This window comes from Zootoca vivipara, chromosome 2 (genome assembly GCF_965207765.1).
Source record: "Zootoca vivipara chromosome 2, rZooViv2.hap1.1, whole genome shotgun sequence".
NCBI classification, from domain to species: domain Eukaryota; kingdom Metazoa; phylum Chordata; class Lepidosauria; order Squamata; family Lacertidae; genus Zootoca; species Zootoca vivipara.
The window spans coordinates 50,641,186-50,915,275 of NC_142584.1; the positions used below are offsets into that span (position 1 = coordinate 50,641,186).

Sequence of the window (274,090 nt, forward strand, 5' to 3'; positions counted from 1 at the left end):
CACGCTGGCAACTTGTTGACACCCCAGGTTATCTTTCTAAGCCTCCTCAGTGTTACTCTTAAGACACAAATGTTTGCCTCTTTTCCTGAGGTAAGTTTTGTCCTCTAACGAGTTACCACTTCTGAGAGTCCCGATACCTTGCTGGGAAAATAATGACGATACTTCTTGGCACAAAAGAGAAGAATTTTATTAACCTTAGAACATAGTTGTTTCTTTAACGTTTCATGTGTTTAAAAGCTACGTTTCGGTTGTAGATAATCTCTGTCAAACATTTAACATCGAGCCTTCCTGAACCTCATCTAGATCCCCACTATCCTGGCCTCTCAACTTTCTTCTTCACACCTACCCTCTCACTCTCCTCAACTGACAAAACCGCTGCTCCCTCCTTTTAAACTGGGAACAGTCCCGCCCCCACCAGAATGTTATGTCAGTCAGGCTGGAGGTGGATTAACTCTTTTCCAGCCAGGTAGGAATAAATATTTCAAATATTTCAAAACCGTGTCAATCCGTCAGTCCTTCCCCCAATTTCACCCGCACCTCAGAGAACCCTGGGATGATTTCATGTTGTTTGAGCCATTGCATTTCTATTGTCCTAATATTGACAAGAATCCTTCTGGGCACATGAGGCAAGTCAGCACCATGGAAAGTTCCAAAGACCATAAATGGGCAGGCCTCTGTTTTGGAACTGAGCACTTCTCCTTTCTGACAAATCCTTCCAGGCATGTTGCCTACATTAATGGGTTGCCATGAGGATACAAGTTCTTTGAGTGAAGGGGATTAATTCCTCAGGCAGGGCAGGATCTGAAGGTAGGGACTCAGGCCCATTCGGTCTAGATTCTAGCATTAGATTCTTCCTCCCATGCTACTGCTCTGATGGATCCTGCCACACCTCCACTGGAATCAGATCCTAGCCTGCTTGCTCAGAATGGGGTCCCATTCTGCTTAGGGTTCAAAAGCTCTCTGAAGATACCTGCAACAAGCTTCCACTATTCCAACAGTTGCATGGGGTCCTTTGTTCCACAACTTTAAAACTCTGCCGTCTGCTAGTGTAAGGGTTCTTGTGTTAGCAGACAACCTTTCATTTTCAAGTGATTTCTGGATGCTAAATCAGAAATAGTTCCTATGACCTTCCATCATATTGTATATAGGTATGCAACTTTGTAACATATTACTGACAGCTGGGAATCAAGCCTTTAAAATCTTGGATACCTTGGATATCTGACTCTACAATATCATTGGATTTGGCTGTGAGCCCAATTTCATTGGCTTCTTTTTACATTGCTTGCTAATTGCTTTCACAGTTTTCATTCTGCCGTTTTCATAGAAAGTAAAGTGCTATTAGTTAATGCAACCTAAAATCTCAGCCTAAATAATTAAATAAGAGCCAGCTACCATGAGACTATGGCTATTTTTGTGCATATGGTTTTAAAGTAGAGTGAATTTACTCCAAGGGAAAGCTAAACCACCAATTATATATACTGTAGCTTGGGGTGAAGGGAGAGGATAGGCAATGCTTAGGGGAGCAGATTTAAATCAATAAATGTTTCTAGTGTAGACCAAAAACCATGGGTGTAGCCGGGGGGGGGGGGCGGGGGGCAGCTGCCCCACTAAATCAAGTAAATCAATAAAAATACTTGACTGAGGTTCTCCCCACCCCAAAAAACCATAAATCCTGGCTACACCCATGCCAAAAAACACCATATATTTCAGTTTAAAGCTAAAATCAAACCATTTCAGTGTTGATCTGGAACAATTATTGAGACCCTGTGTCTTGGAAACCAACGCTTTATTTATTTATTTATATTCATATTACTCTTGAAGACAAATGTACATATTTTTCTTTATGCTTTCTTCCAATACTACTTCCTCTTCTAATCCAATTTTCAGAGATATATTTCAAGCAATTTTCCCCGAACAGTGGCATAAACAATGTCTTAGGGAAGTCCTTCTTAACATTTTCCATTTATCAAATACAGTAGGTAATTTCAAAGCTGACAGTGCTAAACAAATGAGATTCAAGCAGCGATAATTTCCTTGAATTGATACCACACATTTATTTGTCAGGAAAGCTGGAGGCAATGCTCCGAGTAGTACTAAAAAGGGGGAAAAGAGATTGAATGAATCTAATTTCATACCCAGGTTTGTATAAAATATTAAAGATGTGTGAAGTACAAAGTGCCAATTCAAGAAGCATTAATACTTGGTTTATTGTATACATTCTTTCAATCACATTTCTACTTATGCATGCAGCTAATAAGCACATTCCTGTTTCTGTCAAGAAAACCCAGAAAATGTTCAATCAGCATGTCCTGGATCATGAACTGTAGTATTCAAGAGGGTGATGAGTTCCTTAGGGTCAAACTAAATGCAATATAGTTTGACCCTAAGGAAGAGATGTGAGAGATTTTACTTTCTTGGGCTCCTTGAGCACTGCAGATGGTGACAGCAGTCACGAAATTAAAAGACGCCTGCTTCTTGGGAGAAAAGCAATGACAAACCTAGACAGCATCTTAAAAAGCAGAAACATCACCTTGCCGACAAAGGTCCGTATAGTTAAAGCTATGGTTTTCCCAGTAGTGATGTATGGAAGTGAGAGCTGGACCATAAAGAAGGCTGATCGCCGAAGAATTGATGCTTTTGAATTATGGTGCTGGAGGAGACTCTTGAGAGTCCCATGGACTGCTAGAAGATCAAACCTATCCATTCTTAAGGAAATCAGCCCTGAGTGCTCCTTGGAAGGACAGATCGTGAAGCTGAGGCTCCAATACATTGGCCACCTCATGAGAAGAGAATAATCCTTGGAAAAGACCCTGATGTTGGGAAAGATTGAGGGCACTAGGAGAAGGGGACAACAGAGGACAATATGGTTGGACAGTGTTCTTGAAGCTACGAACATGAGTTTGACCAAACTGCGGGAGGCAGTGCAAGACAGGAGTGCCTGGCATGCTATGGTCCATGGGGTCACGAAGAGTCGGACACGACTAAACGACTAAACAACAACAAATGCAATATTAATTGTATGTAAGCAATTAGCATGCATGGTTTTGAAATTTTAAATCTCTGCAATGAGAAAGAAGAAGCAGGTTTGGAACTATGGCACACTGTGATGGGAGTAGCCTCCCCTCATCCCAACATCACCCCCAAAACCATTAGAATCAGGAAGAGAAGTCCCATGGGCATATTGATCTCTCTGAGCAAATACCAGGGATAAACCAATGTAATTGCGACAAAATCCTTTCTAGAATATCTTTAAAATAATCTAGTGCAGTGGCTTAGAATGTGAGCCTTGGACACCATGGAGTCATTTAGTCATTCCCTTGCCTCAACCTCCTTAGGTAGCAAGTAACGAACTTTCAGCTTCCACTGTCTCATATGTACTATGAAGTAATATCACTGACCCACCTGGGTGTTAAGAATATTTAAGAAAATACAGCCATACCTCGTAAGTTGAACACCTTGCGACTCAAACATTTTGGCTCCTGAACGCTGCAAACCTGGAAGTGAGTGTTCTTTGGAACCAGAACATCCGACAGGGCTTCTGTAGCTTCTGATTGGCTGCAGGAGCTTGCTGCAGCCAATCGGAAGCTGTGCCTTGGTTTCCGAACGTTTTGGAAGTTGAACAGACTTCTGGAACGGATTCCGTTTGACTTCCAAGGTACGACTATATGCAAAACTTTGGATGTGAGAAAAGCACTATATAAAGGTTATATATTTTTACCCATGTTCTTATTTCTTCTATGCTGTGTAAAGTAAATATTAGCCCAAATCCCTGATGCTAAAAGTAATTTAAAATGCAACCCCTATGTGCATTTCTGCAAGGACAAGGTGGAGGGCTGGTTATAACATTTGACCAAAGTCTACTTGAAATATACACGGAGTCCAGTGGTGACTTCATGCTCTTTACTGCAGCTTGTAAAACAGTGAATGAAATGCCCCCCAAACCAGGCTTTTATATACATTATTTACACAACGAGTCGTCTGATTGGCTGATTCTGCTTCCCTCCTGGAGCCTGATTGGTCTTTTCCTGCAGGCCAATCAGTTGTTGCATTCTACGATCCTACTTGCCTATTGTTCTAGGATCCAAGCTTAGTACATAACTTCACCCCTCCAGATGTTTTGGACTATAATTCCCATCATCCCTGACAACTGGTCCTCTTAGCTACGGACCATGGGAGTTGTAGGCCAAAACATCTGGAGGGCCGTAGTTTGGGGATGCCTGCTGCAGATCCTTGATTTTAAGTTTCTTCCTTCTCCTGAAGTCCAACCCTATTCATGTTAGCTGGAACACAAGTATCACCAGTTCCAAGGGAACAAGTCACACAGGACTTAATTTTCAGTGCACATGGCTAGATATGCACTGCTCGCCAGCTGTCCTATGACCATAGCTGCCAAGTTATCCCTTTTTTAAAGGGATTTTCCCTTATGCTGAATAGGCATCCTCGCAAGAAAAGGGAAAACTTGGCAGCTATGCCTATGACACTTTCCTAGGAGTAAACCTTATGAAATACAGTAGGGCTTATTTCTGAGTAAACATACATGGGCTCGCCCTGCACAGTAGGGTGGGTCATAAAAAACTTTTTTTGGAAAATGTTTCCTCCCTTGATCTTATATCAGGCGTATGGTATAAACATAGTCAAATTTCAAATTTGGGACAAATCGGTTAATATTTAGACCCTGCTCCTACAGATTGAAATTTTGCCTCACTACGAGTGATGAAAACATAGGAATTTGACTGATTTATTCTCAGTATGTTAAATTGTGAACTAATAAACATAAATTTTAGGTTTTATGTAGAGCAATAATAGTTGCATACTATTATCTTCTGCAATATTTATTTAATTAAGATAAAACATGTTGATAATTTCCATGAAAAACCAATGGTTTTGAACAAATTATATGGAACAATTAAGCAAACGGTGTACTAAACAAGTAAACATAAACATTAAACAATAAAACACACTCATATTATGTGTTGCATCAAAACATCACATTATACTTAATTACTTAGGTATAAATTGTACTAAATACTTACATTTTGTGTAATTAATAAAATTATGCCTTATGCAATATTATACATTGTACATGTACACCATATTATATCATTCTAAAAATATGCTTTTATGCCTTACACTAAACGTCTATTTTGGTGCAAAGTCCTTATTTGTCTCTTGTTTTGGGAATTTAGAGCAATTGTTCATTGTTGTTTTGATGGTAGCATCACGTCTTTTCTCTCCAATAACTATCCTAGATGCTCTAGTAACCTCCTTCACTGCACGTTCAACCATTTGCGAATGGCACTTGAATTTTGGAATTGTTAATGGAGTGGTCACAATATTTAACAGTTCATTGTTTGTCATGTTCCTGATTATTGGTGGCTCATATGTATAAGTTTCCGACCATTTTATCATTTATTCCATACAGCCGGCAGATACGACAGGCACTAGTGAGCTGCATGGGCCAATTCTGAGCAGCTGTAAGTCACTGCTGAATTCTCCAGAGATGAGTGCAGATGTAACTTGCCACAAATACTTTTTGTCAGTAGATAGATTTTTCCATACTACTTATGGCATTTCTGGGATTAAATCTGATCGTGCAAAGCATTTATATTCAACAACTGGCAAATCGGTGACACTGGGCAGTAATTTCCCAATATGCCCTGAAAAGGGGTTAGCTCCAGATGTGGGTCCATCTAGTCCAATGATGAGATGTTGTAGAGGCAGTTCATTGGCAGGAAGGATGCAAATATTCCATTGCAATGTAATTTCCATCAGGCAATGAAACAATTGAAATATGCTCCTCTGTTAAATTGTATTAATTACACAAAATGTAAGCATTTAGTACAATTTATACCTAAGTAATTAAGTATAATGTGATGTTTTGAAGCAACACAAAATATGAGTGTGTTTTATTGTTTAACATAGCTGCCAAGTTTTCACTTTTCTCGCGAGGAAGCCTATTCAGCATAAGGGAAAATCCCTGTAAAAAAGGGATAACTTGGCAGCTATGTTGTTTAATGTTTATGTTTACCCTACTGCACAGCTGCAGTCCTCTGTGCCCTAACTTGGAAACAGGCCCTACAGTACTTTACACCCATGAACTCAGATTCTGCAGTTAACCTAGTTCCCTGCCGAAAATCTAAACAACTTCTACCGGTAGCCATTCCAGCACCAGCACCCCAAAATATAAGGGGAGCGGTGGGAAGGGCGACCATCTCCTTTTCGACCAGTCAAGCACCTTTAAACATGCGGAGGAATTTCCCTTTCTGTAACAGGTTTTTTTTTTTTCCTTCCCCGTCCGTCCGGCACTGCGGAGGAAACGTCTTTTGATTCCCAGGGCTCTCCGCAGAGTCCGGGACGCTGAGCAGAGCGAGTCGCGAGAAGCTCTCCCGCCGCCTCGCCTCGCGCGCGTGTTTACAGGCGGGAGGGTCTTAGTCAGCAAATCTTGCTCCTATGCGCTGCAGCCAATGAGAAGCCTTGCTCGGCCCGCTCGCCGGGGGGCTTCGGAGTTGGCGCTGCTGCTGGGCGCGGGCAGAAATGCGAGGCGGTTCTCGCGGGCGCTGATGGCAAAATGGGGTCCGGCCGCCGCCGCCGAGGTGCTTTCGCTGCCGCCGCCTTGCAGCTCCGCCGGGAGGGCTGCCGCGGTGCGCCGCCGCTGTCCACCATGTAGCCTCCCTCGCCAGCCTGAGGATCTCTCCTGCTCCTCCTCATGGATTGAGGAGGCTGCATTCAGCCCTCATTGCTTCATATTTGTCGCCGGAAGATGAAATGCTTCTCCCGTTACCTGCCTTACCTCTTCAGACCTCCGAACACCATCCTCTCTTCCAGCTGCCACACGGAAGGTACAGGTCGGAGAGGAGCGTCGGCGGGATGGTGGGTGGGACGCGAGATGCGGATCAGAGCCGAGGGGAGGGGAAAGAGGGAAAGTGGGAGGAGAGCCTGCCCCCCCGCTCCGTCCCCCCTCCCTCTGCTGACATTGCCTTTTGCAGCCAGTGCGTGCCCGGGGCGAGTGGGGGTGGGGTGTGCCAGCAAAAAAAGCTTGCCTTGCGACAAGATTTGAGCAATCAGTGGGGCCTGGGTGGGGGGTGGCCCGATATCTCCCCGGCGAGTCAGCCATTTATCAAGGAGAATGGTGCAAAACATTACAGCATCGGAAAGGTCTTCTGGACTGCAGGACTATGATCCCACACACCTTAGTTACTGTACTTCCTTTACAGGACGGGTTTCCATCGAAAACATATTTTACATCGTGCAAATCTGTTTACAGATTGGGGAGAGGGTGGGAGGTTAGCTGTGCAGATCAGGTATTTGCAATCTGTTTTGCCAAGGATTAAATTTGAGAAGACTGGAAGGGAAAGTATGTTCAGGATTCTGGAGCCTGGGAGAATGCTAGGAACTTTTGCCATTCTGGGGCAAGTTTCTCTACTACAGGACAGTACTAGTTTGCATGATCTGCTGTCAGGAATTTTTATGAATCGCCATTGATGCCACACTCTAATAACTGATATATAGTGCACAGGAAGTAATCATGGAGGTAATCAGGATTTTTGTTCGGAGGGGGGCAGAAACTGAGTTTGCTATGTATTTTTATTGATTATGGGGTGGGCAGCTCCTCCTCCCTGCTCCCCCCTGCTACACCCATTGAAGTAATATCAAGACTGCCATACTATAAAGATAGAAGGGGGATAATCACATTTTCTTTAGTCATAATAGAAGGTACTTGCAAGAAGAATCTAAGTTCTAAAACTTACAAGCAGTGTTAGAGATTTTTTCCCAGAGTGTAGATTTTGTTTCTTTCCATGTAGCTGAGAGTAGAAGCCCTCCTTATGAGAGCTTTAGATGAGTGTTTAAGTATTGCAGAGATTGATGCTGTCAAGACCCAGTTGCATAGCTAATACAAGGAATGCAAGCAGACCATAGCATATAATTACAGCTAATTAAATGTTAAAGCAGCAATAAGTAGAACTAGGAGCACAATCCAATAGTTAGTTGTCTTTAATCTTTACATCTAAAGCCACTTTAGTTTAGTTTGGTAATTTATGACTAGAAGATGGAAGTAAATGATAGGCAATAGATCGGCCTCTAATTGTCCCCATATCGGCCATCCAAGTATTTAATTTTTTAAAGTGTTTGAGCAGGTTACTAGGGTCACATGGGGCATCATTCTAATCCAATAAACTGTTTTTATAGTGGGGAACCTTTTTTCAGCCTGAGGGCCCTGTTCCTTCTTGATGACATTGGGGGCAGGTGGATGCCAGTGATGGGCAGGCCTACAAGCCAAACGTGATTGAGGCAAAGGATGTGACGGATCTTTGACCAGTAGGCTGCATTCCAGCCACACAAAAGCCACAGGTTTCTCTATCCCACAACACACATTTATTTATTTAATAAAAGTTAAAATTCTGAAACATTAAAACTACCTCGGCTTGGTAGGCTTGTCTAAACAAGCATGTTTTTAACAGCGTACAGTGAAGGTGCCTGCTTGCTCTCAATAGGCAGGGAGTTCCACTGCCACACGAAGCGACCCAGTTCTTACAAATGTGGAATGGATATTACGTGGCTCGCAACTCAACAACCATTGCAGATCTCTGAGCACAGGTGTTGCAGTAGTGTAGCTAGGGCAGGCGAGAGTGGGGTGCTCCCGGCAGCACTTATCTTTGGGGTTGGCACACTGGAGCCCAAGGTGGCGTGCAAGCCCCAAGCACCCCAGAGTCCAGGGCACCACTCCCCAAAGCAGCATGGCTCGCAGTGGCCAGAGGGTGGCCAGCAAGGATGCAAGCAGCATGTGCTGACTCTGTGAGTGGTGCTGGGCCTGCATCATGCCTGAGCCACCACGTTCCTCCCGGGTGCCCTCTTTTTCTTCTTCTTCTTTTTGCAGCCATTTATCTTATGCTTAAGAGAAGTTTTCCCATTCTTTCAGAATTCTCAGATGAGACCTTCACTGAGGTTCTGCACTATGTAAATTAGTTTATAATTGATTAATCAATTCAGTTGTTAAAAGCAGGAACGCTAATCAACTGCGCCATCTTTAATCAGATCCTAACAACAAAAATGACCTTAAAATGATACTCAATTTTCTTCAAATAGTACATTCTGTTTTGTTCCCAAACCATATTTCAGAATGATCATCTTATGTTGCGTTCTAGCCATATCTACTCTAAAAACATTGTTCATTTTTTGTTAGACAAGCATACCCAGATGCTTAGAAAGTTGAAGTAATTTTAATCTGTTTTAGTGTAGAGAGATATACTGTAGTCCAGTAATGCGTTCCTCATCCCTGCTCCATTGTTTTTCTTGTTTGCCAGTAAAGATTTGGAATCTAACAAACATTTACTAGATTTTTTTTAAAAAATTAAGCTCAGGAAGTTTGGTGAGTCATTTGGATGAGACTGTTAGACACCAAGGTCATTGTGGTTGCTCATGTATAGAAGGATTCATATAATGGCTTTAGGATAAACAGAAAACTGGGAAGTCTGTATTCCCTAGTTTAGAGAAATAAATGTTTCAAGTTGGTGTGTTAGTTAACGTGTGCCATACAAACCCAAGGGAATTCTGGAAGAATAGCTTAGCTGTCTGATGATTTCTTAATAAGGGGGGGAGGGAAGTTTCATTTAATTCTTTCATCTAACTCGCTAAGTCAGTATTCATAAACTCAGATTTATGTAAGCAAAGTGATACCAGGCTGAATTATGAAGTAGCATGTTTGCATGGCTTTGATGGCAGCTCTTACCAATCTCTGTAGAACTAATTAAAGGCATATAATGATGACTCCCCTTCCCCAAGCTGTGGCATGACTGGAGAATGTTGTACTTTCAGAAGAATATACCAGCCCAACAGACTGGAGGAGATATCATACTCATGTAGATATGGAGAACATAATAATACCCTTATTGGTCCTTGCTCTTATTACAGCAAATGACATGTCATAAAAATGGCATCTGTTAAAACAATTAATATTCTATGTGTCCACACTGCTGAATTCTCTAAATCAGAAAATGGAGATGGAAAGAGACCACCAACACCTATTAGAGGGAAGGTCTTTACATCAGTCCTGCCCTATGAGTTTGGTCTTTGCCTTTTTTCATGCCAGAAGATATATACAACATGGTAATCGCCTGATTTGCTTGTGATCACCTATTTGTTTAGTGAGTCCCTTTGAATCCTTTGTGGCTTCATTCTGGATAAGCATGGCTAGGACTGGGTTTCCTGTATCCTAAGATAGTACTACGGTAGGATAATACAAGGAATAAATGGATTCACTTTCAGCTCTTTTTATACCTCTGAAGTTTATATCACAGCAGCTTAAAATAGCTTCCAGGTTATCCTTAAATGCACAAAATGTGCTTCTGTTCCTTTTGTGTGTGCAAAATGCAAAGGAGCGAAATGAAAGGTAATCAAAATGGCACATGGTGTTTAATGCTTTCCTAGGACTAGCTTAAGCCCCACTGAGAACAGTGGGACTTCTGTAGGTTTAGGGTGATATAAAAGTAGAATACAAAATATAAAGCAAATCCAGAGATAAAGCAACAGCAAACCAAATTACATCCAGAAACGAGCACTTTCAGTTCCCATATTCATAATTCTCCCATTGATCCCAATGCAAGTATACAAGGACATTCCTTTGGCGGGATCATGGCCATTAATAATACCAAATTGCTTTTTACATGCAGGTTTTATCGACAGCCATAATTTTATTTTCTATAACATGTCTTGAACCACAGCATGAAAATGAACTGTAAGCATTAAATCAATTTAGTGTCAGATTAAACCCGGGATTTAGAAAAAAAATTGCTATATTTATTTTCAGTAAGAGCCTGACCTCTTCAAGGGTAAAAAGCACATTATGAACACAGTGCAGAATAGGACCTGAGGACATAAACCATCCAAAGTGCAGTTTTTACCTGAAGGTCAGTGAGGTTTACTTCTGAATAAACATGCCTAGGCTCGCCTACACAAATTCGGCTTATTTCAATGAAAGAGATTTACAGGGCAATTATAGGCAAGCGTACACTGTAATGCCTAATAAAGGTTTGGTGAAGTAAGCAAGTAAGGCATGTGTACAGCAGTCAGAAATAAAATCTACTAAGCTCAATGGGGTTTACTCTCAGGTATAGGTGGGTTATAGGATTGCTGCCCTTAGCACATGCTTAATTCTCAGTTGAAATGAGCGGGACAAAACTGATTAACTGCAGCTGGAATTGTCACCAAGTCTTTGAACAACTAGATTTATATTACAAATGCTATTGCTGTGGCCATTACCTTAAACTGAAGATAGGCGTCTAGTAGCTCCTAAGCTGAAACTGGATTCCGGATGCAATTTTATGTTTATTCATTTAGTAGCTTTATATACCACTGTTTGACTGACAGCTCACGACATTTATAAATGCAATGGGTACATGAAGGGACACAGGTGACGCTGTGGGTTAAACCACAGAGCCTAGGGCTTGCTGATCAGAGGTCGGCGGTTCAAATCCCTACAACGGGGTGAGCTTCCATTGTTTGGTCCCAGCTCCTGCCAACCTAGCAGTTCGAAAGCACATCAAAGTGCAAGTAGATACAGCGGGAAGGTAAACAGCATTTCCATGCGCTGCTCTGGTTCGCTAGAAGTGGCTTAGTCATGCTGGCCACATGTCCTGGAAGCTATACGCCGGCTCCCTCGGCCAATAATGCAAGGTGAGCGCCGTAACCCCAGAGTTGGTCACGACTGGACCTAATGGTCAGGGGTCCCTTTACCTTTACCTTTACATGAAGAGCAACCACAACTGAAGCCATCCCAGCAGCAAGTGTCTGGTGCCGTCTTCTGCCTCCCACTCTGTTATGTTCATTCCCACTTAGCTTATTATTATTATTAGCTTATTATTATTGGTTTCCTACCAATTTTAAATTGAGGTGCGTTAAACATTTGGTTTGAAAGGAAAGGTTTTCAAAAGTTTTGTGAGATAGGGAAGGACAGTTTACGCAACATTTTCTAATAGAGCCTCTAGAATAGAGCCTCCCCTCATCACCCCAAAGAGAGAAACTTTTAATTCAGCAGTCCTGAATTTGCCCAACCAATTGTCTCTGCATCTTATCAATGTTCCCTAATAAGATATCCAGAGGGCAGTCCTGATGTAAATATAGCTTCAGTTGGTGGAGGTGTTTCAGGAATTTATTCCAGTTTGTAGCTGCCTGTCCCCAGAAGCCTCAGAGTGGGTAACAGTATTGAAAATTTAATTAAAAACAAACCATCATAACTTGAATTATAGAATTTATGTTAAAATAAAATGAGTGTAAAATGTTGCTTGCTTTTGTTATTCCTAGCCAGTGATTTCTCTCTGCCCTACCCCCTGCACTTACCAAAATAAAAACTTAGTTGGTCTTTAAGGTGCTACTGAAGGAATTCTTTTATTTTATTTCGACTCAGACCAACACGGCTACCTACCTGTAACTATTTATTTCATAAAATGTATATACTGCTTAACTGTAAAAAAAACAACAACCTCAAAGCAGTTTACAAAAAAATATAAAACAATAAACTTGTCAATAAGAAGAACAATTTGCCAGCTTTGGACAACATACATTTGATGAAATAAGCTCTAGCCTACAAAACCTTGTTATCCAATAAATGTATTGGTCTTTAAGGTGCCACAATACTCTTTCTTGGTTTTTATATAATCTTCTGTATTCTGATCATGCTTCCTGAAGTTCGGCACATCTCTCTTTATCGTCAAGTTAAGCTGCTCAATACTACAGAAAAATCTTTCCAGAAACTTACAATATAGTCTTGTACTTCATTTTGCCTGTCAAATGTGTCTTTAAAAAAACCCCAACAACCTTGCAGATCAATCAATAAAGGCACAGGGGAGCTGATGGGGAAGCTCAAAGACACACAAGAAATGAGAAGCTTTCAGCTGAGATGGTGAGCTGATAAGAGAAATATCCAAGAAATCTGTTTCAGACCTTAAGACAACACAGGCAAGCAGAAGCAGTAAAAAAATTATTTGAGACATAATTGTGCAACCTGAATTTACCCGTGTGTGATTGCAACTATTTTAGGGTGGAACTCAAACTAGAAGTGCTTAGAGAAGCTGGGACTGCAGAAAGAAGCCTCAAAAGAGGAGAGAGTATAAATTGTCTTTCCTTCCCTCTCCTTGGCTGCTACCATCGCAGACAGCTATTGAATCTGGGTGGGGGAGGAGAGACTAAGACCCCTCAGAGGAGAAAAGGGCATGGATAAGTAGAAATGACTGTGAAGGGGTAAGCTTGGTAAGACCAGACTGGTAAAAGCAAAGTGAAGAAGGCAGAATAGTCTTTTTTGAGTGTGGTAGGGGACAAGGGCGTACCCACCACGGGGCAAGTTAGGGCAGCTGCCCTACTCTAGAAGCAGGGCTGGTGGGCAGAGGCGGAGCACAGCCCGGCGGAGCGCGAGTTCGCCGTTCCCGCCCGCCGCGCTGCGCCCTCCCTCCAGCTCCCCGTCGCGCCCTCTGGCAAGGCCAAGCGCGGCGGGGAACCAGAGAGCGCGGCGCGGCAGGCGGGAACGCTGAACTCGCGCTCCGCTGGGCTGGGCTCCGCCTCCGCCCACCAGCCCTGCTTCTAGGGGGGGCACAGCCCGGCGGAGCGCGAGTTCGCCGTTCCCGCCCGCCGCGCTGCGCCCTCCCTCCAGCTCCCCGTCGCGCCCTCTGGCAAGGCCAAGCGCGGCGGGGAACCAGAGAGCGCGGCGCGGCGGGCGGGAACGCTGAACTTGCGCTCCGCTGGGCTGGGCTCCGCCTCCGCCCACCAGCCCTGCTTCTAGGGAGGGGCACAGCCTGGCGGAGCGCGAGTTCGCCGTTCCCGCCCACTTTGTGGCCCCTCCCCTTCCATGCCTTGTCCCCTCCCCTTGCCCCCCCCTAGTTTTGATCCTGGGTACGCCCATGGTAGGGGATTGAGCTGTGTTTCAGCCATGCCTTTTGTCCCAGAAGCCCTGCTCCCCTTCTTCTCTTAATTGTAAGGATGTGGGGCCAGCCAAACTGGTGCAGTTGTTCAGTCAGGGGTGATCGAACGCCACTCTGTGCATGCTGGAGACAGCTTCCTTTCTTAGTACCTCACTGTCTAGGATTCAGGCATGGCACAGATTAATTGGCAAGGGGGAGCACAAACCACGAGCTCCCTATAGTAGGAAGAAAGTGGGAAGTTTTTAAGAGTGAAGGCTGGCTCAAAAACAAGATAATGCTGGAGAAACATTGAATGGGCCTGTTCTTCGCAACAAGTAATAAAATGGTGGTAATATTGGAACTTCCCTGCTTCCTAGTGGAGAAGGGACAGTGTTCATTAGTCATTCATGGTAAAGGAGAGGGATGCAGAAGTGCAATATTGAATCATAGTTCCAGAATGGAAAACAGATGATTTTAATAGGCAATTGTGTTTAATTAATTAATTAATTTAAGGGTGTCTCATTAGATGACATAATCAGCCTCTTTATTAGCCCATTATTATACAGCTCTACCTGTTAGTACACATGCCAACATTTTGATCAAAAACCCATTGCTTCTTTGGGAAACTACAATTTGATTTACAAGATAAATAAAATGTGTAATTGACTCAAGGTGCACAAATATCCAGGGAAATTGCATAAACCGAGACAAACCAGATGTAAATATATGATCTATTTTAACACTTAAATGTCAGGACTGATTTAATAATTATTTGGGATTCCTCACCCCCACCACCCATAGTCTCTAGCTATATTTTGCTGTCTGCTGGATTGCACCACTTGATGGCTCACTCTGAAAATATGATGGATACTTTGCTTTCTAGCTCTTGACCAATCTGTGCACACTGGCTGACACCATAAGGCAGGGATGTCCAACTTCCAAGAGACGGCGATCTACTCCCACTATAAAAACACTGGCAGTGATCTACTCATTGGATTGATCAAATTTGTTGAGCTTTTTTTGGGGGAAGACTTCACCAAAGTTGTTCAGCTTTTTTTTTGGGGGGGGGGAATCCATCAGGATCACACAATCAACTGGGATCGACCAGGAACGCCCTGCCATAAGGGATCTACCAAGTCAAGCCATTGGCATTTTCACTCTGCATCTGTATGGATAGAGCAGTGTGATAAAATGCATCCAGTGTGCTGTAGTGGTTAGTGGATGTTCAGTCCAAAACATCTGGAGGGCAACAGGTTGGGAAAGGCTGGGTCATAGTCTTAGATGAGGAGTGGAAAGACTATGAATTGTATCCAGTGATGTTATCACACAGAGAAGAGAACTTATGTTCACTCAACAGAACTCCCCCCCCCTCTCTTCCCCATGCACATCCTATAAACCCCAGATCTGCTCTGGGTTTCCCTCCAACCCACCAGAGAAGATATGTTTCTGTGTGTGTGTGTGTGTGTGTGCAGACTGAACACGGAGAGAAGAGGGAGGGGGAGCTTTATTGCATGAGTGGACATGATTCCGCTCATGCAGTGACTTCATTGGATTCAACTCTGTGAGCTTCGTCCATAAAGCTCACTGGGTGACCTTAGGTCAGTCATTGTCTCTTAGCTTTGCCTACCTCACAGGGATTTTTTGAGCCTCAAATGGGAGGAGAGGGCCATGTTCCCTGCTCCAAGCTCCCTAGGGGAAAGGAGGGATATAAGACTTCTTCTTGTTGTTGATAAAATATGTGATTTAGCAGACACACACCATCAGTTCACCTCACAGCACACCTTTGCCTGGCATGTGATTTTGACTTCAAGTGCCTTTAGCTGTTCTTCATTTGTCTTCTTAGAAACTATTATTCTTATGAATGGCTTTGATCGTGGAGCGGCAGTTATTTAAATATTTATGGTCATTTTGCTCCATTACTGAGCAGAAAACACTAGAGGGCAGTTTAATAAATGGACAGAAGCCAGCCAGCTGAATGTTTATCTGTGTTAGAAAAATATAAATGTTCTTTTAAGGGTTTTAAACAATTGGAGGCATTGGCATCCTAGAATCATTTCTCCGGCATGAACTGTAGCCTTCAAATGGAAACAAGCAATTGATTGTATGCTGAAGCTCATTTGAGAGCTAGTATTTTTCAGAAGACAGTGCTGAGTGGCACAGCCTCAGATTCTCCTTAGGCCTTGAAAGAATTATTATTATTATTTATATATTGAACTTATTATCCCAGTCTTCCTCCCAAAGGAGTCTAGGGCAACATACACACCCACAATTAAAAACAAAAACACAAAACCTAAAACAGTTAAATCATTTAAGAAACAGTAACAGTTAAACTCACGATTACATCCAGTGATTTCAGAGTTGCCAGGAATAGTATTCTTCAGCCACCAGACAATATTTAGGTCTATTGGCTGTGCATGCATGGCCATCGTGTGTGTGTGGTAATCTTTATGTATAGTTACAAGTTCAGAAGTAATTACTATTTAAATAAAAATACAAGATATCTCATCCTAGTGGGGAAGAGTGCACCCAATGTGGCTGATCAGTCTGCTGAATGTTGATATTGTCCTGAGTTAGCTCTTGTTGACCCTGTGAGTACAAAAGTGTCAGACCTGGCTTTTTCTTCAGAGTCAGTGCAGATGATTCTTTGTGTAAGGCAAAGGGTAGCAAACAAAGATCAGGAAGATGAATTCCCTTGTTATGCAAGAGAGCTAACTTAAAGCAGAAGCTTTTATAGAAGTCGGGTACTATCATCTGGCCAGGCCTGCTGTATCATGTTGCTGTTCAAGAGGCTTGTTTGGCTCTTCATTGTCCTTCTATCTTGGGCCAAAGTTGGGTAGAGGTATACAGGCTGGATTCTGATTTGATCTTTCTCAGGCTCCATGTTCAGGACCTGCTCCCTATGGAGTCTGGTAGCCTTGGGACTGGTAGGGCAAAGGCAGGGAGGCCAACCAGAGTCCACTAATTCTGATTTTGTCCCCATCCTCCTATTGGCTGAACTCTACAAAGGCTAAGGTGGAAGGTGCTTACACACAGTGCCGCCTTGTGGACAAGTTTTAAGGAAGGAGGAAGGTGGGAGCTGGCTGAGGATGGATTATGCTTGGTGGAGGGATGCCACTTTTGCTCTAATGGACCAGCTTTCACTGCCTACTCCAGACTTGATATAGTTTGCAACCTGGATAAGGATGGCATTAAACTTCTGTCTAATTGTTGGAAGGTTTTATCTCTTTAATAGTGTGTAAACCTTTATGCAAAAATCCTGAACTAGAATGCTGAACCTTAACAGATACTGTGCAATCTGTGTTTACTACTTTGAGCAAATAACTGTATCAGATCCTGCAAAACAACTGTCAGTCTGGATGCACCCTCAGGGCCTATTTCATCTGATTAAGGATTCCAAGAGAGAACACAACTCTTTTGTGAAATCATTAAAGCACTGATGTTTTATGAAGTCTTCCCATCTGATTGAAGTACAGGGGAACTTGCACTAGTGGATATTATTGGCTGTAAATTAAGGGGCAGTGACAGACCCAGAGACAGGAATGAAAATGGTTGGAAAAGTGCCAGGTTTGAAAGCTTAGCTTAGATGTGAAACTCTTTTGCAGTATAGGTTCATTCTGCCTAGAGGAAGAATGCAGTGTGGGAATCTCATCTTTGAAAACAGACATTGGTGTTTGTGTGTTTCCTCCTAAGTGCAATTTCTATGTTCCCATTTGTCTGGAGGGAAGAAAGAACAGTTCCAGGGGCTTTCAACTTCCTCCAGCCCCAGCCAACTTGGCCAGTTGTCGGGCTAGAGGGGAGTCCAGCAGCATCTGGAGGCTCCAAGGTTTCCCCATGCTTGCTGTCCATCATTCTGTCCTTTCCATAATGGAGTGAGTTGGATGATAGAAACTGATAGCTCTTGACTCTGAGTTTTTATTGAACAATTCATGCATAAATAAAGGCTTGGCAGCATAATTACTCCGCATCACACAGCCAGTGCCTAATATACTTTTATGTTTAATCACAGTAGGTTTTCGTTTAGTGGCTATTGTTTTAAAATACATACCCAGTGCTTTATGGAATGTTGTTGTTTTGCAATAAGGATTTAATCACTTCAATTTCCAATCTACAATGTTTTCAAAATACTCAGTACAACTACTATATACTTGATATATGATGTTCTGGAATAACCTCTTAGAAAAAAAAGCCATCTTAACAGATGCTGGATAATGGTAGTTCACTCTTTTGCAATAAACATCCAAAAAGCAAATTAAGGTAGACAAAGGATTGAGGTTATGTAATCAAGTAATCAAGGTCAGAATTTCTCTAAAGCCTGCTGGTTCTTTTCCCTTCTTTCTCCTTCTGTCTTCTTCAGAGGCCTTTAAACTGCCATTTCCCATTCCAACTGCAGAATAATGCCCTTGCAATGGACCTGTGGAAGCCAGTTCCCCACAGTACAGTATGTGGACAAAGAAACTGTGTGGCGGGAAGAGCGAATGGTAGATTCTAGCACCGCCACCCCGCTATTGCTGTCCCACCCTAATTGTGAAATTGCAGCACAGAGAAGCAGTTCCTAAATCTTATTACATTGTCTCAAACTTTGGGTCACATGAACATGATCAAAGACTACTTCTTTTATCCAGGTTCTGCTTACAAGAAAGTGGAATGTATAGCCTGCAAAGAGAGTTCCCCCTGGTAACAGCAGCCCTATCAGTCAGTAGCCAGTCAAAAGGTCGTCATAACAGAAAAATAGATAGGCCAGCCTGAGAGAGATAGATTTAGGGCAGACATCCCCAAACTTTGGCCCTCCAGATGTTTTGGACTACAATTCCCATCTTCCCTGACCACTGGTCCTGTTAGCTAGGGATCATGGGAGTTGTAGACCAAAACATCTGGAGGGCCACAGTTTGGGGATGCCTGATTTAGGGGAAACCAGTGAAGCTCACGATTGATCAGGAATTTCAGTAAATATGGGCCAGATTCAAGCCTAACAATTTATGCATTGTATCAGGAACATGTGTTTGGCTTTTTAGGCACAGAGTGCTGGGGTTATGCCCTTTTTGGCAGCAATAGAAGCTCTGCCACTGCCTTAATTTGGGTAAGAGCTTTTCTGTGATCTGAAGTGGGTCATCCCATCAATAAAAGAAAGGAGTGAGCTTCTTACCAGCTAAGATTAGCAGTGGTGTTAAGTGAAGAAAAGTGAGAAACCCTCTTTGCTAAGAACAATTAAGGTTGTAGCCGTTAGCTCAGTTGGTAGAGCATGAGACTTTCAATCTTAGAGTCGTGGGTTTGATCTCCACGTTGGGCAAAGATTCCTGCAATTCAGAGGTTGGACTAGATGACCCTCATGGTGCCTTCAAACTCTACAATTTTATGAGTATGATCACACTTGAATGTGTATGTGTGCGTGTGTGTATGCTGACTCTTTGAATTCCTATTTCTGGCTTTAGAAAAAAATCATTTTGAAAGTGCACAGAATTAGTTGCTGACCTTGCCAAACAAAAAAAATGGAGTCTGCTGAACAGAAGGAAGTACTTCATATTATTATTATTATTATTATTATTATTTTATTTTGTCTTTTTTATAAATGATTTTTATTAGATTTTACAATAACACACACATAAATCCAAAAGAAGATATAAAAACAATAATAAAAAGAAAAAGGGAAAAAGGAAAAAATCATTACAATACAATACAACACTATACAATAAAAACACACAACTTGAATATATATATCATCACATTTTTAAAAATTTGTAATTACTGTATTTTGTCTTGGTGTCATGAAGCTGTTTAGCAGAGTCTTGCTTAGCAGCATTTGTTTGGCTGTGTTACCTAAGAAATCCACAAGGTGGTGCTGTTCATTAACATGTTGCGATGATCTAGTAGTCTATCCTTGCCACCCTCCAAATACCTCAATTGTTCTTTGTTAGCAACATTCTGCCAAAAGGAAAGGCAAGCCTTCTGCAGTTTTTGTAACAAGCAAAAGAAAACAAGCAATCTATTTTTTCATTACTGTTTTAATGTGGAATAGCAAATTTTTAACAAGGGATATATATATATGAAGGAAAATCTATTGTGCCTGAAATGAATTAACCAATTTGTAAACATGACACTTCCTGCATCTTCATCTTTAAAACATTAGCCCGTAGGGCAAATGATTAGCATTTTCCCTTGACACTGGCATCGATACCTTAGCTGACTTGGCTGAGCCAATAAATGCTTTGGCTCTTGCGAGAAGTTCATTTTAATGGCTGAACACTGTTAGAAAGGACTCGCTGCTGCGGGGAGCGGGAAGTGTGGAGGGCCCATTAATGTGCACACAATATATTGGCAGCTCATTTAATAAGGCAAACAAACAAGGCCACCTTTCATTGCAAGAGCTGGCCTAGAGAGGCTGCGGCAAGCGAGCAAAACCCCCGCTGTGAAAATGTTTTCAGAAAAGTGCTCTGAACAGAAACATTACTATGACTTGTCAATATTGCTCTTTCAGGGAAAATAACAGCATTCATGCATTTTGTATAAGGAAGGCAGATCAAACAGATGATCAAAGCCATTTTATTATGTATAAGCTCTCCTCCTGCGTTGTTTTTAATGTCAGATGCTTAGGCACTCAAGAATGGGCTCATTTGCCCATGGTTATGACCAATGGCATCTTTTATACTGCCAAGGAAACAGCAAAGTCTTTTAAAGGTTGTGATTTCTCTTTCGCATCCATTCAAGTGAGAATCTTTTCTGGTGGCTTTGGTATGGGGTCTTTAAAACAAGGACTGACAATATAGCAGGATCCTATGCAATTCTATTATTAAGAAGTAAGCCTCACTGATGGACTTACTCCTGGGTAAGTATATGCAGGATTGCAGTCCTAGTCATCCTTGCTTTCACCTGTTGACATCCCATAGTTTTAAAGTGACAACACATCTTTATCCCATGATCTCTCCACACACAGGAGACTTTTTCTGTGTTTCTTTGGAGCGGTTGTCTAGGCTGAGTTGTTTCTGATAGTTTTAGCTGGCACAAAGAGTTTCTTTCTTTCTTTCTTTCTTTCTTTCTTTCTTTCTTTCTTTCTTTCTTTCTTTCTTTCTTTCTTTCTTAAAAAGGTCCCATGCATTGTGAGAAATATCTAGAAGAGCACTTCCCAAAATGATGCAGTGCTGAAATCTGGAGTGGTCCCAGTGCCCTCTGCTGTATGTTCTCCACGGCACAAAGTCAGCAATACGCAGACAGTCATTTGCTGCACCAGCACATGCCTAGTCAGCATTCCATCTGGCCTATTGCAAGAGTCTGCTTGAAAAGCAAAGCCTCGTTTTACCTCTGAAGCTTGGCAGTTTCCATGCTTTTGAGAGCTGCAGCCACACAGCAGTGAACGTTAGGGCCTTTCGAGATACCGCTTCCTCTGTGGAGAAGGTTTTGCTCCATGCAATGGCGCATGCGGGGAGAATAACGTTTGCAAGAACCTTGCCATGTGTACAGCCCCCTGTGCTGAACTGCAGTAATGGGGAGCATCAAACATCTGCTTGCTGGTTCTGTCTGCCTCGGCACTACCAGCATGAGTGTGCAGCTGCTACCACATGGGCTATAGCTGCACACATTGGAACAGGGTTCTCCCAGCTTCTGGTGCCGCTACAAACAAGGGTTTCCCCATGGTCTATGTGAGGGCAAAAGGAAGTCTTAAACTTAGACTCTGTTTGATCTTTGTGGTTGGGACAGCTTGCTTGCAGAGTCTATTCAAACCAACTGCAAAAAGTAGGTTATATATTTCATTTTTGTAGTTCCAATGCCCCAGGAAAAGGAGAGCTTCCACTAGAGGTGTAGAAATATCAGCTGGGTTTTTGCATGCATTCCAAGTGGCTGGAAACTCCTGCCAAAGATTAGTGGATTCGGTTAAACAGTATGGGAAGGTATCCTAAGGCCCTAAAATTTCAAAGTGAAATGTCCTTTAATTTCATTTATGCTTAAGCGGCATTCAGATTTTGTTAAATATATAATTTTTTTCTTAGTGGCTCAGATCTTACACATTTTATTCCGCCCTATTTGAGTCTTCTGGTCATGTGTAAACTCTATACACAAGTGAGCACGAGGGCATTAAGCTCTGTCCCCACATGGCCATCTCCCCACTTGCCCTGCTCACATGTAGGGTTTGCACAAAAGCAAAGGCCTGGATAGGATTTATGCCCTCTTATGGCTCAAATATCAACTCTCTCATACTATCTGTGTACACATTTTGTGCAACATTGGGATGTGGAGAGACACTCCCCCCCCCTCATTTGCCCCTAAATTGTGGCATACACCCATGAAGAAACATTGATCTCAAACATTTTTGGCCGAATTTATAGTGGTTCAGGTAAGTGCACATTATGCATGAGAGTAGAGCAATTAAACAAAATATTTCAAATAATAATAATATTTATATTGATTCAGTGTGATTACGTATATATTCTGCTGTCAACTTACTATGTGTTTTAATAGCTGCAGCCCAGAATTTACGGTAGCTGTTTTTCTTTTCTCAAACTAAACCTGGTATCCATTAACATTAAGTTTTTCATTTAAAGCTTCCTGGGTAAGCTTAAAGCAGTGGTCAGATAAATGCTTCACATAATATGCAGGAAAAAAATCAATTGGGGGAAAAAATACACAAATCAAATTTTCTAGTTCTTCAGACCTGCATGGACATTGACATCTAGCAGTACAAATGGTTCAGATAATTTATCTTCTAGCATCACACTTTTCTCCATCTAATTGTATAAATGATCTCTATGTTGTTATCCTTTTTAAAAAAGAAAATACCATGCCATACCCTGATATCCAAGAAAAGAGCAGTATAGAAAGCCAAATGAGATTAAACACAATTTTGTGCATGAGAATTCCGTAATTCAGGCCGTGTAACGCACCATGAGCTCTAATTAGTTTCTGGCTATAAACAGGCACCTATGAATGTCATCACAATGTGCCATTGGAGACTGAAATCAAACCCTACAGTTGGCAGAGGTCCCTGTCCTCTGAGGTGAAAGTGATTCTGCACTTTAAACGCTATCCAGCAGAGGGCCAGAGCATTGAAGTACTGCAATCAGGTTGCTATTGTTGTGGCTCCTTTAATTTGTGTACTGGTTGACAATGCATTTATAAAAACTAATTGCAGAGAGGGAGGTTAAAATGTCTTTTACCATTACGATTGCATAAAACTACTTGTAGGGGATGTAAAACCTTTTGTCTGACTTACCAAGCCCCTGAGTTATAAAAAGGGCTTGGCTTTCTTAATCTCTAAAAGGTAAAGGACCCCAACAGTTAAGTCCAGTCGCGAACGACTCTGTGGTTGCAGCACTCATCTCGCTTTACTGGCCAAGGGAGCCAACGTAGAAAAAAATCTAATACCAGTTTCACAAAAATATTGATTCAGTTGACAAGAATGCAGGAAAGGCTTGCTTGTAAAATTGTAGGAATTCATCCCTAATGCAGGGAAGATGAAGCTGTGGCCCTCCAGATGTTGGTAGACTCTCAACTCCCATCATCTCTGATCACTGGGCCACACCGCCTGGGGCTAATCGGACTTGGGGGTCCATCAGCAAATGGAGGTCACAGTTTCCCCATCCCTGATCTAAGGGATGTGTCCTTCAATGTGTATTATCATACATGCTTATCAGACAAATCTTAGGGTTTTTTTTGTGACACTGATTACTGTATGCTGCATTTTACAGAAGAGCAGAACCAAAGGCAGGTCTCTGCCCTGAAGAACTTACAAATGTACTTGTGGACCAGGTGTGGGGGACCTTTGGTGCCCCAGATGTTGCTGATGTGGCCATTGTCCATGCTTGCTGGGGCTGATGCGAGGTCTCGTCCAGAAACATCAGGGGGCTGTGGAGGGCAGAGAAAATAAGAGTAGGAAGCGTAGGCAGAGGCAAACTGACAGGCTTATGTTTCTTTTTTTTGGCCACATTTTCTTTCTTTGACACTACGTGTATTAATCTGGAATGAAATGATTCCCTAATAAACTAAGAAAAAACATCAGCACAATTTTGCTAACATTTTGTAATGTTGAGCATTTTTAACTCTCTGTTTTAATTCTCCCTGTTTCTCCATAGCTGTGTCTGTATCCTTTGGTTTAGTCACCTCTGCCTAGTACATAAAAATAGGAATCAGGATATTAATTGTGACAATGAGAAGGTGAATCAGGTCAGAACAAGCCCTCCCCTATTGTCCATGTGCAAATGCATGTGTCCTCGTTAAACTTTCCAATTGTAGCATTGACTGTTTGATATCAATCTAACACAAGGCTTTCTCCTTTGCACTTTGAATGATTTTCTAATTTGGATTAGAATGAGAAACAGACTGCCATGGGCTAATCTAGCTATATTTGGAAAGCAAATGTATTATCAGCTTTATAAAATCTATGGCAGGTTTATTCATAATCAGCAATTCCATTCAAATGCAAGTTCATGGCTCTTAGTAATAAATTTTCCAGTACACAACTCAGCATGCTTTTTTTCCCCTCACGTGACTCAGCGGGGCTCTGCTTGATGTAATTTTTTTTACACTGACCATTGTTTGCACAGTGCATGGACTGAAATATTACTTATCATTTACATTAGTGGTTCCCTGGTGACTGCTGCCTGCTTTATCTGTAATTTTTGACACCACAGAGATTCATCACTGTTGTGCTCCCCCCCCCTGCCAATTCCACAGCCCACATAGTTCTAAGCTGCATACTTACATTCAGATTTGCTTCTGATTTCATATCTAATCAGTGAGGGAAAGAGCCTTATTGCTCGTGACTGTACATCGCTGCGGGTGGATGGCTTCCCTCTCAGCATTGTGCTTGCAAGGGGTGAGGACAGTTGGCCAGTGAGAGTTAATTGTTGGACTCAGAAGTCATAGGGGCAGAGGTGGTGGGGCTCATTACCCACTCATTCCAGGATCTGAAGGGAGCAGGTCTTTGGAAATTTAACCAACAATGCCCAAGGGCCAATTAATGCTGCAAAATTCTTCCATGAAACTATGTATACCAGTACACAGTTCTGTGGGGGAAAGGATAACATGAGCCAGGCTGGAGACCAGCAAGCCAGCAACCAAATATTGTAACCACAATTACACTTTCAAGTCCACCTCCCACCCAACCCAACACTTTCAACTCCACCTCCCACCCAATGTTTGTGATGGTTCCTTGTGTATGTAGTTTGGCTCACGCGAACCTTTTTCTATGTGGCTGTGCTTCCATACATTCAGGAAAGAATGTAGAATATTGAATAGTAATGCAATGAGCAAATGTAACTTAAGTGCTGATGTAGGAACAGTGAAAATGCTCTGAAATCTAGCTGGGGTTGTCAGTGTGGAACCCTTGAGGACTTCCCTTAGAACCCACAAATCATCTGAGCCTCCTCCACTCATTCCTCTCATTGTCAAAGGGTAGCAAGTGTGGTCAAAACAACAATCAAATCTTAGGTTACTTCTGTGTCCACAGATGTGTTCTGGGATTTGTTGGTGTGTGTGTTTGTTTGTCCTCTTCTGATAAAGCAATGGAGATTTATGAAGATCTGCATCTTGAATCAATGTATATATAGTGCTGGCCATCTCTAGATCTATAATTTATTTGTTTTTGTAACTGTGCTATCCCTATTGTAAGCTTTAATATGATGGTGGCTGAGGGTGGGGACTCCATCTAAAATCATGCAGGTTCAAGAGGAGCCATTTTAATTATACTGAATCTAACTTGGAGAGAAGCAACCAGACAGGGCAGTACCCACTTCCCTCACTCAAAATTCTGAATGGGTCCTTGGGCCCAAAAAGTTTATTAACCCCGGTATATGTGTTCCCCGGTACAGTGAAATGAGCTGATGCATATGCCCAGCACATGTTTCAGTGCAAGTGGATGTTTGTTTCTTCTACTGCTGGACTGCAGCAGAATGTATACTATAAGATGACCCGATAGAATGGGGAACAGAGTTCCTATACCTTTCAGTTGTTAACTAGAAGCAGGTATTTGAGCAGCTTTGTTTTGCTGGTTTGAAAAAAGAAATGTGTAGAAATTACCTCTCTTTTTATAACTTTATTTTTCATTTATAACAAATAAGCATTTCAACAATAACAACAAAAATAAACCATTCTCACATACCGGGTATCAAACCTCATCTTTCCTCCCCCTCTTTCAGTGGTTCCATGGATTTACCCTCTTTTTTTCTTCTGCATATCCCAATTAACTCTATCTATACTTTTCCTCTTCTATCTCATATACTGTATGTTTTAGAAACTGCAAGTTTTTACAATAATCCTACTAATGTCTTAATTTGTTTACAATTTGTTTGTAAATATGCAATAAACAATTTTCATTCCTTAATAAAAAGTTTGTTGTCTTGTTTTCTTATTCTTCTCGTAAGTTTCGCCATTTCTGCATAGTCCATTCATTTCTGTAGCCATTCTTCTTTTGTCAGGACTTCTTCTTTCCATTTTGGGTGAATGTCATTCTTGTGGCAGTAGTTACATACATAAATAAATTTCTGTATTGTTTAGGTAACAATATAGATGTTCCCATACAATATAAGTATGATCCCATAATTCCCAAAAGAAAAGCTTCTGTTTTTTGTGGGGGTTTTTTTGTTTTTGTTTTACAAATGTTGTCTTAAACATCTTTTTCAATGCATTCATTATACAGTATATCATTTCCCAGTAAGCTTTACCCTTATTATAAGACCACCACATATGAAAAAAGGTAGATTCCTTCCCTTTACATTTCCAACACATATTTTATTTTAATTTATACATTTTTGCCAATCTACATGGTGTTAGATACCATCTGTATGACATTTTCATATAGTTTTCTCTTAAACCATAACATGCTGTAAATTTTATGTCCATGTTTCACAGTCTTTCCCATGGCTCCATTTCTATGTTATGACCAATATCTATTGCCCAGTGTGTCACTGAAGATCTCACTTGTTCATCTTTTGTCTCCCATTCCAATAAAAACTTATACATTTTAGCCATCACCTTAATTAACATTACAATCTAGCAGGTCTCTCTCTGGTTGAGATACTTGTTCCTCAAACCCCCATGTACTATCCTTTTTGAATACCGGTACTTCATTCAAATGATAATATTGTATCCACATTGCTAACAATAAGCTAATAAATCCGTAAACTCTTTTAATTTAAATTCTCCACCTTCCTCTTTTAATAAATTTCTATAAGTACCCAGTTTTCCATCATGATGTTCTTCTTCACTGCTATAACTTCTACTGGTGAAAACTATAGTGGTTTTTTGTCTCCAATAAATTTTTATATTTATCCCATACTCTATACAAATTTTTCCTAATTATATAGTTTGTAAATCCTTTATGTACTTTAGCCTTTTCATACCACAAATATGCGTGCCAGCCATATATGTTATCATGACCTTCCAAATCTAAAATATACAGATTCTTCAATAACAACCATTCCTTCAAGCAGCACAGACAGGAAGCTTCATAATATAATCTCCAATCACCAGTAATGATTGAAACCAATATAACATCCTTGGTAATACATTCATTTTTATGGTCGACACTCTACCCAGTAACGAAAGTTTCATTCTATTCCATATTTGTAAATTTCTCTTTATATCCTCCCAAGTTCTCAAGTAGTTATCTTCATACAAATTTATATTGCCTCTTCTGTTTCACTATTAAGAGTGCAGGAGCCCTGTTGTCCTTCGCAGCCTAAACATCAAAGGATTTGCATGCACATTTAAAAATTGCAAGCTGGGTACACCATGAAGGAATCTCACGTCTGCTTAACCATGTGCTCACATGCATGCTGGCACATGTGGCTTTTAATTTCTGGGTCATTTTGTAATACTATATTTCAGAGCTATGGCTTACTGTGACTCCAGACATGCAGAATCCACTTACAAAAAGAGTCCTGGATATGCTTTTATATATATTTTTCTACTCTTCCTCTCCAGTCATACCTGGTCCAGTCAAAAATATAAACAGTTAATACAATAAACAGGCTATTCTATTCTCAGAAAAAGCTGCCTGCTGATTGAAGTTCACAGGGTGCCCTACACACAGGACTAATCAATATGTTTGAGATGGAGCTAATCCAAGGAAGAATGGTAAGTAACCTTTGTTGCTATTTTTAGCCTGAAAGGTGAATGAGTCCTTTTTTCAAGATAAAATGTGTTTGAATTAAATAGTAACTTTTTAAAAAAGGCCATTCTTCCAGCAGATGCTTTCAAAATTGCCAAAGCAACAAACATCTATTCTTGCCTTAAGAAATCAGTTTTTAAAATGGTCAGTGAACCCATTGCATGCATGATTCCTTGCTATTTATTCTGCTGTCCCCCTTCACCCTACAGTATGGCAAACAGATCTTCCCAGACAGCAATTACCTCCATGCTAAAGGCCATATGCTAAGGAGTCTTGAATGCCTGCTTCTCCCACTAACGTCACTAGGAGCTCATTATCTCTCCATATTTGATCTGAAATTCCTCCGAGGCATTCTGTAGCAAGCCTGCGAGTTTTCTACTAAGTTTTAATAGGGGCCATATCTGAAATCATGCTCTTGAAAAATGGAAACCAACAGCTATAGGACAAAGCATGGAGAACGATGTATTTGTGTGTGTGTGTACATCTCCCTTCCCACAATAGTTTGATGATCTGGACATCTGTGGCAGAACATTGCGCTTAATGCTGAAGATTGCATACATAAGCCTGATAAGTCACGCAGGTTCCTTGACTGCAACTTACTTGTTTATGTTACCCAGATGGATAACAGCCAAATCTTGCCCCAGTATTGCAATAGAAGGGGGAGGAAGCGGAGACACTTGGAAGCAGGTCCCCTGCAATATAATCCTGCTAGAGCAAAGCAAAACTCCGTAGGGTGGCGTGGGACAACCTGCTGAGTGGCACACTTTATTGCTCGAGCAACCTACATGCTCCACCATCTGCCGCCTTAATGCTCACTGCTGTGCAGGCAACATATGTGCCAGCAGGAGGAGGTGGAGAAGGGAGGGGGGGCTAAATACGTTGCTTCTTGTGAAGACCCTATTCCCTTGGGGGACACGGTGAGTGAGTCAATATATTAGACAGACATGGCTCCTTGCGCTCTCTTGGGTGTGATGGAAAAGGAAGCATTTCTGGCCGTCGCAATGCAAGGCAGCGCTGCATAGAGAGATTTGTAGCTGCCTAAACTCCACCCTCCACCCTTTTTGCTTATGCCCAGTTTGTTAAGTAGGGACATCCTGTGATAGACAGGTAGAACACAGTGAATATTAAACAGTCCCTGGAGATTGTCCGTTGAATACTTGATACTGACGGGTTGTGCAGGCTCAAATTCAGTTGACTGTGCCAGCCCCCTGCCCCTGGTTGGTCTGAGCAACATTCTAAGGCTGTGGCTCGGTTAATTGGCATCTCAGGTTTACACTAAATGGGAGCTCAAATCAGAAGTACCATGCCATGTATATTTTAGCTAATAAAGCTAGGTGAGGTCAGATGGTTAGTTTTGTAATAAGCAGTATTGTTTCTTTTTTGAATAATCGGATCAAGTCCTTCTGGAACTGCTCTTGCCAGAAGTCCTTTTACAAACGTCCCTGTCATAGTTGCCACAGCAGATGAAGGTCATGGGACAGATTGTGTGCAGAACTCTTCCCCCACCCCATTCCTGTTCCATGGGGTTCTTGCCAAGCAGTGAGAAAAACTGGACATATTGCAATCCATAGAAACGTAAGAAGAACCCTTCTGGGTCAGACCAAAGGCCTGTCTAGTCCAGCATCCACAGTGGCCAAACAAATGCCCCCTGGAAACCCACAGATATTCTATATATTTTGGAAGGTGGTCTGTCTGTACTCTGTAGATTTGGCTGCCTCTTGAGATATCATCCCCAAACCTGGTATGCATGTTTCCGAGGTGGGGGTGGCAGACTTCAGTGCCATTTGGATGCCAGCCACCATTCTGAGTCAAGATGGTGGACCAAAACATTACTTTTGTGTGACTTCACCTTTTTTTTTTAGCATAGGTTCAGCCACCTCTGGCGATACTATTTCCAAACTTGGCAGAAGGATTCCCAAAGTGGGGTGCCAGTCTTTATTGACGTTTACATGCTGGACTCCAATTTGATTCCAGACGGGGGACTGAAACATCCTAAAAATTTTTTTGGTTTCTACAAATTCCTGGGCAGAACCAGGTACACCCCATGAGTAAGACATCGACACAATAGCCCTTTGCTGCTGCTGTTTCCTAGCAACTGGCATTCGGAGACATGGTGGCTTCAGTCCTGGAGGGATAGAGCCATCATGGACTAGAATCCACTGAGCCTTTATCTAGCATGAGCATAGCAATTTCACCCCCACTCATGCTGTTGCCAGAAATACAGAGAAACATTTCCAGTAGCCATTTTACTGCATTTGTAATTAAAAAAACATTTTGAAAGAGAAAACCTTTTCAGTTTGCAACACAGAGGTTGCACTGTTATCTTAAACAAAGCATATGCATTGGGAAGATGCTGCTGCACACACACCTCTTCCTATCTAGGTTACTCTGCTCATTGTCTGCAAAGTTCTTTCTTCAGCAGGTGGGGAAAGGAAGGTGGATAAGCAGAAGGGCACAAATGGCCATTTGGGGAGGGGGAGATGCACAGCAACTCCTCTATTATGGCACCATCCAGTAAATTTAGAGGAGCATCATACCTGCCTCTTCCCTACCCCACCCCTACCACCTAGATACATGAAAGAGGCCAAAATAGAAGTTCCACATGGCCTTTGGTAGAAAGGCTGGAGCTCAGTGCAGAAGGTCCCAGGTTCAATCCTCTAGGTAGGATTGGGAAGGACTCCCATCTGAAACCCTGGAGTCTGGGCAGCTCCCTCGACCCTAGTCCTGGTGCACCATAGTTCAGCCTGTGGAGGAGCCATCGAGTGAGGAACTGGTCCTATCAGACCTAGGAACTGGCCGTCCTGAAGCAGGCTGACCGAACTTTCCCTGAGGAATTGCCCCTCCAAGACCCATATGGCATCAGATTCTCATGTACGACATTGTCTATCCCTAAAACTATCCATTGGTAGGCGAATAACACGTGATGAACCCGATGCTTATGAATACTGTACATCCACACCTTTGCTGGTTGTTACTACTATGTTTTCATCTTCTAATGAAAATATCCGATATAAAAATTCAGCTCTCAGAGGGGAAAATGCAGTACAATTTCAATCAAAATGAAACAAAAGATGCAGGATGCCGTAGTCTTGCTTGCCAAGGAAATGCTTGAATACTTATTAATGCCATATTTCTTAATTGGGATCTGACTAGTATTAATGCCAGGACACAATCAAGTAGCATTTTAAGTATTTAATTTAATTTCTTTTTATTTACTTTTGACCAGTAACTAGAAAGTTGCCATGTAATTCCCCTCCCCCTCAACCTGTTAAGGAAATAGGACTATTTTCTTCTCTTTCCCCTTTTCTCTCTCTCTCCCCCCCTCCCAAGCCTGGGGACATTATCACCATGGTTACCTGGATACCTGTTTGGAGGAGGATGTGCTGTGGCAATTTAGCTATTGAAACATCTTGTCATTCTGTCTTTAAGTAGAAATTTGTCAATACCACCAATGGGCCATTGAATGAATGGCTGCCTAAGCAATGTTTATCCTAAACTGCAATATACTCCTATCAAGAGCTATAGAAACTGAAATCAGTTTGGATCATTACTGGTCATTGATTAACTAGTCTATTCAGTGGCAGAGAGATGGAGAAATGCAGTTAGAAGAATGCAAGTTTGGATTAGGTTGACATTATGGATAATGCCATAGGCGATATGTAATGTATAAGGGACCAGCTTGGGCAGGTGGTAACTAAGTTGTTTCCTTTTGTATTCCTCTGTTCTTTGTGTTCACACTTAAAATTGACATGTTTGTTTCACACATATGTTTATTTATGGGAAAGACAGACAAAAGATTTAGGTTCGCTGTAGTCAAACATATTGTATATCTTCATAAACAGGAATGTTACAGGGCAAATGCTGGCATTTTCTTATGTAAAATCTTGCACTGTTCCTTTGTGTAGCACTGTATATTCTTTTGTTCTCCTGCTAAAGAAAAACTCTCACTCTCTTTCCCTCTTTTTATCGCTCTCTTCCCATAACCTTTAACCTATTTGTGGACATAGACAAATCCCTAATAATTTGTCTCGGGTGTCAGACTGCAGTGGATCCAGAATAGCAGGGAAGTAAGGGCTCTTTCAGAATGTGACCCTATCATATGAAAAGAGCAGTAAACAACATAAGGGTGGCATCAGTGCTGAGTGTATTATAAGAGGGCTTACATCATCTCTGCTCATGTTACAACTCTTCCATGGAAGAGATGTAAATGACTCTTTCAACATTTATTCATTCATTCAACATTCTTGTACTGTATGGCGCTTTTCATTCAAAAGATCACCTCAAAGTGGTTTACATCAAAACAGATCCTATCAATATAAATAATAAAAAACAGAAAAAACTACATTTAAAAGCCAATAATAAAATCATAGGAATCAGTATAAATCACAGAAGCTTCAGAAAGTAAACCACTCATAGCCTCCTGCTGAGAGAGAGAACCAGTCTTCACCATGCAGCAGAAGCTTGTCAGTATTGTGGGTGTCCATGTCTCCATGGGAAAGGAGTGCCACAACTGGAGCCCTACCATGGAGAGGGTCCTTCTCCAGGTTTCCACAAGCAGCCTCCACACCACTTACTGATCTCAGTTCTTGGGCTGAGTGCACAGTCTCAGTTGTGTGCTAAGTCTCAGTTTATTTCAGTGGGATGTATTTTCAACTCTACCCTAAAGGACCTGCACATACATGATTTGTCTGGATTATGTCACAGTTTTCAGCCATTTCTATGTATCGGTGCTGAAATTAACAGCAGACAGAGGAAGCCCAGTCCCCGTATCTTTGTGATCCCCCCCCCCCGGTCTATCATTTTAGAAGGCTGCAATGGAGCCATTATTTGGATTAAAATGTGAGGGTGGGAAGGGGTGCCTTGTAGATTTCATTAGGGGCTTCGGACAATTTACCTTCCTGCCCCACTGTGAACACTGTTACATTTCTTTCTAAATGGAGGCCATGTTGTTGTTCCTTCCTACCTTACAAGCTTTGAAAGTTCCAGAACCGGTACAAGCAATAATATGCATTTGTGTGCAAGTATACCAACTTCTATGTTACATTTTGAAGATGTTCTGGGTTGTTTCTTTATGTGATATGAGTATGGCAAATGTGCTTGCAACTACTCAAGAGTTGGGATTTGCTTGTTTCCCTACACAGGCACATCTGGTTGCTAAGCACATTTTGATGGCATATGTGATAAGCAGCTCTTTAAAGAAATGGGGAAGCACAAAATATGCTTTGCATGCAATCATGGGCGTAGCCAGGGGGGAAGGGGGGAAGCTGCCCCCCATCAAGTAAAACAATAAAAATACTTAACTGACCAATCACGTTGGTTCTGCCCCTCTAACAAAAGTCCTGCCCCCACAACAAAGTCCTGCCCCCCCCTAACAAAATGCATGTGCATGCATGCAGTCCTCAGTAACTCCAGTTTAAAAATAACTTGGGAAACACCTTGGAGAGCTGCTGCCAGAGCAGACTATTAGGGATGCATAGCTGCCAAGTTATCCCTTTTTTACAGGGATTTTCCCTTATGCTGAATAGGCTTCCTCGCGAGAAAAGGGAAAACTTGGCAGCTATGGGGATGTGTGAGCCACCATCACTCTGTCTTTCACAATGAATCTGACTTTTTTAGCCTGTCCCTTTGGAACATTCGAAAGGAAGAGTGGGGAAAAAACCAACCCTGAAATTTTTATATTACCCACTTCTTAACCGCTTCCCCTTCCTCCTCACAGGCAATAAAATAAAATCCTTACCTTTGTGAAAGGAGGAGGAACTGGTGGCACTGTGGGTTCACAGACAGATGCCTGTTTCTCTGACTCTATATTACCTAGGTGTTGGATGAGCCTTGATTTGTGTCAGTCATAGATTGGAGCCTAGAGTAGTAGCTCAAATGGGGGCATGTATTTTCAAGCAGGGGGGGATTTTCATTTTAACTATATATCATTACTATAACTAGATTCATTCCCCCCACATTCATTACAAGGCAGGTCACAACAATGTAAAATACAAGGTTAAAGGCAGTTTAAGACAAATCACAATCACAACTAGGTTATGTGCCAAAGGGCAGAGTGAAGATGTGCATATTCAGCTTTATGGGTAACACTGGGCTAGATGAATGAATGAACTTATTCTGTATGAGGCAGCTTTTTGTGTGCAGATGATGTCTTGGATGGGGTTTGTATATTTTGTTTTCTTGCCATGCAGTGTATCTTAGCCACAGTGAAATTTGGGGGAAGTTATGGTTAGGGTGGCAGCAAGTGCTGCTGTCTTCATGGAGGCCTTCTTTGGTGTCTGTGATTACGGAAGTCAGTGATGGCCTATAACCATGACTGCCTGATTCACACATTACATTTGCACATGTTTGCACATGTATTTGGGGGATGGCCAAGACAATGTGGGTGATCAAGAAATTGTGTGTCTGTTTTGGCCAAAACAACAGATAATCAGATCTCATTTCAGTGATCCTAAACTGGCAACTCTCTGTTGACTGGGAGTAGCTGCTGAGACCATATAATACCGGCCCTGAAAGACCTACATTGGCTCCCAGTATGTTTCCGAGCACAATTTAAAGTGTTGGTGCTGACCTTTAATGCCCTAAATGGCCTCGCCCCAGTATACCTGAAGGAGCGTCTCCACCCCCCATCGTTCAGCCCGGACACTGAGGTTCAGCACCGAGGGCCTTCTGGCAGTTCCCTCACTGTGAGAAGCGAAGTTACAGGGAACCAGGCAGAGGGCCTTCTCTGTAGTGGCGCCCACCCTGTGAAATGCCCTCCCATCAGATGTTAAGGAAATACACAACTATCTGACTTTTAGAAGACATCTGAAGGCAACCCTATATTGGGAATTTTTTATGTCTAATGTTTTACAGTTTTTTATGTGCTGTAAGCTGCCCAAAGTGGCTGGGGAAACCCAGCCAGATGGGTTGGGTATTATTATTATTATTATTATTATTATTATTATTATTATTATTTCTAGACATTCACACAAGTTGAAAGCACTTAGCTACTCCAAAAGAATACTGGTCATGTTAAAGAAGGGTGATATTTTTAGAAAAACAAATTATTTTGGATCCTTGTGATCCTTCCTTTTCTTATTTCAAATATCAAAGACACCACAGAGCAACTTGGAAAAAATTCATTGTCTGAATGGCACTTTTGAAAAAACACAGATTTGCCGACTTGTTTCAGAAGCCTCTTATTAAATATAATTCTAACAACAGCTGAAAGGAAAATTAAGTCCCCTGCATATTGGCTGAGCACAAAAGCTTAGCTATATACCAATGAGCCAGAAAGCAGTGTGTGATCAAACATATGTTTGCTCAGTTTTGCCTTTCATTTTTGAGGCAAGGGAGGCAGGAGAGTGTCAATCTTTATTTTCCCTGGAGAGTACCACTTTATGAAGTCAGTAAATTATTTTCACAAATGCTTACTCTTAACTATCATGTCCACGAAACAGACAGACATACAAAGCTGTCAGTTTTTACAGCAATTTTCTTTTTAGATTCCTTGGAAACATTTGTGTGCAAAGACAGTTGCCCATTGTTGTTCTGGCTTTTGCTTCATTAGTTTAGACAAACGTTTCACCTGCACCTCATTTACTTTGGAAAAGCCACCTATTTTGTGTGGAGAGGGAATTTCCAATCTTCTCTCCCCTCACATTGTAAATTTTGCAGGCAGAGGAGAAGAAACTAGACAAGGGGGTTGTCATTATGACAGCACTTCCAAGATTAGCATTACTTCCAGTTCTGCACATGATAATTTGCAGTCCCTTCTGTTATCCACTCTAACTATAGCATAATTTAGAGTGCCAACCTGCTTTATTTTGGAAATTTGGAATAACTGACAAGAGCTGGCATGATCATAAACAGTGTGAGAAGGAAAGCAGCTTTAGCTCGAGGGAAGCAAATTGGAAATTAGCATGAAGGAAGCTGAGGCAGTAGGGCGTGTCATTTAAGGGGTGAAACTTAATTTTTGCACATTTCTTCAGTAAGGGCTCATAATATGTTTTTGGGTATGAGGGATTCATCTCTGCTGTTATTTTTGTGATTGGACAACATTAGCTTGGTAAATCTATGCTTGATTAAAAAGCACATAAACTGCTCTCAGAAAACCAAAGAATGTAATTTTATCTTCTGAAAATGTCAGATAGTGCTACAAAAATTATCGTTTCTCTGCTTAGAATATATCCTACTAAGTACCCAACATTACCTTATAAACATACAACAACATTAGAAAGTTATGACATCAGTTCATAAGAAATTTAACAAGAAGCTTCACCAAGTCTTGCTTTGATTCATTCTTGGACATCAGCCGCCGACTTGCTTCTTGGCCTCTGATGTAGCCCGTAAGATCCGATAACCATATGCTTCATCAGAATAGAATAGAATAATTTATTGGCCAAATATCAACCATACTTGGAATTTTGCTTCGACTACGTTGCAATGTAAAGAAAATACGTACCTCATACAAACACTATTCCCCTTACAATACAACAGCACAGCGAAAAGACCCCATACCACCAACTGGCCTCCCTTCCGCCCACAACTACAGATTCAACAATTTGATGGCACAAGGAAAAAAGCTAGTCCTGTGCCTAGACGTTTTTGTATATAGCAGGCTTCCCCAAACTACGGACTGCAAGGCTCATTTATGTGGCCCCTGGCGACCCCCGCTGCTGCCACCCGCTCATGGCTGCCCACTTCTGGGGGGCTGGAGCGTTGGAAACAGCTTGCGCACAAGCTATTTCCGGCACTCCTCCAACCCGGAAGTGCGCTGGAAATAGCATGTGCGCACGCTTTCGCTCACTCCCCTGCCCTCTGGCCCACCACGCGATTGGCACGGCGCGCACTGGCCCGAAGCCAGGTAAGTTTGGGGACACCTGGTATATAGAGTCCTGTACCGACGTCTGGATGGGAGTAAATCAAACAGGTAATGACCAGGATGCGAAGGGTCTACAGCAATTCTCTCTGCTCTCTTCCTAACTCGAGCGGCATAAAGTTTCTCTCAGTAGATCAGTAGACAGATCCTTAACAGCATTGTCACTCAGTGAAGTAAGAGGCTTTCCAGTTGAGAGTTTAGTGCAGGCACCCCCAAACTGCGGTCCTCCAGATGTTTTGGCCTACAACTCCCATGATCCCTAGCTAACAGGACCAGTGGTCGGGGAAGATGGGAATTGTAGTCCAAAACATCTGGAGGGCCAAAGTCTGGGGGTGCCTGGTTTAGTGTATGAAAGATCAATTTCAAGTTCTGTAGCAGTGACTAGCATCTATCTTGCCAGTGTTTGCTGTCCACTTGCTGTTAGACAAGGTTTTCCCATTGAGTGCTGTGATCAAGTGTCGTTAACTCCTTGGTGTAGAGGGCAACAACCAACCAGCATTTGCAGAATCACCTCTAGTGGCCTGCAGGCTCTTATCAACATATCTCATACTGTCTGTCTTTGTAATAAGGTTTTTTCTCTTGCACTCATACCCTCTTTCTTAAAATGGCATTTTCCTCCCTTACACAACTACACTATGGTCAGTGTGTAGTGATGCAGAGATTACTGATAAGAAGATGAGCTTCACCCAAGTGTTTCTAAGCATATTCAAGAAGCATAGTGGGTGTGACTCCCTAATTTCTGTAGGAAACTGGACCCATGAGAAGTGAAACAGGCTACCCTAAAACACATACAGTACATGGACAGACAGGGAGAGAGCCTTTCAGATTTGAAACTTTAGCGAGAAAGTAATTGCATACTGCGGATGTGGGGTTTGGAATGGCAGGTTTGATGCTGAACATGTAGATCCTTCTGCCCCAAATGAACATCTCCCCTGACCAACACCATCCCATCTTGTTGATCATTAATTCCTAACTCGTATTATTATAAATAATAGTAATAAATAATTCTTTGAAGCATCAACAGCAAAATTGGTGTTAGTTGTGGTGGGAAGATAATATCCTTGAGTTATTGTTATTTTTTTGCAGATCTGTGACCTCTGATCTTTCAAAGAACTTGGCAAGTGCCCCCAGATGGTACTCACACTGTGAAATGAGACCAGAAATGCAATGTACAGTATGTTTCATCTGTTACAAATTTCTACTTAGGTGGGAAGCCCTGCATTTTCCTTCCAGCCGTGTCTGCGTGTGCCGTTTCCTCTCCCCCTCACATGCTATCTTTGTTTCTCTTTAATCTGGTTTCTTAGTAACATGCCTGAAATGGAAATTTCAGAACAAAATGAAGTGGCCGTTAATAGCTTCAGGAAAAAGGGTTGCTAAGAAGCGTTGTTTTCCTTTCAATTTTCAACTGAACTCTGCCTGAGAGTTAAGAGAAATTTGGAAGCAGTAATGAAGCGGTAAACCCTGATTACAACACCATCAAGGTATATTTTTTTACCGCCTGTCTGATAATTAAAAGTGGATTGTTCCACTGAAACAAGTTAATTGATGTGACCGTTTAAGTTAATAGCAGATTAAGTTCCTATCTAGGGTCTAATGTTTTAATCAGAAATCTGAAAGCAGTGGAATGATAGATCGAGAAATAACAACCTGATAGAAACAGGATTTATTCCTTTATAGCATTCTTTACTGATTCTTATACAGCATGCTAAAAATGTGAGTGATATCATTGTTTCATGTCAGCTTCGACTACTGTAGGATCTTTGCAGAAGTGAGGGTGAAAGCCCCAATTATGCAATGTCTTTTGGCTGCTTCTACCTTGCCTTAACAACGGGACGCAGGTGGCGCTGTGGGTTAAACCACAGAGCCTAGGGCTTGCCAATCAGAAGGTCGGCGGTTCGAACCCCTGCCACGGGGTGAGCTCCCGTTGCTCGGTCCCAGCTCCTGCCAACCTAGCAGTTCAAAAGCACGTCAAGTGCAAGTAAATAAATAGGTACCGCTCCAAGCAGGAAGGTAAACGGCGTTTCCGTGCGCTGCTCTGGTTTGCCAGAAGCGGCTTAGTCATGCTGGCCACATGACCTGGAAGCTGTATGCCGGCTCCCTCAGCCAATAATGCGAGATGAGTGCCACAACCCCAGAGTCAGTCACAACTGGACCTAATGGTCAGGGGTCCCTTTACCTTTACCTTGCCTTAACAGTAGATTTATTGAGTGATTCACAAAATCAGTATTGAAATAAATGCAGGAATCAGTACTTTGGACTAACTCCCCAAGCAGTGAGCTAGGGGTTGTTCCAGTAGCAACAGCTTTGTACATGAGACCAAATTGTGACAGAACAGCGGATTGGTCCAATTATGTGTGTGCCATTTGTTCTTTCAGAATGGGCCTATCTGTTGTGGGTATTACTCTTTTTGTATCCTAATGCCGCCTGGTCATGCTCTAACTAGTGGGTGTGGAGAAACATTCAGCATGGAGGTTCAGGTGCTTTCATCTATTTATGTTCAAGAAGATAAAAGTGACCATTTTCATCTATTTGAACAATGGTCATCAGCCTCTGCTGACGTCTTGAAACTCTGCTGACCTTGAGAGAGTTCCCATGGAGATCCAAAAGGAGAGATTCCATTGCTCATAACTTTCTAGTTTGCATCCTTCACTTACATGTCCTTCTACGAAATGTGCATGTCTTCTTTCCCACCCCAAATCAGACATACATGCATTGCAAAAAAAGGCCCCAGATGTGTACATTTATATCTTCCTTCTGCTAGACCACATTCAGATCTGTTCCTTTTTCCTGTTTGCTGAAAGTGGAGCTTTGCAGGGACACTTGTCCTTGAGAGTGAAAGCAATGCAGGGTGTGAAATGCATCGCATCAGTCTCCATTGTTATGAGTTTTGGGATACAAGACTCCCCTGAATTACTCCAGTAAATTTTAGAATTTAATAAGTGCTCGCAGTGTTAAACTGGACACTGAACCTCTGCCAGATACTCAACTCCTGGAACCAGATTTTATTAAAATACAAACCAGGCTGATGAGGTAATCACCTTGGAGATGAGCTATTAAAAAGAGAAAAGGAAAGTAATGTCCCTTTAAGAAAGCTATGGAGAGGGGCTCTGAACCTGATGACAAATGGAGGAGAGCCCCTCCCTCCCTCCTCCAAGTTAGTTAGTAGTTGGAGAGACAATAGGTGAGAGTCATTGGAGGGTTCTTTCTTTCTTTCTTTCTTTCTTTCTTTCTTTCTTTCTTTCTTTCTTTCTTTCTTTCTTTCTTTCTTTCTTTCTTTCGTGTGAGCTAGAACCAGGATGCAAAAAGTTGCAGGCTGAAAGCTGGAGCAGAGAGTTGAAGAGCCATGGCTGTTTTCTTTTTGTTTTGTTTTGTTTTTAAAAATTATTACAGATTTTCTTGGTTTACAAAAGTATGTGTGTTGTCACTTTTGTCAGGTTGTAAAGCCTTTTCTACAAATCATTTACATTTGACATGAGACATTATTCATTATTATATCATTATTCAGTATATTATACTGTATTATAATATTATACTGTATTATATTATTCAGTATTATATATATATTCAGTATAGGGTTGGGGAAGAAAAGAGAGGAGAGAGGAAGGGTGGGGTGGTGAAACATATTCTTTAAATAGTGTACAAGTGGAGTTTTTTGTCAGCGTCAACGGGGTAGGTTCAGTTTCTATTTGCTTATTACATTTCCTTGGTAGTGAGAGGGATGGCGGGCAGGGCATGTTTGGTTGTCTGTTGTTGGCTGCAGTGAGGTTTGTTTGCATTTGTTGGGGGGGGGGCAGAGGGATTGTTGGGTCAAGTAAGCCGTATTGATTTGTATACTGTCAGTGGGTTCTTGTTGTGGTCTTGTTGAGCTGTGTATGTGATAAAGGGCTGCCATACCGGGGTGAAGGCGTCCTCTTCTATTTGTCCCCATGTCAGATTCAGTCTGGTTGGTGTTTAATGCTCCATCATAGGCTCAGGTTGTATATATGTGTAAATAAACCATGTATCATACAAACCCCACAGTCTCTGTTGTGCCTCATTTCCAAAAGGAAACATGGACCCTAGGTAACCGCCCCTGGAATTTCACACTGCTTGGAGATTGGAGTGGCGTGCAACACTATGTTGCTTGAACTTAACAGCAATAAAGATTGTGTTTGGAATAGTTCATGTATGCAAGGCAGAGTGAAATTTTTGGTGGCACTTTTTATACTCAGAAGCTAGAGGAAGGAATTAGTGAGTTTGCATTTTACATTATTTTCATTTTATGTGTCTAACAGAGCAATCCTAGCTGTATTACTGGCAGGTGTTAGGATGTGTTGGTGGTGCATGGAAACACCTTTACAAATCAGATATTTAAAATATGAGCATTCTTTTTTAAATAATAATAATAATCTGCTCAAATCATTACAAACGAGGTTAATTTTATTTATTAAATTGGATTACACAAACCAAATTACCATCTTGGCAAATGGGATTTAATGTTTAACAGAATAGCTGTTATGACATGGTGCGATTCCAGGGAAGAATAAAAAAATGCATTGGCTACAAAAATTAAAAAGAAAAGATGAAATGTTAAAGGTTGTGAAATTTACATTGTCATTTCATTTTTTGTGACCTGATGTCTGTATGCAGAGTAGAGGTGAGGGGGTTACATTATAGTAAAATTATTTGTCAATCAGGCTAAATGTGCATATACATGTGTGTGTCTGTGTCTACAGCTTTATGTGGTAAAAGGAATTGTTGTTTGATTCTTGATTTAGCTGAGGCTATTAGATTTTCTTCCCTGAGGCATTTGATAATCGGTTTAACAGAACATAGTCATTTGTCTTGTTTGCTGACTACATAACAGATGGATTTGTGATTTTAGTAATTATGATATGAACGTTAATAAGACATGATATCTTTTATTAATTAACACTTTTCAGCACTTCTTTTTCCAGATGATATGGGTACATATAAATACTGATAGTGTACAGATATTAGGTTTATGAATTACATTTCCCCCAAAAGATTTATAAAAACCTATTCAACACCACCTTCACTACCCAAGGTGCAGGGACCAGAAACTGCTAGTTGTTTGAATGTACAGAGTAATGAAGGAATGTACAAAACAATGACCCTAAGGAATCTTGTTCTGGGTTAAGGGTATCCTTGTTTAAGAAAGACAGCCATTTTACTTTATTTTTGTCACTTTCCTGTACTGTACATGGTGAGCCAAGTTCAAGATTTTGCAGCCCTTGTTGTGCACTAACAATATCCTAGGCCAAGGACACATTTTGCCACAAAGCCAATTTTAAAAATAAAGATTTGGTCAACATATTTGGCTGCAGGCAGAAGGTCATGTGAATAGTCCTGGTGTGCCTCCCTTCTCAGTCTATATAAATAACACTCCTTTGTATTCTGATCTCTGATTACCCTCCCAAAGGAGACGTGTTAGTGTATTGCAGAAAGAGTCAAAGATCTCTGTGGTGGCAACTTGAAGACCAACAGATTTGATATGAAATAAAAAAATTCCTTCGGTAGCACCTTAAAGACCAACTAAGTTTATATTTTGGTATGAGCTTTCGTGTGCATGCACACTTCTTCAGATACAGTGTGTATCTGAAGAAGTGTGCATGCACACGAAAGCTCATACCAAAATATAAACTTAGTTGGTCTTTAAGGTGCTACCGAAGGAATTTTTTTATTTTGCTTCGACTCAGACCAACAAGGCTACCTACCTGTAACTAGATTTGATATGGATTGTGAAAATCATAGACTCCAATGTATGCACCATAGTGCAACGGAAGGTAAACTAACACTTTTGTCATGGAAATGTATTTGCACACATTTCATACACCTGTGAGTGTTTTCGGAGCCTCTGTTGCAGCTACTTCCACAGCTAAGGAATTGCCCATGAAAATCTGCAATAAAAAATATTGTTGCCTAACAGAGCCCAAATGCTGCAACATTTCCTCATGGGGGAGTTGCTCCATTCCCTTGAACATGTTGGTTGCCCTTTTCTGAACATTTTCAAACAGTATTCCAAATGTGATCATACCATAGATTTGTATAACAACATTGGCAGTTTTATTTTCCCTACCTGCCTACAGATTGTCTCGCCAGAGTGGTGCATGCTCTAGTTATCTCCTGCTTGGACTACTGCAATGCGCTCTACGTGGGGCTACCTTTGAAGGTGACCCGGAAACTACAACTAATCCAGAATGCGGCAGCTAGAGTGGTGACTGGGAGCGGCTGCCAAGACCACATAACACTGGTCTTGAAAGATCTACATTGGCTCCCAGTACGTTTCCGAGCACAGTTCAAGGTGTTGGTGCTGACCTTTAAAGCCCTAAACGGCCTCGGTCCAGTATACCTAAAGGAGCGTCTCCACCCCCATCGTTCTGCCTGGACACAGCTCCGAGGGCCTTCTGGCAGTTCCCTCATTGTGAGAAGCCAAGTTGCAGGGAACCAGGCAGAGGGCCTTCTCGGTGGTGGCGCCGCCCTGTGGAACGCCCTCCCATCAGATGTCAAAAAGGAAAACAGTTTCCAGATTTTTAGAAGACATCTGAAGGCAGCCCTGTTTAGGGAGGATTTAAATGTTTAAGAAATTAGTATATTTTAATGTTTCTGTTGGAAGCCGCCCAGAGTGGCTGAGGAGACCCAGCCAGATGGGCGAGGTATAAATAATAAATTATTATTATTATTATTATTATTATTATTATTATTATTATTATTATTTTCAATTCCTTTCCTAATGATCCCTAGCATGGAATTTGTCTTTTTCACAGCTGCTACATACTGGGTCAACATCTTCATTCTTCACTGAAACCCCAAGGCTTCATTCCTGGCTAGTCATCACCAGTTCAGACCCCATGAGCATATATATGTGAAATTAAGATTTATTTATTTTTGTCCTGGGTGTGGCATAGAGGTAGACACCCCGTGTGGAGGCTGGAGCCGAGTCAGAACAGGATGTAAACAAGCTGGATGTTAGTTCCAGATCAGGAACAAGGGGGCTGGAGCAGCAGAACCGAATGTAAATGAGCTTGAAACGGAGCTGTTAGAACTCAACAAAGATAAAGAGGGGACTGAGAGCCTTATACAGTCACTGCCAGCTCTTCCTCTGCTGGGTCATTGCTTTCAGCTGGCTCTTCTCCCTCCTGAAATCATTCTTCTCATTCACATAAAGGATCTTAGGTGCCAAGAGTTACAATTCGTAATCCAGTCTTCCTATTTGGGGCAAGTTTTTTTCTGATGCAGAATCAGCACCAGAACTGAGGTATGGCTCTTCACCATGTGTACAGTAGTAATATTATAGAAAGTTATGTCCCATTCATGACCTTGAATTAGGCTGCATTCCACTTAGCTTTATTGAATTTGGCTATATTAAGGCCAATGCTGCTGGACTCAGGTTGGCTTATTGCTAGCACTTCCGGTTGTTCGGATGCATCTTCTCTGACTTCATCGCTACTGACTACATGCCAACAGTTTTATGTTGTCCACAAAAGTGATCAGCAGCAATCCATCTTCTCCCTGAATATGTTTTCAGAAAACTTTACACTTGCTAATGTTTTCATAGAGCTACCACCATTACCACAACTCTAATAAATCAGAACACAAAAAACCCACATACACCCTCATTGAATTACTTACTGCAGATGCAGCCCTTCTGTATATTTATGGGGATAAGAAAAAGGCAACCGATACTGATACAGCCATTTATCTGTGGTTCATAGCTCATCTCTGTGGCACATGAGGGCAACACCATGCTGAAGCTAAGCAGATCTTGGTCTGGGCAAGGCTTGGATGGGTGGCCTCCTGGGAACCACATGTATGCTGCCTTGGGTTCAGTGACATAAGAAAGATGGGCTATAAATGTAAGAAAATAAATCAATAAATCTTTTGCCTTTTTGTGTGTGACCTATGATGAGGGAGTAGGGTCTTAGCAGGTCAATGCAAGGCCAACCAAATTAATTGACAGGGAAATCAGTCAGTAAAAACTTGGGTTAGTCTATGGATTTCTGAAAAAAGTGACCTTTCTCAATCAATGAAAAATAATATAGCACAAGGTGTATTCTGTTGTGTGCCCAATGGATTTGACTGCTTAGCTGTCAGGGATGGCTAGATGCAGAGGAATGGTGGGAGGAACCAGCCGAGGAACCCCCAAGGAAAAACGGCTCAGAGACAGGAGATTGGTGGTGGGTTGACATTGAGTGGTCAGAGAGAGAAGGCTGGGAGAAGGTGTTGGGGCTCAGTGAGCAGGGGGAGTCTGTGGCAGAGAGCAGCCCAGAATCAGAAGCTGAAGCAAGTGAGTGGGATGAGGGAGGCCAAGAGGCAGAGATGAGTCAGAATGGTGAAGAGGCATGGGTGTCTCCTGCTCCTGATGTGACAAGCTCCCCTCGCTCCCGGTCTCACAGAACCAGGAGAGGCATGAGGAGGGTGGAGGAGAAATTAGTACCGCACAGGTGTAGTCTCAGATTGCTTGGGGAAAATACTGGAGAGGAGGGGACTTAGGCAGCTGTGGGAAGGCAGGGACCTTCAGTCTCCACAACTGCTTCATTCATATAGGCAAGACCTACCTAAGAAGAATTGCTGTGCTCCTGGGCAGATCCTGGTTCCCTCCACCCCAATAGAGAGTTAACTCCACTTACTTTGTGTGATTTACTGCTGGCTCACTCCTTTGTACTCCACCTTGTTGCCTCCAGGGCCACATCCCTGCATATTACATCCTCCTGGCTGAAGTATCACAGTGCTGCATTGCATCACTTAGGAACAGGATGCCAGAATTTAAATCATGCAAACTACCACATACATTTCCCTGCCTGTGCACTTATTAAGCCGTATTGCTTTAAAAGGGGTCGCGTTAGCAGCATGCTGGTAAGAGAGTAGAAAAGCATCCCAGATCTGAGGTCAAAGAAAGCATGAAGCAATTTATTCTATTCCTCCATTTTGCAGTATCAATGTGGTTGGCAAATAAATAGAGAAAGCAAAAAGCCTCATTTGTGGAAGTGCTTAGAAAGGGCAATTTGAAAGCAAAAGATAAGCTTGTGCTAAGGAACCTATGCTCCAGCCATTCAGATGCACTGGCATGGCAGCATATGGCTTTGCGCATTTGCAAATAACAAATCCTATTTGCTATATAAGTAGTTAAGCTAATTACAGTTCTGATGCAAGGGTGTGTGTGACAGGGGTTTGCACTATCCCCTCTAAAAGACATTAAAGTGTTGTTTGATCCACTGGAAATATTCCACATTTCATTCTCTTGATTAGCAAGGATTATATGCTTTCTTTCAGCAGCACACAACCAGCTGAAAAAAGCAGGAAACAAACACACTCTATATAATTACATATGCAGTAATTTAGATAGTGTGCTTAAAAGTACCGTTCTGCATAGTTCAGTAAACCAAAAAGATGCCTAAATGTTGTATGCCTATCAGGCGGGGACACCTTTATGTCGTCTGCTGCAGTTAACAGAATTGCACTGGAAAGAACTGAGTTGCTTGGTCAGCTGCTATGAAGATCAATGGCTGCCTTCGTTGTCAGTATCTCAGAACCCAATCAAAGTAGAAAAGGAGATAAACCATCTACACTGTCCTGTACTCCTTAAAGGAAGGGCAACCAAAATTATCAAGGGACTGGAGGAACTCCCCTATGTGGAAAGGTTGCAACGTTGGGGGCTTTTTGGTTTAGAAAAAAGACAAGTAAGCGGGGACATGCCAAAGGTGTATAAAAATCATGCACGGTGTAGGGAAAGTGGACAGAGAAGCATTTTTTTCACATTACAAGGCCCAGGGGTGCCCAGTGAAGTTGAGTGTTGGAAAGACGAAAGGAAATACTTTTTTACTCAGAGCATAACTTGATCTGTGGAATTTGCTTTCACAAGAGGTTGTGGTGGTCATGGATAGCTTTAAAAAGGGTATTAGACAAGTTTGTGGAAGATAAGGCTATCAATGGCTACTGGTTATAATGGCTATATATTCCAGTGTTATGTATCTGAATATCATTTGGTGGGGATCATGAGCAGGAGAGTGCTATTGTGCTCATGTTCTGTTTGTTGTGAGCTTCCCATAGATGAGCTTTTTGTCTGGTCCAGCATGTCTTCTTATGATACAAATGTGAGTATTTATAGATGCACCTCATTCTATTGCGGATGACAAATAGCAAGTATGTACTTTTATTGCACCTTAGCAAAGAACTTGAGTGGAATGGGATAATATTTATACATATATTTACACAGAGAATTTGTCTCTCTTGTGGAAGCTTGTCTCCTGAATAACTGCAAAGCCCTCCTCATTTATATAGCACTTTTATTATCTACTTTGTTTCATTAATCCTTGCAGCAACCCTGTGAATAAATTATTATTCCCTATAGTTTATATTCCTGGTGGGCGATGTAGATTTAGAATTTTATGATTCCTCTTTAGGAATGTTATAAACATTATTGCTGTCTCGATTGGGAGGGTAATTAGTTTTGCTTTGGCAGGTGTCTGTTTTTAATCTGACTTTGCAATAACTGTTCATTCACTATTAGTCCCATTTCAAATATGAAGCATTGAGGCTGAAGAAAAAATATGGGCTCAGATAATTGACACAGTGATTTGGTGTCTCAGTTTGAGAATAAGAACACTGCGAGAAAATATCACCAGATCCAGTCTGTTGTTTAAAAAAAAACCACTTTTGCTACATGGGGTTTATCTGGGCACATTTTCTCTTGGGAAACTATTAGGATTTTGATGGGTTATGCAAGAGGGAGCAATAAAGATTGCATTTTTAGCACTGCTGCTTTAATGACTACTCTCTCCATATTCCTTATATAACATTGTTACTACCATGAACTCTAGTCATTGTTTGAGTTAATGGCCTGGTTTGCACCTGATAATAAGCCATAGTTTATTCAACTGTAGTTTATTAAACTATGGCTTAGTGTTAAGTGTGAACCCTGTTTAGAGTGTTAACTGGTTCTTTACTGCCATCAAACCATAGTCTGAAGCCATAATTTGTTGCTGGCTTACAAACATGGATTTATTTTAACCATGGCTCAGTGTTACATGTGAACCCACCACCATTCCTTAACCATAGTTTGTTTGGCTACCCCACCCTAGACACAAAACAAATTACAAAGGCTGCAAGAGCAGCTGGAAAACAAACCAATATTTGGAGAAACATTTGTTCAACAAACTATGGCTTAGTGTTATGTGCCAAACAGGACAATGTTTACTTGCAGCTGTGGTTATGTGGATAACTATCAGCAGAATAGGATATACATTTCCACCCTCAGTTCAGGAAATATGGGAAAGCCTATCTTCATCTGTATAGTGCAGTGTTAATGGAGATCACATTGCCTGGATTATATGAGCACCCACATTCTAACATCCTGTGTATTGTATGCGGCTTTCCCATGTACAGCATTATCCAATATCAGCAGGTGTGAACTGAAGACAGAGCCTCCCTCTCTCTCTATGTTATGGGATATAGTAGGTCATGTTGGTTCAAGCATGGCAGGACAGCTTCCTCTATAGTTTTAACCCCTTCATGCATTAATTAGACTTAAGCATGTTGGTTATATGTGGCTGGTTATCCCACAGGTATGTGTACATGAAACAGCACACATAGGCCATCTGCTGAGGCTGGATTGGGGCAATTAAGGATACGTTGAACATGTTATGGGAAAAGATACTACATCATTAACAGTTCCACAAAGTACCATTTATATATTTATCTGTTTTTGTTAGAACTTATTTTCTGTCTTTCCACCCCATTGGTTGCCCAAGGCAGCTTGTTTTCTTAATATCAAAACCGTGATAAATTGAAAACTCATTAAAATCACTCCTATAAGAGCAATAAAACTGAGAGATGCAAGTTGAGAGATGCATCAACTTAAAAATAAAATATACACTGGAGATTTATTTTGATTTTTAAAAAATACAGAAATTGGATTTTACAATAGAAGAGCCTATATCAGCTGGAAATTGCGCCCTTAAATAAATTGAAATCCATCTATTCACAGCAAAACAAAATGAAAGAGAGGAAAGAATACTTCTGGTAATGGCTTCAGTTGTACATCATTGATGGGAAGGAGGGATCCCTGCATCCCATTGGTGTGTTTATAATTTCTTTCTCTGCATACAAATATCCGAGTCACTAATAAATTACTGGTATGTTTTCATTCTTTCCCAATCTGAATGTTTCTTTTGTGACACCCTACCCCACATGGGTAATACAGCTTGATCTGGGAAGGAAGATCTTGTCATAATGTGGACATTTCTCATTTTTCTCTCTCTCTCTTTAAAAAAAAATATTTTTAGTGATTTTCCAATATAGTTCCAATAACAGCCTCATTATAACAATGCCCATTTTATCTAATTAATACAATTATTAAAATCAATTATTCATGTACCAAATTATACAATTTAGCTAGATTTGATGGCTCCCTCTTTGTTTTTATTTTCTGCATTTCAAAATTTTAATAATTTCAGTTACATTCCCTTCAAGATAATAATCCCTCATACAACAGCTACAATCTTATGTTTTCAATTCATGTTAATATATTAAACAATTTATAAAGTTTCAGGTGAGGTACTTAGTCTGTAACCATTGTTCTTTCCTGCATGTGGTAGTCCCCCCCCCAATATGTTTTCCCAGCCCATATCTGGTGTTGTGTCCTTCATTCTTCCAACTGTTGATATTTCCCATCATGACTCGGGGGAAGCAGTTGTCCCACAGTTTTCCAAAAAGCCTCTGCGTTGCTTTCAGCAATACTTCAGCAAATTTCAGCAATACTTACTGCTTAGGGCAGAGGTGGAAAACCTTTGTTTTCTTCTAAAGGCCAGACTCCTTTGGGAGAAATCTGTTGCAGGCAGCATGCCGACAGTGGACGAGACCAGTGTCAAATGGGACTTCTGGTTGATCGCGCGGCCATCACAGTCAGAGACGGGGAAACCGCTCCAGCACAGCAGACCCCCAAAAGAACCCCAAATCGAGTGTTTCCGTCGGGCACGAAAAGCGTGCTCCCCCCTCCCCAGTAAGGCTCTGTTTTGAGCCCCCGAGAGCGAAGGGGTCGGAGCTGCAGGGCATCGGACAAAGTCACTTCTTCTGAAAGCACGAAGTTGCGAAACTGAGAGGCATCAGCAGTCAATTCTTCCAAAGTAACTTTTAAATTCAAGGACTGTATCGTGAGTAATGTGATTTATTGGATTAAAATTTGAAGAATTTGGCCACAGGAGAGAGATCTAAAAACGGAAGCCAATCTCTCCTCACTGAGAGAACTGAGAAGCAGTTACATTTCCCGAAGCCGGAAAGATATATAGAACTCTTTAAATTTCCAAAGACTGAACTTAAATTCTCCCCTTGAGGCAGGGTGAAGGGGGGAATAGTTTCATTCAATCAAAATTCCTGTAAAGTTTTATAAATTTGGACTGGGAAAAGCCGCTTTTTACGCTGGAATCGGCATCCCGCATGGATCAGCGAGACACCATTATGATGTCACAATAGAAAGGAATTTGTTTACTTCCTAGAGGCTTTGAACTGTTTGCAGCGAGGAGCATTGAAACAAGTTTGACAGCTAATAATTGGACTTGCAACTGTTCTTTCTTTTTAAATGGCTATAAGAGTTTTACAGTAACAAAGAGGAATTTATAATGATACAGTACTTTGTAGCCAGTTTGGATACAACCTTTGTTTCTTGAGCTTGGAGGCATAAACTGCACCATTTCCTGTTTTCCAATCCCTGCTGTGTCCTTGAAGTTTGAAAAATGCCAGCAAACAACACCTGGCTTTCAACAGTCAGTCTTAAAATTGTTGTGGGAAATTAAAAGCGAGGTGAAACAGATTACAGATTGAAAGGATGAATCATTTTTTTGAGGAAAAGGAAAAATGAATGGATATTCTGGAAAGGAAAGGAAAGGAAAGTGGAGCATTTAGTTGTTTTGGATAATGCACGAGATGTCGGAAAAACCTACCAAGATCCATCATGGAATATTGTTCTCTCAGTGATGGGAGAACAAGATCCATTTTGGGACAGAATTCAAGGGAATTTGAAATTGTTAGTATGAGCTGAGCTGAGATATGAGAAAAAGTTACCAAGAGCCATTAAGGAACTTTGCTCCCTCACAGTTGAGAGAGCAAGACTTATTCTTGGGACAGAGTTCAGAAAGAGGACTTGAAAATGTTATTATCAGAGGTTGGCAATTCAGAGAATTGGCTGAAATAGGGGGCAGCAGGGGGAGAAGAAGGAAGCTTGGGTTATAAAGTGTGTTAGATTGGGAGTGGGGTAAAAAGGGAAAATTGTTGTTTTTTCTCTAATAGGTATAACTGGAATGAAATTTGACTGTTTTATGGAACTTGCTGAAGCGACTGGGAGACACCGAGACATGGGGAGGACATGGTAGAAATAGAAGAGAAAAAGTTTAAATGTTATTTGGGGGGAAATGATGAAATGTTTAAATTCATGGATACCTTTGGGAAGTAGTTTTAGGCTAGGGAGAGAAATATAAGATAGTATGGTTTGAAATTACTGTAGATACAAGTTAGTAATAAAAGTTGAAATAGTAAATGAAGTTAAAATTTATGTGTTTTGAAAATTGTTAAAGATATATGAAAATTGCTAAAGTTGAGTTAAAAATGGAAATCAGTGAGGGGGGACCTGAGGGAGTCCACATAAAAATGTTTAGCAAAATAGATGGGTAAGATTATGTATTAGTATTGTTTTTTATTGTTTTTTCTTTTTCTTTTATTGTCTTTTCTTAGTATGTGTTTGCATTTTGTGTTTATTATATGTCTTATTATAAAAAGAATGAAAAAAATTAGAAAAAAAGACCAGTGTCAAATGTGGGTGGGGCCTGGAGGTTCCTCCATATGTAGCTATTCTGTCTCCTACCTTCCTTTTAGAACCAGTGTGGTGTAGTGGTTAAGAGCGGTAGACTCGTAATCTGGGGGACCGGGTTCGCATCTCTGCTCCTCCACATGCAGCTGCTGGGTGACCTTGGGCTAGTCACACTTCTCTGAAGTCTCTCAGCCTCACTCACCTCACAGAGTGTTTGTTGTGGGGGAGGAAAGGAAAGGAGAATGTTAGCCGCTTTGAGACTCCTTAGGGAAGTGATAAAGCAGGATATCAAATCCAAACTCCTCCTCCTCCTCTTCTTCTTCTCTTCCTCCTCTCACTTTCCTTATTTCACACATACACACACACTTTCACCTTATTCTCTCTTCCTTTTCCTTCTCACTCTCCCCTACAGCTACCACTACCCCAGAAACGCATTGGCAGCAATGCAAGCTGCTTTCAAAAGCCTAATTGCTGCATGTGGTGGAGGGGTGGTAGTGGAGGTTACAACCTGCAGGAGAGGAAGGCTAAACCTTATTGTTCCAGCTGTAACTGCCCCTCCCCTAAATGACAGCATTAACCATTAGGTTTAAAAACAGTTGAGAATGGAAGGGTGTGGGGTGAATGGGAAGGCCCCATGGGCTGGAGGTTCTCCCCCTTTTCCTTATGGTTACCAGGTCACAATGCTGCAGTGGCAGAATTCCCCCAACAGGGTCTAGATTCCAGTACTCAAAGAGGTCTTCCATCCTTTATAACCATCCAGCCATGAGATCTCTGCTTTAGAGACAGATATATGGAAGGTGATGGGGACAGTGTTTATCCCCAATTGCCCCACTTAAACACCTGAGGGGGGTGGGAAGGACTTAGGTTTAGCCAAAATGACATTTTAAGAACATTAATTCTAGCAGTGCTTTATAGATGTTGATTGTGTAAAGCAAAAAGCAAACTTTTTGGCCGGTTAGGGGGGAAAGGATTTAGTGGAACTTCATTGTGGGAAGGGGAAACCTAGTCATTTGCTTCCATGCATACATGCAGGAATGGATGAGGACAAATGGAGAGAGCCATGAACAAAACGTCACAGAACAATGATCCATCCAATAGAAGTTTGGAAATACACTCTCCTAGACTACAAATCCACTGAGCCAAAGTAAAGGCGAGTCCATAACAGTGTTCATTAACTGGGCACTGTTTATCATAGGCAGCTTGTGACTGTGAAGTTGTACTATTTATCATATGACCTTTGGGAGGTAGAAAATCTGTACCTACTTTGCATTCAATGAACTGATTCTTTTATTGTGCTGTTGGAAGGTCCTGACCCTCATTCTTCTTCTCATCCGTGAAGGAGGAGTACTGTGTCTCCTTTTGTGTGACTTGACTCCCTAATTTTGCTAACCTCGTGCCTGACATTATGAGATGCTGTGTGATTCTGGAACACTCACTGAAGATCAGCCATGCTATTGGTCTCTGTTACTAGGAAATTTCCATTTTCCAAGTTCCCACTAGCTTGTTTCCGATTCTATAAAAATAAGATGAAATATCCTAGTCTTCAGTAATGACATTAGCGAAGTCATATTCCGTGTTTGCCTTCAGTAGAAATTCAAGGTAGAACCCCAGAAATCCTGATATTAAATAACAAGATTTATAGGGATAAATAGTCCTGTACTGTATAGAGATGAGGGAGATTCAGTTTGCATTTAAACTTACCAAATTCATATTTCCATAGTAATATGTAATATGTGAACTGAAACAGTTATTGTACTTAACCAAATGTTGCAATGCAGTTTTCCAGTCAAGTAATGTGTACACAAAAATGAATGTACTGTGGCAAAGTGTGCATGCAAATGTTTATATTAGTGAAAATAATGCACAAAAATATAGTATGTCAGGGATTATTGCTTTGCAGAAATGTGTATTGGAGGCAAAACTGCATATAAAAATTGCATAATAGGAGACCATGCAAACCAATGTAGAAATGTGTAGAATGGAACTTTGGGGAAATGAAAAACTTAGAAAAACTTAAAAAAACCAATACTGGAATTTTCAGCCATCCTTACCTTCCAAGTCCCAGACTGCAGAATCTGGGACCGGCAGCCGTGTGACACCGGAAGTTGTGTCAACATAACTTCCGGTGTCGCTTTGCCCTTCTATGGGCACCAAAAATGGCCGCTGCCGGCTTCAAAAGTAGCTTCTACGCATGACCAGAAGTGCGTCGACGCAACTTCCAGTGTTGGCGGAGGCCATTTTTTGGTGCCCATAGATGGGCGGGGGGACACCGGAAGTTTTAACTATATGTGATCTTGGCTTTAGGTGCCATCCCCGGAATGTAATCCCTGCGTAAATTGCAGGCTTATTGTACTGCAGTCTGCTTTTAAGATTAGAAGAACTACCATGGAGAAAAAAATCAACACTCAAGCCAAGCAAGCCAATGTGGTGGTGAGGTTACAGGCTTGGAATGGAACCTGGAAGACTCTGTTTCAAATCTCCACTCATGGCCATGGAGGTCACTAAGTGTACCTTGGGCCAGTCTCTTTCTCTTAGCCCAACTACTTCACAGGGTTGCTGTGAGGATAAAATGGAGGGTGGGTAACCGTGTATACTTTCTTGAGCTCCATAAAGGAAAGGCAGGATATAAATGTAGGTTTTTTAAAAAAAGTTTTACAAAAATGCTGCAGCACGCTGCTGGAATCTCCCCATTTAGGAAATGTGTGTGTATGTGTCACAGATGGGGTGTTGGCTACTCCCGAGTAAGCACTCCACACATCCTCTGGATTTTCATAGTTTTATTGTGCATGCTATATACAGTGGTGAGATGTCTCAAATCATGTCTGCTCTGCATGGGGCAGAAGCCCACAATGGCGTCTCGTGGGCTCTGACCCCCCTTTTAAGACTGGGCATCCAAACGCCCCTCCTCCTTGCTCTATGGGTCCTCCGTGGTCCCAAAACAGGCTCCTGAGGTGCCGTTCTACTTACTCCCTCCTTTCCAGCCCCTGCTGAAGCTAGCTCCGCCCCTGCTTCCCTTCTCCCAGCCTGGAGCTGAGCCTCCAGGACTCTGCAGAGCCCTGGACCCTTCTTAACCCTTCCTGTTCCTGATTTGAACTCCCAGACTTGCTGCTGCTCTCCCATCTGATGGAAGTAAGCAGAGTGGGCTGCTCTCTGCAAGCCCTCTCTCTTACAGTATGTGTTGTGTGTGTGCATATGTGCATGCACACTCTTTTCAGTTTCTCATGACAGCATCTTGTAAATGATCCTTAAGCAGTGCATTTGACCATGGCCATCATATTGGTTTAAACTCAAAATCTCTGCTGTTTTTCATTGTAATGCTGGTTAGATTTAAATTAATGAGAAAGGTTCTTGTATGTCTAACAACGAGCCAATCGGTTTATTGCCTTTGATGCCAACAGGCCCAAGAAACAGCAACAATAGAACTGGGGAATTCGTCTGTGTGTACTTAGGAAATTCATGGGAAGCAACATGCTTAAAGGTGAACTTTCTAATGTGATTTTATATCCATGTTAAAAAGGAGGTCTTAGTAAGACAGCATCCAATTCAGTTAACTATCTACATAATCCTCATGTCAAGATACTGCTTCCATTCCTGGAGCAGATTTGTTGGATTTCTGGCACTCTTGTGCCTTTAGATTCATTCAAATATGGTTAATATAAACTAGGGCTATTAACATCTGCACTTTTTAATTCACTTTGAAAATATTCCCATTCTGTCTGGGTGAAAGCTTTCCCAGTTCTCAGCTACATTTTCAAAGCTACAGTTTCATCTTTTTTGGGGGGGGGGGAGGGAGTCAATATTGGTTTAAAATGATTGCATTGCTTTATGAAATAATAATTGGTGCAATGAATGTCAGGAATTCTAATTAATTTACATATGCATTAGAGTCCACTGTCATGAAAGACCTTACTTTGCTTTCCAGCACATGAAATTAAATATTTATTCCTGTTGTGATTTCATATATACATAGTTAATACCTCTCCCACAATACCACCTGCTCACCGCCATATGTCATATGCCTTAAAGTTCATATGTAACGCAGCCTAATGGCATTCAGGCTAACATGCTCCTGGAATGAGAACAGACAATTAGGTGAAATTACTTGGATCTTCAGGATATATCTACTTACATGGTATTAGTTCGCAGGAGTACTAAAAAAGCTGCCTAAAGCCTCAGGACATGATTATCTACAAGCCATTTCAGCTGGGGTATTTGCACTTAATTTGATCTATGGTTCATGCTCTTTTGAACTGCTGCGCTGGGATAGCTGAGCATAGTGTTGGCATTGTGGGTCTCAGCACCCATGAGAGAAAGGAAGAGAGAGATTGCAGCTTGGCTGCAACACAGCATTCAGCCAGCAGGCTCTGCCCCAATTGCCAGAATTGGGATCAGGCGTTCAATGTCATGTAGCAGCTCCCTGGTTGCATTACTACTCTGGTCTGTCTCTTGTATTGGACTTCAAGTCCCATGGAAGTCAGGGAAGATAATGCATTACAAGTGCACCTACACAGTTTTAAATGGTTAGCAAATACCATTAGTCTTCAATGGTGCTACTTTATATAGTAAAACTGCTAATGTTCAGGAACTTGATATTTGTTCATCTAGCAAATGTTTTCTGTTGACTTGAATAAAAATACAACAGTACCTGTATTGCAGTCTGTAAGTATTGCTCATGGATAATGCAGGGGGGGGGGATTGTATTATGTGACAAAGTTAATTCATGGTGTTTCAACATCTGATAGTGGGTTCTGCAAGGAAGAGTAATTGATTCAGTAGCTTCCCAGTACCTTGGATATGCCTGCCTGTGTGCAGCTGTTGCGTTTACCTTGAAAGTTTGCCAGCAAGCATCAAATAAGACATGAAAACAATAAGCTGGTGGTGGATTTGCTTGTTATTTATTTGGACTTAGTGGGGGGTTTTGTAGCAATTAGAGAACACTCAGAAAAACTATATTCTTTTCAAAAGTCTATGACAGTGTTTTTCAAACTTGTCATATTATTAGACTACAACCCCCATCATCTCTGACCACTGGTCCTGCTAGCTAGGGATGATGAGAGTTGTAGTCCAGTATCAAAACCTTTATTGGCATGACGAGTTGTAGTCCAACAACAGCTGGACAACCAAATTTGAAAAACACTGGCATATGATATTGATACACGCATAGGAGATGCCCATTGCTCCACCCTTTCTCAAAAGTTCCCTTTACAGACAGGAGGTAGGAAAAGAATTGCTAGGAGCTCCATTTATGTGGCTTTCTGGTAGCACTGGGCAGTCTAGGCTAGGGCATCCATGACTTAAATATGAGATCTCCATCATTGTTGCAAAGAACTGAGCTGCAAGACATTGGGAGTTCCATTTTTTTCTGCTGCCTGAAAGCAATGGGTGTTCCTAACTATGCAACCACCCAATCCTTCAAGATGGAACCATTGCTACCTCACCTACCAGTCTTCCTCAAAAGGAAGCCCTGTAGTAGCAGAGGTATCAGGAATGCAATTTACAGGCCTCCTTAAAGCAGTGTTCCTGCCTTAAAGTATATAGACCTTAAAGAAGAGGTCTCTGCCACTATAAACCCTCCTTGCCACAACACACTTCTCTTCAACAAATGTATATTTTGGTAGTGGCCTCACAGCTGTGAAATTTGAGATCCAGAAAACTCCAGTCCCTCAGTACTTTAAAATGGCCCTTTAAGAAATATCTCATGGATGAATATCACTTGGGCTGTAGAAAATATTGTGATCTGACTCAAATATTTTTTACTAGCGGGGAGTGGACAGTGCAGCCCAGGAATTCAAACAAACAAAACCAATATGATTTTCATATAGATTGTGTAATTTGTGAGTTTTGGGGCTGTGTACACACACACACACACACACACACACACACACAGGAAACCCAGATCCAATTCAATCTGTGTGTGTGCTAATGTTTATTTATTTCTTCTGCCATCTTGATTCAACATGGTGACTGGTGACCAACTATAGATGAAAACTGTCTCCTCCACTGGGAAACCTCATGGCAGATTGGGTAATACTATCTCCAGAGGCATCCAAATTGGCTCGGGTTTCAACTGTCACACCAAAAATTGAGGGGAAGTAATATCAAAGTCACATTTTGGTCTGCCATCTTAACTCAAAATGGCGGCCAGTATCCCAGCCTTGACAAAAAACCATTGCCTCCACCTCAGGAACCCTTATGCCAAGTTTGCAACCAGCAGTTTGGACCCATCATGACAAAAATTGGCCAAAGACATGCCAAAATCACATTTCTGACCACCATTTTGATTTAAAATGACAGCTAGTGTCCCACCATCAATGAAAACTGCTTTCCCCACTTCAAGTAACCCTTTTGCCAATTTTTATTGGGTATGTTGTAAACTGCTTTGGGTCTGGAAAGCATTCTGTAAGTCCATTAAATAAATGGATATGTAATTCTTAATCTTTGCAGATTAATAGGAAAGGTTTAATATGGGTCACAATGTTATGAGTCTTGGACTGGAAATAGGCGCCCCCCCCCCCACAAATTTAATATTAGGTACCTAGAGCTGCTGTTAAAAAGAAAATAATATTTAATATGCATGATTTCTCTGAAGTAAGTCCCACTGTGTTCTGTGGAGCCTATTCCTGGGTAAGTGTTCATAGGGTCCCAGTTTGATTCTCTCAGTGGCAACTGAATTCTTTCAGGCTGAAAGGAGCTGTCACAATGCAGAGGACAGAAAGCGATTTTGTTAAAAGGTTAAAATCAAAACCTTGAAATACAGAAGTACAGTATTTAGTGGTAACAGGACATAAATGGCAAGAATAAATAACAACGTTTGCCAATCTAGAATTATCTTCCTTTGTAACGTTCAATCTGATTTATTCCACCAATTAGTAAATGGATTGTGAATATGAAAATTTTAAAGTGGTTAAGTTGAGGCAATTCATCCTTTTCTGAAAAGGATAAAGCTGGAGCTTTTTGCATGTGTCGAACAGGAAGTTATCATAGTTATTTTATTGCACACTTTTAGCCTTATGCAAGATAATGCACAAAGGCTCTTAAATCTAAATGAAGGTAAAAACCACTGGAGTGAAAAGTGCCTCCACTCTTCAAGATATGCCAAAGAATGGGACATGGTAGATACCTGGGGAGGTTGGACAACAGTGACATGCTGACCTTTTGTGAATTTTAATCTGCAAATGCATTTGTGTTCAGGACTGCTAATGCTTTTAGTTGTTGTAAAGGCTTGTTCCTTGATTTTAGAGAGTTCAGAATAGAAGAATGTCACGAATCAGCACAATGCATGTTGCATAACAGATTGATCACGGCACCATCCAAGTCATATGGAGGCTTGATACTAAGCCTGTAGTAGTCAATGAAAGTTGTTTCTCTGGAGATGAATCAACTGGATTATGCAGGCTAAAAAATGGAAAAACCACATAGAGTTGACAGATAATACCCAATGATGAGAAGTGAAACATTTTAGAACAATTCAGTCTAGGGGTAATTAGACAGAAAATCTCATAAACAACAATGGTATTCTTGTAAAATAAACAATTGTGCCTCACTTCACAAGAATGTACTATTTGTTTTTCCACTGACATGGACAACAGTCCTACAAACTATAAGGCTGAATGAGTTATATTGACTTCAGCATTATTTAAGTAGCATAATTATGTACATGAATAAACCCTGTGTAGGCAAGGGGTGGGCAAGCATTTGTGAGTTAGTTTGACCCTTGGTTACTTTCTTTCACATATGAGCTCTTCAGCTGTTGATTTTATGACCCTCATTGCAGTGACTTTCTGTTCTTAATGGGAATTCCTAGGCAGGAACAGTAGGTTTTTGCAGCATGGTTGTACAGTTGTTTACACATGCACCTGAACTCAATAAACTGATGAATACCTAATGAAGGGTTTTCTAAGATATGCAGGATTAATAAATCTTAGCCCTAACAACTCATGCAGCTTTATAAATGAACAAAAGTAAATCTTTCTAACATCCCTTTTAGAATTAGGACTCCCATATCCCAATAAGTGTACAGAAGAGAGAATTCCAGGTAGTGCAGCTTGTCATGTCAAAGAGTGTCGGGGAGAGAGAAACCTGTGCCTCCTGTAGCTGTTTCTATTGGGAATAACTGGGTACTGAAAGGTACTGAAAGGTGCGAAAGATAAACTCACACCCCAGTTTTCCAGTGGCCCATGGAAGTATGCTTCCAGCAGAGTCAAAAGAAAATGTGCAACAGAAACTGACTTGGCTGAAGCAGGTCACCAGGAGTCGAAAGGTTTTTCCTCAACCTAGTCTTTAATTCCTGCAATCTGTATCCTTAGCAGTATACAGAAACAAATGGTTGGCTTTGCTTCAACAGAAAGGAAAATAAAGGAAACAAACTCAGAACTCTCTGTTAGCATCAAACCTTCTTCCAGAGACTTTAAACTAATTCCAAACATGCTTTATCAGTGCATTCACACTCCCCAAACTCCCACAGCGAAATGCTTCTCAACAGAGCCTTATATACACAGAGTAACACCCACGCTTTGGAGCAATTAAGCAAAAAACACTGACACCTGTTTCATCTGCACAGTTTAAAATGTAATGAACCCTAATCTTGAAAATTTGGTGACCTCTGCAACAGAAGAATAGTTCTTTTTTGTGTTAATTGAGGAACTGATACTATTGAGATGAAATTGACTCAAGTGTAAATGTCAACAGAATATGTTCCTATAGGGTTATAGCCAGTGTGAGAATCCCTACTTTGAGAACCTGCTGGCTGATTTTCACCAGCACTCTTAATATGAATTTTGTGGCATGTGAAATTTCTGTATTGGGGTTTATGAGGTGGAACACCTCCAGAAGGATACTTATGGCTTGCCATGTCAGTAATTTTCATATTACAAAATCCCTGAATGTGAGATGACATGATAACCTAATAAATCCTTTAAGCTATAATGGCTATTATTGGGTCAAGGTGAACTGGGCAGTTTTATACTACACTGTGTCAGTAGTACACTGTGTTAATGTACAATTAACATTGATGCGAAGATGAAAATAGGATAAGGTTTCTTCTTTGGGAAGGATTTGTCAGATTGCTTCTTCTGATTTGCAGTGAACACGGTTTCAAATAAATCCTTTTCACAAGCGATGTTTGGCCAGCCTTAAGGTATATTGTATTGCTAGTCCATGTATACAGTATTCCTGAAGGCTTCAAATAGAGATTCTATCTTCTGGTTTGCCTTTTAAATAGGTGGGCAGTCCTTTCCTGCAGCAATAATGTGATGCCTTGAGCAGCTTGCCATATGGATTGCACCATCCAGTAATGCTGATGAACATGTGTAGCATCTGGTGGTAGCTTTGGGGTTATCCACATTGTGGTAGCGATCTACATTGAGAGTGCACATCCCATTGAAATTAATGCAGTGCTGACAAACATGTACATTTGGATGTCATTCTGATGTGCATTAAATCTCTGTTTTCTCCTGTCTTTGTGTAGCTTGTGGAAGAGTTTGCATGTCTTGTTGCTGATTATTTCTCCTCACAAAAATTGACTGCAGTATTTTGCAGGTTTGCTTGTCATCTGTTGTGCTGTTTGTGCACATAGTAATAATAATAGACTACTTCTGTGATCTGTGAACTTTCTTTTATTGCATTCCCTTAATGTGATCTGTTAAACGTACATATTAGAAGCCCAAGGAGATGTATGAATTAGGCCCAAGTGACAAAAGATAAATATGAACCAGCCCTTAGTTACCATAGTTTCAAAGAAAATTACTGCTTATCAGCTCTCAATCAGACAGCCAATTAAGCATCTTTAACTTCTTTCTAGCAAATTGGATTTCTGTCAAGTATCTTCAACATTTTTACTTCCAAAGTAGATTTTACAGGGGAGAGGGATTTCTTTGTTCAATTGATAAAGGACACTTGTTTCAGTTTTTTAAAGCATTTAAAGCATTTTACAGTGGTACCTCTACTTACAAATTTAATGTGTTCCAAACGCACATTTGTAAGTAGAAAAAATTTGTAAGTCGAATCCCATAGGAATGCATTGGGAGAAAAAATTCGTAAGTAGAAAAAATCCTATCTAAACCGCATCCAAGATGGCGGACGGAGCTCCATTTGTAAGTAGAAACATTCGTAAGTAGAGTTATTCGTAAGTAGAGGTACCACTGTACTTGTAAAACCAAAATTTAGAAATAGTGATTGGCAAACTCTGCTCTTCCTAGATACATGATACAAGTCTCTTTCCTTTTTCTTTTTTTAAAGAGCATAACCTGGATTATTATTTTTGAGCAACTCAAGGCTTGGAAAAACGATGCACCTTGTCCCATCCGTCCTCCCTGTCCCAAAATCACACCCTATCATACACTCCCTGAACTTCCTCCTTTGGAAACCTGGCAAGCAATGGTAGTAGCATCGCTACTGGGAGTAGAGGGAGAAAGGAGAGAAGGGAGCTTTGTACCTTCCCTCCCTTCATCTTAGTACCCTAGCAGTGTTCTGATTAGGAGCCTGCTGGGGTACAAAACCCAAAGGGTTCTGGAAGGTGGAGTTCTACTGTTATGAATTAGGGATCCTGGGTACCAGATTTCTCTCTCCCTAATTTCTAGAGTTAGTAAATGTAAGAGATTACAAAATGCTTTAAGTCTTCACCCAGGTGCAAGGCAGCTTAAAAGTATAAAAATGCAGGCTGAAACAGTTTCTTGGCCCGGAATTGCCTGAGGAGAAGAACAATCATGTAGTTTGTACAAAGGAAGGTAATGGGCAACTGACACAAGCATTCACCCTGTAACAGAGGAGTGCGAGTCCCTCTTCCCAAGAGGGGATGAGGAGCCAGGATCAGAATTTCAGTGTACCATGATGTAAGCTGGGAGGTGGGAGGTAGCCTGGGTAAAGGGGTGTGATGTCACCATAGGGAAAAATGTGTCCTTTTAAAGCAGAGGTTTCTAAGAAGGTGGGGAGGCCTCAATGCGGGGCTGGCTGGGAGAGGCTGCATGCAGAGACTGGGGGACATGGCTAGCTACCACGCTTGCAGAAGCTAATAAGGAGAGCAATAAGAGATACTACTGTATTGGAGTGTAGAGTTCTGCACTCCCTCCATTTAAAACTCAGGTGTAAATATGTGTAAATAAACCATATATCTTAAAGACATTGCAGTCTCCGCCGTGGCTATTCCAAAGAACACAAACCCTGCTTAAGTGCCAAGACACCTGGAATTTTGCTACTGCTGAAATTGGGGTGGCCAGTAACTCTACCCTAGGGCTGTAGCTGTTCCTCATACCTTCTCCTGGCACTCTCTCACTGCTGTCCCCACCACCTTTTGACAGGCTTTTTATCTGAGCTGGAAAAAAAATTCAAGGGCCTCAAACCCTTGCCATTCATCAGAGGCAAGTGTTGTTGTTGTTGTTTTTTTTGGGGGGGGGGCAAATTCCTCAAGTGCCTCTCCATGCCAGACCTGTTATCCAACACTTCAGTCAACTTGGGAAAAGAGGGAGAGTTGTCTCATGCAGGGTGATTACGCATAAGCCAAGAACACCAGGAGGGAACTGAATGCATAAAGAATATTATAGATATACTGAAGGAAAATAGGATAGCTTTGTCTGGCAAGCTGAAATGTAACCTGAAGCTCTATCATGCCTTTAATTTTAAAACCAAACACACCACATTGTACTTTGCTCAAGAGATACTAAACTTGCTATAAAGAACTGCACATATCAGATCTCTGCCACAGCTGCAGACACCCCAAGTCACAGTGAAGGAATGGTGGCAATTTGCAGTGAAAAATTGATTGCAGTCTGTCCCTGAAGAGAGAAGCAGCAGCAGCCTAGAATCAGACAACTCTTGCTTCTAGTCTGTCACTGAACAAAATAAAGGTAGCTCTCTCTTTGTTTCCAAATGGCCCAGTTTTGCTCATGATTTCCTTTTCCCTGTTGAGTTAAGGCACTGATTCCAGAGTGTTTCCTGCTAGGTATTCTGTTGGTTTGTTTACTTTACAAGGAACACTTAAAACATTTAAGGATAATTGAAATAAACAGGGGAAAATATTAAAACACATCATGTCTGGATAGGCTTGTCTAAACCAAAAATATTTTAAGCAAGTGCCAAAAAGGTGCTTGCCCTAATGGCAATAAGCAGGAAGCTCCAAAGTGTAGTTGCTGCTAGACTAAAATATTTATTTCTTACATCATGTCGCACCTGTAACAGTGCAAGTTCTGCAGTTGAGTGGGCACATAAAGGGCAAGGCAGCCCCCATTAAGGACTTGGGATCTCTATTGACCTTTCAGGATCACCTTCTTGTCTTCAGAATAACTGGCTCTCATAGGGCCTACACAATTGTCTCTCTCCCCGCCCCCATGAGCAATGCCCCTTCTCCAGTTAGTACTGCTCCAATGATAGCCTTGTTTCTACAACAGCTCTGCTATCACTATTCAAACACAATTGGGTCCTTGGAGGAGAAATCTTGTTAAAGGGCAAACCTTTCAGTGGAGCAAAACCTCATTCACCTAATTTGAAAAGGGAGAGGGGGGACATTAACTCAATACACTTCAAAGGAAAAATAAATAAAATAATTTATTAAAATGGAGGGTGGCTGCTGCGTTACATACAGGCAACCACACTACACAGAGATTGCTGCAGGATATACTGTGTGAAGCAGCTTCCGTTTATTACTGATACAATTTGCCAATATGCATATCCAGGACAAAGCCTTTAACAGTTGTTGCTATTATATTCAGTCTTTGCTCAACTTACCTTGTTGACACCCATTGAAATAAAAGTCCAAAATACTCCAAAACTCCTCAAATGATTATTCGATTTCAGGTGTGTGCACAGATTTCTGGGTTTGTTTTGGCCAGCAGTTAATAGTCCAGATGCCCAGCCATAGAAGTTATTTTTCTAATATGGGCATCTGGTTCCTTGGCACACATACTTGGCTTGGATAAAGGCAGGGACACTTAGCAGACTGGCTATCCACTTTGTAACCATTAAAAGGGAATGAATACTGCATTGTGCTGGCCCTACGCCTGCTATTTACTATTATAGCTTACCAGGGTGCAATCTGCAGGAGAAGCTGAGATAAGGAGTGGCCACAGAGCAGAAAGGTCCTCCAAAGATTTAGCAATATAAGGAAAGTAGCTGCTAAGCAGCATCCTTTCCTTGTTGACAGCCTGCACTGCTTTTACTGTAATTTTGACTGAGAGTATACCTGTTTGAAAGCAGGTACCAGTTGTGAAAGTAGTGTGTACCCCATGGGGTCCTGCTGCTGCATTCCTTGGTTTGGGTGCAAGAAGATCACTAGTACAAGGTGGCAAGCTGCCCTGAAGCAACTGGTGCATCACTGAGCAAGTGCCACCCTGGTTTGTATCTCAGTGATGGTGCACATCCTTTTTATGCAGGAGTGTTCCGAGATGGGGGTGAGGGGCGGCCCACCCCAGGTGCCATTCCAAAGGGTGTGTGTGACAAAATGCTGACCCCCCAATCGGCGGCACCCCCAGGATGCTTGCCACACCCCCTGGGATGAGCGCCGCTCTGGGTACCAGAGTAGGTTGCTCTGCCTGTTTGTATGCAGAAGGTCCCCGGCCCTGGTGTGGCCAGGTAAGTCTGAGAAAAGCCTGAGACCCTTGGAGATCTGCTGCCAGTTAATACGGGCAGTACTGTATTGAGCTAGATGGTCAGACTTGCTATAAGGCAGCTCCCTATGTCTTTAAGTATACCGTAGTTAAATTATATGCCACTTTTACACACTTCCCAAAGTGGCTCACAATAAACATAAACATTATCTTTTCATGATTTGTAACATATTGTGCTTTGAATTTACTGATACGCTTTTAAATAAACATTTAGCATTGCAAAGCGTATCAGTAAATTCAAGAAGGGCAAAATCAAACACTCAGTGAACATAGGATACATTTAGTGTTACACCGTAGTAATCTAGACATAATGCATAACAAGGGCAAAGCAAAATAATAAAGAAGAAGGGGGGGGGGAGCTAATCCACACTACCAGTTCTCATCTTGCTGCTCTCCAACAGGACGCGGTGGTGTGGTGTAAATGAAGTTCAGAGAGCTCCTTCCTCTTTTCAGCACCATTCATTATTAGGTTTACTGGGGACAGCTCCCTGCTCTCAAGTGCAGCTGTAAGAAAGACATCGGTTTTCTCAGCTGGTCTAATATGCTTCCTGCATCTAAGCAGCTCAAAATGTCAGTGTTTCCCTCTGAATTACTTCATACTGTCTTGCATCACCATACAACCTCTCTGCACCGAGAAGTGCAGACCCTTGCCCTCCTGCTGGACCTTCAGGCGTTGGGAAAAGTTGTATTCTTAATTATCACCACCACCAGCTTTTCTCACCAGATGGCTTCCATATTGGATCATTTGCTGCAGGACTCTTGTGTGGGTCTGCTCTTTCATACCCCAGGAATAATGGAATACCCTCAAACACACTATTTCTGGTCTACCTCATTTATTCAGGATAACACATATAAAAAAACAGTAAAAAGAAGTGCACAATAATAAAAAAATATTATTAAACACAGCAGAATGCAGAGCAGCAGTTAAGTTTTATTTCACATGCATTCCAGTGTGTTAGAAAGAACAGTGCTGTGTGAGCAGTAGGATATTTTGAAGAATAGAAGGGACTAAGGCTGTCTAAAATGATGCCCATTGAAAAGAAAAAAGTATTTTTTCAGCCTACTGTGGAAACAGGGGACATTGGATGGGGAGGATTATCCAGCAGATGTGAACTTTAAGCAATATTCTGAATATGGAGGAATAAAGTGGGGTATGTGGTACAACTGCTGACTCACAACTGATTGAAATGTGATGCTTTCTGATGAATCAGACCACTTGACCATCAAGTCCAATATTGTCTACTGCTCTAACCGGAAACAGGTATCGTTAGCCCTTTAACCCCTTCAGATCCTTTTAACTGCAGATGCCAGGGCTAAACCTAGGACTCATGAAATCAAAACATGAGCTCTGCCACATGCCCCTCTACTGACAATATGGATTGTTTAATTGATTTGTGTGCCAGACTTATCTAACGGACATGTGGTATTATTTTATTATATGTACCACTGAAGCAGTCACAAAATTAAAAGACGCCTGCTTCTTGGGAGAAAAGCAATGACAAACCTAGACAGCATCTTAAAAAGCAGAGACATCACCTTGCTGATAAAGGTCCATATATTTAAAGCTATGGTTTTCCCAGGAGTGATGTATGGAAGTGAGAGCTGGACCATAAAGAAGGCTGATCGCCGAAGAATTGATGCTTTTGAATTATGGTGCTGGAGGAGACTCTTGAGAGTCCCATGGACTGCCAGAAGATCAAACCTATCCATTCTGAAGGAAATCAGCCCTGAGTGCTCACTGGAAGGACAGATCATGAAGCTGAGGCTCCAATACTTTGGCCACCTCATGAGACGACAAGACTCCCTGGAAAAGACCCTGATGTTGGGAAAGACTGAGGGCACAAGGAGAAGGGGACGACAGAGGACGAGATGGTTGGACAGTGTTCTCGAAGCTACCAACATGAGTTTGACCAAGCTGCAGGAGGCAGTGGAAGACAGGAGTGCCTGGCATGCTCTGGTTCATGGGGTCACGGAGTCGGACACGACTAAACAACTAAACAATAACAACCACTGAATCGTGCATAACTATAGTGGTTTTATGAATGGGGGAAATAAAATTAGTAGCTTTGCGAAATAATCCACTCTCAATTTAGATTTTCAATTAAGTTTCTACCTACGAGATTAGAGCTAGAAAATTTAAAAATAAACCATTGGATAACTTCTTGTGAACTGAGGATGCCCCCCCCCCATATTATAAATCAAATATTCCATTATTACTGCTTGCAGAACCTCAAATGGAACCTCTCAGGATGCCAACTGCATTCTAACTGCAACATTAGGCCCCCAGGTTGCAAAAACTGCAGGCAAACGCTTGTACTACAAGTAGAAGAGACACAAGAGTAATGCTTTGTTCTTGCAGAATTTTAATAATGCCTAATGTAAATTCCACTTTTCAATAAAGTGTTGTTCTTCTAGAAAGTGCATCATAAAGTTCAGAATTGGCCTCATGTACAATGCTTGTAGCAAATTATATTATGGATACACCACATCTTGATAATCTATAATAACTTCTACCTGTGACACCTACCATGTTTGGTCTAGAGAGCAAATCTCCCAAACAGCCAGGCTTCTAAAAGCAAGCACATACCAATCTGCCCCTGTGATGCCCAGTCAACTCTGCTCAAGTGGCCTAAGTAGAAGCCTGAAAACCTTGCATGATGCTGAAAATTGCTGCCTGGAAGTGGTGCAGGCCTTAGGATGCTTCCACATCTTACCTTAAAAAGACAAAAGTAGGTTCACCCTCCCAGTCTGGACCTATTAAAGAAATACCAACAGCTGGGTGTGGGTAGAATGGCACCCTAATCTGCTAATCAAAGCAGCCCAGCCCATTAAGAGTCCTGGATCAGGCCAATGGTTCAGCATCCTATTCTCAGTAGCCAACCAGATTCCTGTAGGAAGCCTGCAAACTACACTCTCCCCACCTGCAGCTGGTCTTCACACACACTAACAAAATAATGAGGAATTTCTACCTGTGAGGACAAATACTATTTTTTTCACACTGTCCACAAAAGTTACCAGGACTTAGTTAGCTGCAATGCTAAGCTTGGTAAGGCTTCTTCCATTCTCCACTGCCTCTGTAGTGAAGGGTTGAGGCTGACTCCACAAGTCCATGAGAGCCGCTGTGGTGCAGTGGCATTATCATAGCCAAGAGGCACAAATATTGCTGATCCAAGGGCCTGGGAGACCAGGGTTCGAATCCCCATTTGGCCAAGAATGGGTGACCTTGGGCCAGCCTAACCCGCCTCAAAGGGTTGTGGGGGTGGAGAGGGGAGAGCTATGTGCACCATTATGCGCTCTTGGGGGAATAAAATGAAGAACCCCCAAATTACACTCGCGTGGAGACACATGCCTACTCTCCTCCTCTTCCAGGCCCCTTGCTCCCCGGTACTTCAGCGTCAGCGCTCCCCCACCCGTTAACTCTGACAGGGAAGGGCCGCGGGAGGAGGTTCCCCTCAGAGGTCGCGCACCGTCTACCTGCGGCCGCGCCACGTGAGCACCATTATCGCCCCGGGCGCGCGAGGTCACGGGGCCCTCGGCGCCTCAGGCGCGGCTCCGCCTCGCGAGCGCTCCTCCCTCGCCGGCCTCGTGGCGGTGCCTTCCTGGGCGTCCTTTCGAAGCTCGTCCCTCCGGGGTGGTCCTCCTCTCTCGGAAGCTCCACTGCAGCAAGAAAAAAAGCTGCTCCCGCTTGCCGGGGGAAGAGTTCCCCAGGCCGCCGCCGCGGTTGGCCAAAGCCGAACTGTAGGGGAGGAGCCTGGGCTTTAATGCACCATCAGGTTCCAGTAAAGCCGCCGCCGCCGCCACAGCACAAGCCCGAGCAGCTTGCAGCAGCAGCAGCGACGACTCGCGCTCCGCCAGCCTGGGCTGTTCGGCGGCGCTTTGCAGCAGAGCCCAGCCCGCGGCACTCCGCGCCCCACCTCCCGCCTGCCTGCCGCAGCGGCGCCAGTCCTCCTGCCTCCCCGGAGAGAGAGGGAGAGAGACCCCCGCCTCTCCACCCTCACCGCCTCGGGCCGTGGCTTCACGGAACACCCGCCCCCCTCCGCACTGAAATAATTAAAGAAAAAGAGAAGAAGAAGAAGAAACCCAGCGAGGAAGAAGAGCCTTGACGCCGGAGCTGTGCGATCTTTGCAGGAGCGGACACCATTTTGTGGCTAGCGGCAGCCTGACTTGCTGCATGCGGAGGAGAGGTGGGCAGCCAAAAGGGGAACCTGTTGGGCGTCGCGATCGGGAAGTCGCCCAGCTGCGGCACTTCTTCGCCCTGGAATTGGGGGTTGTAGCAGCGTCCCTGGGAATCGGATCGTGCGCGGCAGCGGCAGCCTTGGGAAGAGGAGGAGGAGGGAATTCGCAGGTTGTGCAGCAGCAGCAACCGCAACGTCGGCAGCAGCACCAGCAGCAGGCGGCGAAGGGGAATTGGACCTTGCGCATCCCCATTCCTGGGTGGAGGCGAAGGAGATTTGCACCTTTGCGTCAACGGCACGAAGAGAAAAGCATTTGGACCTTTGCAACAGCAGCGTCCCTGACAGGAGGAGGAGGAGGTGAAAGCTTGCTTGCATATATATAGATTACATATATATATACATACACGTACATATTTCCCCCCCTTGCAGGGCAGGAGCATGTTGGTTTCGATGCAGCTCCCCTTCCCTCCTGTCCACTGATCCCAGGCTTGGTGGGGCGATGATGGATACTTGCCCGCTTGTTCTCACTTCCCACAAAAGTAAGCCCGCTGTCAATGGAGGAGGACATTGATACCCGCAAGATAAACAACAGTTTCCTGCGCGATCACAGCTATGCAACAGAAGGTAATGGATGGCCCAGCCGCTTTTTTTTGGGGGGGGGGAGTAAATAAATAAATAAATAATGGGGTGGGTGAAGAAGAGAGGCAGTCCACTGCGGGGAGGCTCCTTGCCAAAGAGCAGCTCCGAGTCAGCAGCACAACGGCGCTGCGCTTGGCGACAAGATCGGACCTAGCGGGGCAATAGCGGGGAATTGGTGGCGTGGTTGTTTGGTTTGGCAGCTGTGCTGGCAAGACGCGCCATAGGGCGCCGGTGCCTGGGAAGCTGGGGCCCCGAGCAGCAGGTGGATCAGGGCGGAAGATCCCTCGAGCACTGGTCGAGGGCGCCTCCGGTTCATTGGGGCCCTGATCGCACCTCGGCGTGCTCCGCTCCCCAGGTGTCTGCAGCCTCCCCTTGCATCCGGTGTTTGCGCTCTCTCTCGGCTGCTACCTCTTAATGCTCGGGGAAGTGTAAATTAATGACTGGTTGCTTACAAGGCAGGAATTGGGCCGGTTCACTCTGCTGGGGGGCTGCGTTACCCAAGCTCGGCAATGCAACGATTCAGCGCCAGGGAGGGTGGGGGTAAACCCTGGATGTATCACGATGACGACAGACCCAAGCTGTTTCTCGTGGAAAGGGCCAGGGAGCTGTAAGGCAGGTGTCGACATGCTTACGGGAAACGAATGCAATGGTAGGTAGCCGTGCTGCAGAGTCGATTCCGTTGAATCAACTGGGAGTGGAAAGGAAAAGGGGGTTAAAACAGAGGTGTCGTGGATGAAGGGAAAGAAATGGCTTCACTGGGCCTGGTTTTCTCACTGATAATGGGTCCTTGTCTTGCGGTCTCACCCCCCCCCCCCCCTTTCAATTCATCAGAGTCTTCAGTGAGCCACTACTGAAGATATTGAGCCTTGGCTCTGAATATAAAATGGAGAGACAGGATGGTGGGGAGGGAGGGTAAAACAAGGATTTACTTGAAATAGGTAGTGGGGGGAAGGAGGGTGGAATCTAAACTTAGCTCCTCTGTGATTTACTTAATCTGCAAATAAATCCCAGGAGGGTTGGAGGTAGCTGCATGTGGCTCTGGCTTGTTCCTGTAGTTCCGTTCCCAAGTACCCTGTTTCTCATATTTTAAGACATACCCATAAAATAAGCCAGAGCAGGATTTTTAAGCATTCAAGGAATATAAGCCATACCCCGAAAATAAGACATAGTGATAGGCGCAGCAGCAATGCCGGCCGCGGCAGGAGGAAGAGGAAAAAAATAAGACATCCCTTGAAAATAAGCCATAGTGTGTTTTTTTGAGGAAAAAATAAATATAAGACATGTCTTATAATATGAGAAACACGGTATGTGAGCCCACCACTGGGCCATGCAGTGGTGATGGTGGAAATAGGAAATGGGGTCTTGTGTCTGAAATAGGCGTTGGTATTCTTGGGGTTTGGCCAAAATCTTTAGGTTGGCAGTGATTTTTTTGCTTTCAAGACAAGAAGGTTTATGGAGGGCGGAAATTGGGTACCACAATACCTGACCTCCCAAATGTGTTTAGGGTTTAGGATTGATTGTTAAATCCTCTGGGAATTGTAGCTCTGTCAGGGGAATAGAGGTCTCCCAAGAGCTCTCAGTGCCCTTAACAAAATATAGTTCCCAGCATTCTTTGGGGGAGGTCACGAGTGTTTAAAGTGGTATGATACTGCTTTAAATATATAATGCAAATGGGACCTTGGTTGGAAACAACTCTGTTTCCATTTAGACAGTGGAAATAGCCAGAGCAGGCCAAGATATGCAGAAGGCTACAATAATGTGGGCAGATAATAGGTTGGGGCTGCAGTTGGTACCTGGGAGTAAGTCCCATTGAACTCACAGAGACTTACTTCTGAGTAGATGAGTTTAGGATTTGACTGTTCCTGTACATTACAAATGGTTGCTTAAAAAAATAAGAGTTTTATTGCTAAAACTGGGTCATGATTGAAGCCTTCTATTGGATGAAATGGGGAAAGGTTCTGCTGTTCTGTTGGAGGCAGTTTATGTAAGTTAATCAAAAAGATCCATTTAATCCTTTGTGGTAAATTAGGCGGTACTCAAATGTGTGGCTGTCTTAACTGTCATAACTTCAAGGCCTTCTAAGCCACCTCCTCAGGCTACTGCTTGACTGATTCCCCCAAGGATTGCCCTGCTAGAACTTCCCTAGGAATCTGATCACTGATTCCAGCAATAATTTAAAATCTGCATAATTCTGAACACACCTACTTACAGTATATAGAAATGGCTCTTAAAAAGATAGCCTATTCCCAGGGAATTTTAGGTATATTAGTTAACTTATGTATGTGTGTCTGCCTCTTACTCATGCAGAACAAAGCAACACTTTGATATTTCTGAGCAAAATGGAGAATGGATAAAGATCCAAGGAATTTGGTGTTTTTCTTCCCCACACAGAAAAACTATGAGTAAGACATTCCATTGCAGCCTTTATGCTGGCTGTTCTAAGTAGGATGAATTGGATTTTCAAGTGAAGATGGTGTTGTATTAACAGGGGGGATATGGCATCTCCCCCCCCCCCCCCCGTAACCTGTTGCTAGTTGGAAACAGTATAGGGTTGTCTTTTAAGGCATGCCTTGAATCCTATACTTCTGTGCAGAGCAAATAATGTAGGCCTATAGTCCATCATCATCAATAGGCAATAGTTAAAATAATTCCTTAAGCAGCTCCACCCATTTTCAGTGCAAGCCCTGTACACACTATGACCCAATTCACAAATAACACTTAAGCCAAACCATGGCTTACCTTGAATGAGCAAAACATTGGGTTCCTGGAGAGAAGGTTGAGACCTCCAGGCCTGCTGCAGTGAGGCAAGTCAGAGCTTGGCTTAGTGTTATGTCAAAACCTGGGCTCATGGTTTATCTCACTCCTGATAAGCTTCAATCTATAGCCAATGTTTGTTTTATCGCCCTCCACATGCATTTTGTATGAAGCAGCTAAACCACAAGCCTCGGTTTGTATGTAATGCTATGCCCAACCATGGCTTAGTTTACAGCTGTGTGTCAGCAGCAGGAAGACTGGCGGAGGAGCAAGGTGGCCATGATCTTTTATCTCAGAGCTGCTCATTTGTGCTAAGCCATGGCTTGGCTTAGCATTATTGCAAACTGGGCCTGTGTGATACAGTTACATTGCTGCCACAGTATAGGTCTCTGTGTGTATATATGGCAATCTGCTTTTTAAAGGTAAGGAATCATTCTCGAATCCTGCTTGCGGATTTCCCATGGGCATCTGGTTGACCTATCACTGTGAGAACAGGATGTTGGACTAGATGGGCCATTGGCAGGATCCACCAAGCTCTGCTTATGTTATTATGTTCTTTATAGGTCTCTCCGAAGCTAGTCTGTCTCAATTGTATGTAACAGATATTGCTTCAATCCCTTGTGGATCATATCTCACTTCCCTTTTTGGTTTGCTTCAGGCAACGTTTGGCATTAATGAACACAGAGGGCTATTGAATATAATACATCTACCATGTGGAATGTTAAATCTCTCTCATAATCTCTATATCCAGGATCTCTCATACTATGGGGCAACAAAACAATAATAATTCATTGATGGAAGGTGTAGGAAGAGAGGTAGTTTCCAACCTCATCTACTGTATGCATTTATTTATTTTGTCATTGTCCCCCAAAGTGTCTTCCATTTAAAACAAACAAACAAAAACACACATACAATGTGGATTGATTCAGTACCATTGTGGATACATTTGCTGCTTGGGCACTCTCTGGGCCTGCTGCTCTAGTTGTTTGTTTGAAACAACTGGATGAGATCTTTGAGTGTTTTATAACAGATATCATTGCTTGTCCTTCTGCCTGCTACCTAATTCTGGTGCAACAAAGGGAAAGTCCTGTTATGCACTTTGCCACGAGGAAGCTTCTCTCCTGATTGCAAGTATATGAGAGCACCTCATAGATCCATAGATGGGGCAGAGGGTTTCAGTGGAACTTTGAAGTGCATTTTGTCCTACCTTGCTAGCGCTCTCTCTCTCTCTCTCACACACACACACACACACAGACACACACACACCTTTTCAGGCAAAATGGAACAAAGGTGCTTGGGTTTGAACCAAGGTGCTTGCAAGGGAGCATGAAACAGAGGAACCACATAGACTTCCCCTTGTCTAGAGTTTCATTCCTTAGCTTGCACTGCTCCATGTATTCTGCACTTAGCTGATCAAACATTAAAATATGTAGCATCATCTGGCTTAATTGTGTTTTTTTTTCTAGAATATAATTGGTAAAGCATTAACAAAGTATATGCTCCATAAATGTGGTTTTTGACCATGTCTCAATGCTGCCTAGACAGATCTGGTCAGTCTTTAACACTTGTTTTTGTAAAGTACCATCCTGCTTTCCCTCCTATTCCTAGGAGCACTGCTCTTTAAATTGGGGTCCCTTTGTGACAAATCCAAGGGACTGTGGTCCTTCTGTGTGCTAAGTTGTTTGGCTTTCTGTAATCTGCTTGTGCCTAAGGGGAAGTCTGAGTCATCTGGGACGACCCCCCCCCCCAATGAGAGCCTGACTCAAAAGTGCTTTCTGGGCCAGGAAACCTCTGCTGATGCACTGGGAAAGGTGGAACTGCAGGCAGTACTGTGTTGTTCGATGTAAGAATTCCCAGCTGCAACAAAACTGGGTTTCTCCCTGTCCCTAAAAAAATAAAATGAAAACTAGCACGAATCGTTGGAGCTGGCATCCAGGTTTGGAAACGAATACAAACCAAGTACTCCCTCCCTGAAGGTTTTGGGGCCTCTCAGAAATCATGTTCCTGCCTGTGTGTGAATGCCAAGAAATCATATGAAACAATAAACCTTTTTCTTCCATTCAACTCCCAAGCAGGTGTCCAGAATAAGCATCTCAAATTAACCTGCCCAATCATTCTGGCAGAGACTTGCAGAATAAGTAGCACGCTGAGTCACTTGGCGAATTAGCAGTAAATTGAGGAGTGAGGGTATCATGGAAGCGATTCTACGTGTAGTTGGCATCTTTGGGAGAAAGAGCTATTAAGAGTCCAGTCTGGAGTAAATTGAATTTTATTGAAGCAACCACTAGGTGGCCCTCCTAGAGGAAGCTAATCTCTGCCAATATAGTACAGTATTTTTATTTTTTTCGGAGAGGGGGCCGGATTCAGACCATATAATCCAAATAAAGCACCTTAGCTGTTGTGGGTATTCTTCTAGTGTATCTATCAATAGATACTGTTCCACATCTGCTGATGTTGCTGCTGTTGTTTTTAAACACCACAACACAAATTGTCTCCAAAGATAAAGGATTGATGATGAGAAATCTTGTTTAGAAATAAATAAATGGGATGGGTTGAGAAATTGTTTCTACAACAGGAGCAGTAGTTTGGGATAATTCATGGGTAACACATGTGGAAACCGTTATGTTGGATTGAGCAGGCCATGTGGCCATTTCAGTAAGTACCTGTATGAACAGATCTTTCCAAACAGAAAAAAATCTGTATTGAAATCAGCCTGCAGCGTTGCTTCTTTAATTGATTATCACATTTATATCCTACCTTTTCTCTAAGGAGTTCCTGGTGGTATATATACAGATGGATGGCCATCTATCATGGATGCTTTGGTGGAGATTCCTGCATCGCATAGAATCTCACATAGAATCACATCACATAGAATCCTATGATTCTATTATTCCCTTCCTGTGTTTTTAACCACACAACAACCCTGTGATCTAGTTTAGGCTGAAAAATGATGATTGGGCAGGGTGAGGAAGCATCATGGCTGAACGTAGATTTGCATCCAGGCCTTAGTTGAGCATTCCAACCGCTACACCAAACTGTCTATACAGTGGGATTCTCCACTTAACTCTATCCTGGTGTGCATTCCAGCCTCTTTTATTTGTGCCCTTATAAACAAGATGTAATTCAGTTAGATGTCCCTTTGGGTTGTGCTATTTTGAATGAGTGTTAGGGCTCAGCAAACTTAAGTCTATTCCTTAGTCATGCCCCTCAAATAATATTTTATGGAATGGCTTAATATTCCGCAAAGGTTATGATGCTAATGGAATAGACACACAAAGATTTGCATGGTTTGTTTGTATCCTTATTTATATCCTCAGATTTGCTAATGAATTTGTAAAGATGCAGGGTAATCTACCTTGGTGATTAACGAGGAATTTTGATTCCCCGCCCCCAATATTCCATGATGGGGCTGTTTTCCCTAAATTTCATTTGGGGCAAATATCCTGCCAACAAAACCACTTTTAACAGATTTATCTCTACCTTTGTTTTGTTTCAAAGCATAATCATTGCTTTTCTTGTAATTAATCCTGCCATTGCCTTCTCAGGCCTTCATTTTCTCATCTTAATGTCTACTGTTCCTTTCTTTTTAATTTTATTTATAGTTTTCATTGTATACATTTCAATAAGTTTACAAAAATTATAACATTTCAAACAGTTTGACTTCCTTCCTCTTTTCTGGGATTCCTTAAATTTAATTTATCATTTCCTGCACATTCTAAATCAACTTAATTTATGCTTTTAGTTACTTATTTTAATTCTATATTCTTTTTAAAACTGAAGGTTATGTCTGTACTATTCCTGACCTATTTGAGCTCAGTGTTCTAGCTTTGACCAGAAAGTGTTCATAACAAATATTTCCCTCCTTTCTGCACCTGCTTCTACCATCGGATGCCTGGGGCAACCTTTAAAACATGAACTTGGAACTTGTCTCACATTGATGGTTACTCAAGGAATCCTTAACCTTTCAGAAGCACAGTCTTTCCCTCATGTATTGTAAAGGGCAGCTTCCTGTGCTTGAGAACAAAAGTAGCCAGAAGTCATCAGTGCAGTGAGAGGCAACCTGTCTTGACTGTGGCAGGTTCTGGGTGTTACATTTGTGTTATGCATACTCCCCTGACTGTACTGGCCATTGATTCAATTTCCTTACCTTGCATCTATTGCTGCTGGCAGGCATTTGAGGATCTTCTGTAGAAAGCAAACGAATGCATTTTTCCTTACACTGACAGAATTTTAAAAAGATTTAACTTTGCTTTAAGGGGTTGGATTTTGCTGTGCTGGAAACTTTAAAAGCTTTCTTACTTTAGGAGCTGACTTGAGAAATAACTCTCTGAATTCCTTACTTTTAAAGAGAGCTGGTGCCCTCTGCAAAATCTTACATTAACTTTCTCATTTTCACACGTTTTGAAATTGAAGAACGGAAATGGTGCACCTGAAGTATCCAAAATAATTACATAAATCAAAAGAGCCATTTCAATTTTAATCCCCCCTCTTTCTGCCTGAAGATTATGTATGTGAATCTTGCAGCTTGTGCAGTCTCAGATAGCAGAGATGCACTCTTATTTCATGTATTTGCAAGTCCCAGATAAGCCCAGGGCTGTGTGTATTCTGCAGTCCTGTGACATATTAAAAAAAATTCCTTCAGTAGCACCTTAAAGACCAACTAAGTTTTTATTTTGGTATTTTCCTTCAGGTGCTACTGAAGGAATTTTTTTTATTTTACTTCGATCCAGACCAACACGGCTACCTACCTGTAAACTGTGACATATTAGTTATTGGTTTGAGAATTCAACATCCTAGGAATTTAAGGGTTTGTTTTTTTAGTTAAAAAGAAATGTGAGATAGCTCAGTTGATAGAGCATGAAACTCTTAATCCCAGGGTCATGGGTTTGAGTCCCATGTTAACCAAAAGATTCCTGCATTGCAGGGGTTGGACTAGATGACCCTTGGGCCCCTTCCAACTACGATTCTTTGAAATCATTTCTTGACCTCATGGCTTTAAAGGTAGTTCTGACTAATTTGCAGTCAATGAGGCAACAGTTGATAGCTATGCAGGGCTTCCAGTGATTAGCGACTAGCAGTTCACTGCCCTTCAGAAGCGAACCCCATCAATTTCAGTGGCTCTGACTTCCAAGTTAGTGCTTTGTGGAGCTGCTCTTGAATAATATTGCCATGTGGGAGCCAGTGCAGAATATGAGATTACCTGTCTTTCTTAACTGGTGTGAGCTGTGGGTGAGATACTGCACTTGTTCTAGCATTGGCAGTAAGTTATGAGCACAAGAATGACTCAAGGTTCTGGTTTTGACTTTTAAAGTTGTATAACAATCCCTGTGTATTTTGGGGACCACCTCCTCCCATGTGTTTGTTGAGATCAACAGGTGATAACCTGCTTTGTGTATTTCATTCATTGGAAGTTAGATTAATGGATGCATGTGGTGGGACAGGACTGTTGGGTGAACTTCCCAGAACAGTGGAACTTCCTCCCTGGAGAGGTCCATTTAACACTATTGTTTCAGTTTAAAAGAGGAGCTGTGACCTGGTTAATTCAACAGCTTTTGAGTAATACTGCTTGCTGATATTTGCAGTGGGTGTTAGCCCTGATTGTGCATTTCATTTGTGAATTTAATGTGTTTTTATAAGGATTGTGAATATCTTTCTATGGTGGAGGAGACTGGGAGGCTTTTGAAGTTTTTTTTTTAAAAAAAGATTAATTGTGAGGATTACGTGAAGTACACTCCCATTTTTTATTTGGTCTCTTTGAGTCGACTTCAGTTTTTAAAAGGAAATTGGTCCATCTCCAAAATGGCACTAGCACCATGGGTAAAAGTACAAGCTATGAACTAGAATTCCCTAGTTCTGATTTCTGTTCAGAATTAACTTAAAGGGTAGCTTAGGCCTCTGCCCTCTATTTGTAACAAAATAATATCAATAGTGTTTTAAGGATTATTGAGTCAACATATTGGAAGTGCCTAATAAAGTACTATTTGAGTTCTGAGTATTATTATAGTCCATACATGACTACTGAATTGCAAGTAATGATGTTGCCAGTGTTTGTAGTTACTTGATTTGGAATATGATTTTGTTTCTTGGATATATTACAAATTGAGCCATTTCCCCAGAAGATAATCTCTGGCTGAAATAACATTTTTGTACATGTGTGGCTTGCGTTTTCAGAATGGAAGACAGCTGTGTTGTAGGAGTATGCACCAAAGTTGCTCATTGAATCCCCTTGTAACTCGATGGAAGCTCTCATTGATAGTTGTGAACTGTGTGACCAGAACACCCAACGACACAGCCTTTTGTTTATTTAATATTGTCTTCATTTGAATCAAGTATTTGACTTGTTTCTTGCAAATGTATAATACGATTGCTGTCATTGCAACCTTCTATTGTTGTTTTTTGATGGAAAGAGGAAGATTGAATTTCTAAGTGGCTTTCTGCCATGCCTCATGCTTGAAACTACATTTCCCAAGACCCAATACAATAAGACACATGCATGCAAGCATTCATTAAGAGCCTGAAGAAAATATTTGAAAAGCAGATGAAAACTCAAGAAGATAGATATTAAATATGCAGATTGAGCTGAGGAGATTTTGCCAGTCAGTCATTACGGGGTTGGGAGTGGGGATAGTGCTGGTACAAGTATGATTATGCACAGCAGCAACACTTTAAAAAAAATGCATTGATTCAAATAATAATAATAATAATAATAATAATAATAATAATAATAATAATTTATACCCCACCCACCTGGCTGGGTTTCCCCAGCCACTCTGGGCGGCTTCCAACAGAAGTATTAAAATACAATAATCTATTAAACATTAAAAACTTCCCTAAACAGGGCTGCCTTCAGATGTCCTCTAAAAGTCTGGTAGTTGTTTTTCTCTTTGACATCTGGTGGGAGGGCGTTCCACAGGGCGGGTGCCACTACCGAAAAGGCCCTCTGCCTGGTTCCCTGTAAATTGGCTTCTTGCAACGAGGGAACCGCCAGAAGGCCCTCAGTACTGGACCTCAGTGTCTGGGCAGAACGATGGGGGTGGAGACGCTCCTTTAGATATACTGGACTGAGGCCATTTAGGTTACCTTGCAGAAGGCCTGAAGTTAGGTGGCAAAAATGACAATACTAGAGGGTCATCTAACCCAACCCCTTGCAATGCAGGAATCTCAACTAGATCATCCATGACAGATGACCATCCAACCTCTACTTAAAAATTTCCATGGAAGAAGTTGGAGTCTGTTCCACTGTCGAAGAGCTCTTACTGTCAGAAATTTATTCCTGATATTTAGTTGGAATCTCCTTTCTTGTAACTTGAATCCATTGGTTTGTGTCCTGGACTCCGGAGCAGGAGAAAACAAGCTTGCTCCATCCTCCATGTGACAGCCCTTTAAATGGCTATCATATCTCCTCTGTTTCCTCTTTTCCAGGCTAAACATGCCCAATTCTCTCAACTGTTCCTCATCAAACTTGGTTTCCAGACCTCTGATTATCTTGATCACCCTTCTCTACACACGTTCCAGCTTGTCAATGTCCTTCTTAAATTGTGGTGTCCAGAACTGGACATATACTCCAGATGTGGTCTGACCAAGGCAGAATAGAGTGAGACTATTACTTCCCTTGATTGGGACACTATACTTCTGTTGATGCAACCTTGAATAGCATTAGCTTTTTATTTATTTATTTCTTTATTTTTTAAAAAATCTCTCTTGCAAGCCTGAGTTAATTCTGAACTTTGGCCCACCAGACCTTCTTCCTGCAGCTGTTGGCTACTCTTGCATACTCTTCTTGCAAGTTAAGATAGTTAAGACAGGAGTGGTGCTGCCTGCAGCCCACACACAACCATTGGGAATGCTGAAGAAAAAGAAGCAGAAAGCCTTGGTCAGTCCGTTGGGTAGGCTCAGGCAGACAAAGGTAGTTCAGCTGTTCATTAGTCTCTTTAGACACTGGCTATTTGGCATCAGACCAAACAGATGTTTACAATGAACAGCCTGGCTATGGGATTGGAATGGTGGGTATGGCAGTGCAACTTGCATTTTAGGATATCCCTTTAATACACTTGTAGATAAGCTATGAAAATACTGTGCACTATAACATAGTGCTTGTGTAAAAAGCTAGGAGGAGTTGATTAGGACAGACTTTTTGAGGGAAGGAAGAACAAGTGCAGAAGTATATTTGAATAAGGGGACTTTTCTTGGATGATATTTGCATTGGCAACACAAGTTCAACTCATGAACTGGCTTTTTTAAATGAATAATCTCAGCATAAAAGAAAAATGGCCATAATAATATAAAGATCAGTCCAGATTGTTTAATCTTTGAATGGAAAAAAGGCAGCACTCTTCAGTCATTCGCACAATGCACCTATGAGACATATCATTATTCCTATTTCACAGATGGGGAACTGAAGAGGACAGAGAACAACTTGCTCACACTAGATAACGAAATTATTGTTAAACTGCAGCTAAAACCCACAGAACTGTTAATACCTTACGTATACGTGGTTCTTTTTAAATCAATACTACACATGTAGGCTTGACAGGCATATGTCAAGAATGCTTTGATGGTGTTTCCTGCTCGGCAGGGGGTTGGACTGGATGGCCCTTGTGGTCTCTTCCAACTCTACAATTCTATGATTCTATGTACAGTAAATAAAACTTGGCCAAATGAACTTGCTTTACAAAATGTTATGTATTGGTAGGCTTTCCCAAGTAAAGTTTTCAGCAGGTATCTAAAGCAATATAGCAACATTAGGGACTGGTGCTTATACCAATAGGCAGTGAGTTTCATAGTATAGGTGCTGCCACATTAAAAGATTGGCTCATTGCAAATTTGGAATGAGCATCACATGGCATTTTAAAAAGTGCAGTTTCTACATATGGAAATTGCCAAATAAACACATAGGGCAAGGTGATTCCTCCAGCAAACTGGCCCCAAGGCTTAAATAGATTTAAATTGTGATAATGAAACCTTGATATTGGTCCAGTAACAAATCCACAGCCAGTGCAGATCTTTGAGCGCAGGAGTCATGTAGTGTCGTCGTAGTGCAGCATTCTGCTGAAATTTCCAGATCAGCCTTAAGGGATGCCCCACAGTGAGTGCATGCCTGAGATGCACTGTGGTGAAATGCCAACTCTGCTATTCTTTCCACTGCACCACTCTGCTCTCAGAAATAAAAGGTATGGCAAATTGCTGGAACAATCTATTCCACACACTGCCAAGTCCACCAATACCTGGCTGTAACTAAAATTAACATCGCTGAGTCAGTTTTACGTTCCTAAGTGCTGAGCAGTGAACTACAGCAGTGCAGTTTGCAGCACAAAACAGAAGTAAAGCTTCAGTAAGCATGGCAGGTTGCTGATTACTCTGCTAAAAATAGATTCATCAACATTTCTTCCTTATACAATTTTGATATAGCTGTTGATGGGGAAGAGCAAATAATTGGCTGGTAATGGTATGTTGAGCAACACACCCATCTGTGTTGTAGAGCCAGGTTAACATGGTGATAGCTATAAACCTCCTGGTGCAGAGCAGTCAAGAACTTCTGGGATGGCCCCTGAGTGTGTGCACATGACACAGGGTTTTGAATAGGGTGGTGCCAAAAATGTGATGTTTTGTGGGGATGGTTTTTGACAAGTATGATGCATAACCTTCAAATGCAAGTAAACCTCCAAAAATAACCTGCATTGAGCTTGCTGGTTTGTTATTTCCATTCTGCAGTGCTTGCAACAAAAATGGTGCAGAGCATCGTTCAGCCAACACACACAGATTAAAAACAATGCAAGTGCAATGCCTTAGTGTCCTATCTTGAAAGATGCTTTTGTGTCTTTAGGAACTACACAGACAGAAGTAGCTGACACCAGAAAAGCGGCATGTGCTATATTTCTCTTGAGATTTAAAGTTTGCAGCCTTCCTTTCATCCCTTCACTCTGCACGTCTTTATGAAATTGATGCTTCTAATAATGAACCATCCAGGGAGCAAAATAGCACAATCCCAAAGAACGATAACATTTCCTTAAAAAAAAAACCTGGACTTTCTAAGCATTCAGAAGTGTGCACATGAAGTAAAAGTAAAATAACAAGTAGAAAATGGTGCGGCTCAGCAAACCCTTTAGTACTCTAGCAAACAATCTTCTTCTTCTTCTTGTTGTTTAGTCATGTCTGAATCTTCATGACGCCATGGACCAGAGCACGCCAGGCACTCTTGTCTTCCACTGCCTGCTGGAGTTTTGTCTAATTCATGTTGGTAGCTTCTAATAACACGGTCCGATCATCTTGTCCTCTGTCGTCCCCTTCTCCTTGTGCCTTTGGTCTTGTACCAAGTCAGTATATATGCCCATCTAGCCTAGCATTGTCCACTGACAACAGTTCTCCAGGGTCTTGAATTGGCAGATCAAGGCGGGTGAAGGAAAAAATCTGTCCTCTCCCCCTTCTCTGAAACTGCCCTCTTATGGGTTCAATATGCAGTGGAGCATTTGTTGCAGGCTTGCATTACCTGAATTCTGTGAGGAGGGAGGTTTTGTTCCTTAGAATTCAAGAAATGGGTGGTAACTGTTCCAGTCTAATAGACTCACTGCAGATTTGTATCAGGGATCTCCGAATTGCTGGGCCGCATAATAAAACTGATGATAATGGCAAGCAGAGGTAGCTGATTACCACCTGGAACGAATGTGCTACAAAACAGACTTTTGGGACCTGTCTGTTATCTTTTGCAAAAACTCAGTTTTGTCCTTTGCTGCCATTGAACAGAACTGTCCAAATTCCATTCCCTGTCCCGTTTCATAAAAGCACACATGAATTTAAATCAATGTTTTCTTTCCTAATACACATAATAGAGCCATTAGGGTTAGTATCCCCTTCTGAGCAATTATTCTACTGCATTTTTGTTCCTTGTGTTGTAAGCTTGATTTCTTGAGGGGGAACACTTTGAAGCAGTAGTAATTCCCATGATTTAAGAGTTTTTGTTCTCCTCAGACCAATTGCAGATTTGCCACTCTTAAAGGATAGGGAAAGGTCAGCACTGATGTGTAATGAATAATATCCTGTTGCCTTGGTATTACGCTGTACTAGGAATGTTGACATAAATGCTTAGCGCTTTTACAACCAGTCAGATAAACAGAGGGTGAAGTGGATGACATGATATTATTATTTGAGGAAATGGGGAGGTGGAGAGAAGACCAGCCTCAGACAGCTGAACCATTGTTGCCCTCTGTCATCGTCTTCCAAACCCAACTGTTACAAATATATATTTTTTTCAATCAAAGAGTAGGTGAAGAAATGTTTAATATGCTGGGCATGCCTGGGGCATGTATGTGACATGTTAGTTATTATCGTACTCCTTATCACCATCACTTAAAACCCCTAGAAGAGAATTGGCTATCTTGGGAAGCTTCTTAGAAGGATGTGCACAAGGTTCTCTTTGAATTTGTATCCCTTGAAGTAGTTTTGTAGCATATGTGTAAAGAAAAGCTCTCATTTTGGGCAGTAAATGCCGTTTTAATAAACACATTGGTTTGGTTGGCTTCAATTGGCTGGCTGCCGCTGCTGGTTTTTGTGTTTGTCTGTAATTTGTCTCAAACATCCTTCAATGGACAGCAACCTGTAGTACTAGCATGTTGCCATGGCAACACCCGAAGACTTTCTGAGCCCGGAATCCTAGAACACTGGTCAACCGCTGCATAAAGCCAAGTAAAAGTAGTAGGTGGGGGGAGAAAACACTACAGAGGAGGCTTCATAACAGCAATATAAATGAAGCAGCAGCTCATGAGCATGATTAAACGTCAGGGGCAAGACAGGTCATTTGCATCACATGCTATGTATATCATCCCATTCCCTCTTCCTTTTGAAAGGCAAGTAGTATATAGGTTGTACAGCTGTGGCCTTAAAAAGTGAAAAAGAGCCACAACCCACTGTGATGCACCAAACAAATGGCAAAAACCAAAATCTGGACATTTCCTTCTTTCTTATGCTTGTCTAATGTACATTTGAAAAATAAATGTGAAATATATCTAATATATGTGAAATTTCGGATTCTGAGAACTTAATCTTCTGCTGAAAGAAATGCCAGCTGGTTTCAAGGCTGTGAATTTATAGCAATGGTGAGGAATCACTGGCTTGTAGGCTCACCAGGCCTCCCCATTCGGTTTGTGATGTTGACATGCCCATCTGCCCTACAGCTGATGTCAGGCATGACGTTAGGTGTGGTGCGGATAAAGATGTCACTCATTGTCCGAAGTGGGGTTTACAGGCATCACCAATCTGCTGATAGAGCTATGTGCAAGGAAAGCGGTTCACCTGATGTCATTGTGGACATCAGGTTGGGCCTAGAGGGTGGGTCAGAGACATAATGATCCAGCCCATCAACCAGAATCAATTTCCCGCCTTTGTTTCATAAAGAAGGCCTGGGAAAGTTATATATGATGAAGGCCAAAAAAAGTCTGGAGACTTGAGTGCCTAGGGTGCCTTTCTGTCCCCAGTATCTCTTCGTCATTCCATTTCTTCTATGTCACCTAGGAGGAAGTCAGCTTCCACCAATTTCAAGGTAATTGTTTCACAAGGTAATGTCCCTTTGGCTTGTGCCCATTGCCAGCAAGAGTGCAGCTGAGCGCCATACCAGAGATTCAGCATCAGTTCTTGAGAGTCCTGAGCTGGATTGCCTTTGTTGTTTAGTCGTTTAGTCGTGTCCGACTCTTCGTGACCCCATTGACCATAGCACACCAGGCACTCCTGTCTTGCACTGCCTCCCACAGTTTGGTCAAACTCATGTTCATAGCTTCGAGAACATTGTCCAACCATCTCATCCTCTGTCATCCCCTTCTCCTTGTGCCTTCCATCTTTCCCAGCATCAGGGTCTTTTCCAGTGAGTCTTCTCTTCTCATGAGGTGGCCAAACTATTGGAGCCTCAGCTTCAGGATCTGTCCTTCCAGTGAGCGGTACAGGAATTCCTTGGCACTGGAAGGCAGGAGGTCACAGCAAATTGCCTGCTGCTTTTAAGGCAAGAGGAGGTGAAAAGAAGTTCAGCTTTCCTCTGCAATGAGCAAATTATGCATCTGTTTCAAGTCAGCAGCAAGTCCAGCTGTGTTCTCATTGCCAGCTGAAAACACAGCTAGGTCAGACTTTTTCTCACTTCAGGTAGAAGCTGGTTGAAGGGAAAGCTAATCAAAATGCATTGTTTCATAAGAAACAACACTGATTGTGGCTATCCTTGTTTCCCCAACCAGTAATGGAAGCACACTGGATGCAGAGTAAATGGGAGTGTGTACGCAACCTTTGTCTCCGAGGCTGAACTTTTTATTATTGTGAAGGCTCAGGGGGTACCATGAATTCTTATGCTTATGGGCATTTCTCTTCCCACATTTAGACAATTAATTCTTGCCCATAGCTCTGGACTTCACTTTTTCAAATTTTATTGTAATATTTTCTCTACTGACAAAGACATTAGTTGCACATGTGGTGTGTAAAGCTGAAGGACATTATGGAGTCAGCTATACAAATAATGCCTAATAGCTTTTGGGTACCTGCATATCATTTCTACAAGCCCTCAAGCTGTTCTCTTCGCAAGCTAGCCAATATTGTGCCACTTTTGGAATCTGTCCTTAACGTTTTCATCCATTTCAGAGCACTCATTGGCATAATTGTCACTTTAATCATCTTGTTCTCCTTACTGGCATAACAAAGTGGCTGTTTAGATAACAAGCTGTGGGCACCACTTCGAAGCAAAGGCAAATGTCTCTTAACAAAAAGCTAACCAAAGAATTGTTTCACCCTTAATGACAGCAAAAGTCTCAATTTGATCTTTGTTTTACAGCATTTGGGTTGTCCTCCATGCAGTCATAAAACGCAGCCATTAACTGCGCCTTCTGAATATCTGAACAAATTACTGCAACTTTCCTACGCTTCGTTCGGTCTCTCTCTGTAGTCTCTGAATAACAATAAAATGTTAATGGAGATAAATACAGTTATCTCCCTGATGTCTAGTTTGTCACTGGAATAACAGTTTCGAAAATTGGAAGTGCATGAGTTTATATGAGCTTGGACAGCTTAGCAAAAATATAAATCTGCTGAACTGAATATAGTAACATCTTGCATCACACACACATGGTTATGTACAAAATATAAGGGCAAGGTTGGTATTTCTCACACAAGGTCTAGATTGAGAATTGAACTGAAGAAGTGGAAGGAAAAACTCCTACATAATTGTGTAGAGAGGAAAGTCAAACCAACCAGAATAGTTTTACTTTAGTTCCATGCTGACAAGATTTAAGTGTCTCGTGGACTATTGGCAGTAAATGTCGGCATCACGACAGGCACAGAAGATCATAGAGTGAGGCTTCAGAAACAGCATGCTCCTTATTATTAACCCCTGTCAACAGTCTGGCTGCTGCATTCTGGACCAGCTTCTGAACAGTCCTCAAAGGCAGCCCCATGTAACCTGTTCCACAGTAATCCAAGTGGAATGTAACTAAGAGTGTAGATGCCATACACATCTGATGTCGGGGACTGGCAAGGCTTTGAAGAGTGTGTGATGGAGGCAGGGAACCAGGGGTGTGACTCAGGAGAGGGGACCAGTGACTTACGGGGTGCCACAACGAGCGAGCCTGGAAAAGAGCAGAAGTCAGGGCAGTCTGAGGTGGAAGAAGGTGACCGCTCCATATAGCCCAGATCTGTGGACAGCTGCCTACAGTCTAGAAGCATATAATAATAATAATAACTAATTATAATAATTATATCCCACCCATCTGACTGGGTTTCCCTAGACACTCTGGCCAGTTTACAACATATCTAAAAACACAATAAAAACATCAATCCTTAAAAACTTCCTTAAACAGGGCTGCCTTCAGATTTCTTCTAAAAGTCAGATAGTTGTTTATTTCCTTGGCATCTGGTGGGAGGGTGTTCTGCAGGGCGGGTGTTACTACCGAGAAGGCCCTCTGCCTGGTTCCGTGTAACTTTGGAGAAGGGATGTTGTTCATATGCACAACCATGGTCAGAACTGAAACCACTAGAAACAGGCAAAGTTGCCTAGTTATATGGGTACACAAACCTTTTGGATAGTGTCAAAACAGTTCTTTCCTCTGAGTGAAAGCAAATTTTGTACTGCATACTTGCACCTCTGGGGGAGTGTAGGATGACAAGGATGCTCTGTATGCCTCTAAACTTACTGAAGTATGCAGTAGACTGGCAGAACCTTAATTACAGAGCAGTGCTTCTTTATTACCTGTTCCCCACTGGACATTTCTGGCTAGCCAAGAATGGGATACCAGATGTCTGCCTGTGATTATCTTTGGTCCTGAAGAGCAGTTTGGAAGGGGTCCTCTCAGCACGAGAATGTAAATAATGCACATACCAAGGGTCTTATTGGTTTGACAACAGCCAAAGTACCATAGATTGGTTCTGTCTAAATGTGTATTACTGTCTCCTTAGAACCATAAGGATTTTTTCATAAGTATTTATGCAGGGACAGTTTATGCAGAGCAAAGAATAAAAAGCATTTGTATAAATAGCTAAGTGTTTTAACATGCTGTACTGGTCCATATCTGCAGCAAGGATTGTGTTTCAATTTATTGCAGCAAAAGAACTGAGGGTTGTAGCCAATGTAAATCCTACTCAGAGTAGACCCATTTCAAATGAATAGACTTAAGTTAGCCATTTATTCCAATGGGTCTACCCAAAGTAGGTCTAACATAAATTAAGGAAACAATCCAATATGTGACTAGTTGAGTAGAAATTAGACTATGGGCGAATTCGCATAATGAGCTCCATCTGCGGAAACCCTGCCTAGGACTTCTGCTTGTGCAACAGGACTGTGCCCCACGTTCCCTGCACCCCATGAAATTGGCTTGGGGGGCAGGGGGTTGGGAGAACTCCCAGAACAGCATGCGGGGGAGGAGACACATGATTGTTCCATCTGGCAAGCTGAAACGCTTGTGCTGGCAGAATGTTCATCATAGTGCAATGTTGAATTCCACCCCAGGGCTACTGTCATTTGCACCTAGGAATAAGTCCCACTTAACTCGGCTGACTTAATTTAGAGTGAACTTTCATAGGATTGAGCTGTATAACTATTTGACTTCTGGTCAAAACATCCCTATGTTTGAAAACCTTTACCCTGAAAATATGAACAGCCCAGCTGCTGGGTCTTCTGTTCTTTGAACCCCACTGTTCTGTAACAATGCTAGTTTTTGTGCTTTATCCCAACATTGGATTCACCCTGCTTCTTGCTGGGCCTGTAGGGTGGTGTGTGAGCCGTGTTTTTTCCTGCACATTTAGCCAACGACAATATTACTGAATATCCTAGGTGAAATATCCAATTGGTATCCTTTGAACAGTAGGCAGTATTTGTGCATTTGTGCATTTTTGTGTGTCAGAGAGAGAATATAACAACAACAGCAACAACGTTTTTATTTATACCCCGCCCTCCCCGGCCAAGATCGGGCTCAGGGCGGCTAACACTGAATATAAATACAGTAAAAACATTTTTTTAAAAACAACAACAAAAACAGTTGATTAAGTTAGAATACAGTTTAAAATGCAGCTTTTAAAATGTAGAGGTTGTATTCTTTTTTTATAAACTTGCTTATGACCTGCTGCAATATAAAACTGACCTCTAACAGGCCCCGTTTCTCTCTGTTGGCTCCCAGTGGGAATTCCTCCCACAGAATGACAGCAGAATCAGGCCATTAGTTTGAAAAAGCAAATGCATGGAATGCTATAAAAAAATTGCTGTAAGTTCATCATAGTGCAATGTGCATAGTGCATACTGATTTCCCAAATGGGCAAAAAAAGCTAGCTATCAAAATGCACCATGCATTTTTAATGACTCGGGCATTCATTGTCTCAACTTTGTCTTGTCATTTTGTTTGGACAGGCAAGGCCAGCTGCGACTGTCTGTTAACATCGGGTTTCCACATGTGTGGGACTCCTGTGATTTGCTCCAGCAGACTTCTGGTTTTTCAAAAAGCAAGAGTGGAGTATGAACTACTGAAGGCAGATCTTAGATGCTCAGTAGCAACAGTATAGGATTTGGAAAGCTTTCCTCCCACCTTTTCCAAGTTAGTTCCTCCAATATGTGAAGTCAGGTAGACCTCAACTGGCTGAAGTTCTGTTTTGCTTGAAAACATGATGTGTGTAAAAAGGTGTGTGTGCTTTATTCCAAAGCTCCTTTATCTCAAAAAGTCAAAAGCTGTAACTTGGGCTATATCCTATGAAAATGGTGTGTGGGAGATTATTAGGCTTTGGGTTACTGTCTTTCCTTTTCTTCCTAGTTTTGCAGTACAATCATAGGAGATTTTTTTAATCTCTATTTTTTTAAAAAATAGTTTAATTAAATGTTTATTGGTTTAAAGATATACAAACTACATTTAACAAGCTTCTCAAACCACCTCAACACCTTGAAACTTTTAAAAAACCCTCTTTAAAAACTGGAAAATGGAAGTATTCATTATTGCTCTTGTATTTTTTTTAAAAAAGCTTTGCAATTTCAAATGTTAAAATAAATTCAAAGGAGTAGTCAAAACATACTCATCTGCATACGTGTACAGCTCACCATATATCTTACTTTATAGGAGCAGATGCTGTAACGTTGTAGCCTTTCACTTTAGCCTACGTTTAAATGCAGCAAATGCGCCTTGTTGCAGCAAATGGGCCTTATTTTGAGGGATGAACAAATCTGTGAGATTCCTTTTTCTTTCATATTGTTGATTGGCATTGCAGCTGGCTTCCTTGCCTCCATAATGATATAACATTCTTTAAGTGGCTTTCATATCTATGGAAGCCTTTAGTATGGATGTTTGGTCTCCATCTGGTCTGCTGCCGCCTTCTTGTACAGGCAGACAGATCGATTATTCTTGGTAGAGGCTCAAAGTGGCGGTTAGATCAGATGTTAACCTACACAGAGTTTTGAGTTACCAAATTGAGAAGTTGCTCAGCCATTGGATAACTTTATTGTCACAGAGGCCTATTGGCTATCTGAAAGAAAGCTCTTGTACTCATCTAAGTGTTTAATATTGTCTACCAAGGAGTTATTTTTGCATTATACTTTGTTACAAATTAAGAAAAGTGTAATAATCTGCAATTTAACCTGGAGAAGCAATCGCTCTTTGAAGGGGGCAGGACCAGAACCAGGAATTGGGAGTTTGGGGCACATGCAATGGCCCACACTGCAGCAGGGGACCCTTTGCCAAACTTTAGAATGCCCTGGCCCTTTTTTCTCCCTATTGTTACTGCCTGTTCATGTTCCCTTGGCAAGTGAGCAGTAACCTCTGCAAACCTTTATCTCTCCCTGGGAAGTGGCACAGATTGGGCCCAGAGGCAAGCAAATGGGGAACTGTAGTGGTGGTGAGGAAAAGGAGATGGGCATACAATTAGAAAGTAACTCTCCCTGAGACCATCTTGCCCAAGGGCCTCCCAAAGCCTAGAGCCACCACTAAAGGAGGAACCCATGTCAGTAGATCAACTAACAACTCTACGTTTGCAGGGGCACCAAGACTCAAGCTTTGATGAATGTGCTTTTGCCTTTGAGACATTGGTTCAAAACTGAGCATGCTTACTTAGCATCTAGTAAAGTTAGGTCTTCATTTGACATGAAGGAAACATGATCCATCCCCACCCACAAGCCCATCTTTATTCAAAGTTTTGAGAACAAACTATTCCAGCAGTGTTGGCTATCTAATTATGTTTCTTGAATCTGACAGTATTCAGAACAGTGCAAGAGGAAGTGATCCTGTCTTTATGTTGTCTCAAAAGGAGTTCCAAAATTCCAGAGCAGATGGAGCACTCCGATGTGTAATGGTGGTTGGTAACAATTTGTTTATTGCTAGTTTTGACAGTCTAGATCAGGCATCCCCAAACTTCGGCCCTCCAGATGTTTTGGACTACAATTCCCATCATCCCTGACCACTGGTCCTGTTAGCTAGGGATCATGGGAGTTGTAGGCCAAAACATCTGGAGGGCCGCAGTTTGGGGATGCCTGGTCTAGATTATAAGACCCTATGTATGGTAATGAAAAGGCCTGAGCTCTGGAAATATGAGTACTCACTATCACAAAAATGATGTCACATGTGTACTGGGGGGCAAAGAATCCTTTAATGCAGTGTGACTTTCCTCCTTCCCATCCCCCTGTGTGTGTCCCATGCCTTCCTCAAATCTGCTCCAGAGGTTTGGGGGAACCGCTAGAACATACTTAGGCCGTGCTCAGGGGTGGGACGGGGAGGAAAGTCCCATTGCACAAGTGGAAATCCTTGTACCGATAGGACTGTGATTTAATGCTACTTTGGATACAGGTGTGTGTGTGTTTCTAGTTCACTATTGTCCATATGGGGAGTAGAAAACGATGACAGACTTACTGGTGTGCTGATCACCTAACTCACACTTGCATGGAATGTATATTCATGAGGCCCACACTTGCTCCCCATTATTTGTGGGATGTCATTGCTGGGCCAAATGTCTGAATTGCCCCCCAAATCAGGGTGTGTGTGTGTGTGTGTGTGTGTGTGTGTGTATGTATGTATGTATGGGAACCTTTTCTTATACAACCAATTTTCTTGTTACCAAGGTTTCTCTTTCATAGGGTTGCTTGGCAACTTGATGTAATGATTTCATTAAAAGTACAATAAGAGACACAGAGCCTTAACAAACTGATGAAGGGTGTTTTGTCTAAAGCTACCTATTCTATGTTCCTTAAAAGTGAGAATTAATACCTAGACATCCCCTCTAATTCATTATTTAGTGGAAATAAATGGTCTAAGAGTAGTGTTTAGATCGCCATACTATTGTTTGCTTAAGGCTTCATATTAAGAGTGGCTTGGAAGCTTTCACATTCTCAGTGGCTGCCTATTTTGCCCTTTCATTCAGCAACATTTTCTGAAATAGTCCTCTAATAGGAGCATTTATTTCAAGCAGTGGATGCACATTTACGGTAAGTTTGCATCATGGTAGGGAGTTGGCAAGTCAAGATTGTGACATGCATTTCCATCAACTGACCTCTGAGATTCCATCCAGATGGCTAATGGTACGTGGTTGGGAACTGAAGGTGGCAATATATCTTCAGACGCTTCTATAAAAGCAGCTGCTGGGGACTTGGAAGGAATGGCTGGTTCCGGAGTGGTGCTGCTTCAGATTAATATATGGTATTTTTAGTTTCCTGTTTTATGATGGGATAGGATTGCATCATCTTATTGGCAGCAAGTCACTCAGTGCATTATTCCCATCCATCTGCTTGTCTATTCCATGCTCCTCATTTGAAAAAATAAGAAATATGTACCAGCAGCTATTATTAGCTAAATCCTGCAGCAATCTGCTATCACAGATGGTATTCTAAGCTTTTGAGGCTCAAAACCATAGAAACTCATTAGAAATAAAGACGTGAAATGGCTATGATCCCTCCCTATGCAGGTGCAACACCTGCACAGGCAGTGTAGCTCAAAGGTCTTGGTAAAGGCTCTGCCTTCCTCCCTGCACCCCTCTTCTCACAAATGAAGGCAGTGTTAGCAGGCATTTACAGGGAATGGCAGGTCTGTGTGTCCCTCCAATATCACTCTCCAGTCCTCCCCCTTCAATAATCATTTATAGAATTCTGTTCTTTTAAAAAAAATGATGGGAGAAGTAGCTGCTCTATAAATGCATTCTAAATCACCATAAATAATTTGCTTTTCGTATCATGGTAGAGGTATTCCACGGAGATAATAGAAAATGGGGAAGAAATACCTGTCAGCAGAAAGGAGATGGCCAGATACTACTTGAAATTGGTTCATAAGAGTGACAGTTGACCTCATATATGTCAGAACCAGCTAGTTGCCATTTCTTCTGCAGGGTTTGCATTGCCTAATTACAAGCCCAAAGAGAGGCCTTGCTGGATAAATTGCTCCCACTTGGCGGAAAGCTGCACATGGGAAATAAGTGTTTCAATTAAGTCAGCTGTACTTTATAGCAGTCTTTTATGAAGGGAGGACACTCGCTGGGTTTTTGCCCTTTGGAAATTTGTTTTAGAATCGGTTCATCAAGAAAGCCCTTTTGTTCCACCTCTGAAGTGGCCTGTGGTGAAATCTAGGGCTTCTTCTATATGCAGATCAGCCACTTATTGTCTCCATATGATCTCCCCCATGTATGTGATCTCATGAAGAAACTTCACTGTGAGCCAAAATAAATGGTTGGCTTGCATGTATGAAGAAGGTGTTGCAGTTCACATGCATACACAATATTGGCTTCTTGCAAATGCAAACAGTGCCACTTAGAGGCTTTCTATTTTGGAAGTAAACACTTGGTACAACGTATTGAACTAAAACCACTTCATGGCTTAACTATCCCTTTATATGACAATCCTGTGCTAGTTCTCAGGCAATTGGTAATGTAGAAATTCAGTGCATGTAATGGGGCACATGCCCACTAAAACATGTACATCCATGAACCTGACTTCCTTGACCCTTTCATCCTATAAAAGGTTTAGAAGGTTTTTGGTATGCCACACATAACTATTCATATATATTCCTGCGTATAAGACTACTTTTTAACCCAGGAAAATCTTCTCAAAAGTTGGGGGTCATCTTATACGCCCAGTCGTCTTATACGCCGGAATATATGGTACTTCCTTATATTGATATCCGACCTTTCTTCCCTCATGGAATCCAAAGGGGTGTACATGTGATTCCCAGGCACAAACCCAGAGGTGCTTAGCTTCAGCAAGATGTGCTTTCAAACCAAAGCCCAGTTTGCTGCTATGCTCAATCCATATAATTTGTAACATGCATGTTCCTGAACACAATCACTTATGCAGTATTTCTGCTGAAATAAATTCACCCTTTAATGGGCTGCCTTGAAGCTAGATCAGGCATAGGCAAACTCGGCCCTCCAGATGTTTTGGGACTGCAATTCCCATCATCCCTGACCACTGGTCCTGTTAGCTAGGGATGATGGGAGTTGTAGTCCCAAAACAGCTGGAGGTCCGAGTTTGCCTATGCCTGAGCTAAATGTTTACAAATACATATTCCACTAATATTTATTAAATATTTTTGGATTTTATTACATGTGTGTGCACATGTGCATGTTATACAGTGGTACCTCGGTTTATGAACACAATTGGTTCCGGAATTCTGTTCATAAACTGAAGCATTCATAAACTGAAGCGAACTTTCCCATTGAAAGTAATGGAAATTGGATTAATCCGTTCCAGACGGGTCCGCGGAGTACTCAACCTGAAGCGTACTTAACCCGAAGCATGGGTGTAATTGGTTCCGGAAGTCTGTTCATAAACTGAAGCGAACTTTCCCATTGAAAGTAATGGAAAGTGAATTAATCCGTTCCAGATGGGTCCGCGGCGTTCGTAAACCGAAAATTTGTAAACCGAGGTGTTCACAAACCGAGGTTCCACTGTACTCTATTCCTTTAAAAACAGCCCTTGCTCTCAACCTCCTTTGTGATTTAAAAAATTCAACACCTTGATTGACGTCATCCATTTAAGCTAAATATCGGAAGCTCGTGTTCTAGCACTATGGACAGCTCAGTAACTGAGATCATTGTAATTCTTGGCCTGTCTAGAGCACAGGGCAGGAATCTATTTGATAAAAGCCTTGAAGGCTTCAAGCAGAATGAGGCTTCCCTTGGAATCTAATGAATGGAGAAATATGGGAAAGGGAAATAGAAGTGCCCCCAATTATTATTATTATTATTATTATTATTATTATTATTATTATTATTATTAAAAACCCTCCATGGACAGAAACCGTGGACGGTCCTGCGGCTCCCCAGCTCCAAATAGGTAAAATCTTTCATAGTCCCCAAATAAATGTTCCTCGGCTATTTTGACTCTCTTGTGGCAGGAAGATATTTTTCTTTTCTTCAAGCACTCCTGTCCAATTTGCTGAGTTTGCACAGATTTCAGTGAGGTTTTTGTTATGAATAATAATAATAATAATATATTATTTGTGCCCCGCCCATCTGGCTGAGTCTCCCCAGCCACTCTGGGCGGCTCCCAATTGAGTATGGATGAATGAATCACACCAATTCTGGTTTGTTCCAGGGTTGTGTGTCTGTGTGTCTGTGTCTGTGTCCGTGTCTTTTCCATCCTATTCATCCAGTAACGTTCAAATTAAAACAAACAAGCAAGCAAATACTGGTTTCTAGACATCTGGAAATGATGGTAAGGTAAAGGTAAAGGGACCCCTGACTATTAGGTCCAGTTGTGACCGACTCTGGGGTTGCGGCGCTCATCTCGCGTTATTGGCCGAGGGAGCTGGCGTACAGCTTCCAGGTCATGTGGTCAGCATGACAAAGCTGCTTCTGGTGAACCAGAGCAGCACACGGAAACGCCGTTTACCTTCCCGCTATAGTGGTACCTATTTATCTAGGAAATGATGGTAGCAAACATTATTTTAGGGAAACTCATACACTAATGGTTATATTTGGTTCTGTTCCTATTATCCAGTTTTCCTCAAATGAAATCATAGTGTCATAGAATTGTAGGGTTGGAAGGGACCCTGAGGATCATCTAGTCCAACCCCATGCAATGCAGGAATATACAGCTCTCCCATATAGAGATCAAAGCTGCAACCTTGGTGTTGTCAGCACCATTCTCTAACCAACTGAGCTATCCACTTGAATAACAAATTATTCAAGCTTCCAGGCAAAGGAATTTAAAAGATTTTTACACAAATCCTTGAATGGACGGTGGATTACAGAATTCATTGTGGGTTAGCATGTTCCCTAAGAATGTGACCATTTACAAAACAAGGCCATTGAGACGACCCCAAGTTCTCTAATAAGTGTGTGTTTTATTTTGGTATGATTGTATTATATGGGACTCAGTGTTCGAAACTCCCATTGTTCTAGGAACGTTTTGCGACAGGAAATGTCATTAGCTCAAGCAGTTTCTGAGCTCTGGGCACAGTACTGCGCCTAAGATTCCAGATTAAAACTGCAGGTTGGAAGGAAAGGAGGACCCTTTTCTGCCTCCCCACTTCCAGACTGGAGAAGAGACAGCCTTAAGAATATTAGGGGTGTGTGCAGGGGAAGGACTAGACCATGTGAAAAATGAACATATTATTTAGCTGCAGTTCATTCATTTTCAGTTTTGCATTCTTGTTATAAAAAAAGCGCCCAGACATTCCTTTGTTGCACCCATAACCGATGTTTAAGGTGCCATTTAGCTCCTAGATTTCATATCTCAGTTTCTAACACTGATGGGACTACATGTGAGACAAATACTGAATATATTTACAAGATTTTTTAAAAATAACATCATGAGTTCTTCTTGGTTTTGTATATTTTTGAAAATGAATGATCCACTTTTAAAATCTTTAAAAAATAAATAAATCCTGCCATTTAAGTTATGGAATACCTAAGCAGTTCACAACAATCAACATTGCAATAATACTGCCCTAATTTTACAAAAAAACAAAACAAGTGAGGAAGTGAGGTGGCCTGCCTTTGAAAAAGTATCCAATATTGGTATGGTGTAATAAGCACCAGTCCTTTAAAAACTTAGTTGTCCTGTATTGAGGACCGACTATTCTGCTGGGTGAGCCAGTTTGCAAAAAATAAGTACTGGTAACCCTGTCTAGCGTGTTGAATGCAGAAAGTTTCAGCTGTCCCTCTTTTAAGTTCCCAAGCCCAACAGTCATCCCCCTCCCCCCCCCAATGCTGGGGATAACTGTAGTTATAAAAATCTCACCATATTGGAACTATTACTGTGAGAACATTGTGAAATGAGATGAGCAGAATTATCTATATAAATAGAAGACTCGAGGTACTGATTGTACTATTCATATTCACATTTTAATTCAATACAGCCTACCCTTATTGAGTTTGAAGGGGCTGCTGCACAATATCCATCCTTCTGCAGTGGCACACATTATTGCTAAAAGGCCTGGTTTGTGCAATTCAGAGTCTAAATGAGACAAATGTGAATCGGTCTATGTGGCTGCCTAGTTTAGAGGAATCCTTAGTTTCAGTGTAGGTCTTACCAGTTTCTTACAAGGATGCAGTCATGCATCTATTCCGTATTACAAAGAAAGAAATGGCTTTCAGGTGCGGCTGTATTTTGCAGCTGTGTGTCATAGCTGCAAAAGAGCCAGGTGTGTTGTTGTTGTTTGTTTGTTTGTTTGTTTGTTTGTGTCTTTCCTCCATTTTCAAAGAATCATGGCTATACCTTCCAAGCTATCTTAATCTAAGGTTAGAGAGAAATACTACTAGGGATTTCAGAATTTGAATTGTCTTTTATGCTGGTGGTTTGCAAGGCCTCGGGATTTGGATTTCAAGACCATTTTGGACACACTATGCCAACCTGGCCCTCACCTGATGACATATCACAACTTGGCGCAACATACATTTACTCCATTCTGCAATATTGCTGCTCAGGCTTATCTAGATTACAGAAGGCTAATCTGTCCACCTCATGAGAAGAGAAGACTCCCTGGAAAAGACCCTGATGTTGGGAAAGGTTGAGGGCACTATGAGAAGGGGACAACAGAGGACGAGATGGTTGGACAGTGTTCTCGAAGCCACCAACATGAGTCTGACCAAACTGCGGAAGGCAGTGCAAGACAGGAGTGCCTGGCGTGCTGTGGTCCATGGGGTCACGAAGAGTCGGACACGACTAAACGACTAAACAACAACAAATCTGTCAGAGATTAAGGGCCAAACATAGATAGTCATAATGTAATGGGGAAAATGTTTTTGCCATTGAAATGGAAGGTATGTGGGAAAGAGTAATCCAAAGCCCTAGTTAACTCAAAGTCTTGAGATTGGCTAATTTGCAGATCTCAGTGGTACTGAGAAAAGCAGAAGGGTGTTGATGAACTATGCAGAGAATTATGTTTGCTGAGAGAGACAGATAACTGCAGACCAACAGATGGCAGCTAAAATCATGTGGCCAGACAAGAGAAAGTGTGATCACACCCGGTTTATAGAGAGAACTACATCATAAAATTGCCAGAAAATTGACATGCATTTGAGAATCTGAGAATACACTGAGCACAAGGCAAACAAATTAAAATGCCAGATAAAAGTTGATAATTCCAAGAGATGGTAGAGAAAAATATTCTAAAACTGATTTTAATATTAAACAAGAGAAAGTGGACTGTTTTTATTTTTAAGGAAGAGGGGGAGTTAAACTGATGGCCTATGTCAAAGGGAAGACAACTATAAGCTGTAAAAAGCAGGAGACTAATTTCATTTGCACACACTCAGATGAAATTTCCAAAAGGACTGTGGGCTTTTCCAGATGACCCATTTAGTCAACATTATTCTGATTTGCTTGCACTAAGCTTATGTGGTGGTTAGACTATGTCTGGTCTTTATTGAGCATTCATTCTGATTGTGAGGTGGTTATATGGCAATGAGCATTCATCCTGCATTTATCCTAATCTGCTTGCAGGGTGTTCATATGTCTTCCCATTAGTAATTTGTTCACTTTTCCATGTCAACTTCCTAACCACAAAATGCCTCTTTTTTAAAAAAGTGATTTGTTGCATGAAGCCAACAAACCCATTTTATATGGACAAACTTTATTTCTTGTTTGCTCTTGCATTCCTCTCACAAAGTACTGACAATCTGAAGATACCTGTCATTTCTGAAATTATCCTTGGTAAGAGCAGTTGCTTTCCTCAACTAACCTTGAAATTAAAAGGAAAGGGAAACATTTTTGCTGTTGCATCTTCCTAACCATTTTATAATTTCACTGTGTATGAGCTCTTTTCCTTGAGACTGTCTGATTCTCCTTTCTTCTCTTCCATTTCTTCTCTCCTCCCTTTCTTCAAGTTTTCTGATTCTTGTTCCTTTAGCCAATCCTCAGTTCCCAGAGTTTGTTCATACTGTCCAGTTTCTGTACATGTTTCCACAGTTTCTGTACATGTTTCTGCAGTAATCTCACACATGCTTTTCTTTCTGCCTGTGTTATAAAACGAATAGCATGCGGAGTGGCCCTTGATAAACAAAAGCAGCCCCTATTCGTGCTGCTCCTTTTAAGTATGCAAAATATAGTGCACAAGAACTTGCATTAAAGCATGAATACCACCAATAACAGTGTGCACAGCTGGTTTTTCCCATATATATGGGACCCATGCAAAAACAAATGTTGGCTCATTTCATTTGAAGCATAAAAGGTCTTTTATTACTTTTTTTCAGTTGAAGGAAACCGATTTCAGCTGCAAGACAGCTTAATTTCAAGAATCTCCTCTCTTTCTCTCTTCACATTTTAATGCTAAGCACTAAGTTTTCTCATCTCAGAAACTGCCAGAGATGAAGCAGAATACCCTGTTGTGCTGCTGTGTTGACAGACAGCAGTTCATGTGAAAGGCAGTATCTATATGCACTGAGCACAGCCCACACCCATGCTGCATTAAGGAATTTATTGATCTCTAGGATGCTTTGCTCCCCCATTGTAGAGTTCAAATAAGCAAAAAATCTTACGCTTGCATTCAAGAAGTAGTCTCACAGTGCAGCTGTTTGATCCCCATCTTGAGTGTGAATCCACAGACTTAATCTGGGGTTTCCACACCTATTTATTTAATGCACTTTCTAGATGTATTGTGTGTGTAAATATAGCTATAACTGTTTATCAACTGATAACTTACCACAGCAGACACATAGCCGTGTGAGTAGTTGCTCATTTTTAGGTCCCATCTACATAATGAGGATAATAATTTTACTATATCTCCACACTTAATCAGAAATCTGGGGCAACAGGTAAGTGGCAAAAATGGTCATAGCAACATTTGCTTATGTATTTTGTGGTTGTGTGCCCAGTGGGATCATGTTACAACCTAGTAAGTGATTGTCGGTATTTACCTTGTGTATGTGGAAAAAGGAGATCTTTTGATATGTAAACTTTATTTATTCCCTTCCCCCCCTTCTCTTGACAATAAAAGGTAGGATAAGGTACATGGGACGCAGGTGGCACTGTGGGTTAAACCACTGAGCCTAGGGCTTGCCGATCAGAAGGTCGGCGGTTCGAATCCCTGCAACGGGGTGAGCTCCTGTTGTTCGGTCCCAGCTCCTGCCAACCTAGCAGTTTGAAAGCTCGTCAAAGTGCAAGTAGATAAATAGGTACCACTACAGCGGGAAGGTAAACGGCGTTTCTGTGTGCTGCTCTGGTTCGCCAGAAGTGGCTTTGTCATGCTGGCCACATGACCTGGAAGCTGTACGCCGGCTCCCTCGGCCAATAACGCGAGGTGAGCACCGCAACCCCAGAGTCGGTCACGACTGGACCTAATGGTCAGGGATCCCTTTACCTTTAAGGTACATGAGCTTGCTCATGTCTAGACATTAGCCTTCTGCACCTTCTATTTTAAACCTCTTCACATAGTGCAACAGCATACTTAAATCCTTTCACAGTATCCATAAGGCAGAGAGATTATTACTCAACCTGATCAGAGATCTAAATCTAGCATTACTGTTTTGTTTTCAGCATCTAGCCCGGCCTTGGGAGTTTAAATTTCCAAGGAGTGATATCCACATCGCCACTGTTTCTGTTTGAAATATCTATCCTCATTCCTAGAATTGCAATGGGATTTTGTTAAAGTGAATTCATAATAAACTCCTCATATAGCTTCACTTTGTGTATTTCAACCCCTGGATAGCCAGAAGAAATGGCAAGGATTCTCATCTTATGTGGTTGACACCCTTTGATTAGCTTTGTACCCAGGCTTTTGCACATGCCAGGATCCAGTCCTCTCCATTAATGACTGTGCCTTTGGAGCCAGACCTATTATTTCCTGTTTATTGATTTAACTTGCAGCAATTCTCCAGTTTTCCCTTAATCATCTCTGGGTTAATTAATAGGCACAGCTCAGCTTATCATAAGACCTTGCATAGATAGGTCATTTCTCCCCTCATCAATGTTATTTCATGCCCATTGCATTATATTGTTTGTTTCCAAACCCTACTTAAAAGAATAAAAGGCAATCTAAGGACTTCCAGCCGATCGTGTAGCAATGGCGGGCGCCGTTTTCCTCGCTTGAGGAGAAAGATGTGCTTTCGAGGAAGGGGGGACTGCTCCAGCTGCCTTGTGACAGATGTGTGTGACAATGCCCTGGCGTTTGTAGTCATGAACTGAAGGATCCATGGAGTGGACTTGGAGAGGGAGAGAGAGAGGGAATATCCTCCACCCCCCTTAAAGGTACAAAAATGGCTTGGAGGGCAATTTTTTGGGTGGAAAAATTGTAAGATGCTCCTTTCCCAACAGCCATCTGCTAAAGAATACAGCTTCTCACTGCTACTTTAAATTTAAAAGCAGGGTTGAAAAATAAATACAGACATTAGCCCTGTAAAGTTGTGTTTGTTCCTGAAGCATAAAGAAAATGGGAATCAATTTGATAACACTTTTTTCATTACCAAGATACTCCAGTAACCCTGTTTTGTGAACTGTTTGCAGTGTGATTACTGGGAAAGTCAGTCTCAGCCAGGCAGCAGAACAGCTGCTGAGAGCAATGGTCTAAACTTGGGATGGAGAACTTGTGGCTCTCCAGTTGCTGTTGATCTCCTAACTTCCATCAGTCCTACCCAGCAGGGTCAGGGATGATGAGAGTGGTAGTCTAGCAGCAACTGGAGGACTACAGATTTTCTACCCCTGGTCTAAATACTTCAGTGTGTTACCCTCTTTTTACTTTCCAGTTACACATAATAAATAGTAATGCTAAGGATGTCTTAGTCCAAACTGAGTTTATACACATGGTGGAAATGATTCTTATGCCCAAAACTCTGATCTGAAAGGAGGAAGACCCTGTTACATTAGCCTATTACATTCTTATATTGCCACTCTCTGCACCTCACTCAGAGGAGGAACATGGAGAAAGGCCTCTGATGACAAATATAGTCTCCAGGTAGGCTTATATGGAGAAGAGGTTTTGGGTTCCAAACTACATCAGGCTTTATAGCTCTAAACGAGCACTTTGAGCTGAACCTGGAAACAGATGGTGACCCTGCATCGCTTTCCCACTTGTGAAGGAGTGCTCTTTGCAGGGAGACTTGCCTGTCAACTTCATTGCACATCTTTAGGTGCTAGGCAAAAACATTCCTCTTCTGACAGGCCTTTGGCTAATTAAACAATCTATGGCCTTTTAAACTGTGGGGTGGGTTATTGTTTGTTACTGTGTGATGTATTTTTGTGTCTTTGTATTGTAATCCACCCTGTGATCTTCAGAAGAAATGTGGTATGTTGTTGTCGTTTAGTCGTTTAGTCGTGTCCGACTCTTCGTGACCCCATGGACCAGAGCACGCCAGGCACTCCTGTCTTGCACTGCCTCCCGCAATTGGTCAAACTAGAAATTTAATAAATAACTAATTCCCTTCCCTCCTTTATCCCATTTTTCTTCCATCATGCAATCTATGGTAGTGTACATGCAGTTCTGAGGTTGTTGCCCACCCAGGCATTGACCAAACCTACTTAGCTTCAACAACTTTGTGGCCTCAGATCACACCCAGACTCATGTAGTAGCTGCTGCCCTCTTGAATAGAATGCAGCTTCCAGGTAAACCAGCTTAGGATTTCACTGTTTATCCTGCAGGGGGTTCATTGGATACAGTTCTCTTTTACCACATTTACTGTACTGGGATAGGGTAGTGGAGGAGGAGATACAAACTTCATGTTAAATATCTCCTGTAGCCTCTAGTCCAGGCATTGGCAGCGTTTTCCGGCCATGGGCCGGAGGATTCAAACAGACTATCGTTCATGCGCCAGACATGAGCGGGACATCCTCAGAAGCCATTTCTGGCGTCCCGGACATGGGCAGTGCGGCACCGGAAATGGCTTCTGTGCATGTCCGTGGCTGCACAGAAGCGATTTCTGGCGCCGTGCTGCCCATGTCTGGGACGCCAGAAATGGCTTCTGCGCATGTCCGCGGCTGCACAGACGTGATTTCCAGCATCTGTGCAGGCGCCATTTTCGGCACTGCTTGGCGAGTCCCCGAGCCACGCTGCACCGATTTAGCGCAGTGTGTGTGTGGGGGGGACTCACCAAGTGGGCGGCTCAATTCACAGGCGGTCTGTGGGCCGGATAAACGGCCTTCGTGGGCCACATCTGGTCCATGGGCCAGACGTTGCCGAACTATGCTCTAGTCTTCTTTTCACAAATGTTGCTATTTATCTCAGTGTTGTTTGTGTGGAAAAGTGATTGCACTCTGCTTGTGGGCTTCCTGTAGACATCTGGATGGCCACTTTGGGAAACAGAATGCTGCACAGGTTTGGCCTCTGGAGTGACCCACAAGGCTCTCTTTATGTTCTAAGTACAGTGGTACCTCTGGTTACGAACTCCTTGAGTTACATTTTTTGGGGTTATGAACATTTTTAACCCGGAAGTGAGTGTTCCGAGCTCTTGGAGGCCTCGCCACTACCCGGAGCCAAGCCCAGACATCCGTGGGGCCTACGGAGGCTCCGCGACTGGGCTCCAACAGCGGGAGCTCTTGGAGGCCTCTGCGAATGCCTGGAGCCAGGCCCCGACATCCGCAGGATGCCCAGCAGGTCGCATCCCAGCCCCAAAGTTAGGTAAGGAACACTTACCTAACGAAGACTAAGAGCAGTGAAGCTGTTAAGAAAACAAAGATGAGCCTGGGCCAAAAAGCCCTTTACCAACCCTTGCCCCGCCCCCAGCTGTAGCAAGATGGGTGGCCCTAATCAGGTAAGCCCACCTACCCTGTGGGAGGGGTGGAGTGGAAAATTTGGGGATTCTGCAAGGGATTTTGGGATTTGTTTATGTGAGTCTGCCCTGTGTCTTTGTCTCTGCTTTGCTCCTTCGTTTGGGGGACTTCTGCCATTCTGCCATTGTTTTGGGGATTGTGTGGAGCCCAGTTCAGCTTTTGGTTGATTGTGTGACTGCAGAAATGGATAAAAGCCCTCCATCCAAACAATGACTATCATCAGTGCATGTAAGGAAAATAAATGTTAATTGTTTTCATCTACAGTACTGTCTTATTTATTTTATAGTACAGTACATTGATTATTGCCTTCATTTTATGGACCAATAGTCCCGTTAGACAGTAGAATTCGTGTTAAATTGCTGTTTTAGGGGGTGTTTTTCATCGTCTGGAACGGATCAATCCACTTTTTCATTACTTTCAATGGGAAAGTGCGCTTCTGGAACGGACTTCTGGAACCAATTAAGTACTTAACCTGAGGTACCACTGTACTCAATTATTGTATCTTTCTCTTTTTTAAAAGAGAGAAGATACAGCAGCTGCTTTTCCTTGCACAGTGGTTTTTCACATTTGTACGGTAATAAAACTAGACCTAGGAGGCCTGCAAATGTTCGTCTAAATGGTTATTAATATCCTTCATGAACTTCAAATGTGGTTCAACTTGGTTCAAAGTGCTTTAAAAAGCTAAACACTGAATTACAGTTACCTAGTGGCACTTTATCCCCTGTATTCCAGAAGTATAAGGTTTTTTTCATCGGAATCTCTTGCTTGTTGTTGCTTCTCTCTCTCTCTCTCTCTCTCTCTCTCTCTCTCTCTCTCTCTCTCTCTCTCTCTCTCTCTCTCTCCCAATCATCACATCACTTTGACCAGTGTTCTGAGGAAAACACTGCACTAATTTAAACTGGATCTTTCAAAATTAACATTTGTCTATAGCAGTTAGATCAGTGGTTCTCAAACTTTTTTCTCTGGGCCACACTTTCAAAATAAAAATGTGCTTGTGCCACACTACATTATTTATTGATCAGAAATACTTTGGAAATCAGAAAGGAACCACTCATAGCAGTGCTTGATATATAATATAGAACACAAATACTTTATAATATGATCATGGGACATGGCATGTAAAACAATGCAATTACAGATAGGGATCAAGAAGACTCTGTGTAAAACTCTTGCACCTCTGTTAACCTGTGCACAGACAATATAGTAAGGCATTCCCAGGCTGTTGTTATTTTATTCAATCACATACCAGCAAATTCAGGTTGCACTATTGAAGTTGATTTAGTGTTCTTGTGCTACAAACCCATCCCCACCTACAATCAGACTTTTTGTGATGCGGAAAGTGGCAGAAAGCTGGATGGGAAAATGTGGGTTAATAATGTTCTTCCAATGCTTCCTAAAGCCTCCTAATTACAAATGACATTTAAATATGCTCAGTCTACAACTTAAGAGCAGTTTAATTTGGTCTCTGTGTTGGCTGCCATTTCCGGATGAAATGACACCTGCAAATAATGAAAGACATATCTCACATTACTCATAAGCACAATCTTCCAACATTTGCATTTTCATACCTCATATTTCCACTTGGATAGCAAGGTGGCTTATCTCTCAGAGTTTCATCCTTGAACTGATTACACTTGAATAATCTCATTGGGTTCTGTAAGATTGTTCAGGAGTAAGTTGCCAGTCTAAAAAAGAATGAAGAAGTGAAGTCCGCTCCTACACTTGCTTCCTCACGAGTAGATTCAGTTAAACTCAATGGAGCTTTATTTCTGGTGGGCATGCTTAGATTTTCAGTCTTAAATAAGCTATATTAAAATTTCAGGAATGTAGAAAGTTGCCTTATAACAAGGCGGACTCTTTGCTCTATCTTGTTTTATGTTATACATACACTGACTGCAGCTGATTGGAGATACTGGCAATTGAACCTGGGACTTTTTGCATGCAAAGCAGATGCTCTACCACTGAGCTATGGCCCTCCCCCCAAATTATGTTTGCATATGTTTGAAAATAGGTTCAGTTAAAGCTCCATGCATACTTTGACAGGCTTTTTATTTTGAATGGTGATGAACGATTTTAAATGGAAGATGTGATTACATGAATGAATGATGATGAGTTAGTTGCATTGAATTACAAACGAGACATCCACATTACCTGAGACTGCTGTGTACGAAGGCAGATGCTACAAGCAGGACTCAATTCATTAACTTGGTTGCTGACTGGAGCGAATACAGTTCTGCTCTGATTAGTGTCCCAAGGAGAGAAGTGGACCTCTTGTCACTAATGGAGTAGCTGGATAAAGCTCTTGAAAGTGTAGGCATTTGACCAGCAAGGTTTTTGCCTTGTAAGAAGTTAACATTCAAAGTGCCTGGACATCATGAGACTGCGTGGTTAAGGGCAGGCTATAAATATGCCTGCAAATAAATAAATCGTATCATGGCTAGTAAATAGGTCTTAATAAATATTTTCTTGTTTGTTAAAACATTTATTTTCCATCTTTCCACTGGAAACATGCAGTGCTTTTTTTCCTAAAAAAATTGTTTAGGGGTACTCTCATTTTCCTACTCATATTGAAATACTGCCCCTCAATGAGGGCAAACTTAGATTCACAAAATGTTTAGGGGTACGCGTACCCCTGCGTCCTCCCAGAAAAAAAGCACTGGAAATATGCACAAGTTGGATCCCAATCACAGGTTTCTGGTTTGTTTTAATGAATGTTTTTAACAGAAACAGAACTACTCACAAGAATTAGCAACCATAAGGACCACAAAGCAACCACGGGAATTAAAATGGAAACAAGCTGTAGCTTGGGCAACTGGAGTTAAGTGAGGCCAGTTGCTCTCTCAAAGATTCATTTTTTAGCTGCTTGCCAAAAGGCAAGTGGTAAGGTAGACAAAACAGGTGATGATATGGTATGGGGTAGACCAAGCATCCCCAAACTGCGGCCCTCCAGATGTTTTGGCCTACAACTCCCATGATCCCTAGCTAAGAGGACCAGTGGACAGGGATGATGGGAACTGTAGTCCAAAACATCTGGAGGGCCGAAGTTTGGGGATGCCTGGGGTAGACACTACTGTTGAGGAAATCCTAGTATGTCCTTCCTCTGCCAAACTTCACACAGTGGGAGAACCATAAACAGAGCTTCAGGACTTGAGTTGGTAGCTTGGCTCATATGGGCAAAACCAGTCCTTGGGAGATCTTGGCATTAACAATTAAGCCTAGCACTTTGCATTAAGCTCAGAAGCAAATTGGTGAATTTAACAGATGAAATGACATTGGAGTGTTTGTATTTGTCTTAAAAAATGCCTGTTTTTCTTACAACAATTTCTGTAACTATTTTAGACAGCTTTGCAAACATTTTTATTTTCTCTCCCACTCTAAAGGGAAGCAACCTTTCAAGCTCTAAGAAACTCTCTGCCCCTGCCCCCTTTGCTATGGAACAATGCTTGAATGAGTGGGTGATCACTGGTATGTGGAAATTGCCCTGTCTAGACTTGTGTTGTGTTTGTATCAAATGTCTTCCGATGCCAAAACCATTTTTTCCTTCAGGCATTGGCCTTTTTGTATTAAAACAAATTGCCACAACTTCAAACTGAACACAGTTTGTTCTATGCTTGCATTGATCAGGAGCACTTGGCTAATCACTTCCTGTAATTAAATTCTTCACTAGCAATAAAGTTAATCTCCTTAGTGTACGTAAAAGCTGACCCACAGCTTGAACTGGAAGAATTGCCGTTGTTTATAGGCATGCTTTTTCAGGCCCAGCAGTTTTATTCTACGCCATAAGCAATTAATATAATCAAGTTTCCTTTCATCTGTCATAGATACATTAATAGGTAGCATTCGTGCTGATGAAGCAGTTCTAGCTGAGCCACTAAATGCTCTTGAGGCAGGTAAATGTCATTCGGTTGGTTTTATGGGCTGGTGAATAGTGAAGGCCTATAAGATGCTGGCAAAGCTAAGCCTGAAAGCCCACAAGTTAACAACCCAAAAGACTTGCAGCACAGTATGTGTACTCAGAAGTAAGCCTTCTTGACTGCAGTGGAATTTAATCCCTGGTAAGTGGGTGGCGCTGTGGTCTAAACCACTGAGGCTAGGTCTTGCCGATCAGAAGGTTGGCAGTTTGAATCCCTGCGACAGGGTGAGCTCCCATTGTTCGGTCCCTGCTCCTGCCCACCTAGCAGTTCGAAAGCATGTCAAAGTGCAAGTAGATAGATAGGTACCGCTCCAGTGAGAAGGTAAACGACATTTCCGTGCGCTGCTCTGGTTCACCAGAAGCAGCTTTGTCATGCTGGCCACATGACCCGGAAGCTTTGTGGACAAACCGGCTCCCTTGGCCTATAGAGCGAGATGAGCGCCGCAACCCCAGAGTCAGGGGTACCTTTACCTTTTCCTTTAAGTGTGTATTGGATTGCTGCCTTGATGACATAGTTACCTTGTAGGCTTTGCCAAGAGGGTTAAGTTTACATATGGGATACCTATGGATTTTTTCCATGAATACAAGTGTGTGGTCTTTTTATGAGATTCTCCTGAGTCCTGAAGATTGTTGTTGTTGTTGTTTAGTCGTTTAGTCGTGTCCGACTCTTCGTGACCCCATGGACCATAGCACGCCAGGCACTCCTGTCTTGCACTGCCTCCCGTAGTTTGGTCAAACTCATGTTCGTAGCTTCGAGAACACTGTCCAACCATCTTGTCCTCTGTCGTCCCCTTCTCCTAGTGCCCTCAATCTTTCCCAACATCAGGGTCTTTTCCAAGGATTCTTCTCTTCTCATGAGGTGGCCAAAGTATTGGAGCCTCAGCTTCACGATCTGTCCTTCCAGGGAGCACTCAGGGCTGATTTCCTTAAGAATTGATAGGTTTGATCTTCTAGCAGTCCATGGGACTCTCAAGAGTCTCCCCCAGCACCATAATTCAAAAGCATCAATTCTTCGGCGATCAGCCTTCTTTATGGTCCAGCTCTCACTTCCATACATCACTACTGGGAAAACCATAGCTTTAACTATACGGACCTTTGTCGGCAAGGTGATGTCTCTGCTTTTTAAGATGCTGTCTAGGTTTGTCATTGCTTTTCTCCCAAGAAGCAGGCGTCTTTTAATTTCGTGACTGCTGTCACCATCTGCAGTGATCAAGGAGCCCAAGAAAGTAAAATCTCTCACTGCCTCCATTTCTTCCCCTTCTATTTGCCAGGAGGTGATGGAACCAGTGGCCATGATCTTGGTTTTTTTGATGTTCAGCTTCAGACCATATTTTGCGCTCTCCTCTTTCACCCTCATTAAAAGGTTCTTTAATTCCTCCTCACTTTCTGCCATCAAGGTTGTGTCATCTGCATATCTGAGGTTGTTGATATTTCTTCCGGCAATCTTAATTCCTGCTTGGGATTCATCTAGTCCAGCCTTTCGCATGATGAATTCTGCATATAAGTTAAATAAGCAGGGAGACAATATACAACCTTGTCGTAATCCTTTCCCAATTTTGAACCAATCAGTTGTTCCATATCCAGTTCTAACTGTAGCTTCTTGTCCCACATAGAGATTTCTCAGGAGACAGATGAGGTGATCAGGCACTCCCATTTCTTTAAGAACTTGCCATAGTTTGCTGTGGTCGACACAGTCAAAGGCTTTTGCATAGTCAATGAAGTAGAAGTAGACGTTTTTCTGGAACTCTCTAGCTTTCTCCATAATCCAACGCATGTTTGCTATTTGGTCTCTGGTTCCTCTGCCCATTCGAAATCCAGCTTGCACTTCTGGGAGTTCTCGGTCCACATACTGCCTAAGCCTGCCTTGTAGAATTTTAAGCATAACCTTGCTAGCGTGTGAAATGAGCGCAATTGTGCGGTAGTTGGAGCATTCTTTGGCACTGCCCTTCTTTGGAATTGGGATGTAGACTGATCTTCTCCAATCCTCTGGCCATTGCTGAGTCCTGAAGATAGGGGATAGAAAGCAGGCCCCCGGGGGGGGGGGTTTCCTGTGAATCTGGGACTGAAGCCCACTTCATGCAGAGCCTGCAATGACATGGGCACCACTGTCCCATTACTCTTCCCATGCTACTCCTGCAGCATAAGCACCTTATTTGCTTTGATTGGAGTTCCTGATCTGTCCTGCACTACAGTTATGAAAAAAATGTGTGTTATGCACTGCATGTAACAGCCTTCTACAGACTGGTAGATGCTAAGACTGCATGTCCCACCACACCCAGCTGCCTTGCCCAGTAGTCAGGATTGATGGAAGTTGTAGTCCAAAACATCTGGACAGCTGTAGGTTGGCGGAAGGCTGATATATAATCATGTTAACTCTGATCAGCATGTGCATTTTGTGATTGATGGTGGGACTTGACTCACTTTTTCCAGCCCTGATGGAAAAGGTGAGCAGAAAAAATTACTTATGTTCAAAGATACAACCTGATCAGCCTTTATATCAAGTATAAAACGGTCACATAGTTTTTGTTCCCTATTCAGTACAGTAGTACCTCGGGTTACGAACACAATCCGTTCCAGATCGCTGTTCGTAACCCGAAAAGGTCGCAAACCGAGTGCCATTTCTGCGCATGCGCAAAGCGCGCACGCTTAAAACACTTCCGGGTTTGCGGAGTTCGTAACCCGAACTGTTCGCAACCCGAGCGGGTTGTAAACCGAGGTACGACTGTATTGTTAATGGCTTGGAGCTGCCTTAGAATACCTTACAATGCAACTAAGTCAAGCAACAGATGAGCAGAACCTTTTGATGCCAAAATATTCGCATAGCTGTCAAGTTTTCCCTTTTTTTAAGGGAAATTCCCTTATGCTGAATAGGCTTCCTCGTGAGAAAAGGGAAAACTTGACAGCTATGTATTCTGTAGATAGTGTATAGCTTACGGTATTGCAGCTGTGCTGTTCCTACAGGCCAAGCCCTACAGTGATTCTGGGATAATGAAGCAATGGATAAGTAGGGACTCTGCAATAAAGCAGCAGTGGTTGCTTCCCATTTCTGAGATGTTAAATTCTGAAGAAGTCTGGAGAACTTGAAATCTTGCCACACTTCTGTCACATTTTGACTTGTCCCAGTGATGCTATTGCTCAGCTTTTGAAGCTTTTTTCTTAGGGAACAAGGTAGGGCTAACCTTCTTTTGCTTTTTTTGTGCTCTACCAGAAACCATTGCTGCATGTAATAAAGCAGTCTTGCCATCTACAGTCTCTCCCTGTTAATTCTTCTTTGGGGGGGGGTTGCCCTCTTTCAGAGGGGTCTGAGTAGCAGTTGGTGTTTTGCTGTGTGACATCGCATCCAGTAAAGCTCTCTGCACTCAGCTACTGGAACACAGCCAAGCATGGAGCGAAACATAGCCAAGGGGATGTCAAGGCTCAAGGACAGTCTGTTCCTTTGGCTGCCACTTGGACCCAACTTGCAGAAAAATGGCCTTTACTGAGACAGAAGCTTGAAGCAGAAAGTGGCATGGGTGGAAAGAAAGAAAGGAGTAGGGCTGGCAGTAATCCACTGGATCCATAGGGACATATTAGCAACCCTATGTTCATTGAGTAGACTCAGCATAGTCCCCAGAGTTTTCTGAAGTAAGGGCTATTTTTAGGGCTTGTTGTACCCCACTTCCTTAAGCACAGAACTGCTTATCACAGCAGCTGAAATGGTCTAGATAGGAGTCATGAGCTGCAGGTCGGGCGGGGACTGTGTTTAAAAAGTGATTTTAGTGCTGATCTGTGTGAAGGCATATGCAGAAAAGGCTTCTGAATAATTCATAAGTGCTAATATATTCTATAAATTTTCATAGATGATTCCCTCTGCATTCTTCCAGGAATGTATTCATTATTTACCAAATTACTTTTATAGACTCTTCTTGGTTCCTATCTCATTTAGTAGCAAATTGATAAAAGGAGTGTAATGTTAGAATTTGAACTACTTCCTGTTTATTTCATTGCTAACCTGGCCTTCCCCTGCACACTTTATTTCTTTACAGCAAACCTGTTAGGCTGGGAGACAAATGATTAACCGCAGATCACTCAATGAGAGGGGAGATTAGAACACTGGTCTCTTTGGTCCTAGGCTGACACTCTGGGAACCCTTGCCTCTGTGTCTGTGGAACACATGGGTACCATAGGACCTTAGTTTCTTATTTGGCTTATACTGGCTCAGAGATATCCTAGTTCAATACACAGAAATGTTGAGAAGAATTCATACCTTTATACATTGCCATGGCAGATGCGTTCAAGAGTTGAGGGGAAGTGCATCTATAAATGTGTGACATGTTGTGGCTTTCTGACTCCAAAAACTAGATTTTCTCCTTCACATTTTACAGAGTCCACTGGGAGATCCCAATGGACATACAGCAGATATATTTGCTATGGGAATTAGGCCACAGCTCTGGACAGAAATAATACATTGTCCCCCGGGATGCTTTGGCACTCCAGATCAATTAATTCTGCCCCCTGGCAAAACAAAATAATCCAAGAAGTTCCCTCATCTCCTGAGTAAAGTTTGTTTTAAAAAAGCAAACCACCCAAACCAAGCCCTTGCATAGAAGTAGTCTTCCAGCATCAGTTTAATTAGGACAAAAAGTTGATTTGTAAAAGTTATTAACAAGTTTTAGATGTGATGTATCCCTATCGTGTTTTATGATTTCCTTGATACTGTTATGTGGGCTGGAACTGGTCTGTGACCGTAATAATAAATTCATTCATTCGTTTTAGATGTTAGTGTCGAGGCAGATTTAGGACATGCTAGTCCTTTGTTAGGGATGTGGGTGGCGCTGTGGTCTAAACCACTGAGCCTCTTGGGCTTGCCGATTAGAAGGTCGGCGATTCGAATCCCTGCGACAGGGTGAGCTCCCCTTGCTCGGTCCCAGCTCCTGTCAACCTAGCAGTTCGAAAGCACATCAAAGTGCAAGTAGATAAATAGGTACTGCTCCAGCGGGAAGGTAAACGGTGTTTCCATGCTCTGCTCTGTTCCATTGCACCAGAAGCGGCTTAGTCATGCTGGCCACATCACCCGGAAAAACTGTCTGCGGGCAAACGCCGGCTTCCTCGGCCAGTAAAGCGAGATGAGCGCCACAACCCCAGAGTTGTTTGTGACTGGACTTAACTGTCAGGCGTCCTTTACCTTTAGTCCTGTGTTACAAATGTGTGTGATTATCTTTCATGAATAAATATCCTAGGAGTGAGGCCTTGACTTCGTCACCAGTTCAGTTTTAACTGCTGAGTATACTTGGTGTAAACACAATTTGTTTATCAGCCTCAATGCTTGGTTTAATAAATATGTATTTCTTAATACTTTTTGCTTTTGGTGGGCAGACTTTCATATTATATATTTCTTTCTAAACTCTGTGTTGTTGGGTTTATTGGTGGGCGGCAGGGGGAGGTTAGGAGCCATTGTCCCCAACCATTTCAATTCAATGCCCAGCCCAGGATTTCATTTTTGTTTGACTAAACTTTGACTGTACAGATACCAAACGCTAAAACAGCCAGTGTCACAACATATTTACCAAGCCACTAATAATAAATGTATGCATTTGATTTCCACAATGAACACAAGGCAGCATTTGTTGAAAATTCAAAACAACATTTGTGGAACTTTTAGCAATATTTCTTGCACTGCACACATAGTGGCTTGGTATCGTTGTTACATTCCAGTATAAATCTGAATTATCTTAATTCCGTGAGTATGATTGTTCGGAATTCATTCCCAGAACAGCAGAGCTCACTTTCTTTTTCATTAACACATATCAAAATGTTCTTCTGAAAGCTGAAAATGCTATATTAAATTTAGGGAGGATGCTCTTGATTTGGAAAATGATGAAGAATGTCTCTGGGGTGTGTGTGGGGAGCATTGCTTCAGCACCAAAAGTGCCTGGGCATCTTTTTTCTTCTTTTTCTGCAGTGCGTAGAGATAAAATCTTTTGTCACTCTCCTTCATGTTTATGTAAACCTACTCCAAAACTCGTTGATCAAATCTTTGCTGGCTTTGGAATTAAGCTTCCTCTTGGTAACTAATCTCAGCCATATGTTTTGGTCCCATAGCTTCAGGAAAGGTTCAGAAGTGCCTATTTGCATCACCTGAGGCTATTGAAATTCTGATCAGAAATGGTTTGTGCATAACTTATTGTGCATGCTGCTGTTTTGCTTGAGCTGCAAATTTCATTCAATATACCTGTTTCTTATTTTAATTATTTCTGTGACACCAAAAAGGACAGTTTGTTGTTGTTTTTTGGTATGCAAACTGCAGGTTTTCAGGTCAAGGCAGCACAGAGGAAGGTGTATGGAGCTTCAAAAGGGAAACCAAGTGTTGTTTTTGCAATTTTTTTAAGTTTTAGAAGAACTTGCAGTGAGACTAGCTTAAAACAACCCTTAAAATTTTACATCTTGTACAAAACAAGTACAATATTGTGTTACACAAATATAACACTTGATATTTCAGGGTGCATTATGAGCTATTTAGACAGACTTCATTAGTGATAATAGCAAAAGTGATAAACAGTTCCTTATAGTAGTAATAGTCGCATCAAAGTGGTATAATTCCTATATTAAAAGACATGATATCACTTATTTAAATAACAAAATCAAGGAGGCACTTATGTAGCGTATCATTCACAACCAATCTAATTCCATTATTAACAGTAGTCTATGCCCAAATCTGCTTGATTCCAAATTCCATGTTTAGTTTCTTTAACAGATCTAAAAATTATATGCAGTCTTAACTGATGTACCTTTAATGTATGTAAAAGTAAAATTCACTTTCATAATTAAATTTACAGCTAGAAATATTCTTGTATAAACTTGCCACAACACCAATAAAGGACATAAACTGGAAATGGGAGTATGCTACCTATTTACCGTTGAAATTGGGTTTAATAGTTGCTTCAGTATTTAATATTTCCCTTTTCTCTCAGGAGTTTAGTTTTCCTGCCAGTCAGTTCTTTCCTGCATAATGAACTATCATGTAGAGCAATGGGGAACTGCTCTCATCATCTGCATCCCTCCAATCACTTTTGGATGCTAATGAACAGTACCAGGGAGACATCAACCATTACGGTACATGGGGCCTGAATAAATCAGTGTGTATGGATCATTGACCATCTTTGTTGTAAAACAAATGGCCTGTAGTCAGTTAATCATATAAAGAAACAATCTTGGGGAGGGGGGAAGCACTATTCATAAAACCTAGATCATCTTGTAGTTCCATAAACACAACATCTGTTAAAATATAAAGAAACTACGGAGTTGCACATTGTTACAAATACAATCCTTGCAGATTGATGAGGCTGAATTACTAGCACTATGTTTTGGAGTGGCCTTCCCACCCCACCTGCCTCCAATTTTTATTTTTATTGTCTCTGAAAATACCTTTTTCATTCTTTAATCTGTCATTCACATCTTATCATCGCCAGGATTTAAATGGAGAAAATATGCACTGAAAATTGTGAATATGTGAACAGGATCAGCAGGACAGTGAGAAGTAGCCACTCATCATCTTTCTCTCTCGCTTGCTGGCCAGAGGCCTGTAAACTAGTATTTAGCTTGTTCAGCCTTAGTAGCCGGAGGCAAGATTACTTTATTGACCTTGGATGCTTTTGCACCGTGAGCGTTGCAACTTAGCCAAGTTGAAATTTTATGTTTTGTTGATGTTAACGTAGCCTTTAGGTACAATTATCCTTCCTGGTTAAGACACCTTATGGGAGTTCATGCCATTGGTGTGTAAACCTTTTGCTGATTTGATTTCCCCCTTCTGGTGTATGTTGCTTTTTTAATTTAAAGGAGTGATCTTGGCTATCAAAGAACTCCCTTTTGCTGTCTGTCTTTTATGTCCTCTATATTCATATTAAGGGCCTGCGGGCATTTTAATATAGGCACTTAAAGATCACTTGCTCTGACCATAAAACACATATAATGCATCCATTATAGCAGCTTAAAAGTTGGCCTTGTAACACAAATATCCCCAAATAAAAGAAGGAGTTTTATTTTTCTGCGATATATGTATTACCAAAGAACTCTTGCTACAATATGTTAGGTTAGGGCATTTTATAATTAAACAGTAGAAGGGTCCAATCCAATGTCAGGGTGATTGGTTATTGTACAGCCCTGTTCCCCTTTTAAGAATCAGTGATTGATCCTGATAACTGAGCAGGGCCTAGTCTATATATGCAGCAAGTGGTGTGAGCAAATGAAGAACATAAGAGCCTTCTGGATCAGGCCAGCAGATCATCTGGTTCAGCATCCCGTTCTCACAATGGCCAGCCAGATGCTTGTGGGAAACCTGCCAACAGACATTGAGTGCAACAGCTCTCTCCCCGCTTGTGATTCCCAGCAGCTGGCATTCAGAGGCATACTGAATTAGGTAGCAGAATGGATTATATCCCTTTAGTTTTAAAGTGTGCATGTAAGGAAAAATTCCCTGTGAACAGCCCAGCACGGAGAGACTATGCTGGTGTGAACCCTTTCTTCCTGGTGTATTGATTTACTGCTTCACAATAATCTGTTCAGTGGAGGTGCATTTAAAGTCCTTCCTCACTCAACCCAGCAAAATGATTCTGCCCATTCTGCTATTGAGAAAACAAATGGTAGATTTCCAGCTGCAGGACTGGGTGCCACTGTCCTTGGTGCTTGAGCAGCATGCATAACAAGATGGGACGTTCCCACTGCCATCCATGAACGGATTGCTTATTCTCACTAATTTAGTTCTGCATGTTCCACCCATGCTGTGGAAATCCATGGGCATAAAGACTGGAGGTTCTGTGCAACCTCCCCCCCCCCAACTACTGGGAGCTTGAAAGCATTGGAGAGGAGAGGCTTGCTTTCTCCCCCACACCTCCCACCCCTGTCGGGCAAAATTGCTTCTCTCCCATCTGTGAAAGGGGCAGTAAAACTCCCAGAGTCACTGGAGAGGATGGTGGCCCACCTACTGAAAAGAAAGAGAGGCAGCAAAGCCAAACTAATCAGTGGTGCCCTGAGGCTTCCCCCCCAGTTCCTGTGACAAATTAAAAGAGGCGAGGGGTGAGCTGAGGAGGGGGACCAGAGGGGATTGTAGGAGATGAGGCAGCAGAGTGTAAAAAGTTTGGGCAAATTAGGCTGCCTGAAAGATCCAATTTGCATGTTGAAGAGGCATGAAGGGATCAGAGGGTGAAAGCCAATTAACAGATCAAAGGCAGAGGAAACAAGGCCCCTTTAGAACAGTAGCTGGTGAAAGCAGGAGTTGCAGGCAGGGCTGAAGGTGTAGTGATATTAGATACTGGGTTGGACTCCTCATGTGATAAAACAGATTAAATGCCGGGATAATTCCTGCTGTAAGTCCCACCCACTTCAAGCTCACAGGCTGAACTTGTTTGAGTGGACATCAATATTCATGCCAGCACATGAGTCACAGTACAATGGGCAAGCAGCTTAACTGTTAATTGCACAGTTAAGGCACTGGGCAAAACTAGCATAATAGGTCTACTCAAGCTTTAGTGGCTTAGCACAGATTTCTGGCTGCTAGTCCAATTTTCAAGGGTTGTGGGAGGAAACAAATGTGTGGGCAAGGGGAAAACATGAGAGGGTAGGGGACTAGAACTGACTGGGAGGCCAGATCCTTAATTCACCCATCCCCTCTGGGGCAACTTCGATGGGCATGTCTTGTCTTTAGTGCAGCCAATCCCAGAGGGTTCACTGACAATGCCAATCAGCTGGTTTTAAAACAAAGAACTTCTCCCTTTTCTGCTGTGTGTATTCTAATGCAGGTGTAGTTTCATTTTAATAAACTTGATACATGCAGCAGCAACAAAACCTTATTGCCTGGAAATGGAATGGGGGAGGCAGAACAGAGCAACAACTGGTTGTTGTATTAAATGAGAGCACAGCCATTATGCATTTTCTCCTTCTCCAGGAGGCCTGGGTACAACCTGAAGCCTGCAAAGCATCTGAAAGGGCTTCATTTGAATGTATGCTACTCCGTCCCACATCACATCTTAAGACTCTGCCAGATGCAGACTATACAGCAATGGTTTGAACAACAGTCTTCCATCCCCTTTTCTAGCCTGATGAAGAGTTTGGGGGAACTCGAAAACTTTAACATTATTTTGTGGCATTTTTAGTTAACTTAATAAAGCTTTTTTTCCTGGGCCAACACCTTTGCTAATACCATTCACAGCATTTTTTAAAAAATCTAGTCTTTTGATTGAGCAGTATTGGTAAATCTAAGTGCTTCACATGAGGCTGGTGTATATCATCACCCTCCCTTTCCAGATTTGTGGGTTTTATAACGTTAACCAGGAGTAAACTGATCTCATTTCTGTGGATTTTTTATTTGTACATCAGAACTGTAAGTTACCTTACAGGTTCATCACTGAAATTTTAAATAGGTGAGTCAGTGCTTAGGGATATTGGGGTTACTTGCTATAGGTTTTTCATTTGATGTACATACATTTGGTTTTGGCTTTACAACTCTTTCCTCGACTTCCTCTTTGTTCTGTAGCATTAGTTTCCCTGGGTCAAGGTCATCTCGTATTATAGTCTAGCACTAGCGCTGGGTGTCATACTAACCACGTGAACTATCTCAGTATGTTGTGTCAGTGTAAGCAGGGAGATCACTGCTGCAATGCTATTCTGGCATCAGCCACGCCAGATGGTGGCATGGTCATATTTGGAAAGGTGTTCTTCCAAAATAGAATGGGGAGATGGTTGAGAAATGGGCGCCTTGAATTTCAGAGAAAGAGCAAGAGGCCAAAGCGGTCCACAGTAGTTGAAACCATATGCAACCCCCCCCCCCCCTAATGTATTAGGGTCTTGCTGAACAGGATTTGGTTCCTGTTTTCTGGTTTTGTCCTTATTCAGGGACCAACAGCCAAATGGTAGAGTTTATCACCCACTTCTAATGTGACACTAAAATGTGACCTCCATTTCACTGTTGCAGTGGCAGGCAAGGTTGGCATTAGAGAAATTATGCTGATAGATACTTGCCTCACACTCCCAGATATTACTGGTGTACAGTGTAGACAGTACCTTTGTGCAGATTATGAGATACTTGATTTGGTTCAATCTTTGAAGCATCTCAAGTGTTGTTGGCATTTCGTTAGATAACTAATTCCCATTTTATAATTTTAGAAGTAAAATTCTCTTTACATTTCCTAAAACTCATGCGGAGTATTTCTCTGACTTTTTGTCCAGTATTAAAGTACCGTGAAAAAGTGTGCCGTAAAACATACATATCCTGCTGATTCATTTTGATCCGTTAAAGATCTTATAGTAATAACTGGGAATTTCATCTTTTTACATCAGGTCCATATTGGAAAAAATTGACTAGAATAAGGCCTACTTCTTTCTCCTTATGTCTTTAATATAATTGATCTCGTTACTTTTTCCAACATGATTAAAATCTCTTAAGTGTGGCCACCTCAATTTACAGTTCACATTTCAAGAAGGGGTCTCTTATGTCTTGCCAATCCTCTGCATGTTCACTCGTTAAATTATACATATGCTAATGATGTGTGAAAATCAGCCAAATAACAACTCTCTGTAATCGCTTAATGTCCCCAGAGCACTGTGGCTTTTTTATTATTATTATCTTATGATTTGCAACCTATTCTGAGTCATGTTCCTTTTAGAGCATCATTACAACAGCTGAGGTTAATTAGCATTTTCACTTTTACCCCTTCTGAGAGAAGCTCAGGCGAGTCCTCACAGTACTTACCCACAGGACAGCTCCCAATTTCCACTTTGGAACTGTGTATTTCCCCTTATTACAGCCTGGAAGACTTCTAGCTCTCTAATAGCTTCCATCATGGAAGGCTATCCATGCAACATGCAATTTGGATTAAATTCTACTAGTCTGGGATGCAATGAAGGTTATTTACAGCACCGTGCACCATGTCACTGATCTCATTCTCCTGTTAGATTTTGCAAGTATCCCTCCCTGCTAATGCCTTGCTCTCTCTCCTCCAAACACCCTCTTTTCAGCTGCCCCCTTTCAGCAACCTATTCTCTTACACCAAGCACCCCCAAACTTCAGCCCTCCAGATGTTTTGGACTACAATTCCCATCATCCCTGACCACTGGTCCTGTTAGCTAGGGATCATGGGAGTTGTAGTCCAAAAAATCTGGAGGGCCGCAGTTTGGGTATGCCTGTCTTACACCAAGCTTTAAGCCCCTGAAAAAAATGCCCATTCAGGTAGTCTCAATAAGGGATTCTTTGCCAGTAGTGCGAAGAGAACTACTGAGTGAGGGATGAAGTGTGCATTTTACTTGACAGAGAGCTGTCCCTGAAAATAGCTGCTCTTGTGGTGAGTACTCTCGATCTTATTACATAACAAAAAAATAAAAAAAATCCTTCCAGTAGCACCTTAGAGACCAACTAAGTTTGTCATAGGTATGAGCTTTCGTGTGCATGCACACTTCTTCAGATATCGGAAGTATCTGAAGAATTGTGCATGCACACGAAAGCTCATACCTATGACAAACTTAGTTGGTCTCTAAGGTGCTACTGGAAGGATTTTTTTTATTTTTTGTTTTGACTACGTCAGACCAACACTGCTACCTACCTGTAACTTATCCCATAACGTTTGGAAATACTGTGTGTGTGTGTGTGTGTGTGTGAGTGAGAGAGAGAGAGAGAGCATTCAGACATAATAAGCCACAAAGTATAAATGGTTTAATCATCTTGTGCATGAACTACATGCTGGTGCCCACAGCTCAAGCTCAGCTGCTTTGCTCCTTGCTTAGTCAAAGCAGGAAGAAAACTGCAGAGGTGTCAGTTTGGTGTTCCATTTGAACCCATGCATGTAGTTTCTCTCTCTCCAAACAAATCACAATCTGAAGCCATGGTTTGTTCTGAGCTTCCCAACTTTTGTTCGGGGAAAGGAAACTACAATTGCTCACTTTGACACAACACTAAGCTGGTTTGTGCGCAAGGAGAGAAGGTGGAGCTCCTTGAGCTGCATATACCAGTAGCTCATGTGCAACACAAAGGTGCTTTGTGTTGCATCTGAAATGCAGCCGATCTCTGCACACCTGATCCAGGTTTCTGGCTACTAGTGCATAGGCGTAGCCAGGTTTTTGGGGGGTGGGGAGGCCTTTTGTTGGGGGGGGAAACAGAACCTCAGTTAGCTATGCATTTTTTATTGATTGGGGGGCAGCTGCCCCTCCCTGCCCCCTTGACTACGCCCATGTTCTAGTGCAGGATAATGGTTACAAGCTATATAGCAAGCCATTCTAAATGTTACATACCAGGACAGGATAATTCTTTCAGGGAAGGCTGCTTTTGGCAGCATTTCTGTGAATTCTGAGTAGCTTGTACTCTGGTTGAGAGTGCAGTTTTGGGGAAGGGATCCTTCGAGATTCCATTGTCTTACAGGTTTTCAGAAAGAGCTATTACGTTGCAGGACTGCAACTTCAGAATCCCATCTTTCGATGGTGGCAATGAATAAGCAGTATGGGACGCAGTTAGAATTAAGTGAGCCTTGGATGCACTACCCAGGAAAACTGTTTGCTTGGCAGCCTCTTTGGATGTGCAAAGCTTCCTGCAAAAGACTCATTTGCATTTCTGCATTTGTCTTGCTCTGGGAGAGAGGAGTTAAATATGCTCCTTGGGATTTGTTAAATAGGGTGAGCAGCAGCCGCCTAAGGTTCTCCTGTTGGATTTTTGCCATGTGCATTGAGAATAGTACTGCCGATTCCCATTCACTCTATCTCGGTTTTTAAATTTTTTGTGACACTTAGGAGTTTTATTCCATGGAGATGCTCTTAAGTTCACCACAGCTCTTCCACCAGTTTGGTAAGAGGAAACAAAATAATACCTACCTCCTTTTGTGAATGACCTTTTAAGTACTCTTACAAAAATATGCTAGAAATTTCTGTATATGCATGCATATTGTTGATGGGACCATGAAACATCAGAAGCTGATAGAACTGTGATGATGCTATTAAGGACAGGACCAACATCCTCCACCTCAGACTTCCTTCCATGAATGCCCTTTAGTCCTTAAAATGCAGCACATTTTGAAGAATTTATTTCGGCTTCCCCCATCTCAGATTGCATCTGTACCTGAAGAAGTTTAGAGCAAGGTATATGTGCCATATAAAGTGCTTGCGGCCATTACCTCACTTTGGAGTCCATGGAAAAGACCAGCAGAGTTGAAAAAGGAGAGCTTCAGGGAACACCAATATGTTTATTTATCTGCTCTGCCTTGTGGGAGAACTATAGCTTATTGGACAGAGCAGCTCCTAGGCATTTGAGCTCTTCACTTGCTTGCCAATCCACAGCCTGAGGCAGCAGTCCCTGGGACTAAGCTAGGGTACTGACTTGCAAAGATATTGCTTGGGGGCTTGTAAGTTATCTATATTCTCTCTCTGTGTGAGCTTGATTTCTCTCTCTTTGGAAAAATCTGCTGAATGAGCCCCCCATGTGACATGGAACTCAGTTGTCTTATGCCATTACCACACAAGCATTTGAGATTCTCTGTGTTTGTGAGCCATTTTGTTTTTCTTTCTCTGGTGGAGACCAATGCTAATATTTACATCCTCAATAGCAGTACAGTAGTACCTCTACTTATGAATTTAATGCGTTCCGAACGCACATTTGTAAGTCCAAAAAAATTGTAAGTCGAATCCCATAGGAATGCATTGGGAGAAAAAAATTGTAAGTCGAAGCAACCCTATCTAAAAATTCGTAAGTAGAAAAAAATCCTATCTAAACCACATCCAAGATGGCGGACGGAGCTCCATTCGTAAGTAGAAACATTCGTAAGTAGAGTTATTCGTAAGTGGAGGTACGACTGTATTGCATTCTGAGAATGACAGCCACATTCCTTAGAAGATCAACCAGTTCCCAAAATCCAAGAGCTGTTGATTTGCCCACCTGACAGCTCCTGGGGCCACTTGAGCAGTCCACAGAACTGCCTGAGGCAGAAGGGGCACAGGAGGGGTTGTCTAGCCAGCTGGATATATATGTATAACTGCTTTCTGTCCTTCTCCTCGTTTCCCATCCAAATTGGGGGAGAAGAGAACAAAACTTTGATTCTCTGCCATCTTAGTACATCTGGTGTCTGATGGATTACTGACTGGTGGAAGGATTTATTAGGCAGAAGGAATGGTACACACTGAAGAGTCATGTGGCGGGCTTTGTATAATTGGTTGAGTTTTTTTCTTCTGCTTAAATGGTCATAGAAGAGCTATGCCATATATCCAGTTGCAGCCCCCCCCCCCACTGCACGCACATACGGTAAAACAGATAAGTTCTTTCTTTACTCATGTGGGGTCATAATAATTTATTTCCAAAATACCATACCCTTCATATATAAGCATCCATCTTATGTCTTGGATGCAATACTATTGAAGGAAGTACATAACAAAACATGCAGACTAATAAGGGTATTTCCCATACCCTCTCATCCCCTTTTATTCGTGATGTGCTGCTAATATTTTTGGATAGCATGTTTCAGTGATTATATTTGCCCAGTTTCTTAATTCTTCATCTGTTTTATTGCTTTACATTTAAAATCTGTTACTACTTTATTATTATTAGGATAATTGGTTTTGGGTGGGTGAGTGTGGCTCCTTTTGGAAACACATTGGTAAGCTGAAACAGTGATTCATAAATGCTATATCTTTCTTCCCTGGCTTCATTATATGAGGATCCATGACAGTGGCTCTTTTTTATTGTGAATATATTGATAAAGTCAGTCATATTGCTAAGCATATTACTTTGAAATAAATACCATGTATTTCATTGTGCATTAGATATTTTTGTATCCCCCCGAGCTTTAACACCATCTAGAGCACCTTTTTAATTGTGTTTCCATTGTTTTCAGAATTTATCTTCCCTAGTGCAAAATCAGGAATTACTAGAGGAGAAATATGATGATGGTCTACATGCTGCAGATCCATATCATTAGTTGCCACTGACCAACTTTTATTGGAACAAATTATAATCTTTGAAAATACAGGGAATATACTTGTCCTACCTTTCTTCTGTGACATGGCCTTAACCCTTGGGAAATTACATTTTATATTCTGTGCACATGGCATAGCTAAAAGAGAATCTCTTTATGCAAAGCATATGAGCCTTTCCGTGGGAGCCCTGGAAAAGCTTCCATTTAAGACTAGCTAATTATGACTTGCAACCTGTGCCATAAATTAAAGCTCACGATGAGCTCATGACCAGTCAAGGTCTGTAATGTTTACAAGCCATAAGGTCATGGTGGAAAACAGCAAGGAACAGCCATTTAATAGGCTGTTGGCCTAGCTGTCAAAATTATTAATTAAATTTTATCTCCTCTCCTCCATGCTTGAGTGCCACCAGTATGAATCTTCAGACCTGAGGAAGCCATGCACAGTAATAATTGGGTGCTTATCACAGGCCAAGCAGTCTTTTAATATGATCCTTTGTTTGACAGCTATTGCAGTGCACTGATGGAAGATGTCAAGATTTCTGAAAATGCCAATAGAATGCCTTACTATGTATCAGTCCCCTGGGCTTCAGATCTTGGGATAAATAAGGTAGCTAAGGATCAATAGAATGTGGTCTAATACATTTATCCATAATGAGCTTCAAGGGGGAGGTGAGAGGAGAGAAGCTTTCAGTGAAAGAATCAGAGGCATAACTGACAGTATGTATTATGCAGGGTGGACTGAAACCACTTTTGTATAGCATCAGTAGACCAGAAGGAATTGCTGTGTTGCTGCTCCTTTTGCACAAATTTTTGGCAGGGTAAAAGTCTTCACTCCCTCCCAACCCACCCTCTCTTTTTTAAACCGAAAGGCAATTCTGTTGAAGCGCGTCTAGGACTGCCCTGGAAACCAGCTCTTCTCACTCTCAAGCAAATCTGTCATTGGTTCTATCACAGGCATACTCTCAGCAAGAACATTAGACTCTGAGGCATAACAAGGTTCCATATTATTGTGAGGCATCATGTTTGACTTCCTGCTCCAGCCATCACTTCTTTCCGCTTACTGGGCATCACTTTGCATGTTGATATTAATCACAAATCACTTGGCAGATTAGACTGAGAGTGTGGGAGTGACTGGCCCATGGTCACCCAGTGACCTTCTTGGCTGAATGAGAGTTTGAACCTGGATCTCTGTGGCACTAGTATGAAACTCTCACCACTACACTAATAAATAGGCTATGCGGGCCTCTTGCATGAAGTTAATCAGCTTCTTGGATCAAGTGCAGCTCACTCAAGGTAAACATCTGGAGCTGCTTTCATTGGTTGCCTCAGCAAGTTTCATTTTAAAGACTCCCTTCCCCATTTGTTAAAGGAGAATAGGAAACAAATACCCTCAAAAAGAGGTATTTTGAATTGTGCATGGTCTTGTAAAGCATTTGCACATCAAAATGCTATGTAAATAACCTATTGTAATATAAAACAAAAGGCTTGGCCATTTGTTTCAAATCAGACACTGTAAGTAATGAGATAAGAGCTGCAAAGCCTTGAAATGGTGAGGCTTTCTATAGCTCCTTCATAATTTATGTCCGAGTGTCTCTTCCAAGCATTGGTTATATGGCTAGGAAGTGCCAGAAACATCTCATTTTCTAGGTCATGTAAGGAACTGGCACAGATGCAGTGGATACATTCTGACATTTGCAGACTCTGAAAATCCTGGATGAGTAAATGTGGTAGAAGAGTGAAGTATCTGGAGGGACAAATGTGATCCCTGCTTCTAGTCAAGCAGTATTCCAAATGCCCATCTTTATCTGTCTTCTGACCCACTGAACCAATTCCTCTAATGAAGTTGTGAAAGGCTAGAGAACCCCAACTCAAGGATGGAGAGTGAGCTGCCGATAATAACCCTGAAAGTTATGTCTCTGCATATCAAAAGTATGCTGCTAAAAATATAAATACAGTAATGATCAAGAGCCTCGCAGGATTCTGTAGTACAGAGGGCATTGTGGTGGGCTTGTTAAGTGACTGTTGTAACACTGCAGTTGCTTCAGCAGGAATTTGCTAAACTTCCTTATTTGTTGCATCATTTTGTACAAATGTGGAGAGGTTTGCTGCCGATGGGTCTAGGAAGCAGTCATTTACCATGTGCCCTTTTAAGTATTCTAACTAATGCTGATGTTGAAATTTTGAATTTCTTTTATATTTATATCCTTTTGTCTACCACTTTGGCCAGAGGAAGGTCTGTTAGGCATACACGAGGCCATTGTGTCGCAGACTGCCTCCATTCCGTTCTGCAGAAGGAAGCAGTGGCCTGTGAACCAATTGAATGAAATACCTTCTTTGTCAGTAGTCTCGTTACTTCCAACCTCAGCGACTATTGGATCAATGAATCCAGGCACTAATTTTATAACACATCTGTCACTCTCCTCCCAAAATGGGTTGGCAGCTGATGCAGCAGCAGGACTGAGAAGGTCTTTTAGATTCCAAGGTGCCCTGCTACAGGAGCGTTGGAAGTCTGATTTCAGTAGCCTCTTGAGACTCCGAATCTCTAGTTTATTGCTGATGGAGCTGTCATGGTGGCTGTGTAGCAAACCTTTAGAGCCTTTGCTGATTAGTAGCTGCATAGCCAGGTCCGTCCCACAGTTCCAAGAAAAAAAATGTAGGCTGAGCCAACTCTTTCCTTATCTGGTGCTCACATATCACACATATTCCTGGTCCAATTCGGTTTTACGGCGCTAGGGTTTTATTTTTATTTTTTTAAGAATGCATCATTCAATGCAAAACATGTAAGCTTGCTCAGCAATGCACATGCATTTAAACATATCACAGGAATTGAGAGTCAAATAGCACAACAAGCTGCTTACTGAGCCATCCATGCCTGGCCCTTCTTAGCTTTGCTTAACACAATCCATTCATAATATTCTCATTGAAATCATAAGCAAAACACACACGGGCACCTGAGAGTTAAGCACTGTTCGTAAAATACAAATAGCAGAGCAAATAATGATCATTACCCACAATCCATTGTGGGGTTTTTTCAAGTCACTATCATCAGCTCAGTAATACTGTTTAATCCCTTCCCCTGATTTAAAATTCCATCATAGGGAAGTAATGTGTTTCTGTTCTGGGGTTTACTCTGGTAAAAACATTAGTAGATTAACTTTATCTTACCTATTACAGGGGTCTTCTAGGAGTTAGTGCAGCCTGTTTATCAAAAAAAGTGAATAAAATAAAAATCCAAACCAAATTGGTAATATCTGCAAGTTCCTTTCAGTGGGAAGTGCACTTCAATGGCATCAGTTTCAAATATTTGCATAGATCCTGTTGAGTGCTCCAGAGAATGGCTACTTTTTTTTTTAATTGGTTACAAGAAAACCTATACTTGAACCTGCATTACCTTAGTTTATATGCCAATGTCATGACTTGTTAAATTTGTTCCAAATTTTACATGAGTTCTTTCCCATTTTTATTTATAGAAGCTCATTTTCGAACCCCTAATAAAATCATGTTCATTGTGTGTTCCTTACTTACACTATCCATATAACTCTAGGAGACAGAAAACATTTTATGATGTGAGCTGGAGTCCAGCAACACCTGCGGGGCCCCACAGGTTCCTCACCTCTGCTGTTAACTCCACTATCTGGGGTGGGGAAGGGGCAGGTTTTATTCCCATCTAAACTGTGCCCCCAGTTGTAGTGTGTTTTGCTTTCCACCATGTGAGTCAATAGCTGCAGTTGGGTTCAGGTGAAGGCAAACCCTGCACTTCAGCCTTGACACTGGGGGTTATGGTAGGTTCCCCCTCCCCAACCCAATGGAGTTCCCCCTCCCAGCATACCCTTTTATTTTCTCTCATGTGCATGAAATAGGGTGCGTTCTGTACTTTGGGGGTGCTGTGGTGGTGGAAAACGTGTCAGTGCCACTATGTTGGGGCCTCAGTTCAAAAATATGTCATGGCCTACGTTGTGATATTTTGCCAGTCAGTCAGTGGTGAGCAATTCTTCTTGTCACTGCATTTTCCAGTCTTCTCTGCAGATAAAAATGTTTAGTTTACATGTGAAATAGGTGTGTACATTGGGTCTACACTGTCGGAGGAAGACTCCTTTGGGTCAAGAAATGCATAGAAAGCTTTTTGTAGGCTGGTGCTTGCAAACAGTGAGCAGGGCCAGGTCTCAAAGTGGTCAAGCCAAACGCACATTAGGTACACACCATGCACATTTATGCATCCAAATTTGCAGATGCAGAACACATAAACAGACATAGTGAACACAGAGACTCACACACACACTTTGCCCCTACTCATCACCTTAACATAGGGATGCTCACTGTGGCATGGTTGCTATATAGCTGGAGGTATTGCACTGGGCAAAATAGCTTGCTGCATGGGAAACAGTCAGACTTTGGGCAGAGTTGCTCTTGAGTGGTTTGCTTTTCTTTCTGGGCCAAGTGTTCTGATCACACCACAGGGGATAAAACACCCTCTAATCTGCTCCATTCAATTCTCATGCACTGGCAATGATCACTGAGTGTTCAGGAAACACTGGGAGCACTTGCATTGCCTACATTATGGAGGAAAAGAGTACCCAGGAGGGAACAGCACAGGACATCTCTCTCTCTCTCTCTCTCTCTCTCTCTCTCTCTCTCTCTCTCTCTCTCTCTCTCTGTGTGTGTGTGTGTTGACTGTCATCAGACATTGTAGGATGCTGCTATAGAAAGACTCTTCTATAGCATGTACTACTATGTTTGTAGCTAAGGACAAGCATAGTAAAATGTTTCCCTTTTAGGGGGAGAGAGGTTTCCGAGGAAAGCCCAGCAAGCTGCTATGACCCCATTGGTGCTTGCCCACAAGAAACAAGGTGGCAGCTTGCAAATGATTGTAGAGCACTCAGGGATGCACAAGCAATCTGTGCAAGATGGCTTGAGAGGAAGAAACTGTGCTCTTGGTAAGGGCAAGAGGACTTCCCCAGTTCAATTCTTGTATTGTTCCGTGGTTCATTGTGCTCTGCATTCCATTCCTTCTGAAACTGGGTTTAATTAGGAGAGTTACTAACATTAATTCTGGATTGGGAGCATGAATAGAGTTGCAGCTTTTACATCCTTCACATATGTTCCCTTCTGTGTGATTGCACACATGTGCATTGATGTTGCATTAAAGGTATGCAATCAATACGCATAATGTAAGCTTATTCTTGTTCAGTGTTCTACGTGTGCAAACCTTCCATGAGTTAGGGACTTCCCCTGCATACAAAGACAAGTTCCAGCAGATGAGTGGACAAGATCAGTAGTGGGCCCAACGGTCAAGAAGGCCATAGAGGAAAATGAGGAGCAGATGGGGTTCATCAACCTAGGAAGGTAGCCTATCTAGGAGAAGGAAAACTCTAATCTTAAACCTCTCTGCCTTGCGTCTATAATCATTGGTGAGAAAGGCTTCGGGAATAAACCCTGAGGAAAAATCTGTATCTGCTGTCTTGTGGGGCATCTTTGGTAGAAGAAAAGGCTAAGGAGTAAACTCTGTACAAATCTGAAGTCCCCAAGATGGCTGGATGGCACCCTGTACTACTGCTCCTGGCAACTTTTGCAGGCCAAGCTGGTGCCAAATGTACTGCTCTGCTTTCCTTTGGTGAGGCTGAGACAAGGGGATTGTCATCTGGGCAGCCCAGGACCTCCATACACACTGCTCAGACTTGTTCCCCAGAGAGTTCACCTTGGTGCTGCTAACACAGCAAAAAATCCACAGGTGAGTCTCTGCAGCCATACTAGACAGTGATTCTCCAGCAGTTTGACTTTACCCACAGAGGTGCATCCCATTGTCTCTCAAGTCAGACAGACGGATGCCAACTACTAGTGGGTCCCTCTGCTACATAATCTTGAGACAACCACGTGCACCATCGCTACAAGCTGTGTCCCCCCCCCCCTTTCACAATATTTTATCCATGCACACAACAAAATTGATAATAAACACTGCAAAAACGCAGCAAAAGTGATGTGCAGATGTGCAATTGAAATGCGGGGGGCAGGGAGGAGGAAGTGAGATGACTACAAAATTCAGAACTAGAAACATGGAACAATAGAGACCTCCTAATGTGTCACTTCCACTTTGGAATCAAGACCAGATAATCCAGATGTAAAGGATCAGGGAAGAAATTCACTTGACAATTTCAGAAGAATTCCTAGATCTCGGTGCTTTGATGTAGGTTTACACATTGTTGAGATGTCTGAATTCCGTTTGGAGACTGGGTGAAGGTATGCCCTGACTGGAATCTGATAGGAATGCTGCGTGGGCCTTTGTTCTTTCCTAGAATGGGTTTTGGTACCCATTCCAGCTTCTTCAGTCTATTCTGTAGTTTTGGCAGCTCTGCCCCCTAATGATTCATCGTTCAGTGTAGATTTACCAGGGCTTTGTGGAAAATCCAAGGCATAGAGCTGCCTTTCTATTAGTGTGGGGAAAGGCTTTGCAAAGAATACTGGCAGTGATACAACTTGGTTCTAATAGAAATCCGTGGGCATAGCATCTCCTTTTCCATAGTACAGTATAAGGTGGAATTTGGAGGCACAACCATGAAGTGTAGTAACTATCAATTGAAAGGACACATAGTTAAAATGAGGAACCAGTTGAAAGTACAACCCTACCAAGGCCCCTCATGAATATCTTTGCAAATAACCTCCGTTTATATGTTATTGTGCAGTATAAAAATGTCACTCCCCAAAGGTAACAAATATCACATACCTTTTGTGTGCTTAATCTACTTTGCTATTAATGTACTTCATCTGGGAATGAGGAATGGGCATTGCCAATGTAAGAGCTGACTTTGAATGCATTGACACTGGCATGTAGAGAAAGCCTTTCCTGCATTTTGCACTGTCTCTCTTTCCTTGGAAGGTTGTATGTGCTGCAACAGTGGGATCCAAGTAAACAGAAGAGGGACTGTTGAAAGTGAGATAGCTGTGATAGTATGTGGGGGCTGGTACTTTTTTACAGCAGGGTTTATTGTAACCAGCTTTTTGCCTTATGCCAGACTCCTCTTACTTTCTCCTTTGAGATGCGACATGGATTCTGACATCTCTTCCAGAGGAATGAGCTTTAGGTAAAACAGATAATGTACCAGTTCCTGCAAGATTTATTGCACAGTAGCCCTAGATAAGTTCTTATTTTCCCTTCTTTGAAAATACTTTACTTTTGGCAGGCTTATTAATAAGAAAATCGGCCTTTCTTCATTCAAGGTGGAATTCATTTTCATGGACAAAGGCCCTTTGTTGGGAGCTGGCTCTGTTCCTGAAGTGGGTTAGAGATTATTCTGAAGATAGAATTGATTTTTGTCCTTCAGGAGACTCCAGAAAGAGCAAGCCTTTTTGTTATTTTTAGATTCCTTTAAAGGCCTGCTGGAAGTTGAAAGGAAATTGTTGTTCAAAGTTCAGGTTTATAACCTGGTAGACTATATATAGGAAGAAATCACCATCTGATATCCAACTTGCACCAACAAGCTCCAAGAAAATGTGTTGAGTGCATTGTGCTTTTTGTTTTTTGTTTAAATCTGATCAACAATATTTTGGTCACAAAACTCAGTTGGTTAAGGTGACAAAATGCACCTGATATTAAATGAAGTCAAGAATAAGCTGCCTTTTCTAAGAAACTTACTGCCACCTTTCAAGAAGGTACGTTGTGCTTCGGCTAGCAGAGGAAAATACCTTATCATCGACTTCCAGGTTGTCAAGGTGTTTAATCATAACCTTTGAGATGTGGCCGCTTGCACTCTGCTGGTGCAAAGAGCCATGAATGAAAATCAAATAAGCATTTAACATGGTGTTTTCAATCTTTTTATTCATTGATGAAGCCTGGTCTATTGGATTAGGTCTTTCCGTAGCAATATTAGCAACGGGGGTTTTGAGATGTAAGGGAATAACCTTTTAGCCATTGCCACTTGCTTTACTAGCTGATGTTACCTGCCAGCTAATCTGCCGTCCTTGTATTTTCTTCAGACTGTCTTCTTTGTAACAGGAAGCTCAGGGAAATGGTTGGCAAGGTTTTGAAAGTGTAATCATCTATAAAAAACAAATCAATTGCTAACACTGGATACTCCATTGTACCAAGCAAGATGAGAGTCAAAGGAGATTAGCTGAAGAAGGAAATGTGCTGCACTCACTTTTTTTCATGGGTTGCCTGTGAAAGGAAAAATCTTCCACAAAATACTGAGAAGAAAAAGGTTAAAAGGAAAGTTGTGGAAGAATGGCCCACTGATATCTGAGATTAGTCTCTACACAATATTTGAATGCCATTCAGATGAAATTTGTTCCAGGTGAGATCGGGGCATCTGCATTTTGGGGCAGCAGGTAAGAATACTTCTAAGTATCCAGAGAAAATACAGATCATCTGAGAATCTTTCCACAACAGGCGCCAACTGAATTAATCCTCATGACAGACTAGAAGCAAACAGATATATTCCATGAGGAAATTTCCATTGGGTCCAATGATATTACACCAGATCTTTGGAAGTCTTGTGTACGGCCTTGCAGTGGATGCGTGTAAGGTGAACGGGATACTTCCCTTTTCCTACTTCCTAAACACACCAGCAAACTTTCCAGATTCTGCTGAATGTAATTGCACGTGCTTGAATTAAAACACTCTTTAGTATCAATTTGCAAATGAACATTTCATTAAAGATATGGAATACATCTTTGTTTGACTGCACCTAGGTACCTGCTGCTATTTTTAAAGCAGCTATTTAAAACCTGCCCACAGGCTTGCCTACATTAGACTCACATGGCAACTCCTCGACAGTCACTCAATTTAACAGCATCACCCTCCATTTTTGCCCCTTAGAGTTAGAGAATTTTAGAATACATAATGCATCTTTCCACTCCATTCTAATTAACATGGGGTTTTGCACACTAAACTTTCATTAGAGGCAACCAGGTCAAGCTGACAGTGAATTTCTGATGTGTGGTCAGCAAACAAAGATCTGCTTAGGTTTGTCTTTACAGTTTTGCTCCAGCGTTTCTATACTAATAGCTACGGAGGAGGTTCTATTTTTAGCTTCAAAGCTGCATCCCTCACAACACCAGCAGTGAAGCTTCCAGCAAAGCTCTTTAATTCCTTGTCAGAATGAACTTAATTAAATCCCCTCTGGCTTTTTTTTAAAGTAATCTAGTAAGTATGTGAATCTAAATTTGGAAGTTTATTATATCCTGAATTTTATTATAAAGCTTTTACTCGATAAGGCAAATAATTACTCAAGTCTCCCCCTTCCCTTTTTATCTTAGGATTTGTATATGATTTTTCTTTTCTTTTTTAAGGAAAGGAAATGCCCAGAAACAAGCCATCCTTTGTTGCATGGGTGGGATATGCATGTTTGTAATCCATAGTACTGAGATCAGCTAAAAATGGAATGCAAATGAACACTTTGGATTTGTAGGATTGACAGTTTAAGCTCAGGGTTCCTGAGGTACAGCCTGTGTTAAAATGGGGCAACCCCCTTTCTCCAGCGATACGGAAAGTAGGTCACTATACAGCTGGTCCAGAGAGAGAGAGAAAGAGAGATTAAAGAATTTTATCTCCAGGAGGTGACTCAAGAGGCAAGAAGCTAGCATGTACTCACAAGCTCTTTGCACATCATAAACTTGAACTTTCAAGATATTTAAAGGTGCGTGTAATAACTGTTTCTGAAGATACAGTCTACCTTTGAAAGAAAATCAATGTATAGCTGAAATTCCTCTGAAATTCAGAAGCCAAGTTAGAAACAGCTTCAGTGAGATTGGTTAGCAAACAGCTATGATGGTGGTGGATGCTTCCTAATGCCCTGCTTATTTGATCAGCAATAGATGACCTCCTGTCAACCAAATTCTTTGCAGATGTGTGCTATCACATCCACACCATACAATTAAAGCACATATAAAGCCCTTTAGCAGAGCCCCCCCCCCCAAGGTAGAATTTTGAACTCTCTTAACAAACTACACCATAAAAAATATGGTGTGAATATGTGAGCAAGGGTTCTTTTCCTTGATACTTTTGGCTTCAGAGGGAGTGGCTATGCCTAGCCTCAGCACTGTTACCAGGCAAAAGACCACTGGGGATGGGGGATATTTTCCTGTCCCAGCTTCCCCTGAGGGCTGCTTCTGATGTACCCAGCGGAGGTGGCTTGGGTGACCTTTGTGCTTCCTCTTCCTATGGAATGTGGGGAGAGGAAGCACAAGCAAGTAATGCTTCCCTCTCTGACTCTTTCTGCAAAAAACCTCCAAAGCAGGTTTCAGACTGTGCTGATCCTGTCTGAGAAAGGGAAGGCATTCCACAATACCTTAATTTAGCAGTAGAACATTAAAAGCTTCTGTGGCTTTGAATCCCCTGAAATATTAATGTTCAAGTGAGAAACCTGAATCTTTCAGACTATTGCAACATCCCAAGTAGCTGTTTTAGGGGAACTCTTGATTGTGAAAATCAGGTAGAAATACAAATAATAAGTAAGTAGAGATGAAATGAATAACCTTGCAAATAATAATAATAATAATAATAATAATAATAATAATAATAATAATTATTTATATCCCGCCCATCTAGCTGGGTTTCCCCAGCCACTCTGGGCGGCTTCCAACTGAATATTAAAAACAGTACAGCACCAAACATTAAAAACATCCCTAGCAGGGCATGCCTTACCCACATGTACTGTATATTAGTGTCTGTGGGTTAAACCACAGAGCCTAGGGCTTGCCGGTCAGAAGGTCGGCGGTTCGAATCCCCGCAACAGGGTGAGCTCCCGTTGCTTGGTCCCTGCTCCTGCCAACCTAGCAGTTCGAAAGCCCGGCAAAGTGCAAGTAGATAAATAGGTACTGCTCTGGCAGGAAGGTAAACGGTGTTTTCGTGTGCTGCTCTGGTTTGCCAGAAGCGGCTTTGTCATGCTGGCCACATGACCTGGAAGCAGTACACCAACTCCCTCAGCCAATAACACAAGATGAGCGCCGCAACCCCAGAGTCGGTCACGACTGGACCTAATGGTCAGGGGTCCCTTTACCTTTACCAGCAGAAAAATTATAAATCTTTACCTGGTTGCCTGGAGCTGAATCTTGCTTTCCATTGGCAACCAGAAGTGTGCCTGTTTACAAGTCTGCATCGTATGATGGAATAAAGCAGAATAACCATGTGTTAACCAGCCTCTATCTTAAGCAGTTTAAGGCTCAAAGGGTGGCACTGATTTTCCCCATCTTTTGCAATTGGTATTACCTTCTTCCCTGCCCCCAGATGTTGAAGGGTATACCTGGTCTACCAACTCTAGACATTGTTAGCCGTGCAAATATTAGAGTTCTCTGGCTGTTTAAGATGGATTCCTGTTATCGTAGTCTGCAGATCCTAACATCAGTACGACCCATGACCTTTCCATTTGAGATACGGATGTATGAAGATTTACATTATTTCTTTCTAGATAAACACAGAGCCATATAGCAATACTCTGATAGGTTTTTATCTAAATCTGAAATAACAGCAGTGCAATAGGTATATCTGTGTGCTTTTTGGATTAGCTTGGGTCACACTTTTTAGAATAAGTGACACTACCGTATATATTTTGTTGTTTGTTTGAGAATGGGAGAGGAGTGCTTGCACAGGCTGCTGAGTTTTGAGTTTTAAGTTAGAATTCTATTGCCTTGCAGTCCTGTGGATTTTATGTATGGTATTGTAGACAGTTTATGTGTATTTGCACATGTTTTCCTGAATATGTTAATAGGGAAAAAAATCCCCTCACACACTTAAGAGTTTCTTCAAATTTATGCCAGGCATGGCCAGATAACAAACAACATTTGGCAGTGGGATATGGCGTGTAAAGGGTTAAAAGGAGATTGACTGCAACCATTGCACCTTCTCTGACTCAGTGGGTGAGATTTAGCTTGTATATGAGTGTTTTCAGTCCTCTACCAGCTTGTATATGTTGCTGAAATTTGGGCCAAAAATAAACAACCCTGGTTTTGCACATTCTCCCAGTTGCTACAGTTCCAGAAGTTGGCTAAATGGCATTTAGCTGATTAAATTCAAATCTAGACTGTGCAATCTGATGCCTGCCATTAGAGCTGTAGACTTGCCACCAAAATGTAGATTAGTGGCATTACACATACTGTATTCTTACACATAGTAGCATAATTATGAAATACAGATTATTGTGGTTGCTCATGACCATGTGCATGAGAAGGATTGGCATTTTTTTTTCAAATAAATTCTATACGTCTTTTCAGTTAATTTGTGGGCATTAAAAAAATATTTTTACAAATTTCCTTAAAAGAGGAGGTCAGATATTTTTAAATTTTTTTTGCCTCTGGCTTTGAACTCCTATCTCCATTTTAGAACTTAGCACCAAAGGTTCCCTAAACTTGGTTTAGAGGATATATGTCTTGTAGTGTACATCCTCTGTCAATTCTCCTCCAGATTATTGCAGCAGCAAAAAGGAAACTCTCACAACTTTCAAGTGGTATTTAAGTTGGGTGGGATTTTTTTCCAAGGACCAAGTCTGATTCTCTCCCACACTGCTTGTTTTCCTTCAGCCTAATGGCCAACTTTGAACTGAAGCATGCCCCACACCCGTACATTGTTTTATGCAATGGGAGGGCAACATGTGCAGCTTTTAACTCCCTCTAATTTTTATTTTTATTTTTGTTTACTTTTCAACAAGCAGGATCCTGGGTCTCTGAAAGGTTCATAGTTGCTGTCTATTCCTTGATCTGTCTCTGTCACTTGAGGCTCACGTAATCTCATTGGCTAGGAATGCCTTTTACTAGCTATTGCTGTTCTTGAATGGGGATAGCCTGGTCATTCATGCATTGATTCATGCATTTATAACCTTAGGAGTAGATTATTGCAATGTGCTCTATGTGGGGCAAGCCTTGGGCTTGTTCCAGAAGTTACAGCTGGTACAAAATGCTGTGGCTAGACGGTTGGTGGGGCCATATTACTCCTGGACCAGGTTTAAGCAGGGTTCTAATATTTATTTGCAGGATTTGCAACAACTTGGGCCTAGGATACTACTGGATACTTTATATACCGGCCCATTCACTGAGATCTTTGTGGGATTCTTATTCACCAGGAGCACTGCATTCAGTATTTCGGGCCAAAGTATGTGTAATTCCCTCCCAGCTGAGATCAGAGAGACCCCTTCCTGTTCAACTTGAGACGCTTGGTATTTTAAGGAAGTTGTATTTTGCCTACCGTATTTATGGACTCTGCCTATTTTTGAAGTTGTATTTTGCCCTATGATTTTTATCTTTTATCTTTTAATCTTTTTGTGTGTGTATTCAACACCATATTATTGGTTGATGAATTCATCAGTCCAACAATGTGTTGGAAATAAACAAAAAACCATGGGTTAAAACCTAAGCAATTCTATAAACCACTTTCCATGGTGAAAGGTAGTCTATAAATACTGGAAATAAATCTCCCCTCCCCCAAGCTTTGACTCCACATACTTAGAATCCACTTTATTAGACATACGAATAAAACACAAATGTTCATAACAGAGTAGCACGGAAGCCACTTCCACATAGATGGGTCCCAGACTGTTTCAGTATCCTCTACTTTTTAAAAGGATTGCCATGTGCTACATATTTGCACTATTCAAGTATTTACAATTCTGCAAAATGAGCAAATCTCTTGGGTCATCTATTAATCAGGGTACATGCCACAGAGACGGTGCTTATCATCTTAAAGCATGAGAAATTCAGGGCAGTAGTCCTGCCATGGGACTATTTGGCTGTCTGAAAGATGCAAAAAAGCCAAATGAAATAGACACGATTTTCTCTCTCTCAAATGCTTCTCATCTCTGTTCCCTGCCCCCTGCCACGCTTCCATAATCCTCAATGATATTTAACGTCTCTGAACAAGTTAAGATTCTTCCAGAGAATGATTGGGATATAGCAAATTTGCTATATTTTTTATGGACTAGGATTTCAGATGGGCTTTTATGAAGTGAACATTTTAAGGCTGCAGTCCTGTGCACATTTACCAGAAAGTAAGCCCCACTGAATGCAGTTAATATGCTTGATGGTTGTGGCACATGACTTTTGGCCACAAAGTTTCACCAAAAATATTTGAGGGGGGGGGTGTTACTGGAGCATCTTGGGGAAGCAGATTGAGAGGAGAAGTAAAATAGTGTGCCAACAAATAAAGCCAAAATACTGTGTGGATAAAGCAAATAGGATAGAAAAGAGTACTGTCATTTGCAGATGTGAAGCACAAAAAGAGAATTTTGAATCTTCAGGTCAGAATCAACTAAGTAGTTTTGCTAATGGGACTCAGCGTAAGGGGACAGGCAGAACATGGTTCCCTCCCTGGCACCCCCAGCGTATTGGCTTTCAGGGTGGGAAGAACCCCAGAACAACACACGGGAGAAAAGAGAGGGGAGGCCATTCCACCGGGCAGAAGTTCAGTCTGGGTAACTCACTAGTTCTGACCTTCAATAAATCTCAATCATTCAGTCTCCTCTTCTGCAACATTGAAATGATGGAGATCCCTCCTCATAGGGTTGTTGTGCAGATGGATGACCCAGGGGCACAGTGCTGATTAACCAGCATGAGCTACAAATCACAATAACCACTTCTTTATAACGTAATTGTATATCATAGTCCTGGCTATGTACGTTTCTGAAATCCCCTATAGGCATGTTGTTTGTTTAATTATTTTCCGGTTTTTACACTATGTAAAAGTCTGTCTTTGGCCTTAAAATTACAAAGCATGTGCATCATATTGCAATGAGTATGATAATGTGGAAAAGTAGATGGCATCAGTATAAAATGATAGCAATCAAATGCTAAAAACAGCTGCCGGGTGTGAGAGGAAGCTTGCTGCTTCCCAGATTTAACTCACTCACTTGGTGACATTTGGGTACGACTCATTAAAATGTTTAGAAAATCAATAGGGTTTGCCTGATAAGCTACCAGATGGCTTCACTTGGATAGCCACAAGACAGCCTCCATGGCTAGCACTAAACTGTGGAACAGTATATAAAAAGTCTTGGCAGCTATAGATTGCCTTTGCTGTGTTACATGTGCTTAAGTTTTCGTGCTGCAGCTAAACAAAGTGATATAAACCAGGAGTTATAGCTGGCCAGCACACAATTCCCCATGCTCGTAGGACGTGACCTTTTAGAGATCAATTTTATTTGTTCTAATACGGATGCAATTTTATAGAGCAAATAAGTTCTGGAATCTCTTCCTCTGCAGGTGCTGGGCAAATAACAGAGATGAAATATATAGCTATTTCTCTTTGCTTTGCTTTTCAATTATATGTAAGAATCTATTTACTACTAGTAGAACCTTCAGTAATTGGATACTCAAGTGAAAATGCAGCTTTACACCCCAAAATGAATGGGATCATAAAGGCTAAGGTGAAATGAGTCTTGGGGAGCTGGATTATATTTATATAGGGCTTTTCTGACATACTCATGGTGTTTTGCACACATTATAATCCTTACAACCGTCCTGTAAGGTATGTCAGTAGCATTATCCCAGTTTTATACCTGGAGGCTGAGAATTAGATACCTAGAGCTGATGCATCATGCTCTTAACTGCTATAGCAGGAGTAGCTCAACGTGGCGCTGTCCAGATGTTGCACTCCCAACTTCTATCTCCCCTAACTATTGGCCATGCTGGCTGGAGCTGATGGGAACTGGAAAGTCTATCAACCTACAGGGGCACCCTTTTTAAAATTAAATCACACACCTTATGTGGGGCTGCCCTTGAAACGTGTCCAGAAACTGCAGCTGCTGCAACAGACAGGATTTCTGCTGTCTGCGTTTCTGCCCATGTTACACAGGCCCTTCTTAATATGAACTGGCTTCCACTCTGTACTTGGGCCCAATAGAAGCAGTAGCAGTTGCTGTGCAGCTCACCTGCCCTCCCTCCTGCTGTGTCATTGCTGCATACTGGGACAGGGAGGGAGGAGACTATGGGGAGGTCAGTAGGGTGCAAACCTGCTGGCGGAGCCAATCCAGAGTGGAGTATTGGTACCACGCCACCCTCACTGTCTCATCACCCCACCCAGTCTCCATCAAAGTATGCAGAAGTAATGCATCCAGAGGGAGGCTAGGTGACTGCTTGGCCCCACCATGGCATCCACTACTGACTTTTAAGGTGGCCTAAATATCCTGGGGCCAAGTTATTTGAATGAGAGTCTTTTCCAGCATGAATGCGTTCATCAGTAGGTTCATCATCATCTACGGTGGTGAACCTAGGCCCTCCCAGAGAATGGCAGGTTATGGGGCAGCAACAAACAGGCCTGACACCAGCATCTATGCTCTGTTCTGCCACCCAGAGATGTGCAGTCAGTAATAATAATAATAATAATAATAATAATAATAATAATAATAATAATAATTTATTATTTATACCCCGCCCATCTGGCCGGGTTCCCCCAGCCACTCTGGGCGGCTTCCAAAAAAACAGAAATTCTAAAATACAGGATAAGCAAGAGGGCTTTTTGGTGTTTCCCACCCAAAAAGGTTGGGTTGTCTTGTTCTTTTAGGTGTAGTGGGTTAGGACATTTCTCTTCCATCAAGCTTCTATATTCTAATCTTGTCTGGTGTTGGACTCCAAATATCATGGGTTATTTTTAATGCTCACCCAGTAGTGTTAATTGTAGTGTTTAACTGTAGTGTTTCCTTGCATCTTTTACTTCTTTTTATATGATTGTAAGCCACCTCAGGCACTTTTCCTAGGTCATAGAGTCATTAATTGAATATGTTTATAAATTAAGATGCTAATCTCTGGTGCATTGTTGCCACTTCCAGAACTAAGAACAAAGTGCTGAGTTTGTTTTTTCTCTCTGGCTTTCCGTAAGAACCAACTTCAAAACTTGCACATGCACTTCCTTAGCTTCTTTTCTTAAGACAGGAGTGCATAAGAGCAACTTATTTCTCTTCACACAGAAACCTCTGAGATGTGGGGAAAGATCTGTTTTTGAAAAGATTTGGTTTGTCAGTAAAATGGCAACCTTTTTCTGATATGGCCTTTTGACTTTAATAGAGAGTTCATAGCCAGAAATTCAGCAGGTGTAGCTTTTTTCATCATTAAATATTCATGCTGGAGACCCTGTGCTCACCACTGTTTAGCTGAGTGTATCTGAAGAAGTGTGCATGCACCCGAAAGCTCATACCAAAATAAAAACTTAGTTGGTCTTTAAGGTGCTGCTGGAAGGAATTTTTTTTATTTTGTTTCGACTACGTCAGACCAACACGGCTACCTACCTGTAACTAGAACTGTTTAGCTTGTCACACAACTCTAAAAGCACTGGGCTCCTTGGAGGGAGAGGGGAAGAGACACACTTTACCAAGGGCCTGATTTGACTCTGAACACCTGAAAATACTACAAAGAAGGACATGCTCAAGGTCACACTGGCATAGCAGGGAACAGTGTCCAGACATATTAATTCATAATTTGTGGGAAAGATTGCTTTCCCTCCTGTCTTAAGATATACCACCTCTAAAACAACAGGAAGGCAATGTTGAGAGAACTGTAGCTAAATAGAAAGCTTCACCAGCACCTGCATTGTCTTGCAGAATCTGGAATTTAAAAGCAAAACGAGGAGTTTTTTTGTTGTTCCTGAAAATATTTCTACACTCCGTCAATGTAGCTCATTTGATATTGTTCAGCAAAACACAGAGAGCCTTCATGTTTAAATCAACAACTGTCTTTGAACAGCACATGAAAAAGGGGGTTTGAAATCATCACAGTATGATTGACTCTATGGTCAATTCACCAGACACTACTGCAGCTAAATTCTGGATAAGGTCCATCCACAAACAAAACATGGAAGCCTTGCTTTGGACAATTGCAAATGTATTCTTGCTCCTTGTTTACCTTGCTGGTGACATTGATGATGAAGCATTAGAGCATGTGAAATAAAATATGGGAAACAAAAACAAGCCTTTCTGCAATTCTGCAGTGCATGGATCACTGTGGAGGCTGAAATATAGGTGGAAAAAAGAAAGGGATCAAAATGCTCTCCATTCAGCTTGCTGGAGCAGTGGGGCAAATCAGCATGTACTGATAAATAAGACCCACTCTGAATACTGAAGAACTAATGTGATACTTCATCACTTGCCAAACAGATTTCCTCTAATTTGTGTGGATATGCATGAGAGAAAGAGAAATGTAACAGTGGAAATTACAAAATAAAAGTGATATAAAAATGATGGATCTTTGTAATTGTGCAATTAATCATTTGTTTCAAATTCACTGCATTACAGAAAGCATATTTTCTAATTATGCTAAGCATACATACAATAAAGAATGTCTCTGCAGCTAAGTATTATCATGGAGGCATTCAGCATTATACATGCTCAGTTTTGTAAATCAGGTGTGTAATTTTTCATGCTTTGCATATCTTTCAAAACTTTGCAAAATATATTCTGGGCTGGATTTTCTAAATTCACAGGATAAAAATAACTAAAGTCTACATAAGCAGCAGAAGAGTAGATTATACAACATCAGAGTTCAAGTGCAATTTTTTTCTGGGAAACCTCTTCCTATTAGTGGTTTCATCTTCAGCAGCAAGATTAGAGCCCTAAACCTGGTCCAGCTCCTTAGCTGGAGAAACTACAGCTTCTGCCTCTATTCAATTCTGGACTCCTGACTCATCGCACCCTCCCTATGCCAGTTACTAACTTTCAGCCAAAGTGGCTGCTGCCAATGTAGTTAGTCTCACGTTTAGCTTGGCCCTTAGTGCTTCAGAGCTGTTACAGAATTCTATGGGGGGAAGTCCTTCTGTGCATGAAGTAGAATGTCATCCAACATGCTTACCTTTTTAGAAGGTTCTGTGCTTTGCCTGCTTGTTTTCTATATATTGAGTGGCTTACAAAGACACAGAAGCAGGTTTAGAAAAGGTGGCACTTTTGAGATCATCATTGATAACAATGGTACATGAATTTGGTTTGCTGTATTTACCGGTATATCAGCTGGGATGCTATGGTTTTCTCACAAGTGTGCACCCAGAAAAATGCACATGTAATGTTCTACATTCAAATTGCATGATAATTCCTAGAGGCAACTGCTTTTCATGTGGAAACTTTGAAGCAGACCATAGAAGATTGTCTACTACTTAAAGAGGTAGTAAAAAGTAGTAAAAGGTGATCCATTAATGGCACCAGGAAGTAAATAGCATTCTAGGGGGCAAAATGGAATGCCTTTTTAGCCTTGCACAGAAAGTATTAACACTTTTATGCTACAGTGAATACCTGCTCCAAGGTACTTCGTAAAAATAGGAACATTAAACTGAGCTGTCTGTAAAGTCTAGAGTCATTATCAGCTTCCTTGAATGAGTTCAAAATCTCTCTGGCTAAAGTGCGGAGGAAATCACTTCCCAGATTGAGATAGACCCATCTTCCCTTTAGAAATCTCTTTGCAGAGGTCTGAAAATTTCCATCAGTCTCTCCTGCCACGAGGCAACTATTGTGCCAAATTACTGCCTTGTGGCGATTTCCCTGGACTTCACAGAGTATATGATTGATTCAAAGTAAAAATGCAAGGGTCTTTGAGCAGATGTTATCTCTCCCTATCATGAGAAGTTGTGAATCACTCATTTGATTGCAGCCTGATACCAGATTTAATGCAAATAGAGAGGAAACACCTCTGGAGCAACCATTAATTCTGTCCCCCTCCCATCAGTGATTTTCCTAGTGTAAGGAAGAACCACAAGGTTGCTGTTCTAATTCTTGGTTTAACACACACTTCAGTTATCAGAGCTAACATTATTCATGGCCTGGCCAATTAAAAATGATAGCTCCCCCCCCCAGCTGACATGTTGCATGTTTGCAATGTGAAGGTCAGTTTGTCAAATCTGAGACCAGTGTGGGGCGCCCACCATTTGCACAGGAGATTGCCAGTTGGTAATTGTCAATCTCCATCATTTCCTGACAAAGGGGAGTGGAAAGAAGGGGAGCATGGAGAACAAGAGGATAAATGAAAAAACGAATTCTGTGGTTTGGCCTGTTGACCTCCTGATCTCTTTAGCACAGACGGTGTATGTTTAATGAAGGGACATATGTATGGCCTCGAGACACACGCTTTACATTCCAATGGGTTTGGAAGGGCCAAAAGTCCATATACTCAGCAGGGGAGGGGAGGGGGAAACCCAGGAAGAATGGCAATGGAATTAATTCAAGATTTGCATGAGGAACCGAGCTTGTTGTATATGGTGAAGCCTGAATCAAAGCTGGAATCTTTGTCATTCTGGCCTTAAATCTGAGCAAAAGACTGGAAAACACTCTTTTGTTCCTCTACTAAAGAGTAGAAGAGGATGGAGTGAGGAGGCTACTCTATTTTACAGGAGCTTATAACTGACATGATCTTAATTATCAAATTACTGCTTACATTTTTAAAAGCCTCCTTACACTCCATTCACCACAACTGGAAATTTTGCTCAGCTAGTTTAGGCTGTGTCTCCTGTACTGATAACAAATTTGGGCTCCTCTCCCCGTATGTGGTCCCAAGCAAATGTTAAGATGTATAAACGTTCTTTGTTGGACTGTTTTAATTGAACATTTAATATCCTGCCCTTTTGGTGCTTCTGCACCATTCGGCATCTAATAACAATAAAAACCAACCATAAAATACAGTATTTTTTATAACATAAAAACAGAAATGCAGCAGATAAAACCAAGTCATTGAATAAAAAGTATCTATCCAATAAATGCCTGCCCTATTAGGCATTGCCATACAGCAAAACACCAAATATGTAGGTCAGCTAAGCCTCCCAGGGGAAAAGATTCCACAATTTTAGGTGCAGCCACAGAGAAGGCCCTTTTATAAAAGTCAAGCACATGCATTTTGCCTTTAAAATGGTTCCCAATATAAAACACAGTGTATCAGTAGCCCAAATTCTTATTTGATGAAATGGAGAACTCTGCTTCAAAAAAAACCAAAACCCACCCCAAAATCTATTCTGAGCCGAGTTTTGTAGAAAGCACTTGCCGGTAATAGTAATAATATTACAAATAGCTTGTACTGTAATTCTCAATTTTATGCTCTGCCTTTTGTATAATTGGCCTGAACCATAGTGGGTGATGAATCCTGTAACTAACATACATTTTATCTTTCCCATAGTTGAAACAAAGTGAATTTTTCCGTCTAGACTGGAATTTTCTCATGTACATTCAAAAGTTTTGGTTAACTATATATAATGATGGTTTGTCAACCAAGGATCCAGTCTTTCTTCATAGTTTGCAAGTGTGTGCCATTTTGAATTATAATTCTTTAAAACACCTCCAGCTCAAATAAAGAAATTTGGTTATCCGTAGCAAGCAGTAAGATACGAACATATACATACAGTGCACATCTCTGTGATTGGGCAATAATGTTTTGAGCCATTTTTGCTGATGAGCCCAGATGCGTACTGAGTTTAATGCAGTGGAATTGATTTCTGTTTGCTAGCCTATCATTCCCCTCAGCAGGGGAAAATCAATACAGATCAATCATGTGTGATTTTGCATGCCATTAGATCCTGATTTAACCTCTGTAGCCCCCTCCCCTACTGTGGACCACACAGTTTGAAAGAAGATTGATTGCTTCAGATAATCTGGGCATGACCCTTCCATTGAAACATCGGGAATCATTCTCTCCTTCCCTAATACTTTTTAACCTAATTATTAAACACAGGGTTCTTGAAACTCTGCCATTCCACTTCTACATAATTTGGAATTGTGGACAGAAATTCAACTCTGCAATGAGGGCATATTAATAGCTAAGCAGAAATTTTGCTTGGGGCTACAAGCATTAAGCAATTTGTTGTTCTGACTAGCAAGGAACTTACGGTAGGTGTTGCAAAGGGCCTGTTGCCATGCAGACTGCACAGAAACACATTTTCCCTTCTTCCTAAGCCATTTGTGGAAAAAGAAAATGTGAATACGAGCTTTTCTTCCAGTTTGTCCCTAAATTAGTACAGTATGTAAACTAGCTTCCCAGGAGGATACTTCCATACCTTTCTTTCTAGTGGTAAGAATCACAGACAAACTAAAACTTACTCTGTAGTTCAGAGCTGTGCCTAGACTTGAAACTGTTCGTCTGAGGCCTTTTGTCCAGTCTCTAGACTGGCAAACTCTGAACTGTTATTTCCGCAATCTCTCTGCAGAAGCATAAACATAATTTTTCAACTGCTGGCCTTTGTTCTGTATTGCTGGCCTAGAGCACATATCAGATTTTATTTTAAAAGAAATGTATTTTCAGAAAGGATTTGCATGAGAGAATGAATATGTATCCTTTTGATACATATTCATGTCATTTTAATGAACTTAACAGAGAAGCTTCTACTGAAGGTCTTTGGGTACAGTTCTTCAGAGGTGTTTTTTGGGGGGAGGGGCACACTCACACCCACCCTTGCAGTCTCTAAGATGACTGTCAGGGATCAGAGGTATATGCTGAGTACCTGTCAATTGTGGGGATCAAGCCAAGGGTCCAGCAGCCCCAAATGTTGTTCCTTTCCATTCTCTCAATACCTATAATTTCCCTTTTATCTCCTTGTGTTTACTTTATCCATCAAAACACCATGAAAATTCTCTCTTAGATTTAAATTCCCTTCTGTGGTTGCTGGAACACTGCAATAGGCCATTGGCTGCCTTTATTGCAGTCACACAGCAGGCCTGGGACATTGGGGGTTATTGTACAATCACTCAGCCTAGTCAGTGCTAGCATCCCTATTCCTTCAATAAATCTGTTGTCCTTTTTCTGTTTGGTGGGCTTAGAGAGGGGATGTGCAATGAGTTATTATCCCACACTTATCAGCATTAAACTGGATTTGACAACTCATAGCTTGGGATTTGAATGATCTAAATCCTTCATCATTTGGCAGCCCTGAGGTTTCCTGGGGGCTTTTTTAAATAGTACTTCTCAATTTATCATCTGCAGGGTTGGAATCCTTATTTATGGTCAGTGCTGGATTTAGGTTGGTACGGGCAACTGTACCAAAAGGAATTATTGTAAAAATAAGAAATATTGGGGGATTTTTGTCCTCACTCAGAGTGCCATATTACCAAAGTCCGCACCTGTTACGGAGTTCAAAGATGAGATGAGAACTTTGAAACCTGTCTAGGAGTTACTTTGCAACAGACGTTTTCTGTAAAATCCAGTTCATCCAGAAGAGCAATCTCAGTCATCATGAAATGGAGTTGACAAGTGATTTCCCCCATCCTTTCTCCATAGTGATATGAGTAAACTCCAGGTGCAAAGGCGCATCTTTCTTTCCCAGGGAAAGTTCCTATTCTATAAGCACCAGAAGAATTGTGAATGCCTCCACTCCCCTTGTTTCTCTGTGACATCTGAAACCTGTCTTTGAAATTTGCCTGATAGCTGCCTCTCTGGAAGGAGACTTCACAGTCTCTGTAGCCTAAGGATTGTTAAAGAGAATGCATGTTGGCTATACCTAGTCAATGAGGACTTTCCCCCAGAAAGGCCTCAGCTTCTACCATGTCAATGACAAATCTGTTGGTGAGTGGGATTCCTGGCTCACAATCCAGAGGTGGCAGCACTGTAGTTTTTGGCATAGGGATGGGGCAGGGCAGGGTGGAAGTGGCAAGTTTGAGGCGGCCCCACAGCAGTTGCCCCACAGGTGCACACATAAGTGCAAGCTCTCCTGGCCTTGCCATTGTCTTGCCGCCGCCCCCATGAGTATAGAGCTGCCTCCACTGGGAGGACTCCACGGGCACCCCCACCCTGCCCCCCAAGCTTCAACTGTCCAATAATGCAGGGACAGGGAGCCTGTGGCCCTCCAGATGTTTCTGGACTACCACCACCCCTGAACATTGGCCATGTTGACTAGGTCTCATGGGGGTCCAACAACAACAATTAATTTCTTATCTCTGCCCATCTGACTGTATTGCCCCAGCCACTATGGGTGGCTTCCAGCATAATAAAAGCACAGCAAAACGTCAAGCATTTAAAACTTCCTGATACAGGGCTGCCTTCAGATGTCCTCTAAAAGTTGTATAGTTCTTTATCTAATTGACATCTGATGGGAGGGTGTTCCCTGTCAAAAAGGCCCTCTGCCTTGTTCCCTGTAACTTCTCGCAGTGAGAGACCCGCCAGAAGGCCCTTGGAGCTGGACTTCAGTGTCCAGGCTGATCAATGGAGGTGGAGATGCTCCTTCAGGTATACTGGGCTGAGGCCGTTTAGGGCTTTAAAGGTCAGCACCAACACTTTGAATTGTGCTTTGAATTGTACTGGGAGCCAATGTCGATCCTTTAGGACTGGTGTTAAATAGTCCCGGTGGCTGCTCCCAGTCACCATCATCATTAAGAGGGTCACAATTTCCCATTCCTGGTCTTAGGGAAAGTTTGTGTAACTTGATGATGATTATTTTACAACAGTATCAGAGATAAAATTCCAACATGTAAGTGTTAAGACTGACAACCAAACACCAAACTGTATACAGAAAGGAAAATAAGCACCGTAATTAATTTCCAGGCATAAAAAAAGGAAGGAGATGTTATGATTCTGCAGCCTTTGCATGTGAGTTGAAGGTTATTGTTTTCTTTTTTAAGATTAAAAGTGCAACCCTATAGGTGTTTTCAGAGAAGTAAAGTCTACTGTGTTCAGTAGTGTTGCTGTCAGAAACTGTTCATAGGCTTGCAGCTAGGAATTTTTTTTTAACAAAAGACAGTTCTCATAATGTACATTTCAAAATGCACGCTAGGTGCAAAAGTATATGCAGAAACCCAACAAACCTGTTTCCTTCCCATGAAACAACTTTGAAAGGAATGATATGAAGTGGAAAATCAGCAGGAGTGTGTGTGTATGCACTCAAACACTTTCCCAACCCATAATATGCAAATTAGGCTTTAAGATTTGGTGAACTGGAATATGGCAAGCCCTATATGAGAGTGAAGTGCCACCCCTCCTCTTTTACACTATTTCAAGACCCTGCCCCCCCCCAAAATGACGAAAGCTTTACACCAGGGGGCAAAAACACTTGCAGTATCCACCCATTTCAGTTCAGACCTGTTTCCAGGCGATATGAAAAAGATGAGGAATTTTATCTCTCCATGGCAATCCAGATGTAGCCCCACCTACATTGCCACCTCAAGCTAGTCTGTGGGTGGCCCATCTCTTTGGTGTATATATATTTTTGCCTGAAATGAAAAGATGACATTTTTCATGCTGAGTTCTGTGTCTGCTTCTTACTCTCCATTCCTCCCCCCCCCTGATAAAAATGGTATTGCTTCTGAGGAAATCAAATCCAATCTTCAATATATTTAGCATGAAAGCAATAAAGAGCATTAATGTACTTCAGAAGGGAGAGAAGTACGGGCTGGCATCATCTGCCTCATGGAGAAAAGAAGGATCACCATGGAAACTGTTTTCGTTGAATTCCGCACTCTCCAGGCACTGCATGTGTAGGAAAGCAAGTAAAAGGGATGGGGTGGAGGGGGGCGGGAGAGCGGGGAGGGAATCTTAGTTTCCCCCCCTCTGTTGCCACAAATCTGCTGCTGGAGTCTCCTTGTGAAGAAGAGTCATGAATTATATATACTGATTGTGCAAATAGCATTATGAATTCGAATTATTATTGCACGCTGCATTGGCCTTTAAATGAAGGCTGGTTTGAAGTAGCAGGTGACAAACGGGACCAGACTGTAGTGCATTCCAGTGGCACAAGTCAACCCTAAAAATGAACAAGCAACAGCTGAGGAGTGTCTGTTTGCAATTTTAAACACTGACAGATGCCACTTAGAAGAATAGAGGATATTTTCCCAACTAGCCAAGGAAAGAAAGGCCACCTCTGCCGCTCTTGGGATTGTGTGCTTAGATGCCCATCTCTTGAAGAGTGGTGGTGGGAATCAGTCACTCGGGGGTTGCAATCAACGTAGCGCTAATGCTACCATTTTTCCTTGCATGATTGAACTTTCTTCCCCTTCCTCCCCTATGTCCTGGAGGTTCCCCAAAACATTCAGAGCAGATTTGGGGATGGCTTGAAGCATGCTCAGAGAGAAGAGGGGCGGAAATCGCCTTGAGTCAGTGCTAATGCTTGCGCTAGCACAGAATGTGTGTTGAATGCCACCCTTGGTGTTTCCCATCCACTCTTTCCTGGTGTAAGAAGAATTGGTTGGGTTTCCCCCTCTATCTCATTGGCCTCTCTGTTGCAGAGGAGCTTGATGCTCGTGTCTCTGCCCCAGAAATCCTTTAGTGTCCAAGCACTGAGAGCATCATTGGGTTAAATTGGGGGAAGCACCTTGGGTACAAGCCAGAACTGATCCAAGTAAGTGCTGATCTAATGCAAGCAGCACCTCAAGTTTGCTAATTAATTATACCTTATAAATGAATGCATATCTTGCCGTAATTAGACCAAAGTGCCTTTTTTGTATTTCCAGACAGATCTAAGTTTTTATGTTTTTCAGCAAGGACCAGATGACTTTATTAAAATAAGATTTGAGATGTAGGGACAAATATCTGACTTGTTTTCAGCACCCTGGCAGGGCTTTTAGCTTGTATGACTGAAGCTAAGCCAGGAAACTCACCACCTGTGTCTTTTGTTGTGCAATGATGCTCATGTCCAGCCTGGACCTTTTAGGAAAAGCTGTTTTAGATTCAGGGTGAGGCCTTTCAAATATTATTTTCCCTATAATTGGGTGCACATTGCACTCCCAATTTAGTCGGGTTTTAGGGGTCATTCTAGAAGGCTGCTTTGCACTGCCCTTTTTAGAGACCATAGCTCCATTGATGGCTGAGGCAGCAGGCATCTCTCTCTCTCTTTAACTTTAGGTAGTTCCCTTCCATGCCAACTCATTGCCTTGCTCCCTTGCCTCTGCGCCATGTTTGTTGTTTTCCTAGTCAGGAATCCATTGTGGAGAGGTACAGGCAAAGAAGAAGACTTGGTGAGTTTACAAGAATCCTTGGAGCCACCATGGCTGTAGAGAAGGGTGAGTTGCCTTACCATGGCGTTCAGGTTGATGGCCACCCTAAATGGAGGCATCCACTCTTGGCAGGTGGAAGGATTGCCTAAAATGATAAGTCCTTGTTAAAGCACGGAAGCCTAGCTGGAGTTCTGCATGTATTGTTTCAGTGAAAAAATATGAAGAACATTAGATGGTGTTGCTTCAGTTTCAGCTCCTTTACTTGTTTCTGTTTTCTTCAGTTTCCCAATCTCACTCCTCTTTTGCTCTTATGGGACTGGGAAACTGCATGTTGTGTATGAAACCTTCTCCCACCTTCCTGGTTTCTTTTTTTTCTTCATAACAAAGCTGAGCTTATAAGGTTTAGCCTCCTACTCTTATATAAGGCATCTCTTTGCCTCTAGCTCTCCCACTCCCATTCCACAGCAGCAACTAAGCAAAAGGTCCAGGCAGTGAGGGGGGGGGTAGTTAATACTGTGTAACATGCAGTATTATTAATTCCTTCCATTCTGTATTGGTATTGGTATTGCAAACCGCAAGTCATTAACCCATGTGTGCTCTCACACTTCACGTTAAAACATTTTACTTCTGTAAATAAATAGTGCAGTTGCAAGATTGGTATGGTTATTGCTAGCTCTCCAGAATGACTAGCTCTTTGCAGGTCAGTGCTAAATCCTCCAAAGTAAGCAAGCTACTAACAGCTAGTGCAATCATGTCTTTTACATCTCCATTAGAGATATGAAGAATACTGTTGAGTAGGTTGAAAGCAAAGAGTAAGGTTACCATAACTTCTGTCTTAGAGCTTCAGTATGCTGATGACAACATAGTGTGTGCACACTCAGAGGATGACCTGCAAACCATCCTAAAAATCTTCGCAGAAGCTTACAAAAAGCTTGGCCTATCATTCAACATACAAAAAGACAAAGTGCTGCACCAACAAGCACAAAACAGCTCCTTTGCAGTGCCACAAATCCAACTCAATGGTTGAAGCGCAGCATGTTTGAGGAACAGGACATTCGCAGGAAAACCAAAATACATATTTACAAAGCTATTGTACTACCAACCTTACTGTATGCTTGTGAAACATGGACCACTTATAAACACCATCTCCAGCTCCTCAAAAGATTCCATCAATTATGATTCCGAATTTTTTTTACATATCACTTGAGAAGGCAGATGAACTAATGCCAGTGTACTGGAAGAAGCAAATATCACTAGTGTCAAAGCAATGATTCTTCAACATCAACTTCGTTGGACTGGTCATGTTGTTCGGATGGCTGGTTATCGTCCTCCAAAGCAACTACTCCATTCCGAACTTAAAAATGGAAAGTGTAATGCTGGTGGTCAACTAAAGAGGTTTAAAGACTCTCTCAAGACAAATCTTTAAAAAATGTAGTGTAAACACTGACAATTGAGAAACACTGGCCTGTGAGTGCACCAACTGGAGAATAGCTTTTACCGAAGGTGTTGTGGACTTTGAAGACAATGGAATGCAGGATGAAAGAGAGAAATGTGCTACTCACCGTGATCAACTCCTGCCCGGAAACCTATGTTCCCACTGTGGAAGAACACGTTGGCCTCTACAGTCACTAACGGACTTACTGTTAAGACCATGTTCATGGAAGACAATATTCCTTGGCTACGAGTAATCAAATAATAATAATAATAATAATAATAATAGAAGAAGAAGAAGAAGAAGAATATAAATCCCACTTCAGCCCTTGTGGGTTTCTCAGCTGTTGTCACAGCCCTGTCTACAATGAAATTGTCTTCCTAAATCTATTCACAGCAAGCAAGTGCTATAAATTAGTTAAGACAAACTTCAGAAAGCATTCATGTCTTGGTAAATATGCTTAGTGCTGAAGAGACAGGGCAATATGGAGAAAATTGTGCAAATATTAATAGAGGCAGCATGGAACTCATTATTCACCTGCCTAATGCCATCTGGATGTTCATGGCCCAGCAGGCATTGAGGCAGGAGGAGTATATGTGAGGTGTAGGCTTCTTGCATAGAGAGTGGATGGATCCATGGAGAGTGGGGTCACAGGCTCTTAAAAGCGCAAATCAACATGCATTTGGGCTAAATGGAACTCACAATGGCAACAAACACAGATTACAATTTACGAGGTGAAGTTTACTATATACTGTAGTAGGATGTAACCATGTGGGAGGCCAGTTGTTTGTTACTATCATACCCCTTGGAGACAAAACATACCACCTATTTGCTTCCCCAGATTTCTGAGGACAAGATGAGACTTTATGAGGCATCCACTCCACATGTCTTTCTTGTAATGTCCCATTTCAGTATGTAAAGTGACATCATTATGCTGTGCCTCTAGCACCCAATATGATGGTTCTACATCACACATCTGTGTTACACTAGACATTCTGAGGAAGAAAAGAAGAGGTGCCTGGATTGGCAGTGCACCCTGAAACAAGATGCTGATAGCTGTGTCTTTATTTTTATTAGATATAACCTGGAAGGGAGCAAATGTAAATCAGGTGCTGAAAGAAGCCCATGACCCTGTAAAACCTGCTCCCTAACACGCAATGAAAATGGATGCCAGAAGCTAAAAATGTGTAAAAGCCTTCATTTTATAAAAGAAGCCCTTAGCTAGCAATACTGCTATGTTGGAAGCCATTTTTCTCCCTCTCTAGTTGTGCTTTGCATTCCCTGAAAACTGCACTCAGATGCAGTTGCTGAAGAGAGGGAGTAATTGCAATGGAATTAACCCCTGACATATTTTCCTAAGAATAGCCCTGATAAATCCACTCATCAGCAGGTTACCCGCTTACCTTGATGCAGTGTAAACACTCCTTTCTTCCACCTTTTGAAAGGGAGAGCATTTGTAAGTCAAATCATTCTCTGCCCAAGCATCTCTACTGTATTTTAGTTAAATGTATATTCCATTGTATCTCACTTCAGAGTGTTTTGAATATTACGGTATTAAATAACAAAATGCTTCCAGACATTGCGTTATAGGGGTGGGTTTGGGAGGTGGTTGTAAATGTTGAAACATATCCCTGTGGGCTGCAGAAAATATAACTACACATACACATTTCAGTTGTGTGGTGTACTGTATATTTGTATTTGAAGGGGATGAATTTCATGACTGGCTCCAGGTTTGGAGGGAGCCTCGGGTGAGAGGCCCTTGTGCCCTTCTTCCCATGCACTTTGTCATTTGTCTTCTTTCCTTGATGCTTCAGCCTCATTTCTTCCCACTACTGGTGTCTCCTTAGCTCTGGCCCCTTTCCTAAGGCTGAGGCTAAGCAGGGGAGCCAAGCACTTGGGCATCCCTACTCCTTCCAGGCTGTGGCCCTGTGGGCAGAATTATTTGGGGGAGGGGAGCGGGGAAGAGGCTGAAAGGAACATATGAGCATCATGCTTTCCTCACTCTGCTAACAGTGCATGCCCTTTCCATTGGGAGATATATATACACATATATGCAGTGCTTTTTTCTGGTGGGATGCAGGGGGATGCATACCCCTAAACATTTTGTGAATCTTTGGACTTTTGTCCATTTACTGTATTTATTTTTCCCAATTTGAACTATAAATGGTATTTTCTTGAGTCAAAATGAGAGTACCCCTAAACATTTTTTAAGAAAAAAAGCACTGATACGTTGTGTGTGTGTGTGTGAATGAATGAATGAACAAAAATATTCTTTGTTCACTATTGAAATGAACATTCAGAATGAAAAAAATGGTGTGTGTTTTTACTCTGTAATTAATACAAGTTTAATCAAAAGATTTCATGTCAGTGTAGATTCTTTGTGGTTTTGAATCAGTTATACTAGGCCATGTGATTGTTAAGGGAAGATTATATTGGAGTGAATCTAGGTGATGATTGAATACAGAGAGCACTAATGAATAGTATCTAAGGTGGTATTTGCCTGTTGCTGCTTCCTGAGGATCTAAGTGAGAGGCAGTGATAACTGGCACATCATCCCATTTCACACTGTGGTTCCAAAGTTTGACGTTTGGCAGATACTTGCTGGAGGAGACAACATTTTTCTAGACATCTTTAAAGCAGAATACAGTCATACCTCAGGCTGCGAACACTGCGGGTTACACGTTTTCAGGTTGTGCTCTGCGCCTAACCCAGAAGTACCGGAACGGGTTACTTCTGGGTTTCGGCACTCACGCATGCACAAAAACACAAAATGACTTCATGCGCATGCACACAAGCAACGAATCGCATCACACGTGTGTGCAGATGCAGCGCTGCGGGTTGTGAACGTGCCTCCCACACGGATCACGTTTGCAACCCAAGGTATGACTGTAAACATGCAACTTTTACTCTGTTAGGAGAGATGCTGATATTTTTCCTTGGAAAGCACTTTTGTCACAGGGACACTGCATTCTGTCAAGCAGCAGTAACTAGAAAAATGCAATTTGGCCTTCAACCAGCATGTTGGTTATCACTGTGACTGCAGCGTGTAATGCAGTCGTAGAAACCTCAGGTGCCATTTCTGATAGTTCCTGTGACTTCCCGGGTATTTCCAGTACCATGTTGTCAATGTTTTATGTAATGAATTTTTAAAAACTGCTTTAGAAACCAAGGATTCCAACTCTGATAGCAGGAACATTATTGTAGCCTTTAAAACAAGCAAAAAAGTGTTTACCTTCTTAGTTTGCTGCAGCATCCAGTGATCCTTTCCTTCTCTTTGGAAGATGACATTGTACACTCTCCCTTTCAAGCATTAAGAGTGCGCACCTCCCTAGATTGCTGTACATCACTTGAAAATTAATAAAAAATAATGTTTAACAGACTATCCAGCAAGGTTATTTCCCCCTCTCCTGCAGCAAGGCTGCTTCATCCCATAAATCACATGGGGCCTGGAGATTGCACCACTGGCCAGCCCTCATGAGATACTATTTGTAAAGACTCGTGCTTTTCCCACACACCATCCCCCAGCCGGTGTAAACATTCCAGCCATTTATGTTGGTGACAAAAGCAAGAGTGTAATGGCTGACTATTTGAAGTGCTCATATGGATTTTTAAATCTTGACAATAATTTGCTTATAATGTGTATGAATTCGCTTTATGATATTCAAGTATAATAGAACATCCAACTGCTCCGCAGAAATTCCACAGGGGAGGCAAAGCCCTGACGGTGGTTGTTCCTGTAACCATATAGGCAATGAAGCCTTTAGATGCCTGTGCAAAGCCAGTTTGCAGTTAACTTAAATTGCCTTTGTCTTTTTCTTTTCAGCTGACATTATCTCTACAGTAGAATTCAACCACACAGGAGAATTACTAGCGACAGGGGACAAGGGGGGTCGCGTTGTAATATTTCAGCGTGAGCAGGAGGTAAGTGCTGGTGAATGCAAAAATGCCCATTTTTATCCTTTTAAAAGAAGCTTCCTGCTGCTTCCTAATCTTTGCGTGTCAGTCTTCACCCTGCTTCTCTTCTAGCAAACTAAAAATTGCAAAAAAGTCCATTAACATCAATAGGCCAGCTTCCGTCTCATGAAGCACCCTGCAAATACCACATTTTCTGCATCCTTTTGCTTCCTTTAACAGTCAGTGCAGGCTGCAAATCTAATATAAACTGAATACTGCTGAAGCATCATAAATTCAAAGACACTCAACTGCCTTGTTTGCCCAGCCAAATAATGCTTTTAAAGTCTGATTTGTTTAATCATTAGTACGACTTCTCTTATTTCTTTTTCTTTTGCTCTCTCAACTGCTTTACTTTCCAAAGGTATGCATAGACTTTTTCTGGTAAACACTGATGCAGGGCCTTAAGCAACAGTAGTGATGCTGTTGATAAATGCCGGTGAAAGATATAGGCTAAGGTTTCACATATAATTAAACCCCATAGTGGAAGCATGGTATTGTCAGTTATTATTTCTTAACATTTGTATAATTGCTTGGGGTGTGTGTGTGTGTGTGTGTGTGTGTTCTGTATAATTATTTAGAAAGGACAGTTTTTATTTCTATAGAATACGCAACATGGGCCATTCCCAGGATATGATTCCCAGGTATATCTTTTTATTCTAATCTGTCCTAGTCTGCAGATATATGTCTTACCTGAATGGAAAGGTATCACTGGATCAAAAAGGCAGGAATTTGATAACAGCTTGAATTGATCCCACTGGTGCAAGCAGAAGACACTTCCACATGTAGACGTGTGAGCTGAAGGTTTTCAGTTTCTTCTCATCTACACCCTACACAGACAATCCATACACTTGCAAAAAAGGTTTTCTATGTAGGATCACTTTCATCTACATGGGAGTAATGTCTCACTTGTAACATTTCAGAGAATGCTATGAGCAGACATTTATGGGAGCCTCTAGTAGAAATACGAGCACTAGGCACCATCGTTTTAATTCAACACGTTATTTGTGGCAGAATCAGCTCTTGTGAATGACATGCCACATTCTGGCCCCATCAGCTTGATAAAGTGGTGCAAGGGTGAAAAATGGTCAATTGCTTTCCCCCAGTCATGGCTTGGTTAAAATGCATTTGACAAAAACTGATTTTCAATTAGTACAATTTAAAATCTGAATGTCGCTGTCTCTAGAATATCTATGCTTATATCTGCCCCAGTGCTTAAGGTATTGGCATCAACTCATTTACACCAAATGAATGCATGCAGCTGTTGAAGTACTTTTTTTTTTTGCTGAGTACCCTCAATTGGGCTATTACAGTGGCTAAGCATATGCCTGTGCTGCCCCAAGGGGGCGGGGTGTACAGGGGACCCTCCCACATGCCACCCTCCCACATGCCACAGGGTAGGAGAGGGGCAGGGAAGCTGCCGCCCACTCTCCCCCTGCTCTCATCCGCCAGGTGCTCCTTGCCGGGACCGAGGTGGGATGCTCTCCCCCACCAGATCAGATATGACCCAGCAGCAGAGCAGCTGCCAGCGGGCACAAGGTGTGCCGCAGCTGAGGAGGGTGGGCAGCAGCCATGCCATCCACTCACCTGCTCTTCTCCCTCCCCCCAAGTCAGGCCTGACCTGGGACGGGGGCAGAGCTGCACCAGGCACAAGCGCTGCAGCCAAGGCGCAGCTCCTTCCGGTGTGGAGCCAGGCTTCGATGAGGGAACCTGCTGTGGGGGTGCCTGTTTGTGTACCCTCCCAAAATTGCTCCCAGGGCCACGACCCCCATGGCAATCCCCACGCTATGCATCTGGGCTGTTGGAGGGTGTCATCTAATTTGGATCAAACCATTTGATGAAGTTATGCAGGTTGCATATACTCCCATCTAGGTGGGGGTTTTAAAACTTCCTAAAATAATGTGCATCTTTAGCTGAATTGAATTTATCTCATCAAGTGTTGAAAACTCATCACAGTTACTTTTGTACCAAATAACAACAATATGTAGTTATGCCACCTCAGCTATGAACTTAACTAGTTGACCTTAGGAAGAGTTCCCTTTGAAGTCTCTTTCCTTCCCATATGCAACATGTAAATAATAATACAAGACAACTTTAGTTACAGGCATGGATCCTTCTTGGAATATCTTCAGGGAGCAAGGTTGAGAAATATCCTCTGGCTGAGTCCTTGGGGACTCACTGGTGGGCAGATAAGGCAGCTCTGCAGGCCAATGGCCTGATCTGACATAAGGCAGTTTTATATGTGGATTTTTACTGCTATAATGCAAAGTGCTTTGAAACAGAATCCTATTTAAATATAAGCTGTAGTATTTCAAACATGTCCATTATGGGCTAGTTCACACAGTGAAGGGGGCTGCTGATTTCTCCACGTGACCTCTCATGTGCACAGGGGTCACATTGGGGAAATCTCAGTGTGAACCAGACTGTGTCCAATTCAGCTCAGAGAAAGACAGTGACCTTTTTATAAGCTTGCATCCGTGGGACAAAGTTTTGCTGTAATTGTGGAAATGGTTTCTGCCCACATAGAACAGTGTGCAGACCAATTCACCTAGAGGAGTGTCTGTGCAATTCCTTATTTGGGGGGGGGGGGGAAGAGAAATAAGCAGATGGCTCGCATGTGCAAACTGGCCCTATGATTGGCGCCTTGATACTGCCAATTGGAAGTGCATCACAGTAGCATAACAGCAGTTTTCAGGATAAAGGCAACTTTAGACCATTTTATATGCTTAGGCAAACCCTACATTGAGCTGTGATCCTGGGCATAAGCCAAGTAGGGTTTGCCCCTTGATTTGAGCCACTTTCACACCTTGCCAATATGTTTTGGAGATAAACGTCAGGGAGGCCTTCATTCATTCATGGAACAAAGGTGCTCTTCCTGCTTCCTATCATCAGCATGCAGAGAAACTGACACACGAGGAGGATGCATTGTGCAGGAAAGATCTCTTGTGTCTGCTTTGATATCTAAACTGTAATGTGTCACCATAATCAGACATTTCCCTGTCTTTTAACAATCCTCTGAGAACAAAAGAATCAATTGAAAATTTGCTAGCTCTGGCTCTTTTGAGAATCCCTTTATTGTTTCTTTCCCACTCCCACAGAGCAAAAATCAGCCCCATCGCAGGGGAGAATATAATGTTTACAGCACATTCCAGAGCCATGAACCTGAGTTCGATTACCTGAAGAGCTTAGAGATAGAGGAGAAGATCAATAAAATACGATGGCTCCCGCAGCAAAATGCAGCCTACTTCCTTCTCTCTACCAATGGTATGTTGTAGTTATGACAGATAATTCTTTGCTTTCCAGCCAAATATCCTGCTATGCTTTGGTGGCTTGCAATAATTAAAACTTGTAATCTCGCTGCAGGATGGGTAGGTATTACTTTCTCTCTCTCATATACGGGTGGAACGGCTGAAGCTCACAGGCTTTGTAAGATGGTGGCAGTGGCTGTAATAAAGCCCCTTTTCATAATGTAAGTCAACAGCCCGTTAATATCAGATCTTACTTGGAACAGCCCTGTTTAGGGAAGTTTTTAGTCTGTGATATTTAATGTATTTTGATGTGTGCTGGAAGCCGCCCAGAGTGGCGGGGGAGACCCGGCCAGATGGGCGGGGTATAAATAATAAATTATTATTATTATTATTATTATTATTATTATTATTATTATTATTAGTGCAGTTGTACCTCTGCATAGAACGATACAACTAGACAAAGGTATCTGGCTGAGTTCAACTGCCCTCCCCTCTGTCACGTGTCCTAAAGTGTTTCATGTATCTTCACATTATGACTATTCCACACACACACTGCTCCACATCATTGGCTGCTACTTGTGAGGTAATGAAGGGCATGGCTTAAATAACAACTTAAATTATCCTTGGGACAGTTCTCACCATAGCTGCCAAGTTTTCCCTTTTCTTGCGAGGAAGCCTATTCAGCATAAGGGAAAATCCCTGTAAAAAAGGGATAACTTGGCAGCTATGGTTCTCACAATTTTGCTTTAGTATGTGATTTTCGCCTTTCTGAAGGCATTTTACATGTAGATATGCCATTTACAGGCATTGTGCTGAGCGATTGCATACCTTCTTTAGAACACTTAGCATATCAATAAATAGACTGGTTTAATAAAACAAACTAATTGTACCTTTTTATACGGTAGAAAGAAAACTACTTCTTGATCATATAGAACCCAAGCACAATGGAAGAGTCCATCAACAGAACTTCTCTAATGCATACTTTTCTCAGCTATCTAAGAAAAGCTCCAGCTTGTCTTATTTAACCAACCAGGGATAGTTCACGCATAAGAAAAGCAACTATACGCACTCCAATTTTGTTCCAGTTCAATTTTTACGGTATATACCCGTCAGTTTATGCATACAGGGGTACCTCTAGTTGCGGACACAATCTGTTCCAGGGTGCCGTTTGCACCCCGAAAAGTCCGCAACTAGAGCGTCACTTCTGAGCAAGTGCGGAGCGCTTCTGTGCATGTCCGAAGCACGCAGAACGCTTCTACTCATGCACGCGCGGTAAAACCCGGAAGTATACACTTCCGGGGTTGCCGAGTTTGCAAGCCGAAAAGACGCAACGTGAACCTAATGCAACACAAGGTATGACTGTAATGCACTGACATGTTAACCAAGGTGAAGTTCTCTGACCTTATGACTGTGCTGGGGAGCCTCTGTCAGAATTCACTCTTCTACGATAATAGGGAGGGAGGGAAGAAGTATTCCTAATTTGTTTCAGTTTTCAGTTGTGCTAAGCTTATGCTTCATGTTATGTTTAGATAAATATCATGAGGATCCAGTGATGTTACTAGGATGAATGAAGCCTCAAGATGGATGTGACTTAATTACTACAGGAGAAAAAAGGGGGTCTAATTATCTCTCATAGTCAACTTACTTTGTGTTAAAGAATTTACCCTATTGATCATTGTAATAAAATTCTGAGAGTTATTAAACTCATTTGGGGGAAGATTCACTGAAACACAATGAAGATTAATTATGTAGCCTAATGTTCTGTTAATTGAGATTTTAAATAGTTTTTTGATTAACAGGGATATTATTCAGGAAAGTGTTTTCATATGCTTATAAATACCTCACAATGATTCAGAGTTCTCTGCTACCTTTTCTACCCAACTATTCCCATTCTGTTCCCAAAATAACATTGTGTGTGGAAGGCCCTTTGATCAAAATGAGTTAATACAACAAAATTAACAGGAGTCAACTGGAATCCCCAGAAAAGGGGGTGGAGGGAAATGAAGATGAATAAGATTGTCTTTAAAGGCTGGTGGGAGCAATGACAAACTGCCGATAGAGCACTCGCCAGGAGGGGGAAAAGAAAACACCATTATTCAGAATAAAAGCCACATGTTCCTGAGGCTCTTTCCCTAAAGGACTTCATGGCACAACGATAAATGGGATGACAAAAAAATGATGAAGTCAGTGGAAATATCCACCTGACAGGCAAGCTGGCAATTGTGGAATTCAGCGCAGATTCAGTGTTGATGATAAAACGTCAGATTTTATTCCTTTCACTGGGAGGAGGGAGTTGAAACTGACTTTTGAGTAAATTACGGACATGATTGGGCTCCTTTCTAGTTTGTACTTTGTCACCCTTTGGACTTGCAATGTAATCTGTTGCAATCAAAGCTCAGCTAAAGCAGTTAGCTTTCATGTAACTCTAAATTGCTTTTATAGGATATTGTGCATGCTAGTTTTCTTGTCTAAGCTGTTCCCTGAACCTGTGCCAAAGTAAAATTCATTCAGCTTGACATATGCAATGTGCAGAGACCAGATTACAATCAGCAACCTTTTGCAGACAAGACACTGGAATCTACCTTTGTGGCTTACTGGTTCAAAATTTGCTTGAAATATTCAAACATGATAGATAGGCTGCACAGTCACGAATGTTGTTATTTCCTTTTGCCAAATTGGCAGGAAAAACTGGTGGCATGTGTTTCTTCAGCATGCGATCAGAGAAGAAATCCTTGTAATTGCCCCTTCTTAATTTTACATAAGGCTGCGCTTTCCCCCTGCTATATTGAAATAAGATCAAATGCCTCACTGCGCCAAGACCAATTATTGAGAGAAATGCATAGTTTAGGCCACCATTATCAGGTCAGGGTATAAACATTACAAATCTTCCATTTGACCTACTTTAGTCTGAAAATTCACAACAGTTTCTTGGACCACTGGCTATGTCTAAATATATAGAAAGGAAAATTCTGCATTGGCATCTTGTGTGGGTTACTTTAATAATAATTATCTAAACACAGAAGTTTAAGGGGACAGCGGCTAAATGAGTAGCAACATTCTATGGATTTGCAGCACCCTCTATATTTCGTCCCTGTAGGAGTTAGGAAAGCCTTCTCCAGTAATCTCCTACTGTGATTGAATAGGGGAACCTCAATCCTTTCTGCATCTTCTGCAGTGGAGTTAAAGGAAAGTGGTCCTTGTGGGGCTGACCCTGAATATGCTCCTGCCTTTGGGTTCAGAGTCCGTTCCTCCACTTTTTGACTCATAAAAGCTTCTGTGTCATTTCTGATCATTGATTTGAACAAGAATGAAACCTGATCATGCTACCTGCAGAGGCATGGTGTGAAAACTGCCTTGGGAGCAGAGTCTACAATCCTATATTTCCTTAGTCGTGGATTCCCTTGGTGACCCTGAGCAAGTTGCTAACTTGCAACTGCAGTTGAGACTAACATGATACAGAAAAAACCTTGTCCACATATAATGAGCTGTGTAAATGACAATTAAAAGAAAACATTGTGGAATATTAAATGTATTGTTATTCAATAGCATTCGATCTGGCTTAGAAAAAAATGTCAATTGGGTATTCCTGTTGTCTTCTAGATAAAACTGTGAAGCTATGGAAAGTGAGTGAACGCGACAAAAGACCAGAGGGCTACAATCTCAAAGATGAAGATGGACGGCTCCGAGACCCCTCCACAATTACCACACTACGGGTACGGCAAATGCATATTTCCGGGATGGGGGGGGCATTTCCCCTGCAAAAAATGTCAGAATTTCTTTATTTCATCACTCATGACCTCAGGGGAAAAAAACAGCCCACAGCATTTCTTATCTGAAGTACTCTTGGCATGTTTCCTTACAGGGGCCTAATATTGCAAATGGGTCATTGGGAACAGGTATTTTTTACTTACTGGATTTTCCCTAGAAAGGGACAATCTTAATTATGTGTGTGGGGGGGTGATATATGGACTGATATGGACATTTTGATGCCAGTGACGTCATGTGAGTGATGCAAAATACCTGCATGTGTGAGGAGTGCTTTTCACACCATTAACACCTGTCTGGGAATACCCTTTCTTTGCACATTAGATGTTAGTAGCATGATCAAAGTGTTAATTGTCTCTGTCATAGTAATGAGATAGTGTTTGACACTGTAATGAGGACGGTAGCTTTGCCATTGCTTAAGGCAGTCTCGCCAAAACACCTGTGAATTCTTTGGAGTGTGGTGCATATAGCAAGTGCAGTGGGGTTTAAACAAGCCGTGTTTCTGCTTTGGATTCTCACCTAGCTTTGGTCTCATGTTCTAGCTGCCAGGGTGCATTTCTGTTAGGTCTTGGGGTTCAGCTAATTGGAAGTAAGGGAGACATCACTGCCTGCTGTAGCTGACTGACTCAGAGCAACGGTTCTTTCACACATTCTGGTTTTCTTACACAGAGGTTATGTGCATTCTGATGGTTGCCTGCTTGAGATACCGTGTTTCCCCTTTTTTAAGACGTAGTCATAATATAAGCCATGGCAGGGTTTTTATGCTTTCACGAAATATAAGACATACCCCGAAAATAAGACGTACCTCAGAGAGGCTTGAGACCAGATGGGAGGGGGCCCGAGGCAGAGCGGCAGCGGGGCGACTGACTGCGGTGGGAGACGCGCTGCTGGAATGTTGTGTGCTGCATGGCCCAAAGCAGAGCGGCGGCGGGAGGCAGCGGAAGCCCTGCTGCCAGAACATTGTGGGCCGCATGGCCGAGGCAGAGCGGCGGGGCGACTGACAGCAGCGGGAGCTGCGCTGCCGGAACATTGTGGGCCGCATGGCTGAGGCAGAGCGGCGGCGGGGCGACTGACGGCGGCAGGAGCTGCGTCGCCGGAACATTGTGGGCTGCATGGCCCAAGACAGAGCGGCAGCGGGGCGACTACGGCGGCAGGAGCTGCGCCGCCGGAACGTTGTGCGCCGCATGGCCCAAAGCAGAGTGGTGGCCGGAGGCCCGCTAGCCCTTCCGCACGATTCCAGAGGTTTTTCTGCAGCGTAGGTGACGGGCTGCTGTTTCTCTGGGCCGTCAGGCTGCAACTTCACCGAGCCCCCGCCAAGCCTAGATGGCGGCGGCATTGGCAGTTCTTTAGGAACTTGCGGGTTCCGATCTCGCAGTTCTTTAGGAACTCGCGGAGCCGGATCGTGCAAAACCTGGCGCACAGCGCAGGCGCGGGACGAGGGTCGCGATCCAGCCTCGGCAGCCCTAGCGATGGCGAGGGGGGCGTTGCGAGCCTGCCGCTGGATGAAACAGCCCCACCCCCTGCAGAGTCTGCGGAGTCAGATCCCTCGGCAGGATCACTTCCCGCCCCCAGTTCTTAAGAGGAGCTGCCGGTGGAGCGCAGGGAGCCTGGAGGGGTGGCGAGGAGGGCAATCTGTCCGTCTGCCTGCATCCCTCTCTTAACTGTTCTACGGTAACTTGGCAAAGAGGTTTCCCACCTCATCGTCCCTGCAGGCAGGCAGCCACTTTAGAGGGGAGGAGGGCAAGGGAGGGGGGAGTTCATTAATGTTTGGAGAGTCAGCTCGGGAAGGGGACAAAGGGAAGGCTTTAAAAGTGTCACGAACGGGGAGATATTCCTTTTTTTCCAGCAAGGTGTCCCAATGCAACAGCTTGAGTATCTCCTCTTTTACGTTGCAATCTGCGTCAGCTTTTGCAACCGATAGGGCTCCAGTGCCGGCGCCCAGAGCGGATCTATCCATAGACAGTTCTTGCTTCCCAAAACCAAGTCTTGTAGCACCGTAAAAAAAAAAAAAGACATCCCCTGAAAATAAGACACCGTGTGTTTTTTTGAGGGAAAAAAGTTATAAGACGGTGTCTTAAAAAAGGGGAAACACGGTACTGATGGTGTAAAAAATACCTGCACTGTAGTTCACACACTCACACTTTTTCAACACAGATGTTTTCTATGTCCGGCAAAACGGTAATGTATAGAAAACACCATCTCCCAACCCATCCTGTAGAAAACCTTGGGTATATAGCTGTTTCTTTTGCTGTCATTCAGCGGAGCTATTGCATTCAGCGGAGCTATTGCTTTATTTGATTTCTCCATCCAAACTGCAATTCTTCAATGGGAGTGTTTCTTTCTCCAAGAGAAGTATGTGTTCTGTGGACACTGGGCGCTTGCTTCATTAGGATCTGAAGCCTAAGTTGTGGTGCTTTGGGTCTCTCTGCTCACAAAGCACCCGTCCCACACAGGGAAATCTCTGTGCTTCCACTAATTAACTACTGGCTAATGAAGCCTTGAACCTGAAAGTGCAGCATGGCTTTGAAAGAACGTAGTTACAGTGTTTCCTATTTTAGCCCCATTACCTCCTGTTGTACAAAATGGCTGTTTGGTATTGACCGTTAGTCTAGTATATATTAATACGGCTGCACAATATTGATTTAGAAGAGTTTTTTTATGTGTGGTGCTATTATTACTCTGGGTCACCTTTTATAGCTTCTAGTTTCATAGCCCGCAGGCCAGCAAAGACATTTAATAACTCCAGACAACTAATTAAATCTCACCATAAAGCAAATGGTTTCCATATTGCATTGCCAATTCTTGATATTGAAGGCATTGCTCAAGGCCAAGATTATTATTCTTATTATTATTTTTACTTCACAGTTTGTTTACTGTCATTTTGAATAGTGCATTTGGAAGGCTGCATTGTCGCACTGTTGTTCAGAAAGCCCGTTGAAATAATTTCTCACATATCCTGGATATCTAAACCAGTGTGCTGCTATGCACAGACAGAGCTGCTCATCATTGCTATTGACTTCTTTAGTTTTTTTCTGAAAGGCACTGTCAAAAGGATACTATTCAAAGATTGCCTTCTTCACTGCATTAGGAGAACATGTATTTAATGTGTAAAAAAGCAAGGACCTAGTGCAGAACTGCCACATTTGCTTTGTCTAGATCTAAGTGGAGATTTTCCATATGGCAGACATGCCATTTTGAGCCTGGGTTGTACTGACTGAACCCTACAGTGGCTTAAGTGACAGCTCATAGTGAGCTTTTCCTGGACAGCTTCAGTTAATTATTAAGGCTACAATCCTACACACATGAGAATAACTGCCATTGGACTCAGCATTGGTACTTACTTCTGAGCAAACATATATAGGCTTGGACTGCCCAGGTAAAGAAATCATACACACTTTTGCCATCTTAAAACACAGCCAGTCACTCATTGGCTGCTATGCATTCTGTTTATTTTCATGTCAATTATGTTTCTGAAGTTTGCAGGTTGTTGTGAGAGTTGGTGTGCTGAACATGGGGGTGAAAAATGCCAGAATAAAGAATGAATTATTTTGCACTATGGGGATGGTGTTGGACAGGCTGGCATTTAGATAGTGTTCGTTGTCTTGCATATTGCCTTGGAAACCTTTGAGGTCTGCTGGTCTCTTGTGATACAATAACTCCAGATGACTAATTAATTGCCAGGAGTAACTGTACTATGAGTCAAAATGAAGTGACTTCATTGGCAGTGGATTTTGGATGCCATTAAGGGTGATGCAGTAGGAGACAGGTCAATCTTATGGGGCACAATCTACCAGGAATATCTTCTGGGCAAGTTCTCTTGAACTGCAGCTGTGCAAGAGCTCCATAGGATTATGCCCCATGTTAATTTCTGTTTTTCTGTATCAGGGTGGTCATCAAGGAAATAACAGATATGACAGAGCCATAGTACAAGGAAGGGAGTAGTTCAGAGTAGAGACATCTTGTTGAGTATTTGAGCAACCATTTACCATTCCTTGCAAAAGGGATTGGGAATCTGTGGCCCTCCAGATGTTGCTGGATTGCATTTTATTCCTAGCCATTGACCAAGCTGGATGGGGTTGATGAGAGCTGGAGTTCAGCAATATTTGGAGATTCCCCATCCCTGCCACAAAGCATGATATGTACATTTTACTCTGAAGTTAGTTTTATTGACTTCATTGGAGCTTATTTCCAGGAGAGTAAGGATTGCAGCCTTAAGCACCTAATATATACCAGTACAGTCATACCTCGGTTTACAACCGCCTCGGTTTACAAACACCGCAGACCCTTCTGGAACAGATTAATTCACTTTCCATTACTTTCAATGGGAAAGTTCGCTTCAGGTTAAGTACAGACTTCCGGAACCAATTGTGGTTGTAAACCGAGGTACCACTGTATATATTGGTTATAAGACTGCAATTAATCTATATACATTACAGTACATTGGGAGACGGGGAAACAAAGGCAGATCTTCATTGCACATTATTCAAATCAATACAAGATTTAAAACAGATTCTTTGAGATGTAATAAATTCTGTCCCAAATAAATCCATAAACCGATTAAAAGTGAGTGTCACCTCTGAGCAATGGTTACATTCTTCAGGAAACCAGGCTACCCACAGCAGCAAGAAAGCCACACAATGATCCACTTCCCAGTTTGGATTTTAGGGTCATATTTGCAATTTGTTTGTAGTGTTGAAGGTTAATAGTCAATTATTTTGCCCATCGCTCTTTCCTTATTGCATTTCTTACAAATAGTGAGGTAATAAAAAAGCACAAACCCGATCAAGACTCTTATATTTATGAGATCGTAGTGTCACACAGACAGCCCATATTCTAAGGGTATAATGCTATTTTGCTTTTGTCGTATTAACCCTTAGCTGTTGTCCAACTCTGGTCAAGTGAATGCTGTTCAGCAATCAACCTAATGAAGGCTATGGATCCTCAGTGGGATGTGCTTTCTATATATTGATTTTGGGGTGGGAGTGGGATTAATGCTTGCTGTCACGGATTGTATTTGCCTGCTGTGTTTTTAAGTAGTTCTTTGGTTGCTCTGGACCAGTGTAATCTTCATTAAAAAAACAAACAAACAAACAAACTCCCATCTGTTTAATTCTACTATCTTAGACTGATGATAGAGAATTTGAGATACAAAATAAGGGCTGTTGAGAAAGATTCACTGTGACTTAGCTAGCTCAGTAATTAATGAAGGCCATAACCCATGGAGTTTGAATATATAGTATCTGTATACACACAAGAGGTGTTTTGAAAACTTCCTATTTGGCAATTACCCATGAACTGCCCCCCTAGCTGCTATGTTCATGTGTGATGCGATCCTAATCTGTTGATTACATACCCTCCCAACACTTCAAAACCAAAATCCAGGACACCACCTTCCCATTTTTGATCGCTAGAGCACAGAATCCATTTGGGTTGCCGTGATTTCATGCCACTGTTCCTCCCTCCCGCACAAAAAAACACTTTTTAAGGGCCCAAAAACATGTGTTTAGGGTGTCACAGCCCTGGAAAAATGTATTTTGGGGAGGGTGGGGGTTGCACAAGATCACAGTAACCAGAATGGCTGCTGTGCTCTCAAAATAAACACTTGTGGAGTATGCGTTTTACCCAGTTTATTTCTATTTGTAGTTCAGGTTAAGAATGTGAGGCTTAAAGTAAACGAACTTCTTTACCTTCTCCTAAAACCGGGGAGTCTTTCATAGCTACTAGCCATGATAGTTAAGTTCTGCCTCCACTGTCAGAGCTGGTAACGGGGTATGGCATGCCTCACAAGGCCAGCTGCTGGGTATCACACATGGAAAAGAGCACCTGAGCACTCAGGTGTTGCTTCCTGGCTTCCTATGGGCATCTGGTTGGCCAGGTTGAAAACAGGATAGTAGACTAGATGGGCCTTTGTCCCAATCTAGCAGGGCTCTCCTTATCTACTTAGTTTTAAGTAGATATTTGATTTAATATTTCTCAGTGATGAAGTAGTAACTGGACATCAGTTACAGTACTGGTCTTTTTAGTGTTCCACTTCCCTCCGCCCCATCCCCATACTAGGTTATACTTAGTTTTCTTCTTATACGACCTTTCCCTTTTTCTTAACCTTATTTTTCAGCTATTAAATTATCTGGAGGTTTGGGACCTATGAAGGTCAAAGTGTTGGAAGAGGAACTGAAAAATAGAGTACAGAGACTTTTCATGCCTGGGAGTCCAGTGATTTATCACTGTCGAAAAAATCTCTCCCATTGACCAAGGTGAACTTTTTCCTGAATAACGAATGTTATATATTGGGGAAAAGTTCTCATGGCTCAATCCTTTTGGCTGCTGCACCAGCAAGAGAACGGGCCCTTGGACCGGTACAGGTTTATGACATGTGATATTGTGCTAACTTTGCTTTGGCAACAGTTACCAGCAACATGTGGAATGAAATGGCAATTTGGAAAGCAAAGCCCAGAAACGGGAAAGAATGGAGGAATCTGAAGAATAGAACTCTACAGATTCCTTTGGTGTTTCCAGTGGTCCTCTCATGCTTATCACAACCTGATATGTATTAGTGATGTGTTCTGGAGGAATTCATAGTCAGTAAGAGTGGGCGTCCCCAATGATAGCTTGTGGTTTATTGTTATCCGCTACAACAGCATGGGCATGAGAACTTAAAAACAACCCTTCCTGTGTTGTCTTTGGAGGGTTATGTGTAGCTGGACAGGAATCTGCCAAGGTGGGCAGGCCCCTTAACAGCTCAAACATCCTGGAATGGGAGGGGGAAAATTAGGGCCAGGAGAAGCATTTATTTATTTTCGCTTACACGAAGGCTCACCTGACAACACTACCAAGAAATTTGGGATAAAGCAATGCAGAAAGATAAGGCTTTACCAGGCCATGTCAGTTGTCCCACAGTGGGCTAACTCCTTTTGCCAATGGTGCTTTGGCCAGCATGCATGTGAAAGGCTGATGCTGCCATTGCATTGAAGGTCAGAAGAATGGCCGTAAGCCAGACAATGTACAACAAGGAGAGGAGGAGAGGAAAAGCACTGGCATGCGAGCATTTGGCAGCAACATGGCCTGAATTCTCTGTAGTAATAATGAATTGCAGGATGGATCTATTGCTGTTCTTGTCTTTTTATGCCAAGTCACATTTCAGGCATAGCTGCCAAGTTTTCCCTTTTCTCGCGAGGAAGCCTATTCAGCATAAGGGAAAAATCCCTGTAAAAAAGGGATAACTTGGCAGCTATGATTTCAGGATGATTTATATACTGTACGCATTTTAACATTTCGAGGAAAGTTTTCACACCAAGGAGTCTTGTAGAACCATAAAGGAACCATATATATATATATGTTATGCCACATGTTTTGTTTTGTAGACCCGAGTCCAGGAATGTCAGATGAATGAGTCTGATGAGCAAATTGTTATTATCAGGTGACAAGTTTATGTGGATGTACTGGAGTGGAGGAGTGAAAACAGTAATGGAAATTAAATGGGGGAAAATACAGTCTGCAACAATTGCATGGAAGCAATATAAGCAAAATCAGTGCGGTTAAGCATACACAATGGCAGCAACTGATGGTAAAACAAACATCCTAGCATTAGCAAGTTAATTGACATATGTAATAAGATAGGAAACCATTATTGCAGTTCAAGCCATAGGTGACAGAACTGTACTTCTTGTAACCTGCCAGCTGAGGATTACACTTGAAGCATGTGGTGAAATGGATTCTAGTCCCAGATAAGGTTAAGACATAATGAATTTGTTAGCATTCAAGGTGTCACTAGGCTCTTTATTTTTAGTAATGCATCCAATTATTAGATGCAATAGGGCAAGACAGTTTGAGCATTTAAAACCAATCCTGACCTGATTGCATGGCTGCCAATTAGTTTCTGGGCCTAATTCAAATTGCTGGTCTTAATCTTGTTGTCGTTTAGTCGTTTAGTCGTGTCCGACTCTTCGTGACCCCATGGACCATAGCACGCCAGGCACTCCTGTCTTCCACTGCCTCCCGCAGTTTGGTCAAACTCATGTTCGTAGCTTTGAGAACACTGTCCAACCATCTCGTCCTCTGTCGTCCCCTTCTCCTAGTGCCCTCCATCTTTCCCAACATCAGGGTCTTTTCCAGGGAGTCTTCTCTTCTCATGAGGTGGCCAAAATATTGGAGCCTCAGCTTCAGGATCTGTCCTTTCAGTGAGCTGGATCTATAAAGCCTTAAATGGCCTAGGACCTCAATATCTCAAGGATGGCCTCTCCTCATATGAACCAGCCCAGACCCTGCAATCATCATCTTTCTTTGTGTGCCTCCTCCACAACGTTTCTGGAATGTGGCAACACGAGATAGGGCCTTTTCTGCAGTGACTCCCCATTTGTGGAGTCCTCTCCCCAGGAAGGCTTATCTGGTGCCTTCATTGCATCTCTTTAGGCACCATGTGAAAACGTTTCTCTTTAACTCCACCTTGGCTGATTAACACTCCATGTGCTTTTAAATATGTTGGGGGAGGGTTATTGGTTTGTTTTTGTTCTTGCTATTGTTTTTACATATTTTGTGTTATCATATTGTATTTTTATGGTTTTTGGATGAAGGGCAGTATACTAATTTAATAAATAATAATAAATTAATAATGATCAGACTGGCATTTGCTGTCTGCATTCCTTTCTCCCTCCCAAACGCAGAGCAAAATTGTTTCTAATTCCCTGATATTTGTCGCAAGTAGACCTAAGGGAATACCTAACCCCTACTTTAAAGCACTTTGAAGAAGCAATACGCTTTCTAAATGCCAAGTCTCATGGTGCTTATTAGGTGACACAGGTAATGCCATCAGTCTGTAAGAGTAAAAGATTAGAGTGTCTTTAAGCAAAACTACCTTCCTATTCTCTAGCTTACAGAAATGATAGCTACTTAAAGCTATTTTTCCTTTTTTACTGCTGCTTTTGCATTTGGAGGGTCTGACATTCCCAAGAACTCATCTTCCGCAGAGATCAACAACAGTTGTAAGAGCCTCTTTTAACAAACCTCTCACTTCACTTCAACAGCTTCATGCCCATTCTTCCCAGTGATGCACTTTTGTTTACAAAGCTCTGTTTCCCTGAAATACTTCCATGTAGATAAAAGTGTCCGTGCCTGAGAAGCGGAGTGAAATCTGTGACCCTGTTAAGTGGCTTTTTGTTATCAAAAACACGATCTATTTATTTTGCTGCACACCATAATTTCAGATGCTTAAAGCTTCATACTTGACATTTTCACTGCACAGAGATAATTTGGGGTAGGGAAAATATTTAACTGTTAAAAGAGTTTTATTTCACGTATTAGATTTGCTATACAGTGGAACCTCAGTTTACGAACACCTCAGTTTATGAATTTTCGGTTTATGTACGCCGCGGACCCATCTGGAACAGATTAATTCACTTTCCATTACTTTCAATGGGAAAGTTTGCTTCAGTTTATGAACAGACTTCCAGAACCAATTACACCCATGCTTCGGGTTAAGTACGCTTCAGGTTGAGTACTCCGTGGACCCGTCTGGAACGGATTAATCCACTTTCCATGGGAAGGTTCACTTCAGTTTATGAACGCTTCAGTTTATGAACAGACGTCCGGAACCAATTGTGTTCATAAACTGAGGTACCACTGTATACAGAACGAGGAACCAATGTGTGCACCAGTTTCATTATCATATGCATGTGGTAAACACTTGAATAATTTAGTGAAAACGTCAATTTCCTGTGCAGTAGCAATGAAAAGGGCCGATTCTATGTCAGAAATTATTTAGGAAGGGGCCAATATCAGCCAGTGTCACAATGCTTTGTACACATTTATGGCACAACCACATCTGGAATACTGGTCATCCCACCAGGATTATCAAAGGAATGCAATAAACTCCATACAAGGAAAAGTTGAAGTAATCATAGTTTTGAAATACGTTGACTAATAAATCACACAATTCTGTATGTACTTGTTGAGCCTTGAAACCATTCTTCTCAAACTGTCACCCTCCAGATGTTGCTGGACTACAACTTCCAGCATTCTTGATCATTGGCTGGGTGGGGCTGATGGGACTTGGAATTCAGAAGCATTTACAGAGCACCAGGTCAGGGGAGGCTGCTTTAGATTCTCAGCTGAGGCCCTTCTCTAAGTGCCTCCACCAGCTGGCTGTGGGAGAAAAGAGTTTTTTTTCTGCAGTGGTCCCTCAGTTGTGAAATGTCCCTCACCAGAGAGGTGTACCAGGTACCTGATGTCTCTTTGGTGCTAGGGGGAAATACCTTTGTATTTCCCCCAGGTCTTTTAAATCTCTGGTTTTAGCATGATGGTTTGGCTCTGTGGAATTTTTATTTTATTTTTTATTGTTGGTCTCAGTTCCAGTTTATCACTGATGCAGGTTTTTTAAAAAAAAAGAAACAAAAAACCCTATTGATCTCTGTTTCATTTTGATATTACACTTATTTGCTGCTCCTTAATTTGTCCCATTGTAATTGTTATACCGGTATTTAAAATTTGTTTTTACTTTGTTCATCACCTAGAAAACTCTTGTTGTTGGGGGCTGACAAATTAAATTTTCATGTCTCTTCCAAAGTAGTTCTCCCTGAGTTTAGTGGATCGTATTTCCAGGTAAAAATATATATAGGACTGCTACTTAAGGCTACAATTCTGTACACTTAACTTGCATGTCAGTCCCATTGAACTCAGGGAGACTTAACTTTGGAACAGAGATGCATGGGCTCATGCTGCAAAGTGGAGTGGGGTGATAAAGGTTTATGGCATTATGAATCACATGGAAATAATGGATAAAGATAAATATGAGACTCTCTTTATAACAATATTGCTTCAGTTCATACAGCGAAATCAATCGATACTGATTTCAAAGCAGACAAAGGAAAATACTTCACACAGACAGTGCATTCTCTGCCTCAAGAAACGGTGATGACCACTAAGCTCAAGAGTTTTTTTTTTAAGTATTAGGCACATTCATGGATGTGATGTCTATCAAAAGCAATTGGCCATGTTAGTTAATGGACCATCTACAACTTAAAGGGAGTGTATCTCAGAGTACTGTACTAGGTGCTGAGAACATCAATACCATCAATACCAGGAAAGATTCTAGAGCAGATCATTAAGCAAACGGTCTGTGAGCACCTAGAAAGAAATGTGTCCACTCTGTGATCACTAAAAGTCAGTATGGGTTTCTGAAAAATAAGTCATGTCAGACTAATCTGATCTCATTTTTTGACAAAATTACAAGCCTGGTAGATGAAGGGAATGCTGTGGATGTAGCCTGTCTTGATTTAAGCAAGGCCTTTGACAAGGTGCCCCATGATATTCTTGTAAAGAAGCTGGTAAAATGTGGGCTAGACAATGCTACCATTCAGTGGATTTGTAACTGGCTGACTGACCGAACCCAAAGGGTGCTCATCAATGGCTCCTCTTCATCCTGGAGAGTAGGGTGCCACAGGGTTCTGTCTTGGGCCCAGTCTTATTCAACATCTTTATCAATGACTTGGATGATGGGCTCGAGGGCATCCTGAGCAAGTTTGCAGATGACACCAAATTGGGAGGGGTGGCTAATACCCCAGAGGACAGGATCACACTTCAAAATGACCTTAACAGATTAGACAACTGGGCCAAAGCAAACAAGATGAATTTTAACAAGGAGAAATGTAAGGTACTACACTTGGGCAAAAAAAAATGAAAGGCACAAATACAGGATGGGAGACACCTGGCTTGAGAGCAGTACATGTGAAAAGGATCTAGGAGTCTTGGTAGACCACAGACATTCAATTCCCCCCCCCCCAAAAAAATATAGTCTGGCCCACCACATGGACTGAGGGATGGTGGACCAGCCCACAGCTGAGAAAGGTTGCTGGCCCCTGGTTTAGTATTTATTTTGTGCCGCTTTGCAAGCTGTAAGAGGGCATCCCTGAGAAGCTAGCAATCTTAAATTTGACCTAGGGGAAAGGAGAGGAAGAGGAGCCACGGCTAAGCTGGGAAGCAATGTGTGGTTATTTCAGACTGAGTTACAGTAAGCAGGACGTGAGAATTAGGAAGTTATGTCAAAAGTGGGTTGGTACTAATAAAGGGATTATGGTACTGTACTATGGTACTGTTTTGGATCCCCGCCCTGCTGCCGCCCTCCTGCCCCCAGTGAGCATACATATACCTCATATAAGAGCTTGCATTCTTTCTCTGAATCATCCTTAAAAGCATTGCTGTTTTGTTTTGCTGGAGGTTTTTTTGCATAGCTGTAGTATCCAAAGTGCTTGTGGTTTTGTCTGTGCTAGGGGATGTTTGCAATAAATAATTAGCACAAATAACATCTATGATTTAAATCTCTTTAAAGGAGAAATGTTTTGACTTTGATCCTGCACTCTGCAAATCAAGCTTCTACTGAGGCTCTGATAGAAGTATTTCCTTCTCACTTTTAACTACCCTTCCAGTTAGAAGAGGAGGTTTGCAAATTTCCCCCTGGGGTGCTCTGCACAGCAAGGTACTTTCTGTTTTCTTTGATGAACAAAACAAAAAAAGAGGTTGGGGGGAGGGTAGAGGATGTATAGATTGAAGCAGCTTCCAGGACTAGTTGCAGAAGGTCTGGTTTTAAATGTCATGAAAAGGTAGCAGGCTTTATTTCATCTCCTTTTAAATACTTTATTTTCATGGCAGGTCACATTTTATAAATGTGGCAGCTGATTAGATGTCTTTGTGGTTGTATAAAATGCCTCTGGCCTACAAAGGGTTAATTGATTTGAAATTCAACTTTGATCCTGCAGTAGACAACTAGAATCCTCCTGTTTATATGCTTAGTTGGTGTAAAAAATTGAATCCACTTGCATATTAGATTATCTTTGGACATCAAATGACAAATGTGACGCTGTCCCATAAGCTGCGCTTGAGTTATGGCATGATTGTCAAAAGGGTTGGTCATCACTAGCCTAGAGGCTGTGACCTGCTTGGTAGATTCTATTCAGGTTGTTGTTTTCCCCCAAAGTGTGTTAATCTGAGCCACAACTAATAATGTGAGAGTCTGGGTCCCCCCCCCACATTGCTATGAGCAGCAAAGATCTGGTTTTCTTTTTTAAAAAAACAAGAAATTCAAATACATAGTACTGACTAAGGTGTTAGTTGTGCTAGTGAAGTTACATTCTCATTGGAGCAGCAGCAGGAAAAAATATTTCTGAATCACATGTCTTTCAATGAAAACCCTAGTTACCACAAAGGAAAACACATGAAATGTAACTGCAGATGTGTGTAAGATACAAACGGATGGGGTGGAGCAGCAGACCTAGAGAACAAGTCAAGGATCAAGAGTGTTTGTTAGCACATGCTTTTATCTGAAATTATGCAAGGAAGCTGATAATACAGTGTTTTGATCACCGGGGCTAGAAAAATGGCACACATTTCTTAGGATCTAATCTTGAGGAAAATACAAGTGCTTCAGTTCTCTAGGGCAGCGGGCCTCTAGGTGTCTGAATTTTTATGTTCCTTCTGATAATCATAGGGATTTTCAGTAATAAACCTTCTCTAGGCAAAATGGTTCACTTGCGCTCCTGAGTGCCTACAGCCCCAGCCTGCCATGGTGCACGGTAAAATTGCAGCCAGACTTTTAATTTAATGAAACAAATGTCATCCAATCAGCTGAACAAGCATACCTATCAGTCGCATGTCACTGTGTCGCCCTTGTAGGCGCTGGCCTTGTCTGAGCACGTGCAACATCAAGACGTTCTGGGTTCTGGGGTGAACCTTTGGTGTCAGTTATTGAATTGTTCGGAGGGCCTTGGAAGCTGACAGCAGACCTTTCCACAAAGGGGGAGATAAGCTTCTGATTAGTTTGTGCACCCCCACAGAAACTCCAGATGCAACACGCATGTCAGAAAGGCCTGCAACATATAAATCATCTCAATTTTCTGTACAATGTCAGAAAGGAGGGTGGGGAGGAGACGTTTCTGAGGTTGACTGGCGGTGTGTAACCTTATTAAAAAGTCTTCACTTTCGCTTTTAAGCAGTGCTTTGTCCATTATGGAAGCAGAGAGGAATGGAGCTAGCCGACAGAGATGGATGTCCGTGGTTTTGTTTTCTGAGCGGTTTGTTTTGGTGACATTTACTAACAGCTGGAGCTGGATGCGAATGGCTGACCAGCAACAGCAAACAAAAGGGCAGCTCAATGTAGAAGTCTTCTAAAGCAGGGGTGGCTAACCTTTTTCACCCCTAGGGCCATATTGATCACCAGTCACCCCCCTCTGAAGTCCACATGCCAGTGGTGGGCATGACCAGTGGATACACACCTGCGACTTCACACTACATACATCACACATAAGGCCATGCACATTCACATATGAATGCACACACTTACTAGATACACACACACCCCACTCCAGATCTGTGGGAGAATTGGGGACACTATTTTTACTCATAAAGAGGAGGCAGAGGGCTTTATCTTTGATATCAGCACTGAAGGTGCTTAGCCCTAAGTTCACAGATAGAAAATTCATCTGCCTGCTGTATAAAGAGTGGATAGAGGGGTTTTATCTGGAGGGATAGGTCCTTCTCTGTAGTGGTGCCCTGAGTGTGGAATTCCCTTCCACCAGATAGCCCCAACTTTACACCAGGCACCAGGGCTTTCAGAGGCATTTGATTGGCTAGCTCAAGGTCTTAGTGGACTTATGAACTGCTGCTGTATTTATAGTGTGTAATGATTTTTTAAAAAAATAGTGGATAGCTTGTTTCTGGGTTCTATGACTTTGCAGTTGTGTCTTTTTTATTTTATTCAATGTGCTGCCCTGGGATCTCCACTTAACGAAACCCAGTTTAATCAGCCAGTAAAATGAACAACAAAATGAAGTCCCTTCCTTTCCTCATTTTTGCAGTCTCACATCACATACATTTACAGCTCTTTAAAAGGGGCTGACTGCAGAGCTAAGGCACACAGTCTCTTCCGCATACAATGTGCGCTTCTCACATTGCTCTTAATTTGGGACTGGCTTACAACGTTTTCCTTCCTTCCTTTGAATGCCACGTGTGAGCTGCACTACAGAGTTCCCAAGACATCGTAAGAAGGCAGGCATGACTGCATCCTTTCTTCTCTCCCTCCCTCACTTCAAAAAGACAAGTGCTATCAAGAGAGTACTGTACATTGCTTCCATATCAGCAGTGATGGCAGAAAAAGACATGATTCAACCTGTTTTAATGTATCAGCTTGCATTTGGGATGCCGGCTCCAGGAGAAAGGAGGGCAAATTCATCTTCTCCGCTTCTCCTTGTGCCAAGCAGTGGCTCTCTTTAACAAAGCACCATGCCAATGCAACTATACAGATGAGGGCACATGAAGCAAGCTTGTGCCCCCCCACCCCCTCTTTGTCCTTGTCATTGCCTGTACTCTCTTTGCCTTAAACTATTCTAGAAAGCCATCTTCTTGGCAGCAGAATCCTCTGGGACACAAGAAAGAAAGGAAAAGTAGGTTATAGTAATGCAGTGAAAATACATCACCGGGTAATCTGGAGAGACGTATCAGATGAGTGAACAAGTAATAGATTTTCTTTGTAATGGAACAGAACCATTGCCTGCTCTGCCTAAGTACAAGAGATGGGTATTCCCTTGCCAAAAGGAGAGGAGATTTCCAAACTCTGCTTTTGCCTTTAGCGAGGAAAGCTCTCACATGCGCACTTCAAGACTCTGCATGTTTATTTAGAAGGTATTTATTGGTTAATATTTTTAGCTAAACTTATATGCCGCTTGATTGTAGTAAAACATATTAAGTGTTCAGTGGAGCTTACTCCCAAGCGGTTGCTGCTTTTGCCAACAATTGCCTTGGATATGCCACTATCCTCACACCTCAGCTCAGCAGCGCCCACAACTTGTGCTTTCAGGGGAGCTCAAGTTTACTCAGGTAGCATACAGACAATAGAATGCCAGGGCTTCCTAGAACTGTCATTGCCTGCATCAAACAACTTTATTGGTTTTTTTGTAAATGATAGGAACACAGTTTTGCATGCTATCCCATCCCTGAGCAGTGTGAGATTCCAGGGTTTCCAGGTGCTTACCCAGGGTTTGTGTTTCCTTTAGAATAAGGGACAGCGGAGACTGTGTCTTTATGATAGAAGGTTTTTTTTTACACGTATATGCAACCTGAGCCTACAATGGAGGGGTTCACAGCATTAACACCACAAGAGGGTCTTTGCTTGTCCCATAGTCACAGCTTTGGATTCAAACAGAAATCAAGTATCTCTCTGTCTCTTTGGCTTCCCAACCTGCTGCTTCCAGTTCTAGCTTCTAGCTCACATAACTGAACTCTTAACACCCAACTCCAACCTTTGCCTTTCTAACTATCAGTGAATTGAGGGAGGAGGCCCCATCCATTTGCCATCTGGCACAGTGCCACTTCATTGTTACCTTAATGCCCCATACTTAGAGGGTCATTGCCTCACCAGGAAGCTAACCTGGCTATTCCAGAAATTGAATCCATGCTGGATCCAGAAATTAGAAAGGGACCCAGGCATATGGCTTACCTCCCTCCTCCCCCATAACAGTAGGTGCCTTTATATTGAGGAAGGCCATAAATGATCCATAAAAGGGTTTATCAGTGATATATCCATACACACACATGTGTTGGGTCCACTGCTCAGCAATGTCTTGCTATTCAAGAAATCATCAAACCAGCAAAACTTGATCTATGCCAGGCTGGCCTTAACAGGTGAAGTCACCTTCATTGCTCTTCAGAAACGGCGATCCATATGCAGCTTCAGTGAGCTGATCTCTTAGGAAAGTCTGATACCAACTGATTTATTTTATCTGCCAAGGATGCATCTTCTGCACAATTAACTTCGCCTTTGAGACTGGTCAAGATTAAGGGGAGGAAGGTGTAGAAAACAGCTGGTGAGTTTGCTGGAGGGATGTTCTAGTAGTGGTCTGAACTGGCACATTTCATAGTAATTAAAATTCAGTAATGATTCAGCAGTGATTCAGAGAGCACTGTGGATATTCTTGTGGAAATAGTATATTAAGTTGACTCCATGGGTGGGGAAATGTCCGCTTTGCTGTTTATGCCAAGGACTTGCATGGTGGAGCAGCGCCACAGAGCTGCCCTGCCAACAATTGGTGGCGCTGCAGCTTCTCTGGATGGCACTGGGGCAAGGCAGTGCAATGGTGAGGCTGGGGCTGCATGGGCACATCAGTGGAGCCAATCCAGTGTGTCCCACTCCAGCTCCATCCAACTAAACTGCAGTGATGCCAGAGTTGAGAGGGCAGTGCCGCAACACAGTCCCACCCCACGAGCCGTTACTACTGAGAACAACCTCTAGCCATGGAGATTTTAAGAGAGAGTGTAAGTAGATAAAACTGTTGATTGGTATACCCCATGCTGCAGGTGCCAGTTGCTCATCCAGAAAGAGTATCGCCAAGCTGCAAACTTGCATTTTGAGAACTGCAACAGGGCAGGCAAACACTTGCCATCACTACCTCTGCTGCATTCGTATCTTGTTTCAGTTTATTCCAGCAGAGTCTTGTATAAAGACACACAGGGCTCATCCAGACTGCCTTTTGTGCTGTATTTCTAGGCATAGGTCCAGATTTTCCACAGGCTGCCATTTGCTCTGATTAAGCACCGGTGTAAGGAGGAGGGGAACCTCTGACAACCGGGAACACAGGTTTTCCAGGGGAAAGCACCGGGACAAAAGCAACAACAACATAGAGCTTTAAAAACACACACCTATGCCTGGAAAGCTCAGTGCAAAAAAGTCTGGACGAGCCCTTAAGTGGACTTAGCCCATTAAGGTCACAACCCAAACACCCAATCCACCACACTGTGGAAGTATTGGATAGGGCAGAGGTCTCCCAGCCCTGATCATCTCTACTGACTTCTGCTATGTAGCAAGAGTAGCACCACTCTGCTGGCCTGAAGCTCCTGTTCCACCTGCCAATAATGCAAGCTGTCCATCAGTGGGTTTCCTGCAGACAGCTCTGAAATGGGATACCATGAGGGGTCACTCAAAACATACCTTGTTTGAGGATTCCGTTTGTTTGGTTGCAAAATAGAGCCTGCCATTTATTATCTGGCTTCTGGCATTTGGCAAAGGTTGTCCACTCCACTGTTATGCCCTCTAAAGGGCTGCAGAAGGCAGAGGATGGCAACGTGAAAAGTTCGTGAAGAGCCGGACATATCAAGGCAAATACAGGAAACTGAATATGTACACCCAGTAATAATTATTCCAATTAAAGATTGCAAATGGGACCTGCTAAAAATAGGGAGCTGGCTGGGCCAAGTTAGCCAGCCACCAGCAATCTAGCCAATATGGCTCACCTATTTGACACATTCCTGTGAACAACTTAGTGGCTACTGTAGTGAGGATGTCTGATCAGGAATTGGTACTTTATCCTGTCGCATCTGTAGTATCAATCCTATAGTCTTCTCTGTATGTATATTTTTTTCCTTTAATACTTCATAGGGGTATTCCCTCTCACAGACACACAGACACACACTACAGATTTCAGCAGCAATTACACAAAGGATGCTAAGAGTAAGAATAGTTATGTTGTAAGACTCATGGCGTTGCTCTTTCTGTTAGATGAGCATTTATTATGCAGCACAGAAATTTACACACACACACACACACACTTCTGAGTAACATTATCATTTTAATGACAGATAGGGTAATTTGAAACATTTGGCTTTTTAAAAAGAATGAAGTGCCATAAAACTCAAGCGGCAGAACTAATCAATTTTGAATGATCAGATCATCATCAAACCAATGCAACAGAAATAATTAAAAAAAGGTTTCCTCCATTTGCAATAGGTACTTAAAATGGTTTTAAAAGAGTTCAGTGGGCACCATTTGCATGCTCAGTTAATCTCATATAGAAATTCATTCCTTGCAGATATGCTTACTTTGGCTTTTATAGACTATGTCTCGAAATACCCATGTAAATATCTACGTAGTGCAATAATCCAAAATTTATTTTGGGGCTCTTCAAAGCAATCCATTGCTAATTTTTCCAAGCTTTCTTGGGAAAAGCTCAGAGCTTTTTGGGAGAGCTTGTAAAGACCAAGCTTGTCCCTTGCCTTCTGTGATGATCTTCCTCTTCCTCAAAGCTTGCCGTGAAGCTTGGTTAAAATGAAGTTTTAACCAAGATATTAAAAACTTAATTAAATGGGGATGTTTTTGAAATGACAGTGTGGGAATGCTTTGGAGACTAAAAATGAAACCCCTTATGTCCCTTCATAGGAGAACTGGTCTATAGATTCCCCAAGGCCTCACTAAATGACCTTGAACAGACAGGAAGGATATTCTCATTGATTATATAGAAGATGTTCATGGTCTGTAGCTCTTGGTTTTGATTTCACAATATCTATAGGTAACAATAAGTTACAATCTGTAAATTCAAGAAGTCCAGCAGATAATTTGTCTTTAAGTTTATTGGGAAAATCAGTATTTATTAACTAGTCAGCAGAGATTTTTTTGCTGAAATCAAATGGATTAAGCATTTATTGAATAGGTTTGGCCCATTATTAACCACTATTTGTAGTTTAATTGGGTCTGGGATTTTGATAGCAGCCCAAATACCACAGAGACAAAGTCTGATAGCAGCCCTTAGTACCACAGGGACAAAATTTAGAATAAATTAATGAACTGAAGTTAGTGAATGTAATGTCAGATTTGGTGTCAAACTCCCCCTGAGCCCTATTCAATGGTGAGTTGAAAACACAGCTTGTAAAGACATTTCAGGAGGCTGGAACAACTCTAAGTGATAATTGCAAAAAGGGGGATAATAAACCTCTAGAGAGGGTTCATTATTGGGAAATCCAGCTAGAAAGTATTGAGGCTAGCCCTTCAACAGTCCATGTCTCCCTAAAACAAACCATGAGTCATAAGCTGAGGATATACCTTGTGGCTACAGTTCTTGGCTTGTTTTTTTAGAGTAAGTCAAGCTGCAAGCCTGATTTGGGGCATACGGCTAAGCTGAACAATGGCTTAGAGTGGCTCCTGGTAGTGCAGCAACAGCAGCAGCAGCAGGACTGGGAGAAGGGCAAAGTGGGTGTCATTTTTTCCTCTGTGTACCTGCACGCTTGCCCGTTCACCTTCAGCCATAGTTTGGCTTAGTGTTACATGCTAGCAAGTCTGTTACTTTGAATTCGAATATACAGTATATTAGGTGCAATTTGTGGACTCTAGGCAGGTTTTCTCATTGTAAAAGTTAAGGAAAAGATTGAGACACTGAGAGAGTTGACCTTACAATACATAGATACATTTTAAAGATTCTAGATAGGATCTCGGGTGCAGTCTTCCTTCTTTTATATAATGTGGTGGAAGACAGGAGTGGGAAAGTGGATCAACTCTTTGGCTCTAGTGGGTTTCCCCCCACTAAAAAGCATACTTTCCATGCTATTTTCATCTCTCAGGTGAAATGAGCCAGGTACCTCTATCTTTTCCAGTATATGTATATACCGGTAGTATGTGTGCTTATTTTGTGGTACAGTTTAGACATTAACATTACTGGGGGAAACTGCCGAAATATCCATGGTTTGTTTTTTAACAGAGGCATTGAGATAGAGTCCTTTCATATGTATGATTTTACATGCTGATATTCACTTTGCTGCATTCCTTCTGCAAAATAAAGAAGCACATTGTACCAGTATGAATAAGAGTTATTACTGTGAAATTCTTATTTAAGGGGGGAGGGCAGGGAGAAAAAGAGGCTTTTATTGCCTCTTTGCATTTTTTATTTGCTCTTGCCCTGGTCACGAGCTGGATCTTTTCTCTGCTACAGGCTCATTATTCATCCATTTAATATTTGTAAACTCAGCTTGGAGCTTCGATGACCAGAACTGACCTACTGGAATTTTTCTCCTATTCATCTGATTTTCCACAGCAATTACACCGTCGGTATCTGTGTCTAGGCATACTGTAAAAACAATGTGCCCAACAGAATTATCAAGTGGAATTAGATTGCTATGACTTTGCATTTGATAACACAATTGTGCTTTTGCATAATTCTCCCTGATTAGTGAAACGAGAGGAAACTATCAATCTGGCAGATGAGTTTCCGTCTGCTGGCTCTTTTGGGGGGCAGGGGATAGGAGAAATATATCAAGTGAGATCACTTGAAAGAATCATGCCTTTTAGCTACTGAATTGCTAAGCAGTCCATAAATCCAAAGCTGTCGAGGTGGAATGGTTTCAACTGCTACCTACCACTGATATTTTAAAACATAGAAAGGGACACAGTAAACATTATATATAACTATTCTAAGCAAATAGGAGGAATGTGCATTTGGAGGTGATATTCTTTAGACTTTCTGTTTCCTCAATCCACATTTGCTAGAGATTTCTGCTCTTACTTGATCTGCCACTTATTTTCTATTCTAAATTATCTGGTTTCCACCTTTTAAAATGCATATTTTTATTAATATATTGTGACTTGGTATTAAAGAGATCCACTGTCTTAAGAGATGGCATTGCTGCCTGGATCATGTTTTAAAAAGAGCTTCAGGACCACTATTGCCTAACAGTATCTAAGTGCAGTCTTGGCTGGAAAAGAGGTTGTGTTTTCAGTAGGCTCACGTAAAGCGTAGCTACTCCATTTGCCCAAGACTCTAGAGTTGTCATCTTATATGGACGCATAACAGAAGAGGCAGGCAGCACACTGAAAGCAAACACGTGTAGTGTGGCATTTACTTTATCAGTAGGGAGCTAGGGCACAGTGAACAGTGGCTTGGTATGTTAGATTTCTGGGGGAAAGTAGTAAAAAGTTGTCCATGGACTGCTTCAAGAAGCATCGCGAGCAATACTGAAGGTAACTGAAAAATATTTCCAATTTTAAAACCTTTTAAGAGCAAAGGGAGGTGGAAGAGGCCATGGACTGGAAAAGCAGCAGGACACCGCATGCCAAGGTGGCTGGTGTACAGTCTACAGATGCTGCTCCTAAGACAGTTTGTAGGAGATGGGGTGATGACTCAGGATGCCTGAATTGGGAGGATGGGGCTCCCAGCCTTTAGGCAGGTAAACCATGTTTCCTTTAGCAGGCAAAGCCCAATGCACACAACCAAACTGCACATGTTGGGAAAGTGTGGGATGAGTGAATCCATTCCCAGACATCTAAACTACTAGACTGCTCTCATATGGCCCCAGCTTGCAGCTCAGTATGCATTTAGCAGATCATCACAAGGAGATCAAAGTGGAGGTGGGGTTGGAAGCCAGCTGTGTGTTTCTTTACAGATCCATTCCACCCAGCTTCTTAACATACCAATTTAATTGTGTGAATGTGTGCTAATTCAGTAGGTGTTCATGGGTGAGGGAAGGGACAAGGGAGATTGCGCTGCTTTTTTACTGAGTGGCAGAACATGGGAAGGGGTGTGCATGTGCTTGTGAGATGTCCAGTGCCACTAGGCTGAGAGATAGTGCCAGCATCATGCAGATGCCATAAAAAGGGGCACAGGGCATTTCCAGTGAAAATGTTCAAGGTGCCACATGCACTGTGCATTCTTATTGACCTCTTTCTTCTTCAGCCACCTTCCCATAATTGCACAGGGACATCTCCCTCCTTTAGCGTAAGATATGGAACCAGGGCTCCTATATCTTACTCCCTGAACCACCAGTGATCTGTTTTCTGCTGCATACCTGGCCAAGTGAGCTTGGTGCTACCTAGGCTGCACTACCACCTTGCCTGAACACTCAGTCAGCTGACACCAGGGGCCAATCCATGTTCACTAATAATAAAACAGAGCTTGCTGATCAATCTGATAAACTCATTTCTGGTGTGAGTTCAGTGCCTAAGCCTCTCCTCCATGTCTTTGATCTCTTACCTTGGATCAGGCATCCCCAAACTTCGACCCTCCAGATGTTTTGGACTACAATTCCCATTTCCCTGACCACTGGTCCTGTTAGCTAGGGATCATGGGAGTTGTAGACCAAAACATCTGGATGGCCGCAGTTTGGGGATGCCTGCCTTGGATCTTCATGAACCCTCCATCCCTCACCATTGGATCCATTGGATCATATGTGAAATTCTGTCCCAGTTGCGTAGGCAGCCAACTCCCTTCTCCTTTTGTCTGACTCTTGATACCTGCTGGAACCTGAGCCTTGCTGAAGCCTAACATTTAGCCATTCCACCTCTTCTTCTGCCCCACACAACAGCAATTTCTCTCATTCTCTTTCAGCAGCCGGCTGCCTGCACAGTGTTATGTCATGCACACTTTTTTAAAAAAGCAACCCTATTATTCTCTAAGGTTCATTTGGGTCTTCTTTTATACTTACATTAAAGGAGTTTCTTGCAGTGATTACTGTTTTAATTATGTTAAAAACTAATAGAAACAAATGCTAGCTCTTCCTATTTCCATTGCTGGCAGCACCTTTGTACTTTCCTTTCTTGATGGTCTGAACTGCCGGGCTCAGAGATTAGCCTGTGCTGCTGAACATCTGTGTGGGAAGGCTTCAGAGATGTCAAAGAGAAAAGGAACGCAAGAGGCTAAGGACATCAAACCAAAGGGAAAAGGGCCCTTTTGAAAATTCATGACAGTCGAGAGTTTTTCGTGAAAGCTTCTCTTCAAGAAATGTGAGGACTTTGGTTGATGTTTTTGAGAGGCTCTGAAACACTGCAGGGGGTCCAAGAAGAGAAGTACAATGCCTGAGCTGCGTAATTGCTTGCAGTATTTGGTGTGTGGAAAAAGGAATCTCAATGCAATATTCTATTTAATAGGGAAGAGCATAAATTCTGCCTGCCTTGAAGTGGAATGTGGGTCAGCAACAAAATGGTGGGGGCAGCCCATGGCTTCTGGATCATATACGGTGCAGGGTTCTGACAGGGGATTTTATCACCTCAGAATGCATTTGGATGATCACTTCCATGTTTCTTCCTAATGCATAAATTATTTGTGTGCAGTTATACTTGGTCTTAAGGGCGTTTTCAGTCCAGCAATCCCTCACATGCATTTTACAGATCTAAAAAGGACTCTACCGAATTCTGTTCTTCAATGCTGTTGTGCAGAGAGAGAGAGAATTTATTTGAACCTTCTCTTAGATATTTTATCAGAGACCAGCTCATTGCCTCAGCCTGTCTACAAATTAACTTGGGGGGGCGGGCGCAAAATGCATCTACTGCACTTTGTTTGGATTGATTAATCTAATCTAAATGATAGACCAATGTGGTTTAGAACCTGTGTCTGGAATTGAGCATTGTCCTGCGCAAGCCCTGCAGCCTGCCTGGTGGAACAGTCTCCTCCCCATGCTGTTCTGGGGGTTCTTCCAACACCCCATAGCCAATTTCAGGGGCACATGAGGGGCATGGAGAGAGAAAAGGCAGGGAAGGCCCTGTTGCAAAAGCAGAAACCCTCATGCACTGATGGGACTCATTAGCAGCCATCACTGGTTCAAGAAGTGAATTGATCTTTGTATATGTGCAGGACTTCTCAGAGATGCCCAGGTGAAATTGACATTTTGAGATTCCTATAAGGGTGTATCCAGGGGTTGGCCAGGTTGGCCCCCACCAAGAGCACAGGTCTGAGGGGAGGCATGAAAATCACACCTCTCCATTCTGGCTCAGAGTGGCTAGTAGCCCGTCTGCTCCCCTGGCCACTCCACCACTGCTCTGGACAGCCAGGCAAGGCACGCTAGCTTCTTGGGGCACCTAGACCCCCCCCCACAGCTGGCCAAGGGTGCAAGGGATGGGTGATGGTGCTAATACAGTTTCTTGCCAACAGCACAAGGAAGCCTAGGTATGCCACATCTCTGTAATAAAAATTAAAAACGGGGAGTCAAACATAAGAGCAAAATAAGGTGCCCACCCCATTCAAAAACCAAAAGCGGCTTCCTTGCTTGAAAGTGTCAGTTTGGTCCGATGTGTATAAGAACAAGTTGCAAAACTTATCAAATAGCCCAAATGAACAAGGCCCCGTGTCAAATGGCCTGCTTCCATTCGTCCATGCATGACTGCAATTATCATAAATGTCTAAAACACTTCCCTACTCGGGGAGCCTTGTAATACTATTCTGTATGTTGATTATATGGTGTTAACCACCATTGTTACACCATTTCCAGTAAAATTTATTCCTAGAAAAGCTAGGGAACAACCTTTGAACAGAAGATGTGAAATTTTAGGGGGAGGGATTTTACCAGGCAGTATTATTGCATACCTGGGTTAAGTTTGTTATAAAAACTATGTTCACCTTAATGCGGTGGGTAACACACACACACACACACACACACACACACACACACACGTTCATGAATGCACACAATAATGACTGTGATATCAAAAGACAGAACCATTTGAACCAGTTCTCAGGTACAAAGACAAATATAGCATAGCATGAGTACGTGGAACAATCACAGCTTTTAACTGCAAATGAAGTGCAGGACAAGGCCACTTGCATACATTTGGCAGGCAAAAACTATGACTCGTGGGCATAATGAGCATTTTATCCTCATTAATCAGTTTCTAAGTTAAGGAATGAAGAGGTGGCTATGCACTTGGCTTTCCCCTCTGTAATATTCACCAAACTTTGTCAGTGAGCCATGCCCACCTTGCCCTTGAATAACCAGGGGGAACATGGACTGAATGTGCAAGTTGATTCAGAGCAAGGAAGCCAGAGCTGTGCCGGTTTTCCCACTTCCCCTTTAAATTGCATCTCCGCAGACTGTATTGCAAAAGGCCAAGTCGTGTCAAAAAACAGCAAAATATTGCTATCCTTCTTTTCTTTGCAGTTTTTATTTTATTAGCTGTGGGTGAATAGCTGCATGTGCTCTGGTGTTGGGGCAGTTCAGTGTGCCAGGAGCATGCTCTGTAGTGCAGTGGTAATTGAAAAGCTCAACAGGACTCCTGCTGGCTGGTCTGTCAAGAGCCACTAAGCACATTCATTAAAGCGAACAACGCTCCCTCTTCTGCTCGGTTTCACCACCTTTCCTGTGTGCTTGGCAACTGTGGCTGCAGTTTGAAAAGGGCATATTGGAAGACTCAATCTATCAACCAAGCTCAGGTGGCTGTTTCCATGTAAACACAAGCTATGCACTCCTTTCCCCCTCCCACAGCCCACAGCCCCAATATATTCCAATCTGCTTTTAACACCATCTCTCCCTTTATTTCTTTCTGATCTAGAAATGAACTGATCTATAAACAGAAGACTAGATATGCATTATTTTATTGGCCCATGAGGTGATTGGATCCTCCTTTGTCCTGAACCCCTGGCCTACTGGCAGCAAGTTGGTATGCCAAGTCCGGGGGTCAAGCCACCCAAGCAAAGAGCACAGTCCAAAATCCAAAGGTCAGGAAACACAGTCCAGGGTCAACCCGTGTAGCCAAGTCTGAAGTCCAGCAGTCAGGATACAGTCGAGAATCAAACCCGAAGCGCAGTCCCATTGAGGTCCAGAAACAACCAAGCCGAGGTCCATCAACATGGGCAGTTGAGCAGACAGAGCACCTCAGCTCTACTTCCCTTGTATACTTTGCATGCTGATTGCAGCACCTGGGCTTGATAAGCCATGTGACCCTCACCTGCTCCCAGCCTACTCCAGCTGAGGAATCACACACCTCCTCTCAGAGCTAGCGAGCCCCACCTGGCCAGCTAGGGAGCTGAGCTGTGGGCCCTTGCCTGCCTCAGCCTCCTAGAGCACCATTACCACTGCTCCCTACACTTCAGAGCCCACCATGTTCATGGAGACGGGGGGCCCCTCTGGCTCTGGATCCTGCTGCTCTGGTTTCTGTATATTGACCTCCATCACCTCGCTATCCTCCGTCACCCTGTGAGTACTTCCATCCCCATCCCCTGCTTGCTCTGGTGTGCCCCCGCCCCAACTACACCCCTCACCCGGATCCTCTTCAAATCTTTTATTTATATTTATTTGTATGTGCACACGCAGACAATCATCATTATCTCATATTAAGGAGAGGGGGGTTCAAATATTCAGGCAGCTTACTGGGTGACCTTGGACCAGGAATTCTGTATGAGCCTATCCTATCTGACATGGTTGTTGTACGGGTAAAATGGAGGCAGGCTATACATGCTTCTGTGGAATCCCAGGGGGGGGGGCTGGCTTATGTTTGCTACAGCTTTCATTTCCTTCAGTGTTTTCAAAGGGACCCTGAGGATCATCTAGTCCACGCATCCCCAAACTGCGGCCCTCCAGATGTTTTGGCCTACAACCAGTAGCTAACAGGACCAGTGGTCAGGGATGATGGGAAATGTAGCCCAAAATATCTGGAGGGCCGAAGTTTGGGGGTGCCTGGTCTAGTCCAACCCCCTGCAATGCAGGAATATGCAGCTGAACCTGAAACCTAACCAAGTGAGCTATCCAGGCTCTGACTTTTTCAGTTTGCAGAAGTGGTTGTACACAAAAGGGGAAAAGATTTGGAGGGAAAGTTGCAGCAAGCTGCATATCTACAGAGGAAATGCTGTATAAGTCTTGGAATTAAAACACACAAAAAACAGCAGGTGACGAAAGTGATGGTCCAGATCTACAAGAGCACACTTAATAATCAACAGTGTGTTTTCTCAGACTGCTGCTGCTATTTTCTTTGAACCTTGAGGGTGTGGAGAGATCACATAGGTATATAGCAGTGGTGGCGAACCTATGGCTCATGTTCCAGAGAGGGCACTCAGAGCCCTCTCTGTGGGCATGCGTGCCGTCGCTCCAGCAGAGCCGTAGCTTGCATGCGACGTCCAAAGCCTGCGGCACCAGAGCCATAGCTTCTGTGCTGGGGGTAGGAGAGGAGGAGTGGAAGGCTCGTGCGTACGCGCCCAAGCCTGCGGCACCGGGACCTGGTGAGCGAGTGGCTGAACAGGCATTGACCTTTGATGTGCCAGGGCCTCCCGCCAGTCTGTTTTTCCTACTTGGGAGTAAGCCGCCTTGAGTTCAGCAGGGCTTAACTCCCAGGTCAGTAAGCATATAAAGATAGCAACCTAAGAAGGGGCTGCTGGGTTTACATGTTCGCTGGGCTTTCCTGTGTAAGCCAACAGAGAAATTCATTCCGTGGAGGCTGCGATCAAACAGCAGCCAAAGAAATGGCAATAATAATAATAATAATAATAATAATAATAATAATAATAATAATAATAAAGAATATTTATACCCCGCCCATCTGGCTGCAATTATTTTTTTATTTATATTTATTTGTATGTGCACACGCAGACAATCATCATTATCTCATATTAAGGAGAGGGTGGCTCTTAGTACAGCCCTCCAGTGTACACTAGTGACCAAAACTGTGGAACCTTCTGGAAAAAAATGTGTTTCCAAGGTTTGATGGCTCATAACACCACTTTGTTTTGGAGTAATACTGGTGCTTTCCCCCCTTGTAGGGCGCAGAGGAAAGCATACCCCTAAACATTTTGTGAATTTAATGGGAGAAGAAATTCACTGTATTTATTTTTCCCGGTTTGAACAGTATTTATTTTCCCCTGGTGGTGATTTTCTTGAGTCAAAATGAGAGTGCCCCTAAAAAATTTTTAGGAAAAAAGCCCTGAGTTATACCATCAAATTATATATCAATGGAAAGATAATTTAATTAAGAATGAAATACAATAACTTATTATTTATTACAACAGCAGTCATAAAGAAGAAACGTGAAACACACAGAAAAAATGAGGTATATAAGTTAAATTGCCGTGTTGAGGCACTTGCGATAAATAAGTGGGTTAGGGGGTTGCAGTTTGGGCACTCGGTCTCTAAAAAGGTTTGCCATCACTGGTATATAGGAACCAGAAGCTGCCTTATATTGAGTCAAAACATTGCTCCAAGTAGCTCATAATTGTCTCTGCACTGCTCTCCACGGTTTCAGACAAGAGTGCCCCTCAATCCTACCTGGAGATGCCAGGGATTAAACCGGGGACCTTGTGGATGCAAAGCCCTTACCCATGAGTCTTTCCCGTCTGATCATTTCCCTCCCCTTCACCTGGGTAACAGTTGGTTGGATACCATCAGACAAATTGGTGACAGCAATAAGCCCGTTCACGTATTTTGTTGAGTTCTATGATTATAGTATTTCTGATGTGGAGGACTTGCAGAGGGAAACAGCAAGCAACAAAAGACAGGGGAAGAAATGACACTAGGGTTGAATGTGTGAGTTTAGAAGGAAGGAGAACGCCTGGGGGAAGCAGAGGCTTGTAATTAGATTGCAAGTTTATCTTTATGCAGGAAGGTGTCTCCTCTCACTTCATAGGAATGGCCCAATAAGGCAAAGGCACAGGAAGCGTGAAATTGTAAGCCTACCATGATAATAGTCCTTGATGAATATTCTGTCTGCGAAAATATCAATCCCCAGGCAGCACTGGCCGGTTATTCCTACTGTTGACGGCATAAGGCAATGCCTTCTAGAAAGAGAAGGAGAGGGGGAGGAAGAGACATAGAAGAGGAAGGCTTAGCACCTAGAGCTCCATTTGAAGTTGGTGCTCACTATCGTCACAGCATTCACACACACCTGGCATAGCTGCCAAGTTTTCCCTTTTCTCACGAGGAAGCCTATTCAGCATAAGGGAATTTCCCTTAAAAAAAGGGAGAACTTGGCAGCTATGGACCCGGTGCTGCCCAGATATTCTGTCTAGACAGGTGATGTTTTAATAAAATGGTTCTGTTGAGCGCGACAGGAGAGGGTATCAGCTGCTGTACCCTGAGCCACATAGGCTTGCTGAGTTCATGACTGCACAGGAATAAATTGGGCTCGCTCTACTCATGTTAATGGGGTCAAGATAAAGCTCAATAGGAGCTTGATCAATGGCATCTGATGGCATTCAGATCAATGTCTGCATCTATTGCCACATGGTTAAAAAATGAATGCACTCTCACATGTTATTCCAACGTGTAAAAATACATTTAGATGTGGGTTAAACGTGACATCACATAAAACCAGGGAGTTTCAAGAGAAGGCCCACGAACCCAGTGAGATTTGAGAAGCAGCTTTGAAGTTCACTGGGCTTCTCTCTTTCTCTGTTGTCCTTCTCACACTGCATTTACATCACTCAGTTTTAAAATGTAGGGTACAGGATTTCAGAGGAAAATACTACTACATAGCACAGAAAAGCCACACAGAGCCAATAAGTGTTATGTATAAAACAGAAAAAGGAAACACAAATTGGATGACTGGGCCAAAGTCGCACAGCAGATAGTGTGAGCAGATTCATCCATGCAGAGCAGTACATTCACCTTGCGATTCCTTCCTTTCTGCCACCTCTGCTTTTTACACTGCAGTGGTTTGAGAGGACTACTTTTGAATGCTGAAAGCGAGTCTCTATAAAGTACAAGGACAAAGCATTTCTGACTAAGCATTTGTTTCAATACAGCCCCCCCTCAAGGAACCTGTTTTAAAAACTCAGATGAAAAGTAGTAAAACAGCTAAAGCTTGTACATAAATGACCTTTCAAAATTCTCCATCCTATGTGGAGCAGGGCGGGATGGGGTGGGGGAAGGAATTTCAACAAATTTCGCCTGGGGAACATTTCCCCCTGCTGCAACATTTTTGTGAGGGTGGGGTGCCAGTATCAGTATCTTTCATTCCACCACCACCACCACCCACAGTTTTTGGAAGGGTGTGCCTGCTGCTATGAGTAGCAGTAGAAGCAACTGTGATAGCAGTCTTTTTGAATCTTCCACAGTGTGTCCTGGACCTAAGATGGGGTGAGGTTGTGGGAAAATAGCTACTATAAAAAATAAAAGAATTTGTGAAGTAGGTTTTATGTACTAGGAAGTGAGGGAGAAAAGGGGACCCTCACAATTTCTCAGGAAAAATGTCTTCTGGGTAATTCCAGCAGTTATCCTGATGCGATTCCCTCTTTCTTTCCTGGGATGCTTTCAATTTGGGGTTAATTGCTGCCTGAAGAAATGCAATTCTGATAGGCACAAAGAGGAAGGCCATATCCCCTTGCTTTCTGAACCACACCCACCACTGAACCGTGGCAGAAAGCGAATTTTACAGTGCAAAAGAGGATTAGTGCTCCATTAACTTTGGAAGGAGGAAAAATCCTCACCAGATGAGAAGAAAGGGGTTGGGAACTGCATGTGGAGGCATGTGATCACTTGCATGCCATCTGCATGGAAGCAGTATTTTGTGCTTCATCACTACACACACACACACACACACACACACACACACACGAAAGATTGGCATTTTCATTCCCCCTTCTGAAAACACAAAATAATTTAAATTGTTAGTTGGTTTATTTTATTTGACAGCCTGTGTAGGGTCTTGATTTGGTTTGTTACACTGAATTACCCTTTCATAATGGGCATATAGAATACCAGATAACTGCCCCCAGGTTACTCTTGTAATTGAATAAGGAATATATTTAAGGAGCTGTCTGTGTTGGTTAAGAATGCCGTGATTGTACTAGTTAAGAGAAGGGTGGCTTAAGTAGAAACCTAATAGTAAAAGAGCCATGTGCTAAGTTTTAATTGATATCTTAAAAGCATCCATTTACTTGTGACCATCATTGACTAGATGGGTCTGAGATCCATTTCGCACGTTCTCTCCAGTGCAGTTTCAGAATGGAAGGGAATAAAGTGTAATGGGTGGATGGGGTCTTAAAAATCAGGGCACATAAAGAAGAAAATTGCTGATCATGGTATTTTCCTGATGCAGATAAGAAGACATCACCCTACCATTCACACATCACGGTTTGCAGGGCAAGGTCTAGTTCCATAGCTGCCAAGTTATCCCTTTTTTATGCTGAATAGGCTTCCTCGCGAGAAAAGGGAAAAATTGGCAGCTATGGTCTAGTTCCACTCACCCACATGCACATTTTGTTGTAAAAATGTGATACTCCTACCCTGCCAGTTTTAGATGTGAATAGATGCATGGATGAACTACCATTGCTGCTCCCATTGCATCCCATTTGTGAGCTTTGATACCTTCCCCATCCCCCAAAAAAGTTTGTCCTGGAGAACATTATTGGCTTTAAGAAGTTACCTCTTTCTGCATAGCTCCATCCCTTCCCTACCCTAGGATGCATTTCCTAGTGTGATGCTAGAGTGGACTAGGCCTTCGTTTATGAAGTCTTGGATATATTTTAGATTATCTGATCACCACAACTGGAAGATGGTACCAATTATACACTCCCAGCTACAACAAATGGATGATGGTTTTGACCATCAGGCTTATTGGTTGGTTGCTTGTTAAATATTACCCTGGCCCCATAAAGACCAGGAAACACCATCTAATCCTGACTACACACTTTATAATAATAATTTGTTCTTTATACCCCGTCCATCTGGCTGGGTTTCCCCAGCCATTCTGGACGTCTCCCAACAGAATTAATGATAATAATTAAAAACAATAAAACATTAGACATTAAAAACTTCCCTAAATAGGGCTGCCTTTAGATGTTTTCTAAAAGTCAGATAGTTGTTTATTTCCTTGATATCTGATGGGAGGGCATTCCACAGGGTGGGCGCCACTACTGAGAAGGCCCTCTGCCTGGTTCCCTGTAACCTCACTTCTCGCAGTGAGAGAACTGCCAGAAGACCCTCAGAGCTGGACCTCAGTGTCCAGTGTCCTTTGCACCTGTTGGACTCTTTAGATTTTCTGTTCCCAGTAATATGCCCTCCCTTGTAGAATTCTGATTATTCTCATGCAGAGTAAATGCAAGCCATATTGACAAAGATGCCAATATAAACTCTAGTTGTGGACTGGCTCATTTACCACTGTGTTTACTGCGGTTGAGCCAATTTGTCCACCCTACTCATTGATTGATTGCTTCTTTCTAATTGTGGGAAACTCTGGGTTTTGTTTTTTTGAGTGAACATTTGGCCACAGCAGTAAGAAAACCAATTAATACACACCTTTCCCACATAACTTCACATGGCTAAGTGAAATCTTATGCCGAAGCCCTTAATTTTGATGTTTGCTTGTTTCTAGGGAAATCTGATATGACCATAGAACCCTTTAGCTTCTGAAAACCATCACGTTTCTCTTGACAGCCTCAATGGCTGCTTGCTCCCTGCAGTCTCTGGGCAAAATGCTAGGCCATGTCCCCAGATGGCTGCGCCAAGTCCTTCAACAGCAAACGATGCATCATTGAATATGTCAGGCTGAATTAGAAAGCAGGCTCATCACATTAATCTCAGACTCTGAGCTGGCAGTTCCTATGTTCTAGTGTCATTTGATCCTGGCTGTCATATCCCCGTCTCCACCTCCACAGCCATGGGAAATCTCCCCAGGCAGCATACAGACAATAATGCACAGTAATGAAATTGCTGGAGGAAATACTGTGTTGGCATTGGCCACCATTGGCTGACACCTTTCTGTTACGTTAAAGTTGCCTTATATAGTTGAAGGTATCTGTTCATCGACTGGATGTATACTTAAGAAGCATTGGAGTGGGGAAACCTATGCCATGTGCTTTTGTGTTGTGCTGTTATACCCACCCCAGTTCCTCTACATCAGGGGTGGCCAACTTCCAAGAGACTGCGATCTACTCACAGAGTTAAAAACTGGTAGTGATCTAGCCCCTTTTGGGGGGTTCAGGTCAAAGTTGAGCTTTTGGGGGGAAGGAAAGCCCTGTTTTGGGGCTTCACGTAAAGGTTGTTGAGCTTCTTTAGGAAGGAGGAAAGCGACATTGAGCTTTTTTTTCCCCCTTAGGAAGGAAAGCCCTGTTTTTGGTGGTTCAGGTCATTTTAGGGGTGCAGGGCAAAGGTGTTGAGTTTTTTTAGGGGAGCCAACGTTTTTTAGCTTCTTTTGGGGGGAGCCACTGATTTACCAGTGATCTACCACAGACGTCCAGTGATCTATTGGTAGATCACAATCTACCTGTTGGACATGCCTGCTCTACATGATGGGAAGAAGGAAATAAAGGTTGCTCACAGGGAGTGGAATCTCTACTAACCTTAATATTTATTTGTTTTTGGGATTTGTACTTCACCCTTTAGTCACAAAGGTTCTTAAAGCATCTTACAAAAACCAGTATTATGATGGTCCCTGCCTTTAGGCTCACTATCTAAAAAGGCATGACACATGGCGAACGGGGAATAGGAAGGAGGAGGAAAAAGCAAGTTCAAATTCTTAATGTTGCTGTTCTTCTAACCCAGCATAAGAACCCAGTCCTAATAACCATATCTGTTGCTTACAGAAAAGTGGTTGCAGTATATGATACTTTCTTTGATTATAGACTATTTTTTTCTCATTGATTAACCCCTTTTGTTTCTTGTCTTGACAGGTACCCGTGCTAAGGCCCATGGATTTAATGGTGGAGGCAACTCCCAGGAGAGTATTCGCAAATGCACACACATATCACATCAACTCCATATCTGTGAACAGTGACTATGAAACTTACATGTCAGCGGATGACTTGAGGATAAACTTATGGAACTTTGAAATAACCAATCAAAGTTTTAGTATCCTTTGCTGCGTGAATCTGGCTGGAGTTGCCATCCAATCAGAAGAGAGCCCTGTTCTGAGAAGGCACCGCTTGCTTGAACCTCAAGTTTGCACCTCTTGAATGGTTGGTTTGTTGTGTCCTTAAAGTGCATTTTACAACTGTACTTGCCTCAGTCCCCCACCTGCATTTAGCCTGCAGAGAAATGTTTACTCAGAAGTGAGGCAAACCCTGAGCACCTTATAAAAAGTTCTACATGTGCCCTTCTTTACTGACTGACTTTATGGCATTTGTATGATACGCCATAACCTAAAGTTCTCTCGGTAGCTTACAAACAATGAGAAAAACAAACAATTGAACTGCAAACAATTATCCTCAGCTGTAGCCATTCAGTATGAAGGAAATGACTTCCTTCCCTCTCAGTTTAGCTAGGTAAATTGTGGACTGCTTCCCTCTGGTAACTGCATTGGAGAAATGGGGTGGGAGAGTCTTAAGGTCTTTGCAAGAGAGTAAAGAAGGGGACCCAGGTGGCGCTGTGGTTAAACCACTGAGCCTAGGGCTTGCTGATCAGAAGGTCGGCGGTTCGAATCCCTGTGATGGGGTGAGCTCCCGTTGCTTGGTCCCAGCTCCTGCCAACCTAGCAGTTCGAAAGCACGTCAAAATGCAAGTAGATAAATAGGAACCGCTACAGCGGGAAGGTAAACGGTGTTTCCATGTGCTGCTCTGGTTTGCCAGAAGCGGCTTTGTCATGCTGGCCACATGACCTGGAAGCTATTCACCGGCTCCCTCGGCCAATAATGCGAGATGAGCACGCAACCCCAGAGTCGGTCACGACTGGACCTAATGGTCAGGGGTCCCTTTACCCTTTACCTTTAAAGAAGGGGAATATGAAGGACAACAAAAACACCTGGGACTAGTATTGCCTGAGTTAAGAAATGACAGAGGAAGGTGGCAAGCATATTTCTCCAAAGCACTTTCTGTAGATAAAGTGGTTTACTGGGGGTTGCTGTCATAAAAAGAATGGGTGCTGGAGTAGGCTGCAGTTTGAGTTTTTATTCTTCCCCCTTAGAGTATAGAGTTATATTGAGGATTCTGTGGCTCTGGTACAAGTTTCCAAATGGATAATAAGGTGAACTTGCATATACAGAGTTGCCAGAGCTGTGTGGGAAGATGCCATTGGGACGCAACTCCCATATGTGATATTGATAGTATCACCCAGTGAAAGGACTGTAGTTCTGTGGTAGAGAATCTGGTTTACGTGCAATAGGCCCCATGTTCAATCCCCAGCATCTTCTGGTAGGAGCCACTGCCAATCAGTATAGTGAGCTGAATGGCCCAGTGGTCTGTCTCATATAAAGCAGCTTCAGTTTGTTCCTATTTTCATTAGCTTATCAGATAAATCTATAATCCTAAAGACACCGTTGATTTCAGTAAGACTAGTGTCCCAAGAAATGCATTGAAGATCTGGGTGTTAGGCTGCAGCCTCTATACAGGGATGGAGAAATTAGTCTGTTTCTGATCTGGGTCAATTTAGCCTGTGTTCATTCATCAGTCCAGTCCATCTTTCTGCAAACCATTTGTGACAGTTGTTGTTGTTGTTGTTGTTTTAAAAAAGAGAGATTCTGATACAACCTTTAAAAATGCATATTTTATCTGCCAGTAGGCATTTCTAAACATATTTTACACCAAAATATTTGGTGGTGGTGGTCGTTTACATATTTTGGTACATTGTTTGAGTTAAGATTTGTTACTGCAAAATTCGGAAAAGTGTAAAATTCAAAAAATAATCAGGCTACAGGAGTTGCATATTAGGTCATTTTTCCTTTAAAATGCAGACCAAATGACATTCTCTTCTGTCCATGTAGCATGTTCCACTGAAATGAGGAAAACTTACTATTGTTTAATCAAGCCTTGCAGCCAACAGTGCATGCATAAGAGAGAAGGGGGAAAGGAGGAAGAGTGAAACAAAGTGCATGAATTGGAGGAAGGGAGAAAGGTGTCATATGGACAGAGGGAGAGGAATAGAGTGGGGTTGAGGATCAGGATTTGGGGATAGGATGATAGGGAAGAATCAGGATTTGTGCAGGGAAGAGACAAAGACTGACAACAGGCAACATTGGGGAGAGCATTCTTCTATGGTCGTTTGCAGGTTGTGTGTGTGTGTGTGTGTGTGTGTGTGTGTGTACGTGTGTGTACGTACGTACACGCACCCCAATGGCTACAGGCTTCATTGTGTCTGTACAACCGTATGTAAATCAAAAACTAAAGGTAAACAGGGTGTGATTTCTAGCCTTTCTCTTCTTTTTATTTTCATTTTTTAAAGTGATCCTGCTTTTGAAAAAATTACCATAGCAGTTTATCTCTTGGCCCTTGTGTAGCCTTTGCAGTGACCACACCGAGGGCTCTGCCAGTGTTTGAAACTCCCATTGTTCTAGGCACATTTTGAAATGGGGAATTTCATGAGCAGTTTCTGAGCTCTGGGCACAGTACTGTGCCTAAGATTTCAGATTAAAACTGCAGAGTGGAAGGAAAGGAGGACCTTTTCTGCCTCCCCACTTCCAGCTACTCTCTGAAGATTCAAGAAGACACCCTCTTAAGAATATTGGAGGAGTGGGTAGCTTTCATATCTCAGTTTCTAACACTGGGGTCTGCTTCCCTTAGCTAGAAATCTAAATGCAGCTCAGCTCAGCTGGTCATTATTGCAAGGTTCTGCTTTCCAGCTCGGTTGACAAATTGTTGAATTTTGCTTACAGGATCAGCCTGAGAGGAAGGCAATTGCAAGGTGTAATTTAGAAGACAGGTGCCTTTAGGGAGCATGTGGAGAAGAAATATTAATAGGTAGCTTTCATTGCATGCTACAGATATGTGACAGGCTGCTGGAACCAGGCATGCAAATGAGGCCATGCCAGTCACCTTTATAAAGCCACAACTGGAATAATAATAGGACTTGTGGCAATAATTACATCAGGTGTGCCCAAAACATCGCTAGAATACCATATATTGCTCTCTCAAACAATGTTGCTCTCAAGTAAGCAGATAAAATGTAGGTTTCCTTTGCCAGCCATGGGGGGCAGGGAGGAAGCACCCAGTGCTTGGTTGTTCATAAGTGCACACCGAGTTTGTGTGTGCATTTTTAATTTTTTCTATTCTAGACAATGTGTTGAGGATTTGCCTGATAACTATTGTTATGTTATTGTTGTTCATCTGTTCCTCAGACGCCAGAGTACGGTCAGGCCATGAGGAAGCCATGAGTGTGTCATTTTAGGCGGTGAAACAATTTTTGCAGATTTATTCAGTTAAGGGTCTTAAAAATACGGTTTGGGGTGTGAGGAATTCAAATCTGCTATTCGGACAACATTTAGTTTGGTAAAGCTACATTTGATTTAAAAGCATATAAACTGTTTTCAGAAAACCAAAGAATTTTAATTTTACATCTTTTACACCTTTTACATAATTTTTATGAAGATGTCAGGTAATGCTAAATATTAATAGTAGTAGTAGTAGTAATATAATAATAATAATAATAATAATAATAATAATAATAATAATAATATAACTGCAAGTACTTGGCAACCATTTTTAATTATTTCTATGCAATTTTACACACATTTCACTTACCAAGCAAAACTATATTAATTTAACCAAAATGTCTTTCGAATCCCAAGTCGTGTCACAACTTTTTAGAACCCCTCATTTTTTAGAAGTTTAAAGTTGAAAAATTCAGCACGCCCTGATCCTGCAGTAGTTGTGGTGAAAAGAGGCAAAAGGGATAATAAGAGTTGCCAGGAAGTTCTGCCAGGGAACAGTTAGGAATGAAGAACCAAAAGGCACCCAGCTTTTAACTAGGATGGGAGGTCTAATTTTCATGGCCCTAGGTGCCTCTTGAAATATCGGTAGGAAGGGGGTGTAAGTATGCACTTGAAGCAGTCGTGATTTCACCATGCCAAGTCAGAGATCTGGGAACGTGGAGTGCTTTTGTTTGAACTGTGTGCAGTTTGAAGCCTGCTGTGATTCGGTTGCTATAATAGACCTTTTCTATAACAGTGGGATGTTGGCTTAACCTGGATGCAAAACACTTCACCTTCCCTTTCGCAATCCTGCAGTTTAATCTGCAGCCTCCCTTTGCACCTCAAGACCCCGAGGCCTCCCACTTATGTAGAATAATAACACTTTGAGACCTTATATAAGGTTAAATGGGCAAAGTTAGACCACAGCTTTATTGGTTGCAGAATGTGAGTGGTATTGGCTTAGGCATTGGCTTGAACGACTATATCTGACTCCTGCCCGCCATGCAGGGAGTCTCACAAGGGTTAACCACCAGTAGGGGGAGCCCTGTTGAAGCACATCAACTTGGAGCTCCCCCCAGAGTCACTGGAAGGTCGTGCCATGGCCCTAGCCTCCACCCGGGCTTCGGACAGGAACCACGACACCCGGATTCCTTTAACGGAATACCCTTTTAAAATGGAGGGGCAGGTGATGGCCACACCTCCCCTCCCCCAAACCAGGTTTTTACCAATACCTAACCGCCACACGAGCCAAAGGCTCACCGCCAAATACCCTCACAACTGCAACCAACACCTAATGCCCTATACAGTGGAACCTCGGTTTATGAACACCTCGGTTTATGAATTTTCGGTTTATGAACGCCGCGGACCCATCTGGAACGGATTAATTCACTTTCCATTACTTTCAATGGGAAAGTTCGCTTCAGTTTATGAACGCTTCAGTTTATGAACAGACTTCTGGAACCAATTACACCCATGCTTCAGTTTATGAACGCTTCAGTTTAAGTACTCCATGGACCCATCTGGAACGGATTAATCCACTTTCCATTACTTTCAATGGGAAAGTTTGCTTCAGTTTATGAACGCTTACTCCGCGGACCGTCTGGAACGGATTAATTCACTTTCCATTACTTTCAATGGGAAAGTTCGCTTCAGTTTATGAACGCTTCAGTTTATGAACAGACTTCCGGAACCAATTGTGTTCATAAACCGAGGTACCACTGTATAACATTGGCCATCCAAGCATCATTTCCATGACTCACCTGATCACAACACCTCACATTTCACTTGGGCCCCTTCGAGGTGGGTGGGGGAGATCCTCATGCACGTTGTAAAGCAGGGGTGGCTAACCCAGGACTCTGCAGATGCTGCTGGGCCACAACTCCCATCACCCCTGCCCATTGGCCATCCTGGCTGGGGCTGATGGGAGTTGGAGTCCAGTTAACAGCTTCCCCATCCCTGCTCTAAAAAGATGATGATGCTTCCAAAGAGACATGCAAATACAGCACTGGCCCAAAGGAACCAATTAAGCATTTTGATCTATCCTTTCATTCATTGCTTGCATTTTGTTTAGCAAATTCCCACTGCATAATTTTCAGTTAACTTGGCAGGTTCTGCAGGATTTTCAGAAACCCTGCTTTAAAGCTATTACGCAACCTGTGTAATTTTGGGTCAGCTGAAGATATGTCCCATCTAACACGCACAAGTAAGTTGACATTCTGGGATAGTTGAGTATTATAACATGGCATGCTTTCCCATAGGCAGACAGCACTGCTGTTCATTTCTTGTGGAACGGCAACCTGCATCAGCCAACAGTGGATTGCTGTGAGTTTAAATATATGCTAAAAGCAGCCTTAAAAGGAATTACTGTTAAAAGAAAGCCATACTGAAAACTGAGAAAAGCTTGTCTTTTTGACAGTGGGTTGTTGTGGTTGCTTTCTTCTCAATAGAGCTGACAATGCCGTGCTTAACGGACATGATCCATTAGTTCATTATTTTCTCCATGAGAGTTACCTTTTTGTCACAGTTGGTGTGATCCACCAAACCCAGTTTTGGCCCTCTGTATGCATTCTGAGGGAGAGTTATGGGGAAACCCTGGGTCTTGTGTTTTTGCAAAAGCTTGTGGACCTTTGCAGCATTTCATTCTTGCAAAGGATTGTAACAACCCACACCATCAACATGGTGTATTTTTAATGAAGGAAGCCTTCTGGTCTGTCAGTGAGCCATAGATGGAACCTGTCAGCATGTGACAAATACTGTCCCATCCCTAAAGTGTCTCCCTGGTTATTACAGATTTGAGTGTATAGATGCCTACTTGAATTCTGTGCACTGGAGAACAGTGGACAGTTGCAAAATTGCCAATTGCGTCTTGTAGAGTGAAAAGTCTGTAATGGATAATATGTGTGATCCAGACAAAGCTAAGTGCTTTAAATATGATGATGATGATGATGTGCTTAGCATTTATATAGCATGATATGTGCAGGGCCAATTACTAATTACTAAATAGTGAAGGCATTATGCATATGCCTCAGAGCTATTTTTAGAATCGCAGCTTCTGTGGGTAAGGAATGTATTTGAAAACCCTTGTCTTTGCCCATTTTTTAATATTTAAGTTGGTTTTGACAGGAAGAGAAATGCACTTTTATTTTAGAAGAAGGTTACACTGGGGAAGGTCATCATTTCCCCTTTTTCTCCTGTTACCCTCTCCCCCAAATTCTGGTCAATTTAGAATTGCTTCACACTTAACATGGTAGCTTGTTTACATGGGCCTTCCACTAGTGTTTGCAATAGCAAGTGTGTAAGTGTTGAAGTGTGTGTGCCCATGCTTACGTCTCCAGTTATGCAGTGGGCATGTCAATGGAGTTGTAGTTTAGGGGACACACCTTCAGCTCAGTAAATGTTCAGGGTGTTTTTTATGCAGGCAGAAAAAGCAGGACATTTATCAAGCCACATTTGGGTGGATACAGCATAAGTTGTGTGAGCCTGCATTACACATTAACTGCAGAAAGCCTGCACTTCTTGCACAACATGGCCCTTTTAAACTATGTTATCACTGTGTGTGTGTGTGTGTGTCCCATCTAAACAACATGTGCTCACAAAAGAAACTGTGTGCAGTGGGGCAGCACCCACAGTTGCGGAGCTGCAACCCGGCACATTTCATGTTGGGCCCATCTATTATTCATTTGCAAGAACAAATTGATTCTTTAAAATGCATAACTAATTTCCAGTCTGGAAACGTGATGAAAGAGAAGCTAAAATCTAACAGCCCAATTCTGTGCTCCACTGGTGCATGGGATCCCGTGAAAGATCCATGGCACTGGACTGAGGGAAAGGCTCATCCGTTTCTTCTGGTACTGATGATCAAAAGACTTATCCCACTACAAGACTACACTAACATATTTCTAGAGTCGGGGGAAAGCTCCTATGAAGTAGATGTGCCTCCTTTGCGCAAAGCACAAAGTAGATGTGATGGCAAAGACCTATTCAGTTAAATCCAGATATTTGAATCTGGAAGGAAAGTTCGTATTAAGTGGTCACCAAAAAAGAAGACTTAACAGGGACTGCCAATAGACAGGATGAATTTCCTGCCACACCCTAGCCCGCCCATCTATTTCCCCTTTCTTTAGCCCAGTTCCAGGGAAAAGAGAGATGCTTCGAGTTTAGGGCCAGAGACACAGAACTTAACAAAACAAAACATTGTTAAGATAATTTTCCTATTACAATTAAGGCCAAGTGTCAAAATATGAATAATTTTGTTAAGGGAACATAACAATCATGCACAAAAATGTACCAAATAAAATCAATAAATTCAATCTAACTTGGCTAGTTACATTTTGCGTCCTCGTGTAATGCACAAAATTCCTTGCAAAATAAGGTTCTGGGAGAGCACATCTTTGGTTCGTGCAGGGCCAGCACATGAGGCAAGGTGAAGCGACCACCTCAGGCTGCAGGATCTGCATGGGCAACAGATCCCAATGCCAATCTTTATTTCCCTCCCTCCTCTTTCCTGAAGTAATAATAATAATAATAATAATAATAATAATAATAATAATAATAATAATAATTTAATTAATTATTAACCCCGCCCATCTGGCCGGGTTTCCCCAGCCACTCTGGGCGGCTTCCAACAGAAACATTAAAATACACTAATTTCTTAAACATTAAAAGCCTCCCTAAACAGGGCTGCCTTCAGTAGATCTTCTTCGCTCACCCCTTCCTTCCTGGTGGTTTGCCTCAGGTGCCAAAATGTTTTGGACCACCCATGGCCCATTAGATGTTTCCAGAAAGAACAGACTAAAAGTGAAGTATCACTTATTTACTGAAATCTAAGACAAAGCTGGCCTGTTAGGGGGGAAATTGTTGTTGGCCCTAGCTATGAGATTTGTCACTATAATATCAGCCTATCCACTGAGTCAGTATACAGTATGTCCATTTAAATGTGTGGGGTAGCCATAGGAAGCTTATGCTAACTCAGACGGTTGGCCCGTCTAGTTCAAGATGATCTGCACTACGGATTGAAAATCCCTGGCCCTCCAAATGTGGCTACAATCCAGCTCCTGTCAGTCTGAGGCAAGATGGCCAGTGGTTAGAGATAGTGGGAGTTGCAATCTATGAACATCTGGAGGGCCACAGGTTTTCCATCCCTGCTCTATACTGACTGGCAGTGGCATCCCAGGGTTTCAGATAGGAGCCTTACCTGGACACACAAAGGATTTAAATGGCACCATCTTCTTGCAAAGTAGGTGCTCTGCCACTGAGTTGTATCCATTAACATATTAATATTTATTTGCTTATTTATTTGTGTGTGCATGGTGAGTTAAGGGATTTGCAATTTCTAAGCTACTTATGTACAGAAATTCCCACTGAAGTCAATGAGCTTAACATTTTCAATATCAGAACTGTGTCATGTGTGCCGACAGATCCTTCCTTGGTCAAGTGCAGATTCTATTTAACAAGGTCTCAATATCCCCTGGGGCATGCAGTGGATTAATGAACCTGCCCTTTGTCCCTTAGAGAGCCAGGATGAAATCCTCCTTGAGTTGTAAGTGAAAATTATGCCGAGGGAGGAGGTTCATCCTAATTCAGATATGGTGCATGTCACAAAACCTCTGTTTGCATTCGTGCCATTTGCAATATATTTTTAGTAAATTAATACAGGTTGACAAATCTTCCTATAGGTCCATGATAATAATGCCATCTGACATACCTGAAGCATCATTTGTGCAAAGCCCACAAATAAATCAAATTTATAATTTCTAAAGAAGCTAGATCCACTAAAACCACTTCCTCCAGAGTAGTCTCATTGGTCAGTGAGGCTGCTGTAATAATAATAATAATTTATTATTTATACCCCGCCCATCTGGCTGGGTTTCCCCAGCCACTCTGGGCGGCTAGTTGCATGGCTTGAGAAGCTAAATCAAAGCATCTCTGTAGGCAAAATTAAATCACACATGTTATTCTTTTCATTCTGAGCTCTGCCAGTGACTTTGCATGTGATGTGTATACCGGTACTTGCTGCCTTTTTCCTATGCATTGATTTCACTCCCACGTCCTGCTCCTTAGTAAATTGCTGTGAGAGATACAGTGTTCGATGAAAGCAAAATAAGGATAAAAAAATTCAATGCCATATCAGTAGTAATGCAAATAATGCAGCTAAGGCGATTCTTTGGCTAGGCTGGGGAAAGAGCCCATATTTCTTGGTTTCCCGGCTCGTGATTTTAATTGAAGGACCATCCTTCCAGCTGACAAGAAGACTGGCAGCATAGATATTACAGGCAGGTACTGAAGTGTATTAGCAAGACTGGGAATCTATGGACAGACAGTGCACTTCTTTTTTACACTATCGCCAGATTATTTCTGTCCCGTTTGGTTGAAACAGCTTGAAACAAGAACATCACCAACATGGCAGGAAGTGTTTCCATGGCACAAAGAAGCCAAGCAGTGGTGAGGAAGCATTGCACATGCAGACCAGGGATGGGAAACCTCTCTGGACATTGACTGTCACTGGGAGAAAGCGTTTCATATGGTTTCACCATGAACGTTAATATTTATTGAACGTTCAAAGTATTTCACACACATAATAAGCTTAGCACAAGGCGAAGGGCCATAGCTCAGTGGTCAAGCATATGCTGTGTATGCAGCAGGTCACAGATTCAGAGTGCAGAATGCCCCAGTATCTCCAGGTAGGGCTGGGAATGTGCCTGTCTGAAACTCTGGAGAGCAGCTACCAGTCAGGGTAGATAATACTGAGATGGACCAGTAAGTCTGACTCAGTATAAGGCAGCTTCTTGTGCTCCGATGTGCAACACTATAATACAAATCAGTGTTTCTTACTCCAGTCTTGCAACTAGGAGGTTGAGAGATTTATTAAAGCAAGGGTTGCCAACGTGTTGCCTGGGAGTGCACAACTACTCGGAGAGGTGTTTCCTGGTGCCTGTAGCCCCATCCCTCCCAGCTGAAACCGGGTTTGAAAGAAGCAGTTTGTTGCCACCAATAGAATAGGTTGCCGTTTGTGCTTGCTTGGGGGTGTCTGATGCCCTGCTGGTTACTCCCCAACAACCAGTATTCAGAGATGTGCTTCCTCTGATCTTGGAGTGCATATTTTTCCAAACTTTCCCCTAATTATCCATAACATGGACTTCACCTTTTTCATAGCTGCCACATCCTTTGCCAATATTTCCATCAAGGTATCCACCATGACTCCAAGGTTGCTTTCCTGATCAATCACTGTCAGTTCAAACCTGTAGAGATTAGGATTTATTTATTTATTGCCTCAGTGTGCCTCACTTTACTCTTCTGTTGAACTGCACTTGCAATATTATTGTCTATTCACCCAGTTTGATGAATTCCTTTTGATGTGCTTCACAATCCTTACCCACCCCCCAATCCAGAATAATTCAAAGTCATAAGTATACTTGGACACCTCATTGATCATGTAATTTATGAATAAGCTCAAAAAGCTCCAACCTCAATACTGATCCTTGTGGGACTTCTCAGATCCCTCCATTGGGAGAACTGTCCATTTATGCCTAATCTCTGCTTTCTGTTCTTTTAACCAGTTACTGATCTATAAGAGGACCCATCCATTTATTCTAGGCATAGAAAACCCTCCAGATGCTTTGAGTCTACAATTCCCATCATCCCTGACCACTGATCCTATTAGCTAGGAATGATGGGAGTTGTAGTCCCAAAACATCTGGAGGGCCAAGTTCACCTATGCCTGATTTATTCCATGACTGCTTGGTTAATCAGAAGGCTTTTATCAAAAAGCTTTTTGGAAGACCAACACAGAGTGTCTACCAGGTCACTTCTATCAGCCTGCTTACTTACCCATTCAAACAATTTTAAAAGGTTAGGGAGATGGTTTGCAGAACCCATGTTGACTCTTTTCCAGCACATTTTCTCCTATATGCTTGAACATTTTGTCTTTAAAAATGGTTTCCATGAACTTGCCTGGAATAGATGTTAAACCAAATGGCCTGTAACTTTCATTTCTCACTTCCTGCCCCTCTGGTTACAGATGCTAATATTAGGGGAAAGTTCCATAGCTTTGTTAAATCAGCAATTTAACATTTGAGTTCTTTAATCATTTTGGGGTAGATGCCATCTAGACCTGGTGATTCTCTAGTTTTTAAATTTATCAATAAGGGCGAGAACTTGTGAAGTCATGTGCTCATTCCAATAGGACTTGTGTAAGGGGACATGCCCCAGTGAATTGGATCCCTTATCTCTCTGAAACACAAGTTTCATTTATGAGAAGATGAGGAGGGTGGTATATCCAACTATTCAATTTCCCCATCATATAATGCTACATTAAGGAAAGTATTTTTCACACAGACACATTTTCTCAGTAATCCCTACAGGAGAAGGATGTTCCTAACCTCCCATTCGCCCCTGTTAGCAGCAGGAACTTAATTTGTTTTCCGTATGGGGCAAAGAATGCCTCTGTGCTTTCCCCTCCTCCTCCCCTTTATCCACACTAAGGCTTCACAAAGCCAACAGAATTGGCCCATGCTGGGTTTTTTGTAGTGTGAAATCTAAAACTGCTTGACATCAGTGGCCACCATCTCAGAGCAATGACTGAGGGAGCCAATCATCAAAAGATCATCTGCACTTATCAGGGCTTTTTCTCTGAATGGTAAGGCCAGCTGAGAAAAAAAAAACCAATAAATACCCTGAATCTTACAATTGTGTCCATCTGTGATTCTATCTTGGATCGAAATGTGAAGAATTGAAAAAAACCAACCCCGGCAGCAATTATTGGAAAGCTTTTCTAGCGTGATGCCTTGGCTGATTTTTTAAACTGTTTCATTTTGTCCCTTGGGTTGGGGTTGCAGGGGGCAGGAACCATAACTCTTCCATCTTGAACCAAAGCAAACGGTTGTAATCTGAAAGTAAGCAGTTACTAGCTGCTAGCTTTCCTTGCACTAAAATCAATAAAGAAGCACAGGCTGAGTTTTAATTAGTGTGGATGCAAACATCCCTGTGAGACACACACACAAAAACCCAAGACAGACAGATAATTCCTGTTATTTTGCTTGGAAATAATATGGTCTGAAAGCACCACATTGCATCCTGGATATATACTGTCCTGTTTTTGTATGGGGTGCTGCTCTTTATTTTTTGTCTTGGAATCAGGGAATCCTCAAAACATTCCTAGCCACAATCTCAATTTTGCTCCAATTCTGTATTGAAAAGACTTTTTTTTTCTCTGAAGATCAATTGTTGGTGAAGCTGGTGTCAGTGTACAGATTCTGCCGTTTGCTTCAGTGTGTTATGAATTGGTGATACAACTCTAGTTAGCCCTCATAGTCTTTCATTGCCCTGCTTTTTACATGTTTTCTGTGCATATGCGCTTCATTCTCTCAGGACTACAGGTTTATGCGGGTGTGAAAAGGGGAGGAATAGGTGGGAACCCAGAGAGGTTTCTGTGGAGCTGTGAAGTTATAGAATGGGGCAAGGTCAGGAAATATCCTTCTCCCATACTGCAAAGGAAATTAAGGATGCAGTGTTAAACACAGTGACTAGGGAGTTAAACCCCACTGGATACAGTGGGAATTCCTTCTGAATAAACAAGCATAGCATTGCCCTGTAATGTAATTAACAGAAGAAATTAGCCAAGTTTCAGTGGAGAATGAGTAGACTGAACAAAAGAATGCCTGGATAATGGAGGGTTATCATGTGATGATAGCCAAGCAGATATAGCAGGAAATTAGCTGACCAGAGCGAGTAGTCAGAAAAGGTTGTGGAATGATGATCACCTGTTTAATGCAATTCTAACAAAGGAACCTGGGCAGGCCATGTGATGAAACATAGCCTGCTTAAGCCGTTCCTGGTGTTTCCTGGTGTGAACTGTGCAAATAAAATTTTAAAAAAATTCAGGTTAGTAATACCCTAGGTAGGGCATTATTAGTAGGTCTTCCTTCACAGATGATTCTCACTTCACCCTGTTCCAGTGTGGTCAGGACATGATTGCATAGGTTAAAACTAATGCATATTCTAGGCAAGGGCTTATAGACCCTTTTTCACCAGCAAAGACTTTTGTTTAAGGGAGGGAGGGAAGATCGGGAGATGGGCTTCTAGAAAGGAAACCTTGTGTTCAGTCCATTGTAATCAAATGGTCTTCCATTCATTTTCACTCAGTACTGGAGACTCACAACATACAAGGAGTTGTTATAGTTCCATGTTCTAATCCACCTCCATTTCAACTAGTGCTCTCTAGAAACACTTGCATGCCCTGACTCCCACCTCCTCAGTTCTTGACCTAGGCTCATGCATCATGGGCAGCCAGAGAGGATCAATTTATTGGCCTTTTTAAGGAAAACCATATTTGAAAAGCAATTTTTCTTAAACTAATTGGACTTTAGCCTGATCAGAGGAATTCCTTGGTTCTGTGGAGCCAGTGGCCTCATTCGCACATGACACTAAACCATGATTTATTAACATTAACTGTGGTTGACATTAAACATAGTGTAGCATTATGTGCAAACTAGACCAATGAGGCTGCCACTTTGAGGAACAATTTTGTTAATGTATACCAAACTAAAAGATTTGTTAAGAGGAAAAGAAGGAAGGAGACATTTAATGATAGACAGCTTGCTATTTTGTTGCATCATTAAGGTCATGAATGCCATAAGGTAGCTGCCCTATCCCAGTTAAAGCATGGTTACTGGTAAATTGTAAGGTTTTGGTGACTGAGCTGGGGTTCTTTGTCGCCTTGCAGATGGACATTTATAATTACCAAAATACAATCCCACTGAGGATATTTTACATATGCCAGGGCAACTAGCCAGAGAATGGAGAGTGTCTGCTCCGATACAAGCAACAAAGAAAATCCAGGAGACGAGGGAAAAGTAGGAGCTAATAGCTTGCTTTTGTGAGAGCAAGTGGCTGGTATTTATGTGACTTACCTCTGCCTTTTATTTCATCTGACTAGTCTGTTTATTTTCCTCAGATGATTGCCCATGGTGTTACAGATTGATTTTGCTTTCTGAAATAGAAAATCTATTGTGCGCCTACCATCAGCCAGGGGGCAACCTAGTTGACTAATGAGTTAGGATTCATTTTGAGTCAATCACCTAACACATGGTTGATGGCAGATAAAGCAATGTGCTTTGAATGAGTGTTCTTTCTAGCACCACGGCATGTTACAGCATGAGGAGGCATAAGAGACTCGATAATATGCACAACATTCCAACTGAATGGGACAGAGCTAGAGAAGGATTTGGTCTAGACCATCCTTTGCCAAGCTACTACCTTCCTGATGTTTTGGACTACAACTCACATCAGCTCAATCGGACTGGCAGAGAGTTATAGTCCAAAGTGCGGCAGCTAAACCGCTGGTAGGGGCAATTGACATTATTATTATTATTATTATTATTATTATTATTATTATTATTATTAATTTATAACCCTACCCATCTGGCTGGGTTTCCCCACCACTCTGGGCGGCTTCCAACAAATAGCAAAATACATTAAAATATCACAGATTAAAAGCTTCCCTAAACAGGGCTGCCTTTAGGTGTTTTCTAAATGTCAGGTAGTTGTTTATCTCCTTGACCTCCGATGGGAGGGCGTTCCACAGGGCGGGCGCCGCTACCGAAAAGGCCCTCTGCCTGGTTCCCTGTAGCTTTGCTTCTCGCAGTGAGGGAACCGCCAGAAGGCCCTCAGCTCTGGATCTCAGTGTCCAGGCTAAACGATGGGGGTGGAGATGTTCTTTCAGGTATACGTAACACTGTTGTTAAAGCATCTGCACTACCAAGCCAAGTATATGTTTCTGGTAATAATTTATAAAACCCTGAATAACATGGATCCAGAGTACCTTAAGGACCACTTGAATTCTTATATCACACCTGATTCATCTGATGTCAACACGAAACTGAGCCTTTCATGTTTCTTGCCTAGTCCTATGGAAAACTCTTCCAGTGGACAATCTGAAAACTTTCCTATACCACCAGGCTTGTGCAGATAACCTTTCTCTTGCAGTAGCCAGTGATCTATGGTTTTAATTCTGTTTTTGTGAGTTTTCATTGCATTTAGAATTGTTGTATACCACTCCGATATTTTTGTGAAACTGCAATATATACATATTTTGATAAACAAAATATAAACAAATAAATATGCACAGTTTGCCCTCGTTTACACATAACATTAACCCAAGCCATAGCTTGGTGTAAATGAGCTAACATGCAGGCTCCCAGACAGGTAGGCGATAACTTCTCTTATTATCCCCTTCTATCATAACATCACCAGTATGTTACTCAGAAAGGTAGTAGTTGGCCCAGTTTCAGATTCACAAACGAGAAGTGAGTTCCACCCAGGTCTCCCCAGTCCAGATATATGGCACTCTTTTGTCTCCTCCCCACTTCCTTGGGACATCATGCTCTGTGCTATTTGTTCTGCCTTGATTCACTTCTGCCAGATATTGTAGATATAAAACCAGCAAACATGGAGGAGCTGACAGAAGTGATTACGGCTGCAGAATTCCATCCGCACCACTGCAACACCTTTGTCTACAGCAGCAGCAAGGGGACAATAAGACTGTGCGACATGCGAGCATCCGCCCTGTGTGACAGGCACTCCAAATGTGAGTATATTTTGGCCCACAGAAGGATGAATGAGATAATAGGATTTGTACTTATTTTATATAAAAATATATATCTCAATGGCAGGTTTATTGGGGGGGGGGAGAAACCTTAGTTTTTTCTTAGTAATCAGTTATCAAGCTTACTTCTGACGCAAAGTATTACCAGCTGGAAGTGATTAGAATATATCCTCTTCCTGCTGTGATTGCCAAAGTAAGAGCAGCATGCACAATAGTTTTTACCTTGGTGCTGTTTATATGTCTGTACAACCGAACCTTACCCTCCTGCCAGAATGAGTAACACCCAGAGCTCACTTTAATTTCTGGTTCGCTGGGTTCTCAGATATCTTAATGTCAAACTGAAAGCTCAAAGTACATGGGATATCCCTGGGTGTGGAAGACAGAGGGAATGGCAAAGCATTTTATGAATAGTTGCTTTAATGCATGGGGAGCGGGACCCACACCATTGCTTTCTGTCCCACTGAACGAGAGATGTGCAATTGCTATAAAGCCCCGCCTGATTCCTTTTCCAGCCAGAATTGAAATAAATCTCTTGCAAAGATTCAGCTAATTGCTTTTTTAAAGGACGGGAGAGAGAGATTGGTTTTGAACTAAGTTATTCTGATCCTCAGAATTTAATCCAAAGCCCATTTTTCGTTTCTTGCCGTCTGAAGAGTGCTTCCAGTTTGGGAGTCAGCTTTTAATTATTAAATGGTGGTTTAGCAAATCAGAAAGAGTGATATTGAATTGCAGGTCATACACTGTTTTCTATAACAACTAAGATGAATGTAGCTACTAAAGCAGAGATTGAGAACTTCTGGCCTGGGTGGCAAGTGCAGCCCTGCAGGCATCTCTGCCCGGCCATCAGGACTTTCCCTAGGCCACACCCCACCTCCCAGGCTCCTCCTTGCACTTGCCCTGCTCTGCATCTCCTTCAAGTATAGAGCCTATGTCGCCTCTAGCCCCACCCACCATTGGCATGTGACCGCTAGAATATTGCTCATGATGGAATGCAGCCCTCAGTCTGAGTAAAGGTTCCCCACTCCTGACCTAAAAGATCACATCACATTCTCAAATTGGTACGTTGAAAATAGAGGTTGACCACATCCATGTAGAGTAATATGTGGTGATATGGTTGTGTGACTGCTTCATAACTCCACCACTGCTAACAACCCACTGTTCATTCCCATGCTGGCCCAAAGATGCCAGATGCTTGTTGGGTAGTGTGTTGGGCGTGCTTTCACCACATTCTGAACTCACTCAGCTCACATTTTCACACATCAGTTTGGTTATATGCTTCTCCCCCTTTAATAAGGGAAGGTAAAGGTAAAGGATCCCTGGACAGTCAAAGCCAACTATGGGGTGTGGCGCTCATCTTGCTTTAGGCTGAGGGAGCCACCATTTGTCCACAGACAGCTTTCTAGGTCATGTGGCCAGCATGACTAAACCGCTTCTGGTGCAACGGAACACTGTGATGAGTGCCAGAGCTCACAGAAATGCCATTTACCTTCTTGCCACAGCAGTACCTATTTATCTACCTGGACTGGTATGCTTTCAAACTGCTAGGTTGGCAAAAGCTGAGACAGCAATGGGAGCTCACCCCATCACATGGATTCAAACCTCTGACTTTCTGATCAGCAAGCCCAAGAGGTTCAGTGGTTTCTACTACAGCACCACCTGCATCACTTAATAAGAGAAAATGCCAATGCAGTTGAAGTGAAATATTCAAAGAAGTTGGCGAGTTGATGCTCTAAAGAGAATAGAAAATGAAACCAGTAGTGATTTACAGTTAAGTGGATAACTGGATTAAGTTTTCAATCTGAACAAGTGTGATGTAGATGTTGAGTTATCCTTAACTATTTTTGTCTACGTTAAATTACATAGATGTTTTAATCCAGATTAAACCCTTATGTAAAGAATTTCTCAAGGGGCTGAGTCATTTTAGCTAGATTATTTGGACTCAGGATTTATAAAGTAGAACAAGTTGTTCTAATACCTGAACCAAGAATCCATGGGGGATTTAATCTCAGCGAACCAGCTAATTCAATTGAATCAGAATGCTTGTCTTGCATAAACAAACTATATTTTAGAGGGGTGGTCTGACTATAGTTGGATGTGTTCCCTTCTTTCCATCATGCTCAAAGGGAGGAGATTGGTAGTCTTTAGCTTCTGTTTTTGCAAACCATTGTTTGTCATTCCATCTGAATGCAGCAGACTATGGTTTGTGGAAACTATAGCTTGCCCTTAAACCGGCATCAAACCCTCTTGCACAAAGGAAGGTGGGAGGAGAGCACATGCAAGCGTGTGCATTTCTCTAATGACAAAGCCTGGTTTGTTGCTGCATCTGAACTTAAAACAGGACTTCTGTGCGGAACAAGTTTTCTTCCCTTTTTCTATGACTGATCTCCTTTGTCACATGATCTTACGTCCATTTCCTGAAGCGGAACAAGACCTCTCTGTCTCCTTGAATTTTGCACATGTTGATCCCATTATGCAAACTCTGATGAGGTTCACAATGACTGCATGTTTTCCTGTTTAGATTGGTGTATTCTCCTAGCATGTGTTTTGTCATGTTTTGTTTATTTTCTTTTGTCCACAAAAAGTACAGATAAAATATGAGCATGTTCCTCTTGAGAGAGTTTATATCTCAAAGGTGCTGTTTTTCTAGGAAAATAGCCATTTCTCCCATCCATGATGCTGCAGTAGTTTGCAGTTTTTCTTTTCTTTTCGCTATTGAATCAATCCCTAACCCCTAATAACCAGGTTACAAAAATGACCTCTTCAGCTTTATCGCTTCCACTTAGTGGGAGATGTCACAGAAGCCCAATTAGATGGCTGTTCCAAGCGTATGATTATATCCTGATATCTATCACTAGAGTTCATTGGATAGCCACAATTTTTTTCACTCTTTCCTCCCAGTGTCTGATTATTGTACCACCTCAGATTCATAATATAAGCATCAAGAAGCAGGCTGGATTCATTTCCTTCCCTTTTTTCAAAACCAGAGACCTTGGCTTGGTTTGTTTCTTTGTTCTGCTGCTGCTGCAGTGTCCTTTAGAGCGCATACAAGCCAATTGTGAAAACAAGTTCAATTTGACCTCTCCCTTGACGTCTGATATTGATTTTTCCCTATCCTTCAGAAGCATTGGACCTCAGTCAATTGTGGTTCAGCAGACTTGCAAGTTGGAATTGAGGCAGTTCATCGGGGATCAAAAAAACAAAAACAAAAAGTGACTCTGGCCTTTATAGATGAATTTTCAAAAGGAAATATTTAATAACTGGTTGTGTTTAATCAAAATGCAGATTGTATTGAAGCACCTTCCAATTGTGTTTCTGTTCCGTGTCACAGGTGGATATACCTGTTAATGCATTGCTATGGGTTGGCCTTAGAATATGTACCGTGCAACTGGAAATATGTACCTCTTTCTATGCACAATCTACAGCAGTACCAAATGAATCTGCAGCTTTATGTCAAAGAAAGTATGTTCCTTGCCTTAATCTGCCACCCAGAAATTTTCCAAAGTGTATATGGCAGTGTTGGCTGAACCACATACCCCCAACAATACTGTGGGTACTAAAAAGTTAGCCTTAAAAAGTTACCAAGATAAATCCACTGTGTGTGGCCTTGAAAGCAACTCCCTTGCTCAACCTTCCTTGTCCCATGCTGTTCTGGGAGTTCCTCCTAGAGAGAAGCCACTCTTTGCAGAACTGTTTCGTTCTTGGCAGGTGGCCATTGTAGAGGCAGCAGTGACATAAAAAGCATGGCTGGGTTTTCTGTACTGTGATATTCAAGCAGTATCAAGGTCACACCTCTGGGTAGGTGCATTAGAGCCAAGGATAAGATTCCTGGAAACGTTCCAGCTCCCCCCCTCCTCACACACCCAGTGGCAGAGTGTATATTGAATTGAATTTATTACGGTCCCAGACCAGACTTGGCAGAGTGTATAGTCCTGATTTTATTGAGCTCTTTTCCAGTGCCTTAGAAGGATAGGATTTCACATCCCACCAAGCCTGTATTCTCAGCAACTGCAGAGTCTCGCTTTTATTGCGGCTAAACGTTCTTGCTGCAGTGTGATTGGGTTTCAGTGTTTGTGTAATCGTCATTTCCTACAAACTGGACCCAGGTGGCGCTGTGGGTTAAACCACAGAGTTTGGGCTTGCTGATCAGAAGGTTGGCGGTTCGAATCCCTGCAACGGGGTGAGCTCCCGTTGCTCAGTCCCAGCTCCTGCCAACCTAGCAGTTCGAAAGCACATCAAAGTGCAAATAGATAAATAGGGACCGCTCCGGCGGGAAGGTAAACGGCGTTTCCGTGCGCTGCTCTGGTTCGCCAGAAGCAGCTTTGTCATGCTGGCCACATGACCCAGAAGCTGTCTGCGGACAAACGCCGGCTCCCTCGGCCTATAGAGCGAGATGAGCGCCGTAACCCCAGAGTCGGACACGACTGGACCTGATGGTCAGGGGCCCCTTTACCTTTACCTATTCCATGATGGCTTGCGCAACCAACAGCCCTTTTTTCAGCACTTAAATGGGAGGTGCTGGTTCTCCCAAATGACCATTCCCATGTGAGTAATACTGCCATATAGTGTGATTCTTGTAGCAGCTTCATATACTTTCTGCAGCAGAGGCAAGGAGCCTTTTTCAGCATGACAGCTGCCTTTCAGTGACCATAACATGCTAGTGGTGGGCAGAGCCAGAGGTAAAATTGTACAGCAGGCTACCTTCTAACCATGCAGCGGTTAGAGGTTTCTCCACCCACTCACATTGTTCCATCCTCGATCTAGGCAAGGGAGAGGCATTATCACAAATCAAGGTCATGCTCTAGGTTACTGCAATAGCAGTAAGTGACTATCAACATAACTACCATCAAGACTTGCCCTTTACCGGCCGCTTTCCCCCAAGAAAACTTGATCTTCGCCACTGAATTGGTGCAAACTTCAAACAGGTTTTCTCCAGGTTGACATTTGCTCGAATTTATCTGATTTTTCCAGGGAAAGCAGCAAGGCAAGTCCAAAACCACTCAGGCCCATGCCTAGAAAGCATGGGATAAAGCAGGAAACCGCTCAGACCCATGCTTTCTAGGTGTGGGATGAGCATGAATCTGGATGAGTTCCAACCCTAGAAATCTGTAGGATTGTCTAATTTCTCTTTATTTTCTGGTGGTCAGCTGTTGGCGTAAGAACAAAATGACTGAAACATTTCCTCTTGTTTCCAGCGTGGAAAACTTGCAGAGGTTGGATGTGGCTCTTCCTGTAGAAAACTCTTGAGCCTCTCTCATTATATTGGGAGCAATGAAATGTCACTGGAGGGGAAGAAACCCCTTCTGCTTTCTGCCTCTCTAAAATGAAAAATCACAGTCTCCTTTTGCACCGCAGGAAAATTGCCAGGTTTTGTCCCATTATAGGGGAAATTGTCAGCCATACCACCAGATGGGAAGAGTGCTAGCTCTGTAGTTTTACAGATGAAATGTCATTGTAGGAGAGAGATTAACCATATTTCTGTGAAATTCCCCAGCCCCCTGGGAACCTTGAAGGCCAGGATTTTTGTGCCTTTATCATTACGTCATAAATACAAAAGAAGGAAAAGGTCCAAGTGGAGAATAAACAGGAAGTGAGTGCATAGCTGCTCCAGGCAAATGGATTGTGTGTTACAGGATCACACAGCCTTCTGTGGGACACCTTTGACAGACTCTGAAACAAATGGTTCATTGCTGGTGTGGGAGAGCTGTTTATTTGGAATCAAGCTGCTCTTGCTGCTATAAGCAAGGCTGCAATTTTCTTCAGAATGGAAGCAGAGGACCAATCCCACCCCTTTACAAAATAGGTCCTGCCTTGCAGTAGTGAACAATGGAATCTATGCCAGTGCCCAGCAAGCTCACATTTCCCTAATCTCAAATTGTTATGTAGCCACCAAAATCCTGAGGTACCAGCTTGGGGAAGGGTCTTCTGTAAATCTTCAGGATTTTGTCATCAACTAAAAAAAAAAATTCTATTCAGAACAATGGTGCATTGTGGAATCCTGCACTACTCATCCACAAAGTTAAGGAAATGACATGCAATTACAGAACATGTAGAAACTATAGAAATTGCACCACATGTCCCACCTTAGTTGCTCTGAAAACCTCTTGGGACAAGTTCCCTAAGCACTTGAAGGCTAAAATGATGTTTCCATGCCCCCAGCCGCAAAAAACAAACAACAACAAAACCCCATGAATAAACGGAAACTACAACTCTATTTAGCCTGCTGGATATTTAAGGGCAGCTCTCCTACAGTCAAGATTTGCAAATTACCATTTGTTCCTCTTATCAACATGTTCATTCCCTGTGTCATTAAAAGTATACATTTGCGGCATTTGGCATTAGGGTGTTTGAGACTGATCTGGAACCAAGAGATCTATCCAACCCAGATGATAATAGACTAGTTCTGGTTATGCTAATCCAAAGTGCACCCAACAAACAGAGAAGTGAAAAATTGAATTTCCATGAAATTTTGTTGGTAAGGCGAGAGCAGTTTCTGCTGACCAGGTTCCAGAGGATACTAGTTGTCAGCACCGCCAAGGTTTCCCCAGCATCCCTTTTTCTGCTGTATCCTATTTTTCCTATTTGCAGGTTGAAATAACTTTTAGGTTGTTCATAATTTCATTATAGAAGGCAGACTTTGTATATCATTCTACAGGTTAGTCTTGCCACAGCCTAAGAATGATTGCCTTGTGGTTACGGGAGGCCAGGCTTTTTCACCAGTGGGCCTAATACTATGGAATGCACTCCCTGCTGAAATATGAGAGGCCCCATCCTCATTGGCATTCCATGATATTTTGAAGACACACCTGTTTACATTGGCATTCCTTGATCTCTCGTCCTGAGGCTTCTGTTTTAAATACTGTCCTCCATCCAGTCAAGCAAGAAGCATTATCAGAGTTGAAGGGCAGATTCCAGCCAGGCAAAAACATTTAAGGAGAGTGCAAAGCAGCCTGGATGAGGGTTGTGCCTTGGGAGGGAATATGGCCTGAGGAGAGTTCCAAGAGTCAGATGCAGCAGCCTGGGGGGCCAAATTTGGGCCCTGGGCCTGAGGTTTCCCCATCCCTACCACTGAACGTTTTAGGGATGCAGACATGAGGAGAAAAACGTAGAAGACATTGATTACTTGTTGCCATGTTGGTGCATACTAAAATAATAGTGTTGGGAATATTTAAGCATATATATCACCAAATAGCAAGTTATTCTGCAAAAAGTATAGTGATTATCCATCTACTGCCATTCCGCTTCCTTCCTTCCTTCCCCAAACCAGCTGTCTCAGTTGGGGGTTGAGGAGAATGGTTGTCTCCTCTGCCCAGAGATCCCCCTCCAAGCTGGGATAGGCCCCATATATGATCATCATATATGATCATCTAAGGTTTCTCTGCACCAGTTGTCATGGTACCACCAAGTCTCCAGTTGGCAGAGGTTCTTTTGAGTAAAGGAGCACCATCTGGTCTTTGATAATAAGGCAGTTCACAAATTCCTGCATTTCAATTTTCACTTTGCAGTGGTAGTAATTGCAAATGATGAAGACAGAAACTGTGGGAAGGAAGGTCACTTATGCCTTGTCTTTTGATGAATAAACCGCAAAGCAGGCATTGTTCCAAAGTGCCCTTCACCAAATACACTGTTGAGAGGGAGCTTATACAGAAGGGTTTGGATGCAGGCCCAATTCAAGGAAATCTAAAGTCAAGCCCGGTTCTAAATCCTGCAGTCTGCACATATAATCCTCACCCTGGATTGCTGGGTAGCATGAAAAATGGCATTGTGGCAAGCAGGCTGTGTAAACGTTTATGTCTTTTTACAACAAGGTCCACGATACTTCATTAAAAGCAGTTTTACCCTGCACTTCAGCCAAAGAGTCTCCCAGAACAGTTTGCAGCCTTCAGGCTTAACACTAATAAGACACAACACAGAAGGAAAGAGAATGGGGAAGGAGCGATGAAGGGGGGGGGAAGCAAACTTGGGCACCAGTTCTTCAAGATCTTCCTTTAATGACCATTCAGGGAGAGGAGGAGCCAGAAGTAGCAGTGGCCCTGCTCCCTTTCTCTTCCACTGCAGCAGCCTGGTTCAAATCGGCCAGTACAGTCCGAACCTTTGTTCTCGAACGGAATCCGTTCCAGAAGTCTGTTCGACTTCCAAAAACCAAGGCGCAGCTTCTGATTGGCTGCAGGAGCTTCCTGCACTCAACCGGAAGCTGCAGAAGCCACCTCAGACATTCGGCTTCCAAAAAAAGTTCGCAAACCGGAACACTCACTTCCAGGTTTGCTGCGTTCAGGAGCCAAAACGTTCAAGTCACAAGAAGTTTGAAACAAAGGTACAAGTGTATATATAAATTGCACTGCTATTTACATGCACACCTGAATTTAATAATGATTTTGCTTCCACTATGTGCATATTTCTCTAAAAGAGATTTTACAGGATGGTACAAGATGTATAGAAACCAAGGGAGCATGACTGAAAGGTGGATGGCCTCTTACCTTTTCTGACCTATACCCCTCCAGATATTGCTAGACTGCAGCTCCTTCCAGCCCCAGCCTGCATGGCAAATGTTTGGGATGATGGGAGTTGCAGTGGAGCAGCATCTACAGGCCTGCAGGCTCTTCAAGCCTGCAGATATTGGTTAGTGGGGTATTTAGATCAGGAAAATGAAATGGGACAAAATTAACCCCACCCCACCCCACCCTCAAGTTCAGTGCCCCCCAACAACTGCTTTAAAATAGAAAGAGAAATATATGGACATCTGCCACATCACAAGTAGGCTGGCCCTGAGTTTTTCACATGCTCTTAGGTTTTGTATAATTTGGTGGTGGTTGCAAATTTCTCTTTCCTCGACTGCAGCAAAAGTCAGCCCGTCGCCTCTGCTGTCACTTTAGCACCAGCAAACTTGACTCAAGCTTTACACATAACAGGACCCATAGAAATGATGCAGCTGTTAAAAATTCCTCCCAAATCCTGTCTCCTAGTGTGCCTGAGCCCATAATTATTACAGCCAAGACAAGCTCTTGTGGAAGTTAGGTGCTTTGCACAAGCCAGCTCAGATCTTGATCCCCCCCCACACACTTCTCTTGATGTTTTCAGGTTTTTTTTGAAAAAACCCACAAGTCATCAGATTTCCTGCTGGCAGCTAAAGGAGCTCAAGCTGGAGACTGCTGTGAGCAGTGCCATTTCAGATTTGTAGAGAGATCATTTATCCTGGCACTTTGGGATGTTTTCATTCCTCCTTCCTGCACACACCATATTCCAAAATTCAGGACTTCACAGCTCAGCATTCAGTTAGAGGGCAATGAAACTCACCAATTTTTTTTGCTGAGAAAGGAAATCCTGCACTGGTATGGTTTTCTTCCCCAGTTTTTCCTGCAGGAGGTCTGACTGCTAGTGTCAAACTTATTTTTAAAAAATACCGTAAGTAAATAAAATTCTCATTGCCAGGATGTTAGGTGTCAAGTGGGTCATTACCCTTCGAAGGGTGAGAACACAGCATTGCAGCTGAATTCATGCAGTGCGAAAGAAATCCTACTGTCTCTAAGAAATTTCCTTAAGCTTCATCTTGTTTTAGCCACACTTCATGTTTTCTGCCCTGGCCACAGAAATGTGCTTCCTTTGGTCAAATATACATGTAGTTCCTCCTCCTCTCCCTCTCCCTCCCTCTCCCTCATATTTATTCTTTTCAAGCATTTATAATACTGCTGTGCATCAGAAAAGATTCCAAAGCAGTCACAAAGAAAAGTGAACAAGAATAATAATCCAGCATATAAAATAATACAAAGATACAATATTAAAATCCATAAAGCAAGTTTTCACTCACTCAGTAAGCACACAAATTCCACACTCAGTAATACACCCGTAGGCCAGACAGCCTGTACACATTCAGCCAAACCAAAAAAACAACAACCACAAACACAATTACCAGAACCAACAATCCCTTGTGCAGCCTTAACGCTACGAGTCAGAACAAAATTTAATCTGGGATTCCACCAACCCCAACAAAAGCCTAGCACAATTTACCCAAACACTCACTCTCACATAGGGCAAGGGGTAGGGAAATGCAAGCTTTGTGTCTGAATGTGTCCCTCCAAGCCTCTCTAGCTGCCCTTGAGACTCTCCCTGGCCAGAGTGCCTCTGCAGTCCTGATTAGCACTTGCATTGAGTGTTTTTGCCTGACTGGAATATATCTTCGATGATGCGTCTTGCTTCCCTGGATGGAAGGTAGAGAATCGGTGTGAGTAGGTATAGAAATTTGCTTGCTCTATAAAGGTAGAATTTATATTCATTGCCCCACCCACCACTGGCAGGTGGTGCTGAAGGAATGTGGCTTAAAATTTGGGCTGAAGAAGGTCCCCCGTCCCTGATTTCAGGTTATTGTCCACAGCTGAGGAACCAAGCTGTCACTGCAGTCAATTGCAGAATGATGGTAGTGGAGAAAACATCCGGTAGTTGTTTTAAGAATTCATGTATGGTCATACAATTTATTTACTTTTACCAATATAGCCGCTGCCAAACAAAGTATGCTAACAATGGAAGATGCTCTTTCTCAAGTTCTGCTATGGTATCATATTTTTGTTTTATGATTACTTAATATAGATATAACATTTTGAAAAAGCATGGTGAGGGTCCTAAAACTCATCCATTGAATACATCCTTGAGATTTGTCCTACGGGAAAACAGGTCTTAACTTCACAGTTGCATCAGTCTGCTTTCTTGGGCCATTCAGGTTGTGATTTATATATACACGAAGTAAGCAATTGCTCTGAAACCTCTGTATAGACTTCGATTGGCTAACGCCATATATTGATTGGCCCGTAAAGCTTTAAATCTCTTTGACTGGTGGCAGCTTTGATACAAATGCTTCTTACTCCACTAATTGATGGCTTGGTAGAGAATAGTCCATTCTTTTAAAGATGAGTGTTCTCATTAAAATGCCCTACCAGGGGTTCCCAACAAAATTTTCTCGAGGACCCCTCATTGAGCCGCTATTGTGACAAGGACCCCCATTAATTCCTAATCCTAAAATTAAAAAGTGAGAGCCAAATTAAGAGTCTTTTTATATTTTATATTTATACATTTTTTACAGTTACAACAGAGTACTCCATCAGTATACAGTTAGTTTTAATTTTCAGTTCTTAATGAGATGAACCACTTTTTAACCAACGGTCCATTTTTAACTACGCGAACTGTAGCTTCCGCGAAAAACAATGCTTTGTTTACAAACACTACTGTTTTGCAAAGAGGCAGCACGCGCGCCAGGTAGGAGGGAGGGGAATGGAGAAGACAGGGTACCTGCGCAGTAGCGCACAAATGAAGCCGACGTGCGCAAAGCATCTTGGGGAGGTGACCGTTAGTAGAATGTGCGCGCTGCCTCTTTGCAAAACAGTAGTGTTTGTAAAGCGCCACCTAACGGCATACAGCAGAACTACTGCCTCTATCTAATTCTAGTTTTGCACTAGACTCTGCTCATGCAGGAAGCGGCCAAAACAAAAAATCTGTTATCATACGAAATATATTTAATATATTTTTTATTCTAATAGCATCTTGCGGACCCCTCTGGCATAGCTGTTGGGAACCACTGCCTAGTCATTAAAATCTCAACTGTTCTGTGGATCCAGGACCAGCTGACAGTGCCCGGATCACCTAGATAGATAGATTAGATAGATAGATAGATAGATAGATAGATAGATAGATAGATAGATAGATAGATAGATAGATAGACATGACACACATACGATAGTTGGGTAAACAAAAGCAGAGTGCAGCATATGGATGAGCAGTTCAATGACTGAAGTAAGATAAATGTCTTAAGAAGACGCATAGCTGCCAAGTCTCCCGTTGAAAAATCTGGGATCAGCAGCGGTGTGGCACAGGAAGTCGCTTCGACGCATGTCCAGACATGCGTAGAAGGGACTTCCGGTGCCCAGACATGGGCAGAGCAGCACCCTAAATCAGTTCTAAGCATGTTCAGACATGCGCAGAAGGAGCCTCCCTGGCAGGTAGGAAATCGGGGGATTTATGGGATTTTTTTCTATTCGGAATAACAGCGGGAAACGGATTAAAATCCGGGGGTTTCCCGTGAAAAATGGGAGATTTGGCAGCTATGGGAAGAAGGTCAGAAAGGAGATGCAGGGAAGTCCACATTTACTAGCCATAGATGCCAGGCAGAATGTCCTACACTTGGGGTCACCCTGATCCAGAAGAATTTTTATAAGCAACCCAGGCCACATCTGCACCATAAAATTAAAGCACTCTCACACCACTCGTAACAGTCTTGGCTTCCTCTAAGGCAGGCATGTCAAACCTGCGGCCCTCCAGATGTTTTGGACTACAATTCCCATCTTCCCCAACCACTGGTCCTGCTAGCTAGGGATCATGGGAGTTGTAGGCCAAAACATCTGGAGGGCCGCAGGTTTGACATGCCTGCTCTAAGGAATCATGGGGACTGTAGTTTGTTAAGGGTGCGGAGAGTTGTTAGGAGACCTATTGCTCTCACAGAGCTACAATCCCCACAGTGGTTTAATAATCAGTCCCTCTTCCCATTGAATTCTGGGAATGGGAATGGTTGCTGATGACTGTTAAAAGTGGTTTGATAGTGCTTTAAGTGTATGGTGCAGTCAGGGCCTTGGCCAGCTGGCCTCTGCAACAAAGACAGGATCCAGTGGACCAAAGTTTGGTCCCATGGAAGCCAACTTTACAAATCAAAAGGTGGCATAAAGTGGGTTCAGTTTCGTTGACTTCCCACATGATGTAATCATACTACACTTCTGTTTAGATTCCTAAAAACTCTTATTTACTTTGGTTTGCTGCCAGTCATTCAGTGGGAGTCCAGGTGTGAAAGCTCGATTTGTTCTGTTGCATTTTAATTTAAGAAATTAATATTTTATAGTCTACAGATATATATATTTAATGATGCCATGCATTGAAATATTGAAATGCAAATGTAGGTAGCGTGATGGAGTTTGAGATTGTCAGGTGAATGAAAAAGCAGGCAAAACAAGCAATCTCACTCTGGCAATTATATGTTAAGGACTGAAAAGCAAGATCTTGTTGAGACTTCAGTGCTGATCCCAGTGCGTCTCTCCCCTCACCCCACCTTTGTAATTAGGCAGAAGGGAGACTTGGCAAAGAAACTATAGACTATAAAGAGGGGAGTTTCTGTTCCTCAACTTTGTCAGCTTTTGCACTAAACTCTGAACTTTTAGGGGAGATTTCACTCAGCTGAGTATATATTTTTTCTAAAATAAAATTTGATTTTTGCATCATTGCTCTTTCTGTAAGGCATCTGTAAGGCATTGCTCTTCCTATTGTGCATACCTCCCCGTATAAAATATTATATATTTATACCCCACTTCAATACATTTTTCCCAGGGCAGCTTGCAAAATTTCAAAACACAGTAAAACAAAATAGAAACATTTTTTTAAAAGGATACTTCCAGATGAGTTCTAACACTGCAAGCCTATGCATATGTACTTAGAAGTAAGTACCTTTGATTTCAACAAGGCTTACTCCCTGATAAGACTGTAATGTTGATTGTATTTTTGCAGGATTATGTTATTTATGGTCTTGTTTGTTCTGTAAATGACAGCTATTGTAGCCCTTTTTGGGCATTCTTGCCTTTGTGCTTGTCAGAATGAGAGTGTAGATGTGCACAGAGCACAATTGTCCATATTGTAGGTTTTAGGCATAAATGTATATGCAAACACTTCCACGTGACCCAGAACCCTGTCCGACTGGGGTTCCAGATTCAAAGCAAAGCTGTACTCATGATTGCAGAGAGCCATGCTCTTTGAAGAAGGGTTAGGGAGTTGGCATATCCCTGCTCCTGGGTTGACAAACACAATGGGGATGGGAAAGCTCAACTAGCACTTATATCTGAATACTATCCTGAACTGTAACCATTTTTCCGTTAAATATTTCCACACTGCTGTGCAAGTACATCAATACTTCAATACTTACCACATTGGCACCAGCCCTGTTGACTTGTGTCTTGGCCATGTTTTAAGTGACTTGTTTTTTGTGTGTGTTGTATAGTTTTTGAAGAGCCCGAAGACCCAAGTAACAGGTCGTTTTTTTCTGAGATCATCTCTTCAATTTCTGATGTTAAGTTCAGTCACAGCGGGAGGTACATCATGACCAGGGACTATCTCACTGTCAAGGTGTGGGACCTCAACATGGAGAACAGACCTATTGAAACATACCAGGTACCTCACCCTCAAGGTTTTTGATGTGTTGTGAATGAATGAGTGGTAGGAATTAAAGATAAAGGGATGCACCCAGGCTTTGTCATACTTAGAGTTGATCCACTGTTAGACATAACTTAAACACATTTGATTTCAGTTATTCTGCTCTAAATATTACTTAAGTCTGGGCCAAACCCAATCTAGGTAAAGCACTTTGAACATTCAAAACTGCTACATAACTACTGTTATGAGTTCTTTGAACTAACAGGCAAAGTCCTCGTTGTTTAGGATGCTCCTTTCCATTCCATTCCTGCTGAAATTAGAACGATATTTGCGTTTTGTTTTTTTCTGTTGCATATGATCTCATGGAAAGCTGCATAATTTTAAGGCTGCTTGTCAAACCCTCTACAAATCCAAAGTAATGAAATTGCTGATGAGGGTTGGAATATACTTGTGTTCTCTGCCTAATAACGTTGCTGTGCCTTTAGGGATCTTTGAAGGAACACAGACTGTCTCTCACAGGAGCAAGGCCAAGGGGCCAAACTATACAAGAAGCTGCCTTATATAGATGCAGACCAGCGGTCCATGTAGACCACTATTATCTACTTTGGCTGGGAGCTCTTCAACATCTCAGGCGGAGGGGGGAGTCTTTCCTGCTGCTACATGCTACCTGGCACTCTTTAACTGGATATGCCTGGGTCCTGCATGCAGAGCACACCCTCCACCAATAAACAAGGACTGCTCTGAATTACTTGAATGTAATACTTCTTACCTGGGCAGAGGTGCTGCTTTGATCGTTATGGGGGGAATTCAACATCACACTATTGCAAACATTCCATCACTGCAAGCGTTTCAGCTTGCCAGGCAGAATCACCTCCGCACCTCCTCTCTTTGCATACTGTTCTGGTGATTCTCCTAACCCTCCCTTTCCCCCTGGCTCAATTTCAGAGGTATGCAGAGCATGCAGAATGACCCCATTGTGCAAGCAGAAGCCCTTCTGCTGATGGAACTCATTATATGAATTCCACCCTGTAGGTGGAGGGGAGGGATCAGGGCCGGCCCTACCATTAGGTAAAAAGAGGCACCCACCTGAGGTAGCAGGTGCTGGCTAATGGACAGGAATTACAAAAGTATTGGATCAAAGCACTATGTGTGTCATTCTGCCCTACTACCCTCAGATGCAGTGGAGGATGCTTCCCCCTTTGCCAGTGCTGAAGTAAGAGTAGATTGCCAACCCAAGTGGCTTCTGTATGTGGAATTGGGAAGGTATCATCTTGCCCCTTTGCTTCAGGCAGCAAAAAGTCTTGGGCCTGCCCCTAAACCTGTGTCCTCCAACATTGTTCTTGGATGCCGGGGTGGACTTCCCCCTATACACATTCACCCCAGACTACTGGAACAGATAACTGGAGCTTGCACGGCAAGTGTGTGCATTGATTCTTGGACAGCTTCACCCTTCATTGAATCTTTGTTACGAAAATAAGGTTGCTGAGTGCTCTTCCTACCCACGTCTCTCCCCTATTGCCATAATAGATTATTTTTGAGGTTGTCTCTTTGGTAATGGAGCAGCCTTCTCCCATGGGACTGCTGTGTTCTTCCCTTAAGTATCTTGCGAGCATCATTTCTTTTGAGCCATGCTTCTGGATTAGTAATGAACAGCTTAATGTATCCACTGTAGAAGATGTCTCCAGGATTAATGTATCTGAGAACCTAAATGAGTAAGAGGTGAGCTTGTAGGGAACTAGTAGATACTATGTCATGTTGGTTCACAAGATTTATAAATCAGGGTTTGGATTATGATTCCCACTGAACCTTGTTTTACTATCACCCTTAGGTTCATGATTACCTCCGCAGCAAGCTGTGTTCCCTCTACGAGAACGATTGCATTTTTGATAAATTTGAATGTGTGTGGAATGGGTCTGACAGGTAAGGAGCCTCCTTTTACTTTGGCTATCCCACCCCCAATTGCCCCTTGGTTTACACTGTTTGATCTTGCATTTCTTCTGCTTCATGAACAGTGGAGGTGTGTGTGTTTATTGGGCTGAGGGGGAAAGCGTGTGCCAGTCAATCAATCACCACTGGTGCCAGCCATGAGCCACTCTGATCTTAGCTTCACAAACAGGGCTGGCTCACGGAGGGCATCATGAGAAGGACACATGTGCCCTTTGATCCCGACCCCCTGAGGGCGAAGCTGGGATCGAATAACGCATGGCATCCTTCTCAGGCAGCCCTCCCTGAGCTGCTTTGCAAGGCTTGGATCTGATCCCAGCCTTGCAAAAGCACCATAGGGCTGGCTAAGAGAGGGTGGTATGAGCAACACTCCTCTAAAAAAATTGCCTGGGACAATCGCCCTGGCAACTCACCTCCACCCCCTGTGGTGTAGAAATCATTGCGAAGCTGAATGAAACTTGGCAACTGTTCATCAGCCAAGGCAGGGAAAATACTCACCACTCTCCAATGCAGGCATCCCCAAACTGCGGCTCTCCAGATGTTTTGGCCTACAACTCCCATGATCCCTAGCTAACAGGACCAGTGGTCGGGGAAGATGGGAATTGTAGTCCAAAACATCTGGAGGGCCGAAGTTTGGGGATGCCTGCTCCAATGTCTGTTAAGTTGTGGCACTCAACCAGGGTTGTTTTCCATTTGAAAAGCAAGGCACAGAGAGTCTGAAGTGTCTTAGAAATGTAGTTTATTCACACATAGGTTTATGGAGACAGAAAGATCACAGCATTTGCATCTCAGGAGGGACTTGTCCTTTCCAGCAGCGCAGCATTGCATTCAAAGGCATTCTAAGTGCCAGCCCCATCTCTCTCTAACAGCCAGCATGACTGCTGCCCCTCATGGAGTTCTGCTCACTGCTAGGGCTGGCCAATTTCATGTTTTCAACATTGCAATGTTTCACCAGGCAAACATCATGACCTGGCGATAACACCACAATGTTGAAAGGGTAAGAAAAGCTGCATTGGCCTTGGGCCCACCAGGGAGGAAACGCCACTGCTCCCACTGAAGGAGCCAAGGAGGTTGTGCCTCACATGGCCGGGGCCAAGGCAGCTTGTTCCTCCTACCACCAAGGAGCGAGCGAGGGAAGTGTGCCTTTTTAACCCCATCAGGGCTAGGTATGTCTGCACCACCACCACTGTTTCCCACTCTTTGGCTCTGAAATGGTTGATGTGCCGAGGCTGGAAGAGTCGCCCTTTCCGCAAGGATTGGAACACATGTGGAAAGGGGGACTCTTCCAGCCTCGGCACGTCCACCATTTCAGAGCCAAAGAGTGGGAAACGGCGGCACGGACATGCCCAGCCCCAATGGGGTTAAAGAGACATGCTCCCCTCGCTCGCTCGCTTTTTGCTGGACAAGAGGCGCTGTGCCTCACCCAGCAAAGAGAGAGAGTGTGTCCGCGCCTCCGTCTGCCTCTCATAGGAGCAACAGTTGGGAGAGGCGCTGCGCTGTGTCTCTCCCAACCGCTGCTCCTATGAGAGGCGGGCGGCGGCGGCGAGATGGCATCATTCGAGGAGCAGGCGGGCTGGTAGCAATGATGATACTGCCGCCGCCTCTCCTGCTCAGGATGAGCGGCAGCAGCAGCACTGTTACCAGCCCGGCCTCAGCTCCTCCGCGCCCTCCTCCTCCTTGCCGCCCCTCAGCTCGCCTTTGCCCCCGCCACCTCGCCCTCCTCTTTCTGGCTGCTGCCACCACCGCCTCACTGTTCCCCACCGGTTAGGCACGCAGGACGTCGAGCTGGCAGATGGATGGCACCTCCTCTCTCCCGCACACTTTCACATCAGGGCGTTTCCCACCCTTGCAGGGAGAGGGTGTGTAAGGGGTGGGGGTGGGGCCTTGTCTCCCCCCCCCAAAAAAAAGAGGGGTAGGAGGGTGGTCGAGTGCTCCCCTCTCTCTCTCTTTCCCCTTCCTCAGTTTCCCTGCTGGAAAGGCTGACTTGCTTTTCTATCCTCTTTTCACTCACTCTCACACAGACACACAACTCCCAGTCATTGAAGGCTGTCTCATCCACACACACCCTCTGTCATACATCCACTGTTTTGTTCAGAATATTTTTTCCCCCTTGTTTTCCTCCTCTAAAAACTAGGCTCCCTGCACTGTGCTTCCTCATTGCCAGGTGCTCCCAATTCCAAGTACAGCGGTGCCTCGCTAGACGAAATTAATTCGTTCCATGGGTCAATTCATGTAACAAATTTTTTGTCTAGCGAGTCCCAGTTTCCCATAGGAATGCATTGAAACTTAATCAATGCGTTCCTATAGGCTCTGGGGGACTGGCAGCGGCATGCAACGGGGCTTCGGAGAAGGTCTCCGAAGCCCCGTCTGATGTCGGCTGTGTGCAAGGCGGCGGCGGGGAGAAGCTCTCTTCTCCCAGCCGCCGCCTCTGGCCAGCCTCCGCGGACACGGAACGCAACTTCGGAGACCTCCGAAGTTGCGCTCCGTGTCTGGGGTGCAGGGAGAGAGGCGGCGGCAGGGGACAGAGACGAATTGCAGCAGGCGCTGCTTGCCCCCGTCTGTCTTCCCCGAGCCAAGGGGAAGACAGGCAGGGGGCAACCGCCGCGTTTCGGCTCCGTCCCCCCTGGGAAAGGAAGATTAGCTGTCAGCTTCCCTCACTGACAGCTGATCTTCCTTTGCCGCTTTCTATGGCCGCGCTTCGTAAGACGAAGCGGCGGTCATAGAAAATTTTGTCGTCTTATGAATGCCTCGCGTAGCGCAAAACTCTTTAGTCTAGCAAGTTTTTCGTTGTGCGAGGCATTCGTTAAGCGAGGCACCACTGTACCTGTTAAATAGGATTTGAAGCTGCAGGGATATAAGCAGTGAGACTTTCCTCAGCTGTACAAACAATCATGCTGGCTGGAGTCAGCCCAACCATTAGGGGAAGTGAAACCTCACCTCAGTCAACAAATCTGGAGGACAGAAATTTCCACCTACACCCCATTCATTATTCTGCACCTTGGTGCCTCTTTTTCTGTCAAAGGGGCCTTGAGTGTTTATCTAAGGCTAAGCTAATGCCATCAGCATTGGGTATGGCAGAAAATGCATGGGAAGGGAAATGAAACAGGTTTTAATTCTATTTGGTACGTCACCTGATTTGATTCCTGTTCTCACCCCATTCTCTTTGCTTGCTCCTCAGTGTCATCATGACCGGCTCCTACAACAATTTCTTCAGAATGTTTGATCGCAACACCAAGCGTGATGTGACCCTGGAAGCCTCACGGGAAAACAGCAAACCCCGTGCCATCCTGAAACCCCGCAAAGTTTGTGTAGGGGGCAAACGGAGAAAAGATGAAATTAGTGTGGACAGTCTGGACTTTAGCAAGAAGATCCTGCATACAGCTTGGCATCCTTCAGAAAATATCATAGCAGTGGCAGCGACAAATAACCTGTATATATTTCAGGACAAGGTTAACTAGGAAGGGGCGGGGAAGATGTTCCTTAGGAATCTTACGTACTGGATACTAACTAGCAAACACAAGTTTTAAAATGTTTCTTCCGTTTAATTTTTTCCCTTCTCCTCCTTATTTGTTTTGTTATTCCTCCGCAGACATTAGTTATGTAGAGGCAAGCACTCAGATTCCAGTGTCTATTGCTTTCCCCCAAACCTTAAGAAATTGGGTTGGCAAAGCCCATTAGGAACATTTGACTTCCAAGTATTGAGACCTACAAAATGACACCATTAATTCAACAGCAAGCTTGAATTATTTGTGATTTATTTTTTCCCAGTACTCAGTAGTAGCTTTTAGTTTCTTTAAAAATATTGTTCTAGACATCTGCCAATTTATACAGAAGTTAAGACTATAGTAATATATTTACAAAAAAAATGCAAGCAAGGCCATAAAATACAATGATGTATTACTGTATCTAAAGATTAAGTTATCCAGGTTCAATTTTGGAGATCTTTGGGTTTTACAGCCATACCCAAACAGGAATTCAGTTTCCTTTGCTGGTTCATTTCTCCCCTCTAATTGTCCTTTCCCCTTTTTAAAGATGGCATTTACCTTTTATCAACTCAGGGCCTTTCCAGATTTTCATTTATTGTGTATATTTGTCACACAATAAATGTTTTGCTGTAACAGTTGTTATGAGAGGTACAAATGTACTTTTGCCCAAGCTCTAATGTATTGCAAAACCACAAGATTTTGCTTTGGGTGAAATGCCATTTCTGCTCCCCCACCCACCCACCCAGCCCTGTTCTCTCCAGCTAGAGGACTTGTTGCATTTTTACGTGCCATTTTATGTTGCACAGGTGTCACAACCTCCTATTGGCTGGTATCTGACATCTGTGGTGACTACCATAACTATGCCATTAACTTAATTTTTCCTAGGGTACAATCCAGCATAATTAAAAAAAATTGAGCACCATTGATCTCACAAGCACGTGTTTTAACTGCAAAATAGACTGCAAAAGTGCTTGTGTGCTTATGTTCGGCTGGATCCGAGTGTTTGAGATGCTGAATCTCCCCCCCCTCTATACCATTCATTAAAGCCACTGACCTCATACAAAAATTGTATTTGTTCTTTGGCAATGGCAAAGAGCAGCAAGTCCTAAGATCTTGCTACCAACGCATTACTCATGACAGCAGTGTCTCAGCCTACAACCTTTGTGACATTCCATCATCCTGCCCCCTCCGCCTTTAAATTTAGTTTCAATCAGTCCATAGTTCTGATTCAGTGCTAGAACACAAATCCGCCCTCTTAATTTTTCCCCCAGCTGAAAAATATGTGAATTGCCCAGGCCCAGCCCACAGAAGCATTGCTGTCCCACTTGCAATAAGTCCACTTTGTCCTTCCATCATTGCATGCGGACATAATGCTAGTGCTACTTTAAGGATCACTAAGCCCTTTTTTGTTTTCTGGAAAGGCCTTCAGACAGAAGAAAAGCAAAGCCAAGACAGGAAAAACAGGTACACAGTACAGACATTTTGACTCACCATTCATGACGAACCACGTGTGCTATTGAGGGCTCTTACCCTTTTTCATCACACCCCACAGATGTCCTCATAGGGATTTGGCTGGATTGATCCTGTGGTGCCTTTTTGATGGTATACAAAATACCTTACAAAACAAAAAAATAAACCCAATGCTTCCAATATGCAACTTTTTTTTTGCATACCAAAACAAATCTGAGCTTTCTTCTGCAATTCCTGTGAGTTTATTTTATTTTTAAATTTTTACCTTTGCTTTGGCTGAGAGAACTTTAAAAAAAAGTTCTCTTTCAATCTCTTGCATGACATAAATATGTATTTGTGTGTGGGAGGGAGGGTTCCTCCCTCTCCTTTTTATTTTTAGTAGTGCGTGTTTAAATATTGTTTATTTATTTATTTATTCCAGTAGACATTTGTTCTTTTTTCTCCTCCTTATAAAAGAACGAACTCTTGAGTTGCTAATTTATGGAATTTAAATGAAACAAACACACACAGAAAAATAGCCACCAACATGTATTGCTATCCTCGCCTGGCTGCTTTCTAAGAGAGGTTGTCCATGGTTCTGCAATATGAAGATTAGCTACACTAGCTCTTCGTTTTTGCATGGTAAACTATCCTGTTCCACTACAAGGATCTAATCTAGGTCTTGCCTTTCTTGAACAATTGATTGGTTTGGGAGGGTGGGATTTTTTTTTATAAAACGAACAAACTACCATAATAATAAAAACAAGTAAATAAAATTATGACCAGAGAACAGACCCTACAAGAAATAAAACCAATGCTTTCTCTGACAAGGTGGCTATCTGAAGATCAATGCGCTTCTTGTTTCCTCTGATTGTGAAAAGTGGGGCAGTAGCTCCATCCTTTGTGATTGTTGCCATGAAGCATACAAGAATTTCTAAACACCCTCTTGGGTAAAGGATGCTTAAAAGCCCAGCCTTTTCCTGTGCCCAGCTGACCATCTCTTACACCTTACGAGCAAGACTTTGCCTGCAGCTTTCTCAAGAGACATCAAAATACTACAAGGCTGCACAGAAGCCAGGGAGGGGACATTGATTTGATAGTCCTGGGAGCAAGAGGAAGTTCAGATATTTGGAATCAAGCTTTTTCATTGTTATTAAACTACTTAACTCCCTGCCTGCTCTTCACGAGACTGCTCAGGTCAGGGGCAAATTTGATGTTTTGCCTTGTTTAAAGGAATGACTACAGGGGGGGAGTATGCTGGCTTATAAATTTATTACAAGTAATGGCTTTCAGGAGTAACCTCTTTTTTAAAAAAAAACACAAAATGATAAAAAAAAATAGCAGGAGTAAATGAGTCATTTTTCTTAATAAAAAAGGGGCCATTTTTTTAAAAGAAAAGCTGCACTCTGGTATCAGAAGTAAAATTGTCTCCAAGATGTTCTGGTGTGGAGTTGCTAATTTCCAAATTCTGAGTGAGGATCCCAACCCTATGCCATTGGCACTAAGGTCACCCAATGGCAGACTCAAAGGGCTCATTCACACAAAGAACATTGTTTAGAATTTGGATTCTAGAAGAATCTCTTGCTTCACTTTGGTCTCATGTGTGTTCTATGAGCAGAAATTAAAGGTGACAGGTTTTAAGGGAACGGTTTCTTTGTTGGGTTAATCAAAGATCTGGTCCAGCATTCAGCAGCTAACAGATGCCCCTGAGGAGACTCTCAAAAAGGAAAGGCAATGAAAATAGTATCCATCCCCTGTCTGTCACCAGCCTTAGGTATTCAGAAATATACCACCTCTGTACAGCGAGGTTAGATGCTGGCATAAATGCTTACGGTTATGATCCAGCAATGTCTTTGGATGTATGTACCAGGGTTTCAGATCTCCCTTCTCTTGCTGCATCATAAAACACAACGGAAACACTCCTAAGAGTTTCAATAATAGCTTATCAAACTGTGTGCACTGCAGTGCTCTTGTCAGAATACTTACGGGAGCTGGAAAGCCCATTGCATGGAAAGAGCTCACAGTACCATCCTATGGTTTGCATCCTTCAAGTATATCCTTGACGGTACTCGCTTCTAGCCAGGCTTTTGCACTGTGACCCACACCAAGTACTTCTGTGTTCAGGTTGTCTCCCATCATCTGTTTCCTGTCAAGGGTCCCCACAGAGCATAGCGCACACAAGCAGTCAGTGACTAGGAAGACTCCAAGGATATGCAACCATAGGCTGGGAAGGGATGGTTTCCATACGACTGTGGGCATCATAATGCCAAAGAATGTGAAGTTGCTTTCACACTCCTTTCTCCTTATTGTCATTCCATGACAATGCCCTGATTTACAACCCAACTCCTTCCCGTGTGCCAGCTACACCAGAGCTTAACGTTGACATTAAGAAAGTTCTTGTCAGACTAAAAGACAACTTTAATCTGGCATAGCTTTCTCAGTAGGTGGGACACTTCTAGCTGAGTAGATCACACATGTCAAAAGGTGCCCCCCCCTTCCTCTCAGGGCCAACACATGCCTCACAGTGCTTAGGATTGTTTCTGAGCCATCTTTGCTGCCACTGCATCACCCCACATTCTGCTAAAGGTCTTCCTTTAATAATCAATAGGGCTGTGCGGCAATACTGATGGCCACAGAGCTGGTTAGGGTGAGTGAGTTTTCAGTGGAACAGGAAGCAGGAAGGAAGAGACTTGGGTGGGAGGAGCCAATGCTTGGAGACCAGACTGAAAGAGTTCACCTTTTGGAAGCCTGAAGGAATAACTGATGAATCAAAGGGTCAGGGGAGTGTAGCCCATGGATCTGAGAGGGGCATAAGTGCTCTGCCCCTGACGCGCTTAAAGCTGCAAGCATTGTATCCAGCTGCATACCTACCCATCCAATATATGCGTAATAGGCTATTTTTTGTTTGCAGTTTCCAATTGTATTTGTCATATTACTGAATGGACGAGCTGATTTGTTGTATGAGACAGACCAAACAGCTATAACACTTCTTGAACTTTCAGAAGGGAACCAACCATTTCTGTGGAGGAGATTCATCTGGAGATTTTTCCAAGGTTTTATAATATAGCGACTGGGTCATGTGCTCCAACAGTATGTTGGCATCAAGCTCTGCTTAGAGATGACCTGTTCAAAAGAGCCTGGTGGCTGCTTGGCTAGAGAGGCAAAGGGCAAAGAGAGAGAGAGAGAGGGAGAGAGATTTCTCATTCTGTCTGTCCTGGTGATGTTCACTTCCGAAAAATTAAGCTTTATGACAAGAAACTCTGGCTCACCACCATGGGCTTGGATGGATTTCAGAATCCAAAAATAAATGATAGCAGCATTAAGGAGCTAGTTTGCTAATTTCTTGAATGCTTGCCTTATTTTAGAAGAGCTACAGAGATATTCAAGAGGTGTATTATTAAGGAAGGACACCCTATTGCTCTTACGGCTGTCTTAAGATAATGCAGTGCATGAGAGATGTGGCATGATTCATTGTCGAAGGCAGCCTGCTGGAGTACCATAAAGTGTGCCCAAGCCATGACAGCTCACAATCAATATTGTGTTCACTGATGCAGGAAGCAACATGATCACATCCTAGATACTACCCCCACAGCCCAGCCTCAGCACTAAATATCTCCAATAACAAGGCTATGTGAAGTGACAAGGGCTATTATTTTTAACCCACAGTCTAAACCTCTCTGAAAAGCCGAGCTGCCAAAAAATCTTCCATTTGAGTTTTATCAGGGGCAGCCTCCTCAGCCCCTTCATAATCCCGCATTAGGAGTCAAGTGCTTGCCTAACGCAGCCAGGATTGGCAGATCTATTTAGTTGGGTTGCCATACAGCACGTTGGTTGATGAGAGAGGTGAAATGTGGGGTTTCTTTTATGGTGTTTGTAATCATCTTCTAAAAGATGGAACTTTGATTTCAATGTATCAGGGAAAATGTACTCTAATAAATGAAACCTTCTCCCAGCATGGGTTTATTATTTTGGTCTTGGTGTCTGCATTCTGAACAAAGGTCATCTATTACAGAAACTATAACCTAGTCATAAAAGACAATCAACACAGATTACTCCACACAGAATCAAAGCTAATCAAGTCTACAACACAAGGCATGGCCATTAAAAAGCCTGTGAAATCTATATGCATTTGCTTTATATCATTCAGATCATTTTACAAGGGATTAAAAGGTCCTGTTGATACAAAGAAAAATGCTAAAACACATTCAAAATCCTTTTTTACAACTATTGATATCTCCTGCTTGTCATAATAGGGGGCTCCTCCACACTTCTGCTTGTCCCATGCCTTAAAAGCACAGGAACAAGCTGTGCTCTACTTCTCCTGTGCTTTCCAGGCACGAGTCCGAGAAATTTGCCCTTGTCCCCATCCCTTTTCCTGGGAAAACCTGCACTTTAGCAATAAATCAGAGCAGACAGGAGAAAACCCAATTGAAGTTTGCTCCAATTCAGCATTAAAGATTGGGTTTCCCCAGGGGAAAGTGGCTGGGCAAGGGCAAACCTGGATGAGCCCTTACTGTGGACTTTCGTGGACAACATGATCATGATACAAAATAATTTCTTAAATGGAGTTTATAATATACCTAGAAAAGCATAATTCCAATAGTACAGATACAATTGTAGAGTTGGAAGGGGCCCGGAGGGTCATCTAGTCCAACCCTCTGCAATTCAGGATTCAAATTGGTCCCCCATCTAATTTGAAATCATACTGGACTCTGCTTAGCTTTGCAACTGTGCTAGCAGTTTTGTTGTTGCACCACTGGAGCTGGACATAATCTATGGAGTGTGTTCCCTCAAAATAGAATCACCGAAGTACCGCTTAGTCACTGATCAACATCTAATGTTAATTTCTCATTTTGTAATTGATATAGGACATAACCATAATAATATACAGGACTGGCTTAAGCTTCTCAGGGGCTCTGGGTAGGCTGCCCCCAGTGACTGGCCACCCCCTGGTGCCTACTATTGCTTGGCCTACCTCCTTTTGCATGCTCATAGGAAGGCTTGTGCACTGGCAGCAGTCTAACTGTATCTCTAAGGTCTAAGCCTTTCATTATTTTATAGTAGTAAGCATTAAAAAGTTAATGAAGGAATGAAAAGATGTATCCAACAGCCAGGATCCAAATTTGCTATGGAAACTGATGGCACAGCCTTTCAGTTTCCAGTTCTCAAGCAAGGAACAAAATGCACAAGCATACTAACACATGCCATGCTGGACACTAAAGACTATGAAGCCTATTTAAAATGGACACCCGTCTTTGGGGAGCTTTGATGCCAGGGGTGGGGAGCCTTTTTCAGCTGCATTCTTCCTTCCCGGGGAACCTTTTAAGTGGATGGGGCCAAGATTTTGCCAATGTGCTGGCCTTGCTTCCTCTCCCCTTTCCTCCTTGATAACCAGGAGTGACCCTGGCACCGAAAAGCCAATTCAGCATCACCACCTTGCCCTGCTGACTGCTATTGCCTCTGGAAAGTCCAGAGAGCCCTGGAGGACTATAGTTCTAACTCCTTTGTTCTGCACCCAAAGCATGACTGTAGATGCCTTCCGTCCTGCCACAGCCATTCAACAAACAGGATGATTAAAATGGCAAAGGACCCCTGCATGCAGATGCTACAGAAGCAAATACATTCAAATGTAAAACATGCATTGTGTAAAATGTTCGTTTCATGTTTCATATAGCAGCGTGACTGGCTTCTCCTCCCTATCAGCATGCTGGCTCCTTCACAACGAAAAAAATTATCAAAGATCATACCCAGCTGGGGCAGGATCATAATGAAGTAACCCCCCCCCCCCACACACACACTCCCTGTTGCAGACTTCAGTGTTTAAGAGAGAAAGTGAAATTGCACATCTGATGGATAAGCATAATGAGCTCAGAAATTCCAGTGCCTATGTGGTCCTCACTGCAGAACCTTTCAGCTGCCTGTTTCGATGCAGTTTTCACAAGAAGGATGCTTAGCTGGAACCACACAGGGGGAAATATCACTTTAATGAAACTTATTCCAACTTGGAAATAAAAGACAAAGGGTTGGTTTTACTCAGAGTAGACCCCTTGGCAATCAATGAAAATGTCTAAGTCCCTTAAATTCAACAGGTCTTCTCTGAGTAAAGCTTAATTTAATACCACCAAAATTCTTCTTTGGGAAAGGAAGTAGAATTCCCAATTTCAGCTTGGAAATAGAAATGGGCAAACCTATGGCAGCAATTCCTAATTTGGGGGAAAATATGATACTTTATTCTTTTTAACTTCTGCCTTTGACACTATGCTACGTTTTCCACTGGTGTAATAAACAACCCCCTTTCCAAACTACACCATGTGCTTCATAATTTTCTTGTAATCAAAGAGAAATTTGCTTCACAACATGAAGGAAAAAGGGTACAGACAACCACAATTTGCCACCTCACAAGATCATAGCAAATATTTGAGGAGACATTAAAGAGTGCAGAGGAGGAGATCATCTGCCTTCCTTAAAACAGATGCAGAACAAAGACTAAACTGAATGCCTGAAAAGGTTGCAATAAAGCAGGCATCCACAAACTGCGGCCCTCCAGATGTTTTGGCCTACAACTCCCATGATCCCTAGCTAACAGGACCAGTGGTCAGGGATGATGGGAATTGTAGTCCAAAACATCTGGAGGGCCGAAGTTTGGGGGTGCCTGCAATAAAGTAATACAGGCTTCTTTTCTTTCAGAGAATGGCAACAAGTAAGATTTGCAGCAAAATGTTGCACACCTTAACAGGGACGCTCCTGTTCAAGGCGACAGCCACCCACGCTCTCTCTCCAGAATATACTGTTACAATCTTCCGCCCTGTTTCCCAGTTTCCTTTTTTAGCTGATGCTCAACACTTGGTGGTAACTGAGTAAGGGTTGTCCCTTGAGTTTGTTTTTTGACCTCTTTTTGTACTTCTGCAAACCTTAGGGTTCCCTCCAGCATGCTGACTCCTCTGTATTGTTTCTCCCTGTTTGGGATCCATTTCTGTCTACGCTCACCACTTCTTGTTCCAGATGTAGAGCTTCACTCACCCCTTCTTCCCTGGTGGGGATGGAGGAGCTATTTTGTGGTTTGCCTTAGGTGCCAAAATGTCTGGGGCCGGCTCATGCAAATGAAGGGGAACTGCACGAGATGGGCTGGGCAGTACTAACTAGATGCCGTGGAACCCTTAAGGTTTATCCATAAAGCAACTTCACAAGAGCATAAGCCAAATATAACAATAATAATCCTTCAACATTCTTCACCTTCCTTGTGTGCATACTCAAGCATCATTTTGGCCTGTTTTATGAGCTGGCCCAAGACGTTTTGGCACACCACTCAGCAATGAAGCTCACTGGGTGACCTTGGGCTATTCACTGCCTCTCAGCCTAACCTAATTCACAGGGGCTCTAGTGGTGATTAAGGGAGGAGTGGAGAACCATCTGCATCACCTTGAGCTCCTTGGAATGTGGCTCAGCTGGTAGAGCATGAGACTCTTAATCTCAGGGTTGTGGGTTTGAGCCTGCATTGCACAGGATTGGATTAGATGACCCTTGTGGTCCCGTCCAACTCTACAATTCTATTCTTATATGAAATGCAATAAATAAATAGTATATTGTATACCACCCTGTGTATATACGGTATGTTTCAGGGTAGTATATAAAAAATAATAATTTAATTTATTATCATAGAACATTGCTGACCAGTCAGGATAGGCAAGTATGTTGCAGCTAAAATCTAGCGTGCTCTGGTCCATGGGGTCACGAAGAGTCGGACATGACTAAACAACTAAACAATATAGCACATGGATTAGAAATTACAGTGGAACCTCTGTTTACGCCTACCTCTGTTTACGAAAACCTCAGTTTACATCCAGGTTCCGCGGCGTCGGATGCGCAGATGCGATCTGCACAGCGCGTGCGTGCGCAGAAGTGCTCTATCGGTGCTTTGCGCATGTGCAGAAGCATGCCTTTGGCGAGCGAATTCCTCGATGAGCGAACGCCTCCGCGGAACAGATTGAGTTCGCAAACCAAGGTACCACTGTATAGCATTTTAGCACTATATTAAAAAAACCACAAGCTAAGGGAAATACCCAATGATCAAGAATACCCAATGATCATTTGACAGCTCCCTCATAACAACATAAAAAGCGCTCAGGCCAATGGTCCACCTGGTCTAGTATTCTGTTCCCACAGTGGCTGACCAGATGCAAGCAGAATTGGAGCACAAGAGCATTTTCATTTTTGCCAAGGCAAAGGTCAAGATTATTGCAGCAAGTTTGCATGCCCTTGAAGAAACCTCCAAGTGGAGATTATGATTTTTTAAAAAGCATCATACACATAAGGAAAAGCAATGATAAATTGTACTGTACTGCCAAATTAATATCCATTTGTTATTTTCACAAGAAAGGGAGTAGTTTTGATGCACTGTCGCGAGTTGACTTGATTTGCCAAAGCTGTGTGAAAGCTGTCCGAGTCCAAGGCACTGCGATAAACCCCCAAAAGGCTGTCCCTCCCCGCCCCAAGTCATCTGATATCAGATCCCCCAAGGCAGAGGTAGGTAAGGACTGAGGAATGTTTGCTGAAAAGGGTAGTGATAGGTATAAATTGCAGTGATGTAAATAACTTGAGCAGCGATTAAACTATTCAGCTAATATCTGACACTGCTCTGTAGTAGCAATAAGCCCTGTCACTTATTAGCCAAATAATTGTGGTTATTCATTTTATTCCCCCATGCCAGTCTTCTTATTTAACACACCCTGCTAACAGAGTAACTCACTGTTGTTGCATCAGCATTGTTTAACATTTATAAAGTGCTGCCACCTTGTACAACATTTTCTTTGCTGGTAGAAATAACTACAGTGGTACCTTGGTTGTCGAACTTAATCCATTATGGGAGTCCATTTGACTCCCAGAACCGTTTGAAAACCAAGGCATGGCTTCCAATTGGCTGCAGGAGCTTTCTGCACTCAATCAGAAGCTGCGTCGGACATTCGGCTTCCGAAAAATGTTCGCAAACACCCATTTCCGGGTTTGTGGCATTTGGGAGCCGATTTGTTTGGGAGCCAAGCCATTCAACAACCAAGGTACCACTGTATTCTTCTCTGATCTATCCCCACACTGGTTCCCTAATGTGTATTACCGTATATTAGTTCCAACCTTCCAATTTTTACTCAACGCCGGCCCACCCGTAAGGCAAGATGAGGCAACTGCCTCGTGGCAGCATCCACAGGGGCAGCAGTTCCAGATTCCAAGGAGTAAGTTGCAGCTGTTGCTATCACCACAGCAGCAGACAGATCTGCCACCTTCTCAGCAGTATTCTCCCAATACAGCAGCCTCTTGGAGAATAGAGGTGATGCTGGTCTCCCCACACCCTTGTTCCCAGTGTAGATCTTTATCTGGCCCGCCCCCATTCCTGATGTCAATCTTCACTCACTCACTCCTAGTTCCCTGGCCAGATAAGGAGGGTGCCATTTCATGCCCTCCAACATTTCTCTGATGAAAATAGGGATGTCCTGTTCAATTATTGTTAATGTTATTGTTTTACTATTTATACCCCACCCATCTGACTAGGCGGCTTCCAACATATATAAAAACATTTTAAAAAACCATTAAACGTTTTTTTAAAATTTCCCTATATGGGGCTGCCTTCAGATGGCTCAGGGGTTGCATAACTCCATACCCTCCAACATAGGGATGCTTTGCTGTGCATGTCAACTGAGAAACAATTTCTATAGATTTTAAGGTGGTTTGCTCCCAGGTAAGTGCATACAGATATGCAGCTCTGGAAGACCTCGTTTGCCTGCAGAATGCACCACACACACAGCCATTAGGAGCCCAACCTGGGATGCTCCTTGTGGCCACTCCTTCCTACCACGCTAAGTGGCATGTGTGAGAAGAATGCAATTTTGTGCTAAGAGGCAGACTTTGTTGAATACAACCCACTGGGATGACTTTGTCTACAATATGGGCAATATGGCATTAATCCACTCTGGAGGAGTTACTCTGCCTGCAAAGTTCATTCGCTTTTGTGAAAAGCCGGAGGGGGGGGGGAGTTCTTCAATTCCCCTAAACTACAGATGCAAGTTAAATATTGTGGCTGAAGCACACCACTCCTATTGAGTACCACACTCTATTCACAGCCAGATCCCAGTGAGAAGCCTGCTAGCAGGACCTGTGTGAGATGGCCCTCTTTACATTACAGTGTAGTGCATTGTAAAGTAATATAGAGGCAGTACATAAACACCAAATCAAATAAGGAAACATTTATTTTCAAAACTGCTCCTTCATCCATCAGACAACACACCTGGAATTCTACCTGCTGTGTCCCTGGGGAATATCTGTTTGTAAGAACTGTTTGTCTTCCTGATCTGTATTCATTTATAACAATTAGAACTATTTGAATTTGGCAATTATACTGCATCTTTCCTGATTAATGGATTCTGTCCCAATAGTTATTCCTTGCTTTGCTTCCATCGCTATCACATAAGTTATTCCATGCCCATTTTTAATATTGATGAAAACATTACCTGGTTTACTATCATTCTTCACAGTGAACAAGTAATGGAACACACCAGATCCCGAGATTTCAGGCAGGTAAACTTGGAAAAGAACAAGGTTCAATCACTTGATGATTATTTTAGCATGGCCTTCATGCTTTCTGATTTCATACTTTGGAAGACAAAAGGAAAGAAAGGCTGAACAATGTTAATCTTTAATGGGGAATGTCTCTGTCTTGGCTTTAAGGCCTTGTGAGATAGACTCAACCCTAACTCTCTGATGCTGTTGGCAGGTTGTCCTTCCAGATTACCCAGCCTCCTGTGGGAGGGTGGCAAGTTCTCACCAGTGGCAGGCAGTGGGAACCCCGGAAGCAAGGTCTATGGGGGGCAGGGCACCTTTGGAGAAATCTGCTGAATCCTAAGTCCTTGAATTTATTTTAGGGGGTGACACTAAGAAAAAATAGATTGCAGCGATTTAGCATTTTCCAACCACTATCGCTCCCAGTTTGAAAAATGAACATCCAGAAGCATACACAAATAACTGTGTGAGGATAATTGGCCAGCTGTGGTCATTTATGATGTCTTCCCCAAGATGCCCTGCAACATCAGGCCTAGCCCGTTTATGAGGCACAGTGAAGAAACCACCTCAGGTGGCAGAAACCCCGCTGTTGGTGGAGGAGCAAAACCGGCATTGGTGCCAGAATGATCACAGGTGACAATAGATATAGCCTACAATCCCCTTTTTCAGGTGTAGTGCTGGGATTACTAGTGCCCGAAGTGGGAGATGAGGGGAGAAGGTTTAGTTAGGTCAGACACAATTATGTCCACCTCAAAAGAGGTTGGGTAGCATCTACATCACTTCAAATCCCGAGGGTGCATACCTGCCAAGTCCGGGTCGTAAATATCTGGGATCGTCACGCGTCACGCAACTTCCGGTCATGCGCGGAAGTGACTTCCGGCGCCGGCGCCGCCATTTTCTGGTGCCCATAGAAGGGCAAGCGGCACCAGAAAAATGGCCGGGTAATTAGGGTTGCTAACAATTGCATTCTCCTCCACTGCATAGCTGCCAAGTATCCCGATTTAAGGGACAATACCGGGATTTTTCGCTAAACGGGAGACCGCCGGGAAACGGTAAGAAAAAAGGGGTTTTCCCGGCGGATACGGGATACTTGGCAGCTATGCGAGGGTGACTCTGCTTGAGTTCACCTGCACTCTCTCGGCCCCCCAGCCTTTGCAAGACCTTGCGCAGCTGCACTTGTGTGGCAGTGCTGATGTATGATGCCGCACCATGATGAAGGGATTTCAGGGTCCCCAGCACCAGAGTAAGAGAACAAAGCTATCCTTCTGGCACCAATTTCAGAAACTGTTACAATCTGCTGCATTGAAGCAGCAACACACAGGGCCTGGTGTAAGATCAGACTCTAGGGAAGAGAAACCTCTCTGAATGTACAAGGTGAGTCTTTTAAAAGAGGCCCCGTGGAACATGTGTACTCTGTATCCACAGGGCCTCTTTTAAAGGACTCGCCCTGTACAAGGGCTTTTAGGGTGTAAATAAGCAGTTCCTAGTTTTTTTGCGCCCAACAGCATTCTCAGATGAAATCTTGAAATAGCCATAGTAGCACTGAAAAATCCTCCCTATGCAATGCTAGCTGTGTGCAAATCTACATTCCAGAGCTGCTCCTATATATCTACTGTATATTCCTGTGTATAAGACTACTTTTTAACCCAGGAAAATCTTCTCAAAAGTCGGGGGTCGTCTTATACGCCGGGTCGTATTTCTTATACGGCGAGTATATCCCAAACTCTATAATTTAACTGGAAAAGTTGGGGGTCGTCTTATACGCCCAGTCGTTTTATACGCCGGAATATACGGTAAATAGGGCACATTCACTTGTTACATTAATAAGATGTAGATTGCATTAGGGCCAAAATCCATTCCATTTGTAAGCGATGCAATTAACTGCATTTGGATCAAGTGGCATAAGATTCGCTTGAGATGGAGCCATGTTAATTCAAGTATCCTTGGTCAGAGAATTGCATTGACTTTGGGTGGGATTTCTGATTTCGAGAGTGCACTGAGTAAACCTATTACTAATGGATGAGAAAATGATCTCTTGGAAAGTAGCACCGCTGAACATAATGGCCTTGCATATTACTATGTGCTGAATTGCTGACACACTGTATATTCTGAGTGCACAGCTGCCAGGCTTGCAGCAGGGGTGGGAATTCACTGGGGTGGGAAGTAGCCACATAGCACCCCATTATTTACTCTGCTAGAGGGGTATAGGAAGCCACCACATGTAAGGGGCAACACCACCAGGGTTGGGTGCAAACTGGCTTTGGCAGAGCACCAGCATCCCATTCCCAACCAGATGTCTCTGGGAAGATAATCAGGAAGGCATTAAGGTAAAAGCCAATATCTGATTCAGAGACATTGCCAAGGGCACAGAACTGTTGATAAACCCACCTGGCCTTCCAATGCTATAGTTATAAGCATGGAAAGGGCTTACGAGAGCCCCCAAATTGCAAGCTGAGAAGGGGACATGATAATTATTATTTTTATTACATTTGTATACTGCCCTACACCCATAGATCTCAGGGCAGCTCACAACATAAAATTGCATTGGTTCATCTACCGTATGTACTGTACTACAGGGGTTACCAATAGGTGGTGCTCTCCTGGTGACCACAAAGCCTCTGAGCCTCCCCTTATTCACTGCCCTCTTGGTCATGAACTTCTGAGGGTGTACTCCTTGAGGAGTACATGGAGCTGAAGGATGAAATTGGAAGAATGATGCCCTTTGCCACTTTCTCTTTCAGCTTTCTCTCTCTCTCTCCAAAGCTCAGGCTAATTCTACTGGATCCAGTTTTTACCCAGATGCCTTAGAAACGCAACATGTTTGTTTGTTGTGTGTGTGTGTGTGTGTGTGTGTGTGTGTGTGTGTGCATTTTCTCACTCTTTGCCCCTCTTGGGGGAATTAGGGCTGATTCAGGGGAGGGAGGAAGAGAGAGGAATGAATTATAGACAACTTCAAAGAGCCCCCACCTGACCTCTCTGGCACTGCCTCATTAAAAGCTTATTTTCTTTGATTCACATACTCCAATGTAAAGCTGCAAAGACATTCATGATGATCTCTTGGCAGAACTCTTAATAAGCCTGGATATGTAAAGTGGTGTATCCAAGAGCATTTATTTAAAATTACACCACTAACTTTGCACTCATTTGCCTGTTAACCCCTAATTTATATTTTTAATTACTTTATTTCTACGTCACCTTGGCAATCCCATCACTTCTCGGGACCTAACCTTATCCTTTCACAGGAGTCAGGTGCTGTAGATGTATTCCTAAAGACAAGTTTCCATTTATGGTAAAGGTAAAGGGACCCCTGGCCATTAGGTCCAGTCGTGACCGACTCTGGGGTTGTGCGCTCATCTCGCATTATTGGCTGAGGGAGCCGGTGTACAGCTTCCAGGTCATGTGGCCAGCATGACAAAGCCGCTTCTGGCGAACCAGAGCAGCACACGGAAATGCCATTTACCTTCCCGCTGTAGCGGTACCTATTTATCTACTTGCACTTTGACATGCTTTTGAACTGCTAGGTTGGCAGGAACTGGGACCAAGCAATGGGAGCTCACCCCGTCACAGGGATTTGAACCGCCGACCTTCTGATCAGCAAGCCCTAGGCCAGGCATCCCCAAACTGCGGCCCTCCAGATGTTTTGGCCTACAACTCCCATGATCCCTAGCTAACAGGACCAGTGGTCGGGGAAGATGGGAATTGTAGTCCAAAACATCTGGAGGGCCAAAGTTTGGGGATGCCTGCCCTAGGCTCTGTTGTTTAACCCACAGCGCCACCTGCATTTATTGTGGCATTACGCAATTTTTAAGACTTCTGCAGTCACACAGGACACAAAAGTACATTCCTTTCCAACTAGAGATTATGTCTCAGTTAAGCACAGTCATCTGAGAAATGTCATGGGATTTGTGCATAAATATAGATAAATATCTGGATCACAATATGTTGGGGGTGCTTTTTGGAAGCATCTAGATACAGTAGTTTTGTAAACCACTTACAGGATCTCTTGCAATCAACTCATATATAATTTTTGCTAAATAAAACAACAAATACGTGACAATGGTTGCCTGACAAGGTCAAAACAGGCAAGTTGTGTATGTTTTTAAAATCAAAATTAAAAATTGTGTAGTACAGACAACACCGCTCTAATCGGAAATTCGGAGGCACTCACACAAATGGTAGAAACCATTTCAAGAGCTATAGAGCCTATGGCCTGGTTTGCTTTTTCTTATTTACCTCTAGGGGTGTCCATATGAATAGCAGGTGGGGGGGAAATCGCCTACAGTCACTGTTAATTTCCTGCCTGGAAAGAAGCTGCACTCTCTGACCTGAGGAGCCATGGGGAAAGACCAAGGCATGTGCTCAGAAGCATGTTACCATTACTTCCCCTCTTCCTGGACTGATCCTTGGCATTCAGAGTTGGTTCTAGAGCTGGGCCCTGGCTGCACACCAGGGTTCTCAGTAGTACGGCAAGACTAGCGAGGAGGTTTGAAGGGATACGTATCGGATTTATTCAAAAGTAAATTACTGAAAAAGAAGTGTGTATTAAAATTATTGGTTGTGGTTCCTTTATATACCTCATGATAGCAGAGGTTTTTTTAAAAAAAAGCAAAAGGATTTGTGTTTTTTCACAATTAAACTCATGTAATGGGTTATAACAATGGTCATTTACTGCAGTAGTTCAAAGCATGGAAGGAAAGGCAGGTCCTTAAAGAAACCCACAAACTCCACCCACTGATACCCCCCCCCCTTTAGCCAGATCATGTCCTGGGTGGGCCACTTTTTCTCACCCTGTACTCCCAAGCACCGACAGATAGTAAAACCAAATATAGAAAAGTAGGTGCTCCTGTGGAATAATCACATATGGCTTGAAACGCAAGGGATTCCTAAGGATGCAGGCAGAAACTGCTGGGATTTGAGAGAAAACAGACCTCGACTAGGAAAGCTGCTCTGTATGCCCCACCCGCAAGAAGAGAACTAATATGAACTTAGCTTGATATAATCCGTTCAGACTTATTCCTCCTGGAGACCACCTCTTGGTTTCTTCGTTTGCTTCCGGCAATGCCATTCCCTTTGCCTGGATGCAGCCTGCATCTCCATGGCTAATCTAATGTGAAAGCTGGCTGTCTCTGTTGCACTTGACACCCTAGCCTAAAGCTGAGGAGGTCCGTCACCCATCAATGACAGGAATGCTGTAAGCACCACTGGTTTGTTTTTAATTTGCAGGCTCTCGCTTTCTCATCCCTCCCTTAATGCAATTTGTCACTGGAGTAAGATTGCTGCGCCAGCCATAAGTGACATAGCACATAACAAGTATTAAGCTCTCTATCATCAGAGCTGCTGAGCTATCAATTTTAATGCCCACTTCTTCTCCCCCTCCCCCTCCCCCCTCCATCAGGATTAAGCCCCAATTGCTGTCCACCAAGAAGATCAAGGGGATGGGTTTGGGAAAGTGAGACACCTTTCAGGCCTGGGATGGGGGGGGAGCGGGGCGGTGGAGAGACACAGCCTTGGGCTGACAGAAGGACCTTATCATAATGCAGTATTATCAGTCAGATTTTCTGTGGATTTTAGGCTAGGCAGCACCTTGTTAAGACTCCCCAGGGAATCCCATGTCTGCTGCACCTAGTGATGTATGTGCTCCCTTCCGCCCATTATGGTTTGCTGTTCTCCCTGCCCTGCCAGATTTTTTTAAAAAAATGGTAGATTGACGGCCTTTCTTTGCTATTACTCAGCTTGGAAAGGGACAGTTTGGTTTCACTGGCCAGCATCCTCAGCTTCCTTTTCATTTTAGTAATATTTTCTGAATATTCGCATCTGGGAGGGTGGATTAAGGAAATGATTGACTCTTACAAGCTAGCCATTAAATCGCTTTTGTTCATCTAGTAAATGTGTAGTTGTTATTCATTTGTTGTCCGCCTGAGTTAACACCTTGAATATCTCTTCTTTTTCTGCTAGCTCTCAAGCTGCGGTAGTTTGTTGCTGAATGAAATGTCCTCCAATTAATGCATTCACCGTGACTGCAAATACTGTGCAGACACTATATAAGACGGTGTTTCTCTAACCTGGCTTCCCAACTGTTGCTGGGCTACAACTCCCATCATCCCTAGCTAGCAGGGAAGATGGGAGTTGTAGTCCAACAAGAACTCGGGACCAAAGTTTGAGAAACACTCCTATGAGGGAAGGAGAACCTCTGTCCTCCCAGACGTTCCTGAACTCCAGCTGCCATTATCCCCAACCACTGGCATGACTATATTGCTTGAGCCTGTTGGGAATTACCTCTAGCTGAGACAAGCAGCTCACATTATTCTCTCTGTTGAAAACAATTAGTGCGGGTATATTTTCGAGGCAGATATGCCATCAGCGGGAAAGTGCATTAAGCCCATCAAACTTCATATGAATCAGCTCCCATGAATGCCTCTCCAGCAATGAAGGCTGAATCAAGTGTTTCATTTACGCAGGTAGCATCAAGGCTCAGCTCGTCACGCCCTCTCCCACCCTCACTGTCAGAAAAAATACTCAAGGTATTGTTTCTTGTTATTGTCTTTTTTGTGCATGGGTAATACTTATAAGAGTAATTGCTCCATTCCTTTAAATTCCCATTGATGAGCCCTTTAGAGTTGCTTTGTAGAAAAGCAAAGTAGGTAACAGAGAAGAACAGCTGCCACCACACCACATAAATTGTAAAGTAATTATTGAAGCGTCTTCTAAATTCCCCATAAATACATTTCTCGGGGGGGGGGGATTAAGCCTCCACTGTACAGTCATACCTTGGTTCTCAAACATCTTGGTGCTCGGACATTTTGGTCCCAAATGCCAAAAACCCGGAAAGTAAGTGTTCCGGTTTTTGAAAGTTTTTTGGAAGCCGAACATCCGATGCAGCTTCCGATTGAGTGCAGGAAGCTCCTGCAGCCAATCAGAAGCCATGCCTTGGTTTTCAAACAGTTTCGGGAGTCGAACGGACTCCCAGAATGGATTAAGTTCAAGAACCAAGGAATGACTGTACTGGATTAGTGACATCATCACGGGATTCAATGGCCCCAAAGCACATGATTTATTTCTACCACTGAAGCTATCTAGGTGTCTAAGCCTGAGTACACATTAAACCCTATCTAACACAAAAAATGATGTTATTTGATGTGTGGTTGAAAAACCTTCCTTTGATTAGGTCACCCATGCCCTTTTCTCCCTGCAAATGCCCCAGGTGAATGGAGAAAGAAACATGGATTGTGATCTTGACAAATGCCCACCCACACTGTTGCTGGGCAGGTGTGGAAACATCACCACCCTCGCTGTCAGGACCTCCTACATCTGTTTTCAAATGGACACACTGCAGAATCAATCTGCAATGAGCTTTTATTTTCCTAATGTTTCTTGATAAGCATTTTTCGGGGGGGGGGGAATGCAACAGATCTAGATGTTTTCACTGTTTTAATTCTGAATTTTAAATTGTTGTAACCCACCCTGGGAACTGCCCTAGTGAAGGGTGGATAATAAATTTAATAGGAATAGATTGTGTGTGGACTACACAGAAAAAACAAGTGTTGATTCTCCATTGCTTCTAAAACAAAATGTTTGTACAAAGCCTGAATGGCAGGTCGCCTTAGAACCTATAAGTTCTCCTGAGCTCCTTGGAGGAAAAGTGAGGTGTCAGTGCAATCAATGAATCAAGAATGGAATCCAGGGAACATGGATGTGAGAGGGTGCAGAAACAGTGTTACTCTGTCAAGTCCTCCCCTTGCAAACAAACTTCCCTAGTACCAGTTACTAGTCCATCCTGCTCTAACTTCTTGCTCGCCTGCTAGAGCCCAATTTGCATATGCAAGCAGCATCCTGAGCTGATAAATGTTTCTAATTTGTTCGTTGAATGTCAGCATTTCAGACAGCGCTGCTTCCTGCCCGGGTGCTTGTAAAGATGAAGTTTTATGCTGTTTGTTTTTTAATTAGGGCTCTATATTTGTGGAAACAAATAACTTGTATTTAATTAAAAATCACTCATGCGCCTCCATCAGCTGAAACTTGCTGAAAACGAGACTCCCAGATGGACCTGGGGCAGATTGTTAACCAGAAGGAGAAGAAGATATCAGAGTCTTGTTATAGAGAAATAATTAAGAGATTAATAGCGAAAGTTGCTGCAGCGATGAGACTGGAAAGTGTGCATCATTCATCCCAAGATGTCAAGGGCAGGGCTATTACAATACTGCCACCCACCGTATTACTGTTGCTAACCGAGGCTGTAGTATTTTAATGAGCAGGTGCTTTGCAAATACTGTGTTCCTAAGTATTGAGGTAAGTAAGCCGTTTTACAAAGGGGAAAGAGGTGGCATGCTAAGGGCACCCAGTGACGTCACAGCTAAGAAGGGGTTTAAGACCAAGTCTTATTCAACCACCCAACCCAATAACTGTTGGAAACCAAGTGAGTGTGTTCTCCTGCCTTGGCTGAGCTGCAGTGGCTTCAGTGTCCTCTTCAGACCGTTTGTGGCTTCCCAAGAATATTAGACTCTGGGAAGAATAAAGTGTAGGGTTGTTATTCTGCAATACAAGTCTCCATGAGCTTTCTGTGAATGTTATTTTCGCATGTATTCATAGATCTTTAAAAGGTGTTTAGTTTTCAACAGCATCAACAAGATTTTCTGGGCATAGTACACTGTGGGATCAGTGGCACTGTGGGTTAAACCACAGAGCCTAGGGCTTGCCGATCAGAAGGTCGGCGCTTCAAATCCCCGTGACGGTGTGAGCTCCTGTTGCTCGGTCCCAGCTCCTGCCAACCTAGCAGTTCAAAAGCACGTCAAAGTGCAAGTAGAAAAATAGGTACCGCTACAGCGGGAAGGTAAACGGCATTTCCCTGTGCTGCTCTGGTTCGCCAGAAGCGGCTTAGTCATGCTGGCCACATGACCTGGAAGCTTTACGCCAGCTCCCTCGGCCAAAAACGCAAGATGAGCACTGCAACCCCACAACTGGACCTAATGGTCAGGGGTCCCTTTACCTTTACCCAATTTGCAAAAGAGGGCACAGATTTGCATAAAATTTGCATGTGCTTTGGGTCATATGCAAACTTCTGTCCTTTTTTGCAGGTGGAGCGGAAGGTCCCCCAAATAAATCATTGGCCACACAGTAATAAAATTTCTGACACAGAATGTGAACAAGGGAAACTTTCCCTACTGTATTTCCAAACTAGAAGAGGCTTAACCTGTTGAATTTCTGCTTGCCACCCAGCTGTTAAAACCACAAGAATTGCACTTTCCCTGTAACATCAACCCTAAACTATGCAAATAACTCACATTTCATAGAATCGTGAACACAAAGAGCCCATCAGTGCCCTCGGTCCCTGTATCTCAGTGAGCCTGGCTTTTATAATCATGTCTCCTCCTGTTATATTTCTGTTTGTATTTGTATTTGTAATTCCCCAGTGCATTGTTATCAGTTATGAACTGATCGAAGGAACGGATGCATGAATGAATGAATGCTAGCTCTGCTTAAACTGAGAGAAGACAATGGAATGAGAGCTGTAGATGCCGCTTGCAAACAAACAGGACTTTACCTTTGACAAAACCACAGAGTTAACAGTTTTCAGGGTTGGCTTATAGGTGAGCAATTCCCCTTGGAGGACATGGATTAATAAGGTATGATTGGCTGAAATTGCACCATCAGGGCAGCCTCTTTTTTTTTTTTAGAAAAGAGCATCCTGATAAGGCCAGGAAGCCCTGTAATCATGATGTCAATCTGCCTATCATGTAGCTTTGAACAGAGCAAACAAAGGAAGGGAGACTTGGAAGACCGAACAACAAGAGGCAGGAAAAATATTAGAACCCTGGGGATAAGGCAGCGTGAAGCTTCCATCAATGCTCAGCCTCGTCCATGCTTCTGTGGTTCTAGACTGGACAGCGAATTAGACAGCACAACAATCTGTGGTAATTGTGTATTGGATTAGGAGCGCTTGAATATTGAAATCAATACAGGTGTTCTGACAAATGGGTACTATTGCTGCTGGTCTCTGTGCTTTGCACCTCTGACTAGGGCTACATTCATGACAGGCAGTATCCCAGCAAGTGTTATCCATCGAGCCACCTACTTTCCACTTAAAGTTTTGCACCTAAAATATATTGTTCAAATATATATGTTTATGGCATAAAAGGGAATCTAGTTGAAAAACAATCATCCTCAGGATTCCAGTTCCTGGTTTTCCTTTAGCATTCAGCTGCTCCTTTCTATTCTACCTGCCCCTCAGTGATATCAACAGCATCTAAGCCAATAGGGCTGTGGCATCTGATCAAATCACTAAACAGTGCATTTGGACAAAAGCCACCAATTTTGCTATGGTACAGTGGTACCTCGCAAAACGAATGCCCCGCAAGACGAATTTTTTGCAAGACGAATGCGTCGTGCGATCTGATGGTGACTCGCAAGACGAATTCATTTTGCGAAAAATTTGTCTTGCGGATCACGGTTTCCCATAGGAATGCATTGAAATTTAATTAATGCGTTCCTATGGGCAAAAAAAGAAATTTCAATGCATTCCTATGGATAACCGTGATTCACAAGACAAATTTTTCGCAAAACGAATTGACTCGTGGAACAAATTAAATTCGTCTTGCGAGGCACCACTGTACATGAATTTATCTAAGGATGTGTGAATGTGTGTGTGTGTGTAGAACCATGATTTGCTATTACAAAAAACAAGAGATTTTCCTACATTCTATTATTTTGGCAGCAGCATAAATGTATCCTTAACATTTGTCCTATGAACTATTCATAACCACATTATCCTCACTCTTAACCATTAGTAGTTTTTTTTCTTAAGTTAAAAAATTCATAATCCATAAACCTCTTCTCCATAATCCATAAACAGGATGCTGCACTGAGTTTTGAACTACTAGTTTTGTCTACTAGATTTGTAAGATTGTAAGTGGTGGCTGTGCTGCTTTGTCCATTTTTATTTTTTATTTTTGCATGGTGCCTCAAAACATTTAGGAATCATTGTCATGTCTCAGCTATGAAGCATACTTGAGGCAGGTTGTGGCTGGATTTATAATTTCAAAGCATTCCATTCACTAGTCAGCAAAGATAAACTGTCATGGGCACATATACCCCACCGCACAATTAATGGCTTCCACATAATCCTTCTTTCAAGTCGTAATTTGGGGGGGGGAGGGGATCCTGTGGGCACCGAGAAAAATCTCTGGGTGCATGTGTACCTGAGGGCCCCACATTAGCAACATCTGAAAGGAAATGGCAAATTTTGGGAATACCCTAAGATCCTGTGGGGCAAAAGTAGGCCCAAAACTATAGTGTAAATTGTTGAGTCACTCTGCAGATTGACATTCATCTGCACAAGTCTGCATTCCTCTTGTCTGCATTTATGGGCCCCCAAACATTGCATGGCAAGCAGCAGAGATGTGAAGGCCCGGAAAAACCCCTGGAAATTTTTGGGGAAAACCCGTTTCCCCCCGTTTTTTTCCTGAAGCCTTTTTTGTTTTTTCCAAAAAAATTGAAAAAATAAAAAATAGCTTATGGAATGTTTTATTTTAACATGATGAATAAAATATTTTATAAAATATTTTATAAATCATTTGTAAAAAATATGTATGGTATCAGATTATTCTAATTTCTGTGAGGACAAGCAAGTCCTAGGTTACAAACTGAACTCTCCAATGCAAGAACAAGATACATTTCTTCCTTTAGGAGGTGCTGTTGTCACGAGAAAAGAAAAAGGTTTCAGTTTTGTTTTTGCATGTGTGTGGTATTCATTGGTTATGTTCCTCTTCACTAGGCCTCAAAGCACTGGAAGAAAATATAGAGCAACAAAAGGGGCCTGAAATTGTATGTGCTGTCGTGGCAATCAGAGAAGTGTTATGAAAGGGGGGGAAATGAAAATAATTTAAACATTAAATGCTGTAAAACAGTCTTTAAAAAGTGAAATAAACTAATTTAAGCATATAGTAGTAGCTAAAGTGGTTAACAGAGTAAATACATAAGGTCTCATGGGCAAAACATGGGAGGTGGAGTAGGCATGTTGCATAGCAAACAGTGATGAATGACAGGTTAAATTTCGGTTCCTGTTTGGATACAATATATTTTTAATATGCTAGTTGTGATAATTTTATGCCCATTAAAATTGTCCACAGCTATATTTTATGTTTCTAAAGTAACAGAATGACTTTCAATCTGGAAAAGAAAAAAGAAGTGCTAATGTAGCATTTTTTTCAATTTTTCGTTTCCCCCGAAAAAAACTGGAAAAAACCCGTGGTTTTTTTCTGAGCTTCAAAATTTCCAAATAATTTACATCTCTAGCAAGCAGTGATTGGTGTCCATTGGGAGTTGGTAGGGCTGAAGTCAGGGAGATCAACAGTAGGTTGAGACTACTGACAGGCTGAGCCAGCCCCTGGCTGGTGGTTGCAGATACTGTACGTTAAAAAAGGCCGGCAGGTGGGAGCTTGCTGTGGGCTGCCTGAGGTTGGTGGGGCAGGGCCCCGGCCCCATGCACTCTAACAGAGCAGCCTCCACTGCCCTGGACCCACCTCAGATTCAGCCTACCCCACCTTTCTGGGCAGGCCCAGCCTGTTCAATTGAATATTACTGCCTTAGGGATGTTAAATTGTGAGGGAGACTCGGGCCTTTGTGTCTCATTGTAAGCTAAGCAGGCTGACAATAGGGCATTAAATGATCAGGAGTCAACCATTTTCTGATTCTTAATGTTTCAGTGCCAGTTGAAGCCTGAAAGACCTGCTCCTCCCCTCAGGTTTTTTAAATCTGCTTTTGGCCTCCCTGAAGGCAAGGGACACAACCTGCCTGTGTGGATCTCTACCAGAAGTACAGACAGTGACTCCAACACAGGCATCCCCAAACTGCGGCCCTCCAGATGTTTTGGCCTTCAACTCTTATGATCCCTAGCTAACAATACCAGTGGTCGGGGGAGATGGGAATTTGTAGTCCAAAATATCTGGAGGGCCGAAGTTTGGGGGTGCCTGCTCTAACACAATTATTAGCTGAGGAAGGAAACCTTGGAATGTCAGTAGCCAAGGCCCAGAAGTCCTCTGTGCTAGGCCAGACCTGCTCACAGGATAAAACTGGGTGACTCCATGCATTCTGGCCTAAGGCAGTTCAGGGATACAAATACAGTAATGAGATCAGCAGCACCATGCCTTTGATAAATGATATTGTCCCAGGTTCTCACCCCTGCACGACAAGCACCCCTGCGCTTTCGGCAATTCCCTCTTCTACGCAATCATTAAAAGATACAAGAGCTATTATGTACAGCAGGGGCCACGGTGGTTCAAGCTGGTGCTTTCTGAACCTATTCGCTGTGGTGATGGATGGGTTGGAGTTTTGTTCTAGATGTGTTATTTTCTCCCTCCTCCATTTAAAAATTTATTTAAAATATTATTTATACGCTGCCCTTCATCAAAAATTGATTTTAGGGCAGCTCGCAATAATATAACAAGTGAAAAATACAACTCAAACCACGCCATAAAACACAGATAAAAACAGCCAATAAAACAGATATGTCATACTTAAAAAGCCTGGGTGAATAAAAAAGGTTTTTGCCTGGTGCCAAAGCAATAGTAACATTGGCGCCAAGTTAGCTTCCCCGAGAATGGCAATAAACAACAGAGTAGCAGTAGAGGACCAGTGCATGAAAAAGGGCAGCTTGATCTTCATCTATTCTTCAGCTATTCAAAAGCTCTCTGAAATCTGTTCATTCTCTTTGTTGGGCTTTTCTTGCATTGCATGGAAATGTTCTAGCCATCTATACTGTTGTAGGACTGGGGTTTTGGACAGGAAAGAGGTCATGGGGCTAGAAGTCCAGTTGGCTCTTAACATCTCTGGCAAAGTTGGCAAGTAACTCCTTTATTAGGGAAACTAAAAGTCAATGAACGGCCCACCCTGACCAGATATGTTCCTGCCAGCACAAAGGTTTCTGCATAGACAACAGGACTTTCCCCCTTTGCTTCCCCCTCATCCCCTAAATCTGTTCTGGGCATTCCTCCCACCCTCCCAAGAAAATTTGTGAAGTTGGCGGTGCACACATGGTGGGGAGTGAAATCTACATGTCTTTCAAACTGATCCCCTTCCCCAGGTATATGTGAGGGGAAAATGGGGCAGAAAGAATGTCTTAATGAAACAAACACAGATGGGAATTTGTCTAATCCAGCCATCCTTAAATATAGCAATGCTCTGCATTTACAAAGACCACCTAAGATGGCTAAACTCAACAAAAACCTGAAAGCAGGTGGGGAAAAGCACTTGTTTTCATCTACCAAAAGATAAAAGCAGGTAAAAATAAACCCTGACTGGCAATCTGTAAAATTCAAAACATGATATTCCTACATATTTATTATAAATGTATTAAAGATAAAACCGGGGGGGGGGGGTCAGGAAAAACAGAACAAAAACAAAATCACTAGCTCACATTCACAATAGGATAGACATCTATACATCCATCTTGATTTATACATACAGTTTAATCCATACCATCCAAATGTCCAGATAGGTATCCAAACAAAAGTTAGCATTCATAGAAATGGCATTCAAATGTAGGAGGGGTGCCATGCTAATTTAAACTCTGGTCGGTCATAGGTTTTAAAGTCCAATATACAATTGCTCTAACACTAAATAATGGTAAAATCCTGTCTGTACAGCCCAGCCCTATACATTTCTGGTAGCCCCAGCCTAGTACTTAGCCATACACCCAGTCCTCTTTTGTAAGGCAACCCTGTACTACCTTGAGTTCCTTTGTACATAACCTGCATTTGGAAAAATTTTTAATTTAAAACATATCTCACCCACTTTTCATTGCACAAGGCATTTCAGAATGAGCTACTTACCTTCCGACAGAGGTGTCCTTCCACTAACTCTCAGGTAACTACTCTGTGTTCTCTTTCAGTACTGGCTTGTAAGGCTTTTCCTCAGCTAACTACTATAGTTCTGATTGTCACAACCTGCGGATGATTATCTCCATTGTGCACCTGGCTTATGCATAGCTGCTTAGGTCAACTATGAGGAATGGCTCCAGCAAGCACTTGCAGAGCAGACCCACTTACTGGCAGCTGTGCATTTGAAAATTGGTAGCAAAGATTGGGGAGGGACAATCTGAAGCAGATAAAGACAGGTAGGGGAAGGGTTAAATCCCCACACCTGCCATCACTCTCCCATTCAAAGTCACCCCCTTGCATCTTTTCCTGAGGTAAAAGTGGGGTATCAGGCTTTAGTTACACATTTAGGCGTGTAATCTGTAGTTAGGCATTCCCCAGTGAGTTTGGCGTAGCCAGAGAGTCTAAACTGACTGGCTCTAGCCACTGATGCAAAATCTGTATCCAAGGTCAACCAGAGGTTAATGCATTATTTGGAACTCTTTAATTAAAACTAATACATTTATACATTTGCTGGGCATCTAAAGTAGTGCCGAAGCTAAATATTAGCCAAATATATCTGAGCATAAAATGCTGTCGATGCAATTTCTTTCCACTGTATGTCACTCATCATGAAATAATGGGAACCTTAACGAGCATTAATTTCTCAACATTTAGGGCAGCTGATGAACTAAAAATCAGCTGAGTGTTCACTGACCCTTGTCCTTGGTGTCATTTATTTCTGTATCATGGCCTAAAGATGCTGCTGGGGGCGCTTTGTTCATTCACTTCTATCTTCTGAATCAACTGGAGCTCTTTGATATCCTCTGGTGATCAACCTTTTGTTCCTCTTCTTCAAGAGTAGGGGTAAGTAATTATGTGTTGCTCATTAAGTCCAAGCTCCAAGAACCAGTGGGACTCTTCTATGGGAGGTAAGAAAGCATGATTATTGAATTCAGCTCACAAACTTTGTGATGAAGCAAACTTGATAGCAATGTTCTTTTCATTCCTCCTTCATTTATTCTTCAGTCGCACCATTTGCAATTGCTTTGTATTACACTAAAAGCCAGCATACATTTGAGGATCATGTTGTAGAAATATTAAAGACTGTTTATGACAGGGGTCAGCAAACCTTTTCAGCAGGGGGCCGGTCCACTGTCCCTCAGACCTGGGGACGACGACTATATTTTGAAAAAAAATGAGCGAATTCCTATGCCCCACAAATAACCCAGAGATGCATTTTAAATAAAAGCACACATTCTACTCCTGTAAAAACATGCTGATTCTTGGACCGTCCGCTGGCCGGATTTAGAAGGCGATTGGGGCCTTAGTTTGGGGACCCCTGGTTTATAAAGTTACAGTGGTGGGTTCCAGGGTTGGATTTCCTATACTCAGAAGGAAGGTACACTGAGTTCAATGGGATTTCCTCTCAAGTATGTCTGTATAGCATGGTTGCCTTAGATACACCTTTACCACTTGTTTTCAGTATCCATAATCTATCATAACTGAGGTGTCAGCTCCACTGTGGTTACTTCTTGAAGTTCAAATATGTGACAAAGGCCCACTGAATATTCTATTTTCAGGTCTGTTCTAAGGCTACCAGTACTGGCGCTGCTGCCCAGTGATTCAGTCCCCCACCCAAAACTTTCCCAGTCTTTATAGAATTTCCAGATTGACCAGTATTTTCATTCTATCACAGATGCTTTGCAACTGTCAAGAACTTGGGATGTACTGAGAAGTGTGGTGCATGCAAACAGTTAACAGAGGATGTGCATGCCATGCTCTAAGAAGACTAGTCGGCAACTAACGTGGAGGGAGGAAGGGAGGGGGAAAGAAATGAGCATGACAGGCCAGATGCTATAATTGCTGAAAGGCAGAGAGTATTTTAATTTGAAATAATATGATATATTTATTTTGCAAGTGAAATATGCACCTGTCACGTCACTCCCTAGGGGCATTTGAAGGCTAATGCACATAACTCACTGGCCAACGTTAACAGTTAGAGACTCCCATCTCTCAGAGTAAATTATGTGCCTAGCCTATAACCTCCTCCCTGGGGTAAAAGCTTGCATGGGCAGATAGATCTCTCATTCTCTTCGGGTGGCAACAAATCAAGGAGGACAGAGAGCAAATTCCAGAGCCAAAGGTGCTTGCAGGCACAGCCTACCTATGTTTCCAGATGTTCAGTTGTAAGGGCTGCTTGAATGACTTGGCTTACTTGAATTTTGTTGGTGAGTGTGGCAGTGAGACAGGGAGAAAATTATCTTGCTGGGGCGGTGTTCTCTCAGATGGTCAGAGCTCATTAGTGTTTATTTGTCTTTCTGAATAAACAAACAGGGGAAGAGAGAGGTGGAGTTGCTTTGGATGGCTTGAAATGTGCCCCTTCTTAAGATGATAATCTCACAACATGTAATTTGAGTTGAAGGATGGTGGCAGGACAGTGTGGGGGTGGGGCAAAATAAGGGACTAGTACGGTAGTTACCTACCACACAAATATCCAGCTAAATATCCTGCACACAAAGAAAGACGTCTGCAAAATATGAGAGCAAAGGCACCTTCCCCCACTCCCAAATCTGCTCTGTACCCCATAATAGATTTGAGAGGCATTGGGAGGGGGAGTTCCATTGTGTTCACAGATGTTGTTCCACTTTCCCCACAATGATTTTGTTGGATGAAACCCAACAGATTTCCTCCTAGTTAATACATTTGTATTCCCCTCCCTAACATGGAATGACAGATACAGTTCTGACACCAGTCTGTTAGATCATGGCCAATGTGTCTGAGATCCCATTGGAGCTCCCATTGACACCTGATGGATGATACCTTAATGGATGTAAGTGGGCTGGTTTATGCTATTTTGGATCCCAGCAAGTTCACATTGGAGTGTCTCGTCTGAAGAAGTTTGGAACTGATTTGATAAGCTGTAGTAAGTAAATTGCTGAGAAGGAACCTGCCAGCCTAAGTGAGGAGATGAAGCTCAGAATTTATGACCCCTAGCAAATCTGACTACTTGATCCTCCTGAAAGGCATTTTGCTTTCAAAATGGACTTTTCCTCCCCTAAAGTGAGTTTCATTTAAATTCCAGTCTATTAGACCATTTCTGACAACTGAAATAGTAAATAATATCCATGATTTTCAAGGAATGAGCTGGCAAGGTTATTTCCCTTTAGGGGGAGTTTAGATAATGCCACACTCGTTTTGAATAATGGATGGCTGTTCCAGAGAAATGCTGCATGAAAAGATATGGCAAAGATCCTCCCACATGCAGGGCGATATTTCCCAGTTTGAGTGAGCAAGTGGCGAGGATTAAAATCCTACGTGTGCTCCCAGCATCACCATTGTGCAGATGGGAGCTCATTAGGTTGACTGCATTCCGTTATGTACCAGCACCTGGCAAGGATGTGTGATCGATGCACAGAAGTCTGCCTAATCGTGTCTTAATTTGATTCCATTTTTTTGGGGAAATTAATAAAAACAACCCCACCTCCCAGGTGATCCAACATGCACATGGAGTCTGCACATGCAAAGGCCTTGATAGAGAAAAAGGAGGCTTTGCACATGGTTCTCGGAGAGCTTTGGATGGGAAGCACGTATTGATCATGTTCGCTGCAGGCAGAGGCTCTTTTCAAACACATAGTCTTAATTAAATGGGCATGGGTAAATGAATTCATTTTGTAGTACAGTGGTACCTTGGTTCTCGAAAGTAATCCATTCCGGAAGTCTGTTTGACTTCCAAAACGTTCAAAAACCAAGGCATGGCTTCCAATTGGCTGCAGAAACCTCGGTCGTTTGGCTTCCAAAAAACGTTCGACAACCAGAACACTTACTTCCGGGTTTTCGGCGTTTGGGAGCTTGATTTGTTCATCAACTCAACCGTTCAAGAACCAAGGTTGCACTGTATAATTTATGGTTGGTCTCAGTTCTGTTTATTGTGCGAGCGGAATGACTGCCATTCATGTAGTCTTCTCTCCTAACCCCAAATGTGTTCTGGCGGGGTTGGAGGCCCAGAGCCGATGGAAGGGTGCATATGCAGGAGCACATAGGAGAGAGAAGGGAAGTTTCACTTGGACAATGACTTTGTTGAATACAGCCCAGTAAAATATGCTTGAACCATTGATCTTATTCCCTTCTCCGCATGCATTCAGCTTCTGCACATGGAGTCTCCCAAGTGGAATAGCTATGCATCCTACTCTGCAGTGGACAGTCCTCTGTTTGAAGGGCTCTCTGAGGCAGTATTTGGGAGAAAACCTGCCCTCTGTTGGAAAGACTGTCTCAGAGTCTAGTTTCAAGATCAGGACAGCACCCCACTATAGTGAGATGCATTGCTTTTTCCATATAAATAATGTGCATCTGTACATAGAGTGGTACCTCTACTTACGAATAACTCTACTTACGAATGTTTCTACTTATGAATGGAGCTCCGGCCGCCATCTTGGATGCGGTTTAGATAGGATTTTTTCTACTTACGATTTTTTTCTCCCAATGCATTCCTATGGGATTCGACTTACTTTTTTTTTCTACTTACAAATGTGCATTTGGAATGCATTAAATTCGTAAGTAGAGGTACCACTGTATAAAATAACATATTTCAATACCGTGCAAACCTATGCTCTCTTTTATCTTCTTTTCTGGTGAGGGGCTTCCTTTTTTGTTTTGTTTTGGTGATGCGTAAGTGACTGCCCTATGGTCACAGATGGACAGCAGGCAGCAGGGTACCATGAAAACCCCTCCAAAGCATTTTATTTCATTTTAATGGGCTATGCAGTTCAAAATGGGCAATGCCTCCCTAGGCATGAAACACGGCACATTTTACTTAATTGGTTTAGCTGCAAAATAAGCAGATAAATAAATGTTAATGAACAGCTGGTCTCAATAAACAAGATAAATTAAAATTAATAATAATCTTATTCATTTAATGAACATGCTAACCATATTTTTAAAGGTAGGGATAAAAAATGCATGAACTCCTGCAGGGAGGTGTGAAGCCAAGCGAAAGAAATGTGTTTACAGGCACTCCAGGGCTACCTTTGAGCTTCACAGGGAGTAGGCATTTTGCCAAAAGCTTTGCTTTTTCTTATCCCCAGTGGCGGTGGTGGCCATGGCGGTGAGATTTTCTTCCTTCACTTTTTAGTTAGCCTCCTGCACATACTAAGACAGATGTAAAACAAATAGGCTGCCACTGCCCTGCTCCTTGAGTGTTTCAAGCTATCTGCATCAGCACTTTTTTCCATGTCAGGTAAAGCATGACCTGCTTAACTTCTGGGTGTCAGGCTAGTGATAAAGACCAAGGAAGGTGGCCAGGAAAAAGGAGTCCTGCTTCCAACAGCAGGCAGTGAAGGGGAAAAGCAGGCAAAAGGACTGGAGTGGCAAGTGAAGAGGAGAGATGGCAAGTACGGTACTTGACTGGCGCCATGTCTGGATTACTGCAATGTGCTCTACAGCCAGCTGCTATTGAGGAGCGTTCAGAAGCCACAATAGGTCCAGAAATGCTGCAGCTGGGCTGTTTAAGAAGGGAGTGCATTAAGGGTCAAGGAGGAGCGTTGGGTTTTGCTTTTTCCAGTTGATTGCCCCACTTGGATGAGTGGAAGCAGTGTGTCAGATTTCCCAAAGCATGGGAGAGAAAGCCCCTCCAGAAATATGCCCCCCACCTATGACACCCACACCCACCCAGAGAGAGAAAGAGAGACCCTCTTTTTTGTTACGCTACAGACAGCCTTCCAAAGCACAGTGCCAGGACTTTGTTTCATGTTTAGGGTTATCCTGCATTAATGAGCAGCAATGCTGGGTTTAACTGCAAGTCCAGAGACTTCAGACAATGAGCTAACTGCTCACCAAGCTTGTAGGCATGAATGGGGAACCCTGTTCCCCCCCCCCCAAGGCATGCTGGAAGTTGTAGTACAGCAATATCTGGTTTCCCCATCCCTGCTTTTCAAGTTGCAACCTGAAGCTACTAACTACCGGTAGAGAGGCAGACCCCCTTACTCCTGAGTAGGCTTGTGCTGTTTACCATTGCCATGTGGCTCCTGGCTGTTTACAACCCCCCTTTTGAAGCCTTGCTCAGAGCTGTGGCATCTAAAGAGGGACTGAAGGGCTTTGAACTCAAATTTTAACTAATTCTGAGACAAGAAAGTTAAATGATTATATGTCTGTCTCCAGGCTTGGACTAGCTTCAGGGGCAACTGTGATGTTTGAAAGGGGCAGAGGGTACTTAACATCATTTGACCAGCTGGTGAGAAGCATACTTTGATACTGAATTAGAAGGTGGATGTTTGGCGCACTAATTTATGCAATGCTGGCTCCCTGACATTGTCAGTGGATTTCACCCCAGGGTATGGGAAATTGAAAGGCACTGATCTATTTGTCTAGCAGTACATCACTGCCTGAGTTGATTGCAACCACCCAAGTCCCTGATCAGCAATAGAACTCTACGAGTTTTTTTTAATGAACTAATTGATTTGCCCTTCAACTAGTGCATTTCAAATGAGCACTAGTCCTGGTTAACCCGATAGTAATCCAGGGTCATCCTAGGAGAAATGCAGGGGCTGACAGAGATTGTGACTTCTTTAGCATAATCACAATGGAAAGTTAATAACCAAAGTCAATCTCTGCAGAAAAGAAGAAAGAGCAGAGATCCAAAACTGACCCAGTAATTAAGATAAACTAACAGTAACTCTGAGGATACTGTGATTATGTAAATCAACAAGGTCATGATTGAGATTTTTTTGGGGGGGGGGCAAAATCTCCTTTGTAAGCAGTTTCAGAAAATACCGTAGTCCTGACTTTATGTCATGTCCATTAATTTTAATGGGTCTACTCTGAGTAGGACATAGGCCTTCGTCATGACTTGAGCCCATTGTTTGCATTCACATCAGTGTGCCACATGGAGCCTACCACAAGGAAGAATTTAAATAAACCTCCATTACACCAAGGTTTGAAAAAAACAAACCAACAATTTAGCAGGAGGGAATGATAGCTTCTTGTCTGTATGGGCAGGCTCAAGCCCCGACCAATGTAGTCTTTTAGCTCAGGTCCCTTCAGATCTTGTTTGACTTGGGGAGGTTTCCCCCTCATTGCCCCCTCATTGCCAGCGACTGCGCTGGTGTGTGTGATGCATCTTAAAACAAAACAAGAAAAGGAGGTGTTTCTTCCTTGTTTATACAGCCTGGCTAACCCTCTCTTTCTCCCCCCCCCCTCTTCTTCATCAGACCAGATTAATGAGAATCATCATGGTAGGTCAAACCTGAGACAAAGTACTCTACGGTTCCTTTTTAAGTGCAGCAATTCGATTACAGATATTGCACTTTGCCTGCTTTCCATCTTCTCTGCCTTTGTAGATGCTAAAAATATCTCACAATGGCTGAAGAGCGATACTTTTAATCAGAGAGCTTTGTGTTAGTCTGAATAGGCTGAATTTAGCTGGGTGAGCAGCCCACAAAAGCATGCAAAATACCAACCCTAGTTATCTCCAAATGCACGGCTGGAGAGGAATGACTGGTGGAAGGAGACTTGACTGGGGGACCCCCAGTATGGATTCTGCTATCCCATGTACAGGGAAGTAATTAACAGGCGACATTAAAAACCCACAGAGGGAAGGACTGCAATTATAAACTCAAGATGGAAATCTTTGCTACCAAGGTAGAGATACCAATTAATTTATCGTGGGGGGGAAAGAAAACCAAGAGTCATTAATAACTTTATGAAGAAACAAAACACACAATCTGTGGGTCAGACACTAATTAAAGCCAGGACTGAGCAATGATCCAAAGCAGCCCCACACTCCACAGAGGTGAATCTTAAGACTGGACATCAGTGATGACATGGGGGGGATTTAGGGCAGGGGAAACACAGGAGGAGCAAAGTATATTTCTAGGTTGGTAAGAAAGAAAATTGACATCATATGTTAATGACAGGAGTTCAGGAATGGGGGGCAAGCACCTTTTTGGTGGGTGCTTACCCCACCCCCCACCCCTCTGGCATTGTCTGTGATAGATATTCCAACTTTAACAATTCAGTGTTAGATTTTTGTATTAAAATTTGAATACTGATTAGTGTCTCTCTCTCTCTCTCTCTCTCTCTCTCTCTCTCTCTCTCTCTCTCTCTCTCTCTCTCTCTCTCTCTCTCTCTGTGTGTGTGTGTGTACTTTAATTAGAATTAGTATGTGAGGTATGGAATTAGTGCCAAACCCCTAGTCCAGTAGGAAGTCACAGCAAAACTGCCGCTTATTTAGAGAGGCTCTCTGCATCCTTTGTTACCAAATGTTACTGTATACATGCACCACCAATTTTGCAAATAATGAAATGAGGCAAACGGTCTGATTTTCCTTAGCTTGTGAGAATCAATAGCTTTGTTTCAGATGTCAGAATAACCTTTCCCTGGTTACTTGAAAAATATCAAAGAGGTGTGTGAGGGGGAAAGCATGTACTTAAAATTTGTAAATGGCATTTTAGAGAACAGAATAGACAACCAAGTACACTTAACACTCCCTCAGTAGAATCCTCCCTGGTGTTGGCAATGACATCTCAGTAGTGTTACATAGTGGTTGGAGCAGGCTTCCTAAAAATAGTGCCCTGCAGTATATGTTGGGCTACAGTTTCCACCTTCCATTATATTTATGGCGATGTAATACAAATTATGAAATGAATGAATAAGGAGCCAAGCCATGGTAGTAGCCCTATATGAGACAATGAATATATCTCTCTCTCTTACTGTAGTAAGCAGGGTATAGTGGAATTGATGCCACCACTGCAGCTGGGCCATATTGCGGCAAGCACATACATGTATTTGTGTGAATTCAGGAGAATTTTTACCTCAGTGGCTTGTTCCAAATAATTCAAACATCCCTAAAAAGAGGACACTCAACTAATAGAGCTCAAGAACCTGGATAAACTATTTGAAGCCTGCATAGTAAGGTTTGTATTAAGTCCTTTCCCCCTATATGGCAGCTTGAGGTAGAATGAGGCAGGTCAGGAATGCTACTGTACTGCAAAATGAATTTTTCAGGTTAATCATAATGCCCTGCTGATAAAATTACATGAAGCACTAAGGCAGAAGCAGGGAACCTCACTCCTCCCCAGGCCACACCCGTCATTGGCTCTGTATCACACCCTGGGCATTTTTGCCTGGCCAGAATGTGCCCTTGAATTCTGACAATGGCTCTGCCTTGTCTAGATGGAAGATAGAGAGGGGTGGGTGTAACACAGATAGAGAGGGGTGGTAACATAGCTTACCATTCAAAGCTAAAAATGTGTGGTCATTGCACCACCCGCTTCTGCCTCTGCCCCCCCCCACTAGCAGGTGGCCCTTGAAAGGTTCCCTTCGGCTTCCAAAGCAACTACTATGGCACTTGAAACTAATATGCCGTGCAACTTCTATGATTCTACTCTATTCCGAACTTCAAAATGGAAAGCGTAATGCTGGTGGTCAACAAAAGAGGTTTAAAGACTGTCTCAAGGCAAATCTTTAAAATGTAGTATAAACACTGACAACTGGGAAACACTGGCCTGCGAGCGCTCCAGTTGGAGAACAGCCTTTACCAAAGGTGCCATGGGCTTTGAAGACACTCGAACTCAGGACGCAAGGGAGAAATGTGCTAAGAGGAAGGCACGCTTGGCAAATCCACACTGTGATCACTGTGATCAACTCCCGCCCGGAAACCAATGTCCACACTGTGGAAGGATGTGTGGATCCAGATTTGGCCTCCACAGTCACTTACGGTCTCGTTGTTAAAACCGTGTTTACGGAAGACAGTCTTACTCGGCTGCAAGTGATCACTAAAGAAGAAGACCAGCAGGTGGCCCTTGAAAGGTTCCCTTCAGCTTAACAACATCTTCCATGTTTGTGCTAAGGGGTTCTCTTTTCCTTTCCTGGTGAACCAAGGCCGGTCCTAAGGCAAAAAAGCAATATGTCCCCACGCCCTGCCATGTTATGTTAAAAGGCACTTGAAACTTTCTTCAGCACTAACAACAGGGAATCATCCTCTATCACACTTGAAGGCAGCAGACTATTTTAGGACGGAGGCAGGTTACAAAGCACACACGGCCCTATCCTGCAACACCTTGACACTGTTTCCTGCCCCAAAGCATCTGTGGAAGCCAACTCAGTCTGTTTAATGGTAGGGCTGGTCCTGCTTCTAACCTCACCCTAGTAATTCATCATCATCAACTCATCCTCCTCATAGGGATTCCGCTTTTCTTAGCACTCTCTCACCCCCCCCTATAATTCTTAGAGCAGGGAGAGGGAGCCCTTGGCCATATGTGGCTGGACTTCAGCTCCTATCAGCCCCAGTGAGCATGGCTAGCGGTTATGGATTATGGAAGTTGTAGCCCAGTGACATTTGAGAGGACCACTGTTTCCTCATCACTAGTTTATCCCTGTATTGTTTCATATGCATCCCCATTCTGTAATGTGGCATATGAGAAGCCACAAATTGGAAGTGATTGTCCTTCGCATTCCTCCACATTGTTTTATGGAACCTTTGTGAATTAGTCATAGCTAATATGGGGAAGCATTTCTCCTATGCCTTTTTAAATATGCCCACATGTCTGGTTTCTGAAAGCCACCTCTGCAGCCATAAGGAGAGTTTGCTTTCAGTTCACATCCGAAATCCATTCCGCTTTGCATCAAATCTATGACAAAGCTGTGCCATCTAGTGGATTTTGCATGTAAGACCCACCGTTTCGTATAACATATTCCAGTAAGGTAGCCTTCTTAGCCCAAAATTCACACCCAAAACCCATTTACTGCAAGCATAGTAAATGGGTAGTGAGCCAGACAGACACTTATCCAAGGACTTGAACTAAACTAAAAAGAGGTGGCGGGGTGACTTCAATGCAAACCACACTCTGCACTGATGCTTCTACTCAATATAAATTATCCTCACCTTGCTAATTTGGTTATGTAAAGTTGTCAGCTCCCAGGTGTTACTTCCACAAAAATACAATTGTGTGGGCATCATTAATCTTGCCTTGGTTATCCTGTACCTTACTCTAAGGCCACCATACCATCTGCTACCGTCCAAATATAATCTCAGCATACAAGCAGGGTTATGTGGGAGAAGGTTGTCCTTCCTGTATCCAGGCCACAAGCAATGGAAACCATTTCCTTGTCTTTTATTAATCCTTCCATGTACCCAGTGCTTTTTTCTGGGGGGATGCAGGGGTACGTGTACCCCTAAACATTTTGTGAATCTAACGGGAGAAGAAACTTAAAAAAATTGTTTCTTCTTTAGCACGGTGAATTGTCAGTTCCGTTGCTACCCCCGATGGCAGCCTCATTTCCTGAGTCTCAGACAGAAGCGAGCGTTTAATGCGTGAAGTAGGAGTTGGAATCTAGCACAGTGATTGGTCAGTTTTGTTGTTACCACCTCTGATGGAGGGGTGTTTCCTGAGTCTCAGATGGAAGTGAGCTTTTAGTGTGCGAAGCAGTGTGGAATGTGGATGTATGGTGTTTGGCCTCATTGTGGAAGTTACTGTCAGCTGTCAGCTGTGTAATATGAGGTAATACATGTTCTTAGTACTTTTGTCCATTTACTGTGTTTATTTTCCCTGATTTGAACTATAAAATTGTGATATTCTTGAGTCCAAATGAGAGTGTCCCTAAACATTTTTTTATTTTAAAAAAGCACTGCATGTAGCTCATGAGTTAGGTCGCCATTGCTTCCATTTTACAGATAAGCAAATCCAGGAGTTGGATGCAGCAAGGGAGGTTGGCTCAAGGAAACATGCTGTTGCGTGCAGAGATTTTCTATGGACACAAATAGACAATGTTCATTCAGGTCCCATGGAATTGTCTGGCTGTAGCTGTCAATGTGAATGGGTATACTTGCTGTATGTGGCTGGAGACAGTGATATGGCAAAGGCCACCAACGTCTCACAAGGATGAACAGAGACTGGAACACAGGCTGCCAATGTGAAAAACAGCAATACCCAGCTGTCAACCCAACAAAGTGCACACTGCATATGTCAGGTAGACACTATTTTGGCTAACAATGTTAGTTGCATGATCAGCCATGCCAATCAAGAAAAGTACTGATGCTTCAAATATTACATGTGCTAATATAGCTTAATATTTGCAGGTGGCAGCTATCCCCTGCTCTTCTTTTGCTTAGATGGCTTTGCAATAGCTTTTGGTATCAGATGCATTTAGCCCTGACAGATGGAAGCTTTCAAAATAGACACAAATCCTCATGGGAGTTTTCCATAATGATTGCATTGCTAACCCTGAGGAAGGCAGGCCAAGTCTGCAGCAGTTTTCTTTTCCCACACAGCATGTTGGGGCAAATACTGGGGACCACAGCAGAGTATTACTTGTGAGTGGGTCCATGCTAGTGGTTATACCTGTAGGAGGATATCGCTGCAGAGTATTTCATTGCATTTTGTGTGGTTTGCAGCTTGTGCATTTGGAGAAGTAAGTTTCCATTGTTGCGATGTATCCAAGGAAGTCATTGTGGAAGTGGGACGACATCTGTCAATCTGCTTTGGGGGATTCTCTCAAGCCTCCTAAGCAGATTGAGGGAAGGTGTGGACAGAGAAGTAGGAAGGGGAAATGGCTAGGTACCAAACGGAAGTGGTACCTACTTTCACTGTAAAAACAAAGTAACCTACCATCTGAAATCAGAGGGCTGTGTTTGTTTTTGGTGGCAGGAGAGAAATAGGAATGAACACATTGGCACCATTCTTGAAGAAAGTAGCTAAATCAACAAATCAGCAAGCCAGGTCGACACCTGGGAATATGATCCATGTTCTCACAAGCTCACTGATACTCCCACCACCTACACACCTTTAGTATCAGGCAAACTATGGCACAGAAAAAATGAGCAGCAGGTAGTGCTGCGGAGGCTTTCTAAGAGGAAATGAATTATATATGCACTAATGTGCTGCAATGAGAATAATGTTCCTTGTCACTTTAAAAAGTGGCCCATTTGTAACACCAGCTGGGGAACAGTGAGTGAATAATAAACAGACAACCCACTTCACTGTCTTCCTTGGATCAGAAAGCAAAAAGAATCTTTTCCTTCCTGCTTACCCGCAAAGGTGGGAAAAGCAGTGCAACAACAGCCTTATTAAAATAGTGGCTACGCACATGTCCATTTCAATTTCAATTTCTACCCATTTGTTTTTCTACATGATACCCGATGCCAGCTTTTAGTAAGATTGAACTGGCTGAGAATATTAAATAGAGCAAATATAGCAGCAGCAGCAGCAACAAGGCTTTGTTCTCCACACTAGACAAATATTTGAGGTTTTGGTTTTCAACTATCATAATTTCTAGGCTATCTGACACTAAATTTGTGGACAGTGATGTAGCATTAAATACAAAAGCCCATTAACCCTCACCGATCATTCAATGGTAAAAAACACATCCTACTTACTTGTTGGCATCCTGTACCTAGCTGTAGTTCTGGATGCCACACTTTAAGAAGTATATAAACTAACTGGAACAGGTTCCAAAGAGGGCAGTAAAGGTGGTCAGCAGTATGGAAAAGAAGTCCTGTGATGAAAAGTTGAAGGAAATGGGCATGTTCAGCCAGGAGGAAAGAAAACTGAGGTGGGACTCTCCAAATAGGAGAAGGTCTGTCACATAGAAGAGGGCAAGGACTTGCTCTCAACTTTCCCAGAAGACAGGCCTAGATATAATGGTCTTAAATTCCGGGAGGATAAATTTCTGTTGAACTTCAGTAGAATGTTGATTCTCGGCAAAGTGTGGTGGTTACTGTGTTGGACTAGGAACTGGGGAGACCAGGGTTCAAATTCCAACTCAGCCATGAAACTCACTGGTTGTCTGTTTCTCACTGAATCTGCCTCATCGGGTGGTTGTGAGGATAAGATGCGAAGGGAGAAAAATCTATATCCTGTGAAATGATCTAAAATAATAAAAATGTAAGTTTAAAAAACCCCCAGTAAAAGAGCATGGAATATACCCACGTCAAATGTTTATCAAATCATTAAGAGAGTCTGTGCAGTGACACCACCCTGTCATTAAATCCCAGAACTGCAAAGGCAATTTTCTATAAAGTTTGTACCTGTAGCACCTGGAGTGGAGCTTTTTGAGTTCTACATATTTTTTGCATGATTGCAGA

General features: G+C 42.5%; 1 protein-coding gene across 3 annotated transcripts; it reads left to right on the plus strand.

Annotated features, from left to right (window-relative positions):
* Positions 1–6,492: 6,492 nt before the first annotated feature.
* PPP2R2B (protein phosphatase 2 regulatory subunit Bbeta) lies at positions 6,493–235,452 on the plus strand. 3 transcript variants are annotated; one of them, XM_035105326.3, is made up of 9 exons: positions 6,493–6,839; positions 156,291–156,388; positions 159,517–159,682; positions 163,267–163,379; positions 197,529–197,706; positions 213,393–213,557; positions 227,593–227,762; positions 229,573–229,664; positions 232,867–235,452. In XM_035105326.3, the coding sequence occupies exons 1-9, from the start codon at positions 6,761–6,763 to the stop codon at positions 233,144–233,146; spliced, it is 1,341 nt and encodes a 446-aa protein (XP_034961217.1). In that variant the 5' UTR covers positions 6,493–6,760; the 3' UTR covers positions 233,147–235,452. The 3 variants fall into 3 exon arrangements, with proteins under 3 accessions (XP_034961217.1, XP_088517978.1, XP_034961218.1); XM_088661852.1 differs by lacking the exon at positions 6,493–6,839 and adding an exon at positions 38,260–38,322; XM_035105327.3 differs by lacking the exon at positions 6,493–6,839 and adding an exon at positions 68,893–70,035.
* The last annotated feature ends 38,638 nt before the right edge of the window (positions 235,453–274,090 follow it).

Coding starts and splice junctions, on each gene's coding strand:
- PPP2R2B (XM_035105326.3), top strand. CDS start 6,761: ATGAAATGCTTCTCCCGTTACCTGCCTTACCTCTTCAGACCTCCGAAC. Junction 6,840..156,290: donor TTCCAGCTGCCACACGGAAG/GTACAGGTCGGA, acceptor TTTTCTTTTCAG/CTGACATTATCTCTACAGTA. Junction 163,380..197,528: donor CCACAATTACCACACTACGG/GTACGGCAAATG, acceptor TTGTCTTGACAG/GTACCCGTGCTAAGGCCCAT.